The sequence below is a fragment of the Bemisia tabaci genome, chromosome 6 (assembly GCF_918797505.1).
Source record: "Bemisia tabaci chromosome 6, PGI_BMITA_v3".
NCBI classification, from domain to species: Eukaryota; Metazoa; Arthropoda; class Insecta; order Hemiptera; family Aleyrodidae; genus Bemisia; species Bemisia tabaci.
The window spans coordinates 21,853,833-22,122,493 of NC_092798.1; the positions used below are offsets into that span (position 1 = coordinate 21,853,833).

The window sequence follows — 268,661 nt, forward strand, 5'->3', positions numbered from 1 at the left end:
TTGTGGCCTTACTAATTTCAGGCCTAGGAGGGCTAGAAGTCCCATGGAGCAACAACTTTCGAAAGTGAGTATTTTTTAAAGCATCCTAGCATTAGCTAAGAAAAATCTTTATCCATGTTTGTCTCTCTTTAGTTGCATAACCACTGCTATGTCTCTTCATGAAATAAGAATGTTAGCAGTGCCTCATTGCTGTGCTGGATACGCTAAGCGCCAGTTGATCATTAGCCGGATAGTTACGGCATCATAGTCATATTTTGATTAGCTCAGTCAAATGTACTGATTCTTATTCCTTATGAAGCTGTCCTCACTAATCAATCTTAGTTTCAAGCTCAATTTTAACGAGAGCCAAACTGTAAATAACTTTATTTTATATTTATTTGAATCAAGTCACGCAGAAAAAAACCGGTATGATTACATTATTTCAAGAGAAAGGGGCTTAAAGTATAAATTCTGAAACTATAAGACTTGATAGTGAAGTAAACAAAATGTTACAAGGTTGCATTAAGTTTTCCCTCGTCCTTTTTGGTGTATGATTAATACAAGTTCATTCAGAACAGCTCTTATTTCAGTTTTTTGAAAAATCAGATTCGTTTATTTCTGCCTGGCCTGGTCCATTTTTAAGTACGTGGAGTTTAAGTGTTGAAGAGCAAGTTGATGGTGAAACTGCGGAAATACGTATTTCGGTTGCAGTGTTTCAAAATCTTGACTCCTATTTTATTTCATAAAAGGAGAATGAACCAACCGTCAATCACGGATTAACATTTTCACAGAATATTTTCATTTTGAGAAGAAAAATCACTCATTTTTTCAAGAATTACGTATAGTACAAACCGAGTTGTGCATTTCTGCAGTTTCACCATTGATGTTGTCATTCTACTTATTTTTCTGTTAAAATCAGTCTTCCATCTCTAAGTTTTTGACTGAGATTCACATGTACATTTTTATCTATTATTTTTATGATTACCAATTTACTATTCCGTAGTCAATGAACTGCCAACAGTCAAGTAAATACTATGACTAAAAACTTTCAAGGCACTAAAAAACGTTTTAACCTGTTCCCACCTTCGAGGAGCTATTATTTTATGAAGAAAGATACTTCTTTTTGTGCAGTTCCTCAGTTATACTCCTTCTGAGTAATGCATTGTATTTTTTTTTTTTTTTTCATTTCCCTACTGTATTTAAAACTGACATTCACTGTCTCTGAAGAGCATGAGAATATGAACTGTAAAAATAAATTCCTTTTGTACACAAAATTTAATTTGAAAAAATATTTATTCAATTTTTTTCTATATAATTACCTAAAACTAAACTTAACATTAATGTCCTATAGGCTGAAGTATACTCGTTACTTTACTATGGTTCAAAAATCTGTAAACACAAATAGAGTAGCTAAGTTCAGAGAGTAAAATTAACAAAAAAGTTAAAGCCAATTTTTTTTTCTGAAATGGCACGAACAACTTTTTTTTTTTTTACTTCTTCAACATTCAAACTTTCTGTCATGAGTATTTTGCCTTCGTTGCTACAATAGTGTTATTTTATTGTGAAACTTCAGTTTTCTGCTCACATATTACTACTGCTTTGACTACAAGAGCCATACTTGTCTTTTAATATCAGTTGTCTTCTCACATCTAATTCAATTTTTAAAAAAGTATAATTAACAGAAATCATTTCAAATTTTCATTTGCAGTGTTCTACCCTCACCCTAAAATTTTAGGAGCTATCTTGTCTGGAAAGCTCAATTTTCAGAAGCCAAATTTACTTTTTGTACTTGCATCATGTTGCATGAAATTTTGCAACCAAAGGCACAAATGAGGAATTGCAACATGTATCGGTGGTGAAGGCTGCGGTGTTGCAAACGGTACTTTGAAATCGCTACGGCTGCTTCGAGTTTGCAAGTTTAATTAATCAACAGGGTGCGTCAACTTGTTTTGGCGCCACAATGGCTCAGCCCCCTCCACCAATTTTTTGGCGCCAAAGCCCGATTCTTGGGATCTTTTGAGGTCCAGTGCCTGGTGAAGGTGGAACACTGTTCTTTTGTACGTTTACATATTGAAAAATCACATGGGAAATATTCTAAAGCAGTACAATTAGAATTAATTGACAGCATTTTTGGTTAAGGAAAAGTTTATCTAAGAAATTTAGTGCTGCTGGTATGCTTTTTCTGTTTAAGAAAGAAACAAATGGCAGTGCATCTTGGAAGTTTTCATCTAATGAGTGTTACAACAAAAAACATAAACGAGACATTACCTTTGAAATTGACAAAAATGGAAGTCCACCTTACCAGATTAAAATAAGGTGGCTTGGTGCAAAATCTACACCGACTAGCTGCAATATTGCAGAATGTTGAAACTCATTCTTACTGAATCTGGTAAATAATTTTATTTACCATGATTCAAAATTTTGGATCTAAAATCAGTGAAAAATGATTTGAGTATTTGGGAATTTGCCCCCAATGAAATCGTTATTTTGAAAGTACAGCATTCTCTCTCTCTCTGTCTGTATTTTGCCACCTATTATAACAAACACTTCTCTCTAACAAAAGAATCGTTTGGTCCTTTGAACTTCCTAGTTCCTATGTTTGTTGAGCGCCACTTGTAATATAAAAAATTTCTCTCTGAAGAAAGATTTTTCGGTTCGTTGCGGATTTATTATAGAGAGAGTGTACTGTGCAAAATTTAGGGGAGGATACCAAGTCTTAGCCAAAGCTTAGAGTAATTCCTAGCTCTTAGTCTCAAACTCAGTAGTATCACGTGAATCACAAATCTCACGCTTCTTGAACTGTGTGGTTCCTGTGAAGTTTTTTCTTCCCTTACTTTCTTTTTCATCACATTTTCATGTTTGATAATGTAACTTTTTCAATCTGTAAATACTGCGTAAAAATGGAATGACTGCTTGAATGAATTTTAGAAAATTCTCCTCACTTTATAAAAATCTCAATTCTTAGAGGACCTTTTAAAATTTGTACAAAAATATTGGAAGAATCTTCGGCTAAGAATCGTATAATTGAAGCATGTAAATGTAACTGTGTTCAATAAACTTTATTTATGAGCAGCAGTCAAAGTTCCTTGTTCTACTTGGGAAAATTACCCCTTATCAATGAATACAAAAGATCTCTATGAACTCAATCTACTATTACCTACAAAATGTACACTGAACTATTTTAATGAATCTTAGAATTATTGCTAACCAATCAGATATTCATATTTAATTATTCATCAGAAAATCTCGTTGCCTTTATTCAGCAAATTGATCAGATGAGCAGTAAACTATGTGTAGTAAAGCAAGTTATTATTCACAACAAATAACGCATCAGTTGAAATGATCAGTTTGTTGGAGTTTTTTACCAACATGCGTTAAAAATTCAGCACAAAGCTGGAAATCTCAAACAGTGGGAAAAGCTCATATGTGCACATTTTCTTTTAATGCACGTTGGCAAAAAACTCCAACAAACTGTCTTACGACCCGTGCCTCCACTGCAATCAGTTTGTGTAAAATGATCAGTTGAATATCTTGCAGATCAGTAAATTCTTCATTATTCGTAGCACCTTATTTAGTTTAGCTTTCTTCAATCCTTTAAACTGGAAAATAAAAATACTGATGAAGGAACTTAAGCGTCTCAAAACTCACTTGGGCTGCTTTTATAGTGTGGAAGTGAAGTTTTAAGTCTCCTTGTATTTTACAACTGTACTATGTTACAAATTCCGAAAAATGAGTTTTCTTCCTAACCCTAGAATGTTTGGAGATTCAATGCATTTTCCTTGTATTATTTTGTACAAAATTACATACACATTAATTTAAATTGGAATTTTTTACTAAACTGCAGGTCGGGGTAAATTTTTCACTTGTTCAGTTTGTCGCCGCAAATCGCATTTTATAATAGTGGTCATTCCTGCCCCGACAACAAGTGCAGCGCACAAACTTAAATTAGACCAAAGGTCACCGAATGTGTTTAAAATCAGTCTTGCAAACATTGTAAAAGCAATTCCAAATATCTGAGCAGACGCATTTAACATTCCTGAAGATGTTCCTTCTGGCTCTGGGTAGGTTAGTTCTGTAGCAAATTCGAACCCAACAGGTAGATAACCAGTCATGAAGAATCTGAAACAAAATTAAAACTTTTTAAGGAGATACTCACCTCCATTTAAAATCTAGTAGTTCAACTGATCAAATTCTCGAGGTTTTTTTTTTTTATGGGTTACTTTCCATTAGTATAAACCATGCCTCTGGTCTTTCGAACTTTGAACACAGGATCAGTCCACCATTTAATAAGCGAATTGAACGAATGTTTTCCTTTGTCACTATGCTTACAACATTTCAATCGTTGAGATAGGAGTATCTCAAAAAATTTTGACAGAGCTAAAGATTTTTAGGCTACATATTTTTATCATTATAAACTCTGAAAGGTGAAATGCATAAAGTATACTTTTAAAAATTTACAAAACTATGTCAGAGGGCTCAAAATATGAACTCTGGACAAGCTTCTCACATTAGACCGATCAACCAGAGAAAGCTTTTTTCGATACACACTAAAATTTTTTCAAAAACCAATTATTCTTTTATTCTCTACGCAAGATGGCTATTTCGGCCGGGCCGCCCATCTTCAGGTGACTGAAATGGCCATCTTGCGTAGAGAATAAAACTAAAAGTCATCTAAGTATAATCGGTTTTTGAAAAAATTTTTAGTTTGTATCGAAAAAAGTGTTCATAGTACCGATAAAGTGTCAGAAAAATTGTGTAGTATGCTACAACATAACCAAAGAAAGGTTTGAAATTTTAAAATGTAGAAGAAAAAACCATGGCATTTTGGAATTCAGTGTAATCAAAGGTTTTGAATTTTAAAAATTTAAGGTAATTTATTGATACACATAATCTACCAATCCTATCATATCAAAAAATCATTTTTTGAGAGTGATGGATTGAAATATTTTTCAGAAAGACTTAAATAATTTATTTCCTCACCCAACAACTCCAGATGTGAAGTACACAACCTCCAAGTATCCACTGCCCAAGGTGAATGTAAACAAGATCATTCCAGCCAAAGAAAGGAAGTAGAGAACTAATGTTGTTTCCCTGGAAGTAAACAAAACATTTTTACTCTATTTGATACATAAGTACCCAATCAGGTGGGAGAAAAACTATATTGTCTTCACTTGGAGCAGCACTCCCAAGTGCAACAATTGCTGCAAGAGATTCAACATAAGCTTTTTCCCAACGGAGTATTCGAATAATTTTTTAAAAGATTGTTTTGGATTAGCATTAAAATTGTACCCATAAGTGAGTGTTTATGGAGAGTTTACAAAAGGTCTATTCATTCAATTTGATTATTTTTTTTCTTACTTCTTGTCGGTGAGGTATTATTTTCTTACGGCTTTATATGCACATTTCTTCAAAAATTCCTACCATGCCTGCTTTGGTTTTAATAGCATAATGATTTTGTGGATGGAATGCGTCTACATTAACATTTAAAACTCCTTCAATTTTCAAGATATACAAAACATCATGTCAGTCAAAACACTTATCCCATCATCAAACATTGCAATAAAGATAGTCAGTACAGTGTCTTACATTAAATAAGCGTAAAAAATAAAAAACAAGAAAAGTACAAGATTTCACTGGTTTTTCCTGTAAATAAAATTATGAGGCACTGTCAACTGTAAAGAATTTCCTTGTGTAAAATTTTGAAACTTATAAATGTGGCTCAGTAAGTAATTGTAAGGAAACGTATTGACGCTTACTTAAATTTATGAGTTCTATCCAAAATTATGCCACATAGAATAGATCCCACCATTCCAGCTATCACAATTACAAGTCCAATTTGACCTGCATCTTGCTGTCGACCCTGGAAAAAGATCAAAGAGACAGTAGAATAGGTGTTCATATTTCGTAGTAGTGTCGAGAAATATCTCTTGATAAAATATTTCTTTTTAAGAAAGGTCACTAATATTCCGTCTTGAAATTTTTAGGTTACATTAATTTAAGGGCAAATAAAATTATCTGAAGAATTGAAAGGGAAAAATTCAAAAGTCTTCCAGAACAATGTATTTTATTAGAAGAAAGTCGGCATCACCCATGTAAAATTTTTTTTTTTTTTTTTTTTTTTTTTTTTTTTTTTGAGGACAGTAGGTACCCTCCAAGAGTTGCACACTTGCTTACATTGCCTCAATTGAAGTCATTTCTTTTTCTTTCGACGAGAAAACAATAGAAAGTAAAGAAGCAGATATTTTTCTTTAAAGTGTAATAAAAATCTAAAAGAATAAAATAGGTGAAAAAATGTAGCTTTAAAAGAACAGTAGCCACAAAAAAATGAAACGTTTCATTCAAGACTCCAAAAGTTGCACGCTTGCTGACACTGCCTCAATTGAATTCATTTCTCTTTCTTGTAACGAGAAAAAAATAAAAAGTAAAGAAGCAGACATTTTTCTTTGAAGTGCAATAAAATCTGAAAGAATAAAATAGGTGAAAAAAAGTAGCTTCAAAAGAACACTGGCCACAAAAGAAAAAACCGTCTTATTCACCAAAGCTGGGCCTTGTAGGTGGTGTCAGCTTTTTTGAAATAGAATTTACTGACAAAAATTCTGATCATAATTCCTAAAAAAAGGTATTGCGTTCGGTGTGGTTGGATCTAAAAAAAACTTACTACTACTTCCTTACATTTATTTTACGTAAATAAGTAAGTTTTTAGGGAACAATAATATGGATTGCATTTTGCAAAAAGGAACCAGGAGCTTTGCAATGTTGCTAAGATTGTGCAACTTCATTCATTGCAATATAACTATTAAAATCCTGAAAAATATGAAATTTACATGGTAATTTGTGTCTTAAATTTACAATTTTCAGCGAGTAAAATAGAAACTGTTTATAGATAATCAGGTCACCCTTCAAAGACAAAAGAAGTTGCACAATCTTAGCAGTATTGCAATGCTCCTGGCTCCTTTTTGCAAAATGCAATCCATATGTAATGTAATGAAAATATGAGGTTTAAAAAATTACCGGGAAATATCCTAGTATGACGTCATTCAGTAAAGTAGAGATTGCATAGAAAACTCCAACATTTATTCCATACGAGAATAGGAGCAGAACATATGCTGGGTTCATGAACAGTCTTTTTATTGAACTGCCAAATCCTGAAGGCTCACATGCTCTTTGCGCCGCCTGAGCAGGGCTTGGTGGGAGCTCTGGAGCATCCTTGAAAACTGAAATAGTTTTAAGAAGAAAAGGAAGATTGTAGACAAATAAGAAGAGGCCGTTTCAAATGACTTTTCCTTTTTCGCTGTAGGTATGCGCGGTGTACGACAGTGGCGTAACTACCATACCTGCCGCCACCGCCGGGGGGGGGGCGCAGCGATGTGAGAGGCGCCAAATTTTGGGAAAAGAAAACGGAAAAAAGAAGGAGGAAAAGAAAAAGAAAGAAAGAAAAGAAAGAAGGAAGAGAAGAAGGGAGAGAGAGAGGCAGAAAAGATGTAGAAAGAGGAAAGCAAGGAGAACAAGTATACTTAACATAAAAAAAATTTGATCTTACAAACATTTCATGTGAGTTTCACATATTTTCATACCCTGGTAAAAATTGGCGATAGGAGCTGCGTTTCAAAATACCATAGGAGTTCTCATAGCCGACTGAAGAAGGCGATAGAAAATCATATAGTTGGCTGTACATACAAAGTGGAAAAAATCATACGGCCGGGCTACACGAAGCGATAAAAAATTATACAGCCGGGCTATACCCAAAGTTCCTATCGCCGGGCTTTACACTTTATCGCCTGGCTATTGCTTTTTCGCCATCGGCTATAAAAGGCTATAAGAAATTGTGTAGAAATTCGTGTGCTTTGTAAATCCTTAAGTTTGTGCGGAATCACCTTAATATTTACAAAACGCACATTATTATTTGTTTTCATCAATTAAAATGAAAATAATCCATACAGAGTGTGCAAACATTTCAAAGTCACGAGTTGAGAAACGCTGACTCCACGAGATTAAATATTAGAGCCTAACACAAAGCGGAGTGACGCGGCGGCGCACTGGCGCCTACAAACCTAACAGGGATACTTCACGCATTGCGCAATGCGTGAAGTATCCCTGTTAGGTTTGTAGGCGCCAATGCGCGTTTCGCGCTGGCTGCCCGCCCGCCGCGCTTCGCCACAGCGTACCACGGCGCCTGAAGCAACTATTTCACACCAGAGGTATTGCACAGTATTATACGAAATTGAAGGCGCTCAAACATATCAGAAATGGCAGGCATCCTTCAAAAGTACGGAGCTTTCCTCGCAAAATAAATCAAGATACTACGGCCCAAAAAGAGGGCGGTAGTCCAAAAACTCACCAAGTCCTAGAGTATCCGTAATTAGTAACTTTTAGCATACACTTTATCGCCAGGCTGTCGCTTAATCGCCATCGGCTATAAAAGGCTATAAAAAATTGTGTTGCCGGCTATAGAAGCTATTGGAAATCTTACAGCCGGCTGTAGGTCTATGGTATTTTGGAACACAGATTCTACTGCCAATTTTTACCAGGGTACTTTTTTGGGACTTGAATTTCCACTTCAATTTTCTTTCTATTTTCAAAGCGATATCTTCATTTCCTCCAATTTATTCAGATCTGAATGACTAGACGGGCAAGGGGAGGGGGGGACGCCGCTCAAAACTTCTGATATGAAAGGGCGTATAGCCTCAAATCGGCGGGGGCGCGCGAAGATTTCTAGTTACGCCACTGGTGTACGGAATTTTGTATTCTGCGCGCATGATACGAAACATGAGAAGATATCTGAGACGGGCTCTATGGATGAGAAATAGGTAACTAATGATTAAAATTGAAAAATGAATGATCTTAACTTAATTTCGAGCACTTAAATAGCAGCGAGCTGGGCCTGCCTCGGTCTATTATGTGACGGCGAGAATCTGCGATTTTTTATCACAACATACTATAATACCGTGAAAAAAAAGGGAACATCTGAATGTTCCCAAATTGACAGAAAAATTTCAGTAAAGCACTCGACATATGGACGAGCAAGTCTGCGGGTATTAATGCTGTCATACGAGCACATAGACTCTAATTTTTCGGAAATTCCTCCAGTCATAGGAATAAACAGTTGTCATTTGCAGCCTGCGAATTCAGCGCTGAAATCTGAAAAATTGCAGTTGACATAACGCTGCCAATCGAAGTTTCTCATCTACGATCAGTCCGACAATAGGTACAGTAAGTTCATTTGTTACAGTTCCTATGTAGAGTCTACGAAAAATAAATTTCCGCACTTCTAGACTAAGACAGAGGATCTGCCATCTTGACCCTTGCATTTACATAACGTGTGAAAGTGTTGTCAGATGACCTGTTGTCGCGGACTAGAAGTGCGTAAACCTATTTGTCGTGGACTCTGTACTTCAACTTTTCCTTTTTTTCTTTTTTCCCCCTTTTTTAACACATTTTTACGTGCTTCTTGTCTGCCTATCGATTTCAGCAAAACACTTCATTCTACCGTTGATAAGCACATGGCCGGATTAAGGAGTCGGCCACATGGACCGCGTTGCATGGCGGCAAAATTAGGGGGCGGCAAATTTTGCAATTTTTTTAAATGCGGTACAAAAAAATCGGATTCAGAATAAAATTAGCAACAATAAATGGTGACAAAATCTCTCATTTCCTGAGAGTTCATTAATTTCTAATTTTGTCGTATTTCGGTGATACAAAAGACTGCGCACCTTTAATTAGTTGAGTTAAGAGAGAAACCAAACACGTAATTTGGCCTGGAGCGCGCGCGGCGCAAAGAGAAATGATGACGATGAGGACTTGAGATGAAAAGGAGAAGCCCTCGACGCGGCGGTCGGCATGTAACACGCATTAGCGCCTACGAGACTGCATGAATACTTCACGCATTGCGTCAAACACAGTACGGTCAACAGCGGTCGGCGCGGCGTGAAACGCACAGTGCCTACAAGACTACATGAATACTTCACGCATTGCGTCAAACACAGTGTGGTCAGTGCGGCACGCCGGTGGCGGAAGTTAAAATTATTAAACCACATTTATGTTTGTTCTTTCCTAATTTTTTAGTTCATTTCTTACAAATGAAAGGCCTTGTCTCCACAGAGACAGGTTTACGGAACTGAACTTTCGCGCGAAGTTCCGTGAACTTTTGCTAGTGGTGTTGACAGGGCTTACGCAAAAAATGTGTCCAACACGAGTGAACGGCTGAACGCGTCTTATGCACCCTTCTCCCTCCGGCACGTTCACTTGATGGTTTTTATTGATGTTTCAAAATGAATGAGAAGAGGGCGGTAAAATACAGGCGGCCTATGGGCGGCAAGTAGGTACCTAAATACGGCCATGGATAAGCATGATATTTATAGTTATGAGAATAGCAATACTTACATATTAGCAGGAGAACAAGGAGGATCCCTGTAAACGCAGCGACGATGTTGAACATGAGTTGAAGACGGGCCCCGACAACATCAGGATTTTCACTTGGCGCCACAATCGTAGGCGGGAACAGGAAACCTGCAGCAATACCTACCTTCAAACAGCAAAAGCGATCGAGTACTTAATAAACTTGTTCAAACTTAGCACCCCAAGTAGCAGTGATCGCGATAAATAGCGATTTTATCGGTTTATTATCGCGATTTTATCGGTGGAAATTTATCGCAATATTCTCGAATGAAAAATTGCAATTTATGGCGATTAAATCGCTATGCATCGTAATTTTTGGTTCGATAAAATCGCGATCAATTTTTGTCGATAAAATCGACATTAAATCGCCATAAATCGCGATTTTTGTTTCGATAATATCGCGATTAACTGTCGGGCAATAAAATCGCGACTATATTGCAACAAGATCTAGGATAATCGCTCAGATGTCGATGATCCTAGAGATTTTATCGCCGATAAAATCGCAATGTATCGCGATTTTTCCGTTGAATAATGCTACTTGGGACGCTCGTTTTCAAAATATTTCAACTCTTGCATAGCCTGAACAAATCTTTCTATCATATGCAAATCAAAAAATATTTTCCCGGTAGTGGCTACGCTAAGTACGAAAATAGCTTTTTATTGTGTCTTTAGTCGTTGAAAAAAAAATAAATAAATAAAAATAGCAGGACATTTTTAATAAAGCAAGAGAAACGACAAATTATGTCAGAAGTAACATTATTTAACCGCTGCAGCTATGAATATGAATAAACCTATTGAACGGGACCAAAATGCTGCGAGCAACTATTGCTGCTCTTAAGTCGCTCAAGTTGCCTATCGAGAAATTGAAGGAGAACTGATCGGAACGAGTAAGAGACAGTATGAGCGAAGTACTAAGCCGCTATACTATGTGAACTGATCAAGCGGTCGTGGTCGAAATGCTGCGAGCAACTACTAGTACTCCAAGGCCGCTCACATTGCCTATCGAGAAATTGAAGGCGAACTGATCGGGATGAGTAAGAAACATCGGAGTGAAGTATCAAGTCACTGCAGCTATGAAAGGACCAAATGAACATGACCGCGAGAGACTTTTACTGCTCAAAGGCTGCTCACATTACCTATCAAGATATTGAAGGCGAATTGCGTATCAAATACTCGTCATTTAGAATTCAATTTTACAAATGGATGTATTTCTATCAAACGGACCTAAGCGCCATAGGGTGAGGAAGGTAGAGGGAGGCTTGGATTGGCGGCGGAATCGGGCGTCCGGCTTATACCGTCCTAAACTCGCAGTGCTTTTCCATGGCGCTTAGGTCCGTTTGACAGAACGCGCTATCCGGATTCTAAATTCCTCAAAAGGAACTCAAATTGGCGCTTAGTTCCGTTTGATAGAAATACGTCCAAATGTGTCAAAGAGTGAATTTTAAAAGAGCACAATCGCCCTTAAAATTACTTATTGTTAGGTATTTTACAACAAGAAAAGAAAAGGACCTGTGTGTTTAATCAATACATAAGTAAATTGCATACATCGTACAGCACCTCTTAGCATCTGACTGACGCATCAGGAACATATTTGAATGAAAATAATCATATTTTGAAGTTAGAAAGAGAATATACGGCCAGTTCGCCGCTTGCCCCTAGCTATCCTACTCGCTTATGGACGGGTGCAAGAAATGAGATGTAAGTGGTTCTTAACTTCAGCTCGAAGCGCCTTGTTGACTTGTTGCGCCTTCCGGATACATGACGATTAAATTGGATAAATGGACATTGAGCCAATAAATTTGTCATGATGGTGACAGCGAGGCTGCCATGTCACGGCTCAGTGGCCAAGATTTTAACGGTGTGCTACACGGGATGAATGCCACCCCTTTCAAAAGGCTCCAACTTGAGACCGGTCGAGAGACCCGTCTTCAGTCTTAGTTCAATTAAATTGCAGCGTTTTAAGAATCTTACGAACACAATCAATTAAAATTTTAAAATTTGAATTGATTGACCTTGCTTGTGCGGAAACTTCGCTCCCTCAATTCAAAATTGTCTTACGAACCACTTTTTCACCAAAAGCGTACGCAATTTTTCTAATGATCTTTCCCAGTCTGTTACTTTACACCTCAAACTTTATCAATATTCAAATTGAATTAAGGTAGGTGCCTGTTTATAATGGCACGTTCCCGCATTTGGGACTGAAAAGTAACGATTGCTTTATCACTATTTAACGGCCCCCAAAATATTGACGAAAACGAACTGATGTGACGTCATTTCCGGTTCATATAACTGCAACACCTTCCTAAGTAGCATTTCTCAACGGGAAAATCGCAATATATTGCAATTTTATCGGCGATAAAATCGCCAGGATCATCAAATCTGAGCAAATATCCTCGATCTTATCACCCGACAATTTATCGCGATATTTTCGAAATAAAAATCGCGATAAATGGCGATTTAATCTCGATTTTTATCGACGAAAATTGATCACGATTTTATCGAACCAAAAATTGCGATGTGTAGCGATTTAATCGCCATACATCGCAATTTTTAATGCGATAATATCTCGATATATTGTCACCGATACAATCGCGATAACCAACCGATACAATCGCTATTTATCGCAATCACTGCTACTTGGGTTGAGATACTCACGAAAATATTGATATTATAACTACCCAAGTAGCATTGTCATCTACTTTCTAGGTGGCGCTCATCAAGAAAATGTCTACTTTCTAGATAGAGCAATTTTCTTGAAAGTAAATAGGTATAAAGTAGATCCAGAAAATAGACACAAGAAAATAGAGAGGAAATACATTTTTTCCTTGCATTTTCTTAAAAGAAAACATTAAGAAATTGGCTAAAAAATAATTCTACTTTCAATAAATTTTCTATCTTTTTTCCAAAAGGGATGTTGACAGAAAGTAGACCTATGAAATAGATCTATTTTCTTTGATCAGACTTTTGACTCGCAATGTTTTTTCTTTCTATTTTCTGGATAACTCTCGTTCTCTTTGTTTTTTCCAGAAATTTTCTTTTTTTTTCTAGAAACAAATTCTATTTTGCTACTTGGGTAGGGCTAGCGAGTGGAGGGTTACTATATGCCACTGCTCCTCAGACGAGGGATATGACACCGGTCATTATATTGCATCGTCAGGCAATCACGCATGGTCACTCCCTGTGCCAGAGGTGCCAGATGGCACGAAAATATCGTGATTCCTTACACAACCGTTGGGATTTTTACCACACACTCCTATTACGATGATCAGCAGGCAACATGTGCATCAACGCTCAACGTGTGCATCAATTGTTTCCACTTCAACCGTTGACCCTATTCCAGTTGCAGGGATCGCGGTTGCGGGACCTTTTCATATATGTATATATATGGTTTAATTAAACTGCAAGCGTCACTTGGAAATTGTTTCTTCCGTTATCGAGTCGCCTGCATTAGCTCCGCTTATCCTCAATCGGATTTAATCCGACGAGGTAGTCCTTTGCCTCTCGCCCTCCCCTACAATTTGGCCCGAGATTTATGCATTTCCTTGACAGAGAATTACGCAGAATTCCTAATTGGTCCGCTATTGCAATCAGGGGGAGGGGGGCGGGTGAGTATTACGAAAGACACTTTTCCCGCTTTTTCAGGGCCGGATTAACATTTTCAGCGCCCCGGGCTGAACTTTGGCGCTCCAAGTAGGTGTTGTCATAAGAGAGGTGGGTGTCTGGGATAAAAGCCGTCCGCTCCTCTTGACCAGAAGGAAAATATTAGATGATAAAAAAAATTGTTCAAATTTTTCCTCTAAAAAAAAAAACAAAAAAACACGATATCACAAAATGTAGGGGTGCCCGATTGCGACCAGTTTGACGCCAAAAAGCTGGTTTTGAAAAGTGAGAAGCGACAAAAAATCCGAAAAATTATACAATCGTTTCAAAATTCTTAAAAATTTTGCGCCCCTTTTTAGGCTACATGCCTTTATAGCCTGGGGACAAATTCGGCCCTACATTTTTACTGCCCCCTATTAATGCGTCTGATTCACTTATAAGGACCTCCTTGAATGATGCTGGACCATCTCCTCTCCACTCTTCACGATGTGTTCTGTTTCAGGCCTCTCATAAATTAGGACATCCTGGAGTTCGGAATTTTAGACATCCTCTCACATAACAGGTCTTTAACTCCCCCCCCCCCCCCCCATACAACATTACGCCACGTAATGCTAAACAGTCCTTTTTGCGGTGAGGCATCAGAATATTTTATCCGTTTACTCTCAAACAAATGAAAAAAGTTGCGTGACGTCAAACAGTGTTGGAACCCTCATTCTTAGAGCGTTAAATAATGTTTGGGTGGCCGGTGGCCCTTTTTGGGTCTAAAAAATTATTATATCATGTACCATTATATTCATATTATAATACGATGCAGTCTTAATTTTTCCCCCACCATTTCGGTCCCATTTTCATTTAGTTCCTCACACGGGGGGAGGGGGGGTTGGGGGTAAGACCCCCCTTTCCTACATTTCAGCGTTGACATATTCTTATGGCTATTAAGGTCAATTTTAATGACTTTCAAGGTAGGTAAGTTTCGAAATTTGTAGCAGTTTAACTTTCCTTCCCTGAGCAAATTTCAACCCCTCTCAACAAGTTGAAATGACAACCTTGTTCCTCACGAAAATATAAACTCAGGACACTCACTTTTCTTATAACCAAACCCTACAATTTGAAGGTGAAACATGAAAGACATTGGTGAAGCATGAATAATCGGCTAAGGATATTTTCTCATCTTATGCTATGGTAAAGGATCGATCACTAGGGGGTTCTTTGCGAACACCCTGATGATCGATACTTTTCCATAGGTTTAAATGGCAGATCGACCGATTTATCGCAAAACACGTTATGCTACTGATGGAAGACTGACCTGGTTGCCGAAAACTCCGATGGAGCATGCCAGTGACACCTCGGAGGGTCCAAACCACACAGCGGCGAGCCTTGCTGGAACGCTGAGGATGAACACTTGAGAGATGGCTACGATGGTCTGTCCAATGAAGGTCACGTAAAATAATGTGGGGTGCACTGAGAACAGTTTCACTATGGACCCAAAGCAGGTCCCGAATGCACCCAAAAGTACAGCTTTCCTCAGTCCCTGAAATTGGTCGTATTTTGTGAGATCGTGGATTATTTTAAAAATATAAACTCACTTTCGAAGAATATTGACTTATCGATTGCTGAAGTGCAAAATTACGTGTCTCCATTGTGATGTTTCAAAATTTTCGCTCCTATCTTATTTTTTTAGAGAGAAACTAACTATCTTCATGCATTGAAGTTGCACAGAATATTCTTCGAACAGAGGGGAAAATCAAGAAAATTATCAGAAAATTATGTTGAATAGTTTTCCAAAGAAAAAATATTGTCGGACAGGAAATCTACAACGTCGCAAACGGAGCTACGTGGTTTTGCACTTTGATCATCGATGTGTGATTAGCGGTTGAGACATCTATCGTGGTATCTGAAATTTTTGAACTTTTCAGTACCTATCAAAATTTTCGTGGAAAACTTTTCCATGTACTGTTGTACACTCTTGAATCAGTAACTCAAAGATTTTTAAGTGGACTGGAGATCCTTTGCCCGTGAATCACGTAGAATAGGAAATACCGAGGGTGATACCGTGGGTGATACTGAGGGTGATGGGGCACCTGCCATTAGATTTTGTCGAGACGTATAAATCTTAATCGGTCATCAACCAATGAGAACGGTTGATGAGACTACAGCAAGGAGTTGACACTATTTCTCTCTGCACATGACTTTGCAATGGTTTCAGCTGGACCTGCGGTTGCTTGCTATTGACAAGAAAAAATAATCTTGATTCAATCAGACTTTTGCTTAAAGCAAAAGGAAATTCACTCAAATTAAGAGGCTTGGTTCTTGATTTAAGCAAAAATCCGATTGAATCAAGAGTTTTTTTTCTTGCCGATGTTTTTAAGAGCCTGGACTCTAGATCCAATGTGTTTTTTTCCCCGCAGTGTCTTTGAGGCTGCTTACAACACCTGCATCCCAAGTAACACACCGCAACGAATGAAAATGTTGAAATAAAATTTCGTTTTGTTGCATTAAAATTGAAATTTTTTAACCATAAAATTGCAATATTTTTACATAATTTGGTCAATAAATAACAATTTTAAACAATCGACAGAAGAAGTTCTATGCGTCAAAAAGACAGGCAATATGCAATACAACTGCAACTGATTTCAATTTTATTGCAATAAATTTCAATAAGCCGGACGCCTTCAATCAGTAGATATGCAACATACACAGCACTCCGATGCAGTAACACTAATTTTACCATGCAATTGCAATTTACTGTAATCTGTGTTACTTGTGATACAAAACTCTCTTGAGGCTTTTGGTAAAGAAAAAAAAAAAAAAAAAAAAAAAAAAAAAAAATCCGAGTGTTTACTCACCAATTTATCAAGGGCCCAAGAGCCAGGGAATATGAGAATGATGTAGGTAAACATGTAGATGACGGAGGTGAGATCGACTGCGAAGTTGGAGACCGAGTAGTACTTGGTGACGACATCGGCGATGATGGAGTACTGGATCCATTGCATCCCATTGGCCATCGAGTAAAGCACGAACAGGAACAGGATGAGCCATCTGATCCGGTAGACTCGACATTCTGAAATTTTAGATTTGACAGGATTTACAGACTTTACTACTGATCCCGGTTTTCCGGCGCCTTTTTCCAACTCGACGCACAAAGTTGCCGAATTTTTATTCGCCATCGCACTAGCCCTTCGGCGTGGGTCACTCACTGTAACCTTACTTCAAAGTATAAAACAGTCATCGTTCGCTGTTGACATGGTCAAGTTCAGCTTCTCCACGAGATGCACTATAGATGCGCCAAATATGTCCCACCACATCGTTGTTGATACCAGTATTCTTGGCATCGGTTATCTAGACTTTCGAGTTTTTTTTTAATAGGAATTTTGCATTGAAACGGCGTTTCTTCACCTGAAAGTCGGATAGGAGTTTTGGAATATGTCAGAGGTTTTCATTTGACAGACTTATTAGTGCAACGCTACCATGTAAATGCGTTCTTTGAGACGTTTTCAGGAATCGAAAGTAGATAGGTACGTGCATCTTTTAAATTGAATAATCCTTAAAGCCGCTCAGTATTCCCGCCCGTTGGAGGTACCTACTTTCTGGCACATCGTTTCTTCATGTATGAATACTTGCTCCACTAACAAAAAAGGTTGATTGACTTATATACGAAAATTGTAAAACAGCGACAGAAGAATCGTTAATCATAATGGTGTGATACAGGGCCGGATTAAGGGGGTGGCCACATTTATGAGCCGCGGCCCATGGCGGCAAATCTAGGAGGCGGCAAATTTTGCAATTTTTTTTTAAATGTAGGTATAAAAAAAAAATCTGATTTAGAAAAAAATTACAAACAAAATCTCTCATTTCCTGAGAGTATAGTAATTTCTATTTTGTCGTCTTTCGGTGATACAAGAGACAGCACCTTTAATTAAGTAATCGAGTTAAGAGAGAGACCAAACACGCAATTTGGTCAGGAACGGCACGACTGAGAGAGAAATGATGACGACGACTTGAGATGAAAAGGAGAAGCCCTCGGCGCGGCGGTCGGCATGTAGTAACACATATTAGCACCTACAAGACTGCACGAATACTTCACGCATTGCATCAAACGCAGTGCGGTGACTGCGGTCAGCATGAAACGCATAGCGCCTACAAGACTGCGTGAATACTTCACGCATTGCGTCAAACACAGTGCGTTCAGCAGCGGTCTTCGGCGTGAAACTCATAGCGCCTACAAAACTGTCGGAATACTTCACGCATTGCTCCAAACACGGTGCGGTCTGCGCGGCGCGGCGGCGAAAGTTAAAATCATTAAACCACATTTATGTTTGTTCTTTTATAATTTTTTCGTTCATTTCTTATGAATGGAAGGCCTTGTCTACGCAGAGATACGTTTACGAAACTTAAAATTCGCTAATACACGTATTGAGTTGGCCGGTATAAATATGTCACACTAGCTAGGCAGTGTGTTGGAATTCGCTCCAGAACACATTCAGCACACGCACTGTTATTCTGGCACTTAAAGGGACTTAAGTCCCACAATAATGCCTTTTCCTACCACACCACCTCTTTGATTTTATTGTTGGAAAAACATTTTTATCCTAAAAAGTATTTGTAATTTATAAGTAAGGTTGTCAAAGCAGACCATTGGTTAAAATTATCGTTTATGAAGCTTCCTCCAGCTACCTTATGCATAGAAAAAATCACCAGAAATTCTCTACAGCGTAATTTGAAAGCCGGGCCAGGAGGCACTCTGCCACGTTAAATCTCGAACATCGCGGGCCTATGAGACCTAAGTACTTCGAAGTATACAAAAAATTGGTAAGGATTTCAACTTGAAGCTCTCAAGTACCAGCTGCTCCCTTCTTGTGAGTGCAAAATACAATCATATCATTTTTGAAAAGAAATACGAAAGAAGAAATTCAAACATAAATTAGAATTCCTCATCATCCACTGTTTAAAAATGGTGGCTCCTAGAGTTTTCAAAAAATGTTATCATAAACCACTTTGGACAGCTGGTGATAATTAGGAACCTCTGGTTTGTATTAAAGACTTTCATTTTTATTACAATGCTTTATTTCTCGCTGAGGCACAAAAATATAATACCCTCCCACTCAGGCTGCTATCAGACTCTGTTCGCATTTATTTCCTCTTTTTCCTGCTGGAGAGAGGAGGGAACGGTCACCACTAAAAATATACATGATTGGAAAGACCAATAAATGAATAAAGAAATTATTGAAGGTACCAAAAAAAAAAAAAAAAAAAAAAAAAAAAAAAAAAAAAACTGTGTAAACCGAAGATTCCTGCTCATAGTCAATTGGACGTATTTATGCCCAAAGGAACTATGTGCATATGATTTGCGTGTAACATAGTTCCTTTCAGCATAAATACGTCCGATTAATAACAGCGGCCTGATAAATTTGGAATTTTCAAAAATTTGACTGACCATCGTATTGAAACGATATTAAGTGAAATCAATTTTACTGGGTGCCAATTTATGCAAAAATGCTTCTTTTTTAAAGGTTCGCAAAACTTTATCACGAGTGAAGCGTCATGATAGAGAATTTTCAGTTCAAGGGGGGGGGGGGGGAGAGGTGGTTGTGCGCGACTTCAATTCTATTGATTTACCAAAAATTTCGAAATATCGACCCAAATATGCATACTCATGCATTTCATATCTCAGGACAGTGAGCAGGGTGCAAACGTTAAACTTACGAGGAGAGAGACTAGACTTTCGAATCACTCTGTATCTACATTCTGTAAAAATGCCTAATTGTAAGAGTATTTCAGAAAGTTAATTAGTAACCTCTTTCGTCAACCTTGCGAGATTCGTTATTTTTCTTTGCTCCTCATACCCTCACTTGTTATGCGACATTCTTTTCCTCTCCGTATCCACCACATCTGCATGAAAACGTGACCGAAGAGCTGAAAAGTGCTACATGACACTCGAGAATCATCATCACTTACACAGCGTGACCTAACCGAGAGTAAAGTGAAAATTGTTGAAGATGAAGAGTCAACAGCATATACATTCCTCCGTTCATAAGTTTGATCAACAATTATTTTTAAAAAAATATTTTTTTTAGGCTTAAAAAATCAATTCATACGCAACGGTCATACTCTCATGGAAGGGAAAATACAGTTTGCAAATTACATGCTTTTTTTTTCTTTGTTTGATTAAAAACAAATTACATGATGGAGGGGGGGGGGGGACATCAGCTTCCTCGTCAAGAAAAAAAGACAAATGCACAGCGGTTTTTTCTGTATTTGAGTTTAAACAAATTCATGGGCAGATCCAGAGGGAGGGGCGTAATGGGCGTACGCCCCCACATGTTTGCCCGAAAAAAAGAAGAGAAAAAGAAAAAAGAAAAAAGGAAGGAAAGGAGGAAAGAAGAAGGTTAAACGCTTACATCAGGCAAATAACACTATTAATGACAAAATTGACTCAAAATGCATTTTAGACGCTTCAAAAATTTAAAAATTTTCGGGGGAGACCCCCGGACTCGCCTTACGCCGCCCCCTCCCCCGGGGTTCGAGGTGTCTGGATACACCTCCGAACAAATTATCGTTACGGGCAAAAAAAAAAAAAAAATAAGATGCAATTGAACATTTTGGATAGAAACAAATCGTTTGCACTGTACTTAATACTTATCGTGGAAGGTACGAATAAAGGGGATGGTTGTTAATGTCAAATAAAAAATATTTGTAAACTATGAGAATTACTTCAACTGGGCACATCATGGGCAATGGGTCAACTTTTGACAAAAGCCTAAGTGCATACAATTGCCCTAAATTGCCAATTTTTGCATGTAATTACGTTCCACGATGTACCATCGCCTTACCAAAATAAAATGATGGCATAAATGATAAGAATGAATTCCTATTAAAAATGACGAGAATCGAAATTAAACGAACAAATTATTAATTTGGCCTGCAGCTGAAAGCGATAAGCACTCTCAATACAAACGACACGATTATACCATTCATTCGAAGTCGAGAGACTAGAAAATATCGGAAGACTAATAGGTTAAGATTTCCATCTCACAATTTGGCATTATTTTTAAAGTTTGTGACATGAATGCATGTCCGCTTTCTTCAATTACCTCTCCATTTATTTAACTGTATGTATGAAAATGCACCTGTCTTTCATCCATACGACAAAATTTCTCATTTTGCTCGACAGATCAACGCATTGTGATGTTCGCGATGGCCTTTTCAAGGCACTGCGCCTGGTTATAACGAGCCTACAACCCTATCATACACCCGCAAAATAGAGACTTCAGGGAATGGCAATCGTCATCATCTTGGAATGTTCACGACTAACTTTCAAATACTACGCCATCAGCTATGAAAATTCAACTATCCCAATAACACAACATATCCTGAAAATGCAATGTCTTCGTTTTTTGTTTCCGATTAATCTGTTCCGTGATTAAGAATGGTAAAACAATGTAATGAAATCAATTCACTTCTCACCTGGGAATAAAGCGATCTTTTCCCCGTCCATAGTGCGTTTGTTGATGGAAAACTAGACATAAATATTGGAGAAATAATTTACTAAAGCTCACCACGCTTACAAATTGTAAGCCACAAAAATATTCAATTTACTGAATTCAATTTTTCACCGTCAGAATTAAGTTACTGGTAATAAGATTGTAAACCTCTATCTTGATAAATTTTGAAACTTATGGCAAATCCAGGCTAAGGTAACTTAATTCAAATGTATTTAAAACACAGGTAAAATTTCTCCACCAAGTGACCTCTCGATTTTGATGTGTGCACTTTCCGTTTAAATATTTCAAGTAACGAGTTTAATCCCACGATCATACAAAATTTAATTCGTCTGTAGACTCTGACAGCGAGGACATGTAAACACTGATTCGAGGTTGAGCTTTGAGAGCTAACTAAAGTACTCACCTACACAACAATCACTCCATTCACAACCTACACTGCTCTTATCAGCTACTTATTACCAAGCACACTTAATAATCGTACGATATTGAGTAGGTAATTGTGATAAGCACCCAAATTGCCGATAAGGCAACAACAGAGGGGGGCTCCTTTCGGAAGTTGGGGCTGCAGCTGCAATGAGCCACGGGTTGCACTTCCGCCCTAGATATATCGATTGATCTGCCATTTAAACCTATGGTAAAGGATCGATAACCGGGTGTTCCAAACGCACACCTTTATAATCGATTCTTTACCATAGCTTCAAATGGGTGATATCGATAATCGATCATTCACGCCTCCCCCCGATTCACCTCTCTTCATGGAAAAGCATGTGAGGCAGGGCCAAAAGGAAACCCCTGTATTGAATATCGCTAAAGAACAGTTCAAAACTTCGTATTGTTAAATCGTTTACTCTCTTCGCCTATGAAACGTAGTGTCGCAATATGACGGAAAATCATACGAGGACCCCAACTTTTTTTCAGGGGCATGGATTTCTACGTCAACTGAAAAATTTCAGTGGGTCAACACCGAAGTGAAAAAAAGAGTTTCAGAAATTTTCCGGTGGCTCCGAATTCGGTTACCTAAACTGAACAATGCAGTGGTCAGTCAATTTGGGATTGCAGCATTTTTTCCTCTTTCGAGTAGTGTTATAAAAAACATATTATATTCGAATTTGCTGTAGCCATGGTAAAAATTGGAAAATGTGCGATTTTTTCCGATTAAGATTCGCGCATGACTGTCATTCATAGGTAATTTTAGATGCAAACATGTTACTCTCCGGGGAGGCAGGTTCACAAGGTTCGGTGCTTTTTAGCCTTGAAATCCCGTGATATCCCGTAGCACCCCGTTTAGTATCGCAACGGCATGCACAGATGTCAATGACTAAAATTCTAATTCCTATGCACAAAGGAAATTTCTCCCCTCGACGGTCTTACATTATGTAGTTAATTTGCTTTTCTGACATTCACTCAGACAGTTTTTGACCAAACACACAAAGAGATCGACACTTTAAGTGGAGCTGAAGTATCTAGCATACAGTGAAAGTTGCTAATTTGGTATTTGGCGGACACTCTGACCTCAATTTTGTAAGCATTTGGTAAACTTAGAAGTAGGTGCGACGTTTAATCAGTGACATCTCTTCACTCTCGCGAAATATTACGCTGAATGATAAGTTGAATCGCAAATCCAAGATCTTGCAACATCCTGTATAAAGCTCGGTATCATACTAAAGTTATCAGTTAGATAACGAGTGCACCACCACGGTAGTCTGAATTCAGCCCGAGACGATTTTTTGTTTTGTTTTGGGCGACACAACCTTAAAACGAACGGATTCCGTCAGTTTGAGCGTTTATGAATTTACGGACGGTTTGGACCATCTGCAACCCGACCCTCAACTCAGGTGCATGGACAAAGTTTGCGCCCGATTTATTGCGTTCACGGTGTCGTGATCGCTGACTAACACTGGAAAAAAACACATTGGATCTAGAGTCCAGACTCTTAAAAACATCGACAAGAAAAAATACTCCTATGATTCAATCGAATTTTTGCTTGAATCAAGAACCAAACCCCTTAATTTGAGCGGATTTCCTTTTGATTTAAGCTTAAATATGATTGAATCAAGAGTATTTTTTCTTGTCAATGTTTTCAAGAGTCTGGACTCTAGATACAATGTGTTTTTTTTTCCAGTGAAGCATCAGGGTAGAAGAGTCAAGCAGAGGCGGATCCAGCAATTTGACAACACCGGATTCCCTTAATTTAAACCTATGTTAGATAATCGATTCCTGTCGGAGCACCTGATCCCTCCAAGAATCGATACATTTCCATAGGTTTAAATGGAGAAAAGACGATGTTGCCAATTTGCTGGATCCGCCAATGGCAGTCAAGACTCAAGGGGATACGGCACAAAGAAAATGAGCGCTCAAGCAGAGACGAGCGCGTCATTTCGAATTTCGCGCTTCTAATTTAGAATCTCCCGCTCGCTGCGCGCCGAACGTGCGCGATGAAAATGGCGCGAAAAGGGGAGACTTTTTCGCTTACGCCAAACGGATATTGCCCGATGGCCTTTGTCCTCATCAAGCGCGAGATAACCTAACGCAAGGTTGGAATGTTGACCGCGATGAAGGCTGGATTTTTATTTTTAATTGTTTGAGTTTATTGCTGACTTCATGGTGACGTATGACATATAGGTCAGCAATGTCGAACGTTTCTCGCAGACATTTTCGTTGGTGACTTCGTCGGGTTCATCGACGCACTCATTACTATCTCGTCATTTCCCAGAAAATGTAATGCAACTCCATTCCAATTAGGTCACCCAATTGATTCCAACAATTCAATTTTTGAGAAGTTAATCGCCGTACAATTCGTCTCTAAAATTTTCCCGATTTTTGCAATTTGTCTCTAAAATATTCCTGATTTGTTCAATTCGTCTTTAAAATTTTCCTGATTTTTGCAATTTGTCTCTAAAATATTCCTGATTTGTTTAATGCATCTATAAAATTGTCCTGATTTTTGTGCGTGTGATCAGAAAGAAAATCAGTAATATTTTCAATTCGAAATTCTTAGCAGTTTCCGGATAAAATTACAATTTCAAGGTGGAAAGTATATGCAACCTTGAAATAAAGTTACGTTTTTTTGTCCAGATAATGACGTTCTTTCACTCCTTAAAATCAGGCTAATATGGACCACATTTAGCAATGAGGAGCTACTATTTCTAACACATCTTTAAAAGCTTAAAAAATGTCTGTGCAGGTAAACCAATGAGCGCCTACGTTGCTTCTAAACTGAGTAAAAAATGGTAGTTTTTTACTTCGCGCACTGGGAAAGAAAACACATTGGATCTAGAGTCCAGACTCTTGAAAACATTGACAAGAAAAAATACTCTTGATTTAATCGGATTTTTGCTTGAATCCTAACAAAATCCGCTTAAATTAAGAGGCTTGGTTCTTGATTTAAGCTAGATTCTCATTGAATCAAGAGTACTTTTTCTTGTCGATGTTTTTAAGAGTCTGGACTCTAGATCCAATGTGGTTTTTTTTTTTTTTTTTCCAGTGTGCAAAATGTAGTCTATATGATGTTCCCAACTTACGTTCAGGAAAAAAAATCCTAAATGAAGGCCCATCATAATGTAAAATTTGTCTACTGACATATCAAGAATTTCATGACCTCGTTGCGAAGAAATACCATTTCAAAAAGAGACAATGGACGGAATGGGGGGGGGGGGGGTGTCCTCAGGTGATACCGCAACATCGGGACGGAGGATGTTCTCAGATTCGCGTCGTCTGGAGACTTATCAGCTCGCGCGACATTGGCGCAGCGAATCAGACGGCAGAATCCCGGCGAGTTTTGATAACATGCGCTTACATTGACAGGAGCGGATAATCCACTCTCCGCTCAATTATTAGTTCCGCCCGCCCGTGTGTAAGCAAGTACTCGAGCGCGTTGCACCGCATGTACGCACTCGAATGGAACGGTACTTTATTCGGGGATTATCGACGCCGCATGCCGAGCGTTTCGTCCGCCAGATCACGAGCGGTGTCGCTGGATCTCGAGCATGAAACTGGCAAAAAGTCACCGCACTGGGAAAAAAAACCGCTTGGATCTAGAGTCCAGACTCTTGAAAACATTGACAAGAAAAAATACTCTTGATTCAATAAGATTTTTGCTAACATTAAAAGGAAATCCGCTCAAATTAAGAGGTTTTGGTTCTTGATTTAAGCAAAAACCCGATTGAATCAAGATTATTTTTTCTTGTCGATGTTTTTAAGAGTCTGGACTCTAGATCCAATGTGTTTTTCCCAGTGTTTTTTTTTGCTCAGTGATGACGATGCTGAGACACCTGTCCAATGGAGAATTTGCATGCAATTTTTTATTGCTTCATCTGAAAGTTCTTAAAGAGCTGATTTCTCAGTATTTTTTATAATTTTTATCTGATACGGGAAATACTATAGAAATAGATTTAAAACAGAGAAAATGCACCACCTAATGACGTCAGAAATATTTTTACAGAATATTCTGCTAATAGAGAGGAAGAATCAAGTAAGTTTTTAAGAAATAAAGTCGACTAGTTTTCAGATTGAAAATAAAGTATGACGGGACGTTTGCGATGTCGCAAATAGATATACGTGGTTTTGCACTTTGGCCATCGATATTCTCCTCAAACTACATTCGTGGTTATGTGAGAATCTTGCAATCGGATATTCGAATACGTGGGCGATGATGGAAGGCGTCGCCAAAAAAATAATATTGATGAATTTCGGCAGCACGACGTATGTTATTAGGTACAAAATACTAAATTTCAGCGAATAAGCTGACTTTTAATGATAAAAGAAGAAGAATAAGAAGAATAAGAAGAATAAGAAGAAAAAGAAAAAAGATTGTTAAACCTCTTGAAATTCTGATGGCGTGATGATGAACTGAAGTTTACTTCTAAGCTTGATAGGAGTGATTCAGTAAACTGCTACCACCCACCTTCCCTCAACAACGATACAAAAACTTCACATGCTTTCATTTCCTTCGACTGCCTCAAAGGAAACGCATTGACGATTTATAAAACATAAAAATGGACATTTATGATTGACCCCCCCCCCCCCCCCGGAAAAAAGTATTCCTTTTCAGCCAATCACGAATTTAAGTATTGGCCAAATTCATCCATTCTGTGATACTACACAACGATGACGATGTGTGGAAATAAAACGTTCGGAGGAAGAGTTCCTCCGATAAACGCGTCCGAAAGAGAATTTGCAATAAAAGTTGAGCTTGACGCTCTTCTGAGAAATGTATTTCCAGGCAGTTTCTTTAGGGAGCTTTAACCTCTCTACATCAGCACTTATTTTTTAGATATTATTTTAGATTTGTCAGGAATGAGACGGTACGGGAGATCATGGATGCCAAGCAGACCATCGTGCATGGTATTATGACAAAACAACTCATTTGGTATGGTCATGTCCAGAGAATGGCAGGAGACAGGTTGCCGAAGAAGGTCCTTGATTGGGTTCCTCCTGGGAGAAGACGCAGAGGGCGCCCAATGAAAGGTTGGAGGGAAGGGATTGAAGTGGAAATGTTAAGGTGCTCAAATCCCCCAAGATTTGTGGTTTGAAAGAGAGCAGTGGAGGTTAGGAGTCGTAGAGCGCGAGGGAGTGCTGTAAAGCGACTTATATGTATGTATTTTAGATTTTTATGGAGACTTTTAATTTTTCTTATTTATTGATTTTAGAGAGGAAAAGAGTGAAGCAGCGTAGATGGCAAGTGGGCATAAAGAAAGTGATTAGATAAGAATGCAAAGTATGAATGAATGAATATGACGGTGGATGGGATATAGAATTAGTGATACCTCTTATCACCTCGATTCAATGTTACAATCGTAGTAACTTTTTTCATATGACGAACTTTGCGGCTCCACCTCTTCCTCACAACTTTCTTAGGTTTGAAAAACTATGTACCTCAATATTCCATAAAGTCTGCAAAAAAGGATAGTTTGCAAAATTTAACTCCTCTCCGCTACAACCCTACAACCCCTACAGATTTTTAAGCTTAAATTTCCACATTTATGTTTTCTTTTGGATCATCATCGGTCAAAAAATCTACTTTCAATTTAGTGTTCTGACTAGTTGTGGCCGAAAAACTGAAGCTAACTTTACTTTAACATATTAATACAGAGATTGAAAAATAAATTGTTATCCTGCGGCATCTCGGATATTCATTTACAGTAATATTTTGTCATGAAGTGAACTACATGTATTGGGAGGGGAGGATGCGTATATTTCAAAATGCAATCCACCGAGACACTCTTAATATTTTTAATTATGGATACCCATCACTAAGTATCTATCAACACGACATCACAATCAAATCAATTCGCTTTCAATTCGTAAGTTACTACTTAAGTTACTACGTAAGGACTACTTAAAGTATAGGTAAGCTGGTAAGCACTCATTTAACTATCATATCCGAGCTTCCTCGTAAGGTAATTTAATCTAATTTAATTTATTGTCGCCATCATACCCGGGTTCTTTTACAGGAAAATTTAAATTAACATGATTTGCTTGGGTTTAAGTGAGCATTCGTCCTCCCTGAATTGGCACCAAAATTCAGGGATGAACCGGTAGCAGGCCAGATTATCCACGAGTCTCTTTGCGTGATCCACCACTGATCGACTGATCTACCGTTGCCTTCTTCAGAACCAAGGTCAAATCAGGGTTGAGCACGGACCTCAGCAAAACAGGAGTCACTCTCTGTTTCTTCCGAGACCAGCTAGGAGTTGTGAATGAGAATGATGACTGGATTCAGGGATGGAACTAGGAATGTCTTGTGGGGATGATGAGCATTGAAAGACACTCTAAAAAGGGTTGCCTGGGGGGCATCCTCCGATATGAGGGTGCTCTAGGGACCCTTGAGAAAATTTTAAAATTTGAGAAGTCTTGGGTGCACTTTTGAGTCGTTCATAAGGGAAAAACTGGTCGAAACGCGGCTTCAGGAATGACACACTTGGTTCGCAAAATCCCTTAAATTTTATGAAAACACGGGATGCAGCCTCCCCCTATTTCCACTCATGATTGTATCAACTCTAGCATGTCGATGGCCAAAGTGCGAACTCATGTATCTCCATTGCGGGGTTTCAAAATTTTCGTCCCTATTTCAGTTTTTCGAAGAGAAACAAGCTAAATTTCTGGCTTGAAATTCAAACAGAATATTCTGCTAAGAGAGCAGCAACATCAAGGACGTTTCCCAGACATCATGTATGTACGTAGACTACTTTTCCAAAGAAAAAAATGAAGTAGGTATGACGGGAAGTCTGCATCGTTACAAACGAAGATACACGGTTTCGCACTTTGGCCATCGATGTGCTCACAAGAAAATGTATTATCCAGCTAATTTATTTCGATTTTCACTTTTTCCCGAAAACACCAGGGAAGTATTGTCTGTGAACTTAATTGAAATTCTCCGCTCGAAAACGACCGAACTCGGGTTTTTTATGATGATCATTTTTTTGAGTAGAGACACTACTTTTCCGACCGTTACGCAATTTTTAAAAAAAATTCAGTTTTCCGAGATGGATCGTTTTTGAACGGAGGAATCCAATCAACATCTGACAAGGTAGCCTAATCAAAACCATACATAGCAAAATATATAAGTGCTGTCAAATGAAACCTCTGCACTTGATCCAAATTCCAAAAAAATCCTCTGATACCGAAATCTAATCAGTACACTTCGACCGGACGGGATTTCGGTCGTCGCGAATTTTGGCGGGAATCGCGCGAGGCGTCCGCGTGACTCTCACTGAAATCGCGCACACGTGTTCGCGGGTCGCGGGTCTCGGGTCGCGGCGGCGTCGCGGTGGGCTCCTATCGAGGACTGAGCGACGGCAGCACCACGACTGCCGCGGAGTCGGTCTCCTATCTGGAAAAGGTGGAGAGGAGATGGAGTAAGTATTAATAGTTGTCAAGATAACCCTTTCCCTTTCCAACACTCGCCATGCCACCCGCCGGATCATCCATCGCAGCTGAAATCGCCGCTGCCCGATGCGCGCGCACCCCGGCATATTTACAGCACCATCCTCCCCCTCCCCCTCCCCCCGCGGGTCGCCTGCACTCCACACTCCACTTTTATGTCTGTTTATTTGTGTATACTAATTGGGAGAGTTGGGAAAGAAAGTCGCTCCTACTCTTTGATAAGTGTCCCGGCCGGAGAAAAGGACAGGAAATGCGGATTTTGGGTAAATACGTTGAAAGAGTGCAAATCGACGCGAAAATATTATCGTTGGAGAGTTTCCGACTGTTTGAATGCGCGCGGATCAAAATTTGCGTGCGCCGATACCGTAGACTTGGCATGAATTAAGAGGGATGGGTGCGAGAAGCGTATGTCAGATTCGCTTCTGATTGGCTGCTGAAGTTGGTCTGAAGTGTGCGCCACGAACAGTTCACGCAGACTCGCGGTTTGGTGTGCGTGTATACGTCGAGTTTTGCGGATGTATTGGTGAATGGTCTGGTCATGGATGAGGAAAAATGTGCTGGCTCGCACTTACGTCACAATTATTCGGGTGCATCTGAAGGCGTTTTAATATTACGTCATGACGTCACGAGGGGGAGGTGAGGACAGTTTGTATAATGGCGCGTTATAAAGGAAAATTTAAGAAGGTTAGTAAGGAGGAAGATGAGGATTAAGTGAGGGAAGGAGAAAGGGAGGGAGGATCAGTGGATGTGAGAATCAAGGCAAGCATTGTGCTCTTTTTTTTTTTTATTTTTTTTTTTTTTTTTTTTTTTTTTTTGCGCGCGAGATGGTATTAAAGTTTTAAAGGAAACGTCCAGATTCTTGAATATGTTTTGTCAACCAACAAAACTACACAAGAAAAAAATTGGAATAGATTACGTGGTACATATATTGTGCAGTTTTGCTGGTCGGCTGCGATGGAGGCATTTTCCAAGATGTGTAATTTGGTTTTGCTATGCAATTTTCAAGAAAATGGGCTGAAAAATGGTGCCTGTTGCATCTCCATAACAACGTCAATGAGATGTAAAGAAGTTCATCTTAACAAAATCACCCTCTCTGTATTCCGGCTGTTTATCTCATGTAATTAATGGTTTTTAAATAATATTCTATCTTTATTATAAATATAATTTCTTTTTATTGTTGACTCGACTCAACAATGCCAATCTGCTATGCTCATAATCCTTTCAACTTGATTGGGCATCCGTCACTTAATATCAAGATTTTTCCTCTTTCATGAGATTGGAAAGCGAAGAGCGAGTTAAATTAGTTTCCATAATTATTCAGTCTCTATTTTAATTTTTTAGCTTTTCATTGAGAAGTCTCGGACAAGATAAAAGTTAAGCTCGATTATCCTTACATTTTGAAATTAAAAGCAAGACGTTGGAAGGGTTTCTAAAAAAGAGGACCGTCTCGATTGCAAATTCTGAGTCACCAAAAAAGGGTGCTATGCTTAGCTCTGCTTGACATATACTGCCAGTGCAAAATTTTACAGGCACTTGGATGTCATCGAGCAAAAATTATCTGACGCTAAAGCGGTTTGCTACTTCAGCAAGGCCTTCCATTTATAAGAAATGAACGAAAAAATTATGCCGCATTGTGTTTGACGCAATGCGTGAAGCATTCCTACAGTCAAATAGGCGCTGTGCGTTTCACACCGACCGCTGCTGATCGCACTGTGTTTGACGCAATGCGTGAAGTATTCATGCAGTCTTGTAGGCGCTATGCGTTTCATGCCGACCGCCGCGCCGCTCCATTCCAGGTTAAATTGCGTGTTTGGTTTCTCTCTTAACTCGACTAATTAAAGGTGTTGTCTCTTGTATCACCGAAAGACGACAAAATTAGAAATTACTATAATTTTACCCTCAGGAAATGAGAGATTTTGTCGCCTTTTCTCGTTTGTAATTCATTTTCTGAATCCGATTTTTTGCTCTCTTTTTTTGATACCTACATTAAAAAAATTGCAAAATTTGCCGCCCCCTAAATTGCCGCCATGGCCGCGGCCCATGTGGCCATCCCCTTAATACGGCCCTTAAACGTCTCATACTATGAGACGTTCAATACAACAGACAAAAAACAGTTTGGAAACCTGGGCAAAAGTCAAAATCGTCACGTAATGATTCGCTCGATACCTCTCATCTCTTTATGAGGCTGCATAACACTGGAAAAGCACCCCATCCCCTCCACGAACGTTGCATAATTCAAAGAGCCAAGTCTTGAGCTTCATGAGAATTCGCATTTCTCGAGACTCACGCGGAAATGAGATAGATTGATATTAATAAATGAAGTCCAATTATGGAATATGCGCGCGGCAGTTCAATATCACTCGCTAAAAGAGCGCTCTGACAATATCTGAAACTAATAAAAACATGACAAAAAATACCTGGTCAAAATTAAAAAGAGCTTGAATGCTATCTACCTAGGAAGAGCGGAGTAGATAGTGAATAGTGAATCCCTATCTTAGAAGTGCGTTTTTGACCTATTCTCGAAAAATCTAAAATATTAATGTTTGGATGCAACTGTAGCTTTGGTCAGGTCTTCAACCGTGCGGACGAAAATATGAGATCAGGATCATAAATCGACGTCTAGCGGTGGATGGTTTTCTGTTGAAAATGACGCGTAGGAAACAGGTGAAAAATTCTGCTGATATCAGTTGGATCTCTACTGATCTCCCTTGAATCTCTGATATCAGTTCAATCTCTACTGGTAAATTAGTTGAATCTCTACTGATGCAGATAAAGTCAAAAGATATCAGTAAGATGTCTCTATCCGTTTTTGGCAAATACGAGTAGTGGTCCGACTGATATGGCGAGGAATCCAGAGCATATCAGGACAGGCATGATAGATATCTCAGGGGCTATTTTCCGTTTGAAGAAAATGTATGAGATAAAATGCGATGAAATACAGATATTAGCTGTTAATCACATCGACAGAGAAATTCCTAAACCACGCATATCGGTTTGCGACGTTGCAGACTTCCTGTCACATTTTATTTTTTATATGGAAAACTACTCAACGTGAATTTTTAAAAACAGCCATGATTTTTCTTTTCTGCGCGGAGAAAATTCTGCGAAAACTTCAAGTAATTATGATGATTTGCTCATCTGTAAAAAAATAATATGAAAGCGGAAATGACACCTTTTAAACACAGCAAACGAAATAATTGATGGTTCCGGAGTTTCGCCGTCGAGATACATCCTGATCAGAGGCTTCAATTTCAGGAAAAAAGGAAAGAAAAAAACTGATATCAGTAGAATTTCTTAACTGATATCAGTAGAATACTCTAATGACGCAAGTAGAATTCCTACGGATCTATTTCGGACAAAAATGAGTAGACCCAGGCCCTCCCATCATTTTTGACAGGGCTGACTATGAATATCTAATTTTAACCCAATCCTCGTCTCTACACTGAAAAAAAAAATCTCGTTGTATTTACTAAGAGAAGGGTAAAATTACCAAGAATTCAGGGTTCTATTTGATCCCAGTTTTTTCTTGGTAAAATTACCAATTCCATAAATGGTAATTTTACTAAGAAATCTCGGTAAAATTATTGAACTTTCTCGGTAATTTTACTGGACCTTGGTAAAAACGCCAATATTTTTTATCGACTGTGGTAGAATTACCGAGATAAAATGGCAAAGTTACCGGGAATTGATTACCAATAAAAGTGGTATTCTTACCTGAAAAATACAGTATAAATACCGGTTTATAGGTAAGCTTACCAGTCTGTCTTGGTAAAATTACCAATAATTGGTAAAAAAAATGAGATGGTAAAGGTACCAACAGAACTTGGTAAAAACGACGAGAATTTTTTTTCAGTGTATATCAGGGCAATGAAAAAAGAGAGCACTCATAAGCCGTAGAAGATGACTCAAAGTATGGGTGCGAGTTAATTCCAATAACAAAACGCGGTGAGTATTGTTCCAATACCCAGGTTGAGCGACATTTGCACACCCCTCCCCCTTTCCGGTAATGGCGTCAGCCTTCAACAGCACCTGTATTTACAAATTTAAGTCGTAACCACCATAATTTCTTCGTAACTATCCTATTCTTTGAGGTATTCAACAATGAACATCCAAAAACAGTTTGACCTAATCCGCGGTGTGGTTTACTGTATTTTTGAGTCGGGAATTGTGTTTCGCTACGAAATGGCTTTGATGTGATACCGGAAAATGCAGCATCAAAGTCGAGCTTTTTTCACGTGAGTTGATCGTTGCGATAGTACTTACTCTTTACGAAACGTTTTCAGTCGAGAAAGGAGCAGCGTTGGATGCCAGGGTTTTGTGTTTTATTCACCTCTGTTGTCACTGCTTCTATGCTAAACGCAGGGTTTTGAGAGAAGTTCTTTTGATTCTCCTAAAATCTAAAATGTTTGGAAAACATAACCGAAATGTCGATTGCTAAGCAAAAGGCCCTTAAGGTAGGAAAGCAATAAAATGAAACAGCACAGCCGAAAGAGCCTAATTCCATGTCGTTTGGCTCAAGAACACCAAAAAATTCCATTCATTGATTTTTCTGGGAATCTCAAAGTTAGAGGACGATAAATTTGTAAGGTAGGAAAGCAATAAAATGAAACAGCACAGCCGAAAGAGCCTAATTCCATGTCGTTTTGACGCAAGAAGACCAAAAAATTCCATTCATTGATTTTTCTAGGCAATTTCAAAGTTAGAGGACGATAAACTGTGAAATTGGGAATAGCACAGCTGAAGTTTGCTAGAATTTTTGCAAGCTTTAGAGAAGCGTCATTTCAAACACAAGAGACGTAATTATGTAAATTATTGCCGAAAATTTTGGGTCAAGATTCTTAAACGTTATGGAAAGCGTTTAGCAGAGAATATTAAAAATCAATTAGTCGGATCCCATATTGATTTTTTACGCTGCACTGACCGGATTGAGCTTCCTCTTTTTCCTCTTTTGCCCACCTCCATATCACACATACTTGAAGGGATTTAACGGAATAGTCTTCCAGGGGATCTCAGAGTACTTTCATTAGAGTGTTCAAAGACAAATCAAGGGTTTTTTTTTACATAGAAGTGAATTTGAGATCCTCGCGCCAAACCTGAATTACAGGGAGAAACGAAGTATTTCCGATTTTTCCCCATTTATCTTGATTTTTCAAAGATAGAATGCAATCGGATAAATCAACCAGGGAAAGAAAAAAGTTACGGAATATTTAAGAAAAGTGTATCGACAGCAACACGTTCAACTAGTCGTTTGAGGCAGTTGCAGGAGACAACAGAATCCCCAAGCGTCAGCCGCTGCGCCTCGCACGCGATCGCAAAGTTAATGATAGCGCCTGGCTCGGATGTAACTATTACTGCTCTCCGGAAGTCCGTGTTGCATATACACAAAATAGAAGGCGCTCTGGTTGTCCTTATGCTCAGCCGCACAGCACAATAGAAAGTGCATAGAGCGAATTATCGTTTAGTCTTTTCAAGAGGTACAATTTGTAAACGAGGGGTTCTCTATTTAGCAGGACTGGATAAACGATAGCGAATGAAAAGCGGCTGCATTAGGCGTCTTAACAACAAGAACGCTTAGGGCTTCTTGTTCTTGTTCTCACTTGAGTGAGAGAAGAGAGAAAAAAAGGAAGGGAAAAATAAGAAAAAGGGCAAGAGTGAAAAAACTGGAGGAAAAAAGTTTAAAGTTTGATATGATACCAAAACTTTAGTTTTTAGTGTTTCAAAATTTAAAGGTTGCTTCTTTAGATAATGATTAAAAGAAAGAAAGAAGGGGGAAAACAAACAAAAAGACCCTCCATTGAAGGAGGATCTGCAAGACTCACTCAGCTCCAAAGGAGAGTTTGAAGGATTTCCTTAACAGGGCCGGATTTACCTACTTGCCGCCCATGGGCCGCCTGTATTTTTCCGCCCCCTTCTCATTCGTTTTGAAACATCAATAGATCGTATTCGACAGTGGTTCGATGTATCGTTTGGTTCAAAATAATGAACATAACCTCAAACAAAATTTTGGGATTTAATTTGGAAAAGCAGAAAATGGGAAAATTCCTGACAATTTCACTTTTCATTGCCATTTGGTACTCGAGAGAATAAAAATTCGATCACATAAGACCCGTTACCTCAGATTTCTAAATTGACTTTTGAGGCTGTGTTACATATTGAACCAATCGATATCAATATAATCTCACCTAGGTGATCTATAGAATACGATCTATAAAAATCATCGAACGAACGTGGCCGGTGGGGGAGGGGTGTATGAAACGCGTTTACTCGTGTTGGGCACATTTTTTGTGAAAGCACTGTGAACACTAACAAAAGTTCACAGAACTTTGAGCGAAAGTTAAGTTCCGCAAACCATCCCTGTTTGGACAAGGCCTTCCGTTTATAGCAAATGAACGAAAAAATTATGAAAGTACAAACAAAAATGTGGTTTAATAATTTTAACTTCCGCCGCCGCGCCCACCGCACTGTGTTTGGCGCAATGCGTGAAGTATTCATGCAGTCTTGTCGGCGCTATGCGTTTCACGGCAACCGCTGTGCTGCTGACCGCACTGTTTGACGCAATCCGTGAAGTATTCATGCAGTCTTGTAGGCGCTATGCGTTTCATGCCGACCGCCACGCCGAGGGCTTCTCCTTTTCATCTCGGTCCTCGTCATTATCGCTCTCTGCGCCGCTCCGCCTCAGGTCAAATTGCGTGTTTGGTTTCTCTCTTAACTCGACTAATATTAAAGGTGATGCCTCTTGTATCACCGAAAGACGACAAAATTAGATATCACAATACTTTTACTCTCAGGAATTTTACTTGAGAGATTTTGTCGCCTTTTCTCGTTTGTAATTTATTTTCTGAATCCGACTTTTTTCTCTCTTTTTTTGAAACCTACATTCAAAAAGATTTCAAAATTTGCCGCCACCTACATTTTGCCGCCATGGGCCGCGGCCCATGTGGCCATCCCCTTAATCCGGCCCTGTTCCTCAGCACTGAGGGAGAATCCACGGGTGGCTTCAAGTGAGGTCTCCCTCGGAGAATTTCGAAATTGAGTACCTAGTCTCAGGAGCAATTTCGTGCTGTTCCCGCCAAGAAGTTAATCCAATAATAATTTCAAAAATAAAATATGTGTCACCCACTTACTTAACAAAACCTCTCAGTGGAAGTGCAAATTAGGTGAATGAAATATCTATTTGAAAACCTCACATGCATAGCGGTCCACAAGATTTCACTGAACCGATGAACGAAGTTATGAATCTATTGATACTATCGTCCATTTAAGAGTTTTGCTTCAATTTCGCCGCATGGGCAAAATTCTACTGCAGAGCGCGGATAGTCATCATCTATTCGAAAGACGCGTACTATTGCGCAGCTCCGTGAGCTTAATAAACGATTAAAATCCGAGTGTGTTCGGTCCATTCGAAGTCCCCCTTCAATTGGACCGCATAGGCAACAATCCTACCGCTGAGCGCGAATAGTTATCTACACGAGAAAATGAAGTTTTTCGCTCCATGTGAGCTTTGATCCGAAATGGCTATTAAATTTTCATTCCGCTCGTAACGTCTGAAGGAGCTGCAGCTTACTACAGTTACAGTAATTTGAATGCAGTAGGTAATACGCCACAAATTAACAACTTAAACTTCGTTTTTAGAGGGTATCATTTGGACTGTATTTTGCAAAAAGGAACCACTAGCATTGCAAGGTTGCTAAGATTGTGCAACTTCTTTTGTCTTGGAGGAAAACCCCGATTATACCTTAATAGTTTCTATACTCGCTAAAAACTGTAAATTAAAGACAAAAATTACCATCTACATTTCATAGTTTTTAACAATTTCCGCAATTTTATTGCAAAGGGTGAAGTTGCACAATCTTAGCATCATTGCCATGCTAGTGGTTCCTTTTTGCAAAATGCAACCCATTTAGGCTTGAACTTCCGACTAAGGCGAAGAAAGAATCACCACTGATCCATTTTTTCTCTTTCTAGATAAATTAGTATTATGATTAAATCTCATAGTTAACGGCAAGCTGAGTTCGGTGGATTAGTTATGCTTCATTTCTATTTGCTAATTCTATTGTTATTCTTCACGAACAAATGGATTGCATTTAGCAAAATGGAACAAGCGGGATTACATGTGTCCTCAAAATCGCGCAACTTCTTCTATGCTTTTGATGATACATAATGAATGTAGAGTACTAAAAACACGATTATTATCCTTTAAAATTTACAGTTTTTTGATAAGAAGCAAAAACTATTCGCTATTCTGGCAGGGCCGGATTCACCTACTGCCGCACTATGGTCCACAGACCCTATTTAACGGAACTTTAGTCAAATTTTGAAGGTGGGAAAAATTAAAGTTTGGCACTACAGTTTTATCATACATACTCCCATGGATCGTCACCTAAGTTTTCATCGACTAATAATGATTTATAAGATTGTGACGGACCCTAACAACAGAGCGCGCGACAGGTCTTCATTAGCTGATTGTGGGCCGCATTCGGTGGTGCGTTACAAGGTGTTTATTTTACCGAGTTACGCATCATCTATGTAAATTTTTGGGCAACATGGTTCCACCTGGTGGCAAGTGACTTCCTTTTCACCCAGTTTCATTAATTTTGAACTGAAATTTGTATGCTTTTTAACGCTGCAAACATACGCCAAAAAATGATAGAAATCAGTGAAATTCGTAATTTTTAGGAAGCTCCAACTTTTTTTTAATTCTAGTTAATGCTTTGCGGATTGAAAAATCTTGTTCTACATATCCTTAAGTTTAAAATGAGGCCAATTTAAATGTCGCCTTTTGTCGCCTAATGGTCGAAATGAATTTTTTTCGGAGTGCACCTCCGTGCATCAAAATGTGGAATATTCCATGCATTTTTGGCGTTTTTGCGACTGTTAAATTTTTTATCGGTACAAAATGAAAGTATTCCGATATATTTTGATCTACTGAGTCCGAAAATGACCTTGGTTTTTTCTTATAACCTCTCACTTTTCCGAAAAAGCGACTTTTTCCCGGGAAAATGAGCAAATTTGACGTATTTTTGCCATAATTGCAATTCATGTTGATAAATTATACTGGACCCGCGGTAAAGAGATTCTGTTATGTATATTAAGCTGCTAAATCCGAATATGACCTAGGTTTTTTTTATCACCCTCCAGTTCTCCGATAATGCCGATTTTCCCGAGCCTTTTGGGTAAAACCTTTTCCGGACTCTAAGTGTGTTAAAAATACATTTTAAAAATGATTTCGATGTGCGATACATCGATTCTTATGCATTCTGACTTGCTAAACCCGAATATGGCCTTAGATTTTTCCTATCACCCCTCATTATCCCGGAAAATTCAATTTTCCTTGGAGAACGAGCTTTTCCGGGTAAAATCGGTTTTTCCGAAAAATTGAAGGGTAATGGACAAAAACGGAGGTCATATTCGGATTTACCGCCTAAAAATACATAAGAATAACCTAATCTCGACCGACAGACATTTTTGTTATTATTTTTATACATGTCAAAATAGGGTGGAAAAAATCTTCAATCTTAAAAGCGCCAGAAATTACATTTGAAGTTAAGTTTCTCGGTCAGGATGTTAATATTTTGTTTAACTAAGATGTAAAATGAAATCAGCGACCCAAAAATCATAAGATCCAACACCTTTTATGGCGGTGCAGTGCATTTTCGAATAAAGTTCCGTTAAATCCAGTCTGTGCCGCCCATAGGCCGCCTGCATTTTTCCGCCCCCTTCCCATTCGCTTTGAAACATCAATAGATCGCATTCGACAGTGGTTCGATGTATCGTTTGGTTCAAAATAATAGAACAACCTCAAACAAAAATTTTAGTATTTAATTTGGAAAAGCTGAAAATGAGAAAATTCCTGGCAATTTCACTTTTCATTGCCATTTGGTACTCGAGAGAATAAAAATTCGATCACATGAGACCCGTTACATCATTTTTTTTCTCTCATTTTCTACCATTTGTTTGTTTTCAATTTTCCTATAAAAACTACTCATTTGCTGAATACACTTCTGGCTAGAGCGAATTTTAGCTATGCATTCACGACTGCAAAAATGTCAAAGGAAATCCACAAGGCCAGCGTGTATGAAGGCTATTTCAATTGTAATCTTCCGTCGTATTTCTAAGGCGCACTGATACAACTATTTGAACTCTCCGGAATGCGTGAGGTATCACGCCGCATTTGAAGGCGTTTTCAAAACAGCCAAGTTCCGATACCCGGATTATCGTTTTGCATAGTTCACATTCTTTTGTTTTATTCCGTACCACTTGTTTATTTTTAATCCTCGTATAAAAACCACCCATTTGCTAAATACAATTCTAGTATTTCTAAATTGACTTTTGAGGCTGTGGTTACATATTGAAACCGATCGATATCAATATAATCTCACCTGTGTGATCTGCCGAATACGATCTAGAAAAACAATCAAGTGAACGTGCCGGTGGGAGAGGGGTGTATGAGACGCGTTTACTCGTGTTAAGCACATTTTTTGTGAAAGCCCAGTCAACACCAACAAAAGTTCAGATCCGTAAACCCATCCCTGTCTGTACAATGCCTTCCATATATAAAAAACGAGCGAAAAAATTATGAAAGAACAAACATAAATGTGGTCAATAATTTAACTTCCACCGCCGCGCCGACCGCACTGTGTTGGCGCAATGCGTGAAGTATTCATGCAGTCTTGTAGGCGCTATGCGTTTCATGCCGACTGCCTCACCGCTCCGTTCCAGGTCAAATTGCGTGTTTGGTTTCTCTCTTAACTCGACTAACTAAAGGTGTTGTCTCTTGTATCACCGAAAGACGACAAAATTAGAAATTACTATACTTTCACTCTCAAGAAATGAGAGATTTTGTCGCCTTTTCTGGTTTGTAATTTATTTTCTGAATCCGATTTTTTCCTCTCTTTTTTTGATACCTACATTCAAAAAGATTGCAAAACTTGCCGCCATTGACCACGGCCCATATGGCCACCCCCTTAATCCGGCCCTGTATTCTGGGAGATAATTATGAAAAAGCAGCATTTTCACAACATAGTAATTGCGCTAGTTTTTTTTTTTTTTTTTTTTTTTTTTTTTTTTTTTTTTTTTTTTTTAAATGCGTTCCAAGTTTTTCTCAGGCACTAGCACCATGTGCCGTACTTAAATGTACCATATTCTTAATTGTTTGACACCCAAAAATTCTTTATCGTGTCACTTTAACTAACAAATTTATAATCTGAAAAGTACCTTCTTGCTTATCTACCTATAGGTGAACTATAAATAATTCTAGTGTGAATCAGTATTTTTGCACTTCCTTTTTCTTGACTTCTGTTTTGGTTTAATTCATTCAGTCATTCTATTGAGCTATAGTTGTTTTTACTTGATCTTTGTGAATGGTAGCAAGAATAGCGAATATTATTTTAGAAGTACGGAAGTGATAACTGTTTATTGTGAAGTTGATAAAATGCCACTAAAATAATAAATTCCCTGCATTTTCAGGGTTGAGCAACATTCCCTGAATTTCCAAGGACTTATCATCCTGATTTATACGCAAAGTACCTAATATTCAAGCATGCCTACTTATTTGGATAAATACGAAGAGACATATTTGCCAAAAAAATACTTCTAAAATTACAGCAGGCAATTCATGTCATTAGAAATCATCATGTGCGACATAAGTATTAGAAGAAACTTACGCATGAATTCTTGTGCCAATATATAAAAGGCGACAGGAATGGGCAAAATAAACCTTAAATACCTGGTAGTTTTCCTTACAAATTAGTCTGATTTCAGATAGTGTGTCAGAGAATGGCTGTGGACATAAAGTTTCGGCTTAAAATCTCCTTGCTGATGCGGTGTTTAGAAGAATTCTAATGAGAAGATATTGAAAAGGTGTTCTTCAAAAACGTAAACCAATTTCACTAAAAATTATCATTAAACATATTCAAATAAATTTTACTGTCAGACTCAGAATTTCGAATTTTAATGACCAAAGCTGTAGGTAGAAATGATTGATTATCTAATGCATGTATGCAATCAAGCATTGATACTTCTTTTGCAGGGAACTAAAATCAATCTCAATGATATTTATTAAGTAATTCAATTAATCTATGAGACTTTTGCTAATGGAAGTCATTGGTTGATTTTAACTCTAGGTGTTTACTGAAACAGAAAAATTAACAAACCAGCAGTTAACATAAAAATAATTAATTTATTATCTTTCTCTTTTTTTAAATACATGAGATATAATTCTTTAATCCTAGTTCCTACTCAATAACAGATATTTCTTTATACTTAGGACAGAAGTACATACCCACAAAAGAAAAGAAAAGAAGTCAGGAAAAAAGAAAATCATAAAAAAAGGTACCTACAACATTAAATACTGAAAAATATGGCTTAAGTAGTGATTCATTGAAAAATAAAAATAAATAAATTATCAGAAGAGACAAATAATATGTGTGGAGTGACAAATGTATGTCTTAGTGGCGAAGTCATACATATATTTACAATTATATATCACAATGGTTTATAAATTTTCAATAAAAAAATAAAAGTATTAAAAATGGCAGACAGTATATTACAAAAAATAAATAAATATACATTTTGTAATTACTTGTGCTTCTTCAAAGTCAGTTTTTTTGTTTTTTTTATTTCTTTATTTTTTAAAATCAAGAAATGGAACTTTACTGTTGAGGGATTATCTATCAAGGATTAGTTTGCATCATAGAAATACACAAACGTGTTCGTGTCTGGCCATCCAAGCTAGAGAGCTGGTTTGATTAAACTAAACATCGTCAAGCTGCTAATCAAAATTTGGGAGTAGTTAGTAGCTTACATAAAAGCCACGAGTTAAATGAAAACATAATAATTGCTATACATTCTTGACATGAACCAAAATAGAAGTTTCAAACAGAGCATAAAGATAGTAATTCTTGAACATTTGATCAAAGATTGAAAAATTTGAAGAACGATTTTAAAGGAGAAATGCTTGCTAGTATCTGAGACTCTGATTTGCTTGAATAACCTTATACAGACAGGCTAGGAAGAAATGGCTTTTAACTTTTCAATATTTCCCAAAATAACATTGTAAATCAGTACCAAAGTGGATTTCATAACTTCAAGGATAGCATGGTCATATTAAGACAAGAAATCTGTTGTAAAAGACTAAAGTAACATAAAATTTTAGTAAAAAGAGAAGGATTGATCATTGAAAACTTTTAAAAGACAAAGGGAAGGCATACGCGAGTATGATAGGTTTAAAAATTGTTAAAACACTATGAACAGCCTATGAAATGTATTAACTAAGCTTGTAAGCGCCAAGACCTGAAAATCTGGCAAAATTCCAGAGGATAGTCTCATCAGAATGAGAAAGTAAAAAATGTGTAAATTATGTCAATAAAAAACATAATTGCAGCAAAATCTTTTCAGAAAATTTGATTGTGGCGCAAACCTGATTGCACCCTTAAACACTCCATTTGTTTTAAGTACCCAATGCTTATGAGCGAGGATAATTTTAATATGATATAATCTTAACGGTAGGGAAATTCTTAAAAACATAAACTGGTGATCATAGAGACTTTAAAAAAGATTAGACAATACGAGCACACAGTCAGGGGCAACTTGCATCTACCTGCAGCACACTAAAGGCAATTTCCATCTCAAAGATCCTATCTTTCACAGAGATATAGCAAAAAATTGGGAAGTAACCCCTGCTATCATTACATAATTTCCACAAAAATACTTTAATGGACTTTTCTCAGGGCGAAGCAAAAAAATAGAGAGTAAAAGCTAGAATAAACAAGGTAAGGAAAACATAGGTTCAGAATGACAGGAGGGAAGGGATGAAAACTTTAAATCTTTCTTAAAATATTAAGTGATTGACACGTGGATAGATGAATGAAATCTTACTCTCATTAAGCATTAAATCCGTTCAAATGTTGAAAGGATTAAAAAGCTGCAATAGTAGTTGATGCCACAAAGGGCATATACAAGGGGGAAGAAAGGCACGAAGAGAGCTACTTACGCACCAAAGTGGCGATTGATTTTTTTAAAAGATACCAAGGCCATAGACAAAATAGATTTGAGTTTCTAAAATTTGAAAAAAACGAAATACCTAGGTTATATCGAAAGGGAAAAGGCGGGAAAATTAATAGGTGACAGTGTTACTTTGAGACTTGGAGATGAAAATTTAATTTTTAGAGAGAGGATTGTTTCGGAAATAAGAGGAGTGTTCTAAAGGTTTTATAAATCAGTTTTCACTAATTTTCAAGACCCTGTCTAACCATGCCCTGCAATCAGAGACCAAACAATGCCACAATGCTCTGTGATAAAACAAGATATAAAACTGTGAGCCTGCTAAAAGATGGAAATTAAGAGCATTCAAAATGAAGCTGTGATCAACTAAATGAAAAATTCTGAAAACTAGGTATCAAATATGAAACTAAAATTCAGATCGAGAAATCTATTCAGTCAGTAAGTTGACTAACGATGGCATTGGATTTGGCTAGTTGTACAGGCCCGGATACTTGTTTCGGTCATCTTTCGTAAGTTTTAACAACGAATTAGGGTGGTGCTAACCTTAGTGGCTGATACACTTTGAGAGCAAATTTTGATTTTTTCTTTCTTTTCTTTTTTCATTTTAGGAATTGAGGGAGACAGATACGTAGTTTCAGAGAAAAATTCAACTGAAAAATAAAAGTAGCCTGCGAAGACAAACGTACTTTCTAACTTCCATTGTCACCTGAAATTGCACTGTACTCAATTAATATTTGGGTACTGGTACAATATTAAGCTAAAATCTACAGAAAATAACATTTTTTGACAAGCCTTACAGACACAATTTTCAGAATTACTTAATGGTGGCTACAGACTGACAGAATGTCTGTTTATACGTACTTGATGGCACTAAGAAAGAATATTCTAGGTAATTAAGGTACATCCCCAGTGGTTGATTCTTCAACCATAAATAATAAATTTATGGTCCTGAATTCAAATACTATTTTTACTTTGTGACAAATAACTTCAAATTTTGACGCAAATTTACTTAAATGAGTTAGCGCAGTGAAAAATAGGACAGATCAATGCCCTTCATGGTTTGCTTTTCAATAAGTTTAGCTGTTTGGACGCCAATGATAAAGTGCTCCACTATGGTCCTTCAACGTTTTAGTGCTTACAAGATTTCAATTAAATTACCAACAAAATTCTCTTTTCTGGTTTCTATATGACAAAATTCGGAAAATAAAAATTCTTAACTTGCATTGCATCAAGTTAGGCTTATCAATTTCATTTGTCTAGAGGACTTCAAAAATGTGATTTTCACAAAATTAAACTAAAGTGCGTCAGTGTTCAGTCTTCCTCTAACATTCTAGGAGCCATTTTGGCCAGAAAGCTAAATTTTTAGGTGCCAAATAACCTTTATGCATATGCATCATGCACGACTGCTGCTTGGCAATTGAGAGTTTGAATAATCAAAAGGATGCGTCAATTTTTTTATGGCCCATCCCTCCCCCTAATATCGAAGCACAGCGCCTGGAGAAGGCAGAACACTGCAGCACATTATGTTTTAGCATATGCACAACCTGTAACCAGACATCTTTCAAAAATTAATCCGTAAATAGATATCGATGGTGAAATTAAAAAAACACTTGGCTCAGTTGCAATGTTTCAAAATATCCTCTCCTATTTCATCTCTTCTAGGGAAAAAAGCTATTCATTGCTGTAATCACAAAATATAGGTACTTTGTGCACGACAGAAAAATTGAGGAAGTTTTTAAAAACGAAATTGGGTTCCATTGTTTTCTGCTCAACATTAGGTATCAAAAGAAGGTCGCAACATTGGAGACCCAGCCACATATTTTTTCTAGTTTCACTAACGATGCACAGTTAACTACTTAACCAATTGAATGCAAAATGAGGTGGGCAGAAAATTTAATGACAAAAAGATGACATGGGTTAACTAAAAAGTAAGCAGGGTATAAAACAAAGGGAAATAAAAGATTTAATCTAATCTCATGAAGTCACTTAATGCAACCCTGCTTGCCTGTGGAAGAACTGAACTTAAAAAGTGTTTTTAGGATATTGTGGAATAATTTCATGATGCATTAATTACTTTGATGGGGCTGGGTAAAAAATAAATTAGTTCATGGGCAAGAACATAAGTAGGTACTAGACTGTAGTGTAATCATACTCTTAAGGTACCACTCACTCATTTCCTCAATTTTTTTTAAAAAAAACATTTTGCTACATCTCTCATTAGAATCAGAAAAGGAAGGAACTGTGTATATGGGTAAAACAAGGCTTTAACGTCAAAAAACTAGAGGGCAAGACGTTCTGTCCCTCCAGATGCTTAATTTAGCAGCAAAAAACTAAGTGATAATCTAACTTCAGTTGTTACACCAGCCATTGGAATTCAGTTCGTTGTCCGGCTGCAGCATGTGTTTAAGTGATAACAACTGTTGTCGGGTCACGACCAAGGCTTTCGGTCACAGCTGAATTCCTTCATTGCATTATATACGATATTCTTTACGACTTCCTGAGCTAAACCTTAAGGATGAAATTTCTGGTTGTCAATACTGAGAAAAGCAGGGCTGCAGAGTGATTTTCTTCAGCTTATTTACACCCATTGCTCAGTTCTGTTTGTTTGTGACTGGAGTTGCCAAAAACGAAAATTAGCCTCATGAAGTACGATTGGATCACTGGTTTATTCAGTCCCAATACATTACTGATTAAACAAGCTCCTTTTTATTCAACAGTCAGGGAGGTAAAACGGACTAAGAGAATTGAATACTTCCAAATGGTGACAGGGAGCCGCACAGCTGTTACCGCTAGAACACATCTTCATGAGAAAGTGCGTGTACTAAAGACGTGACTTTAAAACCCCGCTTCTTTTGGCAATGGCACACGGAAAGTTGGATCTCAAAATCTCATCGTTTTTAAGGAGTGTTAATGAATGTCATCTCAAATATTAACATTTTGTCAGTGCTAATTCCTTGAATTTCTGTGCAGGGTCTTTCAATTTATTGGTTGCTTTGTGGTAGGAGCTAATTAGGCTTAGACGACTGAAAGTTTTCTGCTGAAGTATTTTTAAATGTTGAGCCTTGTTTTACCCATATTTTAAGCTTCACTTTCTCATGGTTTTATTGATAAGCTAAGTATGTAATTTGTGAATCTTCATCATTCTCATCTATTTCATACAGGTTTCAGCAAGACAGTTCATAGAATTAAATCTTAGAAATGAAGCTCTTTGTTACACACAAAAAAGGTGCACAGTATCAGTCACAAGTAAACATACACAAAGCAAAGGCTAATAGATAAATTTATCCATAAATATTGGGCCAGATGCCAATAGAAAACTCTAAAATTTGACACCAAATCAGTTCTTCGTTTCTCAAAAGTACAACCCCTCAGAAAGCTTATTTGCATACCTGCTAATTAAAGGGGACAAAATTTAGTGACACTACAGGGTCCGTATTCAAATTAATTCTTTTCTTAGGATATACTTAAAACTGTTATGGCTAGGCCAGTTATATTGAAGGGCGAGCCTGTTGGATGACAATAAGAATACCTAGAGCTTAGCTTCCCACTAGGTCAATTAAAATTGATCCAAGATATGAATAAAACACTAATTAAAGTCAAACAATGGAGCAAAAAAAATTAATACGTTGCTCCTCGGGGTGTAAACGTGATTTAGAAGAAAACTATGAAGGCAGACGAGTCAAAGACATGTGACGATTTGTGAATGTCCATTAATACTTTCACAAAACTAGATTAAATTACTTCAAATTAAAAGCTTGATACCTGGGCAAACAAAAGGCTAAAATTTCTTTCATAAATCTAGATGCTATCAGTTATGCCTGGAAGAATGTAGTTTGGCAAGATTATATTTGTAGTTCTTGAAATCAGACTTATATTTTGAGCTTTGAAGTACATCAAGCATCATAAACTGCTAGCTATATCTTCTCTCAATAGTCAGCTTGTACAACCCTGGTATACTTCTTTGACTAGGAGACGGAGCTCTGTTGTCAACGACCAAGGGGTTCGAGTCGTCAGTCAGTAACTAAATTACTGTCATTGACATTGACAAAACCATAGTATATAGGTTACTCACTGCTAGTTTAGACATGCAAGATGAGAGACATTCAAAGCTGATATGAGATTGAATACAGTCAAAACAAAACGAGAAAATTTAGTAAAAACCACAATGATAGTTCGCGCTTAACATTTACTTCCAGTTACAAGATTCGGCATTTGAAACCCTTCTTCTTTTTCTTTACCTGGAGCGCAGCCCTGGTAGCTGTTTCGAAGACTTCGCGCACACCTTCTTTGCTTTTGGCGGAGCATTCTAAATATGCAAAAGCGTTGATTTTGTCAGCCATGGCTCGTCCTTCTTCGGGTCGAACAGGTTCTTGCTTCATTTTGCTGAGCTCTTTGATGGTAACTGGATCGTTGCGAAGATCCTTCTTGTTCCCCACTAGAATGATAGGCACGTTGGGACAGAAGTGCTTGACTTCGGGGGTCCATTTTTCAGGAATATTTTCCAGAGAATCAGGTGAGTCAATAGAGAAACACATTAAAATAACATCAGTGTCGGGGTAGGACAAGGGTCGTAGGCGATCATAGTCCTCTTGCCCTGCAGTGTCCCACAAAGCCAATTCAACTTGCTTGCTGTCCACTTCGATGTCGGCTACGTAATTTTCGAAAACGGTGGGCACATAAACTTCTGGGAACTGGTCTTTACTGAAAACGATCAGCAGACAAGTTTTACCACAGGCACCATCGCCTACGATAACTAATTTCTTGCGAATCGCGGCCATTTTCGCGACACAACACAGCTCTCGACACTTCAATAACTATGATGAGCAACGCACATGACACACAAAATCTAGATATAAAGCACAATAATGATGGGGGACTTCGAACCGATGTGAAAATTGGCGATTAAAAACCCGTAATAGTTTCAAAAATACTTAAAAATGGGGTCGGGCTACAATAAGCGTAGGTGAGGAACGTTAAAAATTTTCCGTCTGAGGCTGATACATCACAAAAACACTCCTTGATGCGCGCGCATCGTCATCGGAGAATCTGGCGACCAACCTTGTGCTGCACTCTCGCGTAGAAATTCCGCACTAACCGTCTGTCTCTGTCACACTTTCCGGCTTCCCTCCTTCCCCGCCTGCCAAGGGGAAAAATGGGAATACTCTGATGTACTCTGATGATGTATCATCAGTTTTTATTTCAATACTCATGAGTCATATTCCATTAGCAATGATATTGATGCATTTCATGAAGGTGCTAGGGTTACTTAAGTACTGTGCACAGTGTGTCATTATGTTTGTGAATGATTTAATGCATTGAAGTTTCTGTTGAAACTTCCCAAGCAGCAACGACTGCGACTGTTAAAAAAAACTTTTTTAAGTAAAATTTACGAGCGGTAAAATTTGAGTAAAATAGTGTTTTAAAAAAAACTCTTAAAATATCAACTGTAGTTTTCCAAAAAAAATTTGAAAAAAGTTTAAAAACTACAGTGATACTTTAGGAGTTTTTTTTTTTTAAACTTTGTTTCTATAATTTACTTCCTAAATTTAACTCCTCGTAAATTTTACTGAAAAAATGGCCAGAAAGGGTTTCCGAGTTAAAAATTTTTTAAATAAAAATAAGAGTTTTTAAACATTTTAAAAGGTCATTTGCTACTAGAGATCTCGCGAATCTCACGGCTCATCAAGTTTTTAGAGCTAGGAGATTCGTTCAAAATTTTCCTAGTAGCCTATCGATGAAAGAACATAGATAGTGAAAGGGTATCACCGGCACATTAGTTGTTTTTATAATGTAGCCAGAAAAAGTAGTTCCTTATTGCAGAATTTAGTCCAATTGCAGTTGGCATACTCGCGTTTATCCTTAATATAGGTCATCAACCAATATCCTGACAATATCTGCCTTTTCTGTTGCGTTTTTGAGGCTAGTAACTATAAGTTGTCCACATTTGAATGCAAAGATGCGCAGGTCAGAAATGACATCATCGTCCCACGTGTCGTAGTGCAACCTGAAAATTTTTTCATGAGCTACTGCGCGCGTCGCAAATACAGACTACACGAACCCCACATTTCAATATAGGGAAAGAACAGAACATAACAAAATTTTCATTTATATATTTACCGAACTTTATTCTGCTTTAGTTTCGCTAATGCACCTAGGAAATATTATGCGTGTAGGTATTTCGGCTTTTGATGTTGCAGGTTCCTTGTCGCATTTCATTTCTTTGAGAAACGAATGACCATCGTTTTGGTTCAAAATTCCGTGCGAGTCATCAGGATTGATCTTTGAAAATTTCGGACACAAGCGTCCAAATCAGTTTTTTCAAAGGAAATAAATAATCAAAACGAAAGATGATGCTTTAAAGTAGGGTAAAGTGAACTCTACATAACGTGCTCAAATACCCATTTTTTTTTTTTTTAGTTCGAAGGCTTGCAACGGTGTAATGCATTTAAATAATGCATTCCTCGGCAAATTGACACTGTCGTGAAAAAACAGTATGGTTCACTCCATCGGCACAATAGGCAACGCTGGAATTGAGCTCAGATGAAAGGAAAACAAGAAAAAAAATCGAAGTAATTGAATTTCATTATTATAACGCCTGCAAGGATGCAACTATTCGGACTCCATGGATGTCCGTGTTGCATACACACAGGAGTGAAGGCGTTTTTGACTTCAGACCTCACCAGCAGCGCTCAGTGGAGCCATTCAATGGGAGGGGCGGACAAAATGTGGAAGTATTAAAACGTCATATCGATGTAAATACGGAACGTAGAGGTTTTAGAGGTGGTTTCATTGATTTTCTCGTAAAATTTCCTCCACAACGCATCCCACGCAATTTATATTGTGAGGATATTAATATCAAAATGTGCAGTTTTAGTCGATACTTTCATGTTCAACCTCTCTGAAAGGCTCGTTCATTGTGCGGCGGGCTTTATTGCGAGAATGTACAATGACAGAACGTCATCAATACTCATCGATACTTAGAAGACATCTCTTAGGCATGAATAGTTGCTCTACAAATCAAGCTCAGCACACATCCTACGCCTGCATGCGACTATTAGTGCCTAGGAGGTGTCTTTCTTCTATAAACGACGAATTGAAAGCACTCTGCCATTTTGGATCCTCACAACTAATGCCATTCCTTGGCGCCGCGCCGCGGGTGAAGCGATGAGCACCTGGAAATTCAAAACGCCTTCAACTCCGTGAGTATGCAACAAGGACATCCATAAGGCCCGAATAGTTGCATCCCAGAGTTTACAATGGAAGTATCGCATTCGTCGCATTCTGCACGAACTAAGGGCGTTTTGCTTGTTTCTCTAACACCGTAACTTAATTCCAGCGTTGCCTATTGTGCCGATAAAGTAAACTGTAACCGATTTTAATCGCGACATTGTTAATCATTCGAATAATGATTTGATTTTTTTAATATATAACAACGTTACTGTGGTTAAATGTAGGCTGCAGTCCCCACCTTCTCCGACCTAAAAACGATGAATGCATCTCAACATATTTGAATCCCCGCCCGTCCGCCCGCCCGCTAGCCCGCTTAAGAGTTAGAGAAGAATCCAGACAGGAAGGAAAATAAACCTTCCGCATAATTTATTAAAGAAACATATCAAATAAAAATTCAAGAAAAATAAAACGAACTAGTGATTAAGATACGTAAGTATGTGGGTGAATTCAAATAAGGGTCAAATTCCAGGTTCTATTTCCTCCCAAAATTTTTTTGGGAATTTTTGGGCAAACCAAACTTTATTTTGACTATCATTAGGTGTAAACTCAGGAAATATAGCTCGTCGAGCTTAATAGTTGGGCTTAAACCCGAATTTCCACCGTCAAGTGTATCACTTCCCAAAATTTGCTCTAATTTTGCCTGATTTCCCAAATTTTCGTCCCAGAGGTGACATATGATACTTTTAATTGAAAATTGAACACAATTGTCATAAAAGCATCGTTGAACACTAAATTAAAGCATAATTGAAAACATGTAACCCTTTCATATCTTGCAGAACCAAAAAAATTGAGGAAAAATCATCCGTCATGAAAGATATCTGGAGCTTATTCTGCTTGTCTTTTAGACAGTTCCGTCTGTTTATCAAAATGCGCACTGTTTTCCTTTAACACGAGAAGAAGCTTTTATTTCTTGGAATATTGCAATACAAAATGGATCAAAAACACCGAATTTTAAAACTTCGAGTGGGCGTGTACCCGCTGAAGTGGAGATAAAGCCAGGAAAAGTTTGAAGACTAACACCGGTCAACTTTTTTTTTTTTTTTTTTTTTTTTTTTTTTTTGATTTTCCGAAGATTTGCCAATGGTTTTGGAGTAGATTTTTGGCGCTGATTCTGAAGAACACCTCCATTTAACTGTATCAGTGCGAATTATCCTGGGAAAGTTCGGAATTTTTCCGGAGAAATCGGAATTTTCCTTAAAAATCTAGCTTTTCCAGTAGAGTCAATTTTCCGGAAGAATCTATGCACGATGGAAAAAACCCAGGAATTTTTCGATTTCGTAGCCTAAGATACATAAGAAACCCTATTGCACCCCTATTAAAATTTCCTTTCTTTTCCTAATACCAAGTTTCCCGGTCTAGTTTCATTAAAATCAATTAGTTAGTCACCGAGATAGTGTTTTAAGCCACGGCCACCATCTTAGATTTTCGAATCTTGGAAATTTGATTAAAATTCGAGTTCCCCATTCAAAAATACCCGCGGGTACCAAGTTTCGCGTAAATCGCTTGATTAGGCGCTGAGGTAGCATTTTAGGCCATGTCCGCCATCTTGGATTTTTGAATTTTGAAAATTCGACTAAAAATTCAAGTTCCCCATTGAAAAATACCCCCGGGTTCCAAGTTTCACTTTAATCGACTGATTAGGTGCTAAGATAGCATTTTAAGCCACGTCCGCCATCTTGGATTTTCGAATTTTGAAAATTCGACTACAAATTCGAGTTTCCCATTTCAAAATACCCCCGGGTACCAAGTTTCGCGTAAATCGATTGATTAGGCGCTGAGATAGCATTTTAGGTCATGTCCGCCATCTTGGATTTTCGAATTTCGAAAATTCGACTGCAAATTCGAGTTTCCCATTTCAAAATACCCCCGGGTACCAAGTTTCGCGTAAATCGATTGATTAGGCGCTGAGATAGCATTTTAGGTCATGGCCGCCATCTTGGATTTTCGAATTTCGAAAATTCTACTAAAAATTCAAGTTCCCCATTGAAAAATACCCCCGTGCACCAAGTTTCACTCAAATCAGTCGAAAAGAGCGCCCACAGGGCTTAAACAAACAAGTCTCAGTTGATTAGGCGCTGCGATAGCATTTTAGGTCATATCCGCCATCTTGGATTTTCGAATTTTCAAAATTTGACTAAAAATTCGAGTTCCCCGTTGAAGAATACCCCCGGGTACCAAGTTTCACTTAAATCGGTAGAAAAGAGCGCCTACAGGGCTTAAACAAGCAAGTCTCAGTTGTAACAGTTTTCCACTCTGTCCCACTAAACTGGGACATGGGACAGGATGGAAACATATGGGACAGGATGGAACGGGACAAGATGGAACGGGACAGGATGGAATAAGCTGTTTTTTAAGCTTATCTCTGACAGTATAGACAATTTTGGTGTTTTTTTTCACGGAATATTTAGTAGCACATCCTAGAGGATCGGAATAGGAGAAAATTTTCCCTAACGCACACTTCGAAAGTATTTTACGAGCTGATATTAGTGTGTGTGTGTATGCTTGACGCCCTGTTAGTTATCGTGTATAGAATTCTGTTTGGCATCGTTAATGGCGTTAATCTTGCACAAAAATTTGCGAATTTCAGAATTTTTGCCATCCACGACGTGTGAACTATTCAATCAAAACAAAAAAAGTCGTTTTTGGAAAAACCTCAACGTTACGGCAATCATTTAGAGCTTATTACATCGTTGCCATGTCTCTCCTGACTGTTGCTGACTGTTGCTCGGGACAATGATTCTAGGGCGTGAAAAAGTTATTGATGGAGCAAAAAAGAAATTGACATATTTTTTTTCTCAAATTCAAAAGCATTACCTATCATCTCCGATAAAGTTTTCTCAAATAATCACTCTGGTTATGCTGCAACATCGATTTAAAGTCAAGAACCAGGCACGGGGGACACGCAAATTTGGGACAAATATAGGCAATTTGCACATTCAAAGTTCTCCTAAATTTTTATTTCAGTCCAAATAAAGTGGGAAATAGCATGTAATAGTCAACAATAGTGTGGAAAATGAGAAAAAAATTTGATTTGCCCATGTTTCTCAGATTATGACGATTAAAACAGCTCGGGACACCAGATTAGACGCTTATTTGAACTCACCCACACTGAGGGTACTTTACTTACTGACTTTCGTAGTGATGTGAATTTGAATAAAATCAGCATCTTGAGCTGCAATATGATCATAATAATAAACAAAATGTGCGTTGTCGATCATGTTTCAGCCAAATGGTGTTATCCAGTTCGTTACGGAGTTTTTATCACCAAACTCGCCAAATCAATTCCATTTTTATTCAGTTCCATCGAAGAGAGCTCCCAAAATCGGCATTTTTGGTTCAAAGTGACTGCTTGAAATTCAAAGTGCAATCGCTAGAGGTACACTCGACTTACATTGTAATCGGATGTAATAAAATGACTGTAAAATTAAAGCCGGAAGCCTCGTTCCTGACTTTTCCGTGGTATGGACAAACATTTTTCGCAGATTCGTAATTAAAAACTTACAAGAAGAATGGGGAAAACCCTGTAAAATTGCAACCAATGGCCTTTTCTGGAAGACTATTTTAGGCCGAAGGGAAGGTGTCATTTCAGCTCGATGGAAAACTAATCCTCGAGGATAATATTATATCTCGGCTTACCCTAAAATTTAAAAGAGGATTTTGGATCTTACTTGTTCATAACTTTTGCTCTTGACTTATTTTATTTGCAAGTGTCGGTGTTCTGTGATCAGTAACATTTATTTTACTTTTATAAATTATCTTACTCACATGCTTATGTGCTGGATGATAAGAAGAAGTGCATCACGCCTGAAGAATGAATTTCTGAGAAAAACGTGTCATCATCTTTACCAAAAGTATTTTGGCAACGATGTTTTAGCTCCTAAAGAACATTTATCTTGCAATCTTCAGCATGTCCTTACAATGTAAAATTGTTTTCCAAATGTAAAAATATATTGTCCATCTTAGCATGTGAGTAGAGGAAGGAAGGAGAAGAGATCATAGATTTGGTGAGTTAAGTTTCCCAAAATATTGTAAATTCGCGAGTTCTTCGCCATAAATTACAAAATTTCGTAATCCGTCAAAATTTGACTATTTGCCTCGGCATTTGATGAAACGCCTGATTTGACTAATCGCCTGCGACTTATACAAACTAAGGAAGAAAAGAACCCCACCTCCTCCTGAAATGAATGTGTATGCGTTCATCATATGCGCTTAATTTAATTGATTTTATACTTTAGTGGAAGACACAAAGGTTCACGTTCATTGAACTCATTTTGATCAGAGAGGAGCAGCAGAAAGCTGTCTGGACATGGCTGCGGCCCTTCCTCCTCCTCCCCCCCCCCCCTCTGCCCCCATACGTATTTCTTTCATACGTGTAAGCGTTGGTATTACAGAGCTTTCTACGCTGTTTCCGATACAATTATTTACCTATTGAAATGGGTACTATACTTTTTTCCAGTCCTCTGTGATGTAAAAAAAAACGCGAATCGATTGAATGGAAGCAGATGATTTCCGATTTTCCGCGACAATGTCAGGTGGAATATAAAATCCGTCATTTTTTTCTTCTCCGTCGCGATCTAGACTTATTTTTCATCCCCCATCTAAAAACAGCGTAATAAATCAAATACGGTCTTGTCTTCTTTTTTTTTTCTTAATTGAGAGAGTGGGCCAGTACCTTTTTTCGGAGTCGCTGTAGCTTATTATAGAATACGCAACAGACTGAAATCGCTACATTTTAATAGGGATCTGACAACTCTATACGTCACAAAAAGACGCGAATACATTTCCACGAAACGGGTTAATTAAAAGCAGTATTGAAAACAAATTCTATGGATCTAGCCATTTCTGCATTTTCTCCTATTCTATAATCGCTAATTCAATCTTCAAACCTTTCCAAATACTGACATATACCTCGAAAAAGATGGGGTGAAAAAAAAAATAAATAAAAAAAAAAAAGAACTTTGTTTTGAAACATTAACAAAAGTATTGTTTTTGAACCACGAGAGAAGTATTGTCCAGGTCAAAAGTAATAGTTATTCAAGACATTTGTTTTGAAGTAAAATAAGTGACTCCTAAATGTAAAAAAGTATTAGGTGGGAACTGTCTGAATGAAATTTGTAGTCTCAACCAGTATATTAGAGCCTTAATCGATCTTTTTCTTCTTTAAATGTATCTAACAGTGGCGAGGCGTGAATGATCGATTATCGATATTTCCTCATTTGAAGCTATGATAAAGAATCTATTATTAAGGTATTCGTTGCGAACATCCTGTTTATCGATCCTTTTTCATGGGTTAAAATGGCAGATCAATCTGATATGTTGCGCAGCACGCCACAGTCGCCACGTCACTGGCACCAATATGGAGAACCAAAAGAGATGAAGAAAAAAAACCCAAACTCTATTATTTTATTTAACAAACATTTTTTGACGATTCTACTCTCAATCTAAGTCACGATAGTGTTTGAAATCTAGTCAATTAGATGATTTTGAGCCGCGGATGTGATGTTCGTTTCTTCGTGTAAAATTTGTTGATTTATTGATCGGTGAATGAATAACTTTGACTGACAACATCTCTCAAAGCATGTCCTTTGCTTAAACATTTTTTGGGAGAAAGGAACCTTTTTCAGTCCAATCACCTTGTATTACATCTTAAATAGTGATATGAAAATATATTCCTGGGGCTTTACCCTTACCCTTTTTTTGGGGAGGGGGGGGGGGTATAGGATATACGTGCAGAGAAACGTTCTTGACGATCTAGGCTAATCAAAACAGCGTCTCATCTGTTCACTTTGATCCAGCTATTATATAGGAAAGTTGACCTCAGAATTTTACTGAGTTAAAGTTGTATCTGACCTAAGATTTGCTACGAATTTAAAACGATTGGTGACGTATAACTTCCTCTATTTCTCATTTACTGGGCGGGTAAATTAGTACCTAGAAAAAGTTTAAATACTCGCGGAATACTTCCTTGGCATTGCGTGCTTACACTTTTCCGGGATGAGGTGCTGATACAGCATTGTGTGTCTGTCAAGCATTCATTTATACGCGATACATTAACAAACCCCACATTTTTAGATATAGCCAAGAGAAAATTGAAGGTCTCGAAGAATATACATTGAGAGGGTATACGCAATAAAAATAGATATAAATAAGTGGTATTGATGCAAAATCTCGACTGCGATACCGGTTCAAAAACTTGAATAGAGAATCTACCTTTCGAAGAGGGTCAAAGAGAGAATCAGTTTTTTTTTCCTCCTCCCGACTATACCTACAAAATACAAGAGATACCTTACAAACTGACCTCTCCACTCATTCAGCTTCTAAGTCAGAAAATGCTTGCAGGTTTATCCTTCAAACTTAAAAATAAGAAGGGGAAATTATAAAGCACTATCGGGTCTACCTACATGAGTGATGTTCAAATTTCGCGATTAAGTCATTCGAACCGGTGACAATTATCCGGTAGGTATCGGCAAGTACCGCTCAATGAATATTCCCTCGCAGACTGCAATCCTATCTTTCCAAGCTGTAAGGCTCTCAAAAACATCACCAAAAACATCCGATTTTGGGGCTAAAAAATTGCAATTAACAATGAGTCATTGTCGACCACGGAACAAGAAAAATTCAATGACTACCAAATTGAGAGGACACGCTATCCGGACGCACAGGTTTCGGCGAAAATCGAGAGACGCTGACATGACGTCACTAAACCGGGAATCGAACCTGGTACCGCGATCATGCTGTCGGACGGGCAAGGGACGAGCACACACCGAAATTTGAGCGTCGGTCGCGAAGAAAGTGTCCTTCCGGCGCGCGGCGTCACTCGAAATTGCCAATCCTGCGTCTATCATTTCTTTCTCGGCAAGTAGTGCAGTAGCGCGCTCTACGCCAAGTATTGATACTAATTAAAAAAGCATGGAGATCAAGGCCGAATTTATAATCGAACTTATGCGACGTCGTGTCGCGACGCGACGCGCCACGCGTGAGACCCGGCGCGCGAAACTGATGCGCGACCTGACGTCCCGACACCCGGAGTGTGGCATGGCGGCTACGTCGAGGGTGGCTAACCCCTCATTCACACTTACGCTGCCCAGGGAGCTTCGGGGAAGGGGGGCTATTTAGCTCTTAATTAAATTACTTGTTCCGATTTTTCAACCCCTCTCTCACCTTCGTAAAGCACTCTTTCAACACAACATCAAACCCCCTTGAATAGATTTTGCTCTCAGCCCCCCCCCCCCCAGTTCAAATCTTTCTTAGGGGGAGTTTTTGAAGATGGAAATGTGCCGCATTTTACAATAAAGAACTAAAATTTTGGCTCGCACGTAAAAACACATATCTGCATAGGGAAACTAATGGTACATACGTTGTTTCCAAACCGAGCCAGAAATTGTAGTTCCAAACTGCAAAATGTAGTCTAAATGTCAAATATTTCATGGGATTTTTTGTTACTGCAAAAACGTGTCATTCAAAGTAAAAGGCAAGTAACTCCTTAAGGCATCATTTCGTCTAAATTTTGATCGAGTTCATAATCCTGGGGGGAGGTGAGGGCGGGGGGGGGGGGGGGCAAAATTGCCGGCTGTCACTAAAATTGGTTTCACTGTCTTGAAAGAAGATCCTGATTTCATAATCTCTGCCGCCCTCTCTAAAATTTTGACGATTTATTGGATTTTCATTGAAAAACTGCTCAAAACTGCCCAATAAAGTAATCTTATATACAGAATTTCGTATTTATGCTACTTTATCTTTTTTAATATTTTAATATGTCATGCGCATTGAGGTGTGATGGTTCAGCAAACATTCACTGGGGTATCTTTAGAAAATTTTAATTACTTCTAAAAAATAATTATTTAGCCAAATTATGGCTATCTCACACGATTCATCGTTGGTTTTTTTCGTTATATAATTTTGATCACATAAACAGTCTGCTGCAAAGAATTGGAAGTTGGCCTCACCTGCTTCCGCTGGGTTGAGGACCGTTTGCGAAGCCATCTCCATGGTTGCAGCTTGGTATGCTATTCCTTCAAGTTGGTTAACGTCCTCATTCAGCCTCTGACTCAGCCAATACGCCTTAGGCCCTCAGGGTAGTCACGAGTGTCGTCGAGCCATTGGTTTCGCACATTGTTTCACCACTTTTAAAAAGTTTGTGAAAATTCGTTCATTCGTTTGCGCAAAAATTCTATAAAAATGTGCATATCCCAAGAGTTCACTTACACTTCTCCTTCACTATAATTTTATTCGCCAAATATTCTTTGTCCGCGCCGCGTGATCAATTCCAACGGATTAGTTTCAAATCTAGTGAACCAAAATGTACGAACCCAATTACCCGAAAAGCACACACAAGAGCATATTACTGATGACGAATTATCCACCACTTTGATTATTTTCTTTCAGTTTTTTATCAATACTGCCATTTGGAAAAAACGCATATGGATTTCCGCTGCGGTTTTTTCGCATTTATTAAATTACAAACCTAACTTTATGTCAAGCCTACGAGGAGTTCAGTTTTAAGCCGCAGGGTATAGAAATAATAGAACTTAATCGGAAAGATTCTAAAAACCGCTCCGATATTTTTGCGTTCCTTATTGGTTGGGAAAAGGGCGTTGCGTAAATTAGAGAGTAATGAAATAATTACAGTAAATCGTTAAATCGCAGCCGTTCTGAGACGCTTTACTATCGTCAAATTATAGTATGCATTTCTTTAATCTGATTCTAATTTGAAATGAAGAAACCATGATGACTTTAACAATAATATAATCTTTATTTGCACCAATGATGAGCTATTTATGATGCATGTGCAGTGTGCACTGATGCATGTGTATGAGGCACGATTAAATCGCACAGAAATTTACTTAACCTCTCAAAAACCTCAGAAACTCAGAAAATAACCTTAGAAATTTGCATTAAACCTCTAGCTCGGTGTTAAAAATAGTGGGAAGGAAGATATAGGAAACTGTGATAAAGTCTATCTTTGAGCATTAACTATTAGAGCCCCAACTATATCAAGACAAAAAACTGTATCCTAGCTGACCGTCCTCAACTAACTTTTTTAGAGCTGTCCTTGTGTCAGGTCACGGCAAAGTTGTTCGAGGTAACAGTGCCACTGAACTCTGCACACCTATACTATCCAAATTCCATTGTTTCTCATTTTTAGACAATCTGACTTTTGTTCATCTATAAGGAGGGGAGGGGGGATTAGCAGAATATGGTAGAATTTTACGGTGATCTGAAGATTAAATACGCAGTATACGATACATGGATGTATTTTCTATAAACTGAATCCATCATGAAACAACCATCAGCAAAGTATCACAAACAAATGTTCATTAGTGGTCGTATTGAAGAGAGAATGAGACGAATCTCTTACAGTATCGCTGTCATCTTGTTAAGAATTTGTCATACTGCAATTATACTAGGCATGTTGTCATATTTTTCAGACTTTTGACTTTTTTATTACTTATTAAAACTTTTGAACAGTTTCTTTCAACGAGGCTTGGATAGCTTGATGTCTAACACTATCATTTGGAGCAGAAATTGAGTAGCCCTATTCATCAGGCTGTTTCCATATTCAAAATCTATTTAATTTTCGAGGAATATTCTTGGCCATTATTAAACTGAATAAAAGTCATTTTCCCCTCAAAACGAGGAAAACTCTGATCTGGGGAATAAACAACAGAAAACTATACGTTTACCAAATGCGGAATATTTTTAAACCTAGTTTTATTTTTTTTTTTAAAAAAAAATGAGAACTTTTAATATCATGATGTAAATAGTGGGACTAAGTGATCTCCTAAAAAATTAGAACATTCCTCGATTTTTTTTTGCCATACCACCTTCAGAACATTAGGGTATTTTGCTCGATATTCAGCAGAGCCCTCAAACTCCAACACTCACTTAAAGACTCATTGAGATACTTTAGGTGGTGTGATCTAAGACCCCCAAAGAGGGGGCATCGGAACAAGAGACATCGAATGGTGGGGCCCTACCCGATACAATTAAATCCTTCAGAAAATCAACCTAGACTCTCTACGAAAATCAACGCAGAATAGGTATAATTAATAAGCCTCCGTTTCTGCAGAGAAACTAAAAATTATATTTAAACTTCAGCAAACAGAGTACCAAAAAAGAAATCGTGAGCTGGTGTAGAAATAAATAAAGGGGAGTAGGATAAAAATATGAAAACGCATGTTTGGTTTGAGGTTAGGTTATCAGAGGGCCACGATACTGTCCGAAATCACGAAGTAGAGTCTCTTTTCCTATTCAATATAAGACCGTTTTTTCCATCATGTTGATTGGTAAATGTATGTTTGCAAACATTTGCACAGACTGTCATTGATAAAAAATTAACTTTGCTTACGCTTATCAGGTCTACATTAAATCGCCAAATTATCGCAAAATACCCCCTATATGAATATGCATGGCCAAGAGAACGATTTCGTAGGCTATATGTTACAAAACTGAACTCCCAATGGCTACTTACAGAATACACCATAGAGTGGTTGTAATGGCACGCTCAAAAAATTATTTAAGATTTTTCGTTAAGAGGAAGAGGTAGAGTATCGCACTTTTTCACTTTCAACGAGACCGCACTTAGAAACCTCGCACGATCACCATTCCAGCTGTGCAAACCTTCGAAAAATCGACAAACTTTGCAAAAAAAAGTCGCAATTTGAGCATTTTTGCAACACGTGACGGCGCGCACTTTCTCGATCCTTGGAATGCTCGATGTCGTTGAACGAATCGCGGATGACTGAAGAGTCAAGACTTCCAAGTTGTCAACAAACACCAGAGCCACCTCTGTCCAGTCGGTCACATGTGCTCGGTTACCTGTTGTTAGACGTGACCTTGGTCAAATAACTATTAAAAACACGGTTGCCGTTCGCTCGATATTTCCACGCTGCAACGCTGAAACCCGCTTCTCATTTTCAGTATTTCAAAATCTCCGCTTCCGCTTTAATTTATCAAAAGGAGACGAACTAATACTATTTTTTAAAAATTTCACAGAATATTATTTGCGTGAAGAAAAAAATCCAGGGAACATCTGAAAAATTGACGTTAAGTATTTTTCCACTTACTTAATAAATAGTAATAGTAGCGGTTACGTGATAACGGCTGGGGTCAGGTTGCCACTCAATTTTTTATTTATTTTTTTATGTTTTTTTGCAGCTGAAATGAGCTGGTAACGGCTCACAACGCCCTGCCTCCGAATGTTTTCAATTTTTTAGCCTTGTTTACCCATGTTTTTATTCCCTCCTTATTTATTAAATAGTAAATTAGACGAAGAAACATGCAAACATCTTTTGCTCTGTTTGCACTTAGAGTGAATTAAGACATTTCTTGAAACTCCTCTGAAGGAAGCTACCCTCCTCGAATAACCCGACAAATTGCATTCCAAATTACCTTGCGTATAAGGATTGCAATACACAAAAGTAACTCTTAAGGATGTTTCAACTCGCGTGTGAAATGCCGACCTTGGCCTCTCTGTGGTAATAAATCCAGTCCATTCATAGTTTCATAAAAAAAAATTACATAGCACCTGTTAGGATGCGGCTATATCGACAAGATGAATCTATCTTTGCTTAATCGTTCAAATTAATGCGAACTGCATACGCTTGCTAGCAAGCGTTGTTACAACAACGACGCTCCACTTTACAAAAATTGAATCGCCTTCAATTCAACCGGGTAGGCAAAATGCGCTCCCAAGCGTTAAAATAGTTGCATCCTCTGAGAGTGATCCGTCTGCCGAATCTGCCGTGTTGCCAAACAGAGCAGTTACGACCTTTTTAAATTTTTCTTAGCCAATTTAAATGAACTGGTCGATTCTGCTAAGCCATTTAAGTTCGCCCTAATTCCAAGTTACGAGGGTATTGTACCAAAGCAGTATAAATAAGCAGAAAACGACTTTGTTTCCGACAAGCAGTGAGTTCACATTATTCCGGAAGGGAGCTATACTTACTGCTATCTTTTCTAAGATAGCATCCTTTCTTACCGACATTCGGCTGTATAATTTGCTTGTTATTTGTTGAAAACGCAACAAAACAATAATGCAGAAGACCACACGCAATTGTCTTGAGCATAACATTGAACCGATAGTTCCTTTTTTTATGGTAAAGGCGAAAAATTGTCGATTATTTAGCACTCTAAACAATAAAAATACTGATAATCTCGTGGATGATTCTTGGAAATTTACGAAAAACAACGGACGTATACTCTATACATTCATTTGTTCGAGCAATACTTAGGTCATTTTGTCTAAAATTTAATTTTGAACTTACGGTGACGCGGCAAAGTTTTTTTTTGAGAATCCAGGGAGCAAAATTCTCTTATTTGGACGTATTTATGCTAAAAGAAACTATGTGCAAAGGGTTTGCGTGTAACATAGTTCCTTTTAGCATAAATAAGTCCATTTGGAAATAATAACCCCGTCTAAAATAAATGAAACAATTGGCGAGCGAGTTATCAGGACCGGTTAAGAAAATCATTTGACACGTATGTGGCACCTGATGTGGCAGCATAGATCGAATAGCAGTGATCGAATTGGCGCACAACGGAGTGAGTCAATAAGAGACTGAACAAGATGTAAAAACTTTAAAAGCTTGCTCACCAAACGCAGTAGCTCAAAAATGAGTTGATCAATTTTCTCACAAAATTTTCTGTAAGGAACATCCCATAAAATTTAAAACGTGACAAGATAAACCTTAAAATTTTTAGTTTTAATAAAAAAAATTCATGTCTGACCTCTCTTGATGGCTCGTTCCTGACTGAGCGGCGCGGCGCATCGACGAGAGGATTGCGAATATTCGCTGACCGCTATGTTGCCCTTTTAGAGTAAACATACTCGAATTATTCCCACCAGTGGCGAGTTATATAGACAGTTCGTCGTCTCCCGTACGAAGGAACGTAACTCCATTCCAAGGTTGCAAAATTGACTCAAACAATTCGATTTTTCACAATAATATACCTGGGAAATTTCTGTCCGGAATTTATTTGATTTTTGCATGAGAGCAGAGGAGAAATCAGTGAAATTTTCAGTCGGAAATTCCCACGATTTTCCTCGTAAAAATATAATTTGCGACAGGAGACTTGGCAACATTGGAATGAAGTTACGTTTCTTCGTAAAAAAACGACGAGTTGCGATTCTTGAAAGTTGGCAACACCGTTTTTCCTCCATCTAAATGTATGTACCTAAAAGATCAATTCTTGTAGAGGCAGCTTGCCTCGCCTACAATTGATATTCTTTTTGGATTTAAATGGTGGAAAAACATCGATGATAACTTGCAAAATCACCACTGCACGTAGGAAACTAGATAGTTTAGGTTTGAAACGGCAACACTGTTGAGCTTTGAAAAAGAACGATGTGCGAAACACCTCAAAAACCCGGTTTTTTCGCGTCGCGACTGAAGTAATTCGCGGGATTCTGTTTGCGTCCGGGATTCCCACCGGACTTATGAAATCATTATTAAAATGGGAATCTGATGTCTTCACTATATTAAGGTTGTCTGTAATTACGAGGTTCGTGTACAGATTAAATATTTTGCAACATTTGATTTAAAGCTGTGCAAAGTTGGAACTTTGAAGAGGGACTTTAAATATTTCGGTAAGGACTTCACAGGCTCCATATATTTATGCTAATTTTCTTAATTTTTGTAATTCACCTATTTAAAACGACATAAATCTATTCTATGAATAAACACAATAATTCTTGCGTAAAATATAAAAAAAAAGCTACAGAAATTGGAGCCTGGGAAAATCAACACTGTGATTTTTAGATTTATGTCGGTATGCAATTTTAAAATTTAGTGTCACGAATTTTAAAAACGCTTCACGAACTTCTTGCATTCCATTATTTTCTCATCGCTAATTTTATTTGAGAGGACGAAGTTGGAGGAGGGAAGGAAAACGGAAAAACACAGTTATTGAGAGGACCAATCGACATCCCCTTTTATTCCCAATGTTGATGATGTTACTAAAAAGTATGTACCTCGATTGCAACATTTCCGCTCATATTTGATTTTTCAATGGAGTATGATCGGATATTCTTCATTGGCTTTGAAAGACTTGAATAGACAAAGAGGATTCCTTTAAATTTCTTGCAATATATGTGATCAGTTTCCCTTAGAGACATGGAACATGATTGTACAAACCAAGATGCGTGTTTCTTCTAGTTTTCGCATCTATATATTTACCGAAACACCGTTTCGTTGTTAGCGATATATTTTGTTTAAATTTTAAACTTTTTAACGCTGGCTGATCACGAATGACTAGATACTCATTGTTAATAAAATGATGTACAGAACAATGCACGGAACGTATATTGTCGTTCATTGAATAAAAAGAGGAAAAGTTGTAAGAATTAGAAGGCTAAGATGTCTCATTCTTATCTTGGAAATTTTCAGAGACGGTGAATATTACGTCAATTATTACCTCATTACGTCAGGAAAAACAATCCCAGGTGGTGCACTGGTGCAACAAAGAACACAGGATTTAAAAATGCTCTACATCTTAATCGATTAAATCTTCTCCACAGAAGATGAAATTTACAAGTCAGAGGGAGGAGGCAATTGCATCCATCCTCCTCTAATATCCAAATGTTCTACTCAGTTTATTTTTTTTAAATTTTTCTTTCTCTTTGTAGAAGCGTGCAGGTATTAAAAACTCAGGACTCTCCCATCACAAATAACATTAAATCCGGGAAATCGTCCTAGACCCTCACTCTACTCCCCGGTTTGATGCTATTCGGTGAAATTGATCGGCCCAAAAATCTATATCTCTTCAAAAATTTGCAGAATCTTTTAAACTAAATTGTCACGTAATGTCTCTCTTCCGTAAAGTACTCATACCGTTGCTCTGGATATCTTTTATTACTATACATCACTCACCTTATAAACGATCTCTCAAAGATTATTCATTGATGAGGAAGTAAAATAATAACAAATTATAATAGTCTTTGTACCCATAGTAAAAGTATTAAATAAATCTCACAGATCGGCGGAATCCAAAATTTTGATTGGTAATTTTTAAAGCAGGTGGTAGGAAATCGCTGTTTTTATGATTTTGATAAATAAAATGAAACTCATTGAGTACTTTTAATTTCAGATGGCTGAATTTCTCAGGAGGATTTTCCGGTGGAACACGGAATCGTTTACACTACCCGTTGAAGAAAAAGAAATACTCGATGTCAGGTAGGTACATAGAGGGCAAAGTATGACAATCCAAAATCAGCACACTCATTTTCTGAATAAATATCTATCTGCGGCCATTTAAAACTATAAACTGTTTAAAACTATAAGTGTGTGTACATAGAACTGCATGCCAATTCATTTCTACTGTTTCTCTTGATTTGAATTCAATGAGTATTTTCCTTCTAGAACTATTCGAAACTGCGCTTCTCACTGCGGTGTTGCGCTTGGGTCAATGTTAGTGTGCAGAACATTTAATACAATCAATCAACAGTCTCAGGCTAGAGAGTTGGTGAAAAAACTTCGCCTTCAAAATCAAGCAATGCAGATGAGGTTACATCAATGCAATCGACTAGTTCAGGCGAAATTTCTCCACGAGCAGACCAACTGTGGTGTTTATTTAGTCCTCTCTCGGCTCATGATAATATAATGCTGGGCGTCTCTAAGTTTTAAACGAGTACCTTAGTTCACACCTCTTGAGAAGAAAACGTAATGTTAGCCCAAAATTCCCTTATCAGTAAAACAATCATGTCATGAGGTCATCATTGGTAATCGTGAAAAGGCTCATTTTTCCTCTCTTCTTTTTTTTGCTGTTACTCAGTAGTGTAAAGTTCTTTTTTCATTTTCTTTCTTCTTCTCTCTTGACAGTGAAAACATAAACTTGGTCTGTACTGTATAATGGTCTTTATTGTTCTTTATCCATTTTAGAGTACGACTTCTTTAATATAACAAATGAGAATTTTTATTTAATGACGAATATCCTAATGAAACTACTTATGTTGTCCAGGAATGTTATCATTACATTTTATCAACAACTTTCAAACGATTGTTCATGGAACATGTTGGAATTATCAACATTTCAAAATTCAACTCGTAGTGGAACTAAACTGCTCCTATATTTACCAACTGGAATTTTTCCCTTGCGAAAAAACCAAAACTAAAACTAACTTATACTATTGGCTCTTAAAGCCTAACTTTAAAAGATTTTCGACCTGGAACATTTTCCCAGTATGTCAAGTTTTTACATATACAATGTTTAAGAATGAGAAGGACATTTTTGCGAAGTCTTACTCTCTTGTCGGCTGAATGAAAAAACCTTCAAATGCCAACAGGCCCGCCACATCCCATCTCGGGCCCTGGTACCAGTTTTAAGGTCCGGGCCCTAAGCACGGAGGGGGGGGGGGTCCGAGGGGCATCCCCCGAGAAATTTTAGAATTTATACGACTAATCGGACGCATTTTGAAGCTTCCATAAAAAAATTTTCCATCAATTTCTGCGGAATAAATATTATTATTATTATTATTATTATTTTTCATATTCACTGCTGTCACCAGCTTTGCTGGGTTGCTTTAAGCCCTCACACAGGGGCAAACAATGCTCCTAGGTATGAGGGCTGTTTGTGGTTTGGGTGGCCGGGTGGTGGTTTTTTCACTCCCCCTTGGGGGGTGGCTCGTCACGGACTAGGATACCTGTTTTAGGAACCGAGGCAGGGTAGGTGTCTGGAGGACGCCTGCCTAAAGGTTTCTTTCCTGAGGTGGTAGGCGGTAGGGGTGTTTTTGGTGTGTGGGAACGTTCTAGGTGTATTCGCGCTGCTCCACCTAGCTTAAGACCTTCCGGAGGATTCTGGCAGTGCCTAACACAGCAGACTTCTGGGCCAATACTAGCGAATGTTTCCCAGGGATTTCGTTCTTCAGTTTAGTCCAGTCTTTAGAGACTGCTCCGGTAGCTCCTATCACAAAGGGTATGACTCGGGTTTTGGTCTTCCACATCCTGCTGATTTCGATCTCTAGGTCTTTATACTTTAGTTTCTTCTCAGCTTCCTTTTTTGTGATGTTCCTGTCTGCTGGGATAGAGACGTCAATCAGCAGACACGTTTGGCCTTTCCTACGTAGGATGATGTCCGGTCTGTTTGCCTCAACAGTTCTATCGGTTCTGATAGGGAAGTTCCACAGGATCGTTGTCTCTCCATCTCTGGTTGTTGCAGTGTTTTTCGGTTTGTGTTCATACCATTTATCTGCGTCGACTTCGATTCCATATTCTTTGCAGAGGCTGTAGTGAAGTTGGGTGCATACTCTGTCGTGTCTCTCGATATAGTCCTTTTGGGCTAGAATTGGGCAACCTGATGTTATGTGCTCAATGGTTTCTTCGAACTGATGGCAGATTCTGCATTTGCTATTCATATGTTTCTTGTGGATTTTCCTCTCTCGGTACCTTGTGTTTAAGGCTTGATCCTGTGCCGCTACAATTAGGCTCTCTGTTTCTGCTTTTAGTACACCTTTACTGAGCCAGATGGTAGAGAGATTACTCTCGATAGAGTCATTTTCTAGCATCAGTGGATACTGCCCGTGCATGATCTTTCCTATTTATTATTATTATTATTATTATTATTATTTTTTTTTTTATACTTTCAGCACAAAATACTTGCGAATTGTTGCATTCAAAACATTTGAAAATGTTTTATTTTTTTTTTTGGGGGGGGGGCATATGATACTATTTTCAGTTCTATGAGGGCCAGGCCCCCCTGGACTCCCCCTTCGTTTGTCTATAGCAAGGGAGTTGAGCCATGAGCCATTAAAGTCGAGGATGCCCAGACTGGAGACTCTTAGTATCTGACGACGGAAGAAAATGAAACGCAGTTACTAAAAATATCCCTCTGTACTGAAAATCTTGAAAATAGATAGAAATTTTCCAGGAAGTATACTTCTTTGAAAATTTAAGAAGAATTCTACAGTGCCCCAGCGTGTGTCTGAAAATCTATTCACCTTTTGCGAAATTTTTAGGGTAAATTTTTCACTTTTTCTTACGAATCAAGGGTTGCATGTGATTCGTAGTGGTTTTTCACGGGTAACACGGGCCCCCTCCGAGGTTCCCGGGACCCAGTACCCCCCCCCCCCCCTTGTGGCGGGCCTGCCTTATAGTATATTTAGCAAATGGGTGGTTTTTCTACGAGGATTAAAAATAAACAAGTGGTACGGAATATAACAAAAGAATATGAACTATGCAAAACGATAATCCGGGTATCGGAACTTGGCTGATTTGAAAACGCCTTCAAAAGCGGTGTGATGCCTCACGCATTCCGGAGAGTTCAAATAGTTGTATCATTGCGCCGTAAGCATGTGACGGAAGATTGCAATTGAAAAAGCCTTCATGCACGCTGGCCTTTTCGATTTCCGTTAACATTTTTGCAGTCATTAATGCGCTTAAGTGCGCTTCAGCTAGAATTGTATTTAGCAAATGGGTGGTTTTTATACGAGGATTATAATTAAACAAGTGGTTAGAAATGGAAACAAAATAATATGAACTATGCAAAACGATTATTCCGATAACTTGGCTTGGCTTGGCTTGACTGGAACTTGGCTGATTTGAAAACGCCTTCAAATGCGGCGTGATACCTCACGCATTCCGGAGAGTTCAAATAGTCGTATCACTGCGCCTTAGAAATGCGACGGAAGATTGCAATTGAAAAAGTCATCATGCATGCTGGCCATTTCGATTTCCGTTAACATTTTTGCAGTCATGAATGCGCTTAAGTGCGCTTCAGCTAGAATTGTATTTAGCAGATGGGTGGTTTTTCTACGAGGATTAAAAATAAACGAGTGGGACGGAATATAACAAAAGAATATGAACTATGCAAAACGATAATCCGGGTATCGGAACTTGGCTGATTTGAAAACGCCTTCAAACGCGGCGTGATGCCTCACGCATTCCGGAGAGTTCAAATAGTTGTATCATTGCGCCGTAAGCATGTGACGGAAGATTGCAATTGAAAAAGTCATCATGCATGCTGGCCATTTCGATTTCCGTTAACATTTTTGCAGTCATGAATGCGCTTAAGTGCGCTTCAGCTAGAATTGTATTTAGCAAATGGGTGGTTTTTCTACGAGGATTAAAAATAAACAAGTGGTACGGAATATAACAAAAGAATATGAACTATGCAAAACGATAATCCGGGTATCGGAACTTGGCTGATTTGAAAACGCCTTCAAACGCGGCGTGATGCCTCACGTATTCCGGAGAGTTCAAATAGTTGTATCATTGCGCCGTAAGCATGTGACGGAAGATTGCAATTGAAAAAGCTATCATGCACGCTGGCCTTTTCGATTTCCGTTAACATTTTTGCAGTCATTAATGCGCTTAAGTGCGCTTCAGCTAGAATTGTATTTAGCAAATGGGTGCTTTTTATACGAGGATTATAATTAAACAAGTGGTTAGAAATAGAAACAAAATAATATGAACTATGCAAAACGATTATTCCGATAACGGTACTTGGCTGATTTGAAAACGCCTTCAAATGCGGCGTGATACCTCACGCATTCCGGAGAGTTCAAATAGTTGTATCATTGCGCCGTAAGAATGTGACGGAAGATTTAAATGGAGACAGCCTCCATGCACGCTAGGCTTGTCGATTTCCTCTGAAATTTTTGCAGCGGTGAATTCATAGCTGAAGTGCGCTACAGCTAGAATTAAATATGGCAAATGGGTGATTTTTTTTAGGAGGATTATAAATAAACAAGTGGTTAGAAATGGAAACAAAATACTATGAACTATGCAAAACGATTATTCAGATATCGGAACTTGGCTGATTTGAAAACGCCTTCAAATGCGGCGTGATACCTCACGCATTCCGGAGAGTTGAAATAGTTGTATCATTGCGCCGTATGAATGTAACGGAAGATTTAAATGGAAATAGCCCTCATGTGTGCCAAATTTAAAAAAAAAAAAAAAGTTTTAATTTTCAGGGAATGATTTTTCTGTTCAAATGCAATGTTCAAAGGAGAATCAAATACTCATCCTCATTGATGATAAAGTTGTCTCTGTGAGGTAAAAAAAGAAAAAAAGAAGGAAAGGGAAACAAAATCTTCATTCCAAAACTTGCTCTTCAAATTTGTAAAAAACTTTTCGCCTGAACAAAAGTTTACTTTAAACCAAAGGAACATTTGTTTTAATATTTAAAAAAAAATGTTTTACAACCATTTTTCAGTGCATCCTATCCGTTTTCACTTGAAAGACGGGAAAAAAACGAAGAAAATTTTGTTTTAGTTTAGAATAAACGTTCTTTAACCATTTTTCAGTACATTCTATCTGTTTCCCACTGAAGAAAACGAGAGAAAAAAAAAATTATCTCCTCCCATAATCCTCCCATTCCCCAGTGACTCACTTGCCGATATGCGGTTCCTCAAACAAGCTGCACCCGGATCAAAACGGTGGAGCTCACGACCGTAAGAGGTGAGACAGGCAATTAATGATCGACAAGTTAGACGACTCCGACGTTCCGAAGCTATGAAATTTGATGATTAGTCGCCGAAAAAACAATCGGGCCTGAGATCCGACTTCCCATTCCGGCCCGGCGCGCCCGTCAAGAACCAGAAGTGACATCACTATTGACTTTTCGTAAAATCAACGGACCATCCATCTTATGAGTCTGCTAAAACATCGGTATGGGGTGTGACGGCACCTCCGTAATTTATCGCGAGCCAAAGGTTCTCCTTTTGAGAGTGAAAGTTTCGCGACCGCAATCGTCCTTAGGTCTTCCTCAATGGGCGGGGGGGATTGAAGGGGGGATTGTCGGATTCCCCCGAAATATCAACAACGCCCCCCTCCCCCGCCTTAACCCCCCGGGATGCATGTGTGTCCAGTGGAGCTCTGCGAAAACTGGTTTGAATACGGATCGTGTTCGCGCTGCTGTTGCCGGTGCGGAATGTTTTTGAAGGATTTTAGCTGCGAGTTGACTGAGAATGAATGTAATGATGTAATAATTTTTTTAAATTAATATTCATGTCGCATAACTGTTTTCTAAAGGTTCTAATAAAATGCCCTCGACAAGACTAGAGTCCCCTTATACTGAGAGTCAAGACAACACCCCCTCATGAAGTCACAAACGCCGAATAAAGATTACAGAAATTGTTTAGTAGTTTGTAGTTTTTTTAAAAATCTTTGATCGGCCCATTCTCAAATTCCTTTCTTCGTTCCTTCTCTCATTCCGTTTGTTCCTTGCCGAACCCGTAATTCCCTGGTCCATTCCAGATTATAATATTTGCAATCGGTGAAAATGTAATCTTTATTCCCGTTTGTGACACTGTGAAGGCCTAAAATACGGTAACTAATCAGAAATGGATTCACATTGTCTTGACTCTCAGTATAAAGGGACTCCAGACAAACGACACACTATAGAGGACACCGAAAAATGTTTTAAGAATGCAATCAGACTTCTTATAAGGCAATGACATTTTCTGTAACACCATTTTTCGATCTTTTTTTACTTACCAACGAAATGTCTTTAAACTTGAACAAAATCAAACACAAAAGTTTTACACTAAATGTGCTGCGGATTGCATATATTGATAGAAATTATCTAGAGGGTACGATAAAATTGGATCATTGTTAATTGCTGTAGTTATATGTTATTATTTTGCTTTTTTGCCTGCATTCTAGTAAAAAGAAAATTACTTTTCGTTTGATGCACTTTAAGGGAAAATAGTGAATGATTGATTATTTAAGTATGAATACTTCAATTAACTGCCCTTCATTGTAATATGTCGTGTTTTTCACAGAGGAATTTCGAAAATTCGGAAAATAATTATTTTATGCAAAACTTAATGGGAAGGCTTCTGTTCAGAGATACATTATGCGGTCTCCTTCTTAAAGGGTGCTCTTATGTGGTTTGACTGATGAGAACGCCGAACTCTTTTCTGTGATAATTACATATTCCTAACCGCCGACGAAGGAGTCAACAAAATTATTCAACAAGTGGCAACGATGTGATTGTGGTTTTTGCCTTTCACAATTGATCATACATGAATAGTATTTAGTAGCAGCAACAGCAAAACAAACTGACATGTATTCGTGACACGCTGGTACGCTGGTGCAGAAAATCATCTTCTCCGCTGCAATCTTACGCCCTTCCATTCGTTGTAATACGCTGTGCCTTATTCGTAGCTCTTGTTACTCTACCAGCAGAAAATTGAAGTACAAATGTAAGAGTAGAGAATGTAAAATGCTTGGTCACTGGGATTTAGTCATTGTGTGAAGACATCTGATTAGCCTTCAGGTATACCTTGAGCACACATCAATCAGCAAACTCAACTAACGTTCAGTGCACGTTTGTAGAAAATGGCATTACTATTACTGGAGCTTAACTTTTAGGAAGAAATCTTGATTTTCAAAAGAATATTTCAGATAATCTATATCATAAAATTAGTTACAAAAGACCTAGACCTAGATTAGTTAAATTAGTACGAAAGACCTTCTTGCATGATTATTTCAGTGGAAAACACAGACCTTACGGGATACGGGGGAAAACACTCGGTGTATCATAATGGACCTATTTCTATACAGTTTCAATGTTTCTAGGCACTGATGTTGATTAAAGCTCTTATCATTAGCTTACTTATACAAAAGTCTTCATCTTACTCTATTTTTCAAAGTTGCATATCGACGGTGTAGGTCGGCAATCACATATCTCGTTTGCGGTGTCTGAAAATCTCCGCCTCTATGTTATTTTTTTAAAGGAGAACAAATTGACCTTATGCCTTGAATTTTTTGCAGAATTTTCTTCGCGTAGAGAAGAAAAATCATGGAAGTTTTAAAGAATTGCCGTTGATTAGTTCTCGGTTTGAAAAATAAAGTATGACAGGAAGTCTGTGACGTCGCAAACCGAGTTATGTGATTGCCGACTTACACCGTCGTTATGGCTTATACACCCAAGCAACAAGAATGGGCTAACGTGGTAAATAGGTTGTATAATTTCAGCAGGAAAAAAGAGGTTTATCAGAACGCTAGGTTCGCTCACGATACCGTAAGTATGATACCACTATTTGACCACAGGTGAACTCATCTTGCCTACTGAATGGAATGAAGGCGATCTCGGCTGGTAACATCTTACACTGTGCTTACGCTATTCCGGCGATGACGACTCAGAGGTCACGCTGAGCTACGTAAAAAAGCGCGAGGACACGCCAAAAAAAAGTGTATTTACGCTTTCTTTTCAGCAAGAAATTTTCTTTGTTTGAGTTTGAAACGGTTTTTTTCTCCTTACTGCGATCTGAATTGACATTTGACGGTACTTTCATCAATGTCTGAGTTGACGCCGTTTTTATCACTAATTTGCCATGCTAGCCTTACTGGCAAGGAGGAAACTCTTGCTTGGGTCAAATCAGAGGATGAAGTTATTTTTACAATGGCTCAGGTAAAAAAAAAAACCAGATTTGTCAACAATCAAGCTTAAATCACCTTCTTTTCTTTGTTGGTGAAAATTCCCCCGCGTTCCACACACGCTTGCGTGGATTATTTCTCCTCTCCATTGATGAAGACATTCGAGTCCTTCTCTGTGATAATCCTTCAAAAAATGTTACATAGGATGAAAACTAAGTTATTCGAACAGTCTGGAAAGTTCAAATCGACCGGCAATTCCAGACTCAATGGAAAATTTGAATGTCTTTCAAACATGAGATTTTTTCAAAATAAAATAAATTAAATAAACGTTTTTCAGCAGCCGATAAGAATTGAACCTAAATTACCTTTTTGAGTTTTTGACATGGACCAAGACAAAGGTAAAAAGCCAGGTTCAGAATTACTACCTATGTTAAACTATACCTTAATTAAAACCTATGGTGTTGAATTAATTAAACCTTCGACGCTTTAAACTAACGAAAAAAGGGCGTGATTTGATTTGAGTGCTGCCCTACGACATTGTTGTCAGTTGAGATACTAAGAAGTCTAAACTATTCATTACGCCCAGTGCTTTCCAAACGGTACTTTTAAGGAAGATTTTTATACTAAAAGCGACTGAAAGATGCAATAAACTAGATTTAATTGGATAGTGACCGATTTACGTGAGGGTGTGAATTTCATTGGCCAGGTATGATTATTTTCGAAGACTCTTTTTGAGTTTTCTCTCCTCCATTGAAAGAGACATTCTAAACCTAAACCTTTACAAAATGGAGTGATTTGAAGCAAAATGAAGCCGAATTCTGCACTGGTTCTCGCGTCATATGGAATTGTCATCCACTGGGTGCATGCATGGTTTGCTAATAATTTGTAAACAGAATTGATGCGAGAATGTTTTAAATTTTTAATAATACCATGCCGAGTAATCCATTATCAGAGTAACAAAAAGTCACAATGTTGAGCTCATAATAAACTGTTGCATACATGCAGCAATTCAAATGCTAATGCGATATGTCGCGAAATCCTCCCTCTGTGTACGAGCACTACCGCGCCGCGCCGTAACTTATTCTATTCTCACGCATGCATATGGAACACGCTGCAATGCCGAAGAAGAACGCCGTACGTGCATGCAAACGCTGCAAAATTTCTCTCGATGAGATTATTAGTTTTAAAAAAAGTTTGGTGTTTTTTCATTTGGATTACCAGATACTCCGATTACGAATTAATTATCTGAAAAACCAATGAAAAACTTTCTATTTTTCAAAAAGGAAGCCTTTTGCTCATACCCAAAATCAGCTCTTTCCTGTCCTGTTTCTGCCATCTTGGCGTTGTTGACAGTAGTATGTCTGTATTCGACGAAAATAAATATATTGGGGTCTGAAAGCCAAAAATGTCTGTTTCTATACTACTTCTCTTCGGGTTACGGTCGTTTTCTCGACCAGGGCGTAATGTAAGATTAGGGGATTTTTGGGTTGCTTACAGTGCAAAAAGAAATTTCAAAAATTCCGGCGAAAAACGAAAAAGTCAAAGTATTATAAAAATTGGCTATTTTTAGCGAACAGACCACGGTCCCACTGTTACAGAATTATAAAAACTCTCTATAAGGATTCGATGTCCACATATTGTCCTTACATGTAAACCCCCTACCCTCAAAAACACAGGAATTATAAAAGTCCAAGATGGGGCTTTTTCTGAGCTTTAACAACATTACACATTTGTTTTTATCATGATCAATTTGACAACGTCCAATTGTTCTTACGAGGTTCTTCCTTAGGACGGCAGTATGGACGCTATTCATTGTTCGGACCCCGGCACCGCACCGGCGTAAAAGCGCCTTATTCGTGCGCCGTCGTCTAGAGGCAGAGGGACATCGCACCTTAATCTATCGGTCTCGTGGGAAGAGAGGTGCTTGGAAACACGGCTGCAGCTAATATCGCCGCTTCCCCAGCGTAAACACCTAACTTAATCCTCAATTGAGCTCTGGAAAGCGCGGTATTGTATGGAGAACAGGGTTCATGTTGAAATGCGATTACAGCGTTACGGCAGAGGAGCGGCGATAAAGCGATAATCCAAGGTCGATGCCAGGATGCAAAAGGACGGATTCAAGTTTAGCGCGGTACATAAGATCCTCCGATGCGACCATTATGAGATTCGCCCTTTATGGAGGATTCGCGGCGCCGCGCAGTGGATCGAGTCCATGAGAGAGACCGACAATACATTTTTGGACTAAAATTGCAAATTTTGATGCTTATTTTGTCAAATTTTAAATTTTAGACGGTGGTCCACGAAGAACATTTTCAGAGAAAACTACTTTTTAAAAAATCAACGTTTTGTGTCGGCGGAGCCACAAGCTTTTGAAGTTTCCACATTTTGTCCAACTTCTCCTACTGATTCGCTCCGTTGTGCGGCGGTGGAGTTTTGATGCTTGTTTTGTCAAATTTTAAATTTTAGACAGTGGTCCACAAAGAAAATTTTACGAGAAAACTACTTTTTAAAAAATCAACGATTTGTATCGGCGGAGCCACAAGCTTTTGAAGTTTCCACATTTTGTCCAACTTCTCCTGATGATTCACTCCGTTGTGCGGCGGTGGAGTTTTGATGCTTATTTTGTCAAATTTTAAATTTTAGACGGTGGTCCACAAATAACATTTTATGAGAAAACTACTTTTTAAAAAATCAACGATTTGTATCGGCGGAGCCACAAGCTTTTGAAGTTTCCACATTTTGTCCAACTTCTCCTGATGATTCACTCCGTTGTGCGGCGGTGGAGTTTTGATGCTTATTTTGTCAAATTTTAAATTTTAGACGGTGGTCCACAAATAACATTTTATGAGAAAACTACTTTTTAAAAAATCAACGATTTGTATCGGCGGAGCCACAAGCTTTTGAAGTTTCCACATTTTGTCCAACTTCTCCTGATGATTCACTCCGTTGTGCGGCGGTGGAGTTTTGATGCTTATTTTGTCAAATTTTAAATTTTAGACGGTGGTCCACAAATAACATTTTATGAGAAAACTACTTTTTAAAAAATCAACGATTTGTATCGGCGGAGCCACAAGCTTTTGAAGTTTCCACATTTTGTCCAACTTCTCCTGATGATTCACTCCGTTGTGCGGCGGTGGAGTTTTGATGCTTATTTTGTCAAATTTTAAATTTCAGACAGTGGTCCACAAATAACATTTTATGAGAAAACTACTTTTTAAAAAATCAACGATTTGTATCGGCGGAGACACAAGCTTTTGAAGTTTCCACATTTTGTCCAACTTCTCCTACTGATTCGCTCCGTTGTGCGGCGGTGGAGTTTGAATGCTCCTGATCGGAGGTCCTCGATGAACGATTCCCGATTTGCGGATCGGAGCGGAGGAACATAGATCACTTCCGTCGATGCGACTCGCGATAATCGAGCAAGGAATACGCGGGGGAGGTGAGCATCGAGATGGGTTTCCCATTCCTCGTGTAAATATCAGCTCGAAAGGGTTTGGAGCCGCATTTAATTATTCTGAAATAGTTTTACGCGGTCTTTATTTTGAACTAGGGCACTTAAAAAAGGTACATACGAACTAAAGTGCTCCGTTACATGTTTTCTCTTTAAAATGGGAAGAAAATGACGAGAACGACGGTAAGTTTGGAAACTACACAGTAAGAAAAAGTGACTGATATTTGGACATTTCGCAATTTGGAACTACACTAGAAAAAAAAAAAAAAATACATTGGATCTAGAGTCCAGACTCTTAAAAACATAGACAAGAAAAATTACTCTTGATTCAATCAGAATCTAGATTAAATCAAGAACCAAGCCTCTTAACTTAAGCGGATTTCGTTTTGATTCAACCAAAAATCCGATTGAATCAAGAGTATTTTTTCTTGTCAATGTTTTCAAGAGTCTGGACTCTAGATCCAATGTGTTTTCTTTCCAGTGCACTATTTCTGGCTCAGTTCGGAAACAATATATGTTCCATTAATATCCCTATGCACATAAGTGTTTTTATGGATGAGTCAGAAATTGTCGTTCCAAATTGCAAAACGTAGTCCATTTAGGTGTTAATATGGCAAGTAGAATACAGAATTACCTAAACGTGTAATCAATATTTTTTGGTTGGTTTTCTTTGGGTTACATTGACCAAATCTTTGGGTTGAAAATTTGCAACCTCCTTAAAAATTAGGCGAGAGCCGCCAAAATAAAACCTGGCGTTGGTGACAGTCCAATGTGCTAGCCATACTCGCAAGTTGCAACTTCTGAGTAACATCAAGAGATATTAAAGTAAGTACATCGGTTCAGCAGGACGCTTTTTTCATCCCTAAATGTCTCAGAGTGACCCATGGTTTTAATCGATTTAACCAAAACTTTGGTCGTTCAACCAAGTTCTTTTTGTTGATCTAACTGAGCAAAACGTAACTCGAAGTAACCATTAACACACAACGGAAACAACAACGGAAATTTTCAACTACGTAACCTCCCAACTCTCGAAAGCTCGTAAAGTCGAGAAAATATTGCCACTACATGGAGAGACCCTCTATTGGCATACTGTCAATGGTGAAAACTTTTACTTTGGGACTCTATGGATATTTAACGAAGTGTGACGTGTTGAGGGAAAGGCGAAGTTTGGTAAACTTGTTACGCACATTACGTCACCCAAAGCTCCTCGGCCATCTAGCGAGTAAGCAAACAGCCAACAAAAGGCAAGGGCGATGACTCTTTCTGCCTTTTAATTGTCCATGTAGAAATGCAGAACCATCGAAAGTAAAAGTTTCCACATTTTGCCAAGAGGTTAGTGAAGGGACTCTTCTAGTCTCTGAGCAAGAATTCTATTGCTCAACAACAAGCATATTGGTCTGATGCTTGCGGTGAATATCGCGTTTTTCAATTTACCAGGCAAGTTTGTCAAACTAGGTCTTAGAACTCTCAACAAGTTGCTCTTCGTTACAACGTATGCACACAAGTCGGCGATGAAAAAGGCTATGGGGGAACCGAAACAACGGATCTGTGCAATTCGTCCTTTTGGTTTAGGTCGAAAGTATTTTTCTCCTTTCCCTCCCATCCTTCGTGTTTTGGCAACCGTGGCTCGCACATCTCAATATTCCGGTGAAATAGTTTCAGTTCTTCAAAAAGAGGGGGGGGGGATTCTTTAGCACTTGCAAATTTATAACGAGGCAACACTGGGCAAACAATGTTGAAATCCCTAAAAGTAACTTTTATTCATCGGGAAGTCTTTACACGTGTAAAATATTTTCTTTGTGACACCACGAGATGAAATACAATTTCTGGGTGCAAAGATACGAGTCTAACTTCCATGCGTTTGAGCTCTCTTGTTTCGTTGTTTTTCAGTAAAAGAGAAAGAAAAAGAAGAAATGAGAGAAAAGGAAGGGAATGAAGAAGTAAGAGAGAAAGGAGCAATAGTAGCAGTAGTAATTTACGTTATTTCAAAGCGGTGACTTAGCAACTATGACCATTAACACTTCTGTAGTTATGTTATAAGGAGATAGGAGAAATAGGAAGAAAAAAAATAAAGTAGAAATGAGAATCATGTAATTGCACGTTGTCTTGGAATACACTTAAAAAATAGTGTTTTGTTACGAAGCGGGGAAAAAATACTTTAACGCAAAGTCAGATCGCCTTCAATTTTTAGTACAGGCAACACGCGTTCTCGCGTGATCGAAAAGTGGTATCATCCCCTACATGAGAGGTAGACGGTATCCGTCGGCGAATTATTGGTTGTTCACATAATTCAATTCTATAAAGCTCAATTTCATTATGCTCCCTTTTTGCGTTAAAATGTACACAAATAGTATTGCATTTTATTTTTTTCATGTTTAAAGACAAGTAACACAACCACCCAATAATTTTTAATTTGTTTTTTTTAAAAATTCTCATCGGTATTTTTCTTCCGATATTCATGGTTGTTATACAGTAAAATAAATAAATCTAACACAAGGAACTTATGTTATGTATTATTTATGAATCGTGTGATTTGTTTACAAGCTGAGAATATTGCAGCAGAGGTAAAAACGAAGATTTAACCTCCACCTAAGTCCGTTCTTAAAGAGAAAACTGAAACCTAATCTAATCCAACATTGCAAACCTCATCAATTGCTCGATAATCCTAAGAACTCGAATAATCTACTTTTTTCTGCTCAATAAAGAAACCATTGACATGAGAGCCAAAAGGTCAAAGCATTCATGCTCATGATATAACAAGTTGTGGTAGTGAACTCAAACAACGGGTGGAAACAGGGAAAAGGGCAGGTACGTGGTTGAAATTTCAGAGAATTGAAATACTCTGCTTTGCGAATACTTTGTTTATTCAAAGCGTTTTCTGGGTCATTTGAATCTTTTACGGGCACAGCGGGTTTTTTAAAACACCGCGTATGAACAGGTAATAAATATTATCTGTTGTTTTCCTTTTCTTTTTCCTTCATCTCTCCTTCTTTCGTTTCAAATTAACTCGTGCTTAAGCTCTACGACACGTCTGCGCGGCATAACATGTGGTGTTATCTCTTCTCGGTCAGTAATGTGTCTTTCATTTTCGGTCTCAGCAGCGTGAAGGAAAACAAATGTAGCCGAAAGGGGGAAAAAGGAAGAAAGGAAAAAAGGAACATGCGATCTACCGCAAGACGACAAGACACCTCTATTTTTCAGCATAAGATCTACGATAATTGGAACTAGTGCAACCTGTTTTTATGGCTTTGAAACTAGTTAACCCACCTCAGAGAGCACAGATTTCTCTGGACGTATCGTTCCCTTTTCATTCTTTCCTTCTTTCTTATTACTTTTTTTGTCACTTCATTATCCTCATCTTGATTCCCTGCTCTTTCAGCAGTGCGTCCTCGGGAAGATCAAAAGGTTTGGGAATCTTGCATGCCGTTCTTGGGTTTCACATCAAAGCGAGGATTAAATCTTACTATTTTCAGACGCAAAGCCTTGCCCTGCGACTGTTCATGAATTTCAAATACATTCATAGCGATTACAGAATCGTCTCCTCAATGAGCTAAAAGAGAGAATGTTCTGAAGAGAGCAGACTAGGGCTAAACTTAAACTGGTTGTGAGACCTGCCTCTCGAGTCCTCTGTGGTCTGATTATAAATCAAAACACCGGAACAGTTTCGGGGTTTAGTACACTTTAACGGCCGGTCCTTAAGATAAAGAAAATATGACTTGTTATGAACCTGCCACAGCCTGCTCGGCAGAGTAGCGTAAAAACAAGCGAATAGTAAAATTGCAGGGAGAGATATGCGGAAAATTGTCGAGATCAAAAATTTGGAAGTCTGAGGAAAAAAATTCAAGGATCAACAGCTTTGACATTTGCTATGGGACAAGGCTAAAAACAAAATGACACAAAGACGCTTTGGCTGAAAACATCACAGCCCTCTTCAGTTGGATAAAAAAAAATAAAATTTAAAAACTTAGTACTCGCTGGTACCTCAACAATATCCATGTCGTTTTGGAATGATACAACCGAGTACTAAGTTTTTGAATTTGCATTGTTTTTATGTAACTGAAGAAGGCTGCGGTGTTTCCAGCCTAAATGTCTTGGTGTTATTGTGTTTTTACATAGAGTACATAGAGTCGTAATGCAAGTGGGAGAGCTGGCGCCACTTTTAAGCAATTTCCAGGTCCCGAATTCCAAGATTCCTGTAAGGCGCCGGGTCCCTTTTTCGATACATAATCGATTGTTTGCGGTACACGGAGACTCGGGCATATTCCACACCGCCGTTTTGGATCGAATATGTATCGAAAAAGTGACCCCGCACACCGGGCTCGGAACTCGTCGAGCAGAACATGGCGCCAGCTCTCCCACTTACATTACGACTCTATGTACTCTATGTGTTTTTAGCCTTGTTAGGTTAGGTTTCACTTTTCGCTTTCGACCTTTCCAAATATTATAGATTAAATTGCGGACCAAAAGTGGAAGAAAAAAATTCAGAATTTTCTCAGTCAACTCGTTCTTTATTGACAGAAGAATAGCATCGCCAGAAGCCTCATACGGCGTTTTTCCTTAGCCTGCCAATATAGTACCCGGCTATTAGCTCTCGTGTCCACGACGGTCCAAACTTTCATAAGACGTCACGGACCACTCGGAGGACAATGTCAAGACGTCGTCGTCGGGCCGGCCGGTGGGATGGGCAATCAGCTGATGGACGATGATGCGCCGGGGCCGGCGCCGAGGCCACGGTGGTCAGTGGTGGTCATCAGCGGGCACTCGGGGGCACGGTTCGTCCGCGCTCGGGCACTTCCAGACCGGTGACCCACTGACACTGGATACGGCCAAACGGCTCGTTATCTTTCACTTGTTTTCTAAATGGGGGAATATTATGGGCAACGGTTTCACTGCCCGTGCCGCGCCGCGCCGATTCGCTCATGCTCTGTGACGTAATGCAAATCATAGTATTTTATGGCTTAATCGATGAGCACTCCGCATTTTCACTCGATTCGTATGCTTCGCGTCCGACGCGACGGAGAATGGAAAGTGCTTTTTGCGAACCCTCTTTTGTCAATAATTGTCTTTTTGCTCTTTCCTATCTTAATTCGTCGACCGACCACTCTTCATGCATACTTGCCGTCACGGCGTGGGCGGATGGAGCTTTGAAGGAGTGAAAGTGCTGCCACAACTTTGAAGGGCTTTGCTGCAGGAAAAGCGGCCGCCTTGACGTTAATTTTTTTTCAAATGGACGTATTATGGGGTGTGCTCGTCAGTTCTCTGGCCGTAAGAGTGAATGAGAATTAAAAAGCGCCAAGGACATCAACGGAAATGGATGCCGTCGTCGCGGCTCCTAGTGCGCTTTAAGTCATGCATCATAGCGCCAAAGCGCCTTCAATTTTGGAGACGCAACACGGACATCCATTAAGTACGAATAGTTGTATCTCCGCGCCGTCATCATCGCGCGTCGTTTCCCTTGCTCTACTCCCATATTATGTTTGTCCCTTTTGTCTTATTTTTAGTGTTATTTCAAGGGCTACGTGACAAACACAGTCGAAGGTAGAAAAACGTAATTCGGCCCCGTTTCTCAACTTTCCTCCCGAATTTGAGCGACATCTCATTAGCAGCATAGAGCAGAGCATTGCGAGTTCACATCTCGCACTATCGCGCCTTCAATTTTGCAGGTATAACATGGACCAAGCTTGACTATTTGTATCTCTGCGCCGTCTTCAACTTGCATTGAGGTGTCTCTTCCCTATTCGAAATTTGAGAAACGTTAAGGTTAAGTTCGCATAAAATAATGATGCGTCCAAATAAGTAATGGGTTTGGAAAAAAGGGGGGAAAACGAAAAAAAAAGAAGACCTTTTATTCTGACCTTTATTGGCGCATATTTTTTCAATTGGAGAGCAACATGGAAATGTTTTCCCCTCTAGAATGCCTAGAGTGAAGTTGCGGCGGCTTTTTTAAAGGAGCATTATTTCGCTTAGAGTTAGGACGGCAAAAGATGGATGGTAGCTTTAAATTGGTACGGAAAAAGATGGATAGTGGCATGGGCACTACACCGTCCAGCTGTATGTTATCCCCAGGAAATCGATCAGCAATTACACACAAATGCGCCGCTTTCTTAATGCTCAGACGGAATGAGATGCGAGCTGTCCAGTTCTCTCTAGAACCTTGAACCAGTTACGAATGTAAATGCTTTTTCGCAGAATTACATTTTTTGGGACCTCAACCTTTTAGATGTCATAACTTCAGCTTGATATAACAGTTATGGAAGTTTTCAATTTTCAATTGTATTATTCCTAGGGTACTGCATTATTCGATAGCTCTTTCTTAATTTTTACTCGGCTCTGTAATCCATTTACACTCAGAGAGTCGGATTGATTGTTATTCAATTTTTATTTTACGTTTCATTATTTTTTTTTATTTTTTTTTTACTTTATTGTTACTAAAAAATAAATTAGGGATCAAAAAGATACGCCAAACAACCCCAAAAAGGAGAACATTTCGGTGAAAATGTATCCATTGATAGGCGTCTCTGAACTAGCACGCCGTATCACATTTTTGAGTTCTTATAAGACGCTAAAAAGTTGATTACTTTTTAACGAGTGAGCCTAGCGGTGCAGCTGCAGTCTGACCTTTCTTGAATATGTGTGCATCTCAGTCGCCTAGAAAAAAACCAAGGGAAACTGATACCAACGCACAGGCTGAAGAGGCCAACGGACCAGTGATACGCGGCAACATAATGCATCATCTTCTCTCAAATTCCCGAAGCGAAACTGCGTATTTATGAGGCAATCTAATTTCGTGGCTCAAAATTAAGACGGGCAGCGACCACGGCCAGTGAAAGTATAACCGACTTATACCGAGGTAAAATTTTAAATACCGGTCTCATTTTATAAGCCAGCAAACCGGTGTTGATTAAAACTCTAGTTTCGCCACTTGCAGAATCCGCCGTGTCATATGAACTGCCATGAACTTGCTTTTTTCGCGGATCATGCGCCAAGTTTAGCTGGCTCAAATTCGATGCAGTTGGTGAGTGGTTTTCGAGGATTTCTTATTCGCTCCTTGCTTTTACCCGCAGTCTGAATACTTATTCGAGTTTTTCTTCAAAAATTAGACGAGACAAGTTGATCATACATTGAACTGCGTTTAACTCTTAGATGCCTGAAACTTTTATACTATACGCATAGTCCCAAGTCGGTTCGAATTGTCTAATATTTAAATAAATTGATTTTGATACTTTGGAAGTATTGTCAATGTTATTTCTATGTTTTTGAAAGTAATAAATACTTTTTTATCTTTTTCTTTTTTTAATTTTCACCTTTTAGGTAATCTGCGGTATGCAACTTCCCCAGAAGAGCTAGTCGGGTTAATTTGACCCGGCTTGGAATTTCTAGAGATGGTCGTAAAAAAGAAAGTCCCTGAAACGACGCAACAATACCAATTTTTAGTAAGCGCCCTTAGTGACGCTTGAGAAACTTTTATTTTTTACTTTCGTTTTTCCCCCTTTTTTTCGAACCCATTACTCATTTAGACGCATCATTAGTTTATGCGAACTTAACCTTAACGTTTCTCAAATTTCGAAAGGAAGAGACACCTCAATGCACGTTGAAGACGGCGCAGAGATACAAACAGTCAAGCTTGATCCATGTTATACCTGCAAAATTGAAGGCGCGATAGTGCGAGATGTGAACTCGCAATGCTCTGCTCTATGCTGCTAATGAGATGTCGCTCGCATTCGGGCGGAAAGTTGAGAAACGAGGCCGAATTATGTCTTTCCTACCTTCGACTGTGTTTGTCACGTAGCCCTTGAAGTAACACTACAAATATGACAAAAGGGACAAACATAATATGGGAATAGAGCAAGGGAAACGACGCGCGATGATGACGGCGCAGAGATACAACTATTCGTACTTAATGGATGTCCGTGTTGCGTCTCCGAAATTGAAGGCGCTACGGCGCTAGGCGTGAACTCGCTATGCTCTGCTTTATGCTGCCGAAGAGGTGTCAATCACTTTGATCCGGGGGAAAAGTTTAAAAACGAAGCCCGAATACGTCCCTCTCCTGTTTTCAGCGATGTTGACACTTGATTTTCTTTCCTTTTTTTTCCAATTTGACGTCTGAATCTTTTCTCATACGATCTTTTAGTAGACAAGTGCCGATTTTTATAAGTTAGCGACACCTCCATTAAATGAATGCAAAATAATGATTCTTGGTGAGTCAAGCTGCCTCACCAAGAATCGATTGTTCGGCTCTCCACTCCACTCGGCCTTAATCCCTGAAAATTTGAAAGCCTGGACTGCCTGGCGCATGGATGTTTACTAACCGTAACCCGATGCTCATTCAAGGTTGCAGAATCCTTAAATGGATTAAAAACCTCAAATAACTTTTTAAAAAAACATGATCGGCGATTTTGGCGCCTCTGCGGGTGGCACCTATAGAAAATGCATACATTTTGTGTTCCTGGCGATAAACCTGAATCCAGGCTCCGTCTCCACGAGGCGTTTCATGGAATTCGTCCCAAGTTCGAATCGCAGGAATGAAACTCCTCGGCTTTTGCCCCGTTAAACAAAATAACAAAATTTCTTCTCCTTTTTTTCTGATTGTGAGTAGCTCTCAGGACCCCTACCCCACAAGGACTTGATACTGTGATTAGCATTAACTAACTCGATATTTTTCCCAACTTCGCAAGGGAGATTTTTCCCTGCGGGACAAATCCCACCACACGTCCCGCGGAGACACACTGAAAAAAAATTCACGGCGTTTTTACCAAGATCCATTGGTACCTTTACCATCTCACTTTTTTTACCAGTTATTGGTAATTATACCAAGACAGACTGCGGTAAGCTTACCTAAAAACCGGTATTTTTACCGTTTTTTTCAGGTAAGAATACCACTTTTATTGGTAATCAATTCCCGGTAACTTTGCCATTTTATCTCGGTAATTCTACCACAGTCGATAAAAATATTGGCGTTTTTACCAAGATCCAGTAAAATTACCGAGAGAGTTCAATAATTTTACCGAGATTGCTCGGTGAAATTACCAATTCCATAAATGGTAATTTTACCAAGAAAAAACTGGGATCAAATATAACCCTGAATTCTTGGTAATTTTACCCTTTTCTTAGTAAATACACAAAGATTTTTTTTTCAGTGCAGCATTAAAACCGCGTTGAGTCCAAGCGCATCTCGTTGCCGAGGAATTCGGATGTTTCGGTATACAAAGCGATAGAACACGACTTGGGGCGGCATAATGAAGGGAACTCGGTAAAGAGAGCATGATAAGGAGCCGGAGCGTGATTCGGCGCCCGGCCCGGTGCGTAAGGCGTGAATCCCGCATCCGAGATCTCAGGTGAGATCCAGTAGCGGCCCCAGCTCCGCGTGGAGTCCGAGCCCGCTCTCGGGAGAGGGGTGAAACGTAATGAGTGAGTATCCACAACTCGCATCCACCTTGCTAGCGGTCCCCCGCCCCCCTCCGCCCCCCACGCCCCCCGCCCCCCTTCGCGACGCCGATAAACGGCGCCCAAGTTGGCGGCAAGCGCCGGCTCCGCTCCGCGCTGAGGTTTCCTCGGCAGTCTCATTGATAACCACTTTTGTGTCAACTTGTGCCGTGTTGTGCCGATCCGCGCCTGCGTCGGGTATCATGATATCGCGAATTTCGTGTGCCGTGTGATAATATGATTCGGGATTGTTGGTGCGATGATATCATGAATTCCTCGCTGGCTTTGTTCATCTCGGGGGGAGTGTCCTTTGGTGTGATAGCCGCGCTATGCTCCGGGATATTTTACCTCGTCGTCGTTGGACTCAAAAATTCCAGGTAAATTCATGTTACAGTTATCAAAAATCACAATTAAAAAAAAACCTCTTGGTTCAAGAGTACAGTTTCTTGTCGCCGGATTTAAGAGTCTGGACTCTTGTTTCAATGCAAAATCCGCTTGAATCAATGCAAAATCCGCTTGAATCAAGAGTTCAAGACTCTTAAATCCGGCGACGAGAAACTGCACTCTTAAGTCAATGTAATGCGGCATTAGTCCAAGAGGTTTTTTACACCAGTGTTAACGATGGCTACCGGACAATACCGCCTTTCTGCAAACTGACAATCGGGCAAGACAAGAAGAAACTTCGTCATTTTTGTAATTTTGTGGTTGAATTTGCGATTTTTATATGTATATTACAAAGTCTTATCAGCGCTTCCATGCAGAATGGGAAAACATTGAAAACACACATGTTTTTATTTGTTGTTTCACTAGTATACATTATACACAGAGTTGAAAAGCCTTAGCGGCACTGACTATAGTTTATACGACGTTTTTGCAAAAAATGTCTCGATTCATGGACATCTTGCATATCTGGTACCTAAACAAGAGAGGGGGATTGTACAAAAACGACCACACTTGTATGTGAATGGGAGGTTTACAAAGAGCTTCACTGATAAGAGATAAGAGAATTAGATATTACATATTAATAGATCTAGAACCCATCCAGTTCTGAAGATTCGATGAATAAGTCGCATTTGCATGTTAATTCTCTAAATTCCATGAAACTATACGAAACATTTTGTTCAATTTTTAGCTGATATAACGCTACACGACCCAATTGAAAAAATGTGACTCATTTATACGCTATCATCTAATTTTGTCCATCGTTTTAATCTCCTCCTGTCTTGATCATTCTATGATGAAATAAATTTCGATACATCAAATAAGATATAAATTTAAGAGGGAGAGTGATGGGCTAAAGTAGAATCATTATCTTTATCGGGCAAGTGTCTCACCGTTTGGTTCCCGTTCTTTAGAACACTTGACTTATTTTCCCTTAGCGAGTTAGATTCGGTTAATTTAATAATGATTAAGTTCTAGCGAAATCTGATAGCAATATGGCCTTCATATGTCTTAGAGACAGGAAAAACCTAGTTAACGGAGAGTGAATTGTACTTTTGATCTTTGGAACGTGTTTGATTCCAATTTATATTAAAAAAAAAAAAAAAAAAAAAAAACCGTACTTGTTTCTTTTTATCTTAATCAGATCGAGTCATAGCACCGCCTGAGCATGAGGTGCAACTGCAACAGATGGTTCTTGGCGCTTTTGCCTATCTGCGTTCTTTTTTCGTGGAGGAAGCCCTGCTATATGAAGCAGTCACGATGTCCAGAAACGATACTTATTTGAAAAAAAGAAATAAGTATGGCTTTCAAATAAAAGCCTAAGATGGTCCGAGACATGTAAAAAACGGCTGTTGTTGGTATATGGAATGAAAAAAATTCTTTAGAATGCGGTGATCTGTTACCTTACCTTGACCGCCTTTATTCCTGAATAACTTTATGCTGTATTTTCAATGATGTGAGAATCGTTCTCATTTTGGTAAAATAGATACAAAGCGGAAAACCTCAGTTGATTTCGTTCTCCGTCCTTGGTTTTTATCATTCCCATAGCATATTTTTCCGGAATTTAGGGAAAAGCTATCGAGAATAACGAAAGTATGACACGAATAGTCATTTGATAACGGATATTATACTCGTATTTTGCTTCTTTTTGACTGAATTAATGCTTGCTTATAAAATAATGTTTTTAGAGTGGTTGAGGGAATTCAGCAAATTCGCAAGTATGAGCACAGGAAAAACTTGATTGATTCAAAAATGGGTTTTCTCAACAAATTTCAAGCGATACTGCGAAACATCTGTGACGCTGTAAAGCCGCGATAATTGTTTTGCAATTTAAGGCATTGATAAATCCATAAAATAGAGCTTAATTTATGAAAAGTTAGAGTTTAAATCGGTATTTTTGACTGAATAAAAAAGGGGAACTTTCTATCATTGCTAGTAATACACTTAATGCATTTACTACCGGGCCTGTGAAATATTCTCCTTATTTGACTGGGTTTGCTTCAGATTGTCGAGATTGATACAAAAACTCGGTTGGTCAATGACGCGATAGAAACACGCACCAGTCGATAGACATTGGTACGACAGCTTTCTGATTGGAAGTAACTAGTGTTGCGTCAAACAGTATAACTTCGAGAGGGAATATTATGCTCGAAATGAGTTTTTTTCCCTCCTTAATGAGACGATACAATATGTGATGCAGAGGCATGACGTCACATTGGCTATTTCATCCAAATGATCAAAACTTTTGTCGGTTTGTCAAAACTTAAAAGTAAAGAAATAAGTAAATGAAGGAATCAGGACTTTTTTTCCAAAACGTTCGATTGACTTTAGTTAACATGCATGCATGTGAAGGTAATGACAAGATAGAAATAAGATACTCCACTACAAGAGTTGTTCTTGGATAAGAGAGATAAAATTTTTGCTTTGTTTCACAAACCGTCTTTAATTTGTATTAATAACTTTTCTTTTTGAAAAAAAAAAACAACATTAAAAGCGAAAATTTTAAAATCACCCGACCGAGATAAAAAGTTTATTTAGTTTCTTCATTCGCATTCAATTTCCTCCACTGTATCATCCACTTCCGTGGAAATTTGGCAACAAGTTTATTACTATTCAGTAAGTTCCCTCTCTTATGAGAGACATACCTACGCTACATCACAGTCTAATTCCTCCAAATTACTGCGACTGCACCGGTGAATTATAATTGAAGGCTTCTGCATGCCTTTGGCAAGGCAACGTACAAAAGGAAATAAGGTCCGGACCAGTTACGCATGGTCATGGTATGCGGAAAGATTACATACCCACGCTGCATAAAAATTGCACTCTGATTACTGAGCATACTCATCGGAAAGAAAAAAAAATAAGAAACAATAAGAATAAAAGGTAATTTTAGAACGAACTATAATAATTAGTCGACTAACAGAAAAAACTGATGAGAGTGATACTGGCGAAAGAAAAAACTGAGTAACTTTAAGGTCAGTTGAATGTTCCTTCCCTCTAACGTGCGAAAAGAAGATACCATTCACACATTGATGATATAGGGTTATTCAAAAGTTACGCACCACTGGCCATAGCTTTCGTTATAATTATGATATCAACTTGCAGGTTAAGACGTTTTCCTCATATCGAGGGGGAAACTTTTTTAGATACTTTCCAGTTTTTGATCCCCGCGGGGTGGAGAGCGGGGGGCAACTCAAAAATTTCAAATGGCCACCTTCCTCATGGCCAGTGGTGCGTAACTTTGAATAACCCTGTATATATTCGGAACTCTTCGGGGCAAAGCTCGGAAGGAATTGTTGTTGCATTGCAAGTCATGGATCTCAGTTTTTTAAAGTCAGAAATTAGGATTTCCAAAATGGCAAAACTCGTGCCTTACAGAAAAAAAGAAAAAAAAATAGAAGAATAAGGAGCTTCTTCTCATTCCAAAACTTCAACAATGCTCTTAAATGGTCTTAGAAGAGAAAGAGGGGCGATGACCTAAACAAATGTCTACACACCGGTGACAGTCACTGTTAGCCAAACAAATAAAGTAGCTCACAGTGTACCTGATTGTAATGAAACAGACCCTTTCATTTCACCGGTTACCACGAAAAAAAAATAAAAAAAAACATTTTTCGTCTAATCAAGTTGTTCTTTCTAGACGACGAAATTATAATGATGAACACTTAACACAATAAGACCGCCAAAGTAGCATGTCACGAGGAAACAAATTGAAGGAAAGCAGTGCCGCCAATTTTCAAATTATAATTTACGATTTCCACAAAAATTTCGTAAAATCTTCGGAAATTGCAACCTTGCGGAGGGGTTAATTTTATAGCGAAGCAGTGCGGTCACCTTCCAGTTGCTTGTTTGTAGAAACAGACACACCAGTACAGGAGATTCTGATTTGTGGTCGTAATTTAAATTTGATTTAGCGGGTATTCATAGCGCCGTCCCGTGCGCCCGCGCCTCGCTGATTCGTCGGTTTGTTTCCGAGTCGAGAGGCTTTTCAAGGTCCGTTTCCTAGTTGTCGTGGACTCCAGAATTCGTGATTGTCTCTCAATTGCGCCGAACAGGGTACTTAGATAGCGCTATCATGAGGTTCGCGGTATCTGAAGGATGTGCCAAGTGCCATCCGTGTGCTGTTTGCAAAATGGCTTGCTTCCTTGTAAAAATAGCGAAAATTTTGCGTGATCATGAGCTATGAAATGACTGCAACGTGAGGCGAAGTTTCGTTATGTTGTTTTGTTGCTGATATCATTCAATTTTAAGAACTCAGATAGTGATGGCTTTTGGAAAGAACTTTTCAAAAACTTTTGAAAAAAGAGTTAAAAGTTATTTCTTGGGCAACCATTTTTTATATTTTTAAGGTAAAATTTACGTAAATTTTGTTTTAAAGAAAGGTCCTACTTTTAAGAATATTTCAAACATTGTTATCAAACATTTTAAGTGTTAGTTTGGTACTTTTTTCGGTTAAAAAACTTGAAAAATGTTAATTTTACAGACTAGGTAATTTTTTCAGAATTCCTCATCCTGTTCTTGAAAACATATTTTAACAAATGTGTAATTAATTATATTTTAAGCTTTAAAGGGTAATTATTCATAACCAGAACTACGCCACGCCACCTACCCCTTTTATGTGTATGGTCTCCCTGTCCCTGTATCTCGCGGCGAGTGAGAGATCAGATCAAAATGGACTTGAAGACTTTATACGAGTGAAAATCATTCATTTTTGCCTTATTCCTAGGATAATTTGAACTCTGACTAAGTTATCGCGCCCGGTTAGCAAGGCTGAGGCAAAGCACGCCTGCGGTATAATTCGACTGACTCGGAACTTGAAGAAACGTGAACATTACGACTTTTATGATAGGTGATTTCTATACCGTCTTCTCTATCAACGCTTGCAATTATTAAGTTTGCCACTCACGGTGACTGCGTTGAAAAGTGACATAAAAATTCATGTTCGTGCTGAAAATACATTCTATTAACTAATTGGCCCAACTAATCTTTGCTCAGAAAGAATCAATTCATCACTTTTGAGCACGGAAAAGAAAACTTCAGCGTTGATTTCTCCTACGAGTATCTACACATGGTGCGAGCCGCCGCGCTGGATGAAAAATTGGTGCAATTTTTCATGCGTAAAAATTGATTAGGATAGAAACGGTTGGACTCAACACCTTGTAAAATTATGATATCTTGGAGCACTGCTCAAACCATATTTTGATCATTTTATAATCTTTGTGTAAGGTTTGCTTTCATTGTTGTGCATGGCGGATAAATTTGATAATACATTGAAATGCAGGCATCTCGATAGTAGTCCGTCTAGGTGTCTTAAAAATATTCCCAAGAATCAAAAACTTTTTAAGAATCTCGGTCAGTGCGATCGGAAAACTAGGTCACCTCCACCAAAAATCTTGTGGCTGAAAGAATGCTGAGTCCAAGCATTTTTGCCTAGTGCTTCTTTAATGGAATAGAGCATCACTTCCAGGTGGATCTGATCAGGTATTCTCTTGGAATGAGTCATCAAGATAGATACGCAGCATCTCCTGGTATTCCTTGATTTATATAGAGACGCGTAATCAACTTAAAATAGTCTCAGTGATTTGTTTCATTTGCACTTGACTGCCTGACAGTGTTGCCACACGGACTGGAACCGCATCTCTTTAATGGTAAAACAACGAGTGATACTCCAGTTCCGGTGCAAAATTAAAAAATTGTGGCGTCACCTATACCAAGATAGTGTGGGATCCCATTGAGCTCTTATTGAAGTCACCTGCAGTTGGACCACATTTTGCAAAAAGGGACCACTATTTCTGGCTTATTTTAGAAACAACATGAATGCCATTGGTTTCCCAATGCAGAAAGGTGTTTTTTAAGGAAGAGCCAGAGAGAGTGCGGTTCCTAACTGCAAATGCAATGCAGTTGAAATTTGGCAACCTGGACTTCGATGAGACAAGAACCTCCAAAAATCGAAGAAAACCCACATTTTTTCGCATCAGAAGAGCTGAAACCGCGATAATTCGGTTTCAGCGAACCGCGATAGCTCATTCGGTAGCTAGAATCAGTAGCTCAGAATCGTTTTGTTTATAGTTTCACCAAGGTAACTCGAAATTTCCTGCAAGTTATTTCAATACATCGCAAGAAAACTCGTTATCTCCTAGAAATTCGGTGATAGCCTCATAAATTCGAACCCGCGAATGATTCTTTTTATAACTGAGAATAAAAGATGTTTCCTCTTTGTTTTTACTTATTTACGATTTATACAATTGTTTCTTTATACGTATTATTGTATAGTTATTGTAAATGATAGAAATAACCGAGAGAAATCCTATGAGGCAAAAAAAAAATAATTTTTTCTTTTAAATAAACAAGGGTCCACCGCTCAACCTCCGGTCCAACGTGGGGTTGGACCATTTTTTTAATTTTTAATTTTAATTATTCGCCTCAATACCCCGACATAATTCAGACCTCGATCACAAACCTCCCGGAATATCGATAAGCACGGAACTTTGAATGTTCTCCCTTTCTCTTCAACTTCAAGTTTTCAAAGCTTGACTGCGCCACACTATTTTATTCGTGTTTTCTTACGCGATTAGGCAAGCCCAGGGGGTGGTTTGCGGAAACAAGACAGGTCCCGAGGAATCAGCAATCACCGCTGACAACGCATCTGCATCGATGCATGGTCGCGGTGTATAACCGCGCGTTATGTAATTGCGTCAAGTGGTTGGTGTTCAATGATCATGTCGGCTCCCGGCTAATAAATACGGACCGCATCGTGCGATAGCTTCGCAGCCTCATCATTTGGACGTATTTATGCTAAAAGGAACTATGTGCATAGAGGGTTTGCGTGCAACATAGTTCCTTTTACCATAAATACGTCCATTTTATCCACTCATGTCCGCATCATCCTCGTCATCGGTACATACTGCAGGATTTGAGCATCGCTGTTAATTGACGAAATCACGTTGTTTGTCACAAACGGAATGGAGGAATTATCGTGAATTTGAAAGATCAGGACACCACTAAACTGACGTGCTAAGGAAAACGCCATATGAACATTTGACACTTGCCAAATTTCTCCGGATAAAACATGTATTTTTGGGGAAAGTTAACCTTATTTTTCCTTAAAATGTTCAAATGTTTTATATTAAAATGCGAACAAAATTATCTTGAAAATTTGAAGAAAAATGTTAGCAATTTTTCCAGTAAATTCGTTTTTCATGGAAGGAGATATGGCAATGTCTGATGGCTCATACGACGTTCTTCCTTAGCACGGCAGTAAAGTTAAGGAGAAATTGCAGCACCTGCATTGCAGGAGGAATTTTTCGGTAAAAGGGCGTATGAGACTTGCAATACTGCTGAGACTGAGCAATTTCTTATGTCGTTTGCGGCAGATGAGATTCGTTTACAGTCGACTTACTATCTTACAATAGTGAGGAAAAACTCGGAGTATACTCAGAGAAAAATTCATAGCAGAACTGCGGATAAGTTACTTACAGCTAGAGAACTACGTTGCACAATCTTAGCAGCACCGCAAGCCTTACACGCCCTTTTACCGAAAAATGCCTCAACTTTTCTTTGCTTACTGGCGTGTTATTGAAGAGAAAAGTGATTCTAAAAATGAAGTTTAGAGGTAATGACCCGAATAACTGTTTGATAGGTAAATTTTATTGAAAGGAGTCCGAGGGATGCAGCCTGGGCGGGGGCGCCGGCGCCCTTAAATACGTCTATGTTACCCCCACCAAATGTATACATATGATTTTGCTCCCCCCCCCCCCCACGCTACTAGTCCTGGCTTTACTGGCAATATCGTTGGGTAATAAACCAAGTGGTAACAGTGCAACACTGAGGATGTGATGTGCACTTGTCGTTGCATAGCGTAGGAGAGCAAAGCCTCAGTATTTAGGGTAGGCGTTAAGTGTTCTGGCTTGAGGTCAAAATTTTAAGTCGTGGTCAGATTTTGAAGTGATACACGTGAGTGACATGAGTCATTTGATCGCCTGTTAGCTTTGATAATACCAAATGGTCTCACGCATTCGACTATGGACAATTTCAGAGGAAGACCAGTGACAAAGGCATAACTTGGGCAAATACTTCACACAGGAAAAGCCGATGCGCCTACAGTGATTTGGTTGGATCTGTGCACATCATAATATCAATGATGAAACTACCAAATGTATCTCGGGTTACGACGTTGCGGATGTGTTATCACATTTTAATTTTTTTTAAGGATTTTTCAGGAACTACAATTTCTGCTTCATTTGTGCAAACATGTAAAGGCATAGGGAGCCAAATGCTGCATACGTTGTTTCTAGACTGAGCCAGAGGTTATAGTTCCTGATTGCGTAATGTAGTCCAGCTGACCACCGTTGTTCGGGGAATTTGTGGTAGTTTTATTCCTCTTCAAGAATATTTTTAAAATTTTCGTACAAAACTAAGATTAATAATTCTCTCCTTTCTACGCAATGTTGTACACAAAATTATACACAAAAATCGAGATTTGTGTTTTTACAGTTCCGTCGTCGATATCTTTCTTTCCGTGTAATTTCACCGACTTTTTTTTCCAAGAAGTCATTTCACGCGAGCCAAATCAAGGGTCAAAGTCAAGGTCACGGTTCTCCGAATGACTCCCGAGACTCGGCGACCATTAATTAAAGCAGGATTCGAGCGAGCTGGATTTCAAACATGGAATCAATGAAGGGCACGAGCAGGGACCGGACCTGCCCGTCGAAAGAGAAAGGGAACCCGAGCTGAAAGGGAGAGAGAAAAGATTAAAAAAATCGGAGAAAACTGAAATTGGCGCAAAGTTACAAGAGCGAGCTGAAAGTGAGTGGGTTACTAACCTGCTTGCAGCGACAACGCTCAGCATCGAGAGTGGACGATGAGCAGTATATCCATTCTTGACTCCGTTCAGACTTCAGCGGCAGCCACCGTTGTTGTCGCTTTGGCACGTGTTGAAGTGCCACCCTGTCTCACAGGCTGTTCCGACGGCCTCGGAGAAACAGGTCCAATCTACTTTTTCAGTCGTAGTTACAATTCGATTTTCTTGGTAAGAATCAATTTTGGTCCAGGTGACAATGAAGTGTTCATTGGAAAAAAAAAACACATTGGATCTAGAGTCCAGACTCTTGAAAACATTGACAAGAAAAAGGACTCTTGATTCAATCAGATTTAAGCTTAAATCAAAAGGAAATCCGCTCAAATTAAGAGGCTTGGTTCTTGATTTAAGCTTAAATCTGATTGAATCAAGAGTATTTTTTCTTGTCGATGTTTTTAAGAGTCTGGACTCTAGAGCCAATGTGCTTTTTTTCCAGTGTTGTTACGTGGACTGAACTATTTTTTTTACCAAAAAAGTAACATTATACTACGGTTAGAAAAGTAGCTGGCACCGAGAATCAACAGTCAGTATTGTAAGAGCGACGGTTCTCTTTTCCGAAGTGAACAAGAGTGAGAAGAGTTGAAGAGTTTATTTTGCTCTGGGATGATGATGGACGATGCTTTGCCTGGAAAATAATAAAAGCATTCTGTTTAGAAATCACCCGGAGCAATAGACCGGGGTAAGTTCCTGAACTGCCAAAAACACACTGATCGAAATAAAAGAAAAGGGACCAGGCCACATTTTGGAGAAAGAGTTCAGAAAATGGTGTTGTACCCTCCTGGTAAAAATGATGAGTGTTAGGGCAGTGCCACCTGCCCTGGAACAGTATTCTAAATCTGTTCCAATGATAAATGCTACCATCACCAAACACTTGCCATTTTTTTTACAAAACTCAATACCTTGCACATTTCCTCAAGTCAAACATTCGAAATTGAGAAAAAATTATTTGAATGAGAAAGCATGGGTTGGAATTTGGATGATCGTATACGTTTTTTCACCAGTTTTGACCATTTGAAGGAACATTGGTCTCAAAATTAATCAGTTTAAAAGAAAAAGGGAAAAAGGCACCTTTATAGAAGTTTAACATAAAAAACTCACAAAGAACATTCTGAATAGTAAACTTTTGGGTTGTCTGATCTTTTAATCCTTTTAAAATGTACGTGGCAGAACAAATACGCTTTGACAAAAACAATCAGAACTTGGTATAGGTGTTCAAAATGACAATTTACTTGTCCACCGGAAAAAAGGGCCGAATTGACTGTTGGACTAAAAATTAAAACATTTTCTATGGTACACGCATGTAACCCAAAAAAACAGTTAAATAAACGCTTAATGTGCAGGAAATACCAAAGATTTCCGAACCAAGGCGGCAATGCCGACCTGTAACAACTGCACAGCATCGCATTGCATCTTGAGGAGGGAAATGGGCCAAAACGACGCCTCGGCCCTCTGCCTAGTGTGCGCCGCTGCCCGCATTCTAAAGCCACGCTGAGCAAAAACAACGAATCTACATGAGGTCTACATGCGAGTTGTGCGGTTCTTGTTCAAGAGAGTAGTCTAGGCGTTCAATAATTCCTTCGATCGCGAGAGAAACGGTTGCCCGGCCCTCCTTGCCCGCAGGGGACGCAAGTGCAAGTTATCCGGCCTTCTCCGTGGATCGGAAACCGCTTCAGGCGCCAGGTGAGTCAGGAAACAAGTTCTTTATCTGATGAGCTTTGAGTCCAATAAGAATGCCTGTATTCTATGGCTCATGAGATAGCGGACATGTGGGGTTTTAGCGTGGACCGATTCTGTTTCAGTCGGATCCTGGGCTCTCTCACGTAGAGTTTTACTTTCTGTTGTCGGCAAACAATGTTAATCAATTAGAGCAAGTTTGAGCCTCCGAGCATTGCCAAGAGACGACGGCAAGTTCAGAGGCCTCGAAACCTGCTGAAACACGTATTGTGTACCAGTGCGTGTGCCCGCAATACCTTTCACCGATCCCGATACCAGCTCGCGATTTCTTTTTCGGCCATCGGTATGCAATAAATCGATAATGCAATCCGTTTTATTCATCGGATTCAGCATCGTTTACGAAATCTGGCTGTCGTTAGGTTGGAAGCTTTTTCGACGGCGTCTGGTTTCTGCATTGTTTTTGTTATCTTCGTCGGCTCCAGTTTAATTGTGGTGGAAGATGTAATGAGTATTACGATATAGTTTGGTATTTGTGTAGAGATTATTCCGATTATGTGGTGCCCAAAAAAAGGGGCGTTAAATGCAGGAGAAAGTTAAACTGCCATGACGGTTCAGAATTTTCTTTAAATTTTAATGGGTTGTAATTTTGCACGGTTATTTTTCTTGAGAATTTTAGTGACTTTTTACTGTAACTCTCTCTTTCTCTGGGTAAAAAAAGGATTTTCATCGGTATTAAAAAAATGAATAAAATGTTTTCAACAAATCAAGGGAGAACACTGTATTCCCTGAATGTAAACATTTTATTGGTAACCCGGGCTACGAAAGAAACATGGGTGATAATTCAGGAAAAATGAAGAGCAACACAGTTTGCGTCCGTAAAAGCCGCGAAACTCCCGCAGCTCAAAACCATGGCCGGATTTACCTACTTGCCGCCCATATGCCGCCTGTATTTTGCCGCCCTCTTCTCAGTTCTCATTAATTTTGAAACATCAATAAAAACCATCAAGTGAACGTGCCGGAGGGAGTAGGGTGCATAAGACGCGTTCACTCGTGTTGGACACATTTTTTGCGTAAGCCCTGTCAACACTGCTAGCAAAAGTTCACGGAACTTCGCGCGAAAGTTCAGTTCCGTAAACCTGTCTCTGTGGGGACAAGGCCTTTCATTTGTAAGAAATGAACTAAAAAATTCAGAAAGAACAAACATAAATGTGGTTCAATAATTTTAACTTCCGCCGCCGCACCGCGCTGACCACACTGTGTTTGGCGCAATGCGTGAAGTATTCATGTAGTCTTGTAGGCACTGTGCGTTTCACGCCGCGCCGACCGCTGTTGACCGTACTGTGTTTGACGCAATGCGTGAAGTATTCATGCAGTCTCGTAGGCGCTATTACGTGTTACATGCCGACCGCCGCGTCGAGGGCCTCTCCTTTTCATCTCATGTCCTCATCGTCATCATTTCTCTTTGCGCCGCGCCGCTCCAGGTCAAATTACATGTTTGGTTTCTCTCTTAACTAAACTAATTAAAGGTGCAGTCTTTTGTATCACCGAAATATGACAAAATTAGAAATTAATGAACTCTCAGGAAATGAGAGATTTTGTCACCTTTTCTTGTTTGTAATTGTTTTCTGAATCCGATTTTTTTGTACCTGCATTTCAAAAAAATTGCAAAATTTGCCGACCCCTAATTTTGCCGCCATGGGCCGCGGCCCATGTGGCCACCCCCTTAATCCGGCCGTGCTCAAAACCATTGCTCAATTTTGCTCGACAAAATATACCGATGAGTGTGTGCAAAGTGATTGGTCACAATTCCCCAGCAGCCCTTGGCCTAGAGGTAAGAAATAAATCTTGCTTTTTTTTTAGATTTTTGAAAGAATTCAAGAAATTATGATTTTCCCCTTGCATCGATTGGTCATTATTTTGTGTTTTTACAATCAGATTTCTTAAAATTGGTATCATTTTGTATGTTTCAGGTAAGATTGCAGCTATTTTTTTTACTTTCTGTCTTCTGGTCCCGTTGGTGAAACTCGGCTTCGGTGGGTTTTCTAAACACCCATCCCTCATAATGCGGTCCCTTCTACGGTAAGTTTGAAACGAATAAGTTCTCCGTTCATTGAATACATTTTAAGGGTATGTTGAAATGGACCGCGTTTAGCAAAAAGGAATCAAGCCGCATCAGCCATTACCAAAAACTGAATAGTTTAATTTTTTACAAGAGAAAGTTTGTGCGAATTCTTTTGAAAATTTTAAGGAATTTGCTTCGTGCTATGCAAAAAATTCCCTGAAATTTGCACAAAAACCCGCACACCTGTTTACATGTAAAAAATTAAATTGCCCACGTAAATTTGGCGATAGCTGATGTGACTTGGTTCCTTCCTACTTAACCCGGCTCTAATGTCACTAGACCGAATTCGGGACGGGTTAAATTATAGAAATTAATACATTAGTGGAAGAAATGGAAAGTACGATTATAAATCCTACTCCTGTGTTGCAGGACCAGTTCTATATATATCACTTCCGAGGAAAAATCCACGGGTGTATTTGCCACTTTTTTTAACATCGTCTGATTAAAACATTTGCCACTCGACCATGTCCGTGCTTATGGTTTCGTGTAAGTTAGAAGAGAGACGCGGCAACAGTGTTTTCCCTTATAACCATATGACTGACTAAGCCTCACGACCTTGCCGAATAGGATTCTCAAACGCGATGGCCTTTCCTGGCTGAGACTGTAAATAAAATCAACTCGGGCTATTCAAATTAACCAGTTTCATTTGGGTCTGAAATCGCTCTCAGCAGCTGTTGACTCATAATTATCGGCGAGCAAAAGTCATGGCTTTTTACTACACCAGAACTCGTAACTTAACATTAGTACTGGGAACTGGCTGACATATCCTCTATTTTTGGTGGTTACGTCCGGCTTCCCGGTGAACTGGACAATACTTGGCGACGTAAAATTCAAAAGTTGGAGAAGTAATAATGTATGGGGGGGCCTCCCTGGAAAACTTGGGAAAAACTTGGTCGTCTTAGGAGAAATTTTGATCTGTTCTTCTGACTATCTAAAGATTCATTGAAACAGAATATCAAAGATGAAAGGTAGGTATATAATGTACTTATTCAGCAAAAATCTCTGAAATTCTGAGGGAGGGGCTAAGTAGACTTCTTTTAGAAAAGAGGAGGAGTGCAAAGCTCTCTATGCCTGGCTCTTGGGTTCTGTATTTGTGTTCTTGTGCTACTTTTGGTTCATATAGGAGGGTGAAACAGAGAGCAACTCAAATTTCATGTTGATTTTGGTACACTTTGCGGTAAATTTAATAAGAAAACAAAGGAGATGCTGGGAAACCTCAGAGTCGACCGTATTTATTTTGTGTTTTACTTCCAGCATCAACCAAACTTTTCGGTTGAATTTCCTCTCAGTGTAAGTGCACATTTAAGCACGGGTAGGATGAATGAGAGCAAACTTTAGTCACACCTCTCATCAAATGTATTTTGTAATCGGGATATCAGAAGTTTGATAGAGCAAATGGACTACATTTTGCAATTAGGAGCTTTAAGTTCTGGCCCGGTTTAAAAACGGCATATGTGCCATTATTCTCTCTATGCACATAAGTGTTTCTTTAGATGAGCCGGAATTTATAGCTCCAAATTGCAAAATGAAGTCCAAATTATGTTTGAATTCAATCATTTTTCTGAGATTATTGGAGCAGTGAACGAAGAACCTGATGAAATTTAGACTCCAGCTAAATTAATGGCCGAGATTGCGGCTGAAACGATCAGTTCAAATCCCGGATCGTATTAAGGTTCAACGCTCGGGCAGCCGCAGCCCTCCACCACAACAGTGACATAATCTGCGAGCACCATAAGGCCAGACACTTGTTCCTCTCCAAGTCGAAGCGGAAGAAATATTCCTATCATATATGGATTGTTATCAATGCGGCTTTTATTGGGATGTGACGCTTGTTTGACTGCGAGATGTAATACGATTGGGCCAACCGCCATAGGCCGAACCCACGTGTGAGCATGTTTTTCGTTGCGTCATTAAAATTTCGCGAAAAATAACATTGTGTGACTGGGATTTTGAAAATGAAATGTATGTCATATCAGTTCAGCAGTGAGAAATGAGTGACCTTAAAACCGAAAATCCTGCTCATCGGTCGAAGTATCAAAATCTGCACAACTCACACACGATCTGCAAATTATATCACTGCGGCGAAATCGCAAAAACGCGCATTTTTGTTTGCGATGCTGCAGAATTCCTGTCATAATTTATTTATCGTCCGGAAAAACACTCATCTTTGTCATAACTTGAAATGCCTGGAAATCTTCTTTGAAGGGAATTTTGGAGTGATTACTCTAAAATTATTCTATGGAGACTCTCAAGTTGTGATATGAAAACGTCCTTGAGAGAGGATCCCTAGAATATTGTCTGAGGAATGTTCAGAGCATATTCCTTGGAGAATATTCCGAAAATGATCCTCCGATATCAGTGGCGTGGCGTGAATTGCGATATATCGATTGATATGCCATTTAAACCTATGGAAAGGATCGATTAACAGGGTTTTCGCAGCGAACACCTTAATAATCGATTCTTTACCATAGGTTTAAATGGCATAACAATCGATATATCGCAATTCACGCCACGCCACCGTCCGATATAAATCGAAAGACGCAGGCTGGGAACCCGAATGGATTTTGGAACCGGTTCCGGTTCCGGTTCTCATGGTCCAATGATTCGGGTTCCGGTTCCGGTTCCGGTTCCGGTTCCGGGGGTCCGAAGATTCGGGTCCCGGTTCCGGAACCGGTTCCGGAACCGGGACCGGTTCCACTCGGGTTCCATGGTATTAGTATTCGCGAAAATAATTTAATTTTAAAGTAAATTACTCAAAATGAGAGAGAGTTCAAAACTGGGCAATTTTAATGAAGCAATCAAAAATGATTAATTTAGAAACAATAATTTGAATCAAGCAATTGAAAATGATATTACTTAAGCATACCGGAGCAACAGGATACTTTCCAGCAAGTCCGGCGCGATGCTGGCTCTGAGGGGGGATAGAATGAACGCTAGGCCCGAAAACAGTCTTTCAACACTAAACTTCTCGATTCCGTTTTTTGTTTTTGAGGTTATCTTCTTCTTCGGTCTTTTGTTTTGTTTAAACCACTCTTCGTATTCCTCCTTGTGCTGCGTTCGGACATGCTTTTTTAAGTTTGTTACATGATTCCCTCCTACCCTCGTTTATCAAAGGAAATTTGGCAACTCCTGGTGGTTAATATGGCATTTTTCCTTAGCGCGGCAGTACGGTGCAACATATAGCTCTGAGAATTGTTTTAATTTTGAACTTCATCTATTTGCAGAATACAGAGTTATCCTAAAGTTACAGGGGTGGTAGGTAACTTTTGGATAACCCTGTATAATAAAGTTTGCAAATAACCGAGTAGCTATTACGAGAATATTTCCATTCTGACATCAGGAGGACTCGCGGTTTGCAAATTCTAGTGATGATCTGTCGAGTTGACTCATTTAAATTTCAAAGACCGTATGGATTCACGTCCGTTCTCTGACTCACGTCTTGGAAGTGGGAGTGCTCGAGATATCTGTTGGTTCGGCTGGAAGTAAATAGACGCGTCGATTTATTGTATACCCACGCAAACGGAAGATTTTTGAAGGAGTGTAGAATCAACCAATAGCAGCAATAAAACCCCAGTTGCAAAAAAGTGCACTTGATATAGCCACTCCTTTATTTATACTTAAACTTCAACAAAACTATTTTATCTTTCACCTTGGTGAGTTGAGACTATTCGAACGGTGGAGAAATGTCAAGCATCTGGCTCCATTTTGATCCGTCCTGGTCGTCAGTGCCAGTTATTCAGGTGAGTATTGAGTCAAGATAGAAAATGTTAATATCCATTAAAATCGGCAATGCAGCTTTATAAGGTCAGACCATCGCATTGTTTCACGAACGCTGAGCTAGTTTCTCAAGAAACCTTCTGATCCCATGGCAAAAGTCTACTCCAAATGTAACTAACTCACGTAATATTTCTAAATTAATTTTTAAAGGAGCCTCTCCCATATTTATCTACTTGAGATAAATGATCTAAATTGTCATGCCGAGCGCCGACTCCCGATACTTATTCATGATTGATGAGCTATGTCTTCATTTGACTCATTGAAAATACACTTCCAGTTACATAACGGCAATACTAAGTCGGATGAGTGAGATACATATGCATTTACCTCGTTTTGGCGATTTTACCAATAACACTGTCAATTCAAACACATTAGTATACTTGGCGGTTTGACTGAGACTTAATCTAAAGCATAACTATGTTCAGCTGCTCCTTGCACAATTCTTTAAAAAAAAATGAAGTAAAAACACCATACAATCGGAATACGTCTCTCGGTTCGAAGATTTTTCATCCATTAGCTTCATCTCATCAAAATAATTTTAAAATCATTCCTGATAATTATTTTTCCTTTAATTGATTCTAAGTTTTTGACTGTTTCAATTTCAACAGTTTTAAACTCATTACAGATTCCTTTAAAGACTACGGCAGAGGTACAGAAACTACAATTATTCACAAACGAGATTACTGACCCACCAAAAACTAAGTTTGTTCTTTCAAAAAAAGAGCCTCAAAATTCCTTAACAGGTCCGCATTTTGAGCGGCACCAATACAAAAACCGTCATCTGGCAAATAGCAAAATTGTGCAAAGATGTTGAATTCATTGACCGAATGCCACGCGTGACCTTAGAGCACATCACTATCTCCGTTGTCACTTCTGCTGAAATAGTCCACACTATACTCATCCATTTAGACGGGGAAAATTGTGAATTTTATTCATTATGGCAACATGGACAACGCCGCGCAGAATATGAATGAGAGTGGGTTGCGCGTTCGAACCTCCACGATCATAATCGAACTATATTGATTCTTGGCGCGCTTTTCGTGTCGATGCGACTTGGCATGATCACGAAACCCACGCTGGACTCACCAAACTACAAACGAATGACTATGATCGCCAACTGTGTAAACATGGGAAATGCCAAAAGTGTGGTCTAGCACGATGAGACTTTTTTCCAAATATTATTTTACTTCAACATTAATGGTGCTACTGAAGATGATTCAGCCCCGGATGATATGCCAATCGGGGCCGGATTCTCCGCAAGGCCAACCGGGGAGATTTGAGAAAGAGGGGCTTAATACGCCTTCTTCCTGATTCGCTTTTTGAATTCTCTATGCTATATTGTTTGTGTTGCCCAATATCCCAGATCGATTGGCCTCTGTTTGGAGCCTGGAGATAGTTTTTTTTTTTTTCGATGGAAGGGTCATGGATTCCTGGGTGGTTCCCGGATATCTTGTGCTCATTAGTTCGTGTCCATAGATGGCGGCACGTGCTGCGTTTTTGTTTTAAAACTCACGACCGTCACAAATAGCTGAAATTTGAATCGGAAAAACTATGTAAAAAGAAAGAAAAATCCTAAAACGTTGGGACCATATACGATTTAGATCTCATGAATCGTCCAGAATTGAGAAAACGCAACTTCCAGCGGAAATGATAAACTTGATTTCTTTACTTTTTTCACCCTGAAAAATCCCTTATTTGAAATTTTCGCCAAGCAACAGTTAAATGTGGCAAGTTAAATCACGTGTTTTTAGTTTTAATAGGAGTTGCACATTGAATACAAAACTGTGAGTGGCAGTATCCCGCGATTCCCATGAGTTCGCCTTCACAATGTGAGTAGGCAATTTGAGCGGCTTAGGAGCAGTAATAGTTGCTTGCAGTACTTTTGGTCACCTTTACTTGATTTAAATGGCATTCTCACATTAACAACGAAGCGTCTTGTAATCACTGAATTAACAGATCTAGCTGATTTCCTTCTTCCAAATTCAAAGTCAAAACACAAACGAAACTTAGTACATAAGTGAGTTCGTAAGCAAAGTCAAAAACTGACCGAATGGAGATGTTGCATGTGTGAGGGATTTGCAGTATGACCATTGATTCTTATGTAAAAGTTTGCGAGAAACACGATGGTACCACTGGTTTTCTCTGAAATCATCTCCCAAGCTCAAAAAAAGCTCTCGAAGTGAGGCCAAAATGTAGGGGATATCCCACCCTACCCTGAGAGTCCACCTCTACATCAAAACAAACTATCCATGCAAAGATATAGGGAGCAAATAATTAGCAGGGTCACCGTGTTTTCAGTTTTGGAGTCCCCAAATAAAGTGGCAACCCTGCTAATGTATTTGCTCCCTATCTATGCATGGAGAGTTTGTCTTGATGTAGAGGTGGACTTTCAGGATAGCGTGGGACATCCCCTCCATTTTGGCCTCAACTTGAGAGCTTTTTTTGAGCTTGGGAGTTGATTTCAGAGCAAAACCAGTATCACCATCGTGTTTCTCGCGAACTTTTACATAGGAATCAATGGTCAAATCGGAAATCCCTCACACATGCAACATCTCCATTACCGGATATTTTTTTCACAAGTCGCTTAAACGAAAATATACTTGCAAAATTATATAACACCGTGACATATCATTCCGACCGAGGCCGCCGGCCGGTTTGATCAGATCTACCGCACCGTTAGAAGCTAGACCCCCTGTCAAGCTTCATGTCCCGGGGAAAAAACAGCGTGTGATCTCTCTTGCACACCTACCCGACGGCATAATCAATCATATCGAAAATGCACGGACGACAACCGTGACGTCAACACCTGCCGCCGTCCGTCAACTGGAAGTGCATTCTGGGAAGGGTGCACTCTCTCGGCGTGCATCAATAATCAGGGATAAAGCACAAACCGGGATCGGAGTGATACGCCGCGCCGAGACAAAATATGATAATGGATGATAGCGGTTGCGGCGCACATTGGTCCGAGACCCGATCTAGGTGGCATTAATTCGAAAAAATGAATTTTGGAAAAATTAAAATTTGACACCACAGATTGATAGTGCATACTCTCGACGAGTAACTTGGCCAAATATCATGAAGATTGGATCACTAATAAGGAAATGATGAGCACCTAAAGGTGAGGCCGCGAGGTAACTTTTGGGCGGACTCGCACCAGTTTTCAGTGTTTACTGTCAGGTCCTATGATTTGAAGTTCATCACACAGAAATAGATGCAAATGTGAAGTGTTCTGTTTATGGTGTATCAAAAATATAAGGCATGTTAAAGGTTTATACGTTCTTACTATCTTTCAAAAACGTGTCTATACATCTAGACAAGCCGTTAGACAAGCGTTATTTTCTACTAATTCCAAGCAATTTTTACAAAAATGGCTCTAGATGAATGTCTTGCGCCGGTTCGCACACATACAGACCTACTGTAGTAGTTAGTACTAACCCTAAACTTGATTTTAGTGCAATAAATTCTGCGCATACTTGCGTCCCTGGGGGTTAGGGCACTTTGAATTTCCAAAACCGGCTTTCAAGAAATAAAGAATTGACACACTAAGGAGCTTACTGCAGACCTCAGATCCTTGGGAATATGAATACTGCATTTTTTATAGGTCATGTGGGTTCTCAAGTCTTCATAATCGTTAAGATGATTATTTTTTACTTTGTCTATACCTCTAGAGAAGCCATAGACTTACCACAGCTCCGGTTTTTTGACTGGAAATTTTACAATTATGACTCAAAATAAGGCCCTGCGTAGGTTCGCACACGTGCAGACAGACTGTAGTAGTTAGTGCTGACCCTACACTTGATTTCGGAGCAAAAAAATTCTGCGCATACTTGCGTCCCTGGAGGTTAGCGCACTTTGAATTTCCAAACCGGCCTTCGAGAAATGAAGAAAATTGACACACTGAGGAGTTTACTGCACTACTGCTGACTCCAGATCTTTGAGGACTGCATTTTTTGCACATCACGTGAGTTCTTAAATCCTCACAATCATTGGGATGGATTATTTTTCACCTTGTCTATACCTGTAGAGAAGCCCATAGACTAAAGACAGTTCCCGTTTTTTGACTAGAAATTTTACAATTATGGCTCAAAATACAGAACACGTGGGTTCTTAAATCCTCTCAATCGTTTAGATAATTGTTTTTCACATTGTCTGTACCTTTAGAGAGGCCCATAGACATAGCACTGTTCCACAGAAAAGGAGCTTACTGCACTCCTCGCGCATTATTCCGTGATTGTATGAGTAAATGTCCTCTAACTTAATAACGAATGCTTATTCTTTCTTGGTTCATGATTTCTTCGTGTTTTTATTCTCTCAGGTTTGTAAGGCTCTGAAATCATCGCAAGCCTCACAACTTTGTTTAAAAAAGAAAAAAGCAAGTGTGATAACCTCACTCTTTTTGATGCGCAATAAAATATATACCGATGAATATTTTCCTGCTCTTACAGACAGTAATCATTTTTCTTTCCAAATACTTTGTTATTAATTTTGGTTTCTGCTTTCCTTCATTGAGTGAATATACTTCTTGTTCGAGTAAAATATTTATGTTACGTATGTTTAAATTGCCGCGTATAATGAATTTAAATGTATTTTTTGAATTATAGACGAAGATCGAATCTTAATTCATAGTTATTTTGATAATATAATAATTCTGATAGCATAATTGTACCATTAAATTACAAAGCTTCAAAATTTCTGTTGGTTTTAAAGCGCGGCGAATCAAGAAATTCAGCGAGCATTGAGGTTCAAATAAAGTTCTTCTTACGCTGATTTGTCAACACTGTATGAACAATTCGAATAGTGGGATAAGCAGTTTTCTTTGGTACTGGAATTTATTTTCCTCAGGGAAACCACAACATTTAGGAGGTTATTTTACCAGATAATACCAATTCCTGTTCACAAAATTTATACAACATTGCCCACCCCCCCACCCCCCCCCATAAAAAATTAGTAATTAGAGGACAAATCCTCGTAAATTCATCGATAGTTTTTTGATGATAAATCAAAAAGGTTGAAAAATATATCAGTCCAGGAATTCAGCCATTTTAAAATATATTAATGTAGTATAAGTATGAATTTTCAAGGCTAAATGCAAATTTACCACCTTATGCTAAATGATACAGTCAAATTGACTTCAAATTCGTAATTAGCGACCCAAAGAACCCCTAGAAACATATATCAATATGTCATCATCAGTGATATTCTAATTAATGCCACCTAGATCGGGCCCTGGAACCAATGTGCGGCGTGTTGCGGCTGTTCGGCGTAGAAAGTGCGAGTTCTTAATGAGCCGGCACACTTTCCTTGTTCTTCGGCCTCTTCGGGCTGTCTCCTGCTCTGTCCTCTGGTAATCTGTATTCTACGAGTGTTTACAATAACCGTATATTGTGCTCTCGGAGTCTGAGCCGCAGCAGCCGGCAGCTTTAATAATCTCCGGTGTTTGGTGAGTGGAGCGGAGCTTCTGTTTGAGGCGCGGCGCTCTCCTGCTACGCTAATGTCGGCCCCGACCTGTTGTTCTTGTTGGATGCGGTTAGGTCAGGTTCTATCACCTCTTGAAAAATGTATACTCCTTCTAAAAATATTTCTAGGACTAGCCAGGCGAATGGGACACCCGGTGAAAGGGTGTCACGGGGGTTTCACAAGAATTGAAAGAGTGAACATTTTCTGTGGGGCTATGGATGGCGGCTGTGGCGGTTAGGCGTGGCAGAACGCCAGAGCGCGGTACGGAAAAGCAGCCTTCTTTTATATACGTTGTATAATAGAACTTGAAATTCCGTTCTCGAAGGCTTTTCAGGCATTGCGTGGGTAAATGGAAGGCCTTAATGAAATTTTCGACTCCGGTGGGACAAATTGATACTGAACATTTCGACCCCCGGTTAAAATTTAGCAGGTCCTCAAAGTGCTGATCAAATTTGAACGATTCAGACGCCAATTTTTTGATCACGTAAAAAAAGTGTCGACGTCTTTTAATGTGACCTGATTTTCAAGTTCACTGATCACATAAAATGCAAAAGATGCTTTTGCTCTAAACGAATATTAATATTGTCGTTGGGTTCCCCACTCGCTTGGATCGTTTAAAGACCATCGCCCGACCCATGAACAAGGATGCGGGAGTAACGGATCTTGTGACTTAGCAAAAAGCGAAGCGACAAAAGGCGGCTGCGATCAGGAGGTGGCGCAGTAGGCCCGGGAGACAGAAAGATCATCGGTTCGGTTTTAACTGATTGTGAGAGCAATTTCATAACCGGAGCGATAGTTCGGCGCGCTGATCAGAGCCCGATGGCAACAGACACAACTCAGCAACTTCATGCAAAAATCGCCAAAGTCCACTGGGAGCGCTGTATAGTTGCGTGGTTTCTGCTTAGCATGTCATAATTCCGGATCGAAAAGAATCGTGCAGGAGCAATGCACGGAACACAAATAAGGCGGAACGGCCCGGCGGCGACGCACCGTCGAAAGAAGGCTTGGCACACAGTTAGTAGAAATTATACCTTAGGTATCTGAAAATTTGAGTTGAAGGTGAACTTTTAGGGGAGAAAAATATCGTTATCAATGTCGTACACTGGGAAAAAAAAACACATTGGATCTAGAGTCCAGACTCTTGAAAACATTGACAAGAAAAAGGACTCTATATTCAATCAGATTTAAGCTTAAATCAAAAGGAAATCCGCTCAATTAGAGTGGCTCGATTCATTGATGTAAGCTTAAATCTGATTGAATCGAGAGTAGTTTTTCTTGTCGATGTTTTTAAGAGTCTGTACTCTAGATCCAATGTGTTTTTTTTTCCAGTGTACTAAGAAAGAACGCTGTACGAGCCATCAAACGGTGTACAATTTCGCTTGATGAAACATGAATTTTGGGGAATTTTGGAATATATTTCTTCCTATTTTTCAGAGAATTCTATTTGCACTTCAAGGCAGTGGTTTGACATTTTCATTGTTTTTGCTGTTCACTAAAACGAATCGAATGATCAAAATCATTTTTTAACTTCTTAGGGAATGCGGATTAAGAGTTGAGGAAAATTTACGGGAAACCGCAATTCCTTTGCGAAAATGTAATATCTGCAGCAATCTCTGCTCAGATTTTTCTTTTGGGATAGAATCAGGGCCGGATTTTACCTACTTGCCGCCCATGGGCCGCCTGTATTTTGCGCCCGCCATTCTCATTCGTTTTGAAACATCAATAATAAACCATCAAGTGAACGTGCCAGCGGGGGTGGGGTGCATAAGACGCGTTACTCTTGTTAGAACATTTTTTGGGAAAGCCCCTGTCAACACTACTAGCAAAAATTCACCGAACTTTGCGCGAACGTTAAGTTTCGTAAACCCATCTCTGCGCGGACAAGGCCTTCTATTCATAAGAAATGAACGAAAAAATTATGAAAGAACAAACATAAATGTGGTTTAATGATTTTACTTCCGTCGCCGCGCCGCGCCGCGCAGACCGCACCGTGTTTGGAGCATTGCGTGAAGTAATTCCACAGTTCTGTAGGCGCTATGAGATTTACGCCGACGACCGCTGCTGAACGCACTGTGTTTAACGCAATGCGTGAAGTATTCACGCAGTCTTGTAGGCGCTATGCGTTTCACGCTGACCGCAGTGACCGCACTGTGTTTGATGCAATGTGTGAAGTGTTCGTGCAGTCTTGTAGGCGCTAATATGTGTTATACATGCCGACCGCCGCACCGAGGGCTTCTCCTTTTCATCTCAAGTCCTCGTCATCATTTCTCTCTCAGTCGCGCCGTTCCAGGCCAAATTGCGTGTTTGGTCTCTCTCTTAACTCGATTACTTAATTAAAGGTGCTGTCTCTTGTATCATCGGAAGATGACAAAATTAGAAATAACTATACTCTCAGGAAATGAGAGATTTTGTTTGTAATTTTTTTCTAAATCCAATTTTTATTTATAACTACATTTAAAACAATTGCAAAATTTGCCGCCTCCTAGATTTGCCGCCATGGGCCGCGGCCCATGTGGCCACCCCTTAATCCGGCCCTGTATAGAATACATGAACACACATTCTCACTTGATTTCTCGCACGGTGATAGAGATAACACACATTCTCACTTGATTTCTCGCACGGTGATAGAGATACTTAAGAGTTGTAGTTCAATTATGAGTGCTCAAATTCGAGCTTGTACGTCAGACCAAGATATTTTTAAACTTTTAAGAGGAGCTCTTTTGACCAACATAAAATTTAACGCTTCTTGAAATCTCCTGTTTATACAAAATATTTCTTTGAGAATTTGTCTAGCTTAAAATTAACTTGTTTTCTTCTCTTTAATAAAATTTGCGAGAGTATAGATTAATTTCATTTTAAAGAATAAAAGATACTGAAATCAAGATTTAGACTCTGAATCGTTCCTGCAGCTTCTAACCAATAACCCCCAAAAAACGCTGAATGGTAATAGTTTAACGGACATACAATTTTAGTACTTCCATGTCTATGCCATGATTTATTCATCAATCAATGCCAAAAATGTTTGCCAGCTGAATAACGTCTGATTCTGATTAGGTGCCCATGATATGAGCGTGATATCTTGCATCATGAATACAGTCCTCATTTGGACAACGTCCAATAATGTGACCGATTTTTGGGTCCTATTTAAGTCACCTGCGCCTCGGTCGGGGTGGCGAAGTGGGCTATTGGATTGCCAATCGGCCGATCGATGATTGGCGATTGATGATCGAGATCACCTCACAGAATTATTATTTCGTTCAGCTCGTTATAACGTCACACCTCAAATCCCTTGGTTGCCAATCGCTCTAATTCCACAGCAACTGGGAAGCAACATGCACGTAGTCAATACCGGCATCCATAGCATGGCATATTCACTAGCTCTTGAATACGGTTCGGTCCAGAACAATTTCATGTGCGCGATCAAGTGCACTTCCTTGGGTAACCAAGGAAGCCGGGAGTCCAAGAGTTCTGGACTTCCATCATGAATGAAAAAGTTCTCCAAAGGATGCGATTATTTCTTACATACTGGAATTTGTTTACCGATGGACTCCCCTCCGCGGTAAAGACATTATTTACCGAAGACCCCCCCCTTCATAATTTTTTTTTTACTTACGTCATCGATGGGTGCCCTCCCGTCCCCCCCCCTAAATAAAAATTTGGGACTCTTTTTTTTTCAGAAATCTTTCCGAAAATTTTTTTTTATTTCAAAATCCGTGATCCAAAATTAATTCATGCAATAGAGGGTAAATAGTCTGCAAAGCTACCTCAATGGTAAGAATTAACAGACTTGCGTAACTGGGGGTCCCGACGACGATTGGCTTTAAGGTTCAGTTACACGATCAAATTGAGCCATCAAACTGAAGCTCTGATTGGTGGAAAAAGACCTGAGGTGAGGATGCGACCAATGAGAGGACCAATTTGCTGGCTCAATTCGATCGTGTAACTGGACCTAATGAAATCAATTGCTTGCGACCCCCTGCGATTTGCCAGCGCTGATAATTTGTAATTTGAAACTTAACTTTTAGCTAATTCAATCTTTGCTTTTAACCCGCCGGCAATTAAGAGTCATCAATGCACGAAGCATGAGAAGACATTTCAGAAGTTAAATACAATAAACTGTAGGCTAAACTTCATTTATTATCGAACAGAAAATATTAAACAATATTCACTTGCGCTCACTATCAGACGATCAACGCTATCTAGTGGCGCAGCGGTGAACTACAAGTCGCGCCGAGCGCTGCATCGAAGGCCCGACGCGCGTCACCTGTCGCCACTCTGTCTGGTGCTCCCTCAAATCTTTGTGCCGCGCCGCAATCGCTCAGGAATTTGCGGAAGCGCCACCACCGAGAGAATTTGATTTCGTTTCCGAGAACTGATGTCTCTTATCGGTTCCCACCACTCCTGACCCAGTGACCACCCACGGCGATGTAGAGGAACCGGTGCATACCCATCCCCTCATGCGATTCAGACGTTTCATACATGGATTCCCACTGATTTTCAACGAGGAATCCGAATCTGAGCTCAGATTTTAGCTGTCACGCGATTTAATATTTCCAAGATAAGAAATACGCATTGAGGACGGTCATAAGTTAACCCGGCCTCGTGCGAAAACTCCGTTGTCCATTTCCGTTATTTAGAATTGCAGTATCGTTGCTTAAATCGGGTAATGCGTTACCTACTCTGATTGGGACGTTACAAGTCTCCACTTATATTTCATTTTTAAACTTAAATTAAGAGACAGTTTTCTTTGATTGGTTATCTGAATTTTCTCCACCCATACTAAATATCAATAGAAAATCTCGAAAATATATTTTGATTGAATAATTTCGTATTAGGCGTAACCTAATATATAGAAAAACGCATAATGTAGCATGAAAATTTCTCCCTCCTGACCCAGTGACCACCCATGGCAATGTAGAGGAACCAGTGCATACCCTTCCCCTCATGCGATTTAGACGTTTCATGCATGGTTCACCGCTGATTTTCAACGAGGAATTCGAATCTGAGCTCAGATTTTGGCCGTCGTGCGTTGTAAAATTTCCAGGATAAGAAATAGGTACGCATTGAGGCTGGTCATGAGCTTAATCCGGCCTCGTAAGGAAACGTCCATTGCTTATTGCAATTATTCAGAAATGCGGTACTGCAGCTAAAGTCGAAAAATGCACTACTCCGATTGTGACACTGCAAGTCTCCACTCATGTATTATTATGATATACGTAAATTAACCGTCTTTATATATTCTTGAATAATTTTTTGAATTTTCTTCCTCGCACTGAATAGCAGTAAAAGTCTCAAACATTTTGATTAAACGATTACGTATTATATACGTAAGGCTGACCAAACCCAATGGTACCTCGTTAATTAAACCTTAAATTAAACCTCATTATGTAGCCAAATATTGGTGTTGAAACAAATCGATACCGTCTTAAGCATCAAATGTATTCTAGGGAAAGCAGTTTCAATGAGTACTATTGTAAACACACAAAGGTGCTTATAAAATTGGAAAAACAAAGCATAGAAGAGAAAAAAGTGGACATTTCCGTTTTTCTATAGTTCCCCCCAGATCAAGTAAATTTTTGACACTATTCATGGAGATTAATTCTCAAAACTTTTTTCCTCTTTTCGAGCAGGCGTTTTGACTTGCAGTCCAGTCAAATCGGGATTGGACCTTGCAACTTCTGGAAGAACTTCTGGTATATTTTCCTTGCGTATTTATAAGTGCTGAATTGAATCCGAATCTGAACTTAACTACTTTTAATTTTTACCGCTAAGACCGCCGTCCTTGAAAAACGTTACCGGATCTCATTTTTGGTCCTGAAGTCGTTAAAAACTTGTTTTCCGACTGTCGGACGAGCAGAAAGTGTTGTGGCAAGACAAAAGTACCGTAAATTTCGCGTTTTAAACATGTATCTATGTTCTGATACAATGTATTAGGCCAGCCAGACTGGAGTGCGTCAGAAAAAGCGAGAAATTTGGGGGGGGGGGGAGGAGAAAATCGCAATTTTTTCCGTTTTTCATAAAGAAAAATTCAAGTTACTAGCCCACTCTCCATAAGCCCTCTTTAAACTACGTATTCAGATGTTGGAGAAGTTACTCTGAACTGCGACCGTACATACATTGCCTTCAGAGCATCGCTCGTTTCTTCGCTGAAATAGGCCAAAGACAAAGCTTTCTCTACATTATTACTCTCAGAGGGAGCTAGTTCTACCACTTCATGTTACATATCATGCTGACTAATCTGTGACAGGAACTCCGACTGCCATTAATTGAACCTCTCATCAACTCTACTTCTCTATAATATTAATCCTGACACCGGGAATCGTACTCGTAGATCTTTCATTGGTCGAAACAAATTGAGAGAAAAAGAGGACAGAAAAAAAGAAATTATATGAAATACGAATTCGGCGCTGATGACGTTACGGTTTCAAGAATATTAAGTCTAAAATCTAAAGATGAAAGGGCTCATTCGTGACTTTCCTCAGCTTCAAAATTAGCTATGAAGGGAATAAAATGTCTCAGATGATTGGTTACGATAGCCTAAACAAGTGCAATTTTTAACGGGGATAGTGAAGTTGTGAGAATGAATTTTAGACCATCCAGATGCTGTCGACGTGCAATTTTTAGTAATTTTTTGCAATGGAGCAAGTGAACCAAGTTTAAGAGAAACAAACCAAGTGGCATCAATTCTGAGCCGAGAAAAGAAGTTTAACGCTTTGGAGCTTAAATGCAATATTACAGACAAAGTATAAAAAACTATGTTCATGGTTAAATTATTTTTATCGACTGTGAGTTTTTGAAGGAAGAAAAATTACTTCTAGTTGAATTCAAAAGGACTGTTAACTCATGTTTTCTAAAATGCGATTTGGTGCGATGTTAAACTTGGTTTAACTCTTTTTTTTAAGATATTTTAGGTTTTTTATCCTGTAGTGATAACTTGCAGTCGAGCTGTAAGAAAGAAAGAAAAAAAAAATGTTGAGGAATTATTGAGGGTTCTATGAAGTAACGAAGGATTGAGGGATTTGGAGGCCTTTCGAGAACGACTTGAACTACATTTTGCAACAAGGAACCACTATTTCTGATTCACTTTAGAAATCACGCATGTGCCATCAATTTCCTCACCTAGAAAGGTGCTTTTGTGGATGAGCCAGAAATAGTAGCTCCTTATTGGAAAGCGTGTAGTCCACTTGATCTAAACATTTAGAAAAAGACTCCGTGCCACGAAGGAGTCCAAGTCTTTTTTTCGCTCTGGCAAAAGTTTGCAACAGACCTACTCTGTAACCTGCAAATCAGAGTCATTATATTGGCAACAGCGATGAGGAAGAGGCGGGGGAGGGCGGGAGCTTTTGGGCAAGCCGATAAACAAACAGAGCCGACATATGGCGACCACGACGCCGGCCGCCGACCGGGCCGAACCGGACCACTCCTGCGCCTTCCGATGCCGATTCTGCAATCCGGTCCAGTAATTAAATTGCATCACAGCGCCACCGCCAAATATGGTACAAAGCCGGCGACTGACCGCTTCTGCGAGCCTCAAACGGTCCGGACACCTATAACGCTTGCTAATTAAACCACGAGGAAAATCAGCCATGAGGCTTCCACAGACCCATTCTGTCGTGCTAAGCAAAAACGCCGTATGAACCTCCAGGCGTTGCCAAACTTTCTTCGATAAATCACGAATTTTCGGGCAAATTTGTGACTATTTTACTTCCAATTTTTCAGATAATCTTGTTCGCAGTCTCACCTAAAGTTCATTAAAATTTAAAAGAAAAATATTCATGAATGGAGATGTTGCATGTGTGAGGAATTTGCGATTTGACTGTTGATTCTTATGTAAAAGTTCGCGAGAAACACGATGGTGCCACTGGTTTTCTCTGAAATCAACTTCCAAGCTCAAAAAAGCTTTCAAGTTGAGGCCAAAATGGAGGGGATATCCCACGCTATCCTGAGAATCCACTTCTACATCAAGACAAACTCTCCATGCAAGATAGGGAGCAAATACATTGACAGGGCTGCCACTTTATTTGGGGACTCCAAAACTGAAATCACGGCAACCCTGCTCAATGTATTTGCTCCCTATCTTGCATGGAGAGTTTGTCTTGATGTAGAGAGTGGACTCTCAGGATAGCGTGGGATATCCCCTCCATTTTGGCCTCAACTTGTGAGCTTTTTTGAGCTTGGGAGTTGATTTCAGAGAAAACCAGTGGCCACATCGTGTTTCTCGCCAACTTTTACATAAGAATCAACAATCAAATCGCAAATTCCTCACACATGCAACATCTCCATTCCCTTGAGAATAAATATTTTATCAGAGGAAATTTGGCAACTCTCGAGTGTTGATACGGCGTTTTGCCTTAGCACGGCAGCACTCAAACCGACCCACCAGATCGCCACCGGAACCGCGTGAGCCGCAGGAGTCTTGGCTTCTGCTGGTCGGGAGGACTGTCGCTTAGGTCGTTTCAGAAATCACCGGTTCGGATTACCGATGCGAAGTTGTTGGGCGTGTGTCTCGTAATCCTGTTCGACAGTCGGCCACGAAAGAACAACTTCATTTGTGAATCCGCTGGTAGGAGATCAGCAACTACTAAACGTCATTCGTGTTCGAAGCGAGTTTGTTTCGTGTTCAACGAAAGATGCGCATTCGCTACTTTACCAGGCTGAGAGAGGACGCTGTATGAATGTTCGAATGTTGTCAACCTTCCTTCAGTAAAATATTCCTTTTTATTGAAAGTAATGACATTTTTTTCCTTAATATTTTCAGGTTCAACTGCCTTAATTGCACAGAATATCCTTGGAAAAATCCGAGGAAAAATCTTTCAAGTTTCTTTTTAGAAAATTCGGAATTCCTTTGAAGAAATCTGACAATGTCTGAACTTTCAAACGGCGTTTTTTTTCTTGGCAAGGCAGTTTTGCTGAAACGTATTCTGTAATCCGAGTCGCATCAACTTAAGCTGTGCTTATGTAATTTAAGGGATTTTCTAAAATGTCACCCCTTTTTCGTCTGAGGGAATATTCGCTCACTGAATTCAAAATGAATGATAATGTATGCTGTCACAATACTTGGAAAAAGTATTCAACGCTGAAAAAAATCACCGGCAATATTGTGAAATTTAAAAGTTCAACTGACCGGCAATTTGAAATGTGACTGTGACCTCCGACTTGCAACGAAAGTCCTATATTTTTTATTTTTATACTTAACGATGGATCACAGTTCCGTTAACTAAAGCAACTAATTGTTGTAATTGGAAGTCAGAGTGTAATTTCTTAATGTTTGTAATTTTTCAAATTTCTGTAATTGCTCTCGATGTTTGAAGAATTAAAAAATTAATAATAAAAAAACGATCAAAACGCAGGACTAATTAGTTGTTGAGTGACATTCTTATGATCGCATGAATGCAGAGTGCAATTTACAAAAATATGTGGAGCTTTTAACAAAAAAGAAAAGTTTAAATTGGTGTTGCATGTGAAACTACAAAATCGAGTTCGAACATTCCACTTTCGACACGACCAACACCTAGATCAAACAGTATAATCATCGTTTGGAAACATCCCAGATGGGCGGGGGGGGGGGGGAGGGGCGCAGAAGCGTCAAACTTGAGCGGATACTTTTACCGATAGACGCCGAAACCTTCCATCCGGCCACGACGGATTCTTCCTCAAAAATCTGTGCAGCATCTCTTCTGCTCGTCACGAATCAAGGCCTCGCAAAAAAACAGGAAAGTGAAGAGTGGAAAACCCTGCTCTATAATTAACTTGAATACTTGACTCTTCGTCTCAGTGTCTGGACGGCCGTCCATACCATCACTCTCCCTGTACCCCCTTTTGCAATGAGGATAATTCCTAGGAAGAGAAATCCTCAAGGTCTGCTTGTGATAAATGTCCACCACTCGTCCAGACTCACAACGTTTTTTTTCTATCGAGATAATATTTCTTACGCCGTCGCTGATTTAATTTGACAAGTTGACGATCGATTCGAATCGCATCAATGATGGAATCTGAAAAAAATCGTTTTCGCATAAGATCACGCGGTACAAGTGACCTTGATAACGAGAAACTCTTAATTTTTGTATGCAGTTTTTCCGATTTCCATCGTTGGAAACAATTTTCACTCTGTGTTTTATCTCCTAGTTTATCAAATAAACTCACTTGCCACTTTGAAACGAATCACTTGGAAAAAAAAAACACATTGAATCTAGAGTCCAGACTCTTGAAAACACTGACAAGAAAAAATACTCTTGATTCAGATTTAAGCTTAAATCAAAAGGAAATCCGCTCAAATTAAGAGGCTTGGTTCTTGTTTTAAGCTTAAATCTGATTGAATCAAGAGTATGTTTTCTTTTCGATGTTTTTAAGAGTCTTGACTCTAGATCCAAAGTGTTTTTTTTTTTTCCCCAGTGATCCTTACACATCATTCAGTTCTGATTAGCACTATTTTTTATAGAAATCTAATGAAAATTCAGCCACTCGTCAGGGAAATATGATTAAAAAACTATGTATAGGTATCTGAAAATGAGGTATCAATTAAAACTTAACAAGTAAATTCCTTTCTTATGATGTTTAGCTTTTCGCCAATAATTAAGTCGAATTCCCTCCCCACATATTTATCGAACGAAGAAAATATCGATTTTCCTTTTTTTTCTCTTTGTCTCGCTTTCTTTCGAGCCTCGTTATGACATGTATTTCAGACTTTGACAGATGCAGGATATGAACAATCTCATTCTTAAGAACCCTCATGGTTTAGAAACATCAAAAATAAAAAAAAATCCTTCCTCGTTTAATTAAATACAACTCAGTTGAAGGAAATGATGGAAACAAATTATCTAAAACCAAGAGATTTCAAGTTTTCCAAGGTAGTGACTGACCTGGATGCATCAACCTAGCATGTTACCTATTTGTAGGCTGATTAGATGTGTGCGGGTGTCGAAGTCTCTAGAGAGCAAAGATCTCTGCGAGGAGAGCTGTCGCTCTGAATCCACGCTGTTAATATCTCGGTGAAAGATAATGAACCGTTAGGAGCGCGAAATGTCCATAAAGCCAGAATTGGCGCCCATCAGCTATTAGCACACATTGTTTTCTCGAAGTTTTGCCGGATAGGAAAAATCGCAGGTGCATTCATTAAAAAGTAGCGGTGCGGTTATTAATTAGATATGAGAGATGCAAATAGGAAATAGGTGAAGTAGAACTCGGGGAGTCGGTAACGGGATCGCTGCGTCATGGGAAAGTGCAGCGGCGGCCGGGGCCGTTGAGTGGTGAGTGGTGAGATGGGCCCCGGTGAGTGATGAGGAGAGGTTAGCGGCGATCAGGGCGCCTGTCGCTTGACGCGCCGCTCAAAAGCTCCGAGTGGCCAAGCGTCAAGCTCCGTGCTCAGGAAAAACGCCGTATCCACCTTCAGGCGTTGCCAAATTTGTCGGCAATTTTGTTTTGTCGGCCTCCTGTGGTGTAGTGGTTGTAGCGTTGGCTCTACAATCAAGAGGTCCCGGGTTCGATTCCCGGCTAGGCGACCCGAGTTTGATGGACTCAAACAACGGTTGCCTTGGGCTGGTACATGGTAGGGACGGAGGGGGGGCTCTAACTGGAAGCGCAAGGATTACCACTTGTGTGGTATTTGAAGTAGAAAAAAAAAAAAAAAAAAAAAAAAATTGCCTCTGATAAAAACCAAATTTGTTCACTGGAAAAAAAAACACATTGGATCTAGAGTCCAGACTCTTGAAAACATTGATAAGAAAAAATACTCTTGATTCAATCGGATTTTTGCTTGAATCAAAACGAAATCCGCTTAAATTAGGAGTCTTGGTTCTTGATTGAAGCTAGATTCTGATTGAATCAAAAGTACTTTTTCTTGTCGATGTTTTTAAGAGTCTGGACTCTAGATCCAATGTGGTTTTTTTTCAGTATTGGGAAACACCGAAAAGAAAGGGAGGTTAATTTAACATTCTGGATTTAAATACAGTGTGCGAGAAGTCATAGAATGCTAAATTACCCGCCTCGGCAGTTAATTTTACATCTTGACATTGCTAAAGTAACCACTGCAGCAGTTAATTCAGCATTTTGTAAGTTCTCGCACAATTTTTTTACATCCAAAATGTTACATCAACTTCACTTTTTTTTCAGTGAAGTTGTAAATATTTCTCTTCCAATCTTTCGGAAAAAATTTGTTCGTAATTCAATCCAAAATATCTGAAAATTTCAAGGAAAAATTTGCATAACTTTCTTCCAAAATATTTTTTTATCGGGGGAAATGTGGCAATGTGCGAATGTTCTTGCGGCGTTTTTCCTTAGCGCGGCAGCGTGTCCGCTCCCGAGATGGAAGTGAAGCAAACCGAGTTGTGGCAGGTCACAGTCGCAAGCTGCAAATCCGGCGGCTAACTCTTCCCGCTATTGTTGGAGGATGAAAGGACTCCATAACTGCAACCGTAGAAAATGAATTCAGATCTCGTGAGACACGGAGGAAATTCGATCATAGGAACTGATGTTCGATGTGCCCTATCATTAAAAATATTCCATTTTTGAAACCACACTTTCGATTCGCTTGACCAAATTTTCGCTTTGCATGGCCCAGTTTTGGATTTGCAATACCGATCTTTTGATTTGAAAAACCGAACTGTTGAATCGTATAACAGAATGTTCAGTTTGTATAACCGAGCTTTTTCTCCAAGTTCAATTCACTCCAAAAGTCCAATCACGTGAGCCGAACATTCGGTTTGAGAGATTAAATGGTTAGGTCTATGTAAACCCCAAAACTTCGGTCCATATTATCGAACCTTTTTTTCCCTGTGTAAGCATGGAAGTACCTCTTTGTTTAGCACTTCATTTCTGCGGCTTATGTTTTCAGCATCAGTAGCAACGCACTTGTAACTATAAAGTTGCGACGAGATGGACTCGAAGAATAAAACGCCAGTACAAAACCTTTTGGTGTGCTCCAAAAGAACAGTATTCTTAGCATACAGAACGCAGAAAAGTCACCTAACTTTTACGGCGTAACGACTCACCTTCAAGGGATTGGAGCCGTTAAAACCAAAACGCCTTCAAATTTTCGTGTATGCAACACTGATATCCACTGAGCACGAATAGTTGTGTTCATGAATTGAAATCAGAGTTATTGTAATGCACCCGTTAATTTGTCGACCACGGTTGATGTGTCTCCAGTAGATTAAAGGTAGGTGCCTACTCAAAAGTTTAATATTGAAGGAACCAAAATAAAAGGGCCTAGCTTGTGAAACTGGAGTGAAATATTGTGCAAAGCCGAGTAGAAAAATGTAGATAGCCAGCGAGTGGACGCGTGAAAACTTGGAATTTAGAGGATTCTGCACTCCTGTAATTTCCTGAGAAAAATCTTCTCAATGAATATTTAAAAGAGTCCTGCCAGAGTAGAGTACCTGTATATGGGAGAGTATTGCCATCTCTGTGCCGCTCTCTGGTTGGTTCATCAGTTTTGGGCTATCATGAAGCTCCAAAGTTGGACCAATGTAAATAAACCTGACCCAGAGGTACACGTATTATCGGCTGAGAAATGAATGATAATCGTACTCAAAGGTTAATTTTTGGCATAAACAGGGCCGGATTTACCTACTTGCCGCCCATGGGCCGCCTACACTGAAAAAACGAGATTAGGGCTGGGCCCTAGAATTGCTTCACCTCCACCGCCACAGGGGCAGGCCCTGCGTGGGTAAGGCCCAGCCCTACCTGGACAGGGTCTACCTCTTACCAGGTAGGGCTGAACCCTGAAGCAGGTAGATTTGGGCTCTACGCGCGCCGGGCCTGCTCCTATTGCGGTGGAGGTGAAGCAATTTTACCTACCCGGTTAGGGCTGGGACCTTCGGTGCAGGTACCAGCCCTAAACTCGTTTTTTCCGTGTATATTTTGCCGCCTCCTTCTCATTCGGATTGAAACATCAATAAAAACCATCAAGTGAACGTGCCAGCGGGGGAGGGATGCATAAGACGCGTTTACTCATGTTGAACATACATATGTTTTGGGAATGCCCTGTCAACTTTACTGGCAAAAGTTAAGTTTCGTAAACTTATCTCTGTGTGGACTAGGCCTTTCATTCATAAGAAATGAACAAAAAAATTATGAAAAAACAAACATGAATGTGGTTTAATGATTTTAACTTCCGCCGCCGCGCCGCGCAGACCGCACCGTGTTTGGCGCAATGCGTGAAGTATTCACGCAGTCTTGTAGGCGCCATGCGGTTCACGCTGACCGCAATGACCGCAATATGTGTGATGCAATGCGTGAAGTATTCGTGCAGTCTTGTAGGCGCTAATATCTGTTACATGCCGATCGCCGCGCCGAGGGCTTCACCTTCTCATCTCAAGTCCTCGTCATCATTGCTCTCTGCGCCGCGCCGTTCCAGGTCAAATTGCGTATTTGGTATCTCTCTTAACTCTACTACTTGAAGATGCTGTCTCTTGTATCACGGAAAGACGACAAAATTAAAAATTACTATACTCTCAGGAAATGAGAGATTTTGTCGCCTTTTCTCGTTCGTAATTTTTTTTTTCTAAGTCCGATATTTTTTTATATCTACATTTAAAAAAATTGCAAAATTTGCCGCCCTCTAGATTTGCCGCCATGGGCCGCGGCTCTTGTGGCCACCCCCTTAATCCGGCCATGGGCATAAATATCCATCAAGAGCGATCCTAACTCAATTTAGAAATTAGATATTGAAAAAGTGTCATCAGATCCAAAATAACGTCTAGAACTTTGTAGAACTTTGTCACCATCTTGTTTGTTTACATTGGGCCAAACTAGGAGCGGAGGGGCTGGGGTTGTTTACATTGGTCCAACTTTGGGGCTCCATGATAGCCGACCAATCAGAGAGCCGCACACTTTTTCCGTAGTAAATGGATTGAGATTGCAATACTCTCCCGTATACAGGTACTCTTCTACCACAGTACAGAGTTAAGAGAGTAGTGCTTGCTTCGGTATTTACAGAATGTAGAAAACCAGCGTCAAGCGGCTAGGAAGACACATTAACTGCTCACCGATAAGAACGAAGGCTAAAAACGATCGCGCCGATGTCACTGCAACAAAACACGAACACCAGAGCGTGATACATCATTAAAACGGTAGAAGCGATTCCCGGATTTCATTTATGACACCGCAACGAACTGAAATCAATTTTGTTTCGAACTCCGAGCTCGGAAGGAAAAATTAAGCCCGTCTGTAATTACAATGTTTATAGTTTTTACAATTTGAGCACGAGTTTCTAAGAGTCGCGTCTATCAGTGGAGTAGAATGCAGCGTGCAGGACCGCATGCTCTTCAGCCCGTATTCCACCTGTTGTCCTGGCTCTATTGCATGACTCAATTTACGTTCCTGAGTCTCATTAAGCTAGCAGCGATGTCAAGTTTGTGAAGGCTGACTCCATGGATTTTTTTTTTTTTTTTTTCCATTTTTCGTCAGAAATTAGGCGAATTTTTACGATCGAATGCTAAATACCCGTCAGTGTAATTTGGGTTATAAACATATCAAATTTAAAAAGAAAATAATTATGAGGGGCCGAAGACATAAATCTTTTCTTCGCTAATTTTTGGTCAACACTAATTGGACCGCGCTAAGCAGAGAGGAACTAAGCCACATTGACGATTACCAAATTTAATTGGGCAGTTTAATTGTTTATTTGAAAATAGGCTGTGCAGAGTTTTGTGTAAATTTCAGTGAATTTTCTGCGCGATGGGAAGCTAATTCCTGAAAATTTTCAAAGGAATCCACACAAACGTTCTCTTGTAAAAAATTACATTGCCCAGTTTAATTTTGCAATAGCTGATGTGACTTGGTTCGTTTCTGTTAAACGCAGTCCAATTGTGACGATTCAGTTTTGCATTCCCTTCGATGCAGAGGTCAAAGCAAAAATCACAAATGTGCATGACTGCAATGTCCAAACTGCTGCCAATAGGATACATCGAAATCTCTTTCGGAGGGAACTTTGTTTTGGATTTACATCGATTGACAGTGACCGGTTGGCGCAGTTGTCAACATGTGACGAGCTCGGAGGAAAAGGCGCATGAGTACAATTTTTGCTATTTCGAGAAACACGTTTTTGAAGTTTCGAAATTACATGGATCCTTATGGCGTAAAGAAAGTTCAAACTGACTTTTTGAAGCTTAAAACTTGGAATTTGGGAGCGAATTTTTCACAGAATATAGGTATGTTAAGACTGATTTTACTGGAAATCATTATTAGGTATCTCAATGTTTTCAAAAATTGCAGTTATGCACCTTGTCCTCCAAGCTTCTCATGCACTGGAAAAAAAAAAACACATTGGGTCTAGAGTCCGGACTCTTGAAAACATTGACGAGAAAAAGGACTCTTGATTCGATCAGATTTAAGCTTAAATCAAAAGGAAATCCGCTCAAATTAAGAGGCTTGGTTCTTGATTTAAGCTTAAATCTGATTGAATCAAGAGTATTTTTTCTTGTCAATGTTTTTAAGAGTCTGGACTCTAGATCCAAAGTGTTTTTTTTCCCAGTGTGTGAGAGTTAGAAGAAGGGGAAAATCAAATGTTTAAACAGTGAAACACCCATTTAACTTATAAAAAAAAACCTGAATTTATTCAATTTTTAACGAGACTAATATTCGTCCACCATAAATGTCACCTGCTCCATAATGTTTGTCAACTCACCTCTTCGGAACTCTATCGTCTATGCACTTCCTGGTTACGGACACCGAGTATAGCTCAAGATGTCAACGGCGATCCCTGGACTGAATCTCTATCGCAAGCTGGTTCTTTCGCATCATCCATCCGCTCATCAGGTTGAACGAACCAATTAGTTTTAATCGCTGCGCGCCGCTTCATAACCGCGCTGGATGAACGGCGGAGCTCCGCGGATTCGAATTTGGCGGGCAACGCCGGAAATCCGGTCGAGCTCACTTCCGAGTTGCATCGACAACCGCCGCAACGATAACCGACGACTCGTTGGGAGCCAGTTAATCAAGTAGGCCGGCGGCTAATTGAAGCTCAGCTTTATGCCCCGTTGCCACGTCTCACGAAAAATCCTCATTTTTCCACGCCCTAATCAGAGACAAGAGACCCTCCACTGGCCTCCTAGCGACAGGTGGAAGCTTTTACTTTCCGGGTTTCAACAATTCCTTATGGACAATTATTAGGGAGCAACAGTCATCACCCTATATTCGGCTGTTGACTTACCTACATGGTCGATGATGAGCTTCGGATGACGTCGTGAGCCAAACAACTTTCCCAAACGTCGGCCATTTTCGGCTTGTTTGCAAAACGAAACTGCCAACACGTTGTTGAACATCAACCATGTAGGTAAGTCAACAGTGGAATGCTGAAGTCCCGAAAGTAAAAGCTTCCACCATGACCAAGATATTAGTGGAGGGTCTCTTGTCTCTGGCCCTAATGGTGTGGACTCGGGCAATCCGGCAAGAGTGGGCTGAGACAGCATCGCAAGATCTAATAAAAATTAGAAAAATGAGGGAAAACGACTATAACACTTTTCTGCGGGCAACTGTAAATTTGCTCCGCGCTTGATTGGGACGAGGGGAGGGGGATAACGAGTTACGGTTTTCCAGTTCTCCGTTTTTAAATTGGTTGCCTTGATTTGCTTATTTTCACTTGGAAACGTCTCTGGTTTGAGCTGCTACCCGATTGGATTTAGAGAGGTTACCGTTAGTTATACACAGCCGGATATTGCTCGTTTTAGGGAAACGTCACGTGAAAATTGAGATTTTTTAAAATTATTTTTTGGGACAAAACACGATTCTCTTGGAAAATCTTAAGTTTTCTTAGATCTTTAGATCATTTAAAAAAATTTCTAGCGTTTCCAAAGATTTTCTAGCAAAATAAGTATTCATGACTTTTCGCAAAAACAATGACACAACAATATAATATAGCAAATAACAATTTTATTGGAAATTGGCAACGTTTGAATATGCATACGGCATTGCTGTGTGGTATATACAGTAGCATACATGCAATAACACAGGGAATTACAATTTAAGGATATCAATTATTTCCAGCTAGTTTTTGCTCTTAAATCTTAACTAGTAAAAACTATGATCAGGTGGCATTTATGAATGATAAAGATGATTGAAATTAAAATAATGAATAAATTTTCTTTTACTGAGCTAAGGTTGTCTTCTTCCTCTTCATTTGATTAGGGTATAGTGTGTACACTTTTCCCTGTGTTGGTCCTTAGCTAAATGATGGGGAAGTATAAGTTTTCCAAAAATGTGAAAAATCGATTTCATTGGCCAAGTAGATTCAAGGGATGACCAAAAGCCCCCTGTACAAACAATCAAGTCATGATAGGAGAAACAGTTGAAGGGGACTTTTGTTAAATTAGAACTTTAACTAAGAAACTCTATGTAATGAAATTTTCCAAAATGTCCTCTTTCTTCAATTCTCTTTAAAACTTTAAACGGATTAACCGAAGTAAAAGCGCATAAAATATTTAGCGAAATTATTTGAATATATAGTGAATGGCAAGAGAATTGCCACAAATTAAAATTGGATGCTTTTCCTCTCTTGAAGTACACCAGAGCGGAAGTTCGCATGGTTATTATCCGCTGACAGGGTTTTCTACTTTCACCATTGATGTAACTTGTAAATTCATTGACCGAATTCATCAGCGAAAAATGAATGGAACTGTGGAGGAATTTTTGTCGCGTTTGTGCTTTTTTTCCTCTTGAGGGTTCTCGAGCTCTCTTTATTTTCATAACGAATTAACCAAAATAATGAAGCATATAATGAAGCATAAAATATTTGGCAAATAATTATGAATATATAGTGAATGGCAAGAGAAATGACACGAATTAAAATTGGTTGATTCTTCCTTCCTTGAAATGCACCGGGGCAGAAATTCGCATGGTAGCAATCCGCTAAGAGATTTGTCTACCCTCGTAAAAATTGGCAGTAGAATCTGTGTTCCAAAATACCATAGACCTACAGCCGGCTGTAAGATTTCCAATAGCTTCTATAGCCGGCTACACAATTTCTTATGGTCTTTTATAGCCGTTGGCGACTAAGCAACAGCCAGGCGATAAAGTATATGCTAAACGTTACTAATTACGGATGCTAGGACTTAGTGAGTTTTTGGAATACCGCTCTCTTTTTGGGCCGTAGTATCTTGATTTATTTTGGGAGGAACGCTCCGTACTTTTGATGGATGCCTGCCATTACTAATAAATTAGAGCGCCTTCAGTATCGTATGATACTGTGCAATATGCACAGTATAATATGGCAGGCGGGCAGCCAGCGCGAAACGCGCATTGGCGCCTACAAACCTAACAGGGATACTTCACGCGTTGCGCAATGCGTGAAGTATCCCTGTTAGGTTTGTAGGCGCCAGTGCGTCGTCGCCGCTCCGCTTTGTGTTAGGCTCTAATATTTAATCTCGCGGAGTCAGCGTTATTCAACTCATCATTTTGAAATTTTTGTACATCCTGTATGGATTATTCTCGTTTTAATTGATGAAAAAAATATGTATTAAAGGAAAATATGATGTGTGTTTTGTAAATATTAAGGTGGTTCCGTATCAAACTTAATTATTTCCAAAGCACACGAATTTCTACACAATTTCTTATAGCCTTTTATAATCGATGGCGAAAAAGCAACAGCCAGGCGATAAAGTGTAAAGCCCGGCGATAGGAACTATAGCCCGGCTGCATAATTTTTTATAGCTTCGTATAGCCCGGCCGCATGATTTTCTCCGCATTCTACAGCCAGCTATATGAATTTCTGTAGCCTTCTTTAGCCGGCTACATAAGAATTCCTATGGTATTTTGAAACGCAGCTCTTATCGCCAATTTTTACCAGGGTACTTTCATCATTGATGTAACTTGTATACTCACTAACCCAATTCGTAAGCGAAAAATGAATGGAACGGTATAAGAATAATTTTTGCCGCATTTGTGCTTTTTCCTCTTGAGGGTTCTGGATTAAGCTTTTATACGCCGCCGGGTGTGGGTGAGTATTCGACTGCGGAAGTCTTCCGAAGTCGCGATCTTCGTGCATTAGTTACCTATCATGATCAAGCTCGCCGCATCAATGAATTCACTTCGAATCTATGTTGCTCACCTCGTCACTAAGCTAACCTTCGGTCATTTTATTCGTTCACTCCCTCATCTTCTCAAGGAGACCCGCAATACGAGACCGCGTCATACCAAGAGGCTCTCGTACAGATGCGCTCATGAATGAATTACAACAAATTGAACACACTCGATCAGCAGCAAAAACGAAAAAATCGCCAGTGATTTGTAGTCTTGTTTCCTTATTTTTTGTGGGAATTTTGTAAAGAAAAAAAATAATTGCATGAAAGCAGCGTTTGGAATTAGAACACGGAGAAAAAAGTAGGTAGAGGTGAAGTCCCAGCTTGGACATCTCCAATTAATTGGATTACATTTTGCAATAAGGAATCTCTGGCTCTTCCATAAAAGCGGGTATCTTCATAGGGAAATTAATGGCATATATGTTGTTTCTAAATTGAGCCAGAAATAGTGGTTCCTTATTGCAAAATGTAATCCAATTGTGGTAATACCCCAATAAATTAGGTTTCTACCCCAAATATCGCGGTGGTCCTCCAATCAGAGTTGCGGTAGGTACTACGAAAATTAATTTGAAATGTCTTTATCATCCGACAAATGGGGGTAGAACTACAATTGTTGGGGATAACCCCGAGCACTTTTTTGCATGGATAGCTCTCCCATATGGCTGAAGTCTATTAATAATCGTGATCGCTGCTCCTGGAATGATTATATTTTTGATCTAATGAACATCACCGCCAGAATTGAGATAGATCTGAATGTTAATTTTTTTTTTGCAGTTAGTTCCCTTTTTGCGTGAACAGGCACAAATACGGTCTGTTTCACATTGATTAATTTTCCTATAAGGAATGCCATTTTTGCAAGTGTACATTTATAATGCAATGGTACACACATAATACAGATACGGTACTTAATGTACATAGCATGCATACACTTATGATTTAACGAGCGGAGAGTCAATGAATGTCACATTACTGACCAACATGTACAATTCTTTTTGTTGCAGGTTAGTTTTACGCATACGGAAAGGCATGGCTGGATACGTAAGTTAAAAGATACAACATCTAATTTCTATAAAAAAAAATAAAAAAAAAAATTGAACGTTGATTCTACACTACTGTTGTAAGACTAACTTCCCTTGAAACACTTCTCTTCCTGACTTTCAAAACTTTACATCTACAGAGAGATGCAGCTCCCTTGTTATACACGGACAAAAATGGGCATGTGCTGAGCTACAGATTCTTCACCTTCACTTCATTACCTTCACCGCCGTGCTAAAGAAGAACGCCGTATGAGCCTTCAGACGTTGCCAAGTTTCCTCCGATAAAAACCAAATTAACTGAGAAACATGCGACTATAATTTTCCAAAATTTTCAGACAATTTTGTACGCAATTGAATCTAAATATCTGAAAATTTCAAGGAAAAATATGCGTGAATTATTGTCAAAAATACATGCTTTATCAAGGAAAATTTGGCAACTCTCGAATATTCATACGGCGTTCTTCTTCATCACGGCAAGACGGTGGATGATGATTTTGCGTTACAAAGGCACAGCCTAAAACTGCCCTCGATACATTCTAAACGCAACAGCTACATTTTATTTGTGTCTCATTATATTCGTGTGGCATGGTAAAGCAAACTCAATTTAATATTTTTCGGTGTAATTTCTGGGAAAAAATAACTCCTTTAAACTTTTGGATTCAGTGCGATTCCTAGGCAGGTAGTGTACGTAAGTCAGTTACATACCATTCGGAAACGTAACAAGCGCAAAATTATCTGCTGTAATATCCTGAGTGATTATTTATGTCGGAGTGGTTCGGTTCAGCGTAGGAACTAAAGTTATAATTCGCCGTCATCCCACACACGTGTAATATTAATTTGGGTGTTGCTCTGACACGCGCTATAATGCCAAACCGGACTAGGTCTCTCATTATTTCATTCCGGGCGTGCGCGCTCTGTTCTGTAGATGAGAGTCAAGCTTCTGATAAGAAACTGACGTTGATTTACACCGTTTGCCGTGGAAACCACTTGAAACAAGGAAAATTATTTTTGCTGTTAATCCTGTGCCTGATATTTTCCCCATTATCATGTGCTGAGCTTCTTTCGTTTTTAAACACGGTTGGGAACTACAGTTTTCGTTAACTTTGAAAGTCGCCGAGCAAGAAAAAGAGATTTCCTTGATAGCCTCTCGGCCAGCTCCTTTCGAAGTTTAAACCAGTAGGGCTTATGATATTAGTACCATCTTTCTCCTCCCGAACAACATACGTTTCGTGAAAAAAAAAATGAAATACGGTTAATAAAAACTGATGATGAGCAGAAAATGTGTTTGTGTGGAATTTTACTAGGCTTGAATTTTTTTTTTCAAAAGGCACGATAGTATCATGTATGGGTATGCTGGTGGGGTTGTTCAACAGAACCAAAGAAAAAAGAGGTGACCTTATGACTAATTAAAATAGAATAGCAACCCGAGGGAAAATTTCTCTTAATTTTGTGCTCTTAACTGACAGGAAAACTATTTTCCTCTTTTAAGGAAACTAGTGAAGAAGTAAAGAAAAACACGGATACTTGCAATGAATACTAGACAGGGAAGGAACTTTAGCATCACTGCACAGCAATTTTTTTTTTATTTTTTTTCATGAAAAATTTCATTCGAAAACACGTTAAATGTTGTGGCTGACACATAAAAGAGAGATTATCTTTTATTGTTAATATTAAAGGTGGAAAAATCAAGCTCCTCGCCCGCGGGAAAACCGAAGTCAACGTCAGTCAAACCAATCATTGAAAACACAGTTATCATTCAGCAAACAATTAGATTGTTTATTCGTAAACCGTGTTTTTCTCCTTTTATTCATCTAGTAATAAACTTGTCCAGAGAAGTAGAAACAAATATAAGCACTAATTGTAAGACAATGCCTTACAATAAACATTTATAAAATGCGTTGATAGGATCCAATTCCACTCCAGTATAATTTGCCTTTCGAAGCCACAACAGTGATATGTTTTAGTCGTTTGAACCAGGAACGATAAATCCTCACTTTTAATTCGAAATTTTAATGAAAGAACGTATATCAATGCTTGAATTTTTTAGGTGATATATTTTTCTCTTTTTTTTCTTTTTACACGTGATGAGTGCTTATTTAGTGGTTTAATTTAATTATTTCCAAAGTCGCATTCAACACAGCTTTTGCACCCAAGTTTCCTTCTCTCGCCCTTTGGTATAATTGCAGGAGTATGTTCATGATTGGTTACAGTTGTCACACCCATTTGCATCGTAGCCAGCTCTAAAAGATTCCGACATTTTTCGCAAAAGCAACCCAAAATCACAAATTACCTAAACAATCTTGCAACCGGCGAGGAGAAAAAACCGAGACGAAACGAGCCAAACACTCAAGGCTTCAAGTGTATTCCCTCGGGCGGGTCTACCATTATGATCGAATTGATTGGTTGTGTCCTGAAAAAAAAGTCGCATCAAAAGGGAAAGTGATACGGGCGTCTTTTCGATCGTCCGAGGTTTTAATTGGACGTATTTCTATCAAACGGAACTATGTGCATGAAGACATGAGCCCTGAGACCCATAAGAATACATGCATACCAGGGCTCACGTCATAATGCACATAGTTCCGTTTGACAGAAATGCGTCCAATTGAAAAGAAAGAAAGAAAAAAACTTGTAGGAGCCTGTGTTTCTACGATAGTTCTAATTAGCGATCTCTCAAATGATGCTCGCTGGATCTGGAGAAGGTATTTTATGATTATTGGTATTTAAATTTGCATCCAGGAACGTGAGTGCTACATGACGAGGAGAACTGAGATGACCTGACCCCTCTTCTAAATTGTACTTTCTCCGAATAGTTTGAAGGAAATGTTGATTTACTCGACTCTTTCAATGGGCTAGTGGATACGGTCTGAATCACGGCGTGCCAAGTATGTTCCTACGTCATACATCCTCTTATCAAAGCACGTCAGGAACTAAGCATGAAACAAAAAAATTCAAAAATCAACTGCCGAACGAGAAAGAATTTGCTTCCGCGTCAAAGTTGCGAAAACACGAGCCCAAGGCAGTAGTGCTTTCATTCGGACTACATTTTTTGCGATAGCTCATTTCAGAAACGACGTATGCTGCAATAGTTTCCCTACGTATGCGGGTGCTTTTGTGAGTGAGTTAAAAACGGTAGTTCCTCTTTGCAAAATGCGGCCCAATTGGACGTATTTATGCTATACGGAACTATAAGCATAGATTTTACGTGCAACATAGTTCCTTTTAGCATAGACACGTCCAATTTTGCTTTTTCTATGGGAATTTTTCTTCAGTTGAGTATTTCATATGAAGAATCGTAAGAAAGAGGGTGGATCTGGATTTTAGTAGATTAGGATTAGACATGATTGATGCGATCTGTGAAAATGTCATATTTCTGCGGAGATTTTACCCTCCTCTTTCAAACCAGGCAGTGTGCCTGATGATGACTGATGCTATCTCCGTTAAAATGTATCCCTTGACAAAACATATTACCACTTGAATAATACTTGTAACTTTGCGCTAACTTATTATGTTTCAATATCAAAACGCTGTTATGCGTGATAGAGTTATTAAAAACTCTCACTTTATCAAACGCAGTGCGCAGTGAGGATAATGACATGTTACCTTGTTTCCTTGATACCTGCATGCGTATCATAAATATAGAATTTATTCTGCAATAAGGAACAATTATTTCTGACTCATCCATGAAAGTCACCTACATGAAAATAACTGCACGTGTCAAAGGCCGGAGTGCGAAACCACGTGTCTCTATTACGATGTTTAGAATTTCCGCTCCTATTTTATTCTCTAGGAGAGAAACAAGTCAAAATTATACAGCTTGACATTTAAACAGAATATTCTGGTAAAAACGAAGGAAAATCCTGGAGTTTTCAAGAAATTACCTTGACTGGCTTTCGAAAGAAAAATTAAGGATTTAAGTATGACGAGAAGACTGCAGCGTCGCAAACGAATACACGTGGTTTCGCACTTTGGCCATCGATTTATTGCTTCTAAAATGAGGCAGAAGTAGTGGTCCTTGTTGCAAAATGTAATCCAATGAACGTTGGTCATACAGTATTCAAAAACAAGTTATTTCGGAGGAGATCCGTAGTAAATATTCATATATTTCCAGCCTTTCCCCGAATTAAGGTGCCTTAATCGTGCATTTTCGGCTGATTGATTGTAGCTGAATCGTCCAATATTTTATAAGCGTTTTTATCGCCTCGTCTATCATCATACACGAGCTATGTTCGATAGGATGAATGGACTAATGCGCTTTCTAAAATTCTCCAGACTGAATGACGCTCACCGATAGTTCAAAAATGAGTGAAAGACAATGAAAAAATTAACTTTACGATTAAAAAAGTATAGTCAAGTATGTGAATGAAGTCACCATCCGAATTTTTTCTCAATAGTAACTGCGCTCGCTACATAGCTACTACCACTCGAAAATGCAATTTAGAGGAGACGCATATCAGCCGCGGACGCGCGAACCAGTTTCGAAGATAAGCTCTCCTTTTTTGACGTCAAAGAAATTTACGAAATGCTGTTCGAAAACCTATCAGAACCGGAACAGCGACGCCTCCATTAAAATGCCGGGAATATTTCATCATCCTCAGCTTCCAGGATCGAAGGAAGAATGAAAAATTACTTTCAATAGAACGTCTTTATGCTAAAAGGAACTATGTGCATAGGATTAGCATGGAAACATAGTTCTTTTCAGCGAAAATACGTCCATAGTCTTTACGAAGCTCAGTGGTTAATGCAGTTGCGAGGAGCCACCCGACCTTGTCACCATTGCCGCAAGGTCATCGCCATTTCCAACCTGCCGCAATTTCACCAACCTGTTAATACAGTTAATCTCGGGTAGAAACTTGGCACTGGCTTTGCATGCAATATCACCCAAGTTGCTCATGGCGTGTACTCGGGCCCGGGTCTGGTCGGCTCCGAACTCCGAATAATTTAATGGCCCCAGATATGGCTCCTATGCCAAGTCCGTTTTTTACGAGTTCACAGTACTGTTATGTCCCCTGCGGCCAAATCCTTAGCCAATAACCGCGCCGATTCGGGGAAAGGATCATTTTCGAGCCAGAAAATTGCAACACTCCATGATTCATTGACCGAACTTTTCGCACTTGAATAGTATGGATCTCGTCAGAATTTCGGAGCTTTTACTGGGGAGAAGAAGAAAGCTGGCGACGACTAATGTGAGCTTTAGATGAAACATCGTACCAGCATGAACCAATCAGCAAGTAGCTTGAATAGAGCGACTGATACTCACAGAGGTCACTCTCGTGGGAAAAATAAGGGCATACAAGTTTGAAAAGCTCCAGGAAAACTTTCAAGAGCGGATATTGAAAGTTTCGGATTTTCGGTATCATCTGGACATTAACAGCTGTTGTTTGCAACCAAAATCGAGGACACCGGCCGGGTGATTTCTCGGCATTAAGGATCACAAGGTTTCGACCCTTAAAGTTTTATTTATTAAATTAAATGTAGTATCGCGAAATTATTAGTACAGGATGCGTAAATTCTACCAAGGAAGAAGAAGAAGAAGAAGAAGAAGAAGAAGAAGAAGAAGAGAGAATCCTTCGGAGAGTTTGTATTTTCCTTCGTTCTAATCAGTAAATAGTTTTGCATATCGATAGCCAAACTGCGGAACCACAATCGTCCATTTGCAACGTCATAAACTTCCTGTCATATTCTATTTTTTCATTGGAAAATGAGTCGACTTAATTTCTTAAAACCATTTTTTAAGATATTCAATTGACATCATTAACTTGTTTGTCTTCGAAAAAATAAAAAAAGAGCAGAGATTTTGCAATAGTCGCAGATAGGTGGTTTCGCACTTTAGTCATCGATGTCTCAAGAGTTCATAAACTTAAATAAACGGATATAGGGAGTGAGCATTTTGTCATCGACTGAAATCTTCCATTCCAAAACAGTAAGTACAATGACTCGCGAGAGAAATTCACTTATTTCCATCACAGCCACTTGTTGATGATGAATATTCATTAACGAGTTCAACATGCGCCCACCTACATTCTACACGCAGCCTGAATGTTATTCGTGTAATATGTAAAGTTTGTTTTCCATTGTCTTGTCTCTCATTAAACAGGACCAATATGTTTTGCTTGTTCCAGTTGGGCAAAAATCTGAGCCAAAATTGTGTATACTGTTGACCATTCAGAGCTCCGATTACTAAATTGTAAATGCTGCAAATTGCTACTCTCTTTGCACAGAATATTGAAGACCGTCCATAGTGAGCCTGTTCCTCGGTTATTTTACGTCACAAAAAATTGAGGACTGAAGCTCTGGGTAAAAAAATGAACCCTAAAAAATCCGACTTTTTCTGTTCCGAAAAGCTTCTTCACCCACTAGTTAGGCATTTTAAGGGATCTGGATCAAGTGGGTGGTAATTATCTTGAAGAGGTTTCCGCCATTAGTTCTCATTGGTTATTCAATATTAAAAATAGGACACCAGTAGAGAATCCACTTCGGTAATTTTGGATGTTACGCGCAACTGTCCCACACAGTAAGAAAAAGTAACCAAAATTTTGTGTTAATATGGGAAGTAAAACACGAAGTAACAAAGCGCGTAGGTTAATTTTTGCGTACATTCCCTATGTCAAATCCACATAATCTCTTGGTTGAAGGGATCAAAATTTGCGTTGAAAATCTGCAACCTCGTTATAAATTACGTAGTAGCCGCCTGAATTACTTTGGTGTGGTCATTCAATGCCCTAGCTACTCGTAAGTCACAACCTTTGAGTATCCCCTGCCCTACATGCCCTTCGTCCCGGAGTAATCTATACGCTTTGGGTCCATTTAAGACAAAACTGTGCGGAGCAACATAGTCCTTTGGGTTGATCTGACACACAAAAAAAATGAACAAGTAAACGCGAAAATTATTGACTTTGCAGTCAACTTAAAATTTTAGTAAAATGACTTATTGTTAGTATGAGGCTTTATACGCTACAGGAAACAAAGGAGGGGAAGAAGCAAGGAAAGGACGATGTAAAAACGCAGAAAGAGATGGAGAGTTTTGGACGGAGAGGGGGAGTAAGGCTGAGAGAAATTCTACCGTGTTTAGGAAGAACGCCGTATGAGCTTTGAAGCGTCGCCAAGTTGCCTTTGATAAAATACGAATTTATTGGGAAACTCATGAATATTTGTCTTCCAAATTTTCAGGTAACATTGTTCGCAGTTTGATCTAAAATATCTGAAAATTTCAAGGAAAAATATTCGTAGAATTCCTCAAGAATAACCATTTTATCGGAGGAAATTTGGCAACTCTCGAAGGCTCATACGACGTTTTCCCTCAACACGGCGGAATTGAAGCAAGCGATGATTAGTATACTGCAGGTAGAGAGAATGGACCGACAGGAGCTCCAGATCTCGTAGATCATAATTCGCCTGTTGCTCAGCTCGAAAGCTAAAACGCACGAAGGAGGAGAGGATCGAATATCAATTTTGTGGAAGGTCAAGTATATTTTATACTTTGAGAGGGGTTATGTTACCGCGGGTGGAATAAATTATGGCCACGCACGCCTTCACTTTTATTATTACGTTTGATGCTTCCCGACGTTGCCGTGGATTTCCGCCCCTCCTCTCACGTAAAGACGTAACTGAATGTTGAGATGAACCCCATCGTCCATATGAATCCATGTTTTTCAGGGCTCAAGTCAAAATATAAGTGCGCTCTTTCGTGAAGGGATTGACGATTTATGTGTTTGGATTTTAAGAGTTCCTTTGTCGATGCGAGCTATACTGCCGTGCTAAGAAAGAACAACGTATGGGCTTTCAGACGTTGCCGAATTTCCTTCGATAAAAACCGAATGTACTAGGAAGATTGTAAATACTTTACCCCAAACTTTTCAGACTATTATGCGCGCAATTTGATAAAAAATATCTGAAAATTTCGAGGAAAAATTTGCTTATATTCCGTCAAAAATACACCATTTATCAAGGGCCATTTGGCAACTCTCGAATTTTCATACAGCGTTCTGCCTTAGCACGGCAGTGTATGAGAGGTCATAAAAAAAGGATCATCCTGTAGAACAGGATTAAGCATGCAAAAGCGCAAAAGGCAACCTATGAATGACTTCGCAATTGTCATGTGTTCCTCCTCTCTGTATTTACCGCCGAAAAAATGTGGACACTGAGACTCGCTGCTGCAAATGTAGCGCGCAAAGTGAAATGACTTAAAATCCTATTTAATTTATTCTAATCCGACATCATGAAATTTCTGTCCGGGTTCTATAAATAACTGCCGGACAATGCGCATACTACAGGATTAGCTTTCACCATTATGATCTAAATATATAATTAAGCACTTGAACTGGTTTCAATAAATGTCTCAGTGTCTTGATGAAAACCTATACTGCGCTGATATCAAACCACGACGTGCGACATAAAGCACACATATATTTTTGAAAGAACAATGGGGCTGCTGCAACCTTTTGGTAATTAAAAACGGGATGTTCTTTGGTGTGGAAAATGACACCAAAATCACGATAAACGTATTGAATATGTCTATAACTAACTCCTATAATCGACTATATTTTACTATGTCTTGTCCTATGCATTTGTGTCCGCGTTTTCTTAAATTAATGAACATATTTTCGCGTTTTAATATAATAACCGTTTTGTGATTTTTCCGTCTTGCTGCGACTGTGTAAAATAATAAAATGAAATGTGATAAATCACTTACACTAGTCATATAAAGATCAATATAGTTTGTTCGATGATGTGAAAAAAAACTTTAAACTGTTTAAAGACTTTGATTACAATTGAACATATTATCTGCCATGAATTGAACTGGTTAAAAGTGTTGAAATCTTGCGCAGAGCACTTATAATGTCAAAATAAAGGAGCGATTATTAAACATATAATATGAGAAGAATGCTCTGTGAATCACATTCAGATGCCTCTTTAAATGTGAGACTACTTGCCAGAGAAAGTGCTTTTGATTGCGGACAAAATGTGATCTTTGTGATGACAAACGATTAAAAGAGATCTTTTTTCAGACCTGACCGACTTCAAAGGACATTTGATTTAGTACACGCCTCCTTACACAATGATTCCTTGAAAATTATTTAAAAATATAAACTGCACATGTTTTATGTGTATTTGCATCCCAACAACTCAAAAACGTCTCACTTGGTGAGAATAAAATGAATCATTTGAGTCACCATAAATGTTACGAGTGAGGCAAGTAACTTAATCCTTCGGATACGTTAGAACAACTTAGTGGCCCGATTATATATTTTTATTTTGTTGATCATTTTGCGGATCATAAAATTAGAAGTTTTCGAAGCTTGACACCAATTCAAATGCTACGTTGCCAGATTTAGCATTTTTCATGTTTTAATTTAAATTCTGCAAAAATCAATGATAAATAGAGAATTTCTGCGTTTTCAAGATACCGAAGCTGATATTAAATATCAACTCTCTGCTGAAAGGGAGGAAGAAAGTAATGTAATAATTTAAGCTAATGAGAGTAATTTAGTTAAAACCTCGAATTAAAACATTTTCATCCAGTAAAACTTGCTAAGACTTTGCATTCATATTCTCTGAATAATCATCTCTGTACTAAAATAGAACTAATCGCACGGAGGGAAGGAAACTTGTCTACCTCCTGACTTCATAAACGTAGAAAAAGGTATTGTTATAAAATTCCACCCAACTATTGGGACCAGCACATCCGTCATACATCTGCCTGTCACTTTTTGTAAACTTTATTCAGTTGTCCCGATATATAAAAAAAACCGCCGAAAATGCAAAACCGTGAAAATTGCATTAGTTGGGGCCATTGAAGTGGGCTTATATTCAATTCTTTCTTTTTTTCTCTTTTTTTTGAGTGTAACTTCAGTTAGTATAAAAAATTTCACTCATGAACGCTCAATATTTCATTGGGCACCGTCGGATTATACCTTTTCTCCTTTTTTATGCCTTGATTTGGCTCATTTTTTATGCGTTGCAGTCTGTAATTTTTCCAATTTTATTTCATAACAACACCACCGACAGTATAATGAGCTAGAACGTCTTGGAGACAGACAAGTGATGGGGGTCTACTTGGAGACAGACAAGTGATGGGGGTCTACTTGGAATGACTTGTTCTGATAAGCCCATTCTTACGGCTCGAGCTACAGATACTTTGTATTTTATCAGAGTGCTACATACAATGTGGACTGGACATTGACCTTGACCCATTTAGATAACTTCTTCATACTTTTTTAACTGCAGCAGATGCCATGAAAATAGTAAATAAGTAAATAAAAGAGTAATAATGGATGAGCTCAAAGTCGTTGTCTGGGTGACATAAATCAGAGCCTCATTCATATTTTAACGGGAGACTGTAGTAGATGAGACGTAGAGACAATAAAAAGCGGCAAGTTCTTTATCAGCGTCAAAAGTTGATCACTTAGTCGAATTTGAAAATCGTGGCCTCAAAATTTTTAGGTAAAAATTAAATTAACGTTTGAAAATTATGAAACGAATTTGCAAAGTTAATCCTCTATTTACGATAGTCATAGAAATAAAATGTTCACCGAAGAGAAAATTCTAATGATACATCATTTCAGCAAACTCTTTGCTTTAAGTTTAAAATAATAAAGGAGCGTTGTGTGAAATTTGAAAGAGGGAATCTAGGAATAAGCAGCAATGGAAGAGAAATCGACCTCTAAAATAAATTAAATACGTGTCCACGGACTACATTGTAGTGTTTAAATGAGGCACCTTTGAACAATATCACTACTTTATCGTCTTCCATTTGGTGAAGATAGGGGTTTCGAATCAGTGGCTGAGATTAACAATTATCATCGTTGGACATTTTTATTTGATGGGACAATGATCTGCAGAGCATCAAAATTATAATTAACGGCGTCTTTTCTTTGTTTCACACTACATTTCTCATTTCAATATCGTCTCAAATATACAGCTAAACGTGTAGAAGGTAATGAGCAAATTGGAGATAATAATCGATTCTTTACCATAGCTTCAAATGGACATATATCGATAATCGATCATTCACGCCACGCCACTGATTGCACAGCAAAACAAAAAAGAACCCGGGAGCCAAAAATGAGCCGGAGGGGGAGGGCGAGAGAGAGAGAGAAAAAAATGAAAGCAGAGTATGAAATGCTCATAAAAAGGCTGCAACAGGTTTCAGTGTGATCAGCGATTAACTCACTATCTTTCTCCAGTATAATGAATAAAAATGCGCGCGGATAACCAGTTCGGAATAGATAGACAGCCCGAATGTCAAAGAGAGGAATGTAGTTATTCTCATGGGGAAGTATCTATGGCCGGTTTCTCAACTTATAGATATTATTTTCCTCGTCTAAAAAGAAAGGTCACAAAAAATGTTCCGTATTATTTTAAACAAATCTTTCTCGGTAAGATTACATGTAACTCACCAATACTCTTTATTTTTATGGAAATGATTTTGCAACAATCAATACGACGAAAAAAAAATGCCATCTTGCTTCCAAATTTCGGTGCATGCATTCTCGCATGCACTACTCAAACAATGCGGCAGGAAGCTTAATTTGGAAACCGCGTATAGCTTCCATTTGTCGAATGCTTTCTCCTCTAACAATAAAGTCAAACACGATCAGCTTTCTACAGTTAAAAAGACTTTTGACCACCACTACTCAACTTGCCTCTTCCACATGGCGTGATGTTAGTTAACATTATTTCCCTTTATTACCTATTTCTTTAAATTATTGGTTTAACAACATCATTATGATAAGTATTTTCTTATATATATATTTTTAACATTAGTAAAAGCCACAAAAAATACATACCTTTATTATTTTTCACGATTTCATCAACCTTAATTCGCAGTTATTTCGAGAAGAAGTAGTGGTCAGAGTGAGAGTCAATTCATAGCACCAACAATTTCTCGTGCTTTACAAAGATATGATATCATAAATGATATAAAAATATGGCAAATTGTTAATTTATTATATGGTGTTAAAAGTTTACAAGATCGTGTAAGTGCATCTGATTGTTGCTTTTCAGAAACGTACCAATGATGTACCACTTCAGCGTTTTTCTGCCGCAAGAAATCGTAATAATAACGATAAGCCGGATAGAGAAAAATAAAAGCTGATTAAGTGTGACTATGAGATCATCTAGACAGCTTGCTTTGCCAACATGACAAAAGCTTCCCAAGGTAAAGACGTTAGACGTGAAGACGGACTCCGGTGGTAGTCGCATATTGTTGCTTCACGATTTAAATGGCTGACGTCATTTTTCTTCTATCATTGATGTCACATTTTAAAATTGAAATAATCCTTGAAATTTAATTTTAAACAATCTTTGGCGGTGTATCAAAATAGTAACAAGTTGAACAACATGGAATCAAATAAAAGTCACCGAAGCTGGCAGTTGATATGTTTACAGGTATATTCAGTAGTTTACTATAAAGAGGGGAGTAATTTACGATTTTGATGCATGATCGGATTACAAACAAAAATCTATTAAACTAAGTGATGACTGAGAAACTCATTAGATCTGACATTTTAAGGCTATACATTTCTAGGATAAAATTCAGTATAAATTACTGGCTCTGAAGATCATAAATAATAATTGAAAAGACTAAGAATCATCATTAACCATCAAATATCGGCGGGCAGCTAATATTTGTCGGTGGATAATGGATCAGCCGGTTGCCGTTTCAATATGTAATAGGAATTTGTTCATGCTTCGATAATTTCCTAAAGGTCTTTGAAGTGAATACCACCTGATATCCTATTGGAATATAATTACTCTTTTACAAGCGATCCAAAAAACGTGTCGTAAATCCATTACAAGACAAAAAGACGCCTTTTACAGTTAGTTGCTCACAATTTGATTCCGGTGAAGGAACTAATGGTCGCAGATTATCCATTTCAGAGTAGGTATATGGGCAAAACAGGATCCCAGGAATAAGAAGTGATATTGCTTTGATCAGTTATTCCCTAGCGTGTCGCTTCGCTGATCACTTTGCTCTCTTATTGGCCCCCAGTCCCAGCCCTATTATCACTGGTAACAACCGTGTGCGCGCCTTCATTTGAGGAGATAGGCAAGATGCGCTCCCCCGAGTTAGAATAGTGGTATCGCATTTACTGGGTTCATAGCGATTATAACCCCTTCGTTTTGAAAGAATCAGTTCAAACAAAATCACTTCGTGGAAAATATTCTATGGTGGTCATGCTTTTCATTCGACCAGGTCATGATGTTTGTATTTAACGCTTTCCGACACCAAAGAAGCATTTTTATAACTTATGATGAAATTTGTGTTAGCTTTAAGTTAGAATACAAGTATAAAAACATATTTTGATAATTTTTTATCATGATCTGCATAATTAACTGTGCTCTCATCGAATGCAGTCAAAAAATATGAGCGTTTTATTTTGCCAAGAAAAAGAGCGCTGGTTTATCTTTTAAGTGACACATCATTATCGTCTCAAGTGGTTATGAAATCTATGAAATTTCAAGGGTTCTAATCAAAATATTGATAAACTTATACAGCTACAATTTTCTTGATTTCTTATAATATTAATGAAACATTTCTTAATAAGTATAGCTTAAATCGACATGCATCGATACACTGGAAAAAAAAAGAATCTTAAATTTGCCGCGAAGAACTATTTCTTCTTGAATCAAGAATTTTTCTGGTTAATATAAGCTACTTTTTTGCTCAACCCGAACATTATTTTTCTTGTATCAAGAAAAAGTCAGCTAAAGAAAGATAGAAAAAAATTCTTGGCGGCAAATTCAAGAATCATCATGCTCGATCCAAGCTACTTTTTTTTCAGTGAAGGCATTAATCTGAAAAGTATCTACACAATTATTATTATTAAAGTCGCTTTACAACGCACTCTGGCGTTCTACGACACCCAATCGCCACATATGCCTGTCTTCCCAGAGGTTATCGGGCAACTGACACCGCAACATCTCTTCGTCAACGCCCTGCCGCCAACCCTTTACGGGACGTCCCCGTCGCCTCTTCCCAGGTGGTACCCAATCCAAAACTTGTTTGGGCAACCTCTCCTCCGACATTCTTTGCACATGTCCAAACCAGCATAACTGCCTGGACATGACGTCGTGCACGATATCTTTCTCAACCTTCATCACCTGGCGAATTCTCTCATTACGGACACGGTCCCGTCTCGAAATGCCGGCAGATCGCCGCCAAAAATCCATTTCAGTTGCCCTCAACATTTCTTGCGTTCTTTTCGTCAAAGGCCACACTTCACTACCATAGAGCACGATACTTTTAACGATGGCATCATATATCCGGTGCTTGTTTGCCTTTGAGATGCTCTGATCCCAGAGCACCCCGTTCAGCATCGCGATGGCTCTCCTGCCCTGGATGATCCTGTCCTTAATTGCTCTATCCATCCTTCCATCCTGATCGAGCCAAACACCGAGATACTTATACTCGTCACACTCTTCGATGCGCCGTCCATCCTCAAGCTCTATGCTTTGCCGTTGATGCGCCGCTCCCACGACCAGCTTCTCTGTCTTGGACACACTAACGTCCATGCCCCATTTCCGATATTCTTCGACCAACTTCCGCGTCATGTAATCTGCATCTTCCTCATCTTGAGCTACAACGATCTGGTCATCGGCAAAGCATAGAGTATAAAGGGTCTGCCCATCAACGAGTGGAACGCCCATTCCCGCAACCTTATTTTTCCATTCCTTTAAAACGTGCTCTAGGTATACCTTAAATAGTGTTGGTGACAAACAGCAGCCTTGTTTTAGCCCTTTTGTGACGAAAAAACCTCCGGACAACTCTCCACGACATTTAATTTTTGCTATCGTCCCGTTATAAAATGATTTAACACAATTACTTTTCAAAAAAAGAAAAGAAAGTGATGGGTTAAAATTGCAAAAATTCATCTTCCGGATGCCGTCATTCGCTTTTCACATTAAGACCCACAAAAGGGTCAGTGAAATTTTTGCGCGTAAATTTTTGATTTTTTGCAGTAACTGCAGCTCATTCATTTTTTAAATTGTACAATTAAATTTGCAGCCTCCGCTTATAAAAGCGGAGGTAGGAATTAGTACATCTTCCCGGGAAGATACATCAAGAGGGTTGATAAAATGAGACACTTAGGTACTTACTTGCCATTTTTTAACAACAAGTTAAACTGCTTATGGTTAAAAGCTGCGTATACATTCGCGTTTTTCGGTATCTTTCTCATCGCGGTTTAGAGAGCATATTGCAGCTTTACAAGTGATAAAATTAACTGCAATCCCCACTCCTCGAGACAAAAGCCCCGAGGTACTGACTCTAAATTTGGTCGGTAGGTCTGTACTACCATGCTATGTATAAACGCCGTATGCACCTTCAGCTGTTGCCAGATTTCCTTCGATAAAACACATCATTTATGGAAAACATGTGGATGTATCCCTACTAATTTTTCAAAGAATTATATCCGCAATTTCATCTAAAATATTTGATAATTTCAAGGACGAATATTCATATTTTCCCCCAAAATAAAATATTTCATCGGGGGGAATTTGGCAACGTTCAAATGTTCATACGGCGTTTTTCCCTTGCACGGCAGTGTAGGTTACGGTTTTCGTATGGAGATGCCGATGGGTCTGCGTGTTCCAGGATTGTCTGTTTTACTCAGGAAGACAGCAGTAAAGGACCTATAGGCGTGAGCCTTATAACGCATAAGGATACGAGCCAAACACGGTTCACGCTGAAGCGTACGTACTGCTGTCTTCCGTCGCACGGCGGTTACGGTCATTCTGCGCCTCAGTGGTTCGGTGGCGCGATTGCGGCTAATTACCCAACTTAACACTTCGGCGACTGCTTTTAATTACCCTCCTCCTCCTCCTCTCCTATCTAACGTGCTCTTGATTCAGCATCAATTTGCCTTCCGTAATCTTCAAAGAATCGCCTGGAGGCAAATAAGACGCCGAAATAGGAGTCTGGTACATGACCAGTTCAGGATAAGCTCGTGTAATCTTGGAGAGAATACACGGTTTTTAGACACAAAAACACAAAATTTCTATGCTGAAAAATTACTACCACTAACCAGTCACTCCTATAGCGCTACCGTGCGCTCTGCGACACCCAACCACCACTGATAGCGATCCTGCCAGAGCTCCTCCGGCAGATCGCATCTAACCGCATCTCCTAATTTCCTGCCTTACTCCCTCTATTCGCGATTTGACGGAGCGTCCTCTGCGCGCTGCAAAATTTACCCTCGCAAATTCTTCGTTCCCCACACGAAAGAACGTCTTCATTTCAATGTTGCAAAATTTCTTCCGGGAAATTCAACAATTAACGCGAGAATGTTGGGCATTTCTAATTGCAAATTGCTTTGATTTCTCTTCTAATCTGGTGCAAAAATCAGAAAAATTTTCGATTGCACAGGTGTATTCTTGTAAAAAATTGAATTTTTCCGGTTAATTTTGCAACCTGGGAATGGAGTTAAGTTCCTTCATCCAGGGAACGACGAATTGTGCTTTAACTAGGAAGCTGTGGGGTATTCCTTACTAAACATTTTCGCTGATTTTTTCAGATTTTATGCAAATATAGACACAGTTTTGAACTATGATTAACACAATGATATTCTTACAAACAATGAAAATGTTTGAGTAAATTTTAAAACCTCTGAACGGAGTTACGGAGTTCCCCGCCCGGGGAACGCAGAATAATGGGTTTTCAGTACAACTGCAAAAAGGGGTACCTCGATTTGCAAAGCTACATGTCTCTTAAGGCGACAGTGATGATTTTACAATAACGCAAACTATATAGTTTCAACGCTTTTGTAGTTTCACCTTCGATATTAGTACAGTCTGAACTGGTAGAAAAAAACACACATAGCACAAACACGACAAATTAGAATTACGTTTTATTCTGTGTACTTTTGATGCAACTAATACTTGCAAAATCTTAAGAATTGCATTTAGCTGTATGATTTTATCAACGCATTCGCATACGTGCTGCACGATTAGTAAGGATGCATTAATACAGAGTAGCAAAAAATCACAACAATATATAAGGGTCCCGACTCTTCCTGTGGAATTTAACGCACAAAAAATAATGATTATATACTTGTCCAAAGACGAGCTCTGAAAAAATAAGGAAAAATGGACGAAGCTAATATTGTTAATTAATTAAATGGAGAACGAACTAAATATTAAGGATCAAAGCACAAAGTAAGGAAGTAAAACACAATAGAAAGTAAAATAATTCAAGACGAATTAGAAGATTCCTAAAATCACACCGCAGAAAAAGCACTAATTGGTTTGCAGATGCTCCTGGTTCAACTTCCAATAATAATATCAGGAGTTTTATGAGGAAAAAATATTATTAACGCACGCAATTATAGCCTGCGTCTCGTGTATCATTGGTAGGGTCATTTCAATATTACATGTATTACAACCATAACACGCAAAACAAAGGCTGCATGTATCAGAGCAAAAAATGGGAAAATGGTTCCCATAGAACTCAGAATTTTGATTAGCCTTGATACTTGAAAAAACGGCAGGTATTATTCTGCCCCGTTTTACGGAAAGACGCCGTTTTAGAGCATCTTGATCGTAGTCAGAATATGTTGAGTAAAATATTTTTTTCGAGAAAAGTCATGTATTTTTTTTTTTTGCTGAAAATTGTGTAGAAACTCTAAATCAAACGTCGAGTAAAACCCTCTGAAATATGTGTAAACAGATAATTTGTGTTTTATCGGTAAAAAAGCAACCTACGAATGAACGAACGGCTTTCTTCCTTGCCACAACATGATTCGTCCACTCTTACACCGAGGAACGTAAATCCATTCCAAGGTTGCTAAATTTACTCAAACTATTAATCTATTTTACAAAAATGCACCTGTGCAATTTTAATCCAAAATATGTCTGATTTTTGCATAAAATCTGAGGCAAACCCAGTGAAATATTCAGTTAGAAATGCCCAAAATTCTCCTGGTTAAAATGCAATTTGCGAAGGAATATCTGAAAACGTTGAAACGGAATTACGTTCTTTCGTGCATTGGTGGATCCAGCAAATTGGCAACGTTGTTTTTCTCCATTTAAACCTGTGGAAATGCATCAATTCTTGGAGGGGCCAGGTGCTCCAACAAGAATCGATTACTTAACATAGGTTTAAATGGAAAGAATCCGGTGTTGCCAAATTACTGGATCCGCCTCTGCTTTCGAGGGAGACGACAAATTATAGGGAGTTTTTAAACTCTTTTTCTGGATTTTGCAGGGAAAGAGCGTACCATTTTCCACCTCTGGAATGTGAGACTTTTTTAATCAGTGATCAGCGTAATCACTGTCTCACCCTATCGCAACAGGTGGCTCGGAAAAGAGGCAACGACAATACCGCTTTATTTTCGCCGATGCCCTTCCTTCCTCTTTTTTAGGCGGCTATTATTTTTGCCGCTTCGTCACGGTATCCGGTCACCCTCCGTGGTGTCGGGTGTCACTTTTACTTTCAATTACGTGAACTCTGGGTTGCAAAATAATAATGAGATGCTAACCTTGCGCCCGGTCCAGCCGGAGGAGCTGGAACTGTCCGACGGGTTGGGGGAGGATGAGGAACTCGTCGTCCGAGAATCAAAACTGGAGTGACCAGCAATGCAGTGGCGTGCCGCGCTTTATGATGAATCGATCGATTGGCCATTTAAGTCTATGGAAATGGATCGATTATCAGGGTGTAGCTAAATAATCGATTCTTTACCAGATCTTTAGATGGGAATATATCGATAGATGACAATTCACGTTTCACCGGCCTACTTAGTCTCCGCTGATCAACTTATACTCGCATTATGGTTGTATTGCCGTGCTAAGAAATAACGCCGTATGAACCTTCAGACGTTGCAAAATATCCTTCAATAAAAAATGAATGCACAGGGAAAATTGTGAATATTTTCCCTCAAAATTTTCAGACAATTTCGTATGCAATTTAATCTAAAAGATCTAAAAATTTCAAAGATAAATGTGCATGAAGGTCATCAAAAATACATATGTTTTATGAAGGGAAATTTGGCAACTCTCAAAAGCCCATACGGCGTTCTTTCGTAGCACGGCATAGTAAAAGCTGATTTGTCACCAATTTGCGTGAATCAGTAGATAGTGAAAATTCTTCTATGTAAAAAATAAACTATGAAAGGTAATGACCAATATGTGAAGATTTGCGGATTTAATGTCATATATTACTCTTTGTCAGTATTAATACACGCAGAGCCGGATTAGCGCCCAAGGAGTGCTGGATAAAAGGACCCGCGTATTGCGGGCTGTATACTTCGTATATTAAAGGCGCACACGTTTCCAAAAAATCTTGGGGTCCCATGGATGCCCTCTTTTTGGAGCCTTAAATCCGAACATTTAGAGCGCGTAGAGCACGAGGGAGTGCTGTAAAGCGACTTGTAAGTAGGTATGTATGTAAATCCGAACATTTGAAGGTTCTGAAATCCCAGTTCCAGGACCTCTCCAATAATTCTCCAAAATCTCCAAGACTTTAAGGGCTCCCAAAAGATCTGATCGGAAAACTCTCAGAGTAATAACACATAAAATAATAAAAGGGAAAAAACTGTCCCAGGAAGCCCGAAATGCTACATCACAGCAACCTGGCTAATCCGATCCTGGCTACACTTGATAGTTCGTAAATTTATTACTGTTACTGCCCTCTTTAGAGGTGTAAATGGCCTTAGATGCTAAAGCACCGCTTTAAAATAAAATTATTTTACTACTACTACTTACATGAATTCGTGGATTACGATAATTATTGCTTCTTGAAGACGCAGATTGTGTAGCAAAGGAATGTATTGGCAAGTCTAGGACCCTTTAGATCACTCTTTTCAGATTCGTATTATCACTCATTTCACCACGTGATTTATTAGGTGTCGGATCAGGAGGTACTAGCCCGATGGTTTGAACTTGGCGCGATGAAATCTTATGTTCGCGTCATGTTCGTCCACGATTCTACCTGGAGGTGCACTCTAGCGAGGCTGCGAAGAAACTAAGCTATACTCGTTTGCTCGGTAGATCGCGTTCGAGCTTCGAGTGGGACGGTGGTCTTGTCCAATGGATGGTCTATCCTTTCTACTCTCTCACGCAGTCAGTCACCTGTTGCTACTCACCACAGAACGTAGAAGCTCAACTTTGTATACCTGAAGTATGGTAGCCCGTGCTTTTTGAGATCGAAAATCTTTAGGTAGGATGAGGCTCCAAAAAGAAAATAATAAACAAAAAAAAATAAAGCTCGGTTCATTTCCTAAATTCACAGCTTTTAAAAGTTCCTACTTAAAACGATTATAAGAACTGAGATGCGCTAAAAATAAATGATGTGAAAATTCATATTAGTTTTTTTTTTTTTTTTTTTTTTTTTTTTTTTTTTTTAAATATATGTGTCCATGGTTTTTTTTAACCGTGACAAATAATTATTTACCCATAGTGTACCTACATGAAACAATTTTGCATTGAAAAAATAAATAAATAAAAATAAATTTAAAGAAAGAAAAAAATTATCTACCGACAGACATTATGCCTATGACATCTTTGTAACCTCTACGACCCCCTTGAAATGCAACATGTGTAAAGTGCTCTCTAAATCTTGGCATTTTACCACAACCGGGGATAACCTATGCTTTCAAGAACTCAACTCCATTTTCTAAATTTTATAACTATAAATACATTCTGTAATTGGTATTGGCCAGAGTACGCACTGAATGTTTCATCGTTTGAAATTTCCAACCGCCTTAATACGCAATATGGTTCAACTATCAGGGCGTTTCATAACCCTGGTAAAAATTGGCAGTAGAATCTGTGTTCCAAAATACCATAGACCTGAAGCCGGCTGTAAGATTTCAAATTGTTTCTGTAGCCGGCTGTACACTTTCTTATAGCCTGCGGCGCGGCGCGGCGGGCGGGCAGAGAGCGCGAAACGCGCATTGGCGCCTACAAACCTAACAGGGATACTTCACGCATTGCGCAATGCGTGAAGTATCCCTGTTAGGTTTGTAGGCGTCAGTGCGTCGCCGCTCCGCTTTGTGTTAGGCTCTAGTATTTAATCTCGCGGAGTTAGCGTTTTTCAACTCATGATTTTGAAATGTGTGCATACTCTGAATGGAGTATTCTCATTTTAATTGCGGATGAAAAAAAATATGTTTTAAAGGAAAATGTAACGTGTGTTATTAAGGTAGTTCCATATATCAAACTTAATGATTTCCAAACCACACGAATTTCTACACAATTTCTTATAGCCTTTTATAGCCAATGGCGATAAAGTGTAAAGCCCGGCGATAGTAACTATAGCCCGACTGTATAATTTTTTATAGCTTCGTATAGCCCGGCTATATGATTTGCTCCGCTTTCTACGGCCAGCTATATGATTTTCAATAGCCTTCTTTAGTCGGCTATAAGAACTCCTATGGTATTTTGAAACGCAGCTCCTATCGCCAATTTTTACCAGGGAATCCAGATCAAAAATATTATACGATCAACAGTTCATGGGTATTTTTATTTACATATCTTTCCATTCTACATGAGAGAGAATGAAGAGTGTACATTTTAGGAACTTGAAATGTTGTTGTTGAGGATTTTAGTAAAACAATAAGCCATCATATACCACGGTATATCGTACCGGTGGTCGAAGATTGTAAGAATTATTAGGGACCCTTGCTTCGGTATTTAGCTGACTCTTTGCCACCTTCAAGGGCCACCGGCCGTCGCTTATACGACGCATCTTCACGGTGCCATAACGCTCATTAAGAATTAATTGTTGTCGGTTTATTTTTCGGATGAATACAGTCGTAATTTCGGGCGATTCCGAGTTGCTGTTGCGGAAAGACGTTTCGCTCTTTTGAGTCTGCCTCTGCCCCTTGTGGACCAATGTCGCGCAGTCTATTTTTGAGAAATCTGAAAAAACTTTTTTCAGAAGTTTATAATTTCCCCACGACTACTTATTTACTTTCCTATTTTCATTGGATGAAAATAAACTGGTCAAAATTTCATGTAAATTGGGCTTTCGAATGGTGAGCGGATTTATGTGCGTAGTAAATATGGAAAAAATAGTGACAGAGAAACAAAATCGTTAGTGTACTTCAATTATTTAGCATTTTAGTTTACTCATAGAGAGAGAGCGAAGGTGCCTCTTATAACCCGCGACTGAGGATATTTTCGAAATCAAATGAGCAAGCCGTTTATTTAAAAAGGCAGGTGCATTTTTGAAAGGAGGTTGCATACTAAAGTCAAAACATTTAAACATTAAATTCCAACGAAATGATCCTTTTAACAATGATTTCAAAAAATATGGGAGAAACCTCTAGCGAAGTACACACTTATCAAAATAAATACCATCATAGATTTTATTTTATTTTCGGTAAGCGGTTGTGCCACATGCCACGTTTTGAAAAATATCACGAATATGAATGTCATTCAGTGAAGCATATAGCCAGATAGGTAAGTACATTTTCAATAGTTTGTTGGGTGTTTCCTTGAAAATTACTCGTAAATATCTGGAACTATAAAGAAAATTCTGTAGAAATTCTCACCTTAACTTACGACGTGTGTACTTTTTTGTTGCAGGTGAGTCGAAAATGCAACTGGCACTATCCTTCACGACAGGAGCACGCCCCACGTATCATTACATAATGGTGGAGGTAATTCAATTTAGAGCATCTCTGGTCTAGCTGAATGTTTCTAATTGTCAAACTTGTTGAATTGCATCACCTTCGAGGCAGTAGACGGGTTACTCTGAGTGCTTTGCGTACTTGCTTTACTTACTGCCCGCTTTCATTCCCCATCTCTTTCACCTCTACTTTGAGAGAGCATTTTATTACCCTAATTCTGTAAGCAAAGGGTGGGGGCAACGCTTTGCAACTATATGCGACGTAGCTGCTCTAGGTAGAGACTTTCCAACCGACTGGAATATTTCGAGTTTAATTACAATATCATACTAGTGTCTTGTGTAGAATAAAATTTGATGTGCCGTCTCTCGAAGGATCTTCAATGTGGATCCTGGGTTCATCAGAAGGATGAGCTATGATTGCTGTCTGGTCGAATATAAACTGTCACGAGTAATTTACATCATTCTACAAAGGTCTCGTTTTTATGAGTGAAATCTATGAAATGAAAACAGGCAGTACATTACTCTTAGGACTCGTTTTAATCACATGCATTAATATTTGCATTATCACAGAATTTTAGTATTAAATATTAATGGACATTTTTTTCTTACCAAGGAATTTTCGCAAATATTTTTCGGCGCTGAATCCGAGAAAAGATACTCAAAACCTCCATCCCGGCATTATTTTTGCAGAATCAAAATGTCCCCCTTAATGACGGACTTTCCCGAGAAAAATTAAATTTTCAAAAAAAATTGGTAAATGATAAGAGAAAACAAAAGTCATATTTTGATTCAGCAGCAAAACCTAAAATATGAGACAAGGATAGGCCACGGAAATTTCTAGCTTCTCATGATAGCAAAAAGTTCCCTCAGTCAAACAACCTAATCTGCAGTAGGTAACCCGCCTAGTTAACACTCATCCGTAGAGCACGTAGGGAATTTCATCTACAAATATGACATTACGATTTATCGATGGTCTGCCAGTTATTAAAACAAATTGATTTTTTATTAAACGAAAAATTGTCTAAGAAGGCGAAAAATCCTATTTTACGCAACCGGTGCATGCAAACTCGCCGGTCTATGCGCGAGGTTTAGAGTCTGTATCGTCGCCTGGCTGCCAAATGGGCGTAACTGAAAATCGTAAGAGCCCGGAAAAACATTATATTGTATGAGCGACAGGGCTCATTGCAGAGTATAGTTACGCCTTTTTCCCAGGAGGGCGATGATGTGACGAAACTCCGAAAACGCGTGAGCATCCAAGTGCTCGACAGCCGAGAGCAAAGAAAACACGCCCTCCTCAACAATGGCCCGACCCGGGTTTATTTGATCCCCGCGATGAGGTGCACACGCAAGATAGTGAAAAGATTCGGCGAGGGAAGAAGAAGGATCATGATTTCGCATCACGAAATGCAAATTGCTCAAAGGTGCAGTAGTTCACGCCCAACTATTTGAGTAATGAATTCGTTCGCTCCGGATCGGTAAAAGTTGGCGAGGCCGGTATTGGGCGCAGTAGCTGCCCCCCCCCCCCCCCTCCCCTCTCCCCGGCAGATTTTACCACGAGGTCGATCACTTGGATTACTCTTCCTACATTGAATTCCTAAAACGTGCTCAAAATGACTGGATATTAAAATCTCGGCTTCTAGCAGTCTAAAACTTTCGGATTTGTGCGGGTCTGTCACGCGACAATGGGTCAGAAGTACGGGTCACAGAATATTGCGTTTTGTTCGTTGATTTTAAGTGTTGGATAAATGTGATAGGATTTGAACGCACAACACATTTTTGAATGGTGAAAATAAAAAAAATATATTTTACCATTTTGATTCTATATGTCTCTTTTGGTTGAATATTATCTCACGGACCTAGCGTCTGATTGTTGATAGTTGTTAGTTAAGTGTTCAGGAGGTAGATCTACTAAACACACACAGTTGAATAACTGTCAGTAATTATCTGATACTAGTTTTTCCGTGTGGAGCATAAACTGGATAGCATTAGCGAGCTATTGGAATCATTACGGTGCTGCTGAAACCTGAAGACATGGACGGATCAAATTTTTATACGATGGAACCACTTCTAAAACCTCTACGTTCAGTATCAATATCGATATGAGCTAATGTTTCCAAATTTTGCAATGCCTCCTTTCATTGACTCCCTCAACTTAGCGCCGCTAGTTAGGCGGCGAGTGTCTGAACAGCCAAAACGCCTTCAACTCCGTGCGTATGCAACCCGGACATCCATGGAGCTCGAATAGTTGCATCCAGGTGTTATAATGAAATTCCTCCAGTGTTCGTCGCATATGCGAAACTAACTAAAGTTTCGTTGTTTTTCTTACACCTTAACTTCATTCCAGCGTTGTTTATCGTGTCGATAATGTAAACCATTCCAGATTTTCATTGCAGCAATACCTATCAATTTTCCGAGGAACGCATTATTTAAAAGTCTCAACTTAAGGCCTTTGTTTCGAGACCGTTAAAAGATAATATAGCCACAAACCCCAAATGTGCCTATAACATACGAGTCCTAGGCTGAAAAAAGTCGAAAATTCTCGTGCGTTTAGAATGAGGCCGATTTTAGTGCTCTCCGCCTTCAATTATTTCATTACAAACGTAGAATTTGCTTTACGGGAATATTGTAACGCTACTAACTGCTTACTGCAAAATATCCTTAGTTCAAATATCTGGTTAATGTTTGTTGAGCTATAATCGCCTTGCCACTTAAAGTATTCATCCAAGTTATCAATATTATTAAAAACGTCTCAGTCTCAGCTATGCCTATTTCGCACACGCTAAAATACCAACGTGACTTTTGAGAGCCGATAATCGTGAATATTCGATACGCTCGGTGGACCATGCATATTAGGCTTGGGCTCTTAATTTCAGCGAGGAGGAGAATGACCAGGGCATAAGATCGGATGCACCCCCCTCCGTTCCCCCGCGTTCCCCGTTCTCGTCGGGCAGGTTCTGCAACTCCTCTATTTCACTTTGTCCTGTCACTCTTCGGCTCCTCTTGTTCCTCCAGTCCTCGCCGACCATGGCCACGTCCCCGATGCCCGGTCCGGTGCCTGCCCTGCGTGCCTGTGCCTGGACTTGCGCCCGCGGCTTCCAGCGCAGGTTTGCCTCGTTTCCTGTTGTATCATCGTCCCAGGAGATTTGCATGGAAGGAGCCCGATACAGTCCGACGCTTGCCCGTTGGAGTACTCGCACAACAAACACCTATTTTGCGATTACTTCAGTAAACAAAACGCAACATATCGAGGGTCAACGAACAACACTGCCAAACTAACAATTTTGGCGAAAACGAGTTAGCGACTTTGCCGCATTATACAGTATAAAATACGCTAGCTTATGATTTTAGTTTTTTTTTTTACAATTCTGTAGGGGAGCGCTGCAATAACCAGATACAAGAGGCCCTCCACTGGCCTCTTGGTGACAGGTGGGGCTTTTACTTTCGGGGATTCAACAATTCCTGATGGAAAATTATAAGGGAGCAACAGTCATCACCCCAATTTCGGCTGTTGATCTTCCTACATGGTGGATGATGAGCTTCGGGTGGCGTCATGAGCCAAACAGGTTTCCCAAACTACGGCCATTTTTGACTTCTTCGCAAAACAAAACTGCCAACACGTTGTTAAACATCAACCATGTAGGTAAGTCAACAATAGAATGGTGAAGTCCTGAAGGTAAAAGCTTCCACCATGGCCAAGATACTAGTGGAGGGTCTCTTGTCTCTGGCAATAACGCTGTAATGAATAGAAAAATTGCAGAAAGTTACAAAAATGGCGAAGTTTTCTCTTTGTTCTTCAAAATTGTCAGTTTGCAGAAAGGCGGTATGTTCGTTATTAGCCATCGATACTGACTCCACAAGATGACTGTGCTTTGCAATGAGGTATAACTAACATTGCAATTTTGCTATGAATGAGCAATTTATCCAGCGGACAAGGCAGGATTTGCCATTAGGCTACGTAGCGCCTTCTTTTAGGTCACCAACCAACGTTCAACCTACAGCACTTAAAATGAAAACCCCTAGTAGCAAAATAAATTTTTGTTTTTCTACAAAAAGTATAAAAAAACATATCTGTTATCTAAATGATCGTTTTATATAAAAAACGTGTAACGCTTATGTAAAAAAAATCAAAGTTCAGACCTGACCGTAATATATGAAAAATGATAAAAGCTAGATAAGGTACTTTTTTTTATATACACAAATGTTTTATTTTTTTATATAACGCATGCATACGAAAGTGTTAAAAGTGAACATTTTTATGTAACTATTATATAAAAAAATAGGTCATCATTTTCCTGAGCTTTTCGCGAATTAGAAGAATTTTTAGTATGTTTGCGAAAAGCTCACGAAATTTTTTTTTATATAATGGTTACATAAAAATGTTCAATTTTAACACTTTTGTATGCATGCATTATATAAAAAAAATTAACTTTCGTACATAATATTTATCTTTTCCTTCTATGGTTCTGCTACTATGGCTGGCCCTGTTAGCGAAAAAAAAAAAAAAAAAAAAAAAAAGAGGAGACCTCCTCGGTGAATAATCTTTCGAGAGTAAAAATTAAAATAAGAATGGACGAAACTCTTATTTTCTTCGCATATTTTGAAATAACCATCGATGCGGGGAAGCATACAGAGATTGTGGTCAGGATCAAAACCGGAGGCATGAGGCCAATGCTCCCGCACGCGGTCAGATCACAGTGACCACTATATCCGTAACTTAGATCACATATGGGCAGAGGAGAAACACCGCTCTTCTTCTGTCTTGCACGCATCCTCCCCTACTTTCCCTCTTCAAATTCTTGAAATCGGAAAGTTACATCAGCAGCATCCTACTGGCTTCTGATTCTCCGAAAAAAGTCTGCGGTGGGAATTGGCGAGTCCCTACCGTGACTTGATGATGCCTTACACAGGCTTAAGCAACATGTGAGAATGGTGCTGGAGGTAACGAAATGGAACTCTACCAGTTCTATTTCTGAGCCTACGTGGACTAATAAATAGTACGACTCTCCTCTCTCGCAGGCGCAGAATAAGGCTGATTCAGCGCAATTTGTAAGAGGATTCAAAGCGTGAATTTGCAATATTTTTGATCTCTAAAACTATTGATGTGATTGATTGGAACGGACAACAAAATGATAAACATGCCTCGTTTACAGATTGAAGAATTGTGTTAGTTTCATGGGAATTCAAAATAACGCGTGAAGCACACGACGCGGGATAGCCGTTTTGACAACCTTACGAATCTCCTTAATAACGTGAAATACATCGTCCTGGCGGGTAGTCATTTTAAAGTCACTAAAAATATGACGAGAAATGCACAAATGGATGGCCGCAATAATTCCACCCCTGGGAATCTTCAAAATCACGTAAATCACAGTGTCCTAGCATTATGTAGTTTAAAAGGCACAAGAAATATCGAGCGAAGCGCACAACCGGATGCCGCTTTGGCACCCCTAGGAATCTTCAAAATCACGTCCAATACGACGTTTTAGCATTGAGTTACTTGAAAGTCACAAAAAATATCGCGCGAAGCGCACAACTACATGGCCGTTTTCGCACCACCAGAAATCTTCAAAATCACGTAAATTACAGCGTCCTAGCATTGAGTAGTTTGAAAGTCACAAGAAATTCCGCGCGAAGTTCACAACCGGAAAACCGTTTTCGCACCCCTGGGAATCCTCGAAATCAAGTAACATACATAGTTTTAGCATTGAGTCACCTGAAGGTCACAAAAAATATCGAAGCGAAATATAAATATCGAAAAAATAAAGAAGCGCACAACTGCATGGCCGTTTTCGCAACACCAGAAAGTTGATGAGTCCCGTCGACTACCGCGTTATAGCATTAAGTCAACTGAAAGTCACAAACTGCATGGCCGTTTTCGCAACACCAGAATTCAGTTGAATGACGTAAATTACAGCGGCCAAGCATTGAATAGTTTGAAAGTCACAAGAAATATCGCGCGAAGCACACGACTCCATGGCCGTTTTCGCACTCCTAGGAATTTTCAAGATTTTGAGGATTCCTAGAGGCACATGTTGTTCCTCCATCTGGTTGTGCGTTTAACGCGATATTTTTCGTGACTTTCAAACGACTCCAAGCCAGGATGATGTAGTATTCATGATTTTGAAGATTACCAAGGATGCAAATTCGGCCGTTATACGCTCTGTCTCCACTCGTCAAAATGGCGTCAAAATGGAAGCTTAAAGTGAATCGACCTCAACGATAAGTGGCTCTACGTCAAGACTTAATGCGATGATGAGTGTTACAACTCAAAATAGAGCGGCGCGACTCTTTTTTGATCAACAATCGCGAACAGATCGCATTTATAGATTCACTCTGAGCTTCCATTTTGACGCCATTTTGACGAGTGGACACAGGGCTATCGACCAAAATACCATTCATACATCATTCAACCGAAAGAGCTCTCAAGCACGAACAGATCACATAGCGCAAATCGGAACTAGGATCACGTTGGATGGCGGAGCGTCTAGACGGAGGCGCATCGATGCCTGGCACCGAGCATCGTTGGATGGTCGATGAATGGGATGTTGATGTTGGATGGTGGAGGACTGGGGATCAGGAGCGGCACGGGCACGAGCTGGGGCTCTGTTGACTCGTGGAGGAGAGCTAACGACCAGTTTCAAGTGTGACCGCGTCGCGGGTTAGTGGTTCCGTCCCGAGCTCCGATTCGAAGTTTCCCGTTCCGTTTCGCCGTCTCCAGTTTGGATTATACCTGTAATTAATTTTGGATTAACGTATTTGTTGGTAACGCTTTTTGATATACCTTCTCATGTCGCCGGGGGAATTGTCTTATCAGTTTTTTTTTAACCTGCTTTTGTTGGCTTGAAAATATTCCTTGTGTTTACACTGTGTCACGTTGTAAACAAATAAAAGCTCGCGATGTCAATAATATAGTCGTGACTTACCCTGATTTTTTCGAATGGATTTAATGCTTCTCGTGTGCATGGAGTGAAAAATATGCTTAAAGTATATTTTTTCCAAAAAAACAAAAAAATATTATAAAAAAACATGGTCGATCTAAAATTATAATATCGACTTGCTTGGTGATATTTATGGTAAATTTTGAAGCTCTGATGCAATCATCGGAGGTTCACAAAAGAAAAAATCAAAGCTCTCGTATGAAATTGTGCCATTGATCTTTATCGATTTGAAACGTATGAATGTGTTTGAAAAATTGATCGCTAAAATTTATTTCTCGATACAATTGATAAGACAATACTCGGACGCGCACAGAAGTAGATCTTTCAGTACAAAGGCCGGAATTTGCATGTTGATCATAAGCTTGATTGATGCGATTTTGCGAAAAATGTTTGACTATACCTTATATGCATTATTGCTTCTAACAGCAACTTGAGAGGCAAGGCGATTGTGCCGTTGGTGTTTAGGGTAATTAAACAAATTAGGTCTCATATGATGAAAAAATATCTCCCAACAACTTACGGATCCAAATTTTTTTTTTCTTAAAAAAAAAATTCAACACTGCTTTGGGCATCGGCTGTAGAGCACAGCTGATGATTTTTGTGTGCAATTTTGTTTTTTTTTTTTATGACAGATATTTATGGTTGTAATTTTTCCTAGGGACTAAAGAGCGATTTTCCCTCATCAATAATTCCAAATAATGATCAAAAAGCAATAAAGGACCATCTTCTTGGGTGTGTAAGATTTGTATCTTTCGGGTTATTTTTATCATTTAAAAAAAAAATAAAAAAATAAAAAAAAAAAAATTAAAATATCTTCTTCAAATTGTTTATGATTACTCTTGAATGAGTGAAAAGGTACACAGGACATTTCAGAAAAAATCATTTCCTCTCAAAAAATAAACTATAGGCGGAGGTATGCAACGTCGCGATCGGAGAAATGCACTTTTCGACTGACTCTGTCGACGTGTATTAGGATAATTCGCATATACTACTTATTTTTCCATTTATTTTTTAAGGGCTGTCTCTCAAAGATAGTCCCCGGAAATGCCTCTGAGCTAATTGTGGAATGAAGAGAAATTAGCAGAAAAACCAATTTAGAGCTGAAAATGCAACTCCAATGATCTGAAAAGATTCTTTGTTATTTCCATCTTACTTTTTTCTTAATTCTCATCGAGTTCCATAGTGCAATCACACTCTCTGGGTATTTCAACTTGTAGTCTGCGTCATTCAAAAGGAGCGCATTTTTTGTCCCTGGTCCGTAGTTTCTTTCCCGTTCCATGATCTCAGAAGTTCAGCACCAGCTTGATTTTACCAGAAATTTCGAAAACAAACCAGAAAAATTTTATTCGCAATGGAGATGTTGCATGTGTGAGGAATTTGCGATTTGACTATGGATTCATATGTAAAAGTTCGCGAGAAACACGATGGTGCCACTGGTTTTCTTTGAAATCATCTCCCAAGCTCAAAAAAAGCTCTCAAGTTGAGGCCAAAATGTAGGGGATATCCCACGCTATCCTGAGAGTCCACGTCTACATCAAATCAAACCCTCCATGCAAAGATAGGGAGCAAATACATTGACTGGGCTGCCACTTTATTTGGGGACCCTAAAACTGAAAACACGGCATCCCTGCTGCTAATGTATTCGCACCCTATCTTTGCATGGAGAATTTGTCTTAATGTAGAGGTGGACCCTCAGGATAGCGTGGGATAGCCCCTCCATTTTGGCCTCAACTTGAGAGCTTTTTTGAGCTTGGAAGTTTTTTTCAGAGAAAATCAGTGGCACCATCGTGTTTCTCGCGAACATTTACATAAGAATCAACAGTCAAATCGCAAATTCCTCACACATGCAACACCTCCATTTTCTCAGACTTTTATTAAGCTGAACCAACTGCACCTTGCATTGCACCTATGCACCACCATGCATTTCCAGTCTGGTGAGAAAAACCATTAGCTTCGACTCTCCCGGGGACAATATTCGACGCGTCACACCAAGTTAGTGGAGGGAAACTTGTGGAGGAAACAACTCTGAAAGAAAGTCCTACCGAACTGTTACCGCTATACGCTACACACCTGCGCTCCTTTTTCCCGGCACAATGCAGCATCATTTAATCACTCTAAAATAACCTCCGCGCCCCATTGTGGGGAGCCGCCGCCACGCCAAGCCGCGTCGTAGCGCCAGGCGCCCGCGGCCCGAATTGAATAAGTAACGAGATTTTAATGAAGTCTCTCGTCTTAATATTCGAACCGGATCAAAATAAATTTTAAAGGTAATGAGTCGTTCAAAGGGTCAGCTAACATCGATGAGGATGCGATGTGCCACGAGCATGCATATGGACGAAAGTATGCCGAAGAACAGTTGGACGTATTTCTACCAAACAGACCTATGTGGCGATGAGAAATGTGGGGTGTGCTCTAGAAATCTGCATAAGAAGCAATGTAAAAGTGGGCGTGGTTCCTTTTGAAGAATTGGAAAAGCGGGATATTGCATTCTATCAAACAGACCTATGTGCAGCTGAGTGCGGAACTCATGAGCCGCGGGCATGGCAAGAAAGCGTTGTGGACAGGGCTCATGAGTTAAAGCGCCCCGACGACCATCTCCCCGACTCACGGGCGTCATCATTGCCGCTGACGTCACTGGCGCTTTATTATTCTCATTCACTCTTACGGCCAGAGACTAACGAGCACACCCCATATTTCTCACTTCCACATAGGTCTCTTTGGTAGAACTACGTCCAGTTATTAATTGGTTTTTCGGTCCCTTTTCAGTAATTATGAGATTGTGGCCTCTCTTTTCTATTATGAAGGGTTTGAGAATACTCGAGATTGAGACAATTGTTTGATTAAAAAAAATTGTGGTGAATATTTCACGTATGAGATAATAAATCGGGACACAATTTTTTTTCTTGTTGACTGTGATCTTGTATCACTGTGATAAAAAGTCTGAGCACTCCAAGCTCAACAAAAGCTCCCAAAATTGATGCCGTAGCGGAGAATCTCGCATACGTTATGGCAGAGTTCACTTCAACACCTGGTCAAACTCTTTATGCGCACATAGGGACCAAATACATAAAAAGAGATGACATTTTTTATGGGAACTTCAGGAGTCAGCATGGTAGTTTTGCAGCCTGCAACCACGTTAACACTGCATCTGTATTCACTTTCTATAAAAGTACATGAAAAGTTTGACTGAGTATTGAGGTGGACTCCTTACAACTGAACCGCGTTGAGCAGATAGGAACCAATCCACATCAGCTATTGCCAAATTTAATCGGGCAATTTAACTTTTTACATGAAAACGGTTGTGCGGATTTTTGTGCAAAATTCAGTGATATTTTGGCATAGTGCGAAGGAAATCCTTAAAATTTATAAAGAAATCCGCACAAACGTTCTCTTGTAAAAAATTAAATTGCCCGTTAAATGTGTGATAGCTGATGTGGTTTGGTTCCTTTCTGCTGGACGCAGTCCAATTCAAGCAATTCCTCCATTACGGCCTCAACTTTGAGAGCTTTTTTAGCTTGAGGGTGCTTTGCAGAGAAAACCAATTACTCATCGCGAGACATTAAAAAAATTTTACATCGGGAAGAATATCTAGATCGCAAACACAAGAGCTCTACATAGGGCTACATAAGGTTCATCCCCTAAAAGTTCGCTGGTTAAACCTGGGGCCGCTTCACGATCGTCAGAATAAGACGCAGGACGAAGTCATGATATTCATACCGGAAACGATGAGGATGACAATCGGGATCTATTGGTATTCCGATTGAGCTATCCTTCACCTACGGAGTGCCCCCGGAGCACGATTGCGGGCACGGCGAGCACGACACGTGTGATCAAACACCAATGACCTGTGCACGAAGAGATCGTTCGCCCAGCCAGCCGCGACGGGCGACGGTCGACCGGAGTCGAAAAACTCGGTGCCGGTGGCGAGGGTTCCAGAATAATGAACGGAAGCGGATAGCGAAGCTGCCGAGGGATACCGGATGTGGACGTTACGTCATCCGGGAACACACGAGTACACACCTAGATCCGCACCATCCAGCCGACGTGAAACAATACCGAATACCGAATGTGAGTTATGATCGGGAACGGAGAACATCCCTGCTGGCAGACTAAGATAGGGCGTCACGAGTCGATACTATTGGAAAGGAAATTGCATTCTGTCTTGATGGTATTCGTTATTCAAAGAGAGTGAGAGGGGAAAAATCTTGCGATCAGCTAGCTGAGCTGAAGTTCAAATAGGTATGGCGAACTGAGGTTTTCAATGATGGAAAAATGGTACATTTTTTATTGATTAAAATTTGAAATTCAGGATTGACCCTTGAGTTATAGCATGTGATTTATGGGTTGAAAAATGCCTCAACTCATCGGCTGCGCTCCACGGTGAGACAATGAGACATGGACCGTTTACTCAGGTTTAAAGTCGGGAGTGAAAGAAGGGGTACTATATACGACTTCGGACCAAAGTGATGAGACTTCGAGCAGAAGTAAAATACATGGATCATCGAACTTCCGAGTGATTTGAACAACACGTTATTATAACTCTTACTGAAGTGGTTACACACGAACTAGGAGTGTTGCAATGAACTCTCAAACTTTCAACAGAGTGCTTCTGTTAGTTCTTGCATTTGTGAAACCTAACTGAAGAAAATAGACTGATCCACTTTTTGCTGTTCCGGCAGCAGATTCTGCGTTTCCCGTCAAACACGCAGAATCCTTTTTTCTGACTATCTTTAAAAAAATTCTTTTCTGATTTTACTGTCAGAAGCCAAGATCCAAGGATCCCATTTTTTTAGATGAGGTACATTCCGTAAATTATTGTAGAAAGTGCATTTTTGAGGAGTGTTTCAGCAAAAATGTAAAGAAAAGGCAGCATTTATCGTAGAGCAGCTGTAACAATGGTGTCACAGTTTAAATTTTGAGACACGTATACATTGCGAGTTGATGTTGCAGTTATATCTTTCCAAAGAAAATAGAGAACATTTTAGAAGTGATGTCAACTCTTTTTACTACTGGAACGTAACTTGACTGGTATACATAAAAGACGGAATTTGCAGCTTTGCATCGGGAGCATTTTCTCACGGGCAAGAGTGTAATGAATCACAAACTTTGAAAAAGCCGACGATGTCTTAAGTGACGTTGATTGCATACTTTTGATGTTGCGTCATAGACCTCAAAAAACGGAGCAATCGAAACTTTGTCCGCATGCCAGTATGAGTTTATTGAGCAAACGACAACCAACAGGATTATAAAATGTCCCCCGAACAGACGGGGAAATACGTGTGTGCAGGAGCATGGAAAATGTTTACGACCTTCTTGTAGCGTTCCATATCAATAAAAACAATGACACTGTATTATTGCAGGCTCTAGCTCATTTGTGTTCTTGCATCATTTGAGATGCTTCAAAATTTTTTACAGCAACGTTAACTCACTTTGTTGATTACAATCCCTCAAAATGCCTTAGACAGTGCTTGATTTTTGGCCGTTTTACGTATATGCTATTGCGTTTTATCTGCTCATTAGACTATAATAAAATAGTTTACCTAACGTAAGGAATTTTTTAACTTAAAGACCTACACGACAAGAAAAAACATTAAAATAATTTTGCCTGTATTTTAAAATACTACCCCCTAGAATTGAGCGAAACTTTAGGATCTTCTATACTCAAGATTCTACTGAAAAGCAATAAATTTTTAAAAGTTCAACTAACGCCCAAGTGAATATAATCAGTGACGCATGACGATATTTATTTACGCACATTTCGTGTACGAAAGGGAAGGTGCTGGTGTCGTGATCAGTTTTAGCATCGTTCCTCAGTGCTTAAAAACTTGACGTTAGAAAATACTGAGGACTTCAGTAAGGTCTAAAACGTGACAGAAATAGAATAAACTCCGTTTTGATATCAATATATTATGATTTTCCGTTCAACCTGGCATCACGATACGTCACAGCAATCATCGACATTGGCGTCGACAAAGCCGCGCACGGCCAAAGCTATTATTTCGTGCGTAGAGTAATTATAGTGTGCAATGTCAGTCTAAATTGGCGACACCTGTCAAATACGGTCACTACGCTTCATAACACGCATCGTAATTGTTCCCACTTTTTTCGTTTTTCTGCGCGGATAGCCTCCATGAGAAAGAATCCTAATCGATGCTCATTGCTAAGTCTCATCAAACTGCGGTTGGAAAGCTTTTTCTCTTCGCCAGCAAACCTATGATTTTAGCGGATCGACGCGACGCAATCTGTGATGATAGTAAGTTTCGCAAACCCTATCATTTTCATTTCAGGACATTGAGAGATGATGAAAGTTTAAATTCAAGATGTATTTTTGTGGTTCCCCCAAAAACTCGAGGACATAAAATATATATTTAAGGTGCTTTAATCCGAAATTTTCTGTCGGGAATTTGAGGATCAAAGGTAACAATTCTAGAAAATTTGGGTAAACATATGTAGAATGATCATTTTCAGAAACAAATTTCTAAGACCCCTCCATGGGAATGTTTTTGTCCAATTAGCATCCCGTGAAAAAAGACTTTTACAAATCTTCACAAAAATGAAAGTTACTCAAAGCTCATCGGTTTAAAGTTCGGGGTATAATTCGGTTATAAGTTTCGGTTAAAAATGCGGTTTATAATGGCAAATTTTAGTGTAAACTTCGTAAAATTTAGTTGAATTTTTATACTTCCTCAATGGTAAATAAGTATGTAAGCTTTCAAATAAGGTCTGCAATTTTAGTGTGGTTACGCACGTTACGTGCGTTACGTCTTCGTTGCAATTAAGTCCGCACTTTTCCTTAAGCGTTTCAAAAACTCACTATACGAGGCGCCGAGTGTCGGTTCAGTCTCGCATGTCGACATCTCTCCCAATTTCAACACGCCAAGCTTAATCGAAGAACTTAACGAGGTCTTTTTATCTTTCAATTCAAAATTGAGACGCATATCATCGGAACATACTCCACTCAAGTACCAAATGAAGGTCACACGACGATGTCTTCGGAAAAAAATTAAGCCGCGGTGTCTGATTTTGTCAGAACTATTCATCTTAAAACGATAAAGAGAAATGTGACATTTCGTTCGGACAATTTTAATAAACTGAATTTTTATTTAGGATAAGAGATATCCTATATATAATTTTAATTGTACTTACAAGCGCGCTGAGTTACGAAAACTATCCCTGCTAACTTTCAGAGGGCGGAAAACACGTTAAAATTTTAACCCATAATTTAGAAAAACATTTAATTCGAAACTTTTTATGGGTTCGTCAGCGATAGTTGCTTTAAATTTCACAGAAAAATGTTCCCTCCTCCCATTGAACTTGGATGATTTTTCATCCCATTGAATGAGCTAGGAATAACCCATGTGAATGTAATTCACAAGGAACCCTCTAGATGGCTATGCTCTGAATAACCAGATTATGCAGAATTTAAGGACTCTCATGTCCTTCTTTTTAAAAAAAATTCTAGGATTTTCAAAGGATTGAAAATTTGGAACAAAATTAAAGTATATTCAAGGAATTCTTACTTTTCTTTAACTTTGCTCACATAAAAGTTCTATCAGGGTATATTTGACAGCGTTCAAATGTTGTACGTACGTCTTCGTACTTTGGCACGGCATAGTCAGCATTCCTCCAAATAAATCACAATTTTTTTTTAAAAATTTCTCAGAGGCTTTAATCGCAATCAAACCGAATACGTTTGAAAATTGTAAGAGAAAATATCCATACATTCTCTGTAATAAAGTGTTCTTCTGGGAACTTTTACGACGCTCTGATGCACATTCGATGTTCTTTTTAAGCACGGCAGAGCTGGACAACATACTTTTGAAAAATGCGCCAATTATCTTTTGATGAATTTTTTAGAGACTCCATTCGCAATCAAATCTAATGTGTCTGAGCATTTAAAGAAAAATATTTTGTACATTTTCTGTAATTAAAAATGTGTTGACAGAGCTTTGACAGCGTTCCAGTGCACATACGCCGTTTTTCCTCAAGCCGGACAACATTCCACTCTTAGGACGATCGACTCGATTTGTTTGCATTGACTCGGATTCGAATGGGAGACATGCGGAAACTGGGTTAGGACTGGCCGGCCGCGGCCGTATCTCGGCGAATATTTTATGATTCCCTGGCAGCGTGCCTGATGCTGAGGCCGCGGCTGCGGGATGGGGCGACCAAGACGAGGACGAAGACGTCTCAGTCGACGTAACGGGTTCCGATTCGCTTCGATAGCTCACACGTTGATCGAGCTGCAAACCGGCTTGGTCATCTCGCAAAACCTACAAAATCTAATGAAAAATCATTCCAAGAATGCCCGGACCCCTCCCCCTCCGCCCGCCTCCGACTCGGACCCACCTCATTTTGTCCGCTGAGGAGTCCGTTCCCGTTCCTCTGTCGAAAATAATAGACAAATTTACGGTGCGAAGGGGAACACCGAATGTCCGCTCGAAGCTTGCCAGATGTTTTCTGAGAAAATATGTATTTGAGGACTTATCTGTAACGATAGCGGATGTGAAAAATTACCTTTCCGAAACACATTCAAAAACTGTTTGGCATCGAGAAAATTTTGAGAAAATACTTTGGATGTGATCTTCGGGATCTGTACATAATGCCAGAGCCAAACATATTAAATTTTTGTGTGAGCAAAACAGTTTTTTAAGCGTGTTTCGAAAAGGTAATTTTTCACATCCGCTATTGTCACAGATAAGTCCTCATTTTTGAGTAAGGGAGTTTTCATAAATTACGTGAATGTAATTTTGAAACGTGTCTAACGTGAAATTTCATAAATTACTCTGAGGGGTGTTCCGTTGCGTCGTATAGGGGAGAGGGGTGGTCAGTGACAGCGTTACGTAACCCTCTCATTGGTAAAAAGCATACAACATCCAACACGTATCATCCTCATTTGGACGTATTTCTGTCAAACGGAACTGCATCGAGACATGAGCCCTGAGACCCTTAAGAATATATGCATTGCAGGGTTCACGTCCCAATGCACATAGTTCTGTTTGATAGAAATACGTCCATTTCTTCGCCTTTGTTCGTCATAAGATGCATGAAAGATAATTAAAAGTTTTTTGGGATCTTAAGGGGAAAGGGGGGGGGGTCGTTAAGCGTTATGTAATTATAAACGGGGGAGGGGGTGAAGTTGCGTCACGAAGCGTTACAAGCGAAGGGAGGGGTCAAACATGGGGAAAAAAGCAAATTCTGCAATTATAACACGCAGGTATATTCTATCGTATATACGTAGTTGACGTGACGATGGTTCTCAGAAAAATTCACATGAAAAAATGATTAAGTTGTTTGGAAAGATTGTATTGAGTCGGAATACATTTGGCAATGTTCGAACATTCATACGGCGTTCTTTCTTGGCACGGTAATATAATAGACAAAACTGGTCCGAAGAAGAGTTACATGACAGCTTGCGTTGCCGTCGAAACGAGATGGGCTTTAAAAGAAAAGTTCAACCTCAACCAAGCACTACTGTGGGGCAATAGGAATTTTAGGTGGTTAAGCATTGTTTCAAATTACTGTAATTACATCATTGGTAGGAGCTTTAGAATTCTTGGGAAATAGATTTCACGCTTGGTGCTTTTCGATCGGTAGAAAAGATTGAATTCAACGGCGCGGCGGAAGGAATCATCCGGACTCTGACTTATCTTAGTGTCTATCTTTTCTGACAATGTGCTCTCTTCAATCTTTTTTGAAGTGTTCAATCTTCCGTTTCATGAGATTTACCAGATCCTAGAAAGCCAGGTTGAAAAACTTGTAGGAGATGTCTCATAAAAAAAAGAATCTTATAGCATTCCAATCTATGCCTCAATTTCACTATGAAAGCTTGGTATTCCTGAGCATGATTTCATCTGATTGCATTCCTAAGTAGGACTCCTGACAGATGATATGAGTGGAAAAATTGTTTAAAAAATTATTACAAGCTATACTTAACAAAAAACTAGGCTTCTTTTGTTACGTTTTGATGATTAATTTGACAAGAGAAGAAGAGAAAGGGTGAGGCGGTAAGAGAGACGAAAAGAAAAAAAAATTGATTGAAAAATGACCCAACGCAATCATTGACTCTAGTATTAGGGATTTTTTTACTTCTCGCTCGAAGTTCAGTTATGTACGTCTCGGCCATTGGCATCTTGGGTATTGGAGGAGCTACAATTTAGAAACTGGATCACTCCAGTTGAGGTACTAGGATATAACTCTGTCAGGGTTATGACTTAAATTAGGTATATTAAATTTCTTAAAAAGTTGCATCTTGATGGGATTGAATTTGGATTTATCGAAATGAAGGTACAATTTTTTAAAACAGGCAACTTTCATCAGAATTTTTTCAAAAAAGTATTTCAAAAAAGGCAATCCGCATGTACTAAAATGAATTTGATGTGAAACTTGAAAGGCTGCCGGCTATCGTTAAGGGATCCAAATTCTCATCTTGGACGAAAGTTTAAAACAAGTACGTTTATTATTCTATATGATGAACTGACTTTCTCCTCCCTTCCGAAAGCGCAATCGAACCAAAAAAAAAAGGGAAGGAAATTCTAATATGCCTCGCCTCCTGAAAACACCCATCCATCTTCGCAATTATCAGGACCATGATCGTCATAGGTTCATTAGCAATTTCGGGAACCTTGAATTGCTGTTCGAAGATGGAGAAACGCGGAAAGCAAAAAACAACATATTACTGAAACCAGCGCGTATCGTGATTTGCGATGAATCGATTGATCAATCGATCTGCTATTTAAATCTGTGAGAAAGAATCGATTGGCAAGATGCTCGCAACGAACAACAAATAATCGATTCTTTACCATGCGTTCATAAGGGAAAATATCGTTAGTTTATGATTCACGCCTCGACACCGACTCGAACGACGGATGCATTTGTTCGTTGAGTTAGTCGCGTACGGGTGTGGTGTGGCGTATGGCGATTAGTCTTATTGTTCCCTTCCGAACTGTCCGAAAACTTTGACGACGAGAACCTTGACCGAAAAATGATGTGTCGTAAGGTGTATCGCTGTGTGAGACATGCAAAATTATCTGCACATTGGTATTACTCGCGGAAGGGGAATCAAAGAAAACTGTGGGGGACATGAGTTGTGATTTTTTTGCTCTCGATACCTCTTTCCAGCTGAACTTAACTCCTTAGGTCACAGATACTAGAAATAATATACAGATAGATTTTGTTCATATTAATTAGGAAACTTACTCTTCATGGAATGCAACGGTACAGTACAACACACCCCCTCTCCCCACATTTTCTCGTATTTCATGTTTTGAGTTGCGAACTTGAATTTGCCATAACATCTGTTTGGTTTGACTCTTTTGGGTGTCTTCCATTTAGGTAACATTTTCGTGGAACATTCCTCTTTGCTATGGTTTCAATAGATCAATTAACAGTTTTTTTTTTACGAATGAGGGTCATTCTTTTCTCAGACGTTCACATATTATAAGTAAAAAGAAATATCACTGGAATTTCATAATTACAGCCACGCGCATTTTTCGTTATCGCTCACCTTCTTTCTTTTGAAAATAGTCAGTATGTGAAAAGATGGCTGTTAGGTCAGTTATTCAACTGCCCTGCGCAGGATTAGACACTTTTACGTTGCCATGACTTGAAACAATCGCCTAATGTCCCTCGATCCAAGTTGAGGCATCAATGCCCCACCGCGAGCTCACCTGAGCATAGCGTGCGCAAAGTGAAGAACAGGTACATTACCAAACCCATAAATGTCCGAACATTAAAACGTGGTTGCACACTAACTCAGGATAAGTGAATAATAAAAAGTGTGTTTATCTTGCTGGAGGAACTGATGAGATCCTCGCGAAATCTCTCGTTTCCATCATTTCGGTGCTGGACGATGGCAAAAAATTAAAAAGATACCACTGAAAATTTGCACCAAGGCACTTTATGTCCGTTTTTCGACCTGGGTGGCAGTTAGTAACGACCAAGATATTAGAGATCAAGACGACTAATTGTCTTTAATGCCGCTGCACGAATGTCAACTTTACGATTACACCGCTGACAAAGATATGTGCTCTTCTTCGTTATCTTTTGAGATCGTTATTGTAAATTATTATACATAAGAGGCTTTTTTATACGAAGAGATTAATGTATTTAAGAACCTCTCTAACCATTACACTTTTAACCTCTTATAAATCAAGAGTTAATAAAGCATAGTCAAATTGAACGGTCATGTGTGGAACTTACACCTTTGCAAGTACTTCAGGGACAGCCAGCAACAAAGAGGAGGCACCAGGCTTAAAATTATTGGTTCATAAATGCTTATAGGTTTTCGAATTTTAAAAAAATCCAACCACAAGTACTTCAAAAGCAAGCACACATCAGAACCGATTTACTGGATGATTTTTTCCAAAAATGTAAAAACACCATCGAATAAGTTGATAATCACCGCCCGAGATACAATTATTTGAGCTTGATTGATTTACATATTTGGTCAGTAACATTACGGAATCCTATTTTAAAAGCTTTCACTCCTCCACACAACTCTCGTAGTTGTGAAATGGAAAATTTTTTCTTTCTTCTAATTCTTCTTTTTCTTCTCCTGCTTCTTCTTCTTTCTTTTAATTGAAGGTCCATCGACCAAATTGATCCGTTTTTATATCATTGGCTTGGCATTATTGATACCACAGTGTAAACTGCTGGCCGATTAGTGAAATGTATAGACAAAGCTATAGACAAAGAAGACAAAAAGGATATGGAAGGATCCTATTGGTAGAAGCGGGTGGTTGCAATGGACAAAGAATGTAGGTAATAGACGAGCTAACGACAACCCACGAACGACCCGATAGTTATTCCATTATTTATACCCCCTTGGTCTATAAGTACCACCCTTTTCAACCAATACGATCGCTCTATACTCCTTATGTCCTCTTTGTCCATAGCTTTGTCTATAAATTTCAATAATCAGCCCGCTAGTGACCTGACGCTGGGTATCGACCAAGCCGCTCAAGTAACACCTGCAAGACATTATTGATCGAAATTAGACGAATTGGGATCCTCAATTTGCGGAAATTAACTCAGCTTTTGCGCACCGGGAGAACAAAGTAACGGTGCAGCGTTTACGAGCCCGTATTCAAAGTTGAATCACGCATGAACTTCGAATTACATGATAAACACTAACTGTAAAGCATGGGATGTAATTTTGCAGCTCACAGCATCAGTTGAACTCGACATTTAAGACAGCGCAGCGTGCTGGGTAGTGTGCACACAATGTCGGTGAGCGAGACGGTGAAATGAGTAGTAGCAGCTAGTGCACTATAATAGAAGGTAGAAGAGGAGAATAGCCGGAATTAGCGCAAGATGCAGGACTCTTTAGAGGGCTCCTTGGCTCTCATCTGCATTGCCACATTCGCAAATTTTTCTCCCTCTTTTGCTCGTTTAGAGGCTCCTTTAAGGTCAGGAGGTTGGATTCAGAGATAATATATTTCAGGGACCCCACATTGATATCTTCCCTGAAGTGTGAAATTCACTGTTGGAAGTCAACACTCACATGATGATGACTGATGAACAAAAATTTAACTGATTGGTTTGGAAATCCTGACTTAATTTTCAAAAATCGCTCAGCAAAGTGTTACCCTGTCATACACCAGTTGGAAAAATTTTCTGCTTAACAAGTTGCGAATCAATGATTATCAGGCGAAAAGTAGCGCTGACCACCGAACTTAATTTTGCATACCCGATTACATTGCTTAAGTCGTTGGTGCTGGGTCTCTAAAATATGTCTAAAATTTTACCTCTGATCAAAACTGTTTTCTCACAACGCGTATGATAGCTAAAATTAGATCCATTGATTCGACGCCTAGTCCACTATTGTCGATGGACAGCGGCTCCAGTTGGGTGCCTGGTGACCCTACTTTCAAGTCCCTTTCTCTATTTTCAAATTTTTTTCTTGTTTACTGGATAAATTTCTCACTTCTCAGCTCATCACATAATAACCATCATTGAGCAGCAAATAAAAGTGATTTGCAAACACAACTTTCACATCGCGGGAAAACTGCACACGGCGAAAAAGACCTGGGGCATATGAGGAGCTAGTTCAGCGGCCGCTAACACTTCTGAAGTCTGAACTCCCAGTCACGCAAACCAATATTTTGAGTTGACATGATCGAACATTGGTTCCGGAAACCGAAGTTTAGCTTGCAGATCCGACAGTACAGTTAAGCGAACCGAAAAAGTTCGATTGATGTTAATGGAGCTTTAAAACCGAGGTTTTGTGCCTAGTGCATAAGATTCTACTGGGGGAAAACTGAAATCCCTGTACTTTTCAGCACAAAACCTCAAAACTAAGCCCAGACTGCAGGTTGATTGTTAAAATCGATAGGCAAAGCGATAAAGAAAGAGGATAAAAGGAAAATGGAGCAATCCTATTGGTGGATACGGGTGATCGTAATGGACGAGGGAGGTAAGTAATACTCTAACTACCGGCAACCCATGAGGGATACATTAGTTAATCCACGATTTTCGCCCTTGGTCTTTAACGACCACCCGTTTTAACCGATAGGATCGCTTCGTTTTCTACTTGTCTTTTATGTCTATCGCTTCGTATACCCATTTCAATAATCAGCAAGCCGATTCTTGAAAATAAGACAAATAAGAAAATAAGGCAAATGAAACATAGCAAGTATGGAGCGATCCTATTGGTTGAAATGGGTGGTTCTTATGGACTAAAGGGGATAAATGATGGAGTAACTATAAGGTCTCTCATGGGTTGCCGTCAGTTAGTCTATGACCCCTATACCTCCTTTGTCCAGTGCAACCACCCGCTCCCACCCACAGGATCCCTCTATATCCCTTTTATCTTCTTTGTCGAAAGCTTTGACTATCAATTCCAACAATCAGCCCGCAGACGTGCGAAAATAGTGACGACCGTAAGTTACGGCAACCGGGGTTGCGAGTCCCAGTTCCCTGAGCCGGCGGCGGCGGGGCGGGGGGCGGGGAGTGTGGTAACCTTGAGCTTGGGAAACCAGTTTCCTAGACTTATCGCGTGTTATCAAGCGGGAGATTGGAAATGAGAACTGGGGATGGCTCTCTAATTGATAATTGCACCTCCTCTTTTTGCGGCGAGGCGCGCGTCCGTCCGTTGGTCTGCTACCTCCTGACGAGGGGGCTTCGACTTGGACTCGCGCTGCGGTGGCTGCGGCTGGTGTCGGTGGGTGCTGCTCCTTTCCTCCTGCCTCCTTGATGGCTAACGCATCCACGTCCGTTACTCCTCAGCCCGTCCGACAGCCAGCTTTATCCTGCCGCCAGATCTCTCTGTTGTCGGCTCAACGCCTGCGCCTATGAGCTCCTATCCGATCCCGGTGATCAGGAATGCTTGGGCCGTAAAAAATAAGAACGTCGAATGGGACCTCATTTTGTCGTTTTCCAGACGAGGAACGTAACGCCATTCAAAAGTTGCAAAATTGACTCAAAATGTTCAATTGTATACCTACACGAGAATTAGCCTGCGCAATGGGCCTGTTGCATGCGAGAGATACAGCCGTGCGAATAGACTTTTCAGAGGTTAAATGACACGAAAATTACGATGGTCACATTAAAAAAGTCTGAAATACACTCCTTACTGCGCAATTTGCGTTGTTAGGAACGCGCTTTTTCAAATTTCCCGCGACTGGGGGCAGTTTTCTAACGGAAACAATTAACGGCAACTCGCGGCTATTTCCGGTCAACTAAAACTGACAACATAACCTAAAAATCGGAGCTCGTGATATCGTGAAATGAAATGTAGGAGGATTGCGTTTGGTATTTAAAAGTTGATCGATTTGGTTAGCGCATAAAGCGTATATGGACCACTATAAGAGATCACGTTGCGTTTGTAAACAAACTGAAGGAAAAAATAACAACAACAACAACGACTCGGCATCTTCCGGAAATCACCGAGCCCGCCGTTTGCTCGCGTCCGGTGATTAGAAAACTGCCCCCAGACGCGGGAAATTTGAAAAAGCGCGTTCCTAACAACGCAAATTGCGCAGTAAGGAGTGTATTTCAGACTTTCTTGATGTGACCATCGTAATTTTCGTGTCATTTAACCTAAAAAGTCTATTCGCGCGGCTGTATCTCTTGCATGCAACAGGCCCATTCTCTTTGAAAATGTATTAAAATTTCCTGCGAAATCAGAAAAAAATAAGTTTTTTTTCAGCTAGCAATTCCCAAAATTCTCCGGCTGAAAAAGCAATCTGCGCAAAGAAATTTGGCAGCATTGAAACGTGGTTACGTTCTTCTGCGAGGGAATCGACGATTTGTAACAAATTGTCGAGTTCAACGTTCCGCAAGATTGCTCTGAATGTCAAGAGCTAGGACTTCAGACGCAGATTAAAATACACACGCAAAAAATAGCTTTTTACTAAACAGGAAGAGGAGAATTTAACGCCATGTCAGTTCGCCTTTAAATTTTAGTGTAGGCAACATGGGCCCCAACGTGGTCGAATAGTAATATTACCGTCAATGTCACGCCTATTCATACGTCTATGTCATATGAGCGAAAACATCTTCCTCGTAGCCCAAACGAAATAGGCGACCAATCACACAACTTCATCTATCCTCGGCCTTATCTTGTTCAGTCAACGAACACAAAAGTTTCAATAAGAGACCCGGAGGCATTTGAAAGTTTGTTCTTCGAGATTCACTGGGAAAAAAAACACATTGGATCTAGAGTCCAGACTCTTGTAAACATTGACAAGAAAAAATACTCTTGATTCAAACGGATTTTTGCTTGAATCAAAACGAAATCCGCTTAAATTAAGAGGCTTGGTTCTTGATTTAAGCTAGATTCTGATTGAATCAAGAGTACTTTTTCTTGTCGATGTTTTTAAGAGTCTGGACTCTAGATCCAATGTGTTTTTTTTTCCCAGTGTTTGCTACTGGCCGCAAATTCGACGGTTCCTTCTCTGTGTAAATTTTCTATTCTGGAGCCAAGGATGAAGCGCAGACGTATTTTCTATTTCATGCCCCAAGAGGCTACTTTGCAATCGGGTATCTGCACTACAAAGACGCGAGAACAGCACGTCATCGCCACGTCATGAATGCGTCACTTGGATGCACGTCAAGATGCGTTCCCGCGTGATCCGTCGCGTCGTGAAACTTGCACCGCACCACGGTCAGACACAATGTACCGACGCTTTGGCCGCTCTGGGTCATTTCGACCTAGCAGAATAACTGTCCGTTTCTAATTGTAACCGAGGAGATGGGGACTGAAATCGGACTCTGGCTCAAGCCTTGCCAAATCGTGCGAAAAATTACCGAGCTCATTGAATAAGCGTTTGAATTTCATGATCGATGTGACTATTATGGTTCGTGGTTGCGCGTTTGCGGTGCGGTAAGTACATGCGTTACAATGTTAGGATACTGTCGTACAAAGAAGAAGCACCGTAAGAACATTCTAACGTGTCAAAATTTCTTCAGATATACGGAAAAACAACCTAGCGCTTACCCCTGACTGACCAACTAACTAACTTTTTTTTTTTTTTTTTTTTTTTTTTTTAAAAAAAAAAATTTTATTTAAATATATCGTAACTACTACAAGTGTTTCTTGTATCTATCTACGTGGCTTAAAACTAAAACTTAACAAACTGCATTAATTTTATATGTTAACGTTAGATAATACTATGAACTAACTAACTAACTAACTAACTAACTAACTAACTAACTAACAAACAAACAAACAAACAAACAAACAAACAAACAAACAAACAAACAAACCAATTAACTAACTAGCTAGCTAGCTGACTAACTAACTAAATAACTAACTAACTAACCGACTAACTAACTAACTAACTAACTAACTAAGTAACTAACAAAACTTTTTAGGTAAAAGCCCCGCAGCTTTAGTGTCCGGCCCTACTGCTTGTAGTTGGCGCTATTTTACCTAATATGTTAGGGCCCAGCGCTAAGTTGTTTTTTCCGTGTAAAACACGTATTTTAGGGAAAATTTTGGAACTTTTTCTATTGGATTTTTCGTGTTATTCCAAATTCAATAAACTAATATACCAATTAAATATTCCAATGTTTTCATAATTTATATGACAGGGAACTTTGAAAGGAAACATTCATTATTTACTTCAAGAATTAATATTTTATCCGAGAATTTGGCAATGTTCCGATTTTCTTACGCCGTCCTTCCTCTGTGCGGCAGAAGAGCATCATGAACGCAAGGGGATCCACACGCCGATCGGTTTTCTGTTTCTAGTGCATTTTTATTTCTCCTCATCTTCAAGTAGCCTAAGGAAAAAGCACAAATGTCCCATGGGGTTTTAATGAGACTTCAGCGATATTTAATTACTCCATACGGCGGCGGTACAGCTGTCTCCTCCCTTCTTCCGGTCAGGCCGCCTCAGCCGGCTACTTTCATGCAGAATACTAAATGAACGTACTTATATCAAACGGAGCTATGTGCATTATGACGTGAGCCCTGTTATGCACATATTCTTATGGGTCTCAGGGCTCATGTCTTAATGCACATAGTTCCTATTGACAGAAATACGTCCAAATGACATCTGATGGAGAGGAACAGCTGGCTCCGTGTCGGCGTTGCTCACTTGAGTTTTTTTATTTTTTATAGCTCAGTCTAAGAACTAAGAATTAAGGCATGTTTAATGTAGAAGGTGTGAATCTAAAGCCCTGTTTAATGCAAAATAGCAATACAGAAGCACTTAGAAAGTTAATGAATATGAAATGGCTGGCGTGAGGCACAGCATATGTAAATCCTTCTCAGGGCGAGCCAGCGCGAGTTTAATAATTGGTGCACTTAATTATTGACCCGAAGGTCATGAGTTCGTGTGCCTGCCTATTTTATGCACGTAATTCTAACAGTTTGTCTTTTGAGATATAATCATTGATGCCTTTATCTATCGTACACCCTTCATTACGTTTCTGCCGTCTAACAATCGGATTGGAAGTGCGCTAAATCCGCCTATCGCGTTGGTTTGAGGTTCATCGAGTCAAACTCTGTTTATTACGTGAAGGACAAAACATGGTCGAAACATTAAAACTTGTTGACTCTTTCATATTTTTGTATCAACAAAAATATTCGATTCAAACTTTCCCTGTATTTCTTCTGTAATCCTTTACCCAAATCTCAAAGTAAAAGAGAATTTTACAAAGTCCTACATTTAGATTAGACCAAGATCATACAAAGTAACTTCTTCAAGTTCTTAAATCATCTCATGATTTCTAGAGGGTGGAGCTCTTAGATACATCAATAATTCTTGGATGAAGAGAAGGATATTCTTAAGAAAGGTTTTGAATTTAACTAGTTACATTTAGAATCATCAGGGATTATGACCGAGTCACCAGAAAAGGCTTCACCTAGCTCTCATGAGATGACGTATCGGGTTTTTTCACAGACTTTTCGCAATAATGGTCTTGAGAGAAACATGAGAATACTACAGTTTTGGATTCATAGAAGCAATAAATTTCGGAGAGGCAACTATGTCTCTTGTTTTCGGAGTCATCCACAAGAGTATTGTGTTTCGCGGCTCAATCGTCGCACGCGATTGAGTCTCTTCGCAGAGACCGGATTTTGTTACTAGCATGTTTTATTAAAGAGTTATAAACTTGAATTTGTTCCCACAGAACGTGACTGAATATTAAAATTCCTGTTTCAAATAAGGTGTTGTGAGATACGGACTTGGGTCAGATTTAGTTAATTGAAAAAAAGGTCGCATGATGTGTGTTGTAGTGCCGAGTCGCCGTGATTTCATGTTCAGGTATTTTTGTACCTATATTTAATAGAATTGGATTTAATAGAATTGGATTTAATAAACCGTACAATTTTTCCCCTCTCAAGGTTTCAAGCATCTTCTGATTCCAATTTTTCTAGAAAATCGTGAATCTTTACTCGAGATTAATCTGCTCATGTTTCCTCTGTTTACTCGCAGAGGAACTTGATGAATGTGTGAATGCAATTAAGGATTTAGACGTAGAGGTAAATTTCTATGTATATGCGGATGCAAGGAGCAGAAGAAAGAGCTCTAATATTGTCGACGAGGTTGTCGTTGTTGTTTTTTTTATGTTTTGTTTTTGTTTTGTTTTGCTTTTTTCTAACAATAATACAGCTGAACATTGTTTTGGCTGAAGTCTACCTTCTGCAAGTACACACTGGAAAAAAAACCACATTGAATCTAGAGTCCATACTCTTGAAAACATTGACAAGAAAAATGACTCTTCATTTAATCAGATTTAAGCTTAAATCAAAAGGAAATCCACTCAAATTAAGAGGCTTGGTTCTTGATTTAAGCTTAAATCTGATTGAATCAAGAGTATTTTTTCTCGTCGATGTTTTTAAGGGTCTGGACTCTACATCCAATGTGGTTTTTTTTTCCAGTGCAAGAAAAGCCATACCGCAACGGCATAACTTTTAATAAGCGGGAGCAATATTTGCAATAATTACGAGCGCGCTTAAAGGAGCACCCGTTACGTAAGTCATTTATAACTTCCGTCGTGAGAGAACAATGGCGCGCCTGGGATCGTAAAAATGAGTAATTAACAGGGACCAGAGGGTACAGGTACGGGTACGGGTACATGGAAATAGTTTAACCGGTTGCCATGGAGACGCGGCGCGCAGCCTCCGGAGACGAATCCTCAGCTCCTGATTAAAGCCTAACAAGAACACGGCCAAGCGCATAGTAGAAATCACGTATGTCCATGGAGTTTTTATGGGAGTTGCGTTGTTCTTGCTTAAAATGCCATAACTAGTAGCGAGCGCGCGGGGGCACGCGCAGCCGCATCGTCCCCGCGTGCGTGAGTTCATTGAACCGCCACCGATATTTTTGTCCCGAGAACAATTGATTTTTTTTATTATTACCTCCCGCCTAATGGGGCCGTTAAAACGCACGCGTATGAGATGGGAGTTTATGCCTGGCAGTGCACCCGAGTCTGTGACGATGTCGTGATGTAACCGAGTGCGGTAGAGCGATCGATTGCACATCGATTGATCGAAGATTCAGAGAAGCAGCCACTCATCCTTTGTGCTTCAAGTCGAGAGAATCGAAGGCACAGTTTATTCCTCAACAAATTAAAAAATTAAGATATTTATTTGCGATTTGCGCCAAAATTCTTAGTTTTTTATGCTCTTTCTAATGATATATCACAAGATAGGGGTTACCATTTGAAAAATAAGTTGGGGGCCCCCGCGGCCCCCCTGAGGGGGGGGACAAAAATTTTGACCCCCCTAGAAGATGGTCCCCATTAAGATAGAAACATTCCCAAAGTTTCGTTTTTATCTCTAACCGTTCAAAAGTTACGATGGGGGGGGGGGGGGTACGGACTTTTGGGACACCCTGTATATTATAACTAAGGTACACGTGCTATTATATGTTTCCCTTACTACTTTTAGTGTTCCATATGGACCACTAATTGGTTTATAAGACATATCTTTTTCTCAGTGTATATTTTTCACGATATCAAGGAAATAGAAGGACATTTCAATGCATTATGTTCCTTTTAGTTTGCTGTAAAACGATAAAATATGAGCGAAAACTAGGCAACGCAACATGTAGTTAGGCGAATACTGGTTGAATCCGTTCAAACGGCACATTATTCACCTTAATACCCTTACAAACACAGAGATGGGCCAAAGATGCAAAGGTGAAAACGAACGATCCACTCGGGCGCCTATTACGTGTGACGCACAGGCAATCGCTATTAAATTTTACAAGAGGATAAGAAAAAAAAAACAGGAAAAGGGAAGAGAAAGAACACGGGAACATAAAAACCGAAACCGAGCGACCTGAGGTCATTATCATGAGCGCAACACTAAACTAGCGGTAATCGTGCGAGGATTTAGCAAGAGTCGTAAACCCGGCGACACGAATCGGTAAGGCACGAGCTGGGCCCAATCGGCTCGATGACCACCGGCCACCATCTCTACGCAGTGAGGAATAAATTAACGACTTTCACTGTAAACAGCGAAAATGAGCCGCTGGTCACTCGATTATTACGCGTTATCACGGCTGAGCAACGCCGACGGTCGCAGCAGGCCATGCGATGCAACGTCCGCGCCACGCTTTGAGGACTCCTCGAGAGACTTAAACGCGGGGTCAAGAAAGATGCCACCGAGATTTCCTGGAAACTAGTCGCTTTGCGCGCATTACACAGCCTGTGAGATAGTTTTTTCAACCGTCGGTGTACATAATCGAGCCGTATACTGTCTCATTCAGAATGTTACAGACCTCGGCCACTCCTCCTCCTCCTCCTCCTCTTGTAGCTGAAAAGTAGCGTGTACTAACGCGGTTATGCGTGTGGAACCCACATGAATTGCAAAGCTTCGATTGTAAAAATTGAGTCACGGATTTGCTTATGTATCGCGAAAATATGTTTCTGAATTTGAAATTTTATGCATAGAAGCACTGGAAAAAAACACATTGGATCTAGAGTCCAGACTCTTGAAAACATTGACAAGAAAAAATAAGAGTCTGGACTCTAGATCCAATGTGTTTTTTTCCCAGTGTGTGTTTATGATTATATCATAAATAATCATGAACACATAGCGTATTGCTCCTCTGTTCTTTGTTAACTAGAATTCTGGCAGTGATGTGGATGTCTGAAAATGTCCAAGGGATCATTAACGTCAGGAATCACGTAACCACTGCCGTTCCTTTGTTATCCGTGCAACAAAAATAGCATCTCTGAAAAAGTTGTGACGGACGCCGAGATAACTCAAATCGGCAACTGCGTGGGCGGGTTTTATCGGATTCGCGGTGCGCAGTCGCGATCGGAACTGGCGCATTGTTCTGGGGCCCGAGTCGGCTCCCTTTCCCACACGCCACCGCATCCCACCCCCTCCCCCCCCTCGCCCAACCCCCCCGTCCCCGTCCCCATCGAGATCTGCCTACGGATAATCCAAGTTTAGCTTTGCTCGATTAACATTCAAACAGGTTTAAGTTTCTCCCGGTCGCCGCGCCGCGCCGGTCGGATCCCAGAATGGCAATGGCGCTTGGCCGCCGCCGAACATCGAAAAACTCAAAGTTCTACCCGCGAGTGAATGGAGAAAGTACGCGGGAAGTACACATTCTCCGGAATCGGCGAGCGAGGCATAAGTCAGCGCGGGTAAACTTCGCGGGATCGCCAACTCCAAGCCGCGCGCGCGCGCGCGGTCAGTTTTTGCGGTACCGGTCGGTCACGACTCATTCCGCCGTGCCGGGAACGCCGTATGAAGCTTCAGACGTTGCCAACTCTCCTTCGATAAAAAACCAGATTCGCCGGAAAAATTTCGAATATTTTTTTGTCAAAATTTGCGGACAATTTGTATGAGAATTTGCACGCAATTTTTCATTGCTTCATCTGAAAGTGCCTAATGAGCTGATTCGCAGTATTTTTCATAATTCTCCATTCGATTGAAAAAAGAAAATGTGCCGCCTTGTGACTCATCTGGCGGCATTTCCATTTAAAACATGTATTTTAGCAGAATCGGTTATTTTGTCATATCTCCTCTAATAATTGCTCAATTTATGAATCAAGGGTATCTTCGTTTCAGTCACTCAATTCCACTTAAACAGAAATTCATCAAATTCAGCTTGCAAATCCATTCAATCTGAAATATCTTAAAATTTCAAAGAAAATTGTGCATGAATTTCGTCAAAAATACATGTTCTATCGAGGGGAATTTGGCAACTCTTGAATGTTCATACGGCGTTCTTCCCTAGCACGGCAGAGTTGCCTCTCCCCCGTATGCGGGTCTCTCCCGCGTGATATTTTAATCGGTGAGGTGATAATACTCCAATTTATGGGCTCACTGTGCTCCTCGGTGCCTTACAGCCGGCGTCCGATTAGGTGGATGTGCATGATATATTCGTCGCTTTTGATCAACGAGCCGAAGTTTCTCGACTCAGCGGGACATATCGTCGCTTGGCTGACGTAAAGGCGTAACTACGCACTTCGCGATGAACCCTGTCCTCCATACCATTCAATGTTTTTCCGGGCTCATCTTAATGCGTAGTTACGCCCTTTTGTCAGCCGGGTGACGATTATTTTGCACGCAACGATTCGGTCGTGTCGTGGTGTGTCCGGGTGGGATTCTTTGAAAGAGGGTGGATCGATCCAAGTTCGGGCACTTTGCCTGAGAGGCGTTCCAAAACTTTCTCCTCGATGTGTGCATGTTATGAACTGAAACATGTACACGAGGGTGCACGACCAAATAAGAATGCTCGATTTTAAGTGCGGCTCTTTTTCAATACTTTTTTCAGCAACTTCCCTGTTTGTGAATTTGATCAAACGCATTTTAATGACGAACTAAGCGCCTTGTTTTCTCTTAACGTTTTGAAAAGACCTACATGAGCATGACATTATTTAATGTTTGCAGGAATGACACCGCCGAGGACAGGATCAAATTTTCTTGATATTTTGAGTATGAGACTAATGTTTTGTTGGTAATTATCTAAGGCAGGAGAAAATCAACCCTAAGAGCAGCCTCCTAAAACTAATCTTGCTACATCAATAAAACCAAGAATGATCTTATATTTGATCAATATTTAACACATCGCTTCCTCCTTAACGCTGTATTGATGGTTATGCCAATAGTTTTTTACTTAATTTCCAGTAATTCTAATGCAACCGTCTCTCACTGGAAAAAAAACACATTGGATCTAGAGTCCAGACTCTTAAAACATTGACAAAAAGAAATACTCTTGATTCAATCAGATTTTTGCTTAAATCAAAAGGAAATCCGCTCAAATTAAGAGGCTTGGTTCTTTCCAGACTTTCCTCAATGATACAATGTACTGCAGTAAAAACAAGTTACTTAGGTGGTCAATTACTTATCTATTGATATAGACGTGAATTATTAGTCTGATCACTGCGATAAAATAAACGAAAGCAATAGAAATCGAGAATTATCCTCTTTCACGTTTTAAAAGTTTCAGATTGAGGTCAGTGAGAAGGTATTATTTAAAATATCACACTGAGTAAAACTCTGAAATCCCATAGGATAAAGTTAAATACCTGCATTTAATCATCTTTGCAACAAATTAAGTGTCTGCTTTTCGCTTAACATACTTTTTCACACTTGCGAACGGCAGTCTTGCTCTCAAAGCAAACCGACAGGTTCTGAGCTTACTTCAATCATATTAAAGGTGACTGGTCTCGCTCTTCTTGTTTTGCAGTTCGCCAATCGAAGACGCGACCACAAAACATAGCTTCCGGCAGGATTAGTTTCTAATCATACATCGACAATTTAGATGCCACCTATTGGAAAGGCCACTAGAAAAACACTCAGAGAACCAACCTGCGACCACGGCGGAAATGTCAAAGAGCCATCGCGAATAATATTACCGAGAGCAACTTTATTATTATCGACGAGTCTTGTCACTTTGAAGTCTCAGATTATGCAGTTCTGACTACGCAATATCGTTAACAGAAAATTCACGGTTGACTTCCTGTAAAAAAAAGTGTTGCATCTGAAATGATCTCAGCTTCGGTCCAAAACACAGATAACATGAAAGCTAGCATCAATATCGGCAAACGGACAGTTCTTAGTTAGAGGGTCGAATGAAACTTTTTCAAAATCGGATTAAGCATAGGTGCCAGCTAATCTGAAAGCAGAAGCGCTGCAAGCGATAATAAGTGAGCAAAATGTGATTTTAGTATTTTTTTTCTCTCTGTATGGCCTTCCAAGGCCATAGCTTAATATCACTGATAATCACAATCGGTTAATGCGCCAAACATGGTAACGTACTTTGGAGACTTAAACGCCAGGGTAGAAAAATAAACTATTAAAAAACGACTGGCAAATGAGTGACAATCTCAATCAGTTAGTACACGACAATATGACGGACTTTGGAGACTCAAACGCGAGGGTAGAAAACTGAACTATTAAAAAACGGGATTAAATTTGAAGTCTTTGTTCTAAACTTTCAACTCAGTTGCACTTGATTCCCGTTTAGCCACTCGGAGAAAAATAAGGACCCTTCTAATGGCAACTTTTGTTTTTCAAGCTCTACCAATCAACCCTTGAAATTACCGTCTCGGTACTTACCTACTAAGCAACCGTTGTTGAGTCATTTTTTTTTGCAAACCAATCTTGGGAAACTTGATGACTGCACTGCTTTGCACGAGGCTTGACAGAGAACATGAAGGTAAAATGTTTGTATTTATGCAGAAAGGAATTGAAAAGGGAATTCCACGTACACAATCCCTTTCAGCATAAAATGCCTAAATGCCTGATGTTGCCCCCAGAGTAATGCTGAATCCCCAAAAGTAAGATTCAAATGTTGCCTGGATAAGCGCGCAGGGTCCTCATTTTTTCTCCTTCTCTGTATGTATACGGAACTTCTTTCCTGTTCAGAGAGCTTTCTTGAAGGGATGCCAGCCGATCGGTGACAAAGCGTGAGGGATCGATTATCGATCTCCCCCATTTGAAGCTATGGTTGCGAATCGATTATCAAGGTTTTCATTGCAAACACCCCGTTTATCGATCCTTTTCCCATAGATTTAAATGGCAGACCAATCGATTTATCGCAAAGTACGCGACGCCACTGGAGCCGATTGATGAGAAAAATGTCGGGACTAAGACGCGGAAGAGGAGAAGCCGAAAAGGGAATCTAATGGGAAATGAAAACAATGCGATATTGATGGCTCGGAGTGGACAGTGAGAGTGAGCTGGAGGATGGAGGATGGAGGATGGAGGAGGGTCACAAGTAGGCTAAATGAAAGTCGCCATCTGTGCTTTCTTGAGTCTTGAGGTGGGCCGCGCGCCGGGCACCGGCACGCTAGGAGCTTTAAGCGCCAAGCGCCGCGCCTCTCTTTCATGTAATGCACGTATTCATGCTAAAAGGAACTATGTGCATGGGGTACCCATGCAGCATAGTTCCTTTTAGCATGGATACGTTCTAATGTCGCATGCCGCGCCGGCGCCGACTTCCCACAGCCGTGGAGGTCACTTTTGTATCAGGTGCATCAACAGGTCAATAGGTTGCGGCACTTACAATCAGCCTTTCGCTCCGTTCCTTAAAAGCGGTGACAAATATTTTACGCTGTGTCCCTCTGCAATCAGTGATAAACTTTTTCGGACGTATACATATACATCCACAGCACCTCGTTTAATGGAAATTAATGGTTCGCTACATACATAGCGTCGTTTCCCGAACGAAGGGGTGTAACTTCATCCCAATGAGTCAAAATTAACTCAAACTCTTAGTTTTTTTTCGAAAAAAAGTACCTGTGCAAATTTTGTCCAAAATTTGTCTGATTCTTACATTAGATCTAAAGAATAATTACTTGATTAGTGAAATTTTCAGTTAGAAATGCTCAAGATTTTCTTAAAATGCGATTTGCGCGAGGAGAAAATTGGCAACATTGGGATGTGGTTACGTTCACTCGCGAAGGAAACGATTGTAAGAGACATAGCCGACTATGCATCACAAATAGTACAATAAATATATCCTGTCGAAAATTAGGTGAATTTTTAACCCTTTCTAATCGGAGAACACGACTATTTTGACAAAAGTAAAACAAAGTCAAACGAGATTAAATAATCGAGTTTTTCTTTGTTTTCTTTCTGTAACGTGCTTTCGACGGAGCGGTCATTCAGAAAGTATAGAACTCTTCCTCTTGTAACAGCGAAAGATGAAATAATTGTGAAAAAGTTACAGGGATCAAAATTCATCAATGACGTTCAAAAAGATGTGGTCTCTTGCGCAGAAATCTACGTACCTCAATTTGCATTGCAAATCGCCAAAGAACGATCTTCCGATAATCGCTTTCAAAATCAATTTGCGACCGACTTACCGGACCAGCCAAACTCAAACATCCCGATCAGCTGACCGTTGATTTAACGTCAATTATTCGAAGCTCGATGCATATCTTCGCTAAAATGAGGAAAGCTGAGTATTGTTTCTCAGCGATTTCCGTTCCGCAATCGCGCCGCAAAGTCGACCTGACGATTGAATGATCAACTCCGTACGTGAGGTGTGTATCTGCGGGTTATTGATCTTTGATAACTTTTATTAGAGTCGATTTGCTCAGAAAATCATCGCACCGAGTCGGCGCTTTTTCAACGGTAAAGGGGCTATCATTCGAGAGCAAATTATACATATTCTGCTTCCGTACAAATTGGTGCTTCGGACAGAGATCTGACCAACGGTAACTTGAACCACGATAATTTTGTGATGGAATGCATTCACGCTTTTATTAGAATCTACGGCTGATAACTGCATGTTTGTGCATTTGATAATCATATTTATAGAATTGACGCCATAGCGCAAGGTGCAAATGTAGATTGAGAACTTGAAACGAGAAGCATCTTTAAATATTTTTCCGTTATTATACTCACAGTTTCCCCTCTCTGCATTTCTTCTCCAGAAAAAGAGAAGGAGGACTCGGAATTTAAACAAAAATTACTTGAAATGTTTTCTCTGTGAGGCATATTTTTTACGTTTAGTAAGTCACCCAAGGCGGAATGAAATTTAAAGCACTGGGACACCAAAAGGTATACATTTCCTGTCGAAATTTTAAACAAAACGGATTAAAATTTGTTTAACGTAAAATGCCGTATCAGTTTAAAAAAAAAAAAAAAAAAAATAGCATTTCTTTGACTAAAATGAGATAAGCACATTTAAGCAGTGAACAGGAAATCAAAATGAGTAACACTAACTATTCAGTATAATTTGCTGTTGTGGGAAAATGTGTCAGGTCAAAATTTACAAAACTACACTCATTTTTCCAAAACAAGTGCACAATACTTATATACTCATAAGTTGGATGTACAAATATTAAATGGGTCACCAAGAAACAGTGCTGAACTTCTAACCACGTCTGTTAGTTCACGCTGATATTTTCATGTTAGCTCAAACCGATACGGAACGTCATCCGTCTTCCTCGTTCGGAGCGTCCAAAAAGATGATGAGTTCCCATATTTGAACTAAAACTTTACAGGAATTGAAGTTGATGGATCACTCCGAATCAGCATCGATAAGTAAAGCTCTCCGTTATGCGGCTCCTCGCAGCACATAATGATGAATTGTTAACGTTGATATTTCCGCCGACGTCCTAAAAACACACAGCGACGCCATCCGCGCCTTCGTCGTCCGTGAAATTAGTCAAATCGCACTCCCCGTAGCAGCTCGCACATGCATGAGAACTTCGCTGCAGACTTCCCGAGTCATCGTTCCACATTCGTCAATTTGCCAAACAAAATAACACAACTGCACTTTGCAATGAGCCCTAGTAGGCGTCTAACCCTATGCTCTCCACGGCTCACTTGAAAATAAAGTTACGCCTTTCTGTCGTGGTGGGATCCGTAAATGCCAAGAGTTCCTAGTTTCATTACCGCGCGGGCTCACCGCTGATGGCACTCGGACGCTAAAACTCACAAGTCCAAATGAAGTTGCCTCCGCCCCCCCCCCCCCCCTCGGCCCTAATATTTGGGGCAGTGAAGCGAACATCGAAAAAACAGACTATAATCAATTATTCCTCGACGTTCCCGGTTGTGTCAAATTAGAGCGCCGGAGAGCCACCGGCCATTCGCGTGGCGATGCGAAGATCGGGCAAGCTCAGGCTCAGACGTCATTGTAATTGGTTTTCAAGCTTGTTAGAACAGTTAATTACCTGGGAAAATGCCCTGACAGATTTTGAATCGTTGCTCCGCGATGAGGAATTGGATCTCTAGACTACAGCCCTCCTCCTGGATTCTTGCGTTTCTGATGGGGTTATTAGCCTTGCGCATTATATTATTCTGTTCATACTAATTTGCCAAAATTTGTTAATTTTTATCATTATTTTTGTCCTTACGTGGAACTTCTCGTAATTTAAAGAAAAAAACAATGAACTTAATACATCTAGCGTCAGGCCAGCCGCCGGTGAATTAAGATGATAACCTTTGATGAGCCTTGCAAAGTTATCCGATCATGGTGAATCTACAATGGAAGTAATCAAACATGAAAATATCGAGCAAATTTTACCAACATATTGACATTTTTGGCAAAAAATGTTTTTGGATCCAATACGCCTGTGGGCACATTTCAGTTCCTTTCCGAAAATTATTTTTTGTAAACCCTGATATAAACTATTATACACTCTCCAGTGTCCGAACAATTGCATTGAATTTGTCAAATCGAACAGTCAGTTTTCGCGTTTGGACAGGTTCAGCTTAAATTTAAATCTTAAAGGCCGTTCACATAATACGTACCACTAAATTCCGGATTTTTCGACCCCTTAACCCCCTTCCCCGCCGTAATGCTTTTGTAACGTAGGTCCCTTATCCTTCCACACGTGAGAACAAAATTGTGTAACGCTCTACTCGACCCTCCTCTCCCCCTCGAGTTTCACACACTTTATGAACGACCCTTTACAAGAGAGATTTTTTAGTGTTAACCGCTGGAATGTGCTTCCAGGCGTGCAGAATTCGTTTTCTGCTAAAAATTTATGGCGGAATCAGTATTTAGATCAAATGTGTGCGATATCTCGATGCGTGTTGAATCTCGCAGAGAATCCACCTTCACGATATGGTGATCCTCACATTAAATTTCCTTTTAAGCGTGTAAACAGGCCGCAGTAAAATCGTCCAGCTTTCATTCGGCGAGTCCACCTTCTTCGTAACTAGGTTTGCACCTGCTCGAACTTGATCGGAGACCATCGGATCCGCAATTCCACCAACGGCCGACTCCCCGCGGGCACCACTGCTCCATAACCACACGGGCACGGCTGAGCGTTGGGTGTCATCGAACGCCGCGCCGTGCTGCGTTACAACAGTCAACAGTCAAGTGCGCTCATCAAAACACTGCCGTCTTTTGTCCGATCAACTGTGACTGTCCGTGACAAATGGATCGTCTCGTATAGTGGCCCCCCCGGGCCCCCCTCTCGTGGGCTCTCCTCGCCCGGTCTGCTCCCTATTCCGGTTTACGACCAGGGTTGCCTCTCTCGTTGACGCAAATTTTCCTACGTCGTACAAATTATTGGCGCTCGGAGACTGAAAGCGTGCATACCATGCGTTTACATTTGATTTGGCGAATTTAATATCGAAATAACGAACGGCAGAGTCGAGGTTCCGGCATAGACATCGAATATTTTGAGGGAGTAATTCTTAACAAAAACATTCCAGTGGGGCATTTGTTACATTTGTTTTTAAAAAATGATCAATTCTTTGTTCTTTAATTTAGATAAGGACGACGAAAGTCCCACTGATTAAAATTTCAGTGTTTACGATCCGCTGATAGTTTATGGAATAAACTTCAGCAAACAAGCCTGATACTTCAGGTTAAAATAATAACTTAATTGTATAAAAACTGGCAAATTTAGAATCAAAGCATTTAGATAATTCAAAATGTATACACTCGTATTTACCAGTCCCCGTGTGATGAAGAAGACATCATTTTCCAATAATTTTGAAAAAAGAAACTAAAAAATGACTTGTGAAATAATGAATACTTTGGTGACTAGTCTTGAATAACGATAAAAAAAAAAAAAAAAAAAAAAAAAAAAAAAAAAAAAAAAACTTGTCATTGGACCTGCAGAAAGGCTTTACTGCTATTTGCAACGAAAGTTGAGAGAAAAAAGTTACTTGTTGACGCTATAACTTCATCTATTTTAACTTCATGCGGAGGGTCGTTAACACCCATAACACGGCTCAATCATTACAGGGCGTTTCGCGCCCGAAATGACATTTAAAATACCTATTACTTGCGTAAATAAATGCGCAGCAACGATGCGTGACCTCAACATAGGTTGAACACCGAGTCGGTTCCTAAAACTAGGCAACCATGCAGTGCGTCCTCTCCCTGGATTCTGGCTAATGCCTGCCTTCCCAGCTACCATCGACCCCTGCTCCCAGACATGGCGGTGACTGGCTAGCGCGACTACAGGGCATGACTTCCAGACCGCTGGAAACCCGCTCTTTTCCCCGTATAATCAAGAGTTAATTTTGCGAATAATCACAAAATATGGCAACCTGGCCTAGGCCTGGAGCAAGGGCGAGAACGGGGGGCAGGATTGGTCTACCGTGAACTCCTGCCGCGGCCAACCATCGCCCTCATTGTTGTGCCCGCTTTAAAATACATATTTTTCCGTAGGGTGAAATTGGAATTAAGGACAGCGTCGTTACGTCACTCGGAAAAATGACGGACACAAAACGTCGCTCTTCTAGCGTAAGGACATATCTTAGTTTCCACGTGAGCCCTGTTTTATTTATAAATCAATGCTTTCTGGGGCTCATCCCAAAATCGAGATACGCCATTACGTCGAAGGGGCGACGAAAAGAAGACCGATTGAGACTCCTGACACGCACGGTGTCTCCGTATCCTGGTAGTAAGAATGTTAACTACTCGTCTTCTTTTCGGGTGTATGCATAAGTAGTAAACCTTCGAAGGGTCTTTTAAGAAGATACCGACGCATTCTAGAGCATTAGTGCGAGTGATGATGGAGGAATTATTGTAATGACAGCGTGAGGTGCCGAAGATTGGGATTCTTATGATCGCTGGAATGCGGGGGCCGTAGCGTGTCATCGCTGGAAAACTTTCGCTTAGAAACGGACATCCTGGAGGGACAGTTAGATAAGTATTACTAAAAAACTCACCGTCATTCTGTGCATTCGAGTGGTTTCTCGTAGGGGTTTGATCATTGGTGACGGGCGGCTGTACTTTTGTCGGCGATCACATGTGGTGTATGGGTATTCATGTCCGACGAGGATTCTGCAAAAATACAAAAGATAAAATAATCTGGTTAATAGATTTCAGTCATGTAAATTTCTTGCAATTACATTGAGTTAGAGGTGTAAAATTTACATGTACTGCTTTGGAGCTTGTAGGACAAGTGTAAATTAACAATTTTTTTTTTATATAGCATTATCGGTGGGCGCATTCACGAAGTTATGAGAACTAACTAGAGTTATAGAGATATCTAAGCTGTATATCTAACTCATCTAAACTTTTGAGAGAAAAAATGCCAAGTAAGATGGACACTAAACAGAATTGATATCGCGCGCGCGATCAGGATGAATACGAAACATATGTAGTTAGAAAATCCGTGGAATCCAATTCCTCTGAGCAATGTGGCAATACCTTTTAATTTATTAGAGACCCAGAGAGCTTCCTGTTTTGGAAGTTCGCATTCTAAAGTAGGTGAAAAAATGGTATCACGTGGTGCTAAAAAAACATTTGGAAGAAACTCTCATTGTTAGAAAACCACAAAAAAAACTGTTTTCCCATCACAGCGCTGGGTGAAATTCCGTTACTGAATGTGCCTTTGTCTTCCTTATCGCACATACCTCGTTCTTGAAACATTTAGCGAGAGCATTGGTGAAAACTTGCGTAAACAATTCTATGCAGTTTTAATATATGCTATTGGGGACGCAATAAATTTCTCCAGGGAAGAGTATAATAATGGATAAATCTTAACCCTGGCAAATACCACCAATGTCAGCTTTGATAATTGTAAGTTCAGTGCCCATTAAGAGTAATATCCGCGCAAATCAGTTCTCAGGAGCTGAGCTGATACTGATCGAGTTTGACATCAGCATTCTATTACCACTGATATCAGTCTTTTTTGGCACTGAAGTCAAGATTAGAGGTAATCTAAAAACCACACGGATAAAAAAGAATTCCAGGAGAAACTAGATTCCTGTTAGGTTATATATAATCCCCATGAAATTTATTAATCACGACTATATTTTTGTCAAAAGTTGTGCTTTTGGTAACATTCACCAGCCGCGTAACCAGCGCTGTCAGAGATGTAGCATTGGATAGTAGATCTCCTGCATACTATAATTGAACCACGTTAAACAGAAAGGAACCAAGCCACATCAGCTATTGCCAAATTTAACAGGGGAATTCGATTTTTTACGAGAGAACGTTTGTGCGGATTCCTTTGAAAATGTTAAGGAATTTACTTTGTATTATGGAGAAAATTCATAGAAATTTGCACAAAAATCCGTACAACTGTTTTCATGTAAAAAATTAAATTGCCCTATTAAATTTGGCAAAAGCTGATGTGGCTTGGTTCCTTTTTGTTTAACGCGGTCCAATTCGAGTATCATAATCCAGAATTTAAAAATCACTGAAATTTTTCCCGCGCATATAGCGCTATTGCCGTTTCAATCACAGAAGGGGTTATCCATCTTATTTTGTCATGAGGTCTCTCAAAAATATACAATTGCAAGTCTCATTTTTAATTTCCGGTCCACTAATTACCTTTACCCTCGAAGGAGAGGATTACACGACTTACTCGAGATATCATCAACCTCTAAAAAATAGCTCATTTTCAAAACGTTTCGTAACACCTGTCGCGGGTGAGAACCGAAAGAGATAATAGACGCCTTGTTTAAGAAGAAACGGCCAAGTTGACTCGTTTTTGTTTTCGTATAATACGGCGCGGCGCGCGGTGTGGTCGACGTAACAGCGTGGGTGTTCTTGTTCCTTGTCCCCGGCACAATAGATCACGGGAGAAAGTGCAAATGATTGGTTGAATGTTCTCCCGCCAGAGAAGGAGAGAGAAACGTGGAGAGCAATAATATCAGGTATAATTTATTCATCGATCTGTGACCAGATCCGTGAAAACAGATCGGGTTTATCCCCCCGCTGGAAAGTTCCTGGGGAGTAATTTTATGCGAGGATGGCTGAAAATAGCGAAATAGGTCAGTCGTGCTTTCCGCAAAATGGTGTTTTGATGGTTAAATCTTACGAATATGTCTAAAACTGCAAACGCTAAACTTGCACGTTCAATCGGCGGTGCGGTGCCTACTAACTGGAAATTGAGAGGTTGCACAGTCAAGACGAAAATTGCTATGTCGCCTTCAATTTTCGAGGTAGGCCAGATACTATTCCCCGTTCAGCAACAGTTATCGATAAGACAATGTGTCTTGTGTCATCTACAAATCTTAACCTCGTATGTATGTACAGGTCGACAGGTCTATCTTCAACCTTGCGATTTGGAGCGATTTTTCAGTTCTTTGCTCTTTCTTTTCTATCGCTGCGTTAAAGTCTCCAAGGAAATGTACTGCAAATTGCCTACCCATGCCTCGCTACCTCAGGCATGTTCCCTTTCAAACTCTGAAGTGTTTACATTTTTAATGATGGTTTGATTAACGTAAAGAGCATACGATTCGCAGGGTGATGACTATTGATTCTGTGATTGACAATAAGAATATAATATACGGATGAAAATTCATTCCTAGATTTTCTTGCGAAAGTAGAAAAATAGGACTTTACTGAAGCTACTCAATATTCTTGAATTTGCCGTCAAGAAGATTTTCTCTTGAAGTAAGAAAATTGCTTGAATCTGGCAGATCTTATGGCTCAAATGTAAGCTACTAGCTTCCTAAATATGAGCATCTTGTATTCTTTTCCTTCACTGGAAAAAAACACATTGGAGCTAGAGTCCAGACTTTTAAAAACATCGACAAGAAAAAATACTCTTGATTCAATCAGATTTAAGCTTAAATCAAGAACCAAGCCTCTTAATTGGAGCGGATTTCCTTCTGATTTAAGCTTAAATTTGATTGAATCAAGAGTCCGTTTTCTTGTCAATGTTTTCAAGAGTCTGGACTCTAGATCCAATGTAGTTTCTTTTCCAGTGATGGCGACCAATTCAAGAATTTTTTTGCTAAGATCAAGCCACTTTCTTTCTGTGTTAAATAAGTAATACATGGATTAGAGATGGGAAGGGTCACTTTCTTGTCAAAAGGGTCTCAGCCTCTGTAGGTCTGCGGGTCGTATGTCGTTGCAGGAAGGGGTTATTAGAGTGTAATTGAAATGTGCTCTCTAGTCGCCGGCGCTTAATTGTTTGTCAGAGGTCGTTAACAGACGGGAGTGGCGCGACGCTTGTTTTTCTTCCACTTTCTTCTTTAATCCGCGTTGCCAACTGCCAACCCAGACTCACTCAATCACGCGGCACATGCGATGCATAGCAATGAGCGCGAAAGGAAAATTTTCCCTATTCGGTTTCGGTTGGCAACGCTTCCAGGAGGCAAAATATCTTGCAACTAGTACCTGTGTGGGGAGTAGGTACTGAACGCCCACCTGCAAACTTTTCGCACAGGAAATTTGTGCCTCTCTCTGGGTGACGTTGACACTTTAAGGCTAACATTGTGATTTTAGGGGAAAATGGGTCAGTTGCGCTCAGAGACAAGAGACCGTCCACTGGCCTCCTAGCGACAGGTGGAAGCTTTTACTTTCGGGGTTTCAACAATTCCTTATGGACAGTTATTAGGAAGCAACAGTCATCACCCTAATTTCGGCTGTTGACCTACCTACATGGTCGATGATAAGCTTCGGGTGACGTCATGAGCCAAACAAGTTTCACAAACTTCGGCCATTTTCGACTTGTTTGCAAAACGAAACTGCCGACACGTTGTTGAACATCAACCATGTAGGTAAGTCAACAGTAGAATGCTAACTCTCGAAAGCTACTCCCGAAAGTAAAAGCTTCAACAATGGCCAAGATACTATAGTGGAGGATCTCTTGTCTCTGGTTGCGCTGGTCACAGAATTGTTTTTTCGATGCTTGATTCTTGCAGATTAGCTAAAATTATAAGATCTGTTCGAACCGAAACTCTGTACGTTCGGTATTGACCGAGATAACGCCATTTGAAAAGTCGAGTTTTTGACGTCATCCACCGCGGTAGTGACACCCTTGTTTCTTCCACCTTGCTTTCATCAGTGAGAGGGACACACATTTGCACTGGTTAATACGCAACGTGAAACTCGGATAAAGTAAGGGGGAAGAAACCAAGGGTGTCGCGACCGTGGTGGATGACGTCATAATCCGAATTTTTTATAGCGCCATATCTCGGTTGGTACTGAACGTAGTAAGTTGCGGTTTCAATAGATCATATTATTAATGGCTTATCTGTAAGAATCAAGCATCAAAACACGATTTTGTGACCAGCACAACTGACCCACTCTGCCGTCCTAAGGAAGAACGCCGTATGAACATTTGAGAGTTGCCAAATTTCATTCGATAAAATGTTTACTTTTCCGGAAGGTTATGAATATTTTTCCTTGAAATTTTCAGAAACTTAAGGTGAAATTGCGAACAAAATCATCTGAAAAATTGGAAGGAAAATATTCATAAGTTTATAAGGAACTAAGTGCTTTATCAAAGGAAATTTGGCAACGCCTGAAGGTTCATAGGCGTTTTTCCGTAGCACGGCAGCATTAGAACTGGAAATATGGTGAACGACTTTTCAACATTACAGGAATGATTTTGTTTACATCGGTCCCTTAGATTTCCGAAAAAGGCTAAAACAGCTGAAACCACAATATTGCAGAGCGTCACAGGCATGGCAGTGCTTTCCCTGTAGATGCTCTAGTCGTAAAGACTGTCAATGTTGCCAACGACTGGTCAATTTCACGTATTTAACCTGATTAGCGGGGAGGAATTTCAAAAATTTTGCACGATTCGGCAACATTATTCGATCTATCAGGATAAATCGAAGGGACTCATTCCGATAGAGGTTTGAGCTTGGACTTTTTACCGTCAGCTTTCTCCGGGCGAGAGGGAAAAGAGAATCACCTATTTTGTAGTTTATGCTACTGTCTCCTTTGCAACAACCTCAGAAGCTCGCTTTATAAGGCGTTGCTCAGGACGATAATAAGCGCTGAATCTTGTCGCAGTGATTGAGGTACATCAATTCTCGAGAGCGAATGATGCTAAGCTTTTAACACTTTCCGCGGGACTCGGATTCGAGATTGCGGCGCTTCCGTTGCGTCCCAATTTCACTCTAAAATTTGGCCGTGAAATTCGTTGAGTAATCTTCCTAAATAATGATCAAAAAAGTTTTCTCTCTCATTGTTTTTTGGCTTTTATTCACGTATGAGTATTGCCTGAAATCTCTGAAGGAATAGAAAAATGTGGGCATTTGCGATGAGCTTGAATATGAGTTGGTGGTTTGGGTATAATTTAGTAATTTTATGTCTTTTGATCGAAAGTTCTGGTTTGATTGAAGGTTATGGATTGGGTCCCCCTGGCCAAAAACGTAGAGGATGCCCTGCCAAATCGTGGATTGAGGGAATAAAGGCATTAAATGAAGAGATGCAATCTGCCGGAGCAACTTTGGCAGGATCGCTATCAGTGGCGGTTGGAAGTCACAGAGCGCACTAAAGCGCTGTCAGAGTCACTTGTTAGTAGTAGTATCTCAAGTAGAATCTCAATCTATAGGGATGCAAACTCAGGAGAGAAATTTTCGGCGAGTGAAGTAATTTTCTTAAGTTTTTAAAGTTTCCATTACCCTCAAATTACTTTACGAGGACGTGCTTTTAGATTCGATGCAGTGTAATTAATAAGCCCCTAAATAGCGACATTCACTTCATGAAACAGTAAATTCCGCTCCAGGCACAAATCGCTCAAGTTTTTTTTTTTTTTTTTGGGGGGGGGGGGACAAAATAGACGCCGGAGTGAAGAGTTTCACTTTCAAATTTTTAACAGTGTAGATACACACATGGAAAATGACTTGAAGTCATATGAAAAAGGAAATTGATCGCGTGCTGCAACTTACAAGACTTGAGGGCTGAGGGCTTCGTTTTGAATATCATCTGACGTCCCAGAAGAAAGTGATACGAAAGTCTCAGGGACATTCAAGGTTTCTTCAACGTTCACAGGACCTCTATTTATCTTGCATTTTATGCCCTACGGCGGGCGCTGTGCTTGTATTTGCGTCGCACTTGCGTTTCGTTTAACCGATGTGCGTTCAACCCAGATTCGCCGCCATTTTTCTCTCAGCATTAATCATCGATAATAATGCGCCTCTTAAGTCCTCACAGCCGCAAACGCTGACCTTTCTACTTGGACGATGATCGAAAGTAGTTCTATGCCTTTAATCTTCCACTCCTTTTATCGCACGTGCTCCAACTAGTGCAAATTCTAATGATTGAAGATACTTTAGTGGCACACCTAGAAAGTTATCGGTCGATTCTGAGGTACATTCTGATCAGTGAAGAGTATGATATTGTATTTTACACGAATTGCAACTCTTTTAATGGGCAGAATATATAACACGTAGGTTTTCTTTGCTTATTCCTATCTAATAATGGTTAGCATTATGTTTTATCTTACAATTAAGAGAACTTCAGCGTAAGTTAATGTTTCTTTAGCGATCTATCTCGCTAGATGAGACTTCACAGGTGATGGGCAATTTCATTATCAGCTATGTAGGGATCTTCTTCTCTCTGCCAGACTATCGAAGTATAACGCACTCAGCGAAATTCCAGTGAAATGGACTGCATTTTGCAATTAGAAACTACAATTGTTGACTCATTTTAGGAACTACGTAGGTACCATTAGTTTCCCTGTGCACATAAGTGTTTTTATACGGATGAGCCAGAAATTGTAGTTTCCAATTGCAAAATGCAGTCAAAGTGATAATCAAATTATTTAGCTCTGATGAAACTAACTTCTCAACAGTCCAAAGCAAGGAGTTTTTACAGAAGACGTTAGCTATTCATACATATATATTTCAAACCGCCTAAAGATTTTATTTTCAAATTTTTGGTTGACGAGCATGTGTAAAATTAGTAAGGAGTCAATTCTGGAAAATGCAACGTCATCATAGAAATGAATACACCTTGGAGAGAACTCTCGAATCATTCTTTGTACGTTCAATAGTTTGCAATCTTTGCGCCACGGACGAGGCGAAGTTACATTAAAATTGGCCCGATGACGTATTTGGCGGTATTATCGCATGGAACTTTTAAGCTCATAATAACGCCCGCGTTGAGAGCGGCTTAAAATTTCACCGTCGAGCGAACTTTCCATTTCCCTCGCGACACTCGACAGCCGAGGTGCAAATCTGCCATGTTGAGGAAAAACACCGTATAAACCTTTGAATGTTGCCAAATTTCCCTCATGAAAACTTCATTCTAGAAGAAAGTTAAGCATGTTTTCCTTTAAAACTTTCATATATTTTAGATTAAATTGCGAGCAATATTATCCGAAAAATTGGAAGAAAATCATCGAAAATTTTCTCGATAAGTTTGTGTTTTATCGAAGGCAATTTGGCAACGCCTAAAGGTTCATACGGCGTTCTTTCTTAGCACAGCAGAAATCACGTCTCGTTGAGGTCGGAACAAACTACCGCCGCACAGTCGATCGAGTCAATTGGACAGGTCGGACATGAAATTTTTGACTAAAACTGCAAATTTTGGTGTTTGTTTTGTCATCTTTTAAATTTCAAGGGGTGTTCCCAGAAGAAAATTTCACGAAGAAACCAATAAAACCACCTCAGGATCTCAAAGTTTTGTATAAATAGAATTATAAGCGTGTAAAATTTCTAAAATTTGTCCGACCTCTCCTATTGACTCGACCCACTGAGCGCCGTGTCCAGAGCAGCCACCATTCACGGCGAATCACGAGCAGGGCTCCCCAAATCGCCAAATCGGGAGGTCACGAAAAATTCGAGCCGAATCGATCGGGGCATCACGCTAAGGACCTAGACCCTCCCAGTGAAAGTTCAATCCGGAGCTACAAGGTTATTCATCCGTCACAATTAATTGCTCCTCAATCCTCCTCCTCCTCCGAAGACATCGTTGTTGCGTAAGCGCGTTTTCGTTCACGTTGCATTAACTTCACAGGATCCGATCCGATTGTTGGCAACAATAAGTTTGTTGCAAACTTTAGCTGGAGCGAAAATAAGATATGTCTCGTATACTGCTTTGCTAAGGGATAAGGTCTCATGAAAGGTCTTATGTAGAGTCCACCTCTACATCAAGACAAACTCTCCATGCAAAGATAAGAAGCAAATACATTAGCAGTGATGCCGTGTTTTCAGTTCTGCAGTCCCCAAATAAAGTGACAGCCCTGTCAATGTTTTTGCTCCCTATCTTTGCATGGAGAGTTTGTCTTGATGTAGGGGTGAACTCTCAGGGTAGGGTGGGATATCCCCTCCATTTTGACCTCAACTTGAGAGCTTTTTTTGAGCTTGGGAGATTATTTCAGAGAAAACCAGTGGCACCATCGTGTTTCTCGCGAACTTTTACACAAGAATCAACAGTCAAATCGCAAATTCCTCACACATGCAACATCTCCATTATCGCTTGCAGAAACTTTGCAATTAATCTCGACGATCGCAGCACCATCCGACTACGGCGGGCGTTTTCAATGTCAATTATTTTAATTGCTCCGGACTACTCGGATGCTGACGGGCGGGGACTTTCAAATTTTGAAAGCTGCAGTCTACTTTTTCGCCGGTGAGTTGTTTCCCTCTCGACGCGGAGCCGTTAGAGTTATTGACCTCCTCCAATCAATCGAGGGCGGTTCAATTGACTTTTCGATCGCTTGATCCCGAGACGCTCGCCTAGATGCGCCGGCTCCATGCATCTTCGCTTGCACTCGAGCTCGCTGCAGAGTTTCGCTCCTCGCTCGATCCAACCTTGCAAATAGGAGTATTTCGCAGAGATTTTTTAGTCTAAAAATATTCGTCTTTGATGCAAGACTGCATAATGGAGATGTTGCACGTGTGAGGAATTTGCGATTTGACTATCGATTCATATGTAAAAGTTCACGAGAAACACGGCGGTGCCACTAGTTTTCCCTGAAATCATCTCCCAAGCTCAAACAAGCTCTCAAGTTGAGGCCAAGATGGAGGGGATATCCCACACTATCCTGAGAGTCCACCTCTACATCAAGACGAACTCTGAATGCAAAGATAGGGAGCAAATACATTGACAGGGCTGCCGCTTTATTTGGGGACTTCAAAACTGAAAACACGGCATCACTGCTAATGTATTTGCTCCCTATCTTTGCATGGAGAGTTTGTCTTAATGTAGAGATGGACTGTCGATAGCGTGGGATATCCCCTCCATTTTGACCTTAACTTGAGAGCTTTTTTTGAGCTTGGGAGTTGATTTCAAAAGAACCAGTGGCACCATCGTGTTTCTCGCGAACTTTTACTTAAGGATCAACAATCAAATCGCAAATTCCTCACACATGCAACACCTCCATTCCCGTCTTTTGCAAAAACAGCGGAGAATATACATACACATTGCTATATTGATCAGTAAGAGGTGTTTTCAAGAGCTCATGTGACTAAGAGCACTTACATCCCTGAAATGTAATTCACACAGGAATTTATTACAAGGGTTTATCTGATTTATAGGAAAATTTACTGATATCGCGTCAAAACAAGCAACAGCAAACAAACAAACAGAAACAAATTTGAGACTACGAGGCCAAGAATCATGCCTAATGCACTTACGGCTCCTTCATTTTGGGAAGATATGCAATTTGATTTCCGGGGAGTTACTTTAGTTGCTCGAGATCAAAGCGAACTTAAAAACAATTTTTCGAACTCAAAGCTGTTGATGCTTATCAGATTTTTTGACCAACTCACTCAAAGTGCCTTCATTTCCTCAAGATGTGTATTTTGATTTCCGGGGAGTTGAAATAGTTACTAGAGATCAAACTGAACTGGTAATGACATTGCGCTGAGCCGTGTTCTACCTGATTCGCTCTTAATTTCCTCATTTCAAGATTAAAGTTGTTCTTAGATTGGGTACTCTTGAAGTGGGGGCAACAATATCCAAGGGCTCGATTTCACCATTTAACCGACAGAAAAATTTTACTCATAAACAGGCACCCTCCGACACTGTCAAAATCAGATGTCTGGCAGTCTGGCTACCAGCTTTAGCTGCGGATATGGTAGATAACATCAGTGCACCGGGGCTATTTGCTACTCTTTTTCTCGACCGGCGCGATGACTCTTCGCGTCGTCGTGCGAATGGAAGATTTCATCTTTGAGGAGCAGGGCTTAAAATTTACTCTCACTCCTTTCTTCTTTTTGGAAACTCGTTGAATTATGTGCGAAATGAAGATTAAAGATCTTACTACCATTTTTAGATGTGGAAGCTACGATCAGTCTTGAATAGCATAAAATAAGAGAAAACCCTCTTTCTACCCGCAGCAGGTTTTGTCTCTAGATTATCAAAAATACGCTGTGAAATCGTATTTTAAGTCAGTGAGTGCTGTAATACTGTGTGATACACTATGCGTCAGTTGGGTCTCAAATGAAAGCTGGATTCCTAACTAGTGGAGTTTTGGATCAAAATACTCGTAAACTCTTCGAGACACATCATGTCAATGTCTACGAAAAAATCTAGAGAGCTCTTCAGCTCATTAATGAACAAAATTCAAAGTTTATGAGTCGTTTTTACATTTATCCCTTCTAAGTTTCCGATTATCGGAGACGAATTGGATTGCATTTTGCAAAAAGGAACCACTAGCATTGCAATGATGCTAAGATTGTGCAACTTCATCTTTTGCAATAAAATTGCGGAAATCGTGAAAAAATATGAAATTTAGATGGTAATTTTGGTCTTAAATTTACAGTTTTTAGCGAGTAAAATAGAAACTATTAATGGATAATCGGGTTTTTCCTCCAAGACAAAAGAAGTTGCACAATCTTAGCAACATTGCAATGCTAGTGGTTCCTTTTTGCAAAATGCAATCCAATTTGGGTTAGCTAAACCAAAGTTCGACTTCTATGAGTTTAGTTTCCTGAACCAATTAACTTTGGTGTACGATGTAAACTGAGCTTCTTTCACCCCACGGCAGAAAATTTCGCTTCTAGCGTCTCTAAAGCTTATGGCGTCAAGTTCGAGGGGACAATGGGACATTGACCGATCCGTGGAAGTCGTCCCCGGCTCCTCAACACTGAGACACACTCGAACCTTACGACGATAGACGTCACGTTTATGATGAGCAACGGTGACATTAATGCGTGGCACAGTGCGCTCGGCTGTTTGCGTTTCGGCCGGGCGTTCGTGCGTTCGCAAGGTTGTCAGGTCGTGCGATATTATATGTTTACCTCATGTGGGTTTACATGGGGGGAGTGCTAATTTTTTAGCACTATCTAGCGACAATGTGCGTTCGACGCATCTATTTCCGTTGTGTTAGAGCGCGGGTGCGGCCGAGGCAGGAACTCCACTTTTGGTCCACGTCGCGCACTCGCGCCACGCGCATGCGCATGCAAAGCTCACGCGCCCTATCGTAACGTGCGTTGCATCGACATATGACGTCACCCGTTAGATAGTTACGGTTATGATGAAGTGGACGCACCTCTCATCGTTCATCCGAGACTATGTTGAGATGCAATTGTGTTGCAACACACTTAGGGAAACACCTACATCGTAGTCGATTGACATTGAAAGAGTGAATGAAACGAGGGGGCCTCCCTCTGACCGCTTTGCGGCAATAATAACCTGGGACAATGATCAAAAATTTGAAGAAAGCTTCTTCGTCCTACCGAAAGTCGAAAAATCATGGAAATTGGCCTGATAGATCTCTAGTTTTAAAAAAAGTAAAAATGAGAAGGAAAGCCACAGCTTTCACGGTACCTGTAATAATATTTGCATACGCATCAGCGTAGTGGAGTATTTAACTAGCGGAAGATTGAAAGAAAAACTGTCAAGGTGGTAATGAATTTAGCATGTACCATATCTATATATTAGTTAGAAAGGAGGTGTGAATTATTGCAATTTACACCAGACTCAATTGCCATTTGACTGTCTTGAAATTAGAGCATGACTAAACACGTAATCTCACCACAATTTTTTGTTGAGGGCACTAAACATTTCCAAAATTAACTCATCGGTGGTGGATTAGCACTAATATTACAAGTTTAACTGATTCAAACTTCTCACTCTTACTGAACCAAAATCAACGTGCTTAAGTCAAACTTACCACGACGAGCTTTATTTTTCGACAAAACAACTGGAAATGAATTTCATTAAAATGTTCTTGCCTCTAATGCATGAAGCACATAAACTTATCGAGAAAAATCCAGCACGTTCAGAGATTATTCTGTTGAATATCATAGTTGCATTAATTTAGTTCCAAATTTGTTCACGAGCACTTCAATTTTTTGACGGAGATAAGTTTAAATTTTTTTGAAAAACAAAAAAAAAAAAAAAAACAAGAAACGCTAATTTTTAATATACAATCTAAAACTTGAAATGCTGATTGTTTCCACCGTTTTCTACGCACAGTTTTGATTGCAACATAGAACAGGGAACGTGTGTCACATGTTGATTTGGTGCTCCCGTCCAGTACTCTTTCCAGAGAGTATTGATCAGCAGTAGCGAGGTGGGAATGATCAATTTTCTATATTCACCCATTTGAAGCAATGGTTAAAAATCGATTATTAAGGTGTTCGTTGCAAACGCCCCTGTTTATCGATTCTTTTCCATAACTTTAAATGGCAGATCAATCGATATATCGCAAAGTGCGCCGCGCCACTGTGTTGAAGACGGGGGCCGGAGCCAGACTGCAAGACCTGGGTCCGGCAAGTCTTCCTGAATCTGTGACCCCGAATAAATCAGCAACGATTCGAACCACTTAAATTGTACGAACGAATAAAAAAAAAAAGAGTAGGGAAACAAAAAACCCAATGACCAATAATCCACGAGCAAACCGTTACAGTGCAGTTTTTCGCCGCCGGGGGCCGGTAACTGGTAGCAGCGATCCAGTGAATTCCTGGGTGTTCCGGATTCACCGGTCAAAATGCAGCGGAGTCCTAGTTATATCGCCGGCAACGACCGACGATTAAGATTACAGCTCGAATGACAAGGAGGAAAAGGGATTACTCGCTTCGTGCTACATATTTTTACGGTCCATTAGACAATTAGCTGACTGACTGATTGCCGACTCCGAATCGAATCTGCACTGAGCTGTGATGATGTTGGCACAGTTCGGAGATAAATCTCCCAGTCCTTCCCGTGATTTTCCGGTCCAGCTCCTCGATTTTTCTTCCCCGGTAGTTGATGGACTTTTCAGTTTATACAGAAATTCGTTTGCGGGAATTTCAAATATTTTCATCGCAGCTTTTACGAGTAGAAGTAGCATAGTCACCGACGATAATGAGTCGGACGCACTGATCACAGAACCGTGTTTCTATGACTTAAAGTACAGATTACCAAAAAAAAACGACGCACGACGGGACACGTTTCGAGTCTTTTCTTCGGAAAATAAGACGATTGGACTACATTTAGCATTTAAGAACTATAAATTGTGCCTCAGTTTAAAACCATCGTATGCACCACTAGTTTCTCTATCCAGATGAGTGCTTTTACAGATGGGTCAAACACATACTTATGGACTGCTCTTCCCTCCGATATCTCCAATCACAGATCTACTCCCCTACAATCAACAGAAATACAAACCCCCTTACATGCGATGAACCCATATTACCACCAAAATTCTAAAACTCTACACCTCTCTTAATTTAAAAATCTAAATTTTCGTTTATACTCCCATTTTCAAAATTATCTGTAAAGACATTAATAGCCTGAGACGCTGAATGTCTTAAATTATAATAACTAACTAACTAAATTTACAGTTCCGAATTGCAAAATGAAGTCCAATTGATGTCAGGTAAAAGAAAGCTGAAAATTGCCATGGCTTCTTCAATCCTGGTTCCATCAGTGATGCACCTGGAGTTGGCTTACAAATCAAGAGTTTTGGAAAAAAAATCCGTATTCACTATAATATTCTATATATTGTTTTACATAAGCCACTTTCTAGAAGGATTCTTTCTACGTAATGACGTCAGACGCATGCATTAGTTCGACCAAGGCATCTATTGGGAGCAGCCAAAATTTGCTGAGGTAGGCAAAACATCCAAAAACGTCGAAAATATGCTCCGAAATTGCCCCAAAAGTATTAAATTGAAAGTAGGGAAGGATGACCCTTGTCCTCTCCAAACGCCCCTAAATAGCATTATAAATTCAATACTGTGCTATTTGGCTCCTGGCAGCTTTACGAGAACCAGCCTCGTAATATTTTACTTTTCAATATAATATAAAATTATAAACGTAACGCGTAACGCGTAACGTATAACGCCTGAGACGCGAGGCGCTTCGACCGCGAAGCGGTCAGGTGGCGTAGCCCCTGGTGTAAAATAATTGTACATGCATTATAATGTTTTCCTTGCACATAAATTGACGGAAATCAAGTTGAAGACTAATGAAAATAATTTTCTGTTGACAGTCGGCTGAGGGAGATCCTCGACTTGCCGTCCCTCGAGTATCCATCAAGCCCCGCCGCCGTTTCCACCTCAAAGGCGTTGACTCTAGTCTCGGTTCAGCCGCGCAAAAGCTGCAATCGGTGCTACAAAGCGGCCCCACTTCGTCGAAAATGCTTCAAGTGTCGTATGAAAGTATGCCGGGCATGTTCCTACAAAGGATTCTGCTCCACTTGTAGGATACCAAGGTAATATCCTCGCTCAATTAGAATTCCTCCGCATGTATCTTCTCTACATTACCCGAGTTTCTTAGGCATCGATCTGTCTTCCGGAGTCCGATGAATATGTAATTCGTCCCGACTTACTATTTAGAGGGCTGTAAAAAGTCGTAATGATATTTCTAAAGGAATTATTAAAGGGACACATGACGCAGTGACTGAAACTTAAGAAATATCAGATGACACGTTGTCATTAAACACGAAAGTTATTTGAAGTAAGGCAAACATAGACTCAGGGCTCTTACAGGTCGAGTGAAAGGGATAAATTACGTCAATTGAGTTTTTCCACTTACAGTATTTGACCTTTCCATGGACGATTACGCGGTTATGGTTTTTACAGAGGTGATGGTTTCATTGGATTTTATGTTACACTAGATTGAAATAGTATGGGCGTACTAATTTAACATGGTACTCGTAAATGCTTATGCAATAGATGTTCCGGAAAAAAGATGGTGCACTTCGGGGTAGTTCGGGTAGTAGTGGGGTAGTTAGTGAGAGTTACACATTTTTACTGTTATTTTTTTAATTTTTCCATCTTTCATTCTACTTCTCCTAGTTTCTAAGGATAACTACTGTTTACTTTGTTTTTCATACAATGCAGTCTTAATTTTACAACAACAATAACAACAACAAAAATAATGTTCCTCCTCAATGCTCCGACCTCATAGCCAAAGGCAACCCGGACGACCGCCCAAGAGATGGGCACAGAGCTGCCTTTCATCCCCGGAGAATTAAGTGATCTCTCTCATCGGCATCATATTACTGTTTTAGAGGCTAGACAAACAGGGTCACGGCCCTAGTCAGAAGGCAGAAGAAGAAGAAGAAGAAAATAATGTTCAGAGTATTTTATGGATTTTGTACCTTTACCATAGATATCTCAGTACCTTTGTTTTCAAACGTGTTAAAAAAAGAAACTCCTCAATGCCACAGTGAATTTAGTGTTCAGTTACAATCAAACTGAGAGTAAACATACAAATATTTCAAATCCAACAAGAAGAAGTTTATCAATACATTGCTGAAGAATAATTATACCGATGGCTAAAGACGGATTTCTTGAAATTCATCTACATGTAGGCAATCAGGAATCCATTGTAACCATTAACATTATTTTTCCATCCGAGCATCAAAATCCCTCCCAAGATGTAACAACTGAAAGAATCTATGAAGCCTGGTAAAACCACTGAAAAAAGTTACTTTCCAAGAGCGCAGGATGTTGACGAAAACGTACTTTGATTTTTTCAGAGATGAAAATCGGAAGACAGGGGACTGGTTTTATCAACGACTCCAGAAAGAATTCAACCTCAAAGTGGCGGCCATAGCAAATAACTCGGATCTCGATGGAGAAGTACGGGAGTTTATGGAACGTCTCGTCGAGACTCTCGTTGGAGGAAGTCTTGATGACGTATCACTCACTCCACTGTCTGATCATCCAGACTGTAAGTAAAGTACTATTTTCATCCATCTTAAAAGTATCTTATAAAAAAGAAGAAGAAGAAAAAAACCCTTAAAGCTCTTTAAAAAAAGCTCAGATTAAAACTGCAATGGCTGGAAAATTTGAGTGATTTCTCATTACCTTGCACTATACAGGGTGTTTCAGACCACCCGTACCAGGCCTTTTTCTCGGTTGTTTTAGGTCGCACGAAGTCAGGGACCGCGGGGTTGAAAAGGGAATCGACCCCAAGGAATCCGAATTTCGTGGTCCCGAAACCCCCCCCCCCCCAGCCCCCCTTGGGGGGTAAAGGGGGGGTCACGATGCTAAAAGTCACGGTTCCCGACCGAATTGCGGATACATCGCATCAGAATTGAAAAGCACGGAAAATTTCACGTGAAATTGACCCCTAAAAATCCAAAATCGGCCCATCTAAGACCCAAAAATGATCCCCTAAAGAGGGGGACAGTGCCTCCCTTCATAATTTCTCTTTGGTCTCAAAATTGACGTAGATTCTCCAGAAAAAAGACGGATTCCCAGGTAATCGACCCCGAGAAATCAAATTTCATGGTCCCGAAGCTCCTCTAGCCCCCTTGGGGGGTAAACGGGGGGCCCAATTTATAAAATCGGGGCTCCTTTCCGAATCGCAAATTGATTGCATCCAAATTGAGGAGCAGAACACATTTACATCTTAAGTGACCCTCAAGAGTTCTAATTGACCCCCTGAACGGCAGAAAGTAACCCCCTGAGGAGGGGGGCTTCGCCCCCTCCAAAAATTTCTCATGATTCCTCTTTGGTCGCAAAATTGACGTCGATTCTCCAGAAAAAGACGGTTTCCCAGGTAATTGACCCCGAGGACTCTGAATTTCATGGTCCCTGAGCTCCTCGGGGTTGATTACCTGGGAAACAGTCTTTTTTTGGAGAATCGACGTCAATTTTGCGACCAAAGAGGAATCTTGAGAAACTTTTGGAGGGGGCGAAGCCCCCCTTCTAAGGGGGTTACTTTCTGCCGTTCAGGGGGGTCAATTAGAACTCTTGAGGGTCACTTAAGATGTAAATGTGTTCTGCTCCTCAATTTGGATGCAATCAATTTGCGATTCGGAAAGGAGCCCCGATTTTATAAATTGGGCCCCCCGTTTACCCCCCAAGGGGGGCTAGAGGAGCTTCGGGACCATGAAATTTGGATTTCTCGGGGTCGATTACCTGGGAATCCGTCTTTTTCTGGAGAATCTACGTCAATTTTGAGACCAAAGAGAAATTATGAAGGGGGGCACTGTCCCCCTCTTTAGGGGATCATTCTTGGGTCTTAGATGGGCCGATTTTGGATTTTTAGGGGTCAATTTCACGTGAAATTTTCCGTGCTTTTCAATTCTGATGCGATGTATCCGCAATTCGGTCGGGAACCGTGACTTTTAGCATCGTGACCCCCCCTTTACCCCCCAAGGGGGGCTGGGGGGGTTTCGGGACCACGAAATTCGGATTCCTTGGGGTCGATTCCCTATTCAACCCCGCGGTCCCTGACTTCGTGCGACCTAAAACAACCGAGAAAAAGGCCTGGTACGGGTGGTCTGAAACACCCTGTATTTGCAACTCAGAACAGCCTTAAAATATTTCTTACACATATAAAAATTGATAAGCATCGCAAGAATTAAGGGGTTTTCTTTTTAAAAAAAGAAGAAAAAAAGATCGCGATGATGTAATGTAAATGTGGTATTGCATATGCGTTTTGCCCCTTCTCATACGAGAAGAAACTGAAACAGATTACAGAATCAATATCCAAAATAACATCACATTTTTATGTTTATTACTCACGAGACAATAAAAATACGACATTTGCGGTGCATTTTACTCTACCTAGAACTTTTGAGTTTCGATTATTTTATAGAGTTTAATCAAAATTTGTATGATTTTGCAGATGATGGACTTTGTGATCGGCATCAAGAAATTTTGTCTCTCACCCTTGCTCGCCTCTCATTCGGCCTGCATATGGCCATCGCAAGTAAGCTGGCGTATTTTGAAATGCGATTTCCTCCTCTATATTATTCTTATTATCTCTCTTTATTTACACTGTCAGAGTTCCTTCCCTTCCTTTCACAAAATTTTTCAAGCAAAACTTGGCAATTTTATTGGTCAAAATTTCGAATTTCTGCGAGTGCTCGACGAATTTGTACTTTATCGAGTGGGGAAAAGCATCAATATATATCAAAACAAAACTTGAAACTTTAAATTTTTTTTTTCTGACTATTTATTCAGCACATCTTGGTTGACAAATTTAGGACTATTCTGTACAGTTAAAGGAACTTGGAATAGTAAGTGGATCCAACCCCCATTTCACCACCGCGAGGATTACGAAATCTCCGGAGAAAGTGTCTCTTTTACTTCTTTTAGAACGATCTTCTTTTACTACTTTAATTATATTAATTCTAAATAGTAGGGTATCTAATCCTAGTTTTTAACAGAAATTTAAATTTTTATTGTTAAGATTTTTTAATTTAGCAGTAGTGTTATAGAAAATATATAAGTAATAAATACGAAAAAAGAGAAAAAAAGGTGAGAATTTGCTGGCAATCTCAATTCTTGAAATTATAAATTCGATGAATCTATCATATTTTCTTTTCCATTACAGACAAGCCATTGCCAGAACTTGAGTCTCCATCGACAGTTACATCCGAGCTGAAAACTCAAGTTCAAAAACTAACGGATGAAGCTTTGACACTTCCAGAACTTTTGGTAAGCCAATACGATCTCTGTCTCCTTCATTCTAAGCACACCTACAGTTAATCACCGAGGGGACTGCTTCGGTGTATATTCTGCATAAAATTCTTGAGGATGAGCATTCCAAATCCCTTTTGATGGGCCCTCTCCCTCAGCCTCAGCGTCACTCGCTACCCCACGAGCGAGGTGCTTAATAATACGAGGTAGTTCAGCGAAAAACTCGCGGTTTGAGGTCAAAAATATTAATTTTCAAGTTTCGATGCTAAAACTTTCTTGTCTCAAAAACTTCGGGTCGAAGTTTCAAACTATAATTTATATTATTAATGATGTTATAAGCATTTAAGGTGAATCATTCTAATTTCAACAAAGATTTGCTTGAAGTTGCCGTTTTTTGTCCTCAAACAAAATTGTTCACAAAGTGTAAATTGTAGGGATGTTGGAAGTTTTTAGCGCCTGAGGCTGCAAAATTGATTTTTTCACGTGGAGGTGTTGTATCTCATTTATCATTCTAATCCTTGTGGCATGTCTAGCCTAACTCTGTCACACATTATAAAAATATCAATGAAGTGTAGCCAAGTATCTTGCTTACAATTTTCCTACATTTACTGTTAGTTCTTTTCTCTAATATTCTTTAAAAAAGTATTTCTTAATAAAATATTTTTCGAATTACAGGATGAGGATTTCATATCAAAAAGTTCCGTGAACACAGTCAATTTAGATGGACAAACGTACGAGGACATATTGGCGAAAGCTATCATCAACAAAGTATGTGTACTCAATGATTTTAACTAATAGTAGACGAGCAATTTGTTTACTAGACCTGAAAAAAAAAAATTAAAAAATAAAAAAAAAATGTCTAATTTCACTGGAGCGAGAAAACTCCATGAATCGCTTTGCACAAAATCCTCAAACTTTCGAAAGAGGTGTACTATATATATGTACCTATGTATTTTCGATAATCAATGGGAATTTTTTTCAATTTCTACACAAATACCTGTATAATCAAAGGCAATGTGCAGGGTTTTTTTTTTTTTTATAAAAAAATCCATTCTTTTTCAGTGCTTAGCTTTAAATTACTTAAGGGGATGGTTGAATAAGATTTTCCACTTGAGTTTTTAAAGTTTTTACGTCGGTTGACAAATATAATTGACCAAAAAGAATCAAACCTAGGTGGGAAAAGCACAACATAGTAAGTTATGAGAGAATACTCTATTTGGGTGTGAGTTATGATTATGAGTGACTTAAACTGTCGGCAGTTTAATGACAGGATTTACTCCGGTGCAGTTCAACCCTTCACTCAAGAGTGATCAACAGAAGACCTACAGTGCAGTTGCAATTGATATGGGTTCCCTTGCAAAACGCCCCTTACACCTTCTCTGCACTGGAACACACTGACCTGTAACCCTCACTCTCACCCTATCTCCGTTTGTCGCATTTCCAGTTCGGCATTCTGAAAGCTAGCGATGAGCTCTCTCTTGAGTCATAGTGTTGTTAAATTTCATTTTTTCGCCTTCTTTGAGACGATTTTTCACAAATCTTCTGCAATTCTTCACAATGATTAAAGTGATTCCTCTCTTAAGTATACAGCTCCTAATAATTATCTTCCTCTACTTGGTTCTCAGTAACACTTGACGAGAGTATTTAAACAGTGGTTTTTTGCTTTCAAATATTCTCTGATAAAGGACAGTATCAAAGACGACAACTTTCTTCACTGAAGTAGGTCTTCATCTTGTAAAATTCCTTAGATTTGTGAACCTTCTTTCCTCCTATTCTTTCAATACCTAGTCGCACATCTAAAAGATCAATTCTTACTGCCTAACCTGCCCGTTTATTGCCCACCTTCTTCGAACACCTTCTCCCTTCTCCCTATCTTGTATTACTTAATCGTTTGCTTTAGTCTCAGAAGTTAGTAGAATATATAACGTAGGTATTTTGAAACTTTACAGGTGGTTGAAAAAAGCCAAAGAGGACAAGGCAGCCCAACAGACAGTAAAAATAACCTAGCTATGACAGTATCGCCTAACTTCATTCGTAAAAGAAACAGTAAGTAAAAGTTTAATGTCATTAATCGTTCATGTTACGTCAACTTTCATAGTAAGTGACACTCGAATAGTGAGAAAATATTGATACATATTTCAATGAATAATTTATGAAACTTATTAATGAATGTCGATAATTATTTAAATCAGCTGAACCAATTGATAATCGATGGTGGCATTCATTTATTTTTCTAGAATATTGACATTTTTAGAATTATTAAAATGGAGTTTAACCACGGACTCGACGATGTAGAAGAATATGTGAACGGTTCATTTACGATGAAAATTGAAAAAATTCCAAAAACGTCATTACAACTTAGGCTGATATTTCCCCTTCAATTTCCAACCATGCAATAAGACGTACGTGTAACTTTGATGCTGAAGACAGTGAGTGAAGTCAATTCAGCTGTAAAGAGTCACCATACCGTAAATACGGACTTACGGTTACAACCGATTTTTTTTTTTTTTTTTTTTTTTTTTTTTTGTATTATTCCTGGTATCAAAATTTTGATGCGGGAAAATGTTTAGCTTATTCTTGATATTTTCACTGACTAACCGCATTCTAAATACTAACGGTGGAAAACAAGCAAATTACAAAGAATTCGGTGAAATATTCTGAGTAGGTGTAAAGTTGAGATTTTTCGCACTCATAAAATTTGAATGATCTCAATATTTTTTTTTCTTTATCTCAAACATAAAATCAACAAATTTTTACCACAATTAAATATTTCACTTGTTCAGAAACGAAACCGCCTTTTCTTACATGAAAAATCGGGTCTTTTTTCTTTACCTATAAGTATGTGGAACAAACTTTACCCACATAAAATGTTTTCTTTAAAAAGAAAAAAAAAGAATATTTATATTCATGGTTTTACATTTTACAGAGCTCCTGTCGAGTGACAGCTCTGACATGAATGGAACAAGTCATTACAGTTGGAGCGATTCTGCGCAGTCAGACCCTATATCTTTGAAGGTAAGTCTCAAGTAATTAAGTAATCAAGCCAACAATTTAACTAAGATTACTTTCCTTTCGGTGAAAAGAAACCGCGCACTAAAAGAAACACATCATTCTCATTTGAAGTACCAACATTCTTTCCTTTATTATAAGTTAAACATCAGATGTAGGTGCATGGCCGGATTTACCTACTTGCCGCCCTTGGGCCACCTGTTTGTCGACCCCTTCTCATTCGTTTTGAAACATCGATACAAACCATCAAGTGAACGTCCCGGAGTAGGAGGGGTGCATAAAACGCGTTTACTTGTGTAGGGCACATTTTTTGTGAAAGCCTTGTCAACACTAGCAAAAGTTCACGGAACTTTGCGCGAAAGTTAAGTTCCGTAAACCTATCTCTGTGTGGACAAGGCCTTTCATTTACAAGAATTGAGCGAAATAGTTATGAAAAAATAAACATGGATGTGGTTTAATAATTTTAAATTCCGCCGACCGAACTGTGTTTGGCGTAGTGCTTGAAGTATCCCTTCAGTCATGTAGGCGCTATGCATTTCACGCGCCGACCGCTCCTGACCGCACTACGTTTGACGCAATGCATGAGGTATCCATGCAGTCTTGTAGGCGCTAATATGTGGCGCGGCGCGCCAACGGCTCCTCCTTTTCATCTCAAGTCGTCGTCATCATCGCTCTCTGCGCCGCGCCGCTCCGGGCCAAATCGCGTGTTTGGTTTCTCTCTCAACCAGACCAATGAAAGGTGCTGTCTCTTGTATCACAAAAAGACGAACAAATTAGAAGTTACTGTACTTCTCAGGAAGTGAGAGACTTGGTCACCTTTTCTCGTTTGTAATTTTTTTCTGGATCCGATTTTTGGTGACATCTACCTTTGAAAAAATTGCAAAATTTGCCGCCATAGGTTGCGGCCCATCTGGCCACCCCTTAAATCCGGCCCTGTGTAGATGGAGGGTTTTTTTTTTTTTTTTGATCTAGCTACTTATAGCCTACCTGTTTTTATAATCAGAGTGAATCGGTTTCTCATGCGGGGGTTTCCGTTTTTCAGGTTGAAGAACACATTGAAGAAGTGACTACGAGATATAGCTCTGATGATGAGGAAAAATCAGACTTCGACAATTTCTTATCGAATTTGAACTTCTTGAAAGGGCAGCGTGCTCCGTGCCCTGAATTAGGTTGTGATATAGTGGATGGTAAGTGTAATTTGAGCTTGCTTCTTACATTTTCTCTGAATTATTTAAACTGTTGGAACGACCAACTCCTACAAGAAAAATAACAGCGCTACCCTTGCATAAAATTACACGATACTCAGTGCCCTTAAACGTGTTGGGACGAATTCCAATGACTTAGTAAAGCGTGTGGACACATAATTTATCTTTTGGATTTCAAGCGTTACACACACAAGACTAATATCAAAAAATAAAGGAAATATGGAAGAGGAAGAAACATGAATTTTCCAGTTTTGACAATTCACCAATTCGTTCGAGTATTCATTCAGTTTTTTGATATTTCATTCTCTATCTCTTCAAAATGAAGCAATGCCCTAAGTAAAATTGAAATTTAGTTCGTGTAAAAATCGTTATTAATTTTTTGTTTTGTTAGGTAGCCAGTGCTATCGAGTAAAGGAAATTGCTAACTCACATTAACATAAAAATGAAGTAATTTTTTTGTAAAGTGTGACTAATTTTTTTGTAATTTGTGACTAATAATAAATACTTCATTTTTTAGTTAATGTGAATTAACAATTTAATTTTGATCCATAGCACTTGCTACCTGACACAAAAAAAGTACACTTAGTACTGCCACCATAATGTTGTACATCAACGCTCTCGATAATACGTTCAAACCCACTAACAAGCGATGAACCCAATGTCACCGCCAAACTTCTGAAACTCTTTGCCTCCCTTTAATTTAAAAGTCTAAAGTTTTGTAAATACACCCATCTTCCAAATTCTTAGTAAAGACGTTAATAGCCTGAGATGCTGAATGTTTCTAAATAACTTAACTAACTAACTAATTGTTTTGATACCTCCAAGGTTTCTCAAATTATTATCATCACTATGAACTTTCTGACCACCTAAATTTTCATTTTTGTCACGGTTCGTTCTAGCTTTCTTTTGGGCCGATTTTCATAATTTATGCGGTTAGCGACGGGTGGTACTTCGAAAGGCCTAGATACACACGGCGATTAATCGCCGCGAAGGAAAGACGAAAGCCAATGGAGAGCCTTGATTTCGATATATCGCCGTCAATGGATCGAAATCAAGGCTCTCCATTCGCTTTCGTCTTTCACGCGCAGCGATTAATCGTCGTGTGTATCTAGGCCTTTAGATGAGCCCACTTAATTCAGATTTTGAAAACTTGACTCACGATAAGGCCTCGCGAAGGGTGCGAAGCAACCTTCGGTGGTTAGGCCGCGTAGCGGCCAGGGGGCGTCCCCTGGTATATTTTTGTGAAGCTAATCGAATGATATGTTATTTTTTAGCGGGTGCTGCATCCTCCTCGGATGATGACTGGTCGGAGAACGATAGCACAGATGGTTTGGACATAGTTAATCCAGTGGACTCATGGGAAGAAAACTGGTTGTTCCAACGCAGAAGATTAGCAAAAAACAATTCATGTCATCAGCCTGTGCCAGTCCCGATGTTGGTGCCGAACCCAGCTCTCGAGTACAGAGCGCTAATTGGGGATGTCGATGCTGATGAGATGTCAGACTTATCTGAATGCAGTGACTCTGTTTTGGAACAACTGATTGATGAACCAAGTGAGTTTCTTACCATCGATCATGGTGACGATCTAAGTTCAAGAGTCCCTTTATACTGAGAGTCAAGACAACACCCCCTCATGGAGTCACAAATGGGAATAAAGATTACAGAAATTGAACGTTTTTTGTAATCTTTGATCGGCCCATTCTCAAATTCCTTTCTCCGTTTCTTCTCTCATTCCGTTTGTTCCTTGCCAAACCCGTAATTCCCTGGTCCATTCCAGATTATAATCTTTGCAATCGGTGAAAATGTAATGTTTAATGTAATGTTCCCGTTTGTGACACCGTGAAGGCCTAAAATACGGGAACCAATCGAAAATGGATTCACATTGTCTTGACTCTCAGTATAAAGGGACTCTAAGTTCAACCTAATTTACTAGTCACAATTTTCGCTGGAAAGGTGGACAAAGCATGAAAAATGGTCCTCATGACGTCGCACCTCTAACGAAAGAGCGTGCCTCTACTTCTACATGAGCCCTGGCAAGCATAGAGTTATACGGAGAATAGGGCTCATGTTGAAACTGAGACACGCCCTTACGTCAGAGGGGCGACGATGATTAAGCCATGCAGCACATCGAGTTTCTTTTCGCTTCTGATAGTAAAAACCTCCCGTTTAGTGTGCAGAGCAGAGAGTATGTATGCGCGCAGTTTGCTGACGTAACAAAAGGGCTACAAATACAGTTATCGCACGAGCGTCATTTCAATTTTTGAGAACTGCACGAAGAAAATGCCGCGAAAATGATAGGAAGAATCGTTTAAAAATTTAGAAATGTCCACAATTTGTATCTTTCAAGTTTCATCGAGCGAATTATATGATTTGGGAATAAAAATATATCAAATATTTTGGGAAAGACTCGGGAGATAGTGATGAGCCGAACAACAAACACAGGTCTCAAATTTTGCTCTGTGAAGGATAACAATTGATGAATAAAATAAAAAGGAAGGGTTTTAAAAACTGCAAGAGAAATATTTTTCTGCGATGCTCCGAGAAAAATAAAACCAATTTTATAGACAGGAGGCGAGACTGAATTACTTACTCCCCAAGAAGAACAGATTGGAACACATTCGATTACATTGTAAAATGACTGCTTGCATCGGATTGTTGTGTGTGTTGCCTATCTTCTTGTTGAAGGGGCTCCTCTTATGATAATTTATTGCAATAACATTGAAATTAGTTGCAATTTGACGTATTTCTGTCAAACGGAACTAAACGCCAATTTGAGTTCCTTTTGAGGAATTTAGAATGCCGTATAGCGCGTTCTGTCAGACGGAACTAAGCGCCATGGAAAAACATTGCGAGTATAGGACCGAATGAGCCCGACGCCCGGTTCCGCCGCCAATCCAAGCCTCCCTCTACCTTCCTCCCCCGATGGCGCTTAGTTCCGTTTGACAGAAATAAGTCCAATTTTCTTTGTATCGCAAATTGACGATCATTCTAATACATGGAGCTCATTAGGTGATAGTTTAAAGTCAGACTTTTTATACTTTATTTTTTGTATGAAGCTCACAGCGTGACAGTCTCTCAATTTATGTTGACCCACAGCTTAAGGAAGACGAGGTCTCTTAATAAAATGTATTATTTTTCTCTCCCCAGGCTACAGAAGTCCTAATACCCAGAGTGCTCCTCCTGAGACTGATGAGATAGAGAGTACAACTAGTAATTTCATCAGTATAGAGCAAACTGTTAACATCACAATGAACGCTAAACCGACAGAAAGCTCTGAGACAACAACAGGAAACAGTGAAAAACAACACGAAGTATCAGAAGTGATGACTAAAGATAGTGTTCCGAACGAAAGCAGTAACACAAAGAAAGCCACAAAGTTGAAAAATTCTGCTTACTCCTTGTCAAGAAGCTCACATTCAAGTTCTGAGAGTGATGATGAAGACTCACCATCAGGTGGAGATATAGTACAAGCGAAAAATGAGAATGTGTTATTATCACAACATGATTCTGGTAGGTCGGCCACATTGATTTTTTAAGTCTTTGATTATTCTTATCTTTCTCTTTGTTTGTGCAATTTTAGGTTGATTGCTAGTTTATAGCTCGACATAGGGGTGAGCAAAAAAAAGTTCAATTCGCCAAATGAGGTCTAATGAAAGTCAGTGACGAAAAGAAAAAGGTAATGCCTCCAGTTACCATATGCAATAAGACGACCCTACATTCAACATAACGAGCAAAAAAATGCAACTATGTCATAATTCCTCATTTCCTCCCCCCCCCCCTTTTTTTTTGAAAAGAGGAAAAAAAACTTGTATCATTTCATCTTGCGCCAGTATGTAGGTAATATTCGCTATCTGCTCCACTAAATTCATATACTGAACATGTATACATTACCTACGTCATCAAAGGAGAGAGAGAAAATTGTTCTTCTCTAAAAGAGACTTTTACTGATTTCAGAGGATGAATCCATAGATGCTGAAATGCAGCAACGCGATAGTGAATACACGGTCGCAACTGTCGCACAGACACATCCTGTACCTGATTCCAAGTAAGTGCTAGTTTTTTAGTTTTCCCATTCCTTGAGCAAGAAGGAAGCACCTCATGGCTTCGGTAGGTACATTTATAGTGATAGTGATGACAAGGAAAGGCAAAGATATTCACTTTTAGCAGTCAAAAAAAGGAAATCGCTAGAATTTGTGTATTGTTACAATCACTTGCCGATGTCAATGTTAAGACAGGACTCCGAACGTTGAGTTACTAAACAAATCAAGTGTATCTGGAGTTTAATTGAAAATATTTTTTACTTGAAATTTTATTTTCCTATTCTTCCACCCCTTTCAAAGGATAGGCACACATTTGAAAACATTTTTTTAAAACACTTTAGGAAAAGCAAGGAGATTTTTTTTAAAAAAATGTTTCTGTTTTTGGAAGTCGTAAAAAAATTTAGAATGCGTACTCGTGGGACACTTGATAGAAGATTAGTTTCGAAGAACGCTTAAACTTTCATATTGCTCCGGAATTTGACAACTTTTCCATTTCGATGTTTTTAGATTCGGTGGATTAAAGAATGACGTACAGTCGTCCACAAAAAGTCGAGATGAAGACTCTAGTGATGAAGGTCCGACTCCTCGGCCAGGTAATATCTTGGTTTTAAATTTCATTATTTTTCAGTATGTCTGAGTGACAAGATTTGGCAAGAAAAAAAAATAATAATGTTTAGGATTCTGACCTTCAAAATATACAGAAGTGCATATTAAGAGACATCAATTGCATAGGTAATGGTTGTAGGAAAGTCAGAATTCTGTTCGTCGAAAGTCTGGATCCACTGGGGATCTTCGAAATCTAAAAGACGTATTTACAGAGGCTGAGGACTGGCATTTTGGGAGCCCTTAAATTTTAGGATTTGGGGCCCCTAATGACCAGCATCCGGGCTTTTCCGGCCCCTGGGCGCTAATCCGGCCCTGAACTAATTAATAGGCACTGGTAAAGAGCCTTGGCGCTCCTCCCTGTACTAAAACGTGTGAGTTTTCATATTCAATCCCATTTTGATTGTCCCAATCACATTTTTAAGAACCAACATCTAATAAACTTACTAAGTAACTACCTAGAAATTCATTCATAATGATGATTTTAAAATTAAATTTACATTTTTTAAACTTTGAAATTTTTCGAAAACACTTCAACATCATACGTAAACAGAAAGGGAAACGCTATTATATCAGTGGCGTGGCGTGAATTGCGATATATCGATTGTTATGCCATTTAAACGGATGGAAAAGGATCGATAAACAGGGTGTTCGCACCGAACACCTTAATAATCGATTCTTTACCATAGGTTTAAATTTCATAATAATCGATAAATCGCAACTCACGCCACGCCACTGTATTATATAGGTTTAATAATAAGGAATGCCAGAGAGCAGGAGGAGTAAAAAGCCCTATTTTGGGATAATATTGGGATGACAGTTTGATTGGCATCTACACAAGCATTTTGAATCTGATCGGTAAGTATGCACTCAATCTCCATATTTTAAAACATTCACGTGCCTATTCAATAATATATGTGTGCCTCTTTTTTTTTCTTTTTCAGGAACCATTGCTGAGCGAGAACATAAGAAGTGGGAGAAGGCAGTTCCGTTAGCTAATAATCCATACTCTAAAGAAAACATTGACAAAAGACTTAAGAGTAATTTCATTCTCAGTAATCGAGCGAACTGTGATACACCCCTGTAAGTAAATTGAAGTTATTTTACACCATAAAAATGTACATACTGACAAAAATTGGTGACTGAAAAGTTGCATCAAAAAATTCAACTTCGAGGTATGTTTTCAGAATTCTTGAGGACTCAGCATTCAGAGAAATACTACGAAGTATTTGCTTCTTTAAAAACCAAAAGCTTTAGTGGCCATTTCTTTTCCGATCTTAACCTAAACACCAGGTATCTTAGCTTTAGAGAAAAAACTTAATAGATTTTCGACAATGTTGTTTCAATATCAAACTTAAAATTAAAAATAGACACCTGCAAAACTTATTTTGACCGTGACAACTCATTGAAAATTCCTTGTCATTTTTGTATTTACGTTCCATTATTTTCTTGTGTTACTCTTTACAGTTCACTGATGTTATGAATTTGTTACCTTTTCAGGGAATTCATCTCAGAACAAACCATTCACGTAGGCAGCAATTTACCTGACATGAAAAGGTAATTTATATAATTTTAACTACAATACGAATACATCAGCTGCCCTCTCCTCTTCACTGTAATTTTGATCAGTACCTCTGGGCGTTTAATTCTTTGAGTAAAAAAAAAAATAGCGTGTTAAAACAAAGAATGATTACTCTATTCTTTACAGAATATGCTTCAGAATCTTTTTGAGTGTGGTGTTGAAAGTTCAGTATTTGAAGCTTCTAAAACATTAAAAAAATACCGAGAAAAAGCTTCTGGGAGAAGTTAATCTGAGAGTAAATCAATAGAATTATCCTATGACATAAGTAGCCACAAGTTCAATTTCCACTGTGTTTTTTGTTTATTTTGTTTGCAGATACAGCAGAGACTTTTACATTAACACTGACGAAGATCAAAATGAGGTAAGTCATTTAAGAAAACATTTTTATGGCGATTTAGAGAAATCCATTGTGCATTCTGATATCGATCACTTAGCTTTTCGTGCTCAGCATTCCACACCGCACTTCACGAAGAACCCAATGTTTGACGATAGTGACCTGGACTCGCTGCCGCTGAGAGAAAACAGATCATCGCCATCAAGTAAAAATGTAAATAGTTTGGAGTCAGGATACGCCAGTTCCGCAGATTCGGTGAGTGGCGAACGATTAGCTCTTCCTAAACCGGTGGTTGTTGAAACGCATTTCGAAACTTTGAGGAGCTTACGGCAGAACAACACTCTCTCACTGCGCTCGCATAAAAAACGAAAAATGTTCCACAATTACGGCAGCTTGCGACTCTTCAAATCCCCCTCTTTAAATTGGTGATATTTTCATGAAACGCTTCAGTGCCCAGTATTGATCACAGCAGGAAATGATCGCTTCCAAATGACAACGGTATTTATCTTGAAAATTATACATATTACGCAAAATTACTAAAAGATGGATACCAGGATGTAAGCTCTCAGATGCGAGTATCATTATGTTTTTGCAAATTTCACTTTTTTAGACCCATCTTGAACGGAAAAAGAATTCAAAAACTGACGTAAGGACCGATGCAATTTCACATTTTAGTGATGGATATCAAAAATGAAAGGTGAAATTGTGTAACTGGTGTACCAAAATATGACCCATTTAATTCACCGATTTATGTACAGATAATACCAATTTACACCGAGTTATAACTGTTTCCATGATTTTGAAACTTGAGGGATGTTACACTTTAGAAACGAGTTGTGCTCAGAAAGATATAAGTGCAAATAATGGTTTTATGACATTGAAAAATCAAGTAATTTCGGTATACAATTAAAAATGAGAGCATATCAGTGATGAATTATTTTCAATTTAAAGTACGAAAAGTCTGAAAGACTAGATAAAGCAGTCATTGAACCTGTTTTGACCAATATTGTGAGGTTATACTAGCTATTGATAATTATATTTAATTGTTCATTAAAATAGTCGTGTAATTTATTGAACATTTTTCCTTTTTTCTTTGTACATTTGTGAGGGATGATGCTGCAGTGAAACGCGGGTGCTCTATACTCTTTGGTAAAAAGTCTTTGGTGCGTTAGTCAAAGCTTGATTTTACTATATGGAAATTTAAGTACATAAGCAAATTCTACACCCAGGAGCAGTTAATATACTGGTGTTTTTCACTGAATTATTCACAATATCAAGCTTTAACTGCATTTAATTTTGTAAATTTGTTACCTTCTGCCATAAATTACACAATACCCATACTTCATTCATTGCATTGAGCATGCGTATAATTTAAAATTGTTTGTTTGTACAAATGTACCTGTGATTGCTCAAGTATTTTAAACATTTTCTTCAGAAATCAAAACTAGATTTCTTGAACTGTCAATTGCAAATATTATTACAAAAAATCGCCATCTTACAATTTCCCGTCGGTATTTTTAGGGAAATGCTAATTTTCTTTTCTACATTCCCCTGATATATTTTACAAGGATCTTGGAAGACAATTAGCCAGTTTTTAAAATTTTGTGTAAAAATTCAATCGCAGTAGTGTTTCTCAAGGAGGATTTTTAAAAGAGCTTTCAAAGTAGATTGATAAAATCTTGATTGCCAGATCCACTGCTCTCTTCTAGTAAGCATTCTAAACAAAAACTTGAGAAACACTGGCTTTAAGTCACGCGTTGGAGAGGTTATAATGACTTTTATGTCTCAGAAAAATTGTATACACAATGTAGTTTTAGGGAGAAAAGCAAAATAATTGACAATCTTTCATGCTCAAGGGATGAACGCTAACAATACATTTAAGTTACTTTTATTTTTTACGCTTAATGAATTTAATTTAGTTAAGAGAATATTGTTACTTTCTGTTAACCCACCTAGGTCAAAAATTTGAGATTTCACTCAAGTTCATTACGCAAGTTACTTTTACAGTGTTACAGTTACATTTTTTTTTTGTTAAAATGTGATACCATGCTCATTCAGACAATGAATATTTGAGAAACTAAACATTAGGGTTCTTTTTTTTATTATTATTAAAGTTACCCTCTGTTGTGATCATAATTATAAAATTGAGGATAAAAATAATTAGGTATATTATGATCAGTCTTAGTGCGCACAGTTTGAAAAGAAAAAAAGAATCAGCATTCTTTCAACATGATTGAAGATATGAAGTGTGTGATTTGATTACTTACAAAAAAAAGCTAAGCTTCGACTTTTTGCAGCAATAGAGGAAGTTGACCATGACAAAATGGGAACTTTAAGCCAATAAGGAAAAATTGAAGAAAATTTCTCTTTAATAGCTTTTAAAAGTCATGAAAACCTCAATTTTATTCCAGACAGTCAATTTAAAATGCAGAGGCTGCGCCAATCTAGCATGTGTAAGAAGACTGTATAAAATGGAACATGAGACTTCCTCAAAAATAAACATTAAATCTTCAAAATTTTTAAAAATTAAACATCAATTAACTCAGTTTTTATAGTGATGAAATCAGAGGATCCTACCACATAAGTTACCAGTTGCAACCCTCTAGATTTACGTTCTTGATTTTACGAATGTTACCGTTATTTTTCGTTAAAATAAAATTGTTTTTATTCCATTCTTTCTTCGTTATCTATTTCTATCTTTCATTTCTTTCCTGACGCTATGCTTGAATCACATTTGTAAATAGATATATTCATTTTTTAGACTTTTTCGGTCAACACAATTGAAAGAAATCTATTTTCCCTTAAAAATGATTACTCTCTTTAGATTGATGCGCATTCTGATGTGCATTCTTCGTGCGAGGGAGGATCAAAGTTCTCAATCAGCCGATATTTCTTATGTCAAAACTTTACTTCTGTGGGTGAATCAGCAAGCTACGATGTAAATACTTTCTTTTTTACGCTATAAATCTGCTTGAATTTGGACATGGGTGCGAAAACTTTGCGAGCAAAATGACTTGAATCTGCACGGAATAGAGATACTGGGTTTTGATTACCTATTATATATTGGGAAGAACAAATACTTTTGTAGTAAGACACGAAGTGAATAAAACAAATAAATACACCCAGCTTCACATGGCAGCCAACAACTCAGAATCAGTCTGTGCGTTAAGCATGAGTTTAATACATCTTTGGGATTTTTTCTTTTTCTTTTTTTGTACATTTAGAGAAAAGTGTTCGAAATAAATAAACATTAGGTAATTTGATGCTCTGGGACTGTAATGGGTACTTAATAGATTATCAAACACGATTTAAACAATTAATTAATTGTTATACTTGTAAAGATCATTGTGAAATAAGATTGGTTGCAGACAACATCACGGCCCTGAAACGGTTAAGACAATGTTATCTTCTCTTTTTTTAATAAAAAAGGTTGACCATTTTTGCCCAAACATTTCTGTCATACTTTCACAAATTCCACACCTAGCTTATCCAGGAAATTTCACCTCTTTTTAGCACTCTGTAGAAATGATATATTTTTAGGCGCAAATAAAGGTTATAAAACCTGACGAACTTAGAAATATGGTCTTGCATTGCTTTGAAACTCTACCTACTTTTTCTGCCCTTTCCTAGAATCAATATAAGATAAGATATTCAAATTGATCATTTAAGAAGAATTCAATATTGTAATATAAAATAGACCCTGCACATTTGTAGATACTTTTTGTAAAATTTTAAATGCAGCTGTCCTGATGATTCTTCCTTGTCTATTTACTTTCGGTTTCATCAATATCAACTTCACTCTATAGAAGAATGAGTATCTACTCTATGCATGACAAGTCTGAAAAGTCAGGCACTCTTTTGTCATCTTTAAAAGCAGGATACCGATGGTCAAGGTCGGAGACTACGTACCTGAATTGAGATGTTTCAAAATTTCTGCTCTTATTTCATTTTTTCAAAATGAAGCAGGCTAACTTTATAGCTTGAAATAAATACAGAATATTTTGCTGAGAGGAGAAAAATTAGGGGCGTTTTTAAGAAATTACGTTGATTAGCATTCCAAAGAAGAAAAAATTATGACAGCAATTTTGCAACGTTGCAAAAGGAGATACGTGGTTCTGCAATTTGTCCATCGATACGTAACTACTTACTGCATTATCTATTTTCAGTTGATACGATAAAAAAAGTTTGATAGTTTAAAATTTTAAGAGTCCATCAGCATAATTATAGTGATAGGACTGGATGAATTGATGTTGTTGTTAATTGATGTAAGGGATTGATTTTTTCATTCTCCTCCGTAAAAAGTCACGACAAACTATTCTTCAAACTGATAAAAGCTTAATTTTCTGGTCATACTTAAGTAATTAAAATAGCGCCCGATAAAACTGAGAAAACAATCTGTGTTTTTTAACTTCATTGATTTAATTTCCTTCTTGTCTTATTCCCATTTAGAGAACATCAAATCCGGAGTCAAAGAATCCAATGCCCGAAAGGAGAATTTCTCAAGAGACAAAAACTTGTGAAGGCTCACAACAGGTATGAAATACAACTTCTGTCAATACACATTATCTTATATTGCTCAGGCTTTTACAGTGATGTCTCCTTTTTTTGCTTTTTGTCAGGAACTTTAATCCTTTAATGCCCAAGACTTTTACTATACACAAAGTTCCAAGTCGGGTCAAGCTGACCCGTACATGAGTATTACTCTAAGTCTAAGGAGAGAAATACTCTTTTAAAATTTTCACCGTTTTAGTAACATACTGATACTTTCTCGCCGTACCCTCCTCATCCGCCATTTAAAACTCCCTCAAAAGAGATACTCGGGTTAATTTGATCTGGCATGAGATTTCTATGAGTATTCATAGCTTAATTAGAGAAAACTTAATCTTGACTTTTCTTAGATTTTAAAAGTAAGAAAAACCTCAACGTGTGTTGATGGAACCACAGAGATACGGATATTCGTGCCTCGCTCATACACTACTCGTTTTTGATGCTACCAATGAAGTGTCGCTCAAATTCGGGTGAAAAAAAAACGACTTAGGAAAACGCGCGGGGAAAAAACGAGGCCCGATTACGTGTCTTCTATCTGCGGCTGTGTTACTCGCGTGTCCCTTAAAGCATTAATGTAAAAATAAGACAAACGGAACCAACACAGCATGAAAATACAGCAAGGGAAAGGACGCGCGTTGATGACGGCGCAGAGATACAACTATTCGTGCTTGACGGATGTCCGTGTTGCATCTGCAAAATTGAAGGCGCGATGGCGCGAGGCGTGAATTCAAAATGCTCCGCTCTACACTACCGATAACTCAGGAGAAAAGTTAAAAACGAGGCCCGAATACGTGTCTCTATCCTCGACTGTGTTGCTCACGTAGCCCTTGAAGCATTACTATAAATAAAACGAACGAAACCAACAAAATATGGAAATGGAGCGTGGAAGCTGTGTGAACGTGGAACGTGGAGCGCATTGATGACGGCGCAGAGATACAACTATTCGTGCTTGATAGATGTCCGTGTTGCGTCGGTGAAATTGAAGGCGCGATGGAGAGAAGTGTAAACTCGTAATTCTCTGCTCTACGCAGTCTAAGCTAGCAATTAGGTATCGCTAAGATTCGAGGCAAAATACGTCTCTCCTATCTTCGGCTGTGTTGACCCTCATTTGTTTTCTTTTTTTTATTTGTTGTCATTGATTTTCAAAATGTTGAAACATTTCACCACCTTCTTAATCCACACATCGTGAATGGCTTGAAAATTGCTAACCACAAACTATAATTTCATGTATTTGCAAGCTGGTTTTGATGTATTGTAACTTCGTACTTTCAATCAAATATCATTTAAGAGATATATAATTCTTATTGCGCAGGTTTCTGTAAGAGTAGAGGTGGATGTGTGGCCTGCAGAAAAAATAATACAACACCAATCTACGACATCACCCGATGATTCGCCTCAAGTCTCCCCGATCATTCAAACGACTGTCAACATGAACAAGATGAATGGATGCCGGCAAGAAAAAGAGTTCGAGGTAGTCGAAAAACCAGGGGTGCGAATCAGCTCTTGGGTTGATAATGAGAAGAAAACGGATGAATTGGACGAGTGCCACTCCTTGCCGTCGGTCAAGGAATTAGCTAAACACTTCTCAACAGGGGATAAAAACGAGAAAAACCATACGATAGTGAAGGTAAATATCTTTGAATATTTCCAATAAATTTTGGGAATCAACAGCCCTGGGTAAAGTATCAAGCGTGCGGCAATACTGTACTAATCTTGCCTGGTTAGAAATTTTCTTCATTATTTTACCTACAGTGAAAGATGGATGGAAAGAAGCAAATCAACAGCGGCAGTTTCTCTTATAAATCGTCACCTTCGGGCCGAAAGTATCACAAGCGCCATGCAATGTTTAAAACTTTCCGTCGCCATTTTATTTTTTTTACAGGAAAATTGTTCAACGAAGCAGTTTCACTGAATTTTCTTGGTGCTGCCGATAAAATTCAGTGAAATTTTCAAACAGATCCAATCAACAATTTTTCTGTAAAAAATAAAATGGCGGCGAAAATTTTAAAATGTCGCATGGCGCTTGTGATATTTTGACCGGAAGGTGACAAAATATAAAGCCTTAACTCCCTACAAAAAATAACGTAACGAGAGCACGTTTCGAATGCTCATGCTGGAAATCATAAGTTGACCTGATTTAATACCCAGTCAAGAGAATTAATGATACCAAAGTAAAAGAAATTGTGATGAACAATAGTGCCATATAATGTTTGATGTAAAAAAATATTTTTTTCTTCTACTTTAGGATCAGCCCTGAAGGGATTTGATGACACAGACATTAAGAAGTATCAATAGTTTGGATATGGTGAAAAAAAAATGTCAATTGAAGTGCGTTTTTAGTTGAGGAATGATTTCTTTCGATGACTGACAAAAGTTTCTTTTTCTTTCTTACAGCCGACGCCTGTTGTTCCAGCCATTCCTAAAATGTTTGAAATGAAACACAACTACCCATCAAAACAGGTAAGGTCCTTTAAAATGTAGGTACTATTCAATTTTTGCACACTATGAAACTGTGTACCCAGATCTAGATAAAACTGAAGCTTCTACAGACAAACTGTGGCAATCCACAAAATAAAAGGGGGGGGGGGGATAACAAAGACAATTCTTAAAGTACCAATTAGCTCCAGGTGCCTGTTTCTTCAAGGCTTAAGAAATTACAAATTCAAGAGAATAAATTATAATGCCACAAATGCAAGATGAGCTCTCATGCACCCTATAAAAAACCCATTAATTACACAGGGAGTTGAAATGGCTCTTATGATTTATCTTCCCCATTTGTGGCAGAGCCAGAACAAATACCTTGCTAAAAAATTTGCCAAAGAACTGCATTTCAGCCAACAGAATTCGATACAGATTTCAAACAGATAAAATTGATTAAAACAAAAAACGTATCAATCTCTAATGAATCGCCAATTTTGATAAGCACATTGCACATTTCTCCAATACACTATCGTCACTGAGTTAAGAAGTCAGAGCTGCAACGATAAACTGACATTATCTCATCATCAATATAAATGATCATTTAAATGAAAATTAATTTCAATGATTTTATTCTGCTTCATGCTGAAGCAAAGGAAAAAGCTGCCCTCAAAAACGACGTGAATCTTCCTAACTTGGTAAGACTTTACCAGAAAAAAATTTAAAAATGTAGTTGACGTACATTTTCCTAAAAGTTTTTATTAGTGTTGCATAGGTAGAGGTATGAACAATACCAATACCTTCTTATACTTTCATTACAAAATATATTAAATAAAAATCACTGTAATCCACAATAATTATCTTCCACTGAGCTGGTTAGTTAGCAGCCTCCTCTGAAGTACCTTTTTCTTCACGCATTCCCTTTAGAGACAGTAAAAATATTGGCACCTATGTTGTAGAACCATCTTAAATTTCCATTTGATTGAAAATAGTAGACTCCATAAATTCTTCGAGTTTTTAACTCAGTAATAGCTATCAAAATTACTTAGGAAAATCTTTTTAATATGTTGCTCAGGCATTCCCTTAGCTGCCTCTGGGAAAACGGATTGTTAAGAGTTGCGAGTCAATTAAATTAAAAAGCTCCCGCTGTTCTCAGTCCATTGATAGAATTATATTGCGGATTTTTCTGATACCTTAAAGGGAATTTCCTGACTTTTTTTGCAATGAATTGGACTAAATTTTTCAACGAGGAGCTATTATTCTGGCTACATTTTAGGAACATGGTGTATGCCATTATTTTCCCCAGGCAGATAGGTGCTTTTACAGCTTGGCCATAAATAACAGTTCCTTATTGCAAAATGCAGTCCAATTCACACTTGTTTGGTTTTGAAAACCAACACACATGATGAATGAAATCAAATATTTCATTTTTGTATATGCTAAACTGCACATAGTTGAAAAATACTTGATGCACTCCCACTTTCCAAATTTGTAACCAATTTTTCTGATGTTCATCAAATTTCCTGAGGTTTTCTGTTTTTTCTGGTTCTTACAAATGGATTGCATTTTGCAAAAAGGAACCACTAGCATTGCAATGATGCTAAGATTGTGCAACTTCATCCTTTGCAATAAAATTGCGGAAATTGTGAAAAACTATGAAATTTAGATGGTAATTTTTGTCTTAAATTTACAGTTTTTAACGAGTAAAATAGAAACTATTAAGGGATAATCGGGTTTTTCCTCCAAGACAAAAGAAGTTGCACAATCTTAGCAACATTGCAATGCTAGTGGTTCCTTTTTGCAAAATGCAATCCAAATGGCAGACACCCTGATTAACCAACTTGTTTTCACAGTAGAAACTAGAGCACTGTTTTCTGACAATGTAAAAGATTGTAAAAAATTTGTATAACACTCAATTGCATAAAAGAAAATTTTTAAACTTGTCTTAAAATTCCAGACATGTTTCGGAAACCTAGGCTCCCATCATCAGCTGTGTCACGCCGCTGATGATGGGAGCAAAGGCTTCCAAAGTGTGTCCGGAACTTAAAAGCACTTTTAAAAAAAACTGTATGCAAACGAGTGTGATAATAATTTTTTCAAATCTTTTACTTCGTGACAAAAAGTTGTGTAGTGATATAAACTCCTAGTTCCCGCCTGCATAGTTTTCTGACAATGATAAGAAATAACTTAACGAGTTAAAATCTTTATTACAGTAAACAAATAAAAGTAAACTAATGGACACGGCATATTGATATAATAATGACTAATTAAACTTAAGTATCCATGATATATAAGTATTTTTATCACATCCAGCAAAAGTTACATTCCAATTTCTTATGCCACTTTTAAGTTTTGACCGCTTCAATTTTATGTTTCAGATTCATAGCCTGACAGCTCGTAGTATTTCTCGAGAGTTCCGCGAAGGACTACGATGCAGTCATAATGTGATGCGAAATAATGTTTTACTGCCAACGAAGCCTCTTGAAACGAGCAAGGAAGATTCAGGGCACGTTTCAGATGACAGCGGCACTGCATCCCCGACTCCTACCAACATGCCAAAGCTTCACGATAATATAGCCTTTTGGGAGCAAATGACTTTGAACAGTTAGAGTCTCCCTGTAGAATCAACTGAATTCCTACGTGCCATCAAGCAACCATCCATTGTGTAACATAAACGTTCAACTCCTGCCTGATAGTAATTGATACAATAGCGTTTGGAAAAACCATTGACCTCAAAGAGAAATCCATCTTGCAAAAAGAAAAAGAGGCTATAGAAAATTTCTTACGATAGGTGTGACCGATAATTTGGATCATTCATAACTGCTTTCCCTACTTAAAAAAACTAGTTCCTCACGATCAAACATTACAAAAACAAATTATGCTTCATGTTTTTTTTTCCTTTATTTATTTTTAGAATAGTGGAATCTTTTATTGGCTTTTGTAAATAAACATTTTAAAGAAAACCAGGAAGAATCAGTCGGAAGGAACTTTTTACACCCAATAAACACTCAAAATTATTTCTCCCTACAAAAAATAGGGTTCAGTCACATATTTCCTTTTAAGAGTACTCTGATGCAAGTTGACTGAGAGCAGAAGAATCGATTTCAAAAAGAGTTTCGCAAAGTGCGACTGAATTTGGCAGATGTTAGTTGAAGGAAGTTAGATTACTTTCTTGCCACAGTCCAACTTATGATCACTCATGGTTCAAATACTGATCCCGGTTTTGTTGCCAATCTTCCCATTTTATCATAAAGATGTTACGTATTTTTCTTTAGTTGAAAAAAAATTGAAGAAAACTCAAGATAATAACTGGCGTAAGAAAAAAAAAAACCATCTGTCATTCTGAAACAAACTTTCAAAGAGAGCTGCATTGTTACAGCTGAGCAAAAAGTTGCCAAGAGACCATTTTTAAAGATTCTTGGCCATTGTTGTTATAAATGTAATAAATTAAGTTTAAAAATGTATAAGACTTATATTTGTTGATTTATGTAAAAGATATGTAAAAATAAAAAAAAACATATTGTCTTAAAATTTGCATTTCAATGATATATCCATTTTCATTCTTTGAAATAATTCGGAGAGATTAAAAATCATTATGTATTCACAATGTTCCCTATGTGGCAGAAAAAAGCTTAATACTGGCATTTTATTGAATCACAGGTTTTCACTCAACACTTCTAGTTAACAACAATCTCAAGTTGCATTGCAGGGCTAGTTGTTGGATACAAAATGTAAATTGCCCAGTACAAGGCCAAGGCATGACCCATGCTGAGAGAGACATCATTCCACAAAACCACACCCGTTAAAATGAAAATTTCTCTACAGTGAAGGAATCGTCTGGTCCCATAAATTTTCTATGTTTGATGAGCACTGCTCGTTATAATGAAAATTTCTCCATTAAGAAAAATCGTTTAGTCCCTTGCAGATTCGTTATTTAGAGGGAGTCCTGCGCAAATAAATTGCAATACGACTTTTTTCATTGGGTGCTACTGCTATTTGGTAGTAATTCACTTTTATTCCAAGCAACCATCTACGAGAGAAGAGATTTCAGCCAACAAACATAAAATTTCAAATAAAATGATTGTTGTCAAGTTGGATTGTAAGCCAGATTATGAGATTTAGATGGAAAAATCTCTCTGACTTCCCAAAGAATAAGTTCCCAGTTGTTTGGTTAAATTTTGTACCGATTGAGGACGTATGGCTAGTGGCTACGTTATAATCCAGTACTCTTGTTTTCTGAACATGGCAGATAAAAATTTTTAATAGCTTTCCCTCAAAGCTACGTGTTAGAACTGCAACATTCAACGTCCCATAACTCTGGTTCGGTTGGACATTTTCAGGCACTGATGACTCAAAATTTGTCCATGAACAGAATATTTTGCAAAATGCAAAAATCATTGGCACTCAGGCTGGCTGAAACTTTGATGCATTTTCCGTTAATTCACGTTATTTAATTGAAAAAAACTAGGAAATACGGTTTACGGACATTTTAGAAATTTTAAATTTGGGACTTTCAGCCTCTTCAAACACCTGTTCCAAACAAAGACCATTAACCACGTCAAATTTGGAATCAATCCGATAAAATCTATCATAAGCGGATGAATGCCAGTCAAAAATTGAAGAACGATGCACTATCAACGACCACTGCCATCTTGCACACACACATTCATACATTAGCAAATGGATATGAAAGGATGATGCTGTGTTTTAACACCAGTGCCTAATTAATAGCATTTAAGCTGATGGAATTCTTTAGCTCATCAAAATGTTTAGTACAAAATTTTGTGAGTTATTTTCATTTGAGTTCTTTTGATTTCATTTTTGGCTACATTAAGTTAACCCCATTAAAACCATTTTGATCTCATAATTGAAGCTCTAAATTCATGTTAATTGAGAAATTAACGTAAAATGTGCTTTGCGTTAATCATTACAAATGATCAACATATTCTGGAACCCTCTGCCTCTTGCTTAGAATAAAATTATATTTACTTTATTAAATATTATAATTTATAAGTCAAAAAAAAAAAAATCTCACCATACCACATGTAATTCACGGTTAAAGACTAGGAAACCTTTCCAAAAATACTTTGCTTTGCTTCAACGCATTAGAAATAAGTGCCAAATTCAATAAAGACACATACTTAACAAAAATTAAATAAAATAACTTACTTCTATTAAACATTCGAAAAGCTTTGGCACTAAACATATCACAGCCAACTCGGTTTGATTTAAAAATTAAGTAGGAATATTTCCCAAAATTTAGGAAGGCCAAGATTCATAACCTTGATTGCCACTCCCCTGCATCTGAAACAATCATATAATAAGCATACTAAATTAAAGAGAAATGAAGGTAATAATAAATTCATTTGAACACTTTAAAATATAAAAATCTGTATCTTGCCCAGACTTCAGAAAAACAATTTATTTTTCTAATAACATCTCATTTAATTTGCCTTGATTTTTAAGCCCTGTCTACCTCAAGAGAGGAGTTTGTAACCTTTTATGATATCATAGGATTGTATCTGTGCTACGTCTTGGTTCCTTCATCTCTTAAAATCAGGACTTGTTTCATCATCAGCTAATTGATTGATTGAATAAATTTTTTCTTCTCAAAAAGAGTATATATTCTAGATGTAATTCTACAGCTGATTTTTAACAGTGGTTCAAACCCACAGGCGCTATTGCACCAAGTACTCCTACAAAATCGACAGTGGCCTTTAAATTGAAAATCCTGACTAAATGTGTTCCATAAAAAATTGCTGTAATCCTCATTTTTCTGATTGGTGATTTTTCATCAATCAACACAGCACTGAATTTGTAAGGCAAGCAGTTGCACTAGAGGAAATGCAGATTGAGAGAAATTGCTTTAAACTTTTCACTAAACGACACACCCATGATATATGGGCATGAATTCAACGTGGCTCCTGAAAGATCTTCAGAAGCCACTGCAAGTTGAACTTAATGGGCCAGACGACTCCTAAAACTCAAACGTGAATTCGGAGCACTGATTTTAAATATGATTTAAAGATCAGGAGGCTACCTACTCGAGATAACTAACATAGTTTGACACTTAATGCAGAGATTCATTCTTTCTCCCCAAAATCTATATTGGAGATATGATAGCTACTGGAATAGGTGTACCGGTGAGAACTCCATCAATCTTTCATTCTGTCAGATGGTCAAAGAAAAGAGAAAAGTTTACCTCATAATCTGTATGATGATCAGGGCGCTCGACTTTGATTCTTTTTAGTGAGGGTGCATCACTAATCCTTGCACTTGGAGCTTTTAGATTCTGTCGATCATGAATATTAGAGGTATGGCAAGAATTCGATACCTAAAGAAAGCATAAAAGGGAGTATGATCAAATCAGTGCCATAAATGGGTTAGAAAATGAGAATGTGCTGAAATTCTGGTACAAATATTATTCTTCACTGAGACATTTTTATTGTTGACATTTTTATGATTTAAACTATTGAGAAATTTGAAACTAGCTCGAGTCCATGCCATAAGTTATATTTTCTGAGTGAAAAAGAGGGTCAACTGTCTTTAGTTGAGCATTGAAAGTGAATGAAAATTTCGTGATGGAGAATTTTCTGTCGCAATCTAAAATTTTGGCATAGACTACATACATATACACATAAATGCAGAAATTGCATCAAAATATGCATGTAAGAAATTCAGGCAAACTTTACTTTTTTTGCTTCTTTCAAATTTGTATATGGTTGACCTTTGGATAACGTCAATCAGCTTGAACATATTACTTTCTACAACAGAAAAACGAAACTTCTTTAATATTAGGGAATAAGCAAAGAACAGCTTTTCCCCATTTACTTTTGATCTTTGAATTTCAATAAATAAGTAATCCTCTCTAAAAGACATATCAAACTCACTGAAAGAGATTCAGTGAGTTTGAGGTTTAGGAAATTCAAAAATTGAAGAGTCATAATTTAATCTTTATTGGATAGGAAAACATTATGATACACTCAATTGATAAAATACTTTCAAAATACCAAATGGAGATGAACTGAAAAATAAATTTAGGAAAAAAAAAATATTACCCAGTATAATAGTGACATCCTTAATTTATTATTTTCCATGTGTCTGTATTGCATGCTTAAAAATGAAGTTTGCTCAATGTTGAACGAAGAGTAGAATGAAATGAGGAAGGGTGCAAAACTGATTTTATACTTACATCCACATCAACACCACTTTGGCGATGAGATTTTCTGCTCCTTCCTTCATTTTGATGATAGTTACTTCTGATTCGAGCTGAATAATTTAGGTCACTATTCGATGAATCACTGTATTTGGTCCTACTAGATGACTGATTGTCTGGCATTCTAAGGTTTTCAATCAAGTCTGAAACAGTCGTTGATTATGGTTATGTGAATTGTAAAGTTTCAAAGCCCATTAGAATGAACTATCTGAATGTGCTGGCAGAATTTAAATGTTCTTGTACATTTACTTATCAGCAAAATGTAAACTTTTCTTTGTTTCCAATTTAAAGTTGACGTTTATGAAAAGAATGACTTTTAAAATTACAGGAAGTATTCAGAAATGAAGTCAAGTTCTTAATACCAACAAATGAAATGCCTGCTCTTAAAATGGACCTAAAAAACAAAAAACAATTGAAGACCTTAGAGAGGATTTTTTTTTATAAACAAGGAATATTGCTGTAGCTAACATAAAAGTTACGTCATGTTTTGAAAACTTCGGATTTCTATCTAAGCTCTAAGTTAATAACAAAGGTAGAGGAATTTAGAGTTCTTGAAAAGTAGTGCAACTTTTTAGTTAGATAAGAAAAAAACACAAAAAATGTGACCTCAAATGTACGTAATGAGGTAGTAGAATACAGCTGAATACACACATTATTCTAATCTAAATCGATATAGGTCTTTTAGAGTGACCCCAGCTTAACATGTCAATGCATCTGCATCAGCTGAGCACTCTTCCCCTTAGTTTTGTGCTGATATTCATTCGTATCTAGGGCTGTGCGAATATTCGCAATTCCGACTATTCGCGCCGCGAATATTCGGCAAATATTCGCTTCTTCAGTCTCGCGCACTATTCGCAAATTGCGAATAATCGCGCCGTCGCGAATAGTGAATTTTTGAACTGACATTTTCAAATATTCGCGCCGTCACGAGGAATGAATTTCAAATATTCGCGCCATCAAAAATAACGAATTTCCGAGTGACAATCGTGAAACGTTGCGAGGACCTGCGCAAGGCTTCCGCTTCCACCCGAGACATCGCGAACGGCGGATCTCCTTTGATCTTTACCGACTTTGCCGAGTTTACGAACAGCGAGCGCAATTGCTATTGGGGCAATGAGCAAAAAGCCCAAATCAAGGATTGAAAGACACAGAAATTTCTGAAATTGAAAAAAAAGTTCATAAACACATTTTTATTTAAAGCGAAAAAAAATAAATACTAAAATGTGTCTAGTGATCCTTCGATACTAGCTTGACTGCCCGCGCAGTTACCTTCAAATCCTGGAAATGCATACGTAACTGCAGGGACAGTCAAGCCAGCATCCAGGGATCTTCGAACAAATTCTTAACAGCCTAGGCTACTATCATAGCATTTCATTGTTTTCTGTGCAGGCGTATGAGCAAGTGGAAAATTCTTAAAAATTAGTCACATTTTTTTTGTCGACTTTTGGAATATTCGCGAATTTTCACACTTAAAAAAGTCATTTCCGATTATTCGTTTTACTATTTGTAGCTGTGAATAATTGACTAAAATTATTCGTTATTCGCTTCGCTATTCGCGAATAGTTGCCGAAATTATTCGCTATTCGCTTCGTTCGGAAAATTCACTATTCGCACAGCCCTATTCGTATCCAAACTTTTAAATAGAATTGAAATTTTTATGACTTATGGCCTTGTTTCCCCTGCAAAATAGTGTGGACCCAGAGGTATTTTACCACCTTGTTTCTTTTTATTTGGTTAAAAAGCTACTCACCTTTAATTTGCAAGCATTCAGCTGCGGCTAAGAGCATAGGTAATCTCTCTATACTTATTTTCAGTTCACCGGTATAAATGAAGTCTATGATGGTTCGAAGTTCCCAGAACTTTACATCCTTTAAGAAAACCAAGGGATGCTGGCTTGGATTTTCGAAAAGTAGTTCGTCAAAATAATGTGAGCAAGCACACAACATAAGCTGAAACAGCCACAAATACAAAAAAAAAATTAAATACAATTTTAGTAGGTAAGAGAAGGAAAAAACCTGAATTTTCTTCATTATTGAGAAAATTTAAGTCAAAAACAAACAGTTAAATCAGGCATTTTATCAAATACTGGATATCAAATCCAGGGATCGTCAAATTTTTATACTTTTCAAAGTTTTATGCGCTTCTTATGAACAGCGATTGCATTTTCAAAATTTCAAGAGTGAGAACTCATCAAATCTATGAATTTTTTTCTGCATTTTCTTCTCCAAATGCTCCTCGTATACCTACTTTAATTGTTGATATTTTAAAAAAAATAATTGAATGGCAAGCTACAAAGTTCAGGATAAATTGAAAATACATTTAAGACAGTATTCCACATCAGTAATTCATTAAAATCTTAGTAGCAAAACATTCAAACCCCACAATTGAAAGGATTCAATCAGCACTAGATTGGAGCCTCAGCTGAGGACTTGAGAAAAATGCGCCTTTGCAAAATTTTGATCGGCAATTTTTTATTTTTTTTTCCCCCCGTTTCTCACCAATTTTTGGAAAGAACAGTGACGATCACCTGTATTTACTTTTTTTCTTACTTTTACCAATGAAGTTGAAGTGTAATTTCCCTCGAAAAGTAACCATTTGGATTGTATGCATTTGCGGTCTTAATTCTGATTTTCTTACCTTCCAGCCAAAGTATCACAAGTGCCATTAATGTTTATTATGCTATGTGGCCAGACATCTCAATATTATAATAATTTTTTCTTTCAAATGAACATTCTTTTATGAAAATTTCAGGGATTAATCTTGATGAAAAAAGAAACATGAAGTTAAATTTTTAGGTGATTTTGTTCATTGCTTTTCTGTAAACAATTGGACAGTTCTAGAAGTTTGGCAACAAAATGCCTGGGCACTGGTGACGCTTGTAATACTTCGGCCAGAGGGTGACAATTTAAGTTTGTCTCTATGACGTTAAAGTAAATATTTGGAAAATTTTAAATCATTCTCTGCACAACTTACTTGATGGCATTTGATTCTTTTCCCTTCACAAGCAATTGTAATATCAGTCATTCGTCCTGTGGAGAACATACTGAAAAACCGTTTCCGTAGATTACTGTCGTATTCAGCACAACGAAAAAATATTTCAGGGGAATTCGAATTAATGTCTGGCGTAGATGCTTGAGATCCTAATCCTCCAACTTCATGAGACGACAGTGAGTCCGAGTTAGGAAAGCCAGGTGATGTAACAGTTTCGACAAAACTCATTTCAGGCCTCGAATCATCATCATAAGGTAGAAAATCAAACATATTGTAACCACTGGATCCTGAAATGGACAAAAAAAGTTGTTAAATACAATAATGATTTTGGAGAGGCAAGCCTTTAAGAACTTGAAGTTGAAAAAAATATTAGTTTGCACGTAAAAACTAAGCCATTAAATTGATTATAACCTTGGACAGTCTTCAGAATTTCTGACTCATGCAACAGTTGACTGAAGGGATAAGCCAATCAATATTACGATTTCATTATTCAAAAAGAATGTGCATTCCACCTTGAATTTAAAGCACTAAGATAGGAAGGCAATGAATTATCGAGGCGTAAAATTAGAGAGGGGGATAAAAGTTAGAAAGGGTAAGTTGGAAAGAAGTTAGGAATGATAGGAGTTAAAAATCACATATTCTATCTTGATTTCATTACCTTCTCCAGCTCCAGAATACTGTGATGGCTGGTTCCCTTTCTGCCTCTTCAAGCTGACAGTCAAACCACTTCCTAAAAGAATTTTCCTTATGTACAAATACTGCTCTTGGAGTTTTCCTGCGGCGTAGTGCCTCTCACCACTTGGTCCCACTTTAAAAGGAGAATACCATTTCTCTGCCTCAATTGAGGGAAATACTTGTACAAGCAAATCTCTTAATATTAACAATTTGGCTGATGTGATCTTACTCCTACTGTCACACTGTAATTCGTGAGTAATTACAATCTTAGAAACTTCTTTCTCGTAAAATTTGGTTAAGCACTGATTTGACTCATAATAAGATAGAATTCCGCAACCAAGAATAGAATCTCTGAGAAGTTGTTTCAGGTCATCTACGTTACTGAGACTTTCTTTCAGACTTGTGTTTTCGGAATCAGCAGACAAGTTTTGGGCTATGGTTTCTAGAATGGAATCGTTTCTAATAGCATCATGAGACGGTGGCTTGTATCTCATGCCGGCAACATTGGATGGGCGTTGTACCTGCGAGTTGATAGCCATTGTTGGTTCCGAGTTGCTAACTACTTCGTCATTTTCATGGGAAACAGATTCATCAGACTCCTATCAACAAATAGAAGAGTAAATAAAAATTAACGATGAAGAAATGAAGGCTATTCAAAACCTAGAAAAAAGATAATTTGTCTTGTATAGGTATATTTTGTAGAACTTCCATGCATCTATAATTTCGAGAATTTTATTCTGTTCAAAGAATATTCTAAGAAAATTGCAAACTGAGAAGTTGCCTTAAGTATTTTTGTTGTGAAAAAATGAAACTAGAGCAAAAATTTTGAAACACAGAGATCAAGATGCTGCGCTTTTGAGTTCAGCCATTAATATGATTACACAAGAAGGAAAAGCTGGGAATTTCTTGAGATTTTACGCACAACACCAATGAAACAAACTCAATATTTTTCGAGAGGATTGAAATGTTTTTACAGTTTTTTTCACTCTCTTAAATAATAATTGAACGATACTGAGCTATACAAATCTATCTACATTCGCAATTTTTAAGGAGGACCTAATACTTCAAAGGTGGATTTGGTGTTGAGTGAAGTCAGATACAGACTGAGTATAGAAATATAATTAATCATAAAAAAGGTGATAAATGAAACACGCAGTGATACTCTCAAGAAATGTGTCAAATTTTCATCAACATCAGTAATGATGTCACTTTCTTTGACAACAAAAAAAAAACAATGAACACTTTTCATTATGGACAAGGATGTTACTGCTAGAGTCAAAAATACGATTCTCAAATCAATTTTCATGTTGCTGAGTCATAATTGAACTAATCTATAATTGAGCCGTCAAAAAACAAAGTTTCACCTTAGATGAGGCTGCTTCTTGTGCCGCATTCTTATTTTTCCATTCTTCAAGTTTGCAACGAAACCTGATTTTGCTACCTACAGTTGGAAAAAATGATAAATAATCTTTATCTTCCAAGCCTTTCAAAAGTTCCAAGTCAATATCTGCTTCTGAAAACAAAACAAAAAAATCCATAAACAACAGTTCGACCAAACAAGTTCCATTAAAGAAAGAGAATGTCCATGACAATGCTTAAGGAGCTTTGCAAAGTTCCATGACTGAATATTCTCTTCTAAGTGGCTTTGCCTAAAGTACATAATACTCAATTAGCAATTATTCAAATTGCAAATGGCAATGGTCACCGAGGGCTGAGTGTAAAGGGAGAGGGGGAATAAGCGCAGGATTGACCTTGAGGGCTATTTAAAAAGTGGGGGGGGGGGGGGGGTTGGATCATGTTATTCTTAGCTCAATTCTCACGCTTGGAGCATGAAGTAGTAATAGAAATGGTCCTTGATGCCTCTGCATGACCTTATAAATGATAGAATGAGAAAATGAAGAAGAATGTGAGGAAATATTCAAAGAGGACCAATTCTCAATTAGTAAAAGCAATAGTTTCTCTGTGTTATGGTCAAAATTAATTCAATGAAAAGATGCGCTTATGAAGGTCAAGGTAAATTTGTGTATCATCAATATCATCGACCATACCTAATTAAACATACTTTTTTTTTTCAATCCTAGTAGGAAAAGGAGTTTAAAGATGAGATTATAACAATGTTTCCAGTAAAAAGTATACAACTAATATACTTACTGGCGAAAAGGGGTGTCAACAGAACAACACTTACCGATAAATTTGTCAATTATGTTTTGATCAACACTCCAAGATTTAAGAAGCAATTCCATCATCAAAACATAGAGGGCGATATCACAATTCTACAGAGTATATGTGTTTTGCGCAAAGCTTTGAGTCCCATCTGCATCAAAGAAAATTTGATTCATGAATTAAATGTGTAAGTAAATTGATTGATGTAAATAAAATAACTATGTTTCTGTTCTTCCTAGTGTAAGTAAAGGTGCTCATTGCTCATAGGCGGAAGTTACTCTAGACTGTGCTTATATAATTGACTGAAGAGTTTTTCAGACTAGTGACTGCTGCTTAAAAAAGGAGTTGTCATGAAAAGTTTGCATGGTGTATGTATGTAATCATGCTGTCAAACCAGTCGAAACTCTTCCTTCGTTAAGCAGGAGAGGTTTTTCACGGTAAAAATAACTGGGAAGCATCAACAGCATGCTTCATACAAGAGCTTGTTTTCTTTGAACATCCTTGTATATTTCAGTAGCAGTGACGATTTGAGATATGGTAAGAACTTGTGCATGCTTGAAAAGTTTCAAGACATTTTAGAGACGGTGTGCAGGGTTTAGCGACGTTACACTTAGCAGCTAAGTCATGATTTTACCCACTTAAATCCTGACACCTTCTTCTTCACAACTTCTTGATGAATTGCAGAAAAAGACAACGTTCCAAGTTAGCAGCTGCTGAACTGATTGGTGCAGAATTTACAATGGGAATTGTGAAGGTATGTACATATGATACCTTCCCATAGTACCTAACATGAACAAATTGCGAAGTATTGGAATTGGTGAAGACTTGTTGCTGAGATAAATGATTGCAAACTGATCATACTACCATATCCCTCTGGTTTTGGGCAAATCCAGGCGCATTCAGGTAATAATTCTGGGCAAAATAATGGTAGAACTTACAAATAAGGTGATATTCCATGAAGTTTCTAAGGGATAGCAGCTCCAAGAAACACTTTAATTTCACACACGCAGTCAAATTTGACAAGGCTGGAGGGTAAACTCAACTTATCTAACATATACAGACGGTAAAATGTAAAGGGAAGGGAAAATTTTATTGGTTTCATGACATGGATAAGAATAAAATAGGGCGAGACGGGAGAGAAATTTCATAACATAACCTTAAAACAGCAAGCTTTGAGCTTTTTCATCAGATGCGTGAACGGCCAATCAAATCCGTTCGCGCGCTATTTGCAGCGCGGTATTCGATGGATTACGAATTTTGGCGCAAGATTTCAAAACGTCGCTCTTTTCTCACAACGTACGACATTTAATCGTTAGTTAAAAGTTAGTAAAAATCTAAAGTTAAGCGATCAGACAAAACATCAGCAATATAAGCAACATATATTTGCAGTGTTATGGCAGCATTTATCTTTACTATAAGCTCTCTGACCCCCTAAATAAGTTCGTGCTAAAACAATAGTAACGGTGTTGCCGTGTTGCTGGAGAAACTAATTATTGCTGCGGTACTTATCAATGTTCTCAAATTGTGTTGGGAAAACCAGTGTTCCCACTACGGTGCTTGCGATCGGCTCTTGATCTACATTCTCTCTTGTAAAAAAGAAAGGATGAGAAAGAAAATCGGAATATATCTCTCAACTGCAGGTACTAATTTTTCTTATCATAAGGCTGGTCATATTTAAGAACACAGCCGAAAATAAAACGTTGAATTTTATTTTAAAAACTGACTTATTTTCAGGGTGAGTAGGTACTCAAAAATTATCCCTTAGCTGTTCGGTTTGTCCAGTATGTCGATGAAGTCCTCGTCTTCGTCGCTCGTACTCGCCACCTAGAATTTAAATGCTCTACTCCCTCTTCTCTCAGTTCTCCAGCCATGCGCCAATTAATTTTTCAAAATTATGATTAAGGTGCGCGGTTTTGAAATCAAGAAAATTACACACCGATCGGTGCCTAAGGCATTTTATCATTCCAATTTTAACATAAGTTTCTTTCGAAGGCTTTTCCTCAGTAAAAACAGGGCGTTTCAGCTTACATGGCTGCTTGAAAAGTAGTAGGCCGTGTTTTTGGAGTTCTTCTAAAGTGATGAAAAGATGATCAACGGAAATTTGCCTCTTTGAGTACAGTTTTTTGGTTTTATCACCTCCGGAACCTAATGATATGTTAGGAAAATATTTTTCCGCGTGTTCAAACGGAGAGTAAGCACAATTTTTTTTTTTTTTATCATGAAGGAAATCTGCTCTGAAGGATGCACTAAATCAGTGATACTTTAAAAAAGAAATTCATTCGGAAGGTGAGATTGTACGTTCTTCATCTCTGTTTTTGTGCATTTTTTCGCCGCGATGCGCTTTTCTTAGAATAAAAAACAATTTTTGATTATGGGGACAGGTTACTCAATGGTAAAAATTGGCAAATAAAGATTTTTGTAAAAAATAAGTCGTCGGCCCAAGTTTAAAAATGATTCGATTGGTCTACAAATTTACAGGAATAACCTATTGGAAACTGGGGAGCTGAACTTTTCCTACTTTTTTTACTTTTAGCATACAAATAAGCCGCGCCGTAGTAGAGTAAGCCAGCAGAGCTAAGTCTTTCACTTTAAAAATAATAAATAAATCAAGATAAAAAAAAAAAAAATAGAAATACCTTGTTTCAGCCTATTGTAGGCTCTATGCATAATTTTCTGAAAAGGTTAAGCCAGTCTTACGCAATTCAAAAGAGAAAAAGTGGAGGAGAGAGGTTTTAAGAAAATCGGCCGAACAATCGAACGGCCCCCTAAAAGGCATCCCTTAGGTGATTCAATGGACGATATATTTTATGTCAAAACGACATTCGACATATCGCATCGATTATAGTTCCATTTTTTAGGTACTCGTCATTTTTCTTGAATTTTGAGATAGCAATTCTGTTGTCAGGAGACTAAAGAATTCACTTACCAATTTTGACAAACAAATTCAACATAATGAAGGCGTGGTTTTTTAGAGGAAAAAGATCGTATTCGAGTGCAGTTTCGATATCAGTATCGAATGCGATATTTTTCCTCTAAAAAACCACGCCTCCATGATATGCGGGGGATTGCTACTTTTTTTTTTCATTGCCCCATGACTTGATTCATTGGCCCTGCGCTACAATTTATTTTGCATTGCCCTACATCTCGCGGGGCAATGAAACTCCAGTTTGTTTCATGGGGCAATAAACTGCGGGGGATTGTCACGTAATCCTTCATTATGCTGAATTTGTTTGTCAAAATTGGTAAGTGAATTCTTTAGTCTCCTGACAACAGAATTGCGATCTCAAAATTCGAGTAAAATGATAAGTAGCTGAAAAAATGGGACCGATAGATGCGATGTATCGCATGGCGTTCTGACGAAAACTATGGCGTTCATCGAATCATCTTAAACAGTGAGACGAAAAGGAACCGAGCCCATTTATGAGCCCTCGAAAAATAAACCGAGGAGACACGATCCCTCCCAGAGAGGCTTTGCCCTACCTGATACAGAGCAGGGCACTGCACTCTCCCCTTCACAACCCCTCCAGGGTGGTATGGATTTCAATTTGAAAACATAATTGGAGGGTCGGTGGTTGGTGCTATGTAATTTACTGAGCGCTGCCTTCTCTTGGGACCACGCACAAGAAGCGAAGAAACCTCATTCCACGGCCCCAGTTCCGCGGACGCCGTAAACACACGGCACGTCCCCACAAGTATTCCAGTTTCTACACACTGTTAAAAAAAAGTATTAGGATAGCAGGAGCGAAACAGCGGTCGCTGCTCGTCTGACTAGCAGCGCTCCATTGATTGACTCGGCGTTCACCTTCGTCTTCGCTTATTATCGTTGGTGTATGACCTTTTTTTCATCGTTTTTTTGAGCAGGATGTAAGTGCAATGAGGGTCCTGTACGATGAGTATGGAAGTAACTTTACATTCGACCGAAATTGATCTATAAAATATCTGTGGATTTTTTTCTTACGAGATAAAATGGAAAAGAATATTTCTCCACCATTGACTGACTTTACCTTAGTCCTCGCTTGTTATCGTAGTACGACCCCATTTTCATTGTTTTTGGGCAGAGTGTTTATGCAATGAGAGTCTTGTATGATAAGTATTAAAGTAATTTTAAATTCGACCGTTGTCTATCAAAGATTCGTGGATTTTGGTAGAATAACATTTTTCTTATGAGATAAAACTGGAAAAAAAAAAAAAATTCTTTTAATATGACCCATGGTGGAAGAATGCGTCGAGTTATCGAAAACGAATTTCGTTAAAATGCTTGTATCACTTTCAATTTTAGACGGAGCTATATCTTGTCTCATCTCGCCATTGAAGCCAAAAATGATTTCAAAGGCCAGGCTGCAGATTTGATCGGGAGCTCAACTGGATCAATCGGACAACATTTCGCAATTAGGAGCTACAATTTCTGCCTTGTTTTCAAAACAACATAAGCGTAATTAGTTCCACTCTGCATATAAATGTTTTCATCCATGAGTCAGAATTGTAGTTGCTTATTGCAAAACGTAGTCCAATTCATCGCTTCCCAAACGGAAGAAAGTGACTTCATTTCAACGCTACATTTCCAATCGTAAATTATATTTTCATTTGGAAAATATTGGGCACTTCAGACAGAAATTCCATTAATTTTTCTCCTGAGTGCATGCAAAAAATAGGAACATTTTGAGCAAAACCGACTTAGGCTTTGTCAAAAAATAGCTATCCCTACAATCAGTGTATGTAATCGATAATCGATTACCGAAATCGATCATCGATTTCGATGCTCCGCGAGGATCTATCTGAGAAACACCCTATAGGGTGTTCCTCAAAAGCTGAGAAGGGGCCTGGGCAATTTTTAAAAATTTAGACTCTCTCATAAGGCATTTTAAATATTCAGTACTTTTCGTCCCCTAATTTACTAAAAATGAAATGGAATTCTGATTGGGAAAAAGTACAAGTTCTTTTATTGTCTTCGACCAGCAGTGATTATCTCCACGTTTTTACATTCTAACCCTTAGATGTCCAGACCTTTCCTTATACCTGCGCAGAGAGTAAAGTCGGGTCAATTTGGTCCGCAAAAAAATACATTGATTTTGATAGCTTTTGAAATATTCTTTATGTTATTTCTATATTTTTGAAGTTGAGAAATACTTTTTTTGAAATTTCCATCTCTTTGACAACCTAATGGCGCTTTCTCACTCCAGTCCGACCTCCCTCCTCATCCGCCAAATGTCACTCCTCTTGAGGGGATATGGCCGGGTCAGTTTGACTCGGCATGAGATTTCTGGGGGTTGTCATCAAAACAAAACATAAAAATCCCTGGCACAACACAATGTACATGCACAACACTGTACATGCACAACTCTCGCCTAAATGACAAGTTTCAGGCAGGCGTCACCTTTGGGGATACTTGAGAGACTCCCAACAAATTTTCACTATTTTTTTCACAATGATTATTAATTGAATCAGTGAGTTCGAAGACACACCAACTCGAAAAAAAAAAATTGTTCAGAAACACCTAAAACTGCGCAGCGGGCGAAGAAGTTAGTTTAAGAAAACCCTTTTTGGTGCCAGGACAAGTACTTAGAGACATTGTAAAGCACCAAGTTGAAATCGATACACCATGTTTGATGACAGAGAATTAAGCGTTTAATTTCCGAGTTGGTGTGTTTTCGTTCTCCACGACTTTCAGATACTGATTTTTCATAGTCTGCAGCCTAGAAAAATTTATATTTTTCGACCTGAATAACGCTTGAATATTTATATAACTTGTTGGTACAAGGTATACTGAACCGAAAAAAGAAAACCGCAAGATCGGATGGTCAACCGTTTTCCTTGAAATGGCCAAAAATTGGTATTTCCAATGAAATACTTCGATTTTTCCCTTTTCCCGTTGCTGTTTCGAGCACTTCCGATTGCAATTTCGAAATTTCCTTTTACATGCAGATGCTTCTATCCATAAGTGTAACTAAACCGTAAAAAAGTGAACCTTTTACATGCAGATGCTTCTATCCATAAGTGTAACTAAACCGTAAAAAAGTGAAAATCGAAAGAAAACCGATTGGTGTGTTTTCGAACTCACTGATTCACTTTAGACACATCATGCATGTTTCGAGCTAACTGAACTCTCACTTATTTCCAATCTTAAAAATAAGAAACACCTCAACTTAGGCGTAGAAATACAAATATTCGTGCTTGATGGATGTCCATGTTGCATCTGCGAAATTGAAGGCGCGATGGCGCGAGGCGTGAATTCGTAATGCTCCGCTCTACTCTGCCAATAAAGTGTCGCTCAAATACAGGATGAAAGTGAAAAAACGAGGCTCGAATACGTCTCTCTATCCTCGGTTGTGTTGCTCACATAGCCCTTGAAGCACCAGAACAAATAAGACAAACGAAACCAACAAAATATGGAGATGGAGCATGATAAAGAACACACGTTGATGAAGGCGCAGAGATACAACTATTCGTGCTTGATGGATGTCCGTATTGCATCTGCGAAATTGAAGGCGCGATGGCGCGAGGCGTGAACTCGCGATGCTCCGCTTTATGCTATGAATGAGGTGTCGCTCAGATTCGGGCGAAAAATTGAAAAACGAGGCTCGAAAACGTCTCTCTTATCATCGGCAATGTCGACACTCGATTTTTTTCTGTTTATTTCAATTCGTTGTCTGATTCTCTTTGTAGGATGTATCTATAGACCTATATTACACATGCCGGCCCTATATAACTCCATCAGAAGAGTAAGTTGGGTCAATTTGACCTAACATGAGTTTTCTAGGGAAGGTTGTCGCAAAAATTCCCTGGCATTCCATTAATATTTCCAGTTTGATGTCTGATTCTATTTTTAGGATGCACTTATAGACTTTTATCTAAGCTCGCACGTACCGGTCCCATACAACCCGCGAGGAGCGTGTCAAGCAGTGGCTTGGCGGGCTTTGCGATATATCGATTGATCGGCCATTTAAACCTATGGAAAAGTATCGATAAACAGGGTGTTCGCAGCGAACACCTTAATACTCGATTCTTTACCATTGGTTCAAATGGCATAACAATCGATTTATCGCATTTCACGCCACGCCCCTGGTGTCAAGCTTCAAGTCAAATTGACCCGGCTTGGATACCTATTCTGGTGGAAATAAGAGGGGAACCCAAAAGCGAACAAGAGCCTCTGCAATGCAAGAACTAATTGTCAAATAGATCGCATTTAGCAAAAAGGGACCAGCGCGATCATAGTGTTTCCAAAATCGTGCAACTTCTCCTTTTCTTTTAGAAATACTTAGTAAAATGTACAGTATTACAATCTGCACACTTATTTTCCCATTAAATTAACCATTTTTAGCGGGAAGCCAAATTTGACTTTCTGGGAGATTTTTTAGATATTTATGAAGAGGCAACATTTTTACAGCATTGTAATTGTAACTGGTTCCTTTTTGCTAAATGCTATCCAAATGCGGGACTGTTGTACATTTCTTGTCTTAATATCTCGCCCCAGAGGGATACCGCCGTGCTGAGGAGGAACGTCGTATGAAAATTCGAGAGTTGCCAAATTTCCCTCGATAAAATATGGATTTTTGATGACATTCACGCATATTTTCCCTTACAATTTTCAGATATCTTAGATTAAGTTGCGTACAAAATGGTCTGAAAATTTTGGAAAAAAATATTCACAAATTTACCAGTAATTTGTGTTTTTATGGAAGGCAATTTGGCGACGTCTGAAGGCTCATACGGCGTTTTTCTTTAGCACGGCAGGATAAGAAGCGTACCAAAACGAGGCAAGTACACTTAAAACGGGACGAAATGGGTAAGGAGGACCGCCACTCCTCATGAGCGCATGCGCGTCTCAAAATATTGACCCCTCGCCGATGCGGTATGTGCGTGCATTGCACAATGCAACTCCGAGGTACGGCAATTCGCAGAGTGGAATAAGAGGATGAAATCACATTAGGGGGGATGCCATGACGCAAGTGGAGCTCGAACCAATGAGGGCGGGAACATATCTTTGGCGCGCATAAGTTAACCTTCCCCATTTCTACGAGCCTGCTCTGCAAAAGGCGTGCAGGCGTCAAGAAGGGATCCCGTCTTTGCCTCTCCTCTTTGTTCCGCCTCAGCCGCAACCTTCAGAGACGTAGCACTCTACAGATCTGCCGTGCTAATGCCGCAATCACACGCTGAAGTTAGCAGCTGAATGTGGAAGTCAACAGTCATCGCCCAACGGCTGAAAGGAGGAGTTGCGTTTTGGGCCTTTTCCGGCCCCACCTGGATTTTGCTAAATGTTTCATATTTTCAAAGTACTAGTCTTAGGTAGACTCTGTGCCAAATATTAGACCGATCGGAGCCCATGCAAGGGCGCAGCAGCGCCTCAAACCCAAAATCCTGGAATCGAAAAACAATTATTTTCGTCGACTTTTTCGACTGTTATCACTCTTCCAGCACATGATTCTTATGTATTTTTTTGCGTACTTTTCGTTTCTGGCCTTTTTAAAGGCCTCCGATAAATTTTAAGGGGCCTTATGGCCCATTGTTGCCATTTTTGGCCCATTTTTAGGGGTTTTTTCCATTTAACACATTCAAAACTCAATTTAATCCAAAAACTGTGTACATTTTTGAAAAGTACGTAAAAAAATGAATAAAAAATGTTCAGTAAAATTTTTTCCTATGTTGCCGAATTTCCGAGAAAATTGGTCCCAAAGTGTCAAAAACGGCAAAAAATCGATAAATCGCCGCGTCTAAGGTTCAAGAAAGTGGAGTACATTTTTCATACTGTACCAGATAACAGCTCTTATCCATCCATACAACATACTAAAATATCATAGTTGTACCTGGATTCCCACGATGTGAAAATTGACCGAGATGTCGATTTTAGCGGCCTTTTTATACTTGAAGGCAGCTCTTTTGAATGTTTTTCGACCTTAGTCACCCTCTATGGGTGTGTACTATATGTATTTTTCTACGTACTTTTCATATCTGGCCATAAAAATGGCTTCCTGTGAATTTTAAAAGGCCTAACGGTCCATTGTTGCCAATTTTCACCAATTTTTAGGGGTTTTTTCAAGTTTACGTGTGTGAAACTTAATTTAATCTAGAAACCGTGTACAATTTCGGAAAGAACGTAAAAAAATACATAGGAAAGTGATTTGTACCTTTTCCCTACGTTGCCAAATTTTCGAGAAAAATCGTCCCGAAGCGTCAAAAATGCCAAAAATTGGATTAATCATCACGTCGGAGGTTCCAGGAAGTGAATTATGACATTCATGTGGATCGTGGGACACTTTCTCCACGCATTTTCAGTTCTTCGGTATATTTGGCCTGTAGCAAGCATCTTGAGAACCAAGGATTATCTCGAGGTTACAGGAATAAAGAGGTGAACTGGAGTGAAGGATAAAGAAAAATCACCTTGAGGGCCCGTTTTGTCACGTTCATCTACGCCATTACATGTTCCTTGAGATGCATTGCAATTTTCCATTTTCGATACGTTATTTGTAGTGAAAAAAAACTTGAAATTCACTTCCTGGAACCTCCGACGCACAGTGCGGCACTCCGTGGACAAAAATCGAAAAAGTCGTCAAAATTTTTTTTTTGAAAATGCACAATTTTTCTTGATATTCATGGTGAGGAACGTTTTTCTGACAAGGAATGATAGTTTATTTGTGATTTTCATTCGTAGATCACCATGGATAAGCCGGTAAAGTTGAAGGAAAAATCTCGGGAATGAATTTCCCCATTGAAAACATATGGGGAAAAGACTAAAAACTTAAAAAGACTTTTCTCGAGAAATACTCAAAATACTCCTGGACGTTAACATTTTCTTATTCCTTATGTATCCTACTTTGATCGTGCCAAAGGGTTTTCCTATGTTGCTGCTTATAATTTTTTTATAAGAAGTTAAAGTTTGGGTATTTGACGGTGTTTTTACATTGCTAACATAGGGCTGATTCGAGGTTGCCAACTTTAGATGGACTTTTCTCGAGAAATACTCAAAATACTCCTGGACGTTAACATTTTCTTATTCCTTAGGTATCATACTTTGATTGTGCCAAAGGATTTTCCTATGTTGCTGCTTATAATTTTTTTATAAGAACTTTAAATTTGAGTAATAAGTGCATACGTGGATTTTACATGGGTAGCATAGGGCTTATTCGAGGTTGCCAACTTCAAATGGACTTTTCTCGAGAAATACGCAAAATATCCTGAGATATTAGCATTTTCTTATTCCTTATATGTCCTAGAATGACTGTGCCAAAGGATTTTCCTATGTTGCTGCTACTTTCTTTGTTATTTGAAGTTAAGTGTTATGTTTTCAACCTAAAATTCATCAATTTTTGAAGGCGGCAACATAGTATGGGTTTTCCCATGCGGGAATTCCCAAATCCCGCTGAACAGCGTTCATGGTAAACAAAACAAAACAAATCTTGTGTCTTGTGTCTCGCTTATCACTAGATACAATCGCATTTAGCTCAAATCATGTGCATGTGCCGAAGTAAATTCTCTCAGATTTTGCGAGAAAATTGTGATCTATTTCGTTCAGTTAACCGGAGGTGAAACATAGAATGGCTATCACTAGAAATGTGAGTCTTGGGTGCTAATAAGTACTTGGAGATTTGTGGATTTCGTTGTCCATTCTTAACCATGGTAACAAATATTTACACCTTCTTATTTCAAATGTATTAAGCTTTCAGCCGAAGTGCGGATTTCTACCTTTACCGGGCAGAATGTATGATTTTCAATGTTCTCACTCTCAGTGAATTGAATGACCTGATATCTCAGGCCCCAAACGTTTTCTTCCCATAATTGAATGAAGTAAGGTTTCTCTATTGTTCAGGTAAAGTCTGCCTTTACAATTTACCTCCCTTCAGCAAGTGAAATTTCTTGATTAGTGAGTATTGACTGTTACGCTGAGGTCAGATAGTGCGGTACGTCAACAGCATAACCTCTAATTCTCATGAAAGCAAGATCCATTGCTCAATTCAATAGTAGCTGTATAATTATTTAAACAAATGGCATGATCACACATTGTGCTTCAGCTTTGTTTAAAAATTTAGCAGTGATAATTCATCTATACCTATTTATCGTCACATTGAATACTGTGCGCGTTAATCAAGTCATGTTCGGTGCTTACCATCCTATACAGTTCTTAATCGTTCCTTAGTTTTTGAAGCTCATAAAAGGCTTTGCTCTTTGAATGGGAGAATCAGTGGTGTTTTCAATCATTATGAGAATGAGTGAAATACTCCTGAATGTGGTGTGTGACTAAATACTTACTCTTGAGTATTTTTCCTTCTGGTTTGTCCTTAGGACACTTGCGTGGTGAGTTTCATTTTCTTTCTACTCAATAGAAAATTTATTTCCTCCTTTATATTTGAGCAAATCAGGGCCTGCATTTCGTTTCATTCAGGACCCTTAATTAGGAAGTTAGGTGTTAAAATGCTTAGCTCCCAATTTCTGCATTCTTAAAATTACCATTATTTCCTGCATTTTCATAACATGATGCCAACCATTATCAGTCTAGTCATGGATATATTCTCCTTGATGATTTGAGAAGGATTCTGTTTTAATATGTCATGCCAAGATTTGACCTGTATCATGTTAAAAGTCATTTGCGCTGCAGCACAAATCCTATGATGTCATAATTTCTCATGTAGAATCAGCATTGCCCAAAGCGCAGAATGCTTAAGCGCATGCGCAGAGGTTCAGAAAGTGCCTCCCTGATGCTACATCACTAATTAATGGATTTAATTACCTACTCCTGCCACTGACTATACTTTGGCGTCAAATTAAGGGAAACATATTTCAGGCTGTTATTATAGGCTGCATTCATTTGGGCAAAAACAACTGTTTTGGGAGACGGCATGTGTGCTCGTCACTTGGTTTGCAGTGTTCTTCATACAAGTCAGTGATAATTAGTGTGCTTTTGATTCATTTTAATGAATCATGCAGGTATGTGTATTTAGAAATCTGTAGAGGAACCAACTGTGCATTTGCTCATTCTATTGTAAAGATCAAGAAGGTATCTTTGGTGCATGGAATTATCATCCCTACAAAAATAAAAAAGAAATATTTAGTTATTTCTCACCCAACTTCAGGTTTCTTCATGAAGAATGGACAAACTGAAATCTTGTGGCTCATAATACTTACCTCATCCGTATTATTCAAATTTTCCGTTAATGAGGTTTTTTTTTTTTTTTTTTTTTTCATTTTTTTTTTCATACTGCTTTTAAAGCCATAACTTAAGTCCTAGAGAATTTTAGGTTCTACCTAGAATTGGATTCTACGGAAGAAATTACATAAGAATGGATACTTCAAGGACCTGCATCCATACAAATCAAATTTTGTATTTTTGAGAGGATCATTTTGAGGTTTTTTGGCATCCATCTTGTATTTGAAGCCAAAATTTCAGTCCTAGAGAATTTTAAGTTGCAAAATTGGATTCTATGTGAGAAATTACATAAGAATTGATACCTCAAAGACCTGCATCCGTACAAATCAAATTTTGCATTATTAAGAGGATTACTTTTAGCTTATTTGGCAGCCATCTTGCTTTGGAGCCAAAATTTCAGTCTTAGAGAATTTTTGGCTTCAGAATCAGATTTTACGGGAGAATTTACATAAGAATTAATACCTAAAAGAAAGACCTACATCCGAGCAATTCAAATTTTGTATTATTGAGAGGATTATTTTGAGGTTTTTTGGCAGCCATCTTGTTTTTGAGGCCAAAATTTCAGTTCTAGGGAATTTTAGGTTGTAGAATTGGATTCTACGGGAAAAATTACATATGGATTGACACCTCAAAGACCTGCATCCGTACAATTCAAATTTTGCATTATTGAGAGGATCATTTTGAGGTTTTTTCGGCAGCCATCTTGTTTTTGAGGCCAAAATTCCAATCATAGAGAATTTTTGGCTTCAGAATCGGATTCTACGGCAAAAATTACTTCAGAATCAGCATCTTCTTGGGCCAATAATCCTTTTTTCATCGTTGTAACGATTTTTGTCCACATCGTCCATAAGCATGCCGCACTGTGCGACGTGATGATTAATCCAATTTTTGGCATTTTTGACGCTTCGGGACGATTTTTCTCGAAAATTTGGCAACGTAGGGAAAAGGTACAAATCACTTTCCTATGTATTTTTTTACGTTCTTTCCGAAATTGTACACGGTTTCTAGATTAAATTAAGTTTCACACACGTAAACTTGAAAAAACCCCTAAAAATTGGTGAAAATTGGCAACAATGGACCGTTAGGCCTTTTAAAATTCACAGGAAGCCATTTTTATGGCCAGATATGAAAAGTACGTAGAAAAATACATATAGTACACACCCATAGAGGGTGACTAAGGTCGAAAAACATTCAAAAGAGCTGCCTTCAAGTATAAAAAGGCCGCTAAAATCGACATCTCGGTCAATTTTCACATCGTGGGAATCCAGGTACAACTATGATATTTTAGTATGTTGTATGGATGGATAAGAGCTGTTATCTGGTACAGTATGAAAAATGTACTCCACTTTCTTGAACCTTAGACGCGGCGATTTATCGATTTTTTGCCGTTTTTGACACTTTGGGACCAATTTTCTCGGAAATTCGGCAACATAGGAAAAAATTTTACTGAACATTTTTTATTCATTTTTTTACGTACTTTTCAAAAATGTACACAGTTTTTGGATTAAATTGAGTTTTGAATGTGTTAAATGGAAAAAACCCCTAAAAATGGGCCAAAAATGGCAACAATGGGCCATAAGGCCCCTTAAAATTTATCGGAGGCCTTTAAAAAGGCCAGAAACGAAAAGTACGCAAAAAAATACATAAGAATCATGTGCTGGAAGAGTGATAACAGTCGAAAAAGTCGACGAAAATAATTGTTTTTCGATTCCAGGATTTTGGGTTTGAGGCGCTGCTGCGCCCTTGCATGGGCTCCGATCGGTCTAATATTTGGCACAGAGTCTACCTAAGACTAGTACTTTGAAAATATGAAACATTTAGCAAAATCCAGGTGGGGCCGGAAAAGGCCCAAAACGCAACTCCTCCTTTAGCAAATTCGAGTTATTTTCATCTAGATGTGTATTAAATCTACTCGAATAGTTCAAATAAATTCAAATTGGTCCGATGGTTGCTGAGAATCGTTGCTGAGGCATCGGGCCCGTTTGCGAACGTTGTCACATTCCTACCCTCCAAACATTCGTTCTTAAGAAAAGTTATGAATGCTTTATCCTGAAATTAACAGCAATTAGAAACAGTTTTTTTGTTAATACAATTCTGCAAAAAATAAAAAAAAATATTTTTAAGTTTTCAAGAAAGTCAGATTCTTTCGGAAATGGGCCTGTTGCATGCAAGAGATACAGCCGTGCGAATAGACTTTTAAGAGGTTAAATGACACGAAAATTACGATGGTCACGTTAAAAAAGTCTGAAATACACTCCTTACTGCGCAATTTGCGTTGTTAGGAGCGCGCTTTTTCAAATTTCCCGCGTCTGGGGGCAGTTTTCTAACGGAAACAATTAACGGCAACTCGCGGCTATTTCCGGTCCACTAAAACTGACACCATAACCTAAAAATCGGAGCTCGTGATATCGTGAAATGAAATGTAGAAGGATGATGTGTGATTTGCGTTGGATATTTAAAAGTTGGTCGATTTGGTTACCGCATAAAGCGTATATGGACCACTATAAGAGATCACGTTGGGTTTGTAAACAAACTGAAGGAAAAAATAACAACAACAACAACAACGACCCGGCATCTTCCGGAAATTACCGAGCCCGCCGTTTGCTCGTTTCCGGTGATTAGAAAACTGCCCCTAGACGCGGGAAATTTGAAAAAGCGCGTTCCTAACAACGCAAATTGCGCAGAAAGGAGTGTATTTCAGACTTTTTTAATGTGACCATCGTAATTTCCGTGTCATTTAACCTCTTAAAAGTCCATTCGCGCGGCTGTATCTCTTGCATGCAACAGGCCCATTCATACGGCACTCCTCTCTAGCACGTGGTAGTATACCAAACCCCCAGTTTTACACGAGTAGTGTAAAACGATTAGTTCCGGCCTATTGCCAAATTTACTAGTCATCGTATTGGAAAATTTTGAATTTTGATGCTCGACCATTTATTTTTGTTAAGCGTCCATTTTCATGAATCGGATACATAGTACTGGGTTTTTAAACTGTTTTTTGTTTTTCATGTGCTAGCCGTTATTTGCGAGTTTTTGCGGCCAAGAAACATGGCATCAAAAATTTATCAATCCCGACCCGTTATGTCTACCTTAATATGGAATTCAACAGAATTTCATCGCTTCTAAAAGTTGACTATTCTCGTAGAAGAAAGTAGTTGATAGCCTCCAGATCCTCACCTACACAGGATGAAACAAAGTTCGGCGTAAGTAGCGTGCGGAATGTGTCTCAGATTTTCGGAGGCAAACAGTGTTTGCTCACTTTTCTTGCAATGTAACAAAATTACTCATCGTTAATTATGAGGAAAGAGACATTATTTAATAATAATTCTTTAAAGAGCGGAAGAGGGAATCATTAATAATTATTTGGAAGATTAGCATGGTTGGTCATACTGTCAGAGTGCCAGACTGTGTGTTTACACAATGAGTTCCATGGACACGGGTACGTTTATTCCTCATAGGGTATCATTGAAGCGGTTTTTGTTAAGACAAGGACTGAACTTTAGAGAACTTTAGGCCGTGACAAGAGACTTCTCGCGGTCCTTGCTTTCCTGATACTCATTTCACGATGTGCAAGAGACCGGGGTGTTTCAGAGGGTGATGTGTGTCTGTCTGTTGGTCTCTCACTATCGACTTTCTCACATGCGAGCCAACATGCCTCGAGATGCAGGTATGACTATGACTATCTGCGATCTATTTCAAGCGTCCTTCATCCTTCTCCTTCTTCTTTTTCTTTTTCTTCCTCTTCTTCTTCCTCTTCTCCTTCTTGTCCACCCTTCATTTATTTTGGCTACCGCAAGATCAAGAAACAAAGAATTTGCACGCAAATTTTTCGTTGCTCCACCTGAGAGCGCTTAAAGAGCTAATTTCGCAGTATATTTTTTAACTTTTTTCTGATATTGGAAATAGTATCAAAACAGGCTCAAAAGTGAGAAAATACTCCGTCTGATGACGTCATCCGGCGGCATTTCCCATTAAAACACACGCATTTCAGCAAATTAGATTATTCAGTCATAATATCTACTCCGATAATCTTTCCATTTTTGAACCAAGGGTATCACTTGTTCAAATCTCTCAGTAGCTTTCACTTAATTACAAAATTAACCAAACTTTAGACACATGCAAATTCTCCGTTTCTTTGAAATCAGATATTTATGAAGTAAACTCCGTTGAGGAACGCGTTTACGAGCTCTGGAAAGCTCAAAGCCACTTCTCTATCTGAAAGAGGAGGCTTTTTGAAGGGGGGGTGGGGGCATCGGCGGCTCCAGCATATTGGCAACATTGTTTTTTTCCATTTAAACCTCAACAGGAATCGACAGGTTAACATAGGTATAAATGGAGGGAATCCGGTGTTGCCAAATTGCTGGATCCGCCTGGGGGGGGGGGGGGGGGGGCACAAGTCTTCTCGGAGGGACAGCCGATCCCCGGGACCCCTTTGCCGACCGAATGGTTATGAGGATTTTTGGGGGCTGGTCCAAAACAAACATCGAATTCGCCCTTCAAAGTTTTCCGTGGTTTTAGTGTTGTGTTATTGAGTGTTCTGAGTAATTTTGCAAAATACTTCCAGTTACAGTTTTGCAATTCCTACGAAGTGAAGAGAACATTTCACGTTATGCGGTGCTGACGATAAATCGCTTATATGCAGATCGGACGGAAGTCAATCGATCGGAGAAAAGAACTTCAGTTAGTTTTTTTTGACTTCTCGATGCGCTAAGAGTGCGCAACAAAATCAGGGTTGCACAGGTGAAATTAAAAACATGAAATATTGAAAATTACTATGAAATATTTCATGAAATTTCACAAAGTTATGAAGAATATGAAACATATTTTCAGGGGCTGGGTATGCAACATGCACAAAGAATACAAAAAAGCAAACACCAGTCGCCTTTCATTTAATCTTGCATTTAATTTCGAGAAATAGTTTTCAATATTTTTCATGTTTTTCTGAAATATCAATGAATATGTCACATGAAATTTCAAGATTCATTTTTCATGAAAAATTACAACCCTGCACAAAATCGCGAGTAAGCACTCCAAGCATTACTGACTGCCAGGATGAGGAGCTCTGAACGTACTTACTCTTCTCTTATCCTATTACTTTTCTCGCGGTTCGAAAATTTGTACGATCCTCTTTCCCGCAATACAACGTCTGTGGTAAAGACCTCCTTTCCTGCCATGTTATCCTGGCATTTCCGCGAGTCAAAAATTTGTGAACCGCACTTACGAGCTCAGTGCGCGAGTGGAATGTACTCGCAACCGCGAATCGCGTGGATCTCTCGCGACTAGAAGCAGAAGCGACTCGCTCAGTGGCGCCTGGCGCGGCAGCTCAGCTGCTCAGCTCTCGAGCACCTATTTACGGAGGATTTATCTATATTTGCACCGCTCTCTGATTGACCCGTTCGTTTTTGAACTTTTCGTAAATATCTTAACGACCAATGTTATGGCATAACCGATTTGGGGCACTTACCCTCCCCCCTCCCCCCAATTCCAAACCCGTCACCCTATCAATAAGGACTTTTTGGGGGGAACTCAGGGGGTCATAAGAACTCCTTACGCCAAAAATCAGCTTGTTATTAATTTTTTCCCTTAACTTTTACATAAGTCCTGGACTAGTTGCTCAAGAGTGAAAAATAGAGCTTTCTTTGTCGATTTTAAGGGGTTCGAAGTAAAATTTTAATTTTTGCAACGTCAAGACAAACATTAAGTGTACTATGCAAAGTTACGATGAAAAACAATTCGATACCTGTAATTGCTGCTAACTGCCTTTAAAAGTTGCGTCCAAAACGCTAAAAAGGCAAGTCTCAAAAATGTTCGCCGCGACTAAAACCGCATTGCGGCACCACTAGAAACCATCCGATTTCCCTCAAATTGGGGGGGGCATTAAATGTTTAACTTTTGGCACAATAAAACCATTGAACATCGATGATACGGGAAATCTTTTTGGATGGTTCTTTGGGACATGCAGAGGAAAGTATTTCGACAGTACAAGTCCGCAAACCACGTACTTATCTCGATTGGAGTGTTAGAGAATCACCGCTCCTATTTTCTTTAAAGAGGAGAACAAATCGACATCATTCTTTGAAGTAGTTCTACCCTGGATTATTATAATTAAGGTAACAACAAACGATACAGCTCACGATCAGTCACTTTTCAGGCTGCAGAAGCTACAAGCAGTTGCCGAGACAAGACGCCGATGTTTAAATCCATACCCTCGCGCTGTGTTGCCTCGAGACCTATGCTCAATCCTGACGTCCGAGTAAAAATTTCTTGTTTCGGAAATTTATATCCGCTGAACTTTCATATTTACATTACAGAAAAAGCTCAGGATGAGCGAGCCTTAACCCTCTCAATATAGACAAGCATCGAAAGAGTCAAATCGATTCATTCCGAAGTGAGGATGTCATTTTCATTTGCTCAACGTAATTGATCTGCTGCTTGCTTCTAGCCATTCACGAGCCTCGAATACGGGCAAGAACGCGAGAAATACCGCTTCGATGCTCTGTTATCCTGGCATCAAATCTTCGTTTGGAAAGTGGAGCTGCAGGAGAGGATTCCCACGAGCAAGCTCTCTAATCCCACTCCTCTTCCTTCCACGCTTGAAACCTCTTTCAATCTCTGCCGCCCTGGTAGTCAAGTCTTTCTTCTTAAATTTTATTCGTTCCACAAGTAGAGGAATTTGGTGACTAGGACTGAAAGTGGCCGGAGTACCTGCCTACGTTTCATTCATTGGATGGAAAACCAGGGATTCGCGACTAAAAGCACAATTAGTGGGGATAGTTGGCTCAGGCTTGCTAAGTTCAGTCGGGAGTTCACCTACTCTCGCTTCTGGCATCCTAAAAGTTGGTTCCCATTTCTCAACACCGAAGCTCAGGGTCGTTCCCACACTAGGGAACTGCGGGTCCCACGGTCCACTCAGTTGGTGCAACCGTGAGATAGTTTCGTCGACCAAGCCCCTTCGAGACCGACGTCCACTCCTGGTATCCTTGCCGTTGCGTCTCATTTCGAAAATTCGTAACCCGTAGCCGTGAGCTCTCCGCAAGCTCTCAGCGCAGCAAGGAACCATTTTTCCTCCGTCCCGCGAGGGACCATGGGTGGACCTACGCGGTGGTCTCTGGTCCTGATAGTTTTTTTCCATTTTCTACGATCCATGCGCCGCACTTGAATTCGATGACGCTCCGGGGATCAGTCCTGTCGGCGCCTACCGTTTGCACGTTTCTTAGGTCCTGATGATCGATTCCTCTCTGTGAGATTGTGTACATCGCTTTCCACGCCGACTCGATTAACTCGTAACGCGATTTTGGGATGCATCATCCGGATCGATCATCGAATCATTGGGATCGAGTCCCCTGATCGGACTCGAAAAATCGCTCTTCCGATCGCGGCACCGATCCGGCGCGAAATCGGCTGCGCGCTGCGACGGCGAGCGCTCAAACCGCACAGCACTCATTTCTCGCGTCTTCCCTCCGCAAATCACAGTTTAAGAGCCCACTGTCGCATTAAATCATCTTCGGCAAATTGATTGCAGAATCATGCTCACAAAATAGGTCATTAATAAAGCATTCTATCCTTTTAATTAGGAGTCATGCTGAATGCAGCACAATTTTTGGCAGGAGAATCATTACGCATCATCCGGCTCACTTTGAAATATTTGCTTTACTGCAGTAACACAATTTCCGTTAGGGTGGAAAAATCCGGTATCCAGGTAACCTTCCACTATCAAAATAGAACAAAAATCATCAGTTAAGGTTACTTCAGCAACTTGTGGGACTACGATTTGTTAAGCAACCGAAATTGATCGTAGACGACGTGATGAACCGAATCGGTCTGGTTTCGAAATTCTTGAGAAGCTGATACCTCTCCCCCCTCTGACCAACCGACAGTGGGGTTTTCAAGTTTTGGGGGCCCCTACGAGAAACCTGCCAGGGCTTTTAGAGCCACCCGTCAGAATCTCTGGGGTGCTGAAGCGCGGACTCTAGCACCCCTGCCTCCTGGCTAGAGCGCCCCTGTGATCTAGTAACCTAAAACTGGCGTCGGTCTTCAAATGATGAACATTCCCATGCGTTCGGGGTACATTTTGACCTCTTAAGTGAGGAATAGCCTTGACTTTTCTCATCACACTCTTTCTCTTAAGCATAAAACGTCATTTCATGCGTCATTTCCATTGCATACGTCATTCCAAGTTCTGTAAGATTTAATTCAAATCATTTTGCAGAATACATTTTTATCTGACTTATATCCATTCCACTTCTGTGTGTCTTTGAGATCACTGGTTAGGAGTCCCCTTTGGCATCTTATTTACTTTAACTCGAGAGCCTACCCAAACTTTAGGGCTTATTTTAGGTGAAGAGAAGTGAAGTGTTGGCACCTTCACAGTTCTTTTTAGCATCCTGGAATATGAACATACGATTCGAGATAAGAAGTTAGAGTAAGTATCAACAAGCTGCTATATCACGTTGATATTTTCATCCACTCAAAATGCACGAATTCATAACCCTCCCCTCATCCCTCCCTCCACATTATGGATATGTCGATGTTCATTCCATTGACAAATTTTAAAGGTGTAAGCTCATGAATGTATACTTTAAGGCTTACCATAAATTAATGACTTCAGATACCTTAGGGGAGGATTTTGGGGCTGCCCCGTAACCCTTTGGACTATGGTGGGAGGAATTAAAAGAGGAAATTTGTCATAACAAGGGAGGGGAAAAGTCAAAAAATTTGGAAAAGAGCGAGGAGTCATTAATGGGCGGCTCCCTATAAATTATACTCGGTTTCAAACCGCAAACAAATCCGGAAATTTTTTCTTCTCTCTTGAGGTAAAATTTATTCTTTCTTTTTCAGTCTTGAGATTTTTAAACCTTTTGACTGGCCCTAAAAAGACATCCTTTTTGGCCAATCGGAGACCTGTTACGCGTGACTTTTTTCGCGGATATTCGTCGTTGTGTGGGTGCTCCGGTCCTAGAATTTCGGCGTTTTGTATGTATTCAAAACAGGTATCAGCGGTTTTAAATTACGGTTGTGATTTTTTGTGAGCATTTGAGATTACTAATGCGTTTTTGAAAATTTGTGTAGGGTTATTTGATACCTATTTTTTCTCTAGGAACGCAAATTTTTGCGGGTTCATGAGGTTATTCTGAGTGTTTTGGACGAATCCTCTTATGTATTTTTCAGTGCTACCAGTTCCTCAAATTTGTATTATTGCATGTGTGGGTCTCTAACGAAATTTCACCGCGGCTGTTATGTTTGGGTTTCTTTGACCCCAAGGTTTTGAGTCTTTCGCGGTTTCGTATATGCGTGTATATACTGGAGCATGATGTAATTTCAATGCTATGTTTTCGGACACTCGTCGGATCGCAGAATTCCGCGGATTTTCGAATTTTGCGAGCTTTGGCAAATTTTTGTGCATGATCGAGGTTGATGACATTCTCGAAGGTTTTTGAGATCCGAATCGCCATGTGTGCATATCGGGCAAAGCGAATCTTTATCTACCTCTGTTTCAAAATGAAGCGCCGCGCCGGTTGAAGTTGCGAACTTTTTAACTCTATCATCGGGTCGCACATTTTGACTGGTAATGATGGTGTGAACAATGCGAAACAATAGACAAACCTTAGTGAATTAGAATAATCAGTTTTTGGGCGCAATTCCATGCACGAAAACTGTCAAATTTGACCTCCTTAACTCAAGAAATTCAACTTAATGTTTTCGGAATGCGCGTTTGTTTTTCTAGCTTTGCACAGCACCAGGCTTAAAAATTTGAAACAGGTACTTTTTTTTATCTGGCGATTTTTTCTTTTTTTTTAGGAATCATTATAAAAATTGTCGTGTCCGTCACACAGAATATATTGATTTACCAGCAATGGTGGAATGGTTTAATAAGCATGTTGCTTCCTTAGCAGGCCCGCCACATCCCATCTCGGGCCCTGGTACCAATTTTCTGGCCCGGGCCCCTAGCCTAGGGAGGGGGGGGGGGGGTCCGGGGGGGGCCTCCCCCGGGAAATTTTTGAAATTTTAAATCTATTTGGACGCATTATGAAGCTCTTATGATGGAGATTTTCCATCAATTTCTGCAGAATAATTACGCCTTTTTGTTTACTTTCACCACCAAAAACTTTCGAATTGTTGCATTCAAAACATCTATAAATTTTTTTTTGAGGAGGCAGATGATAATTTTCAATTCTATGGGGAGCCGGGCCCCCCTGGACTCCCCTTTCGTACGTCTATGGCAAGGGAGTCAAGCCATTGAAGTCGAGGATGCCCAGAAAGGAGCCTCTCAGCATCCGACAACGGAAGAAAATGAAACACAGTTACTAAAAATATCATTCTGCATATACTCAAAATCTTGAAAATCTCTAAAAAAGTGAGAAAAATTTTATAGTGCCCTAGCGTGTTTTTGAAACTTTATTCACCTTTTGCGGAATTTTTAGGGTAATTTTTTCCTTTTTCCTACGAGACAAGGGTTACACATGAATTCGTAGTGGTTTGTCACCTGCGTCACGGGCCCCTCCAGGGCCCGGGCCTCGGTACCAAGGACCCAGTATCCCCCCCCCCCTTGTGGCGGGCCTGTTCCTTAGAGTTATACCTGAAAACCTAATTAAAAGATAGAACGAAGACAAATAGTGGCTGGGGTTTTATTTTATCTTAAAATAGCGATTTTTTGCTAAAAATTTTCTTAATGCCATCGAGTTGATAAATTATTGGAAAAATAATTTTTTCATAAAGGAAAGACAGAATATTTTTGGCAAAGGCCGGAGGTCCTTGTCCGTTCACCAGCAAATTGAAATACCGAGTTTAACAGAATTGGAATCTTGGAAACCACGGCTGTTCGAAATCTCAGTGAAAAATTATAGAAACTTGAAAATTGTGCGAAACATTTTCTATTTTTAGGCTTTCCCCATTGGTGGCAAGGAATGGGGTCCCACCTAAAGGGGAAGAAAAAAGAAAGAGAAAAAGCATCGGGGGCCCTTTCGCCGCCCCCCCTTCCCTGAACGGTTTTATAACTCAAGAAATGTAAAATTCAAATAACTAAGCAGTCCAGCTGCAATTTTTCTGGAAAGATTGAGTATGACGCAGTCTCTCAAGTGTCTTAAAGTCGTAGCTTTTCAGTTTTCGTACGGAAAATTAGAAAGGAGGGGAAAATCGTTAGAGCATTCGACCCAAGAGATAATAAGAGGCGAAACAATGTACAACCTTCTCCCTTCTGTGGATTCCTAATAACATTTGCCCGTTCCAAAAATTTTATTCCATCGTGTTTTGAAGATTCCTCGCAGAAAAAGCAACTTCTGACAAAATGACCGCATGGAACCGCCTTGCCTCCTGTGCTCGCCTAATACTCGTTCGGTTAACGAAAATGCAAAGACCAGCTTCACCTGCTTAACGACGGTTTTCCCGGCCCACGGTCAAGCGGTGGGAGGCCATACTCATGGTCATTAATGGACTTCATGGTCAGGGAAAAAAGCAACCTACTTGACGCTCTGGTGTCCTCGTAACGTTCGTCCGATTCAAAAATTTGTAGAAAGCTTGATTGGCTCTTGAGACCGCGTTTTGACGTCACAGTGCATGATTCTAAAACCACACTTGCTTCCTATTCCTCTTATCCTAATGCCTTGGTCTGCAGAAGGTGTCTACGCTTCCAAGTAAGTTTGCACAGAACTTGGACCCAACCGGCGGCGGCGTATATAAGAGGTATATACCATAATCAGGAATTTTCATTATTAAGGTCATTTGTGGCCCTACAACCAATTGCTCAATCATTTAAATACTGACAATAAACTTTCTACGTGACAAATTTTATTTTTTAATATTGTTACCTAATGACGACTCAAACTCTATAACTGCACCTACCTCATCGTTAGGACCTCATCCTTATGAACTTAGTCCCCAGCCCCCCACCTCCATCTCCGCAAAAAATAAAATATTTGCCGTCAAGAAATTACGATTTTCTCAGGTAGAAAAACAACTTTTTAGCAATTGCTCCCCCTCCCCCAATTCAATTCAAAATTCCCCATGGACTCCCAAAACTGCCAGCCTCCCCTCCCCCACATCATCCGATTGACCTCAAACCGATATCAAACAATTGCTCATGAATTGCTCAGAGTTGCTCACCAAAAATTAGAATTGCTTACCCACCATTTCCTCCAAAATGAGGGTGCCACCAGGTACCCCCAAAAAATCCCAGCAACCCACATCATCCGATTGACCTCAAACCGGTATCAAACAATTGCTCAGAATTGCTCACCAAAAATTTTAATTGCTCACCCACCATTTCTCCCAAAATGAGGGTGCCACCAGGTACCCCCAAAAAATCCCAGCACCCCCATCATCCGATTGATCTCAAACCGGTGTCGAACAATTGCTCATGCATTGCTCAGAATTGCTCACCAAAAATTAGGAATTTTCTGACCCGCTATTTCCCCCTAAAATGAGGGTGCCACCTGGTACTCCCAAAAATGCCCCCCCCCCCCCCACATCGTCCGATTGACCTCAAACCAGTCTCAAACGATTGCTTATGCTTAGCTCAAACCTCATGTTTGAAAGATTCCGCATGTGGGCATGGGCATAGATATTCAAGTTAGCGTTTGTTTTATTGATAAAATTCTAAAAGTAATTAAATTTTCATACAAACCTATTTATGTCAAGTCAAAAACGCAATAAACTTTTCTCGTAGGAAAAAAAAAAAAAAAAAAAGTTTAGCCAAGATTGACGCAATGCTGCCTTGTAGCGAAGAAAGCCATAAGTGCAAAACAGAAGTTTTGAGAAAATGAGCTCAGAAGCGTATTTAAGCGGAACATTTTATTGGAAGAAGCCTCCGTTCATTGTAAAATTGCCACCAGTCATGCAGAGGACTCTTAGAAATCATTTGGGTGATTAAAACTTGGCCGATTTTATTTCAAGTGCATTTAGTACATAAAAAGGGTATCATGCATTTTCATGTTAGGCTAGGCACGACGACCGTAAAGTGCTATCCTCAGGATACATCCGTGGTTGCGTTTTAGACACACAGCAAGTACATTTTCAGGTTAGAAATTGGCAGATGGGGGGGGGGGGGGCAATTTACTTGGATGAAAGCACTGTTTTCATTGGCTCTACAGAGGAATAATGTCACTTACTGCTGTTTTGTCTGAAACTACGTCATTTTTTGTGCACTTGCGGCTTTCTCATATGTCTCGTTTTCTCTAAAGTGATATGAAGCTATTTCACTAATTTTATCTGAAAGAGATAAGTCGAATTTTCAATGAGACTCGATTTCAGAGAGCAGTTGCTATTTTTTCCTCTATCGCGGCAGAGTGTAGTGGACTTGCTAATGAGACTACTGTTTGAACGCTTCTGCCACCCTAATTCTTTGCCCACTCCCTAGTTTCAGCTCGCAGCTTGATCAGCACTTGTTGCCTCCCCTCCTAGTTATATATATACATATACACATTTATATATAACTAAACACAGCATTGATGGAGAAACGAATTGACCTGCTTTGAGTCTCTGATATCCGGATTAGTTTGGGCGAGCTGAAAATTTATACATCCGCACAAAGCTACCTGCAGCTAGTGGCTAGTAGTCAGTTCCAGCGCACTATTTTGCTTCTCGCTGACCTACTCCAAGCTTCTATGTTCCGAATTCGTTTGGGCGAACTGAAAATTTATACATCCGCACAAAGCGCCTCACAGCTCCTGAACGTGGTCCAGCGCTCCTGGATCTTTCGCAGCATCCGATAGAGGGGTGATGCTCCGGTGCGACAGCATCTTCTCATGAACCGCCTTACCTGTTGCCCGGCTCTGTTCTCCCAATACCCGTGCCATGTATTTCTAAATTCATATTTACCCGCACCTCGGACCTACATCGTCTCGGTCCCTGTTCCTAGAGCGGGAACAGCCCATTTCAGACGCTTAAACGGGCATCTGACTGGAGCGTCAGTCTGGTGGTGATGATGCGGGTTTTGTCCAAGAGGTATGCCTAGTGGTGGTCAAATCTCGTGCTTTCTTAACGTCATACGGTATCGGGTACATTTCGGGTACATTCCGGGTAGAGTCCCTTTTATACTGAGAGTCAAGACAATTTGAATCCATTTCTGATTGGTTCCCGTCTTTTAGGCCTCCACAGTGTCACAAACGGGAATAAAGATTACATTTTCACCAATTGCAAAGATTATAATCTGGAATGGACCAGGGAATTACGGGTTCGGCAAGGAACAAACGGAATGAGAGGAGGAACGGAGAAAGGCATTTGAGAATGGGCCGATCAAAGATTACGAAAAACGTTCAATTTGTGTAATCTTTATTCCCGTTTGTGACATCCATGAGCCGAATTGTCTTGACTCTCAGCATAAAGGACTCTAATTCCGGGTACATTTCGGGTACATTCCGGGTACATCGTGATTGCAGGGCAGGGCAAAGTATGTTACCCTCTGCGCGTCACCATCGTACTCAACGACTCGAAATGAGGGGCTTGGAGAACAAGGCGCGGAAGTGCAGTTTTTCCTATTTCAAGAAATACTTGTGTAAAGTTTCATAAATAAACGGAGCTTCATGGCAGAAAGGGAGTTTAAGCTCACTTTTTGATGCTTTAAGGTTGGATTTTAGTTGTGAATTTTTCACGGAATATATTTTCAAACTACCTTTAGCTGCGTTCATGAATATTTCAATTTCTTCGAAGAATGCACATAGGTGCCTTGTCCTCCAAGCCCCTCAAATGCGATCTCCTCTCTTTCACACATCTTGGGTGTTGACCGTTGAACTCAAAGGTACGCGAGCTGATGACTTTTGATCATCAACTCTGAATCAGCTC

At 39.1% G+C, this 268,661-nt stretch overlaps 5 protein-coding genes across 15 annotated transcripts in view; 2 read left to right on the top strand and 3 right to left on the bottom strand.

Annotated features, from left to right (window-relative positions):
• Nucleotides 1-1,475, top strand: part of LOC109040922 (uncharacterized) — an 8,237-nt gene extending 6,762 nt beyond the window's left edge. Inside the window, exon 6 of the mRNA XM_019057052.2 lies at nt 1-1,475. This exon is cut by the window's left edge and continues 667 nt beyond it. The gene's annotated coding sequence lies outside the window, so the exon portion shown is untranslated.
• A 2,318-nt stretch (nt 1,476-3,793) lies between these two features.
• Nucleotides 3,794-58,992, bottom strand: HisT (Histamine transporter). Of its 8 annotated transcripts, none has more exons than XM_019057091.2 (9): nt 57,221-57,413; nt 53,719-53,939; nt 16,821-17,035; nt 15,281-15,505; nt 10,360-10,501; nt 6,991-7,193; nt 5,736-5,839; nt 4,960-5,070; nt 3,794-4,098 (listed from the first exon to the last, which is right to left on the bottom strand). In XM_019057091.2, the coding sequence occupies exons 2-9, from the start codon at nt 53,807-53,809 to the stop codon at nt 3,813-3,815; spliced, it is 1,377 nt and encodes a 458-aa protein (XP_018912636.1). In that variant the 5' UTR covers nt 53,810-53,939; nt 57,221-57,413; the 3' UTR covers nt 3,794-3,812. The 8 variants fall into 8 exon arrangements, with proteins under 8 accessions (XP_018912636.1, XP_018912630.1, XP_018912642.1 ...); XM_019057085.2 differs by having other exon boundaries at nt 56,993-57,413; XM_019057097.2 differs by lacking the exons at nt 53,719-53,939; nt 57,221-57,413 and adding an exon at nt 58,538-58,992.
• Nucleotides 41,519-48,385, bottom strand: LOC109040974 (ras-like GTP-binding protein Rho1). The gene has a single exon (XM_019057127.2). The coding sequence runs from the start codon at nt 48,137-48,139 to the stop codon at nt 47,558-47,560; it is 582 nt and encodes a 193-aa protein (XP_018912672.1). The 5' UTR covers nt 48,140-48,385; the 3' UTR covers nt 41,519-47,557.
• A 27,915-nt stretch (nt 58,993-86,907) lies between the features above and the next one.
• Nucleotides 86,908-232,236, top strand: LOC109041967 (uncharacterized). Of its 4 annotated transcripts, none has more exons than XM_019058498.2 (20): nt 86,909-87,163; nt 206,574-206,795; nt 208,068-208,261; nt 210,170-210,253; nt 210,881-210,984; nt 211,642-211,734; nt 212,916-213,012; nt 213,893-213,981; nt 215,018-215,162; nt 216,455-216,733; nt 218,328-218,690; nt 219,135-219,225; nt 219,728-219,813; nt 220,768-220,906; nt 221,324-221,380; nt 221,721-221,994; nt 226,189-226,272; nt 227,600-227,914; nt 228,682-228,747; nt 231,084-232,236. In XM_019058498.2, exons 1-20 carry the CDS (start codon nt 87,024-87,026, stop codon nt 231,312-231,314), a joined length of 3,153 nt encoding a protein of 1,050 aa, XP_018914043.2. In that variant the 5' UTR covers nt 86,909-87,023; the 3' UTR covers nt 231,315-232,236. The 4 variants fall into 4 exon arrangements, with proteins under 4 accessions (XP_018914051.2, XP_018914043.2, XP_018914054.2 ...); XM_019058509.2 differs by having other exon boundaries at nt 86,911-87,163; nt 221,721-221,766; XM_019058518.2 differs by lacking the exon at nt 86,909-87,163 and adding an exon at nt 159,320-159,462.
• Nucleotides 230,893-242,924, bottom strand: LOC109041995 (uncharacterized). The gene is made up of 9 exons (XM_019058530.2): nt 242,689-242,924; nt 241,773-241,901; nt 240,952-241,100; nt 239,571-240,186; nt 238,895-239,199; nt 237,672-237,870; nt 235,898-236,064; nt 234,908-235,039; nt 230,893-234,009 (listed from the first exon to the last, which is right to left on the bottom strand). Exons 2-9 carry the CDS (start codon nt 241,831-241,833, stop codon nt 233,965-233,967), a joined length of 1,674 nt encoding a protein of 557 aa, XP_018914075.2. The 5' UTR covers nt 241,834-241,901; nt 242,689-242,924; the 3' UTR covers nt 230,893-233,964.
• Between the last annotated feature and the right edge of the window lie 25,737 nt (nt 242,925-268,661).

What these genes read in the sequence shown, in the direction of transcription:
- HisT (XM_072301302.1), bottom strand. Translation starts at nt 17,141, where the DNA reads ATGGCGAATAAAAATTCGGCAACTTTGTGCGTCGAGTTGGAAAAAGGC. An exon ending in CCTTGTTCTCCTGCTAATAT is followed by an intron (nt 7,194 to 10,359) that starts GTAAGTATTGCT and finishes AAACTATTTCAG; the next exon opens with TTTTCAAGGATGCTCCAGAG. An exon ending in TTCACATCTGGAGTTGTTGG is followed by an intron (nt 4,099 to 4,959) that starts GTGAGGAAATAA and finishes ATTTTGTTTCAG; the next exon opens with ATTCTTCATGACTGGTTATC.
- LOC109040974 (XM_019057127.2), bottom strand. Translation starts at nt 48,139, where the DNA reads ATGGCCGCGATTCGCAAGAAATTAGTTATCGTAGGCGATGGTGCCTGT.
- LOC109041967 (XM_019058498.2), top strand. Translation starts at nt 87,024, where the DNA reads ATGATTCGGGATTGTTGGTGCGATGATATCATGAATTCCTCGCTGGCT. An exon ending in TGACACTTCCAGAACTTTTG is followed by an intron (nt 210,985 to 211,641) that starts GTAAGCCAATAC and finishes TTCGAATTACAG; the next exon opens with GATGAGGATTTCATATCAAA. An exon ending in CAGACCCTATATCTTTGAAG is followed by an intron (nt 213,982 to 215,017) that starts GTAAGTCTCAAG and finishes TCCGTTTTTCAG; the next exon opens with GTTGAAGAACACATTGAAGA.
- LOC109041995 (XM_019058530.2), bottom strand. Translation starts at nt 241,833, where the DNA reads ATGATGGAATTGCTTCTTAAATCTTGGAGTGTTGATCAAAACATAATT. An exon ending in CATAATTGACAAATTTATCG is followed by an intron (nt 241,101 to 241,772) that starts GTAAGTGTTGTT and finishes TTTTGTTTTCAG; the next exon opens with AAGCAGATATTGACTTGGAA. An exon ending in AAAGTGGTGTTGATGTGGAT is followed by an intron (nt 235,040 to 235,897) that starts GTAAGTATAAAA and finishes TGCTTTCTTTAG; the next exon opens with GTATCGAATTCTTGCCATAC.